Source organism: Mustela erminea, chromosome 10 (assembly GCF_009829155.1).
Source record: "Mustela erminea isolate mMusErm1 chromosome 10, mMusErm1.Pri, whole genome shotgun sequence".
NCBI lineage: Eukaryota > Metazoa > Chordata > Mammalia > Carnivora > Mustelidae > Mustela > Mustela erminea.
This window is the reverse complement of record NC_045623.1, coordinates 5,957,920-6,246,277: the sequence shown is the minus strand read 5'-3', so window position 1 is coordinate 6,246,277 and position 288,358 is coordinate 5,957,920. Positions and strand designations below refer to the sequence as shown.

The following is a 288,358-nucleotide window of genomic DNA, read 5'->3' as shown; positions in this document are numbered from 1 at the left end:
GAGTTCAGAATGACAATTCTCAAGGTTCTAGCCGGGCTCGAAAAAGGCATGGAAGATATTAGAGAAACCCTCTTGAGAGATATAAAAGCCCTTTCTGGAGAAATAAAAGAACTAAAATCTAACCAAGTTGAAATCAAAAAAGCTATTAATGAGGTGCAATTAAAAATGGAGGCTCTCACTGCTAGGATAAATGAGGCAGAAGAAAGAATTAGTGATATAGAAGACCAAATGACAGAGAATAAAGAAGCTGAGCAAAAGAGGGACAAACAGCTACTGGACCACGAGGGGAAAATTCGAGAGATAAGTGACACCATAAGACGAAACAACATTAGAATAATGGGGATTCCAGAAGAAGAAGAAAGAGAGAGGGGAGCAGAAGGTATACTGGAGAGAATTATTGGGGAGACTTTCCCCAATATGGCAAAGGGAACAAGCATCAAAATTCAGGAGGTTCAGAGAACGCCCCTCAAAATCAATAGGAATAGGCCCACACCCCGTCACCTAATAGTAAAATTTACAAGTCTCAGTGACAAAGAGAAAATCCTGAGAGCAGCCCGGGAAAAGAAGTCTGTAACATACAATGGTAAAAATATTAGATTGGCAGCTGGCAGGCCAGAAAGAGCTGGCATGATATTTTCAGAGCACTAAATGAGAAAAACATGCAGCCAAGAATACTATATCCAGCTAGGCTATCACTGAAAATAGAAGAAGAGATTAAAAGCTTCCAGGACACTCCTGGGGATAAAAATATATGTTTATAAAAAATAAAAAATTAAAAAAAATAAAAGCTTCCAGGACAAACAAAAACTGAAAGAATTTGCAAAAACCAAACCAGCTCAACAGGAAATATTGAAAGGGGTCCTCTAAGCAAAGAAAGAGCCTACAAGTGGTAGATCAGTAAGGAACAGAGACAATATACAGTAACAGTCACCTTACAGGCAATACAATGGCACTAAATTCATATCTCTTAATAGTTACCCTGAATGTTAATGGGCTAAATGCCCCAATCTAAAGACACAGGGTATCAGAATGGATAAAAAAACAAAACCCATCTATATGTTGCCTCCAAGAAACTCATTTTAAGCCCGAAGACACCTCCAGATTTAAAGTGAGGGGGTGGAAAAGAATTTACCATGCTAATGGACATCAGAAGAAAGCAGGAGTGGCAATCCTTATATCAGATCAATTAGATGTTAAGCCAAAGACTATAATAAGAGATGAGGAAGGACACTATATCATACTCAAAGGGTCTTTCCAACAGGAAGATCTAACAATTTTAAATATGTATGCCCCCAACGTGGGAGCAGCCAACTATATAAACCAATTAATAACAAAATCAAAGAAACACATCAACAATAATACAATAATAGTAGGGGACTTTAACACTCCCCTCACTGAAATGGACAGATCATCCAAGCAAAAGATCAACAAGGAAATAAAGGCCTTAAATGACACACTGGACCAGATGGACATCACAGATATATTCAGAACATTTCATCCCAAAGCAACAGAATACACATTCTTCTCTAATGCACATGGAACATTCTCCAGAATAGATCACATCCTCGGTCCTAAATCAGGACTCAACCGGAATCAAAAGATTGGGATCATTCCCTGCATATTTTCAGACCACAATGCTCTGAAGCTAGAACTCAACCACAAGAGGAAGTTTGGAAAGAACCCCATGGAGACTAAACAGCATCCTTCTAAAGAATGAATGGGTCAACCAGGAAATTGAAGAAGAATTGAAAAAAATCATGGAAACAAATGATAATGAAAATACAACGGTTCAAAATATGTGGGACACAATAAAGGCAGTCCTGAGAGGAAAATATATAGTGGTACAAGCCTTTCTCAAGAAACAAGAAAGGTCTCAGGTACACAACCTAACCCTACACCTAAAGGAGCTGGAGAAAGAACAAGAAAGAAACCCTAAGCCCAGCAGGAGAAGAGAAATCATAAAGATCAGAGCAGAAATCAATGAAATAGAAACCAAAAAAACAATAGAGCAAATCAACGAAACTAGGAGCTGGTTCTTTGAAAGAATTAATAAAATTGATAAGCCCCTGGCCAGATTTATCAAAAAGAAAAGAGAAAGGACCCAAATAAATAAAATCATGAATGAAAGAGGAGAGATCACAACTAACACCAAAGAAATACAGACAATTATAAGAACATACTATGAGCAACTCTACGCCAACAAATGTGACAATCTGGAAGAAATGGATGCATTCCTAGAAACATATGAACTACCACAACTGAACCAGGAAGAAATAGAAAGACTGAACAGACCCATAACCAGTAAGGAGATTGAAACAGTCATGAAAAATCTCCAAACAAACAAAAGCCCAGGGCCAGACGGCTTCCCGGGGGAATTCTACCAAACATTTAAAGAAGAACTAATTCCCATTCTCCTGAAACTGTTCCAACAAATAGAAATGGAAGGAAAACTTCCAAACTCATTTTATGAGGCCAGCATCACCTTGATCCCCAAACCAGACAAGGATCCCATCAAAAAAGAGAGCTATAGACCAATATCCTTGATGAACACAGATGCGAAAATTCTCACCAAAATACTAGCCAATAGGATTCAACAGTACATTAAAAGGATTATTCACCACGACCAAGTGGGATTTATTCCAGGGCTGCAAGGTTGGTTCAACATCCGCAAAACAGTCAATGTGATACAACACATCAATAAAAGAAAGAACAAGAACCATATGATACTCTCAATAGATGCTGAAAAAGCATTTGACAAAGTACAGCATCCCTTCCTGATCAAAACTCTTCAAAGTGTAGTGATAGAGGGCACATACCTCAATATTATCAAAGCCATCTATGAAAAACCCACCGCAAATATCATTCTCAATGGAGAAAAACTGAAAGCTTTTCCGCTAAGGTCAGGATAACGGCAGGAATGTCCATTATCACAACTGCTATTCAACATAGTACTAGAAGTTCTAGCCTCAGCAATCAGACAACAAAAGGAAATTAAAGGCATCCAAATCGGCAAAGAAGAAATCAAATTATCACTCTTTGCAGATGATATGATACTATATGTGGAAAACCCAAAAGACTCCACTCCAAAACTGCTAGAACTTATACAGGAATTCAGTAAAGTGTCAGGATATAAAATCAATGCACAGAAATCAGTTGCATTTCTCTACACCAACAACAAGACAGAAGAAAGAGAAATTAAGGAGTCAATCTCATTTACAATTGCACCCCAAACCATAAGATACCTAGGAATAAAACTAACCAAAGAGGCACAGAATCTATACTCAGAGTACTATAAAGTACTCATGAAAGAAACTAAGGAAGACACAAAGAAATGGAAAATGTTCCATGCTCCTGGATTGGAAGAATAAATATTGTGAAAATGTCTATGCTACCTAAAGCAATCTACACATTTAATGCAATTCCTATCAAAGTACCATCCATCTTTTTCAAAGAAATGCAACAAATAATTCTAAAATTTATATGGAACCAGAAAAGACCTCGAATAGCCAAAGGGATATTGAAAAAGAAAGCCAACATTGGTGGCATCACAATTCCAGACTTCAAGCTCTATTACAAAGCTGTCATCATCAAGTCAGCATGGTACTGGCACAAAAACAGACACATAGATCAATGGAACAGAATAGAAAGCCCAGAAATAGACCCTCAACTCTATGGTCAACTAATCTTTGACAAAGCGGGAAAGAATGTCCAATGGAAAAAAGACAGCCTCTTCAATAAATGGTGTTGGGAAAATTGGACAGCCACATGCAGAAAAATGAAATTGGACCATTTCCTTACACCACACATGAAAATAGACTCAAAATGGATGAAGGACCTCGATGTGCAAAAGGAATCCATCAAAATCCTTGAGGAGAACACAGGCAGCAACCTCTTCGACCTCAGCCACAGCAATATCTTCCTAGGAACATCGCCAAAGGCAAGGGAAGCAAGGGCAAAAATGAACTTTTGGGATTTCATCAAGATCAAAAGCGTGGGGCGCCTGGGTGGCTCAGTGGTTTAAGCCGCTGCCTTCGGCTCAGGTCATGATCTCAGGGTCCTGGGATCGAGTCCCGCATCGGGCTCTCTGCTCAGCAAGAAGCCTGCTTCCCTCTCTCTCTCTCTCTGCCTGCCTCTCCATCTACTGTCAAATAAATAAATAAATAAATAAATCTAAAAAAAAAAAAAAAAAAGATCAAAAGCTTTTGCACAGCAAAGGAAACAGTTAACAAAATCAAAAGACAACTGACAGAATGGGAGAAGAAATTTGCAAAGGACATATCAGATAAAGGACTATTGTCCAAAATCTATAAAGAACTTAACAAACTCAACACCCAAAGAACAAATAATCCAATCAAGAAATGGACATGAACAGACATTTCTGCAAAGAAGACATCCAGATGGCCAACAGATACATGAAAAAGTGCTCCATATCACTCGGCATCAGGGAAATACAAATCAAAACCACAATGAGATATCACCTCACACCAGTCAGAATGGCTAAAATCAACAAGTCAGGAAATGACAATGCTGGCGAGGATGTGGAGAAAGGGGAACCTTCCTACACTGTTGGTGGGAATGCAAGCTGGTGCAACCACTATGGAAAACAGCATGGAGGTTCCTCAAAATGTTGAAAGTAGAACTGCTCTATGACCCAGCAATTGCACTACTGGGTATTTACCCTAAAGATACAAACATAGTAATCCAAAGGGGCACATGCACCCAAATGTTTATAGCAGCAATGTCCACAATAGCCAAACTATGGAAAGAACCTAGATGTCCATCAACAGATGAATGGATAAAGAAGAGGTGGTATATATACACAATGGAATACTATGCAGCCATCAAAAGAAATGAAATCTTGCCATTTGCAACTACATGAATGGAACTAGAGTGTATCATGCTTAGCGAAATAAGTTAAGCAGAGAAAGACAACTATCATATGATCTCCCTGATATGAGGAAGTGATGATGCAACATGGGGGCTTAAGTGGGTAGGAGAAGAATCAATGAAACAAGATGGGATTGGGAGGGAGACAAACCATAAGTGACTCTTAATCTCACAAAACAAACTGAGGGTTGCTGGGGGGAGGGGGGTTGAGAGAAGGGGGGTGGGGTTATGGACATTGGGGAGGGTATGTGCTTTGGTGAGTGCTGTGAAGTGTGTAAACCTGGTGATTCACAGACCTGTACCCCTGGGTAAAAAATATATGTTTATAAAAAATAAAAAATTTTTTAAAAAAAGTAACAAGTTAAAAAAATGGCTAGGGAAACTGTCTTCATTAATATCCCATTATATTAGCAAATAGTTGAACAGAAATACAGAACTGATTTGGATTAAAAATACAGTTTTAAAACATAAAAAAATGAGTTTCTATCAATATATTTTTGTGAATATATCCTTTTTTTTTTTTTCTTAATTTGAGTGGAATGGTGATGTCCTATGGTAGGTAACATTTTAAAGAATTCCCCAGCTGTTGGAGTGCTTGGGTGACTGAGTCAGTTAAGCATCTGACATTGATTCTGGCTCAGGTCATGATCTCACTGGTGGTGAGACAGAGCCCCAAGTAGGGCTCAGTGCTCAGCAGGGAGTCTGCTTGAGATTCTGTCTTTTTCCCTCTCCCTCTGCCCCTCCCTCCTCTCACTTACACTCCCTCTTTCTCAAATAAATCAATCTTAAAGACAAACAAAAATGGCATTTCCAAACTATTTTCTAGAGTAGTTGCATAATTTCACATTTCCATAAGCAATGTATGAGAATTCTAGCTCATCATTGGCACTACTTGGAATAGAGATGCTTTTCATTTTTGCCATTTTCATTGGCAGAGAGTGGTTTAAATTTGCATTTTCCTAATAACTAATGATGTAGATCTTGTAATGTTCCTACATGTTCCATATATATTCTTTTCTGATCTGTCTTTACAAATCTTTTACCTATTTTATTTATTTTTATTTTCATTTTTATTTTTTAAAGGTCTTACTTATTTATTTGAAAGAGAGGGAGGAAGAGCAAGAGAGTGGCTGTGGGGTCAGGTGAGGAGGCCAGAGGAGAGCAGAAGCACATCCCCGATCAGTGAGGAAACTGACAGAGGGGCATGGGGCTTAGATACCAGGACCCTGAGATCATGAACTGAGCCAAAGGCAGCTGCTTCAGCAACTAAGTGACCCAGGCACTTTTCTTTTACCATTTTAAATTGGATTGTTTGTCTTCTTACTGACTTTTGAGAGTTCTTTCAATATTCTCTTGGAGTCCTTCATCAGATATGTAATTTATAACTATTTTCTCCCTATGTGTGACTTGACTTTGCATTCTCTCACCAATGTCTTCTGAAGAGCAAAAGTTTTAAAATTTGATGAAGTGCATTTTATAAATTTGTTATTTCATTAATCACAATTTTGAAATCATATCTAAGAAATCAATGTCCAGGGGCACCTGGGTGGCTCATGATCCCAGGGTCCCAAGGATCCAGTCCTGCATCAGGCTCTTTGCTCAGCGGGGAACCTGCTTCTCCCTCTCCCTCTGCTGCTCCCCTACTTGTGCTCTCTGTCTGCCATATAAATTAATAAAATCTTTCTTAAAAAAAAGAAATCATTGTCCAACTTAAGGTTATAAAAGTTTTTCTTAGGAGCTATTTTTGGGGGCATCTAGGAGGTTCAGTTCTTTATGCATGTGCCTTTAACTGAGGTCATGATCTCAGGATCTTGGTATTGAGGCCCCCATCCCCTGCCCTGCCCTTGTGGGGCTCCCTGCTCAGCAGAGTATGATTTTCCCTCTACTTCTGCCTGTTCTTCTGCTTGTGTTCTCCCTCTCAAATAAATAATTTAAATTTAGAGAGAGTGACAGAGAGAGAGCAAGTGGGAAGGAGAGAGAGAGAGAAATTGAAGCCAATTCCTCACTAAAAGTACAGCCAACTCTGGGCTTGATCCCACAAGCCATGAGATCATGACCTGAAACAACATGATGTGTTGCATGAGCCACCAACTGTACCCAGGTGCTCCTAACGGTTTTTCTAATATGTTGTCTTCTACAGGTTTTCAAACATTAAGGTATATTTTTAGGCCCATACTCCATATTAGGCTAATTTCTGTATAATGTGAGATATGAAACTAATTTTATGTATTTATTTATTTTCAAATACATATACACGTGTCATATCCATATTCATGTGTTGAAAGATTACACTTTCCCACTTGTTGAAAGATTATGCTTTTTTAAAAGATTTATTTATTTATGTTGGGGGAGGGCAGAGGAAGAGAGAGAGAATCCCAAGCAGATCCCCTGCTGAGCATGGAGCCTGACACAGGGCTAGATCCCAAGATCCTGAAATCATGACGAGCCAAAATCAAGAGTCAGATGCTTCACTAACTGAGTCAGGTGCTCCAAAATATTTTACTTTTTACAATGCTTTGCTTCTCATATTTGTCAAAAATCTGTTCTCTATATAAGTATTAGTTTATTTTTGGATTCTGTAATCCATGTCATGGATCTACTTATCCGTCATATGCCAGTACCAATCTGTTTTGATTCCTCTAACTTGAGAATGGTTCTTCAAATCAGGTACAGCTAACCCTAAAATTTGGTTCTTTGTTTCCCAAGTGTTTGGCCATACTAGGTCATTTTTATCTTTATATGAAATTTAAAATCAACCTGTCAGTTTCTACCAATGATACAGGCTGAGATTTTGAAAGAGATTGAATTGAATGTATAGATAAAATGGGAAAAGTTGATGTTTGAACAGTATTGATTCTTGTCACCCCCAAATAAGGAAATTCTCTTCATTTTCTAAGGCTTCATTCATTTCTCTGTGAAATATTCTGTGATTTTCAATCTGCTCTGTCCCTCAGTATTTCAATCTTCACACTATTACAAATGATACTACTTTTCACATTTCAGTTAGGCATTGCAATCACATATATCACACCTGAATTTTATATATTGATGTTGGATCTTGATATAAAGAAACATATTTCAGATTCAAGCTGGATCTGGCAGTGACCATATCTTTGGAGATTTAGGTATTTGCCATATGAGAAGGATCTGATTCCATTCCCTTGCACTTTTCTCAGCAGCCCAAGGAAAAGGAATAATCCAACCCACATGCAGTTCTGTGGCTGGGCAGATTGTACAGATTCTTGTCAACCAATGCATGTGAAATATTTTGTATGTCTATTAATACACTTTCCTTGAGAGTAAACCTTCACTTGGCAAGGCTGCAAATTTATCTTGTGTTTAGCTCTAATACCACAGTTGCAAAATTTAGAGGCCAATGTTCTCTATTATTATTTAACTTAGTCTCCAATAATGTATTGCTGGTATTATGTACTGCCAGAAACTTTGGAACAGTATGCAATGATATATCTATCAAACGCCATGAGTTTGGCCCAAATCTTATTTCTCTCATTTATGATGTGGTCTATTATAAAATGACACCAACAGCATGAAAATAAGTAATAGTGGCAGGCTGAGGGCTGGGTGTGACTGAGTTGTGTGACTGAGCTGTGTGACTCAGTTGCCTTAGGAAACAATGGCTCCTACTCCAAATCTGAAGTAGGTGTCCATTCCCATCTGTCCATAAGCACCAGGTCCTGATTCTGCAACAGAATCTGTAGTCCTTTGTGTCAGCTTCATTCCCTCAAGGAAGAGTGAAAGATCTTTGCTTTGAGTAATTGGTGTGTGTAGCATATTTTAGTTACCTCTTTAACCATTGAACCTAACATCCTATCAGGTAAAACTTGCTCACCTGCATAACTCACAAGGTCACATTCCTGTGGCTCAGGTGACATGTCTCAAAGAAATCAAAGCATCCATTCAGTGTTAGGTGTCTCTCCTAAAGTTTACCCCTGATGGACTAAAACGTGGCTCACAAACAGCTTTAAGTGTGTTTGATTTAGGTTTGTCTAATGGTTTTTTTTTTCCAGCATAACAGTATTCATTATTTTTGCACCACACCCCGTGCTCCATGCAATCCGTGCCCTCTATAATACCCACCACCTGGTACCCCAACCTCCCACCCCCCGTCCCTTCAAAACCCTCAGATTGTTTTTCAGAGTCCATAGTCTCTCATGGTTCACCTCCCCTTCCAATTTCCCCCAACTCCCTTCTCCACTCTAAGTCCCCATGTCCTCCATGCTATTTGTTATGCTCCACAAATAAGTGAAATCATATGATAATTGACTCTCTCTGCTTGACTTATTTCACTCAGCATAATCTCTTCCAGTCCCGTCCATGTTGCTACAAAAGTTGGGTATTCATCCTTTCTGATGGAGGCATAATACTCTATCCCCAGGGGTACAGGTCTGTGAATCACCAGGTTTACACACTTCACAGCACTCACCAAAGCACATACCCTCCCCAATGTCCATAATCCCACCCCCTTCTCCCAAACCCCCTCCCCCCAGCAACCCATGGGGGCTTAAGTGGGTAGGAGAAGAATAAATGTCTAATGGTTTTCTAAAGTCCTACTACACCAATGACTTTCAGGCCAGTTTTTGTTTCCAGGTGCCCTGCCTATTTTGACAGGACCTATAGGTCAATATAAATGTAGATTTATTCTAATTTGATTATAACCAACCAATCATTGTGTACATGACATATAATTCCATACATTCCTTCTTTCACTTGTTTACTTTTGATGTTGATATGATACGATGTTACTCACCTCTTCCACTGACATCCTGAATTTCAATTCTGCTCTCTATTGAAAAACAAAACAAAATATAAAGCTGCCCTACCTTGTTATTCATCAAAGTCATCATAGGATGTGTTTATATCTGCATATTTTTGAGCATCAGTATTTTTTAATGATTTTATTTATTGTAGGGAGAAAGAGTAGTGCGATCTGGGAGAACAGAGGGGGATGGAGAGGGAGACGGAAGCTAAAGTAGACTCCGTGCTGAGCATGGAGCCCAACTCGGGTATTGATCCCACTACCACCAGATCCTGACTGAGTTGGAACCAAGAGTCAGACATTTCACTGACTGAGCCACTCAGGAACCTCTTGGTATTTCTAAGACTAGGAAATTCATTTTTAGTTGAAGCCAACAGTGGATAATCTGTAAAAGAATGACTGATGATCATGGACTAAATATTTCTAGTGTCCATAAATCCAAAATTGTGCTAGACATGTTTTCCCAAAATTGTGTAATGTTAATGAGCCTGCCCACCTGAAACTTCAAACCCCAAACCTTTCTTTTCCAAGACCTAGGGGAAATTGTCACAAATTCAATCCACCCCCTTCTTGGGCCACCAGCCTTGTGATCTGTTTTATTGCATGACCCTATAAGCAGACACTTCCCAGTTATTATGTGCATTAAGGGCCCCCTGTTTATGTCCAAACGATGGAAGTAAGAGGTTTGCTTTGTTATTTGGCATCTAGAGCCATGATTAGGGTCAGATTTGTTTCCCCAGGAGTCATTAGGTGCTGTTAAATGCAGGAACTTTTCTCCCACTCTACAACACTTGACTCCACTCATGTACTCTATTCTGTAAAATTTCACTTTCTGATTAGATTCTTGACCCTTTTTATTCATGGCCCACTCAGGGAGCATTACTAAGAATATTATTAATATCATGTGGCTTCAGATGGGTCCCCTACCCCTGCCCTTCCTGACCTTAGAGTAGAACTCTCTGCAGTAAGAATAGACATCTCCAACCCTTATCCAAACATCACTGATACCTCTAAGCCCACATTTACTTAGAAGACATCCACTGTGAGGGCAGCTCCAAGGTCGAAGCTAGGGGTCTGGGACAGAACCTCATGTTCACATCCTCCTCCTCTTGGAATTGGTGTTTCCCAGCAGTACAATCTGACATACGGGGCACCTTAGCACATGTGCAGCTTCACAGTGGACTAACTTATTCTCCTAGTCCTCACTGGTCAGCTCAGGCTGCTCCTTGCACAGTTGGATGTTGCTATATGCATTCCTCAGTTTCCCCTGATTTTTCTGAACTTGACTTGTCCCTATTATTTCCTCTGTTGGCAACCACTTGCTCCACCATTGCCTTGTCCTTCTTTGGGTTATTCTTACCACCCAAAACTGTGATTTTCTGTCTTCCATCTCTCCCTCCATTCTCTGTTTTCAGTGTGGGGTCAGCTCAAGCTCCTGCAGGGGACACACAGAGAAATGCCCAAGTCAGGTCTCAGCTGCAGTCTCCAGAGTACTTTACAGGCACCTGAGAGCCCCACACACTCATAGACACACTGAGCAGGAAGGGAATTGGGAGAATGTGAATACCAATTTTAGCTTACACATGAGGAAACTGATGCCCAGAGAAATTAGGAGCCAGGGCAGGAAGTAGAATGTGGCCTCAGTGGGAACTCTGGTTGCTCCAGACTGAGTTCAAGTAACAGAATCACTGTGACTCTTCCCAGGCTCTTCAGCATCTCCACTCTCATTTGGTCTGCATTCTCAGTTCACTGAGGAGGCACAGTGGTGTTCCAGCAGTGGCATTTAATGAGGACCTTGATCTTGTACAGAAACTCCTCATAGACAAGATTACAGAATACAGAATGAAGCTATAGGCAGCTGGAGGACATGCCAATAGCGGCCTAGAGCCCCAGCAAGACCTAGAGAGGGAGCTTTTGAAGTTAAGCAAATGTATGGTCAAGCAGATATAAATATGTCCCATACTTCATGTGTGAAGATCCTAAATTTGGAGTAATCAAAAAGCCCCAGACCTGAAAAAAATAAGGTGAAATTTCTTTGATAATTTGACCCAGATCAGTTCTACAACTGGTCAGAATAAACACACATTTCTCAACTGTCAAATGTTCAATTCTGATTCCAAATAAATTATTTGGTGATGTTGATATAAAAAACAAAAAACCGGGCGCCTGGGTGGCTCAGTGGGTTAAGCCGCTGCCTTCGGCTCAGGTCATGATCTCAGGGTTCTGGGATCGAGTCCCGCATCGGGCTCTCTGCTCAGCAGGGAGCCTGCTTCCCTCTCTCTCTCTGCCTGCCTCTCAGTCTACTTGTGATTTCTCTCTGTCGAATAAATAAATAAAATCTTAAAAAAAAATCACAGTAAAAATGTGTTCCTCAGCTTCAGGTGATGTTCCCTAGCCCTTGTAACATGAAGGACTCTGTGAAGGGCATTTACCATCTATAACAGATTCTTTCAACACCCTCTTCCTGAGACCCTGGGGTGTGTGCATTCTGGCTGTAAGGAATAAAAACCCTAACTTGTTTCCGGGAGGTGTGTTCCTGGTGATTTGGCTTCAGGGAATTACCATCAGCCTAAGGCTCTGCTAGGGCAGCAGGGAACCATTTTTCACACATGCATGGTGTGGCAGATTTCCAAAAAATAAATACAATTTCAAGGTAAATTGCTCACTGTACTTCCTCTTTTCTTACCCCTGCTGTTTTCCTACCTATGGGAAATTGTATAAAACAAGACAGTGAGTTAACAAGACAGTGGTTTGGGAATTAATAAGAGCTGTTGGGGTGCCTGCATGGCTCAGTCAGTTAAGCCTTTGCCTTGAGCTTAGGTCATGATCCCAGGGTCCTGGGATTGAGCCTCACACTGGGATCTCTGCTAGGCAGAAGCCTGCTTCTTCTCTCCCTCTGCTGCTTCCCCTGCTTGTTCTCTTTCTCTGTGAAATAAAAGTAGATAAATAAATAAGTCTTTTTTTTAAGTTAAAAAGATACATTCAGATCCTGCCCGCTGTCTTCATGTGTCCAGCAGCCCTCACTTCCTCCCCAAATCTCCAGCCTTGTGGTTCCCTCCTGTCTTTTCCTGCTGCCCCCTTGTCTTGTGCCACCTGGAGATCTCCTCCCTTAAATCGTCTGCCTCCTTGTGGAGTTCAGGGGAACTGCTGGTCCAGAGGCTGAAGGCGCAGGCCCTGAATCCCTGACTCCAGCTGTGAGGTCAGAAACCAGGCTCTAAATCACCACCTGCTGGGACTCCAAGATGCAGCACCTCACCAGGCAGTGTTTGCCTGGGGACCCCAGAACCCACTGATGTCGCCTTCTTTTTTTTGGTGACGTTTATATACAAGAATTTCACCCAATGCAAAAGTATCCTACAATGACAAGAGTTGTTCAGGTAGGACTCTAGTTTGTTTTAGAGGCTTCCTTCACCTCCCAACACTTCCTCCAGCCCCTCTGCAGACAATAGCCGCTCCCTCCTCAAGCCCCAAGCAACGCTGATGTGCTTTCTCTCTCTATACATGGCTCCTTACTGGACATTGTATATGAATCAAATGAGACAGAATGTAGTTCTTGGTGACTGGCTTCCTTCACTTAGCATGTTTTGCAGGTTCCTCCACGCTGTGGCGTCAATCAGATTTCTCTCCCCTTGTAGCCAAATAGAATTCCAAGGTACAGATGAGCCACCTTTTCCTCATGCATCTGTCAGTGGCCCTTTGTGTTGCTGTCAGTTTCTTCCTATAGTGACTAATGCTGACCGGGACGTTTCTGAACAAAGCTTGAATTGACAAGTGTTTTTTATTTCTCTCAGATAGATTTCTCATTGTGGAAACACTGGGTCCTTGGAAGTTTGTGTTGAACTCTTAAGAATTCTCAATGTGGCTTCCAAAGTGGCTCTTTTATTTTTGTTCCTTCTAGCAATCTAGGAGGGTCCACTTTCTCCATGTTCTCAGCAACACCTGGTATTGCCTTTTGATCAGAATCACACTTGTTGGTGTAAAGTGGTCCCTAGTTTTACATGCATTGCCCTGTGGACTAGTAACATTGATGACCTTTTTATTTGCTTATGAATCATGCATGCGTCTTCTTTGGTAACATGTGTATTTAAGTCTTATACTGGTTTTTTGTGAAAGGTGTGTTGCTTCTGCCCATTGAGTGAGTTCAGAGTCTTATGTTTTATGTCTTGTGGATATGAGTCCTCATTGGGTATTTAATCTGCAAATATTATCTCCTTATCAGTCGCTTTTCTGTCCTTTTCTCAGTGGTAAAGTTGGATGCAAAAAAAGTTGTTCATCTTAAGTTTTTCTCTTACATATTTGGCTTTTGCTGTAGTGACAGAACCCTTCACTTAATGCAAAGTCCTGACCATTTTCTCCATTCTCCTTGAATGGTTGGTTGCTTTGGCTCTTCTACTTATGTCTGTGACCATTTTGAGTTCATGACTGTGAAAGGGGTGATTTTCAGTAACAACCATGGTGAGAGCTTTGTCCTGACAGGGGCAAGAGAACCTAGAGATAATGTGTTTCTCAGTTAGTCTCCCCCAGGCCAGGAGAGGGGATTTCACCCCCCTGTGTACCTATTAATGAAGGGCTGTACCCTTCATTAATTTCACCCTTCGGTACCTATTAATGAAGTGCCTTTGGGGAGGGGAGTTCAATGGGGCTGGTGGTCATATATGGCACTTACTCCTCATTCTCTGGGACTGGGTACAAAGTAGCTCCAGGAGCCCAGGGCAGTCCTAGTCAGAGGTGTCTTTAGGAGCACAAACACACTGAGAGCAAGAGAGGATTACACAGAAAGAATGAAAGAGATCCCAGGGGATCTGATATGGTTTCCTACAGGGTCTTCTATCAGTGGGTGGGAAACAGGGCTCCCACACAGCAGGAACTCAAGAAACATGCCTAGAGGGAGTGGAGCAGATTGAAGGCAAACCCCATGGTTTAAACTATTTTGGCCAACATGAAAATCATCAAAGGTGTCTGGAGGGACACATGACTGGCTCAGTCATTAGAGCGTGCCAACTCTTCTTCTCAGAGTTATGAGTTAGAGCCCATGTTGGTGTTGGAGACTAGGTAAAATTTAAAAATAAATAAATAATAAACAGGTGCATGCATCAGGAATCTGGAATTACTCCCCCTAAGGAAAGGATGGAGCAGCTCCCTTGGTCCTTGCAGATCACCAGCCAGATCACCAGTCCTGGAGAATCCTAAATGTTGTGTGACATTTCCCAAGATAAACCCAGAGACCCTACACTTTAATGGGTGTTGGCTTTCCCATGTGTGGTCAGAGGTCCACTGGCTGACTAAAGTTGGCACACTAAGAACAGAAGTAGACCAAGAAACAGAATATTCCCTGGATGCACCACATTACTCTCTGTGCTCACTGCAGTCTCACTGGAAATGGGAATGGGCAATCAAAATCCCTGGTATTCAACATAGGTGAGGAAAAAATGGAAAGTTTGGGTTAACAGTTTAAATTACTTGTGTCCTCAGATTAAATTTGAAGGCAAGTAGAGATTCTGTTGAACATTTTCTAGGTTCTGTGGTGGAAAGGAAGGCTAACAGACAAAACAATTCTACAACTCAGAGTTCGTGTTGTGGGGGCCTCAGATGCTTTGCTGGTACCTCACAATTTCCCCTTGAAAATGTAAGTAAAACCTGATATTGAATACAATCTATGGTTTGGGGGTACTGATTTGGCAATACAACCCTTTATGTCATCCCCATATTTGTTGGCTGTGCTCTTATGCAAGTCTCTGATGTTTCTTGAAATAGTTGCCATTGGCCAAAGTTAAAGCAGGATAATCTGTGTACAGAGTGACTGGTGGATCATTGGTTTTTGTGGCCGTGATGGCCAAATTTGTTGCTGAGCTATCTTCCAAAACCATGTATCATTCCCTTGCATGTGCCCATTTGAAACTCAAAAAGCCCAAAGGCATATTGTCCTGCTACTTTGTGGTCCTTGTCATCAATTCCCTGGGTGTTCAGGATTATAACAGCTATCAATATTTTTTCTTAAGATTTTACTTATTTATTTATTTATTTGACAGAGAGAGAAGGAGAGAGAACACAAGGAGGGGGAGCAGCAGAGGGAGAGGGAAAAGCACGCTCACCACCAAGCAGGGAGCCCAATGTGGGGCTGGATCCCAGGACTCTGGGATCATGACCTGAACTGAGGGTAGAAGCTTAACCCACTGAGCCACACAGGCTCCCCAACAGCTTTTATTATCCCCAAACTTGTCTATCATAACTCGCTTTCTTATTTTATACAATTTCCCATGTTTAGGAAAACAGCAGGGATAAGAACAGAGGAAGTACAGTGAGCAATCTTACCTTGAAAAAGTACATTCATTTTTGGAAAACCTTCCACACCACGCACGTGTGAAAAATGGTTCTCTGCCGTCCTGGCAGGGCTTAGCTGGTGGCAATTCCCTCAAGCCAAGTCATCCAGAACACACCTCCCAGGAAACAAGTTAGGGTTTTTATTCCTTGTAGCCAGAAAGCACACACCCCATGGTCTCAGGAGGAGGGTGCTGTTAAGAACCTATTGTAGATGGGACATGCCCTTCACAGTGTCCTTCATGTTACAAGGGCTAGGGAACATCACCAGAAGGGAAGGAACAGAATTTTTCTGTGGTTTTGTTTTTTTTTTTTTTTTTACATCAACATCACCAAATAATTTATTTGGAATCAGAATTAAAGAACATTTGCTAGTTGACAAATGTGTGTTTATTCTGATCCAGCTGTACAACTAATCTGGCTCAAATTACCAAAGAAATTTCACCTTATTCCTTCAGGACTTACCACCAGAACATACCACCAGGCAGTGATGTAATTAAATGTGCTAAAAACCATGCGTTCATTAAGTAACTGCGAGGGCCAAAACACCAACAACTATAATCATCGTCTTAAAAGAGAAAAACCTATGAGAACACAAAGAAAAGCGTATTCTATCTTTGAACAGTTATCATCTAAGGGGAGTGTGAACGCAGTCCCTTATTATCACAAATCAGGCAGTCAAGTTTCCCACATTTGGAATGGACAAGCCTCAGCCTGGGAAAACCACCTACTTTGACACAGGTATCTTCTCTGTGAGGTAACTATGAATGGCTCCGCCTCCGCTGGCCCCATACCAGCCTCACAGCCATCGCCCTGCACACACACTCACTCACCAACCAACACCCCAAAACCCTCGGCACCCACTCCTGCCCCAAGCATCCTCACCCTCCACAGGAGTCTTCCTAATGCAATGGAAGCCACAGCACTGCTTCATCCTCTGCCCCAGGAATTGTCCCGCCCAGAACCGCCGCCTAACGGTAACTGATTTACATCAGACACGCCCCGTCCGTGAGGTCAAAAACACACGCACGCACGCACGCATGCACGCACGCACACAGAGCACTCAGCACAGGGAAGGCTGCCCCAACCTGAGAGGAACATGAGGGAGGATTTTCCAGCAGAGAAGCGCAGATCCGTGTCTCTCTCTCTCTCTCTCTCTCTCTCCCTCTCTCCCCTGCTCCTTAGAACCTGCTTTGAGGAGACAGAATGCTTTGGCTGCACTTGTGGGGCTCAGCCTCATAGCCAGTCCCCCACACAACCCCCAGGTCTGGACACCCTGCGGGATGGGGCAGGGAACCAAAAGTCCGCAATCTCTGGGCTGGCCCTCTGGCTGACACCTGCCGGCAACATCCCAAGCCCTGAGAACACCACCAGGGCTGGCTTCTTCACCAGGCGGGCTCCTGGGGCAGGGACGCGGCGCCCCCTCGTGGCCGCTGGAGAGAGAACTCCCAAGGATCCCGCTTTTGAGGACCGGGCCAAAGGAAACCATCCCTTCTGCTCCCTTAGACTGGCTCAGAGTTCACAGCAGGGGGTTAGCGGGGTGCCAGGCGACCCCCTCTGCCACCGCTTTCCCTCCCTCCAGCGCGAGGCGTTTCCCCTTGGATGAGATTTCTGCAACAAAGTCGGCCTGTGGACGGAAAAAATCCAGGTCTGGGAAACAAAGCAAAACAAATACTCCCAAGAGACCAGTGCTTGGGCAATTGTATGGCCGTGGATGGAGTGTCCTAGGGTCCTGATTTGCCTTCATCTTGATTGCGCCTTGAGGAAGGGCTTTCCTTTTACCAGATTGTTGAAATTCGAAAAGATTGGGGAAGAGAGGGGCATTCAACTTTAGTTGTCACCTGAGCTCATAGTGTGGCACTGAGCAAAATAATGCTCCCTCCCTAGGCAGTGTCCATGGACACCGCACAGGCTGACTCTCTGAACCCCTGACCTCCTACTCCTGGGTGGGATCTCCATGACAGTTCCAGGAAGCTGCAACTGTCTTATCAGTAATACCTTACAATAGGGAAAATCAACCTAATTTGACAATGGCAAAGGCCTCTAGTATCTTGTAGGTCCTCTTAGCATATGAAAGTTCATTTGAAAACCTCCCTTTCTCCCTATCCCTAATGCCCAAGTGTCTAATGGGCCTTGGATGCCAACCCCAGGGCAGCAGCTCTTTCTGCCCAAGGGTCCTGTTCCCATGCTTTAATAAAACCAACATTCTGCACCAGAGACATTGTAAGAATAACATCTTAAGAATTCTTTCTTCATCATTAGCTTCCTACCACACTCCACCAAGCCTCAGCTGTATTCCAAATCTCCATCACCAGGAACTTCTGCATGTGTTCCCTCAGCAGCAAAAGGGACCCTGCAGAGATGCTTATGTTAAGGACCTTGAGATGGGGAGATGATCCTGGATCCTCTAGCAGCCCCCTGGAATAACAAGGGAGTCTTAAAACTGGAAGAGGCAGAGAAGGAGGTCAGAAGGATGCTGTGTGAGAAGGACTCTGCCTGCTGTGGCTGAGCATGGAGGAGGGGCCTCCAGCTGGAACAGGCAAAGAAACACACTGCCTGGTTAATCTAAAAAAATAGAAAATGCCAGATATTTTACCAGCAAAAATGGGATTTGTTGGGAATAAAAGGGGAAGGTGATCTTGGACAAACCAACATTGGCAAATCCATAAGCGAATCCAGAGAACAAATGGGAGGGACACTCTTCATTTTAGAGAAAAGGGGTCAGTTGGGAAGATTATTCTAAAAGTCCGTTGGTGTGAACTGTGAGTCGGGAGAGTGTTGGTGTCTCCCTGGGAGGAAAAGCTAGCATTCCTGACTCTGGCCTGGTTAGTAGAGGCCTATGCCTGTGCAATGTCAAGTTCCAGTAAGGTCAGATCAGCCCCTCCCCTGGGGCTGCAGTGCCCTAGGAGGTAAGGAGGGCAGAGGAGCTCCCTTGCTAAAACCTCAGGACTGCATTTATGTGCGGTTTCCCTTGACTAATTTCCACCCTCTCTTAGAGCCTCCAGAAGGGAAGGTCCCTGTGGACATCTGGATTTTAGTCCAGTGAGATCGTTGTTGGGACCTTGCACCCTCAGAACTGTAAGGTAAAAAATGTGTGTGAGTGGAGCCCTTTTTCTGGTCTCCTGGGACCAGCAGGGGCGTGCTGGATGGGAGCTAGGAATCCCTGCCCCTCCTTTAGCACCAGCTTTGCAGTCCAGGGCTTTGACACAACTGGTGGCTCTCCCTTTCTCCTAGGGAACAGAAGTCAGCCCTGGGCTCAATGTTACTCATGAGACACCCTAGAAAGGCTGTGAGACTCCCACACTTCCCATGAGGCCACGTGTCTTCATGCTCATCCTTCCTGGGGAGGACAATGGAGAGAAGAGAAATGAGCAGGGCAGGCTCAGGAGCTCTAAAGAGCCATGCCCACTGACACAGGAGGGCTCTTCACCACAGACCTCAGAGCAGCATCCTCTCAGCCCCCACACAAGGGGCAGGGGTCTCCTGCCCTCTCCCCCAGTGTCAAGGAAAAACTGTCTTAGAAAAGCTGATGAGATGGCAGCAGTGGAGCAGCAAAAGAAGCTCACCTTCCCTAGGTTCTGCCTCAGCCCCCAGGTGCACCTCCACAGGCTCTGGGACTGAGCGTCAGAGCAGGGTCTGCCACCGCACAGCACTCCCCAGCGGCGGAGGCTGACCCCTCTTGATGGAGGAGATGGCACTCCGTGCTAAAGCCCCCGGGCAAGGCCAGGAAGGAGGCTCCCCCACTGACAACCCCAGGCAGTTAAGGCGCACCTGCCAGACCCCATTCTCCTGCCAGAGATGGTGGGCAGCAGGGAGACTGCCTACAATGGCTAGACGTTCAACCAGGTGGAAATCAAGCTACTACATGGGCAAGGTCTCCACCTCCAACCTGGAAAGCAGGGCAGCCCTGCATGGGCGTCCTGGGGCCACTCAGTCCTCCTGCTTCATCCTTCTCAAGTAGCCTGTTGGGCCCTATGACCCAGCAATCACACTACTGGGTATTTACCCTAAGATACAAATGTCGTGATCCGAAGGGGCACGCGCACCTGAATGTTTATAGCAGCAATGTCCACAATAGCCAAACTATGGAAAGAAACTAGATGTCCATCAACAGATGAATGGATAAAGAAGAGGTGATATATATGTATATATATATATATATATATATATACAATGGAATAATATGCAGCCATCAAAAGAAATGAAATCTTGCCATTTGCGACAACGTGGATGGAATGAGAGGGTATTATGCTGAGCAAAACAAATCAATCAGAGAAAGATAATTATCATGTGATCTCCCTGATATGAGGAATTTGAGAGGCAGTGTGGGAGATTTGGGGGGTAGGGAAGGAAAAAATGAAACAAGATAGGATCAGGAGGGACACAAACCATAAGAGACCTTTAATCTCACAAAACAAACTGAGGGTTGTCAGGGGGAGGAGGGAGGGAGACGGTGGTTGGGTTATAGACATTGGGGAGGGTATGTGCTATGGTGAGTGCTGTGAAGTGTGTAAACATGGCGATTCACAGACCTGTACCCCTGGGGATAATAATACATTATATGTTACTAAAAATTAAAAAATTAAAAAATTTTGGGGCACCTGGGTGGCTCACTTGTTAAGCGACTGCCTTTAGCTCAGGTCATGATCCCAGGGTCCTGGGATCGAGTCCCACATAGGTCTTCCTGCTCAGTGGGGAGCCTGCTTCTCCTTCTCCCTGTGCTGCTTTACCTTCTTGTGTCTCTCGCTCTCTCTGTCAAATAAATAAATAAAATCTTTAAAAATAAATAAATAAATACATAAATAAATAAATAAATAAATAAATTTTTAAGGATGGTTAAGGACCTGAATAGATATCTTTCCAAAGGATCATGGAAATGCAAATCAAAACCACAATGAAATATTATGTCACAGCTAGAATTATTAATATAAAAAAGAGAAGATAACAAGTTTTGGCAAGGTTGTGGGGAAAATGGAGCCCTTGTACACTAGTAGAGACATACATTGATACAGCCTTTTATTTTTTCCCCCAAAAGAATGAAAGTAAAACTACCATGTGATGCAGCAATCCCACTTTGGGGTATATATCCAAAAAAAATGAAAACACATCTCAAAGAGATATCTGCACCCCATATTCACTTCAGCATTGTTCACAATAGCCAAGACATTGAAACAACCTAAGTGTTGCATGGGTGAAGAAAATATGGGTCATGGACATGAAAAGTCTAGCACAAAGAATATAGTTAATGATATTTTCATAAAAAGGTATAGTGACAGATGCTGATTACACTTATTGTGTAATACTGAATAGTGTTTATAATTGTCAAATTAATGTGTTGTACACCTGAAACTAATGTAATATTGTATATCCATTATGTTTTAATGATAAAGAAAATGTAAATATTATTTTGTCAAGAAAAAGAAGGAAATTCTGCTATTTGTGTCAACATGAATGAAACTGGAGGACATTATATTAAGTGAAAAAAGCCAGAAAGAGAAAGACAAATATTGTGTGCTCTCATCTATACATGGACTTTTAAAAAAATAAAGAAATAAATTCACAGAAACAAATAGTAGGATGTTGGTTGCCAGTGGCTGGGAGGTGGGGCTTGTGGGGAGATATTGGTCAAAGGGTAAGAACATTCAGTTATAAGATGAATAAGTTATGAGGATCTAATATAACATGGAGACTGTAGTTATAATACTGTAAAATGCCCTTGAAACTTGCTAAGGGAATAGATCTTAAGCCTGCTTATCAAGAAAAATTCAGATTATTCTGAGGTGATGTGTTCATTAATTTGATTGCAGAAATCATTTTATAATGAATATTTATATTATGTCATCAGGTTGTACACTTTAAATATATGTAATTTTATGTGCTCATTATACCTTAAAAAAATCTGGGAAAAATGGTTGCAATGGTAAATGTTATGTTACATGAATTTTACCACAATTAAAAATAAATAATAATAAAATTAATACTTCTCATTGTAAAAAAATAAATAAATAAAAGACATGCCCATTAGGCAGGGCCATTCCTTGTTACCTTCTCCCTTCTGCAGGCACTCCTGCCCCACAGTTTTTCCAGCCCATCTCACCCTCATGGCCAATGGCCAGCCAGTGACCAAGCAGGAAGTGACAGCCACACTCCCTGGGGATTTAGACTTTCTGTGGCTTCTGAGGTCTCACTGAGAGCACCTCCTAGTAAACTAGCTCTTGAAAATGAAACCTGCAATACTAGGAATAAGAACAACAACCAAAAGGCTTGTTGAAAAATGCGAAGCGTATATGTGGGAAATCAGAGCCAAAATTGTAAGAACAAACAGAGAAGAGAGACAGACCCAGAAGCTATGTGTGGTAAGTCCAGGTGTGAGGAAGAGGGTTTGCAAGGGGACAAGAGATGTGATGCAAATGTCCCACTCAGCAGGGGGAAGGCCTGGGGACCAGTGTCCCACAGGGTCTTGGGAAGAGGGAGAGAGGGAAAGGCCTGAATGGAGACCCCACAAGAGCCAGCCATGTCCTGGATGCTTTGGTGGCCACAGGAAGCATGAACACGGGGAGCTGGACCTTTGCCCCAGATTCCAGATGAATGCAATGGGAGCAGCACGCAGTTCAATAGGGTGGTGTGGTGACATCTTGATACTGACTGATCCTTGAAACAAATGTAGCATTTCCTTCTAAAGCCTGTCATCTTTTTTTTTTAAGATTTTATTTGTTTATTTGACTGACAGAGATCACAAGTAGGCAGAGAGGCAGGCAGAGAGAGGGGAGGAAGCAGGCTCCCTGCTGAGCAGAGAGCCAGATGTGGGGCTCGATCCCAGGACCCTGGGATTATGACCTGAGCTGAAGGCAGAGGCCTTAACCCACCGAGCCACCCAGGTGCCCCCTAAAGCCTGTCATCTTGTCGCCCACACAAGATTCCTGTTCTATGATACCACATTGCTGTCGATTCCATGACATGATTTTTGAGCTTAGTGCTGCTGAGCTGATCCAGTTAGACAAGGAGGGAGAGTCCAGAGTGGCAGCTTCATGCTAGAGACCACACAGAGAACCAGCACCTGCCTCTGGTTGGGTCATCAGAGAGCTCACTCCTCTCTTAATGGAAGGGTTGGAGCTTCCAGCCCAGCTGGGAATACCAGGTGGTAACTGATCCCAGGCCTTATTAAGCTACCCTGTGGTGCACATTCTCTCTTAGCGAGCTTCTTTCCTAACTTATCCTCAGTGGTTATTTTGTTTTTATTCTTTTTTAATTTTTAAAAGATTTTATTTATTTACTTGCGACAGAGAACAAGACCGAGCCCCAATGCAAACCTGCAAGTGGTGGGAATAGGCCAAGGGAAAGGGAAAGGGAGAGAATCTGAAGAGGTCCCTTCACTGCCCTGTGGGGACCCTGAGATCATGACCTGAGTAAAACCAAGAGTTGGAGACAACCAGCTCAGCCACCAAGCCACTCCATATTTTTAACATTTTGTTAAGATTTCACTTTTTAAGTAATCTCTGTACCCAATGTGTGGCTCAAACTCTCAACCCTGAGATCTAGAGCAGTCTCTGTTTAAACCAGAGGTGGGAAAATCTGCCTGAACACAGGGTTCATGTTAGTTACTACAGGGATTTGGTAGAAAGAGTCTTTTTTTTTTTTCCTGTTAAGATTAAAATAAGTTCTGGAGTTCCAGAGCCTGGGCATCTCATAGACAATATCAACTTTATTTCTGGTGCTGGTTTTGACAGCTGTTCATTCCTGGAACGCTCGTGTTCATTCCTTTATGTCGAATTTCCAGGAACACATTTCTCATGAACCACACTGGTTTTTTACTCCCTGCGGACAGAAGGAACACACCCCAAGGTCTCAGTAAGGAACTTTTCTAAGATTTGGACTTTGGGTAGTTGATGTGGGAGAGCATGGAAAGAGGTGGGGTTTGTTCTCCTCTGAACACTATTAGCACTGGCAATTCTATGATTGTAATAACCAAGTTAATAGTCATTTCCTTATGAAGAGAGGACAATGTTTGGCATGTAGGTTGCACTGTGAGCTTGTTTTCCTCTGTCCTGAACAATATTGTCAGGTGGTCTTGTTTTGTCTCATTTTATCAAGGTCTCAAAGCAGTCTTGTCTGAGGTTGATATTCTGCATGCATGATTATTTCAAACATGAGAAAATACAGTCAGGCTGGGAGTGTCAGTTGAGGGCTTCAGAGGCTGGCATTGTTCATTCTCACTAGAAATCCCTAAAACAGAAGAAGAAAAGAGAGAGCTCTAATCTTACAGCTGTAGCTGCAAACCTGACTGGGAAAGTGTGACTTTGACTAAGCATCTTGAATTTTCTGTGTCTCAATTTCTCATTTCAAAATGGCTCAAAATGACTTGTTCCTGCATGGGTTGTCCCAGGTGTGAAGGAAGGAAGGCAGAGGAAAGAGGAAGGTTGATATGAGCCAGAGGCCCATAGGTGGTTCCCAGTGCTTTCGTGGTTTCCCACCTCCTGGGCTATCAGATCAAGAACAGCAGGCGCAGAGCATGTGCTCTCCTTTCCAGTCTGGGTCCTATAATAACCTATGGCTTCATGATATTTACATGGCGGTTTCAGTGCCCCAGTGGGGGCAGATGAGAATGACAGTTCCAGGAAGAACTTTGTTAGGTCCCGAACTGCCCCTGCTGACCAGTAGGTTGAGTTCCTTAGATGACTGGAAACGACCTCAGTTGGAGACCACCTTCGCTATGACCCGTAATCTGTGAGACAGGAAAAGAAGAGACACTCCTAACCCCCATGCTGTTGCCAACTCGAGGCCTTCCTGCTCTCCCATCTTGAGGGTGTACTTACTGTAGTTCACCCAGGATTGTAAACCAACTGAGTATAAACTGTAGGAGTGTAGAATTGTGACAAAAGCATATTCCAGGGAAAAGTCCTTCTGGACATTTTTGTTATTTTTGATTTTTGATTTTTGATATTCAAAAGTGGGTTTCTGGAGGGTGTGTTAGGAGCCTGGACAGGGAAGTTGCAGCCAAGGCCTGTGTGGGGGCTTGACTGCTATCAGCTGGTGGGGGAAATTCTCCTAATCTTTGTGGGCCTCAGTTTCCTCATGTGTAAGATATGGTTGATATTCAAATTCTCCAAAGTCACTTCCTGCTCAGTTTCTGTGAGTGCATGAGGGATGGAGGTGACTGTCACACAGCTCTGGGGACTGCAGCAGAGACCTGACTTTGTCCCTTCTCTGTGTGTCTCCCACAGGAGCCTGAGCTGAGTCCACACTGAAAACAGAGAATGGAGAGAGGAGATGGGAGACAGGATACAAGCAAGTTTGGAAGATGAGAATAACACAAAGAAGAACAAGGCAATGGTGGAGCAGATGGTTGCCAGAGGAAGGAAGAATAAACACAGGCTGAGTCCAGAAAAATCAGGGGAAACTGAGGAATGCATGCAGCAGCATCAAATGCCGCAGGGAGCAGCCTGAGCTGAGCGGGGAGGACTAGGAGAGTAACATAGTCCACAGTGAATCTGGGACCCTGCCACGGAGCCTCACAGGACAGATCGGGATTCATCTGTACTGCAGGGAAGCACCAGTTCCCAGAGGAGGAGGATGTGACCATGAGGCTGTGCCCCAGACCCCTAGCTTCAACCTTGGAGCTGCTCTTATGTGGATGTCTTCCAAGTAAGTGTGGGCTTGGGGGATCAGTGATGTTTGGATAAGAGGTGGAGAGGTCCATTCTTACTGCAGAGTATTGTTGTAAGTTCAGAAAAGACCACAGTAGGGGACTCTTGCCTCTGAGGCAGTGATACTAATAATATTCTTCCAAATTTATAATTGTAAAAGGCTTTATGCACAATATATCTTGTGTGTATGTTCAGTGTTTCATTTTCCTTAGTCTGTGTTAAGAACTTGGAATTCTGACATCAATAAGATTTCACTGATGAGGTCAAGCAGTGAGTGGGAGAATGCAAATGAAGTCTTGTAGCATGTGGGTATCTCAGTCCCTTGAGAGTCTGCCGTAAGCTCATGTCATAAACCCAGGTCCCAGGGATCAAGTCCCTTGGTGAGGGGGTGGGGCAAGGGGGCTCCCTGCTCAGCAAAAAGGTGTGGGGGCTAGGCCAAGTACATCGAATCCTAATGACAGTTGAGAAGAGTTGACATTGAGAAGAATCCAAGAGGACAGTCCCCTCTTCATCAGAGAGCACCACAAAGGAATGTCATGGGACATCAAGAGTGTCCTGCAGTCTCCTCTTTAAGGAAGGGGATTTGTTGTCTCCTGGGAGAAAGCAGAGAGCATTCCTGCAGGACATTCTCTCCAGGACTGAAATTGAGATTGGAGATTTTCTACCACTTCTATTGGATAAGGGAAGGAATGTCTCTGAGAGCTTCCTCAGTACTTGTCTTGGTCCTTGCAGTCATGAATACAGAGGTAAATACAATGTTATCCCAACTTTCACAGGGCTTTCAGTCTAGTAAACAGAAGTCATGAGAAGTGTGGGTGGAGTGAGTTCATGGGAAGAAGTGGCCAGTACTGCCTGGGGATGACATCAGTGGTTGTCCTGTTCTCTCATGTCCTGTTCTTTCATGGCCAGTATTGCCTGGGGATGACATCAGTGGTTGTCCTGTTTTTGACCTATCTTGGCCCAAGGAACCTGGACAGCAACCAGATTTCAGCTTCTTGGGACACTGCCAACACCTGGATTCCATGTTGGCACAAAGCAGTCAATACTTCCAAGGTCTCCAGAGGAAATTGCTGATATCAGTAGCTCCTCTCTCTGACTTGGCCAGCTGGAGAAATCGAGGCAAGTTCACAAAGTCTAATAGGGGCATCCTTGCCATAATGATCAGTGATGTTCTGCCTTTCTCTTTGAGAACTTAAATGCTTTCCAGACTTCAGTATTCTCTCACCATATAAAAATAATGTAAATAGGGGTTCTGGGGAGGTTCAGTCGTTGAGCCTCTGCCTTCGGTTCAGGTCTTGATCCCAGGGTCCTTGGATGGAGCCCCATATCAGTCTCCCTGCTCAATGAGGAGTCTGTTTCTCCCTGGCCCACTCCCCCTACTTGTGTTCCCTCTCTCACTGTATCTCTCTCTGACAAATATATAATTAAAGTCTTTTAAAAAAATGTAAAAAGCAGCCAGATTTTAGATCAAGTAACTCAAGTAAAAAGGTGTAAGGCAACTTCCAACTTGCACTAAGAATGTGCAGAAACTCTTACAACTGAAATTAAATAGAAAAAAAAAACAGTTTAATTTGTATATTTCTTTTTTTATTTTTTATAAACATATAATATATTTTTATCCCCAGGGGTACAGGTCTGTGAATCGCCAGGTTTACACACTTCACAGCACTCACCAAAGCACATACCCTCCTTAATGTCCATAACCCCTCCCCCCTTCTCGCAGCCCCCCTCCCCCCAGCAACCCTCAGTTTGTTTTGTGTGATTAAGAGTCACTTATGGTTTGTCTCCCTCCCAATCTCATCTTGTTTCATTTATTCTTCTCTTACCCCCTTAACCCCCCATGTTGCAACACCACTTCCTCATATCAGGGAGATCATATGATAGTTGTCTTTCTCCACTTGACTTATTTCGCTAAGCATGATACCCTCTAGTTCCATCCACATCGTCGCAAATGGCAAGATTTCATTTCTTTTGATGGCTGCATAGTATTCCATTGTGTATATATACCACATCTTCTTGATCCATTAATCTGTTGATGAACATCTAGGTTCTTTCCATAGTTTGGCTATTGTGGACATTACTGCTATAAACATTCGGGTGCACATGCCCCTTTGGATCACAACGTTTGTATCTTTAGGGTAAATACCCAGTAGTGCAATTGCTGGGTCATAGGGCAGTTCTACTTTCAACATTTTGAGGAACCTCCATGCTGTTTTCCAGAGTGGTTGCACCAGCTTGCATTCCCACCAACAGTGTAGGAGGGTTCCCCTTTCTCTCCATCCTCGCCAGCATCTGTCATTTCTGGACTTGTTAATTTTAGCCATTCTGACTGGTGTGAGGTGATATCTCATTGTGGTTTTGATTTGTATTTCCCTGAAGCCGAGTGATATGGAGCACTTTTTTAAAAAAGATTTTATTTATTTATTCGACAGAGAGAGAGATCACAAGTAGGCAGACAGAGAGAGGAGGAAGCAGGCTCCCTGCTGAGCAGAGAGCACAATATGGGACTCGATCCCAGGACCCTGAGATCATGACCTGAGCAGAAGGCAGTGGCTTAACCCACTGAGCCATCCAGGTGCCCATGGAGCACTTTTTCATGTGTCTGTTACCCATCTGGATGTCTTCTTTGCAGAAATGTCTGTTCATGTCCTCTGCCCATTTCTTGATTGGATTATTTGTTCTTTGGGTGTTGAGTTTGCTAAGTTCTTTATAGATTTTGGACACTAGTCCTTTATCTGATAGGTCATTTGCAAATATCTTCTCCCATTCTGTCAGTTGTCTTTTGGTTTTGTTAACTGTTTCCTTTGCTGTACAAAAGCTTTTGATCTTGATAAAATCCCAATAGTTCATTTTTGCCCTTGCTTCCCTTGCCTTTGGCAATGTTTCTAGGAAGATGTTGCTGCAGCTGAGGTCAAAGAGGTTGCTGCCTGTGTTCTCCTCAAGGATTTTGATGGATTCCTTTTGCACATTGAGGTCCTTCATCCATTTTGAGTCTGTTATTGTGTGTGGTGTAAGGAAATGGTCCAATTTCATTTTTTTGCATGTGACTGTCCAATTTTCCCAATACCATTTATTGAAGAGGCTGTCTTTTTTCCATTGGACATTCTTTCCTGCTTTGTCGAAGATTAGTTGACCATAGAGTTGAGGGTCTATTTCTGGGCTTTCTATTCTGTTCCATTGATCTATGTGTCTGTTTTTGTGCCAGTACCATGCTGTCTTGATGATGACAGCTTTTTAATAGAGCTTGAAGTCTGGAATTGTGATGCCACCAACTTTGGCTTTCTTTTTCAATATCCCTTTGGCTATTTGAGGTCTTTTCTGATTCCATATAAATTTTAGAATTATTTGTTCCATAATAACATAATAAGATGGATGGTACTTTGATAGGAATTGCATTAAATGTGTAGATTGCTTTAGGTAGCATAGACATTTTCACAATATTTATTCTTCCCATCCAGGAGCATGGAACATTTTTCCATTTCTTTGTGTCTTCCTCAATTTCTTTCATGAGTACTTTATAGTTCTCTGAGTATAGATTCTGTGCCTATTTGGTTAGTTTTATTCCTAGGTATCTTATGGTTTTGGGTGCAATTGTAAATGAGATTGACTCCTTAATTTCTCTTTCTTCTGTCTTGTTGTTGGTGTAGAGAAATGCAACTGATTTCTGTGCATTGATTTTATATCCTGACACTTTACTGAATTCCTGTACAAGTTCTAGCAGTTTTGGAGTGTAGTCTTTTGGGTTTTCCACATATAGTATCATATCATCTGCAAAGAGTGATAGTTTGACTTCTTCTTTGCCAATTTGGATGCCTTTAATTTCCTTTTGTTGCCTGATTGCTGAGGCTAGGACTTCTAGTACTATGTTGAATAGCAGTGGTGATAATGGACATCCCTGCCGTGTTCCTGACCTTAGCGGAAAAGCTTTCAGTTTTTCTCCATTAAGAATGATATTTGCGGGGCGCCTGGGTGGCTCAGTGGGTTAAGCCTCTACCTTCAGCTCAGGTCATGATCCCAGGGGCCTGGGATCGAGTCCCGCATGGGGCTCTCTGCTCAGCAGGGAGCCTGCTTCTCCTCATCTCTCTCTGTCTGTCTCTCTGCCTATTTGTGATCTCTCTCTGTCAAATAAATAAATAAAATCTTAAAAAAAAAAGAATGATATTTGCAGTGGGTTTTTCATAAATGGCTTTGATAATATTGAGGTATGCGCCCTCTATCCCTACATTTTGAAGAGTTTTGATCAGGAAGGGATGCTGTACATTGTCAAATGCTTTTTCAGCATCTATTGAGAGTATCATATGGTTCTTGTTCTTTCTTTTATTGATGTGTTGTATCACATTGATTGATATGCGGATGTTGAACCAAACTGCAGCCCTGGAATAAATCCCACTTGGTCGTAGTGAATAATCCTTTTAATGTACTGTTGAATCCTATTGGCTAGTATTTTGGTGAGAATTTTCGCATCTGTGTTCATCAAGGATATTGGTCTATCACTCTCTTTTTTGATGGGATCCTTGTCTGGTTTTGGGATCAAGGTCATGCTGGCCTCATAAAATGAGTTTGGAAGTTTTCCTTCCATTTCTATTTTTTGGAACAGTTTCTGGAGAATGGGAATTAGTTCTTCTTTAAATGTTTGGTAGAATTCCCCCAGGAAACCGTCTGGTCCTGGGCTTTTGTTTGTTTGGAGATTTTTCATGACTGTTTCAATCTCCTTACTGGTTATGGGTCTGTTCAGGCTTTCTATTTCTTCCTGGTTCAGTTGTGGTAGTTTATATATTTCTAGGAATGCATCCATTTCTTCCAGATTTCAAATTTTTTGGTGTAGAGTTGCTCATAGTATGTTCTTATAATAGTTTGTATTTCTTTGGTGTTAGTTGTGATCTCTCCTCTTTCATTCATGATTTTATTTATTTGGGTCCTTTCTCTTTTCTTTTTGATAAGTCTGGCCAGGGGTTTATCAATTTTATTAATTCTTTCAAAGAACCAGCTCCTAGTTTCATTGATTTGTTCTATTGTATTTTTTTGATTCTATTTCATTGATTTCTGCTCTGATCGTTATGATTTCTCTTCTCCTGCTGGGTTTAGGGTTTCTTTCTTGTTCTTTCTCCAGCTCCTTTAGGTGTAGGGTTAGGTTGTGTACCTGAGACCTTTCTTGTTTCTTGAGAAAGGCTTGTACGGCTATATATTTTCCTCTCAGGACTGCTTTTGTTGTGTCCCACAGATTTTGAACCATTGTGTTTTCATTATCATTTGTTTCCATGATTTTTTTCAATTCTTGTTTAATTTCCCGGTTGACCCATTCATTCTTTAGAAGGATGCTGTTTAGTCTCCATGTATATGGGTTCTTTCCAAACTTCCTCTTGTGGTTGAGTTCTAGCTTCAGAGCATTGTGGTCTGAAAATATTCAGGGTATGATCCTAATCTTTTGATACCGGTTGAGTCCTGATTTAGGATCGAGGATGTGATCTATTCTGGAGAATGTTCCATGTGCACTAGAGAAGAATGTGTATTCTGTTGCTTTGGGATGGAATGTTCTGAATATATCTCTGATGTCTATTTGGTGCAGTGTGTCATTTAAGGCCTTTATTTCCTTGTTGATCTTTTGCTTGGATGATCTGTCCATTTCAGTGAGGGGAGTGTTAAAGTCCCCTACTATTGTTGATGTGTTTCTTTGATTTTGTTATTAATTGGTTTATATAGTTGGCTGCTCCCACGTTGGGGGCATAGATATTTAAAAGTGTTAGATCTTCTTGTTGAACAGACCCTTTGAGTATGATATAGTGTCCTTCCTCATCTCTTATTATAGTCTTTGGCTTAACATCTAATTCATCTGATATAAGGATTGCCCCTCCTGCTTTCTTCTGATGTCCATTAGCATGGTAAATTCTTTTCTACCCCCTCACTTTAAATCTGGAGGTGTCTTCAGGCTTAAAATGAGTTTCTTGGAGGCAACATATAGATGGGTTTTGTTTTTTTATCCATTCTGATACCCTGTGTCTTTAGATTGGGGCATTTAGCCCATTAACATTCAGGGTAAGTATTGAGAGATATGAATTTAGTGCCATTGTATTGCCTGTAAGGTGACTGTTACTGTATATTGTCTCTGTTCCTTACGGATCTACCACTTGTAGGCTCTCTCTTTGCTTAGAGGACCCCTTTCACTATTTCCTGTAGAGCTGGTTTGGTGTTTGCAAATTCTTTCAGTTTTTGTTTGTCCTGGAAGCTTTTAATCTCTCCTTCTATTTTCATTGATAGCATAGCTGGATATAGTATTCTTGGCTGCATGTTTTTCTCGTTTAGTGCTCTGAAAATATCATGCCAGCTCTTTCTGGCCTGCCAGGTCTCTGTGGATAAGTCAGCTGCCAACCTAATATTTTTACCATTGTATGTTACAGACTTCTTTTCCCGTACTGCTTTCAGGATTTCCCTTTGTCACTAAGACTTGTAAATTTTACTTTTAGGTGACGGGGTGTGGGCCTATTCTTATTGATTTTGAGGGGCGTTCTCTGAACCTCCTGAATTTTGATGCTCGTTCCCTTTGCCATATTGGGGAAAGTCTCCCCAATAATTCTCTCCAGTATACCTTCTGCTCCCCTCTCTCTTTCTTCTTCTTCTGGAATCCCAATTATTCTAATGTTGTTTCCTCTTATGGTGTCACTTATCTCTCGAATTCTCCCCTCATGGTCCAGTAGCTGTTTGTCCCTCTTTTGCTCAGCTTATTTATTCTCTGTCATTTGGTCTTCTATATTGCTAATTCTTTCTTCTGCCTCATTTATCCTAGCAGTGAGAGCCTCCATTTTTTATTGCACCTCATTAAGAGCTTTTTTGATTTCAACTTGGTTAGATTTTAGTTCTTTTATTTCTCCAGAAATGGCTTTTATATCTCCCCAGAGGGTTTCTCTAATATTTTCCATGCCTTTTTCAAGCCCGGCTAGAACCTCGAGAATTATCATTCTGAACTCTAGATCTGACATATTACCAATGTCTGTATTGATTAGGTCCCTAGCCTTCGGTACTGCCTCTTGTTCTTTTTTTTTTTGTGGTGAATTTTTCCGCCTTGTCATTTTGTCCAGATAAGAGTATATGAAGGAGCAAGTAAAATACTAAAAGGGAGGCAAGAACCCCAGGAAAATATGCTTTAACCAAATCAGAAGAGATCCCAAATCGTGAGGGGGGAGAAAGGAGATAAAAAGAGGTTCATAAAGAAAGAAAGAAAAAAGAAAAGAAAAGAAAAGAATTTAAAAAAGAAAACGAATAAAGAAAAGTATAAAAAAGAAAAATATATATATTAGATAAACTAGTTAAAAAACGTTAAAAAAGAAAAGGGTAAAAGTTAAAAAAATTTTAGCAGAAGAAGAGAAAAAAATGAAAAAAAAATTTAATTAACTGCAAGACTAGAATCATAGGGAGAAAGCCATGAGTTCCGTGCTTTGCTTTCTCCTCCTCTGGAATTCTGCTGCTCTCCTTGGTATTGAAACTGCACTCTTTGGTAGGTGAACTTGGTCTTGGCTGGATTTCTTGTTGATCTTCTGGGGGAGGGGCCTGTTGTAGTGATTCTTAAGTGTCTTTGCCCCAGGCGGAATTGCACCGCCCTTACCAGGGGCCGGGCTGAGTAATCCGCTCGGGTTTGCTTTCAGGAGCTTTTGTTCCCTGAGCGCTTTCCCCGTAGAGTTCTGGAGGATGGGAATACAAATGGCGGCCTCCTGGTCTCTGGCCCGGAGGAGCCGAGAGCCCGGGGCCCCACTCCTCAGTGTGCCCTCAGAGAACACGCCCAGTAACTCCCGTCTGCCTGACCTCCGGCCGCGCTCCAAGCTCACCGAGCCTGCGACCGGTTCAAGGTAACCCCGAGTTGTGATCTTACTGTCAATTCTGTCTCTGTAGCCGGCTTCCCTGTTCTAATACCTGTAAGCTCTGCGACACTCAGACACCCCCGATCCTTCTGTAACCCTGCAGGACCTGAGGTCACGCTGACCCCGAGTGGGCTTCATCCCAGATTAGCCTCTGGAGCGATGTCCCTCAGTGGAACAGACTTTTAAAAGTCCTGATTTTGTGCTCTGTTGCCCAAGCTTGCCGGGAGCCGGCCCCTCCCCCCAGGGTCTATCTTCCGGTCGCTTTGCCAGTCCTACCTTTCAGAAAGTGGTTGTTTTTCTGTTTCTAGAATTGCTGTTCTTCTCTTTGATCTGCTGATGGATTTGTAGGTGTTTGCACTGTTTAGATAAGCTATCTAGCTTATCTCCTGCTATCTGAAGTAGTCTCAGCCTGCTACCTCTCCGCCATCTTGACTCCTCCCCCTGCATAACATATTTCTATAGTAATTCTGGAATAAGCAATTTAAGTCTGCCACTTCATCTTTTAACATTGTTTTGATACTTCAAGAATACTTGCATTTCCATATACATGTTTGGATCATCTTATAAATGCTTACTAAAATATCTGCTGGAATGTTAATTGGCATTGTGCGAGATCTGTTGATCATTGTGGGAAGAACTGACATCTAAATCATAATGAGTCTCCCAATCCACAACATATTTTATCTTTCCTTGTATTTAGTTCTTTAATTTCTCAAAGTAGTGCTCTGTAGTTTTCAGTGTAATGTTCTGACACGTTTTGTGTCTGATAAGACAATGCAATAAGAGAATTGGTGAAAAGACTTGAAGAAGGAATACTTCACAAAAGAAGATATCTAAATGGACAGAAGCACTTGTAAGATGCTCCCACCTCCTCCACTTAAAGAATAGAGTTGAACAAAAATCAAAATGGCTTCAATAATATCTCCAGGAGGCTCAGTTTTAAACTAAGTAAACTTTTCTTCTCTTCTGCCAATCTCTCCTCCTTCCTTCTGAGCCTTCTGTTTCAGAAACTTGGTCCAACCTAAAGACATGATGGAGGAGGCCAGAAACTGACACACAACTTCTGTGGAAGCTGGCTAGATCCTGTATTTCCACATAACCACCCTCCCCATCCCTTTTTCTGGGTGCAGGGGGCTTCCAGTTTTTGAGGACCTTAGCCTTCTGTAGCTTCCTTTACCCTGGAAAGCTATTGTTCCTCATTATTGCAAACTCTGTCTTCATCTTATATTTTGGCTCTGAAGCACAGAGGTCAGTTTTGGACAGAATGGTTAGGCATCAGGAAGATCAATTAATACTGCAGCGAGTTACCATTACACCTCCACCCTGAGCCTAAAATTACAAAGACTGAAAACATATGTGGTAAGGATGAAAGGAACTGAACATTTCTTACACTTTTGGGAATGAAAAATGGTCCAACCCCTGAGAAATGCTGAGCCATAGGTAAACATGTACCAGTCATGTGAACAGCCATTCCTCTCCTAGGTGTTCAGACAGTATGTCCACACAACTCCCTGCACATGAGTATTCATCACAGCTTTCTTCACAATGGCTACACCCTGGAAACTACATAGATGTCCATCAGTAGCTGAATGTACAGACAAAATATATCCATATAGAGGAATACTACTAGCAAGAAAAATGAAATGTACATCTATGAAAATGCATTTCAGGGATGCCTGGGTGGCTCAGTTGGTTAAGCCGCTGCCTTCGGCTCAGGTCATGATCCCAGCGTCCTGGGATCGAGTCCCACATCGGGCTCCTTGCTTGGCAGGGAGCCTGCTTCTCCCTCTGCCTCTAGCCTGCCACTCTGTCTGCCTGTGCTTGCACTCTGTATCTCTCTCTCTCTCTAACAAATCAATAAAAGTCTTTAAAAAAAAAAAAGAAAGAAAATGCATTTCATTGTACTGTTTGTCTTTTTTAATTTTTATTTTGTGGGGAAAGCACTCAGACCATGTCTCTCTCTCTTACTCCTCCAAAGTAGGAGGAGAACAGTCACTGATGGCAGTTGGCAGTTGTGGAAACAATGGCTAAAGCCAGTTTCATGTTCACAAGAGAACACTGGGCCTCCTCCTCATGGTTTTGGGTACTGTACACGTTCAGAGCAACTTCTCTAGTAACAAACTATAGAAATGATCCCTGAAAGTATACTCTTAATTTTACATTTTAAAGTGATCAGTCTACTATACCTTAATTATACCTCTGTAACATTCATGGAATAATTACTCTATTTCTCCATACTACCAGTGAGCATTTAGAAAATAACATTTTTTAAAAGGAAATGAAATTCAACAAACAGAACAGAGATTCATTTCCACCAGCATTAAGTGCATAAGAACACATATAAAAAAGACCCCTGGAAACTATTGCTGTGATAAATTAAAGGCCATCTAAATAAATAGAGCAACATCTATCTCATTCATAGATTAGAAGACTCTGCATTGTTGGAATATCAGATCAGTTTGACTCTGACTCACATGGGAGAAGACACTTTGGGGGCAAATTTACAAGTTAATTCTAAAATGTATATGGAAATCAAAGTACTTAAAATAGCAAGACGACTTTGAAGACTTAAATTAGAGAAATGTACTAAATTTCAAAGCTCATCATATAGCCATGATAATTAAAGCACTACAGTATGGTGTAAGAAAACACAGTGTAAATATATGAATACAAGAGCGTAGAGTAAAAAATATCCCCATACACATATACAATTTTTTAACTTTTTTTTCAATTATTTTTAAGTAATCTCTACATCCAACATGGGGCTCAAACCCACAACTCCGAGATCAAATGTTTCTTGCTCCACCTATTGAGCCATTCAGGCACCCATCAATTATTTGATTTTTAAAATAAGGTCATTGGTACACTTCACCAGAATAATGAAAGACTTTCCCTAAAAGTAACTGGAATGAATGAACATCTACTTAAAAGTAAGTTAATATTAAAACCCACTTTGTACCATATATCAATGTTAACTGGAGATATGAAAGCAAAAGGGTTTTTTTAAGATTTTATTTATTTGTGAGAGAAAGAGAGAGAGAGCAAGCACAGGCAGGGAGAAAGGCAGGCAGTGGGAGAAGCATTCTTCCCGCTGAGCAGGGATCCCTATATGTGACTCGATCCCAGGACGCTGAGATCATGATCTGACCTGAAGGTAGATGCCCAACAGACTGAGCCACCCAGGTGCCCCAAAATATTGTTATTAAGCACAGTGTCTCACATCAATAGCCAGTGTTCACAACAAGATGCTCTTAGCATGTTAGGAAGAAATTTTTCAAATGAAAAAATTTAATCCTGGAGGGTTGGGGCAGAAATGAGGTCTAGGTAAAGGAAGCACCTGTATGGAAAGCTATAAGAGTGAATTGAAAAATGTGGGTGTGAGGTTTGGTGTAAAAGGGGACACTCCCCAAGACCTGGCTCCAGCCTCCCTAGCAAGGGGTCCTTGGGCCAGTCACAGGGGAATTGGGTCCTCTCTGTGCCTTAGTTTCTTCATCTGCAAACCAGGAAAAAGGGAAGCTTCCATTAACAAGTTGATTGTGAAGACTAAAAGTCCTAATATATATGAAACCATCAGTCTCAAGAACTGTAAGGGACATCCCTGATCTCAGGGAGTTTCCAAACTAACTAAACACCTGACTTTAATAAGTAGATTCCAGAGCCCACATAAGCCCACTGAGTCAGAATTGCTAGAAACCAGAACTACAAGGTAGCATTTGTACTAACTGTCTCAGGCTGTTCTGATATAACAATCAATTTATGAGTAGGAAACAGTGAGTCATATAACTTTCATCTAAAACAGCAAAGTAGGAATAGCAGAATGAGGATATTTTCAACGCAGTCTCTTTGACAGAGGAGAAAAGGTGAAGGACTTTCAAATGGAAGGAGACCTGGCCCATCTGAGCCCATTTTAACTTCCTCCAGTTGACTGCAGAGACACAAACCTTTGGAGACGTATGCCTCAGGTACCTGACAGTCCACCTTGAAAACTGTCCCAGCCCGAATTTCTCATTCAAACTTTCTTTTAAAGGAAGTGAAATTTTACCTTTTTTTCTTGTTGTTTGGACTGATTGTCTCAGTTTCTTGCCTTACAAAAATGAATCCTCTCTGTCATATTGCTATTATTTGAAACTCAAGCTTTACGGATAATCTCACCACCTAATAAGGAATCAGAAAGTTCCAACAAAATCCAAAGAAAACTGACAGAATGAGAGAAGATACTTGCAAATGTCTTATTAGATAAAGGGCTAGTAGCCAAAATCCATAAAGAACTTACCAAACTGAACACCCAAAGAACAAATAATCCAATCAAGAAATGGGCAGAAGACATGAACAGATATTTCTGTAAAGAAGACAACCAACTGGCCAACAAACACATGAAAAGATGCTAAACATCACTCAGCATCAGGAAAATACAAACCAAATCCTCAATGAGATACCACCTTACACCATCATTAGTGGTTAAAATGAACAAGTCAGGAAATGACAGGTGTTGGCAAGGATGTGGAGAAAGGGGAACCCTCTTACACTGTTAGTGGGAATGCAAGCTGGTGCTGTACTCTGGAAAACAGTATGGAACAAAAACTGAAAATAGGACTACCGAATGACCCAGCAATTGCACTCCTAGGTATTTACCCAAAAGATGCAAATGTAGTGATCCAAAGGGATACTTGCACACCTATGGTTATAGATGCAACTTCCAAAACAGTCAAACTATGGAAAAAGCCCAGATGTCCATCAACAGATGAATGGATAAAGAAGATGGGATATATATCCTTTTTAAATGGCTGCATAATATTTTATATATGTATATACATTTTTAATGACTGCATTATATATATAATATATATTATATATTATATATATTACGGAGCCATTAAAAAAAGGAATCTTGCCATTGGCAATAACGTAGATGCTAAACGAAATAAGTCAGTCAGAGAGAGACCATTATCATATGATCTCACTGCTACATGGAATTTTAATAAACAAAACAGAGGGTCATAGGGGAAGAGAGGAAAAAAATAATGAAGGTGATGCCAGAGAGGGAAATAAACCATAAGAAACTCTTCATCATAAGAAACCAACTGAGGGTTGCTGGACAGAAGTGGGTAGGGGATGGGGTAAGAGGGTGATAGACATTGGGGAGGATATGTGTTGTAATGAGCACTGTACATGAGTATTATATAAGACTGATGAATCAGAGACCTATACCCCTGAATCAAATAATACATTGTATGTTAACTAATTGAATTTAAATTTTAAAAAAGAATTTAAAAATTAAATTGAAAAAAAAAGAAAGAGAGAGCATTTGGGTACTCAATGAAAAAAAAAAATAGAAGAAGCCAGAAAGTTCAGGATAGTTCAGCCCAGTAGATCACAGTCACTGAGTCTTTAGACACCCCAAGTAAAGAGAAATTATCTTTTCCTGTCATTTGATGTCATGCCAACTTCAGTGAGGTGGGAAAGAAGATACCAGTTCCAAAGGACAGATAGGTCGTTCTTGCCTCCAGACCATCTCACATCCTGACACCAAAGACCATTTCAGGGAGCCTTTGGAGCAGACCAGCCATCATTAGAAATGGTTTAGTAGAATGATGAGGGGCTCTGCCAGCAAAGCAAAACCAGGTCACAAAAAGGTGGATTAAATGGGATAAATGCATGGTAAAGACAAAACATGTTTCTCTTACTATTCCCAAACAGAAAGCAAGAACTTATTTGCACTTCTACTGTTTCTTCTTGTCGCTCTTGGCCCGCAAGAACGACTCGGAGACTCACGTAGCAGCGAACCTTCTTCTTTAATCGCTTTTCTTCTTCTCCTCCCCTTACCCTCGGCGCATGCGTTTTTATACAGGCAGTGTTAACCAATCAAAATGCAGTGCTCATGCACCTCCCGCGAGAGTGGACCTAAATGAACAGCCAATCATATTCAGTCCCTTATGGCTCTTAGAGTAGGCCTCCTGTACTGGCTCCCGACATCTCCCCCTTTTTTATTTATTTATAATGGCTGAGATCGTGCCTGTCTTAGGTTGCCAATCCTCAGCACACATGCTTACCCGTCATCGGGTACTCTCCCTGGTCAAAGAGCCCCTGTCTTGGGTTGCTATGGTGTGGGATCAGTCTTACCCGTCTTTGACTACCGATCTAGCATACTTAGCCATATCTGGGGGGAGGTACCAGCTTCAAGAGCCATCATGGCTTGAACCATGAGGTGTTATTGTCGTTGATTGCAACGGACACGGCCACACACCCAACGTAACATTAGTATGTTAGCTGTGATTAAGAGAACAGCCATGGCACCAAGTCCGGCCCACTGTTTGAGGAACGAAACAGATTGCTGTAACATTTTTGTCCACTCACTAACAGGTGCAATAGTTACTTTGGTAGAATTTATGGATATAATTTGAGCTCGTAATTGCCTAGTTAAATTTTGAAATTGACGGTTCCAGGTACCATTAAGCATTCTTCCCAATTGTCGAGACAGATTGGCCACTACTGACAAGTTATTGTAAGCTACGGGAGTAACACAAAGTCCCGCCATATTATGTATACATCCTATCGACACAATTGACTCTAGGATATCAAGTTGTTCCTGTACAAAATCAACCCTTTGATTTACAATAAGGATCCCAGCATGCAAATGTCCGTTAATTTGTTCTTGCGTAGCCAATGCTTCAGCGACCATTCCTGTGACGTTGTTGAGCGCAGCTGCTGTCTGTACTGAGGTTGTCAACGCTACCGCGGCAGCAGTAGCAGCGGCGGCGGATGCTGCGATAGCTGCAATAATGGCTGCTGTTATTCCAAAGTCTCGTTTATGTCGAAGCAGCACCGGCAGGTTGTCGGGGTTCACAAGAGAGACTAGATGACGTCATCCATAGGATCCATGGGCTCCATGGTCACCAATCTCGTGAGCCTCTCTAGCACCCAGATGGGTGATGGCGCATCCTGTGGGAAAACACAAAGAGATCCTCGGTGCCATCGAAGCACCGGGTCTGGGCCTTTCCATAGGCCCGTAAGTATATCTTTCCATTTTACCATTGCTTGCATATGCTTTTGTTGCCCCCAGTGTCGCTCTGCTGCAGAGAGACCATCTTGATCTAGCGTTAAAAAATTTAAAATAAAATTTACAAGGTTTGTGAGGTCATTAGGTGTTGAGTAGCTCTCCCTTATTCCCCCTTTTTTTATTTTTTGTAGGGTAGTTTTCCATGTTAGGTGTGCTCGTTCTACAATTCCTTGACCTAGGGGATTATATGGTATGCCAGTGCTGTGTTGGATATTACAGCATGTTAGAAAATTTTTAAAGGTATTTGAGGTATAGGCCGGGGCATTATCTGTTTTCAGACTTTTAGGTATTCCCCAGCACGCAAAGCTGCGTAGGCAGTGGCTCATTACATTTTTTACATTTTCACCCCTTAAAGGGGTAGCCATGATGATTCCGGAGCAAGTATCGATGGTAAGGTGTAAGTATTGTTGTTGACCAAACGAGGGCACATGAGTTACATCCATTTGCCAAAGATGGTTGGGCATAAGGCCTTTAGGGTTTACACCCAAGGAAGGCGTCGGAAGATGAACACAACAGTTGCCACAGCTTTTTACAATGTCACGGGCCTCTGCTCTTGATATATTGAATCTTGTTTTTAGCGTTAATGAATTCACATGCCATTTCCTGTGATAATCTTTTGCTTCTTCTATTGCTCCACAGAATTCAAACCTTGCATTATTATCAGCTATTCTATTTCCAGATGCTACTGGTCCAGGTAGCTCAGAATGAGCCCTTACATGCCCAATATAAAAGAGGGCTGGCCTTGCCAGCACCGTTTCTTGGAGGTTTTTTAGTAGGGAGGCGATAGGTGATTGGCTTGCTGAAAAAATTGCTGTCTCTATCTGCCTAACGGCTAGTACTGCATACTTACTATCTGAATATATATTGATGTTTTGATTGTGAAACCTTTGTAGAACCAGCATAATGATTAATAGTTCTGTTCGCTGTGCCGATTCACCTGGTACTACCGCTGTTATGACTTTTCCTTCAACCACATAAGCGCCTGTTCCTTTCTTACTGGCATCAGTGAATATAGTGATGGCATTGGCCAAGGGCTCTGATTTGCAAATTTTTGGCCAGATAAGATGTGTATCTTTACAGAACTCAATAAATGGATGTGATGGATAATGATTGTCAAACGGTATGGGATAGGATGTCGCCAGGATGGACCACTCATCTATAGTGTTCACAAGGGTGGATAGCTGGCTCTTGTCATAGGGGACTATGCATGAGTCGGGTAGCTTCCCGAGAACTCGTATGCCAGTCTTGATAACCTTGCCTGCCGTTATTGCCACAGCAACGGGATAAGGGGTGATGATTCGGGCAAGACTATTATGTAAATACACCCACTGAAGAGGCCCACCTTGCCATAGTACTCCGGTGGGCGAACCTGGGGATGGTACAACAACTGCATAAATTGGTTTGTCTAGATCGCACCTATCTGCTGTAGTCGAAGCCAATCTTTCCTCAACCAATTGTAGTGCCTTTATAGCCTCGGGCGTGAACGCCCGTGGAGAGTCTAATTTGGAGTCTCCTGGCAAAATATCAAATAATGGTTTTAATTCTGCATTTGTCAGTTTCAGATAGGGACGAATCCAATTGATATCCCCCAGGAGTTTTTGGAAATCATTTAAGGTCTTTAAATGATCTCTGCGAATTTGAACCTTTTGAGGCTTTACTGTGGAGTCAGTGAGTTGTAGGCCCAGATAGTCCTTTAAATTTGCTGTTTGTATTTTCTCAGGAGCAACAATTAGCCCCCACATCGCTAACTGTTGCTGCAGAAAGGTGAATGCTGAGGTGAGAACCGATGTATTGCTATGACAGATTAGAATATCATCCATATAATGGTAGCAGCAAACATCTGAGAACTTATTCCGTACTGGCAAAAGAGCCTTGCCCACATAGAGCTGACACATAGTGGGACTATTAGCCATACCCTGAGGGAGCACTGTCCATTCATACCGTTGGTCAGGCTCGGAATGATTAACAGCTGGCAAGGTAAAAGCAAACCTCTTCATGTCGTCCGGATGGATCGGGATAGAGAAAAAGCAATCTTTAATATCTATAACAATAGAAGGCCAATCTCTGGGCAGGGCAGTAACAACGGGGAGGCCTAGCTGAACAGGCCCCATTATTTGCATCTGATCATTTATCTGTCTCAGATCATGTAATAATCTCCATTTGCCTGACTTTTTCTTTACCACAAATATAGGGGTGTTCCATGGGGATCTTGATTCACGTAAATGCCCTGCCTCAACTTGCTCTCTAACTAATTGTCTAGCAGCCCTCAGTTTTTCTGTAGTTAACAGCCACTGAGGCACCCACCGTGGAGTACTTTCCTTCCAATCTATTTTTATTGCCTCAGTGGCCGCTGGGGAAAACCCTGACCTCCCATGGGTGTTGGGTTAGGGGTCCCTTGTCCCTTGGGCCCGAGACCTCGGCCTGGAACATATCCCATGGCTTTCATCATGTTTCTTGCATTTTCACTATAATGATTCTCAGTAGTTAATACTATATTCATTTGCTCTAACACATCTCGTCTCCAAAGGGTTACAGGGAGAGAACAAACATATGGCTGAAAGACTCCTTTATGACCCTCATCATCTTCCCAATCTAAAGATGCTGCGCTGACATCTGGGCTGTGAGCAATTCCTAGTCCTCTTAATGTTTGATTGGCCTTGACAAGGGGCCATTGTTTTGGCCAATCAGCTAAATTTATAATACTTTTGTCTGCCCCTGTATCTAACAGCCCCCAGAAGGGTTTTCCTCTTATTTTTAAGACTGTCATGGGCCTGTTGCTCATATCCATAGTCAGACACATCAAATCATTTCCTCCAAGCCCTCCATCTCGCTACCTTCCTGTAGACTTATATTTGTCATGGTGGCTGGGCAGGATTAGGAGTTGAGCAATCCTATCCCCAGGGTTGATAATGGTGATGCCTCTTGGAGAGGAAACTAAAATTTTTACTTCCCCTGAAAAATCTGGGTCAATAACCCCTGGGTGGATAACGAGACCTCTAAGAGTGGTGGAACTTCTACCCAGAAGTAATCCCACAGTGCCTCTGGCGGGCCCCCATGGAAATCCGAGGGCACCACCTGCACACCCATTTCAGGGGTTAAGACCATTCGGGTGGTGGCACGCAGGTCAAGTCCTGCTGAGCCTGTGGTGGCTCTTCTGGGTCCGTAGGGGGAAACATCTGTCTCGCCTTCTGCGGCAGCGCCATGACCGCCCCGTACATTTGGTTCGGGCCCTGGGGGGAAAGGCCCTGCTTCCCGTTTTTTGAACTCCCCCAATTATTTGGTGGCAGCCGATTTCCGTCCATATCAGTGACTGAGCGGCAATCGCTAGCCCAGTGATTCCCCTTTCTACATCTGGGGCATAGCTGTGGTTTCGGTCCTCCATAACCTTTATTTGGATGCGCCTCTTCCACCTTCACAAATTGGACTGGTTGACTCTGTCTTCCTCCTCGTGCCTGGCTGTTGCGCTGTGGGCAGTGCTTTTTCATATGACCTTCTTGCCCACATAAGAAACACCCTTTGGTCCTAGCCCCATTTGCACCTTGCAACGCTTGTGCAAAAGCAGCAGCCATGACCTGGCCCTGAACTAGAGGTCCTGTGATATCCCTGCAGACCTTGATATACGCTGACAAGTCTTTCGCTTTCCAGGGTCTAATGGCTTCTCGGCACCATTTATTGGCATTTTCAAAAGCCAATTGTTTAACTAGGGGCATAGCCTGGTCTATGTCCCCAAACATCCTACCAGCTGTTTGTATCAACCTGTCCACAAAATCTGCATAGGGCTCATTCGGCCCTTGTAGCACTTTGGATAACTGTCCTTGCAAATCTCCAGCACCCCTTAACGTCTTCCATGCCCTCAAAGCTGCGGTTGCTATCTGGTGATATACCCCTGGCGGATAATTACTTTGTGTCTGTGACCCAAAATATTGTCCCGCACCTGTTAACATGTCTAGGTTCCACTGTGGGTTACCTGCTGCTGCATTTCTTCGCGCCGTGTCCTGGCAATTATCCTGATTCTGGATCTTCCATTCTAAATATTGCCCACCAGATAAAACTGCTCTAGCCAAGTTACTCCAGTCTTCCGGAGTGAGGTAAAGGCTACCTAGCGTTTCAACCAAAGAAACCGTAAAAGCAGCCTGAGGCCCATAGGACATAACTGCTTCCTTCAGCTGCTTTACGAGTTTAAAATCTGGGGGCTGATGATATCTTTGCTGATGTTGATCTTCCATGACGGGGAAAAACCCTTTTTCTGGCCCTAATACTTCTCTCCAACTCTGTGCGGTGCAGCTCGCACAATAGCAGGCCTTGGTGCAGCAAGGTTTATACGGAGGAGGCCCCTCGTAAGGTGGCGCTGTTGGGGCTGGGCGCGTGGGCATAAGATCTAAGTTATCTACCACTTCCTTTGTTTGTAACTGCGCCATGGCTCCTTCTTTCACTTTTAATTTCAGCTGCGCCATAACTTCCCCCTGCATTTCGAGCTGCGCCATAGCCTTTTTTAGTTCCTCCTCCTTTTTTGCAAGCTCTCTTTTCATTTCTTCCACTCTCTGATCATCGGAGGGACCCCCTCCCGTCACTTTTCTCTTATCACCCGGACGGGCGTTTTCCTCGTCCGAGCTTTCTTCTGAGCTTTCACTTTCAGAACTGGAATCTCTCCAGGATCCTTTGCAAGACTCCTCTTTTACCTGTTCTAAGCTCTCCTCCCTGTAGAACCGCCTTGCGTATGGGTTCGCGGGACGATAGTAAGCAGACCTTCACTAAGGACCAAACAGCGAGAGTTCCCGGCATAGTGCGCGGGTCGCACCTGAGGTCCTCCCCTAGATATTCCCACTGGGGAATATTAAGCAATCCCTCCTCTAAGAACCATGGAGCGGTTTGACCCACTTCTTTTAGAAACAAGCGAGCCTTCTTATTTTTCAAAGGGGTCCCATTTGCTTTAAGAACGTCAGTTAGCGGCCCCAACATTTTATATGCAGCCATCTCGTTTCCCATCCCGGAAAGCTTTACTCTCGTCCTTATCCTAGGAACTTTCCCTGTCGCTCACTAGACAGAAATAGGTGCACTCCTTACCTGATCATCACCGACTCTGTGCGTCTCTCACGATGAGAATCCCGGGTTTCGGCACCACTTGTCGCTCTTGGCCCGCAAGAACGACTCAGAGACTCACGTAGCAGCGAACCTTCTTCTTTAGTCGCTTTTCTTCTTCTCCTCCCCTTACCCTCGGCGCATGCATTTTTATACAGGCAGTGTTAACCAATCAAAATGCAGTGCTCATGCACCTCCCGCGAGAGTGGACCTAAATGAACAGCCAATCATATTCAGTCCCTTACGGCTCTTAGAGTAGGCCTCCTGTACTGGCTCCCGACACTTCTAATCTTGTCAAATTTTAACATGGCTGAATAAATGATTTTAATGTTTCTCCTCAGGTTTCCAACTCTTTGTTTATAGACAATAATATGACCTCAAGTGATTATGATGAAATAAAATGCCATAACATATGTACAGTCCTTAGCAAAACGCTTAGCACAATATCCCTCAGTGAACTATTGTTATGATAATTTTTTTTCTTTTTGAGAGAGAGCAAGAGTGAGCATACAGGTGGGAGTTGGGGGAGAAGAGTGAAGGGGCAGAGGGAAAGGGAAGGAGAAAACCTAAAGCAGGATTCACACCTAGCACAGATGCCAAAGTGTCATGAGACTTGAGATCTTAAGATCTTGAGACTTGAGACCCTGAGATCCTGAATTGAGCCGAATTCAAGGGTTGGATGCTCAAGAGTTGGATGCTCAACTTACTAAGCCACACAGGTGCCCCTCTTATAGGAACTTTTATTAGTGCTGCAAAACACTCAACCCTGTCTGACTTCAAGTAAGTCTTGTAACTTCTGTGAGCCTTCATTTTCATCACTTTTCAGAGGAAGGGAGTTGATAGATTTTCCTTCCAGAGTAAGTCAGGTCCCACCAACACGAGAAAATAGACTTCTTTAAAGCTATTTCTTCCTGGCCTCCAGAGACTCATCTAGTAAGAAGAAGCTATGGCCAAGGTGTTCTCCTCTAGGATCTTGATGGCTTCTTATCTAACGTTTAGGTCTTTCATCCATTTTGAATTTATTTTCGTATATGGTGTTAGGAAGTGGTCCAGTTTCATTCTTTTGCATGTAGCTGTCCAGTTTTCCCAACAGCATTTATTGAAGAGACTCTTTTTTCCATCAGATAGTCTTTCTTGCTTTGCCAAAGATTACCTGACCAGATAGCTATGGGTCCATTTCTGGGGTCTCTATTCTGTTCCTTGATGTGTGTGTTTGTTTTTGTGCCAGTACTGTACTGTCTTGATGACTGAAGCTTTGTATTGTAGCTTTAAGTGTGGAATCTGATGCCTCCATCTTTGCATTTCTTTTTTGGGATTGCTTTGGCTGTTCAGGGTTTTTTGTGGTTCCATCAAAATGTTAAGATTATTTGTTCTATGGAGCACTAGTGTTGTGCATAAACAATGAATTCTGGAACACTGAAAAGAAAAAAAAAGATTGTTCTAGGTCTGTGAAAAATGCTGGTGGTATTTTAATAAGGATTGCATTAAATGTGTATATTGTTTTGGGTCCTATAGACATTTTCACAGTAGCTGTTTTTCCAGTCCATGAGCATGGGATGTTTTTCCATTTATCTTTGTCCTGCTCAGTTTCTTTCATAAGTGTTCTGAGTAGAGGTCTGTTACTTCTTTAATTATATTCTAGGTGTCTTACAGCCTTTGGTGCAATTGTAAATGGGATCCATTCCTACATTTTTCTTTCTGCTGCTTCATTATTGGCATATAGAAATGCAGCCAATTTCTGTACATTGACTTTACATCCTGCAATGTTACTGAATTCATGTCTCCATTGTAGCAATGATGTGGGTGGAGCTAGAGTATATGATGCTGAGAGAAATAAGTCATTCAGAGAAAAACAAATACTATACAATTTCACGCACATGCAGAATTAAAGAAACAAAATGGATGAACATAGGGAGGAAGAAAAGAGAAAGGCCAGCTATATACCAGACTCTTAACTCTAGAGAATAAACTGATGGTTACTAGAGGGGAGGGGATAGATTAAATGGATGATGGGCATTAAGGAGGGCACTTGTTGGGGTGAGCACCGAGTTTTGTATGGAAGTGATGAATCATTAAATTGTATTCCTGAAGCCAATATTATACTCTGTGTTAACTAACTGGAATTTAAGTAAAAACTTTGAAATAAAAAAAAAAAACAAACAAACCATAAAATCCTTGCTGAATCTCACAGAGTAATATCATTACGCAATGTGCTTGGAGACTGGCATGGGGTGGGGTGAAGATAAACTTTCAGAAGTGGTTGATCCAGTCCTCTGTCCTCTACTTTGAATGCTCAGTGCCACCTGGCCACACCCATGCACCATCAACTCTGGCAAATCCAACCACTAAATTGAAGAGATTGATGCTGTTGATGCATAATGAACAACCCTTTAGAATTTCTTTAAAAAAAAAAAAAAAGAGGAAGACAGTTTTACTTGAGCCTAGATCAGGACAACTATGTGGGATAGGCAGTCTTCACATAGAAGAGAGTGTTCCGAGAAATGAACTTTTGGTGTAGGGTTATATCCATTTTTTATCAAAAAATTTTCAAATTGTTAGACAAAACACATTGTAGAAAGACACTCCAGTTCCCAGTGTTAAGTTTCTACTATATGCAAGATTGTATGACTTTAATATCATGGGAAACAAGGAAGTGTCTTCCTTTTTCTTCTGTTTTCCCAAATGCTCCTTTTGGGTTATTTTCTTTTATCAAGCAGATGTACATTGTGTGCTCAGTATAGAAAGAGAGCCCCTGCACTGAGTTTCCATGGACTCCTTTTGACTTTTTTTTTTAAGATTTTATTTATTTATCAGAGACAGAGAGGGGGAGAGAGCGAGCACAGGCAGACAGAATGGCAGGCAGAGGCAGAGGGAGAAGCAGGCTCCCTGCCGAGCAAGGAGCCCAATGTGGGACTCGATCCCAGGATGCTGGGATCATGACCTGAGCCGAAGGCAGCTGCTTAACCAACTGAGCCACCCAGGCGTCCCCTTTTTGACTTTTGATAAATGTGAAAGCATTGCATCTTTGGGGAGCCAGGACCAGGACCCACAAACACTAAAAGTTGAAAATTTCCTTTGTTGGTGCTACAGGAACCTCTTAAGTCTGTGGCTCATCAGATGTAGGAGAGATCCTGAGCTGAGAAAGTGAGTATGTGCTTCAGGGCATCGCTTTCCCCTGCCTTCCTGTTTCTCTCTTCTCAGCCTCAGATTCTATGTCATTTAACACCACTGCACACATCCACTGTGGGTATCATCCATCACTGAGCCATGACCTTGAATGTCCTGTGTTTGGTTAGAGGACTACAACCTCAGGTCATGTCAAAGGCATGAGGTCAAGTCAAAGGAATCTATGAAGCAGTGCTCCATCTTTTAAAAATTGTTTTACTTCTTTGAAACTTGAATTTCAGTATAGTTATCTTACAGTGTTAACATAAGTTTCAGAGGTAAAATGTGGTGATTGAACATTTCCATACATTGCCTAGTGCTCATTCGCACAAGTGCACTTCTTAACCCCCATAACCTTCACCCATTCCGTGGCCCCCCTCCCCTCTGGCTACCACCACTTTGTTCTCTATAGTTAAGAGTCTGATTCTTGGTTTGTCTCTCTCCCTTTTCTTTTGCTTTGCTTATATATTTTGTTTCTTATGTTCCACATACAAGTGAAATCATATGGTATTTATCTATCTCTGACTAACTTAATTCACTTAGTATAATGTGCACTAGATCCATCTGTCTCATTTCAAATGGCAAGATTTTATTCTTTTCTATGGCTGAATAATATTCTGTGATAGAAATATACCACATTGTCTTCACCAATCATCTGTGGATGGGCATCCAAGTTCTTTCCATAATTTGGTTATGCATGTATTCCTGCTAATTAGTGTTTATTTATTTCTGGGAGTCAATATCCAGTAGCAGGATTATTGGATGATAGGGTAGTTCTGGTTTTACCTTTTTGAGGAAACTCCATACCGTTTTTCACAATGACTACACCAGTTTGTGTTCCCACCAATATGAAAGAGGGTTCCCTTTCCTCTACAGCCTTGCCCACACTTGTTATTTCTTATATATTTTTTTTTATTTTAGCCCTTCTGACAGGCATGAGTTGATATCTTGGTGGTTCTTTTTTTTTTTTTTTAAGTTTTTACCTACTTATTTGAGATAGAGAGCATAAGTGGGGAGGAGTCAGAGAAAGAGAAGCAAGCTCCCCACTGAGCAGGGAGTCTGATGGGGGACTAGATCCCAGTGAAATGTAGTCCTTATGACATAATCAAAACAGCAAGGAAAGCAACACACACACACACACACACACACACACACACACACACACACACAGGAGTCATCTAGGGTTTAGAGATGTTAAGTTCTTGAGGAACCTCCATTCTGTTTTCTGGAGTGGTTGCACTAATTTGCATCCCCACCAAGAGTGTCAGAGGGTTCCCCTTTCTCCGTATTCTTGCCAACATCTATTGTTTCCTGAGGTGTTAATTGTAGGCATTCTGACTGATGTGAGGTGGTATCTCACTGTGGTTTTGATTTGTATTTCCCTGATAGGACACTCTATTTTTAACACTCAGTAAAAACTCATTATGCGAGTACTTTCTATTCAGCTAGGATGCCCATGTATGCAGGCAGTAGAAAAAGAGTATTCAATACAGAACACTCAGGGAGTCCTGATTCCATCACTAGGAGTCCTCCCCCAATGAGAGATGACAGGGGAAACTGACTTTCAAATAGCTGGTCACTGTTGAATAGACTTAATTGTAGCTGTGAAACAAAACTCTGGGAGTGGAATAGGTGGGAAAAATAGGATGTCAACAATGTTAGGTCCCCAATGTTGGGTCCCGCAATAATGGGTCCATGATTAAAGGAGCAAGACTGATACAAAGCAAAGGCTGAGCAAAGCTTTATTTCACACCAAGCATCGAGAATCAAACCGACTGTTCGGGGCCATGCCTCTTACAGAGAGGGCGACCTCTCTCTGTTTCACAGACTAGCTTTTAAGGGCAAAGGCCAGTTGGTTGGGCCTGGCCATGCACAGGTGGCCAATGAAATTGTAACACACAGAGAAAGCTGCACAGTAATGCTAGGTCACACATAAGTGACCAACTGAATTACAATTTACCCTATAGTAGACATTTGAACCAGCCTTTCACCTTGGTCAGAAATGGCACCCAAAAGTTGCCCAAAGGCTGGGGCCCATACTCCTTGGTAACTAGGGAGACAGTATGCACCCCCCCCCCCCGCCACTGATAAGATGTCTCCACCTGGCCTGACCCACCCTTGTATTTGGGCTTTGTTACCTGGGACTGGTTTCCAGGACTTGTTTTTAAGTAAGTCCCCTGGGGGAAGGGGGGCGGGTACAGTTTAAGTTTTAAGCAACAGAATTATTGTTTAGCTGGTATGGAAGAGCTCTGGCTAAATAGGTCCTTAGAAGCAACATCTGTTTCACAAGGTGGAAACACTAGTATTCGAAGTGTCCTATTAAAACAGAAGGAGAGAGAAAATAAAATAATGTCAAAAGTTTGAGGTGGAGAGATCCCTTAAAACTCAGAAACTGAATGGGAAAAATTTGACAAGCTAATATGGAACCAGACATGTCCAAAACTTTTGTGCAATGCTCAGCCCTACGTATACGACCTCCCTAAACAGCAGACTCACATATAGGTACACAGGAGCACATGCAGAAAAGAAAACAAATATCACAGAGAGACAAACACAGAAAAATTTCCTTCCTGTAGGGGAAGTAGAGCCCAAAAGTGATGGAGATTCAGTGTACATTTGACTATGAGAACCAAGAATATTTCCATTACCATATATCCAGATCCACCAAATCACCATGACAGGAACAGATTAGAGCATCAAATGTCAGTAATTCACAAGTTCACAGTGATTGTCCAAACAAAAAACTTTAATGATACAGAAGGAGGACAGAATGTTCTTTTCCACATCGCAATGCCAGCAAATACACATTGTATAAATATCAGAAAGTTAGAATTCTTCTGATGTACAAACACAGATAGGGTTATGAGGCATCACAGGAATTATTAGAAGATGGCAACATTTTAGAGAAAGACTTTAGAGAAGAGGCTCTTCATACATCCTCAGAGTACACCACTTGCCAAATTCTTAATTTTAGAACAAAAATTATGTGTCTTGCTGTGAACAGATCTGATAGGCCCTCCATAGCAAAGTAATCAAAGCTGCCCTCCCAAGAATGGTGACAGGCAAACTGAACACTCTTGTGGTATCATTATACAGGAAGTTTGGGGGAGCCAGGTGCTGTTCTGCTGAGGAGGGCCATAGGGCTTGCTTCCCCATGGCCATGAGGAGAGGGGAGAGGGAATTTGCAAGCCTAGGACCTGGTTCAGAGCTGATACTAAACACCAGGCTCTTGCTCACCTCACTGTATTGGAGCATCGTGGGGTTTGACCTCAGCCCATTGCTGCCTGCAGCCACAAGCCTTTGATGATCAACACAGGAGCTAGAGCTTCCAACTCCCCCACTCACCTTGGATGAGCATCCACTGGTTCCCAGAACCCATCTTGGCATCCAGGCTCCCGATGGCAGAGGAGACACCGAGCCAGGCTCTGTTGTCACCACAGTCCAACTGCTGGTCCAGCTGCAATCACAGGGAATCAGCCACCTGGGTGCTTGGCTGTGTCTGCGCTCCTGAACTTTGCACCTCTGCTCTTAGGAAAGTCAAGTTTCCACTCCATGGCCCGTGGTGACAGGAAGCCTGCATCAGAGCTGAAGCAAGAAGAGATTTCTGTGGGATACATTCCAGGACTCCTTAGGTGAGTGCTCTCAGAACATCCTTGTCCAATGTCCCCATCTGTCTGTGAGACCACCCAGCGAGCAGGTACAAAGGCAGACATCATGGGTATGAAGGAGATGTCCCCATTAATTCTGAGCCTGGGGATGCTGGGATGGCAGGTGACCTGGCTGCAAAGTCCCTGAGCTGAAAATCACCCCCCCTTGACTCTACAGGGCCTTTGGAGGGGCACATGGTCTCATGCCTATCATTCTGTTAGTAGTAACCTTGGTCTTATAGCCTAGAGAGAAGTTTCTGGGGAGTCTCAGGACATGGGGAGAAGTTGTCCGTGTGTACCAGAAAAAAAAAAGAAGAAGAACAGGAGAAGTTCAACCTCAATGCTTCCAGTACCACTAGAAAATCGAGTTGCAAAAAGATACTGTGGACCAAGTTACAGGAACTCTTAGAACTCTGGAGCCTTTTGGAGTTTCCCATCTGCAATATCTGTCTGCCCTTCCTCCCACCCACACAACTGTATTCTATTGCCCCTGGGAGGAGGCACCAACACCTCTAAGTAAAGGATCAGGGGTCTGAGTCCCTTTGGAATCTTTGGGGCCAGAAGTGCTACAGGATCAGGCATTGTGGGTCTTCAGGGAGGGCATACAGTGCCCAGTCCTGGCATCACACACCCCTCAGTGAGTCTGGGCAGCACTCCCTCATCAAACATGCTCAGGTTGCTACCGAAGGGAGCCCATGTTCTCAGCAAGGGGGCTACCCAGAGACCTGCAACAGCCTCTCATCAGAGCAGGTCAGCCTCAGCCTTCTGGCCATGCACACTTATCTCCTGTGTGCATCTCATTCTCCGCTGTTCACCTGTCACTACAAACAGAGTTCATGGGTCTGTGACTGTTTAGTCTTCCTGAAAGCAGCCTATATGGCTATTCATCATGGAATCCTTTACCTCCTTCTATCTGCTGCCCCATCAATGCCCCCAAATCCTGTCCTACCACATGCCCACCCTGCTGGTCAACACTCACTGCCCTCTCTGCCACACAGTCTCTACACTCCTCATCCTGCCCCTGGGGTCCCTCTATCTTCAGGTCCCTCTTTGTCCTCCAGCATCACTTCTCCCAGCCCCACTCCAGGTCCCTCTCCCAGCTCCCAGGTCTTCAGCCACAAGCACATTTCTCAGACCAGGGAGCCCTCCATCATTCCTCGAGGCACAGTGTTCCAGTCATTCATCAGCACAATGTCAGACATGTCCTAAGATTTTGTGACACTTCCTCCTGGGGGAAAGGGTAAATCTTCTGCAATGAACAAATCTGGGTGGGGAAAGAATGGTGAAATCCAGGTTCCCCATTCTCAAATGTTATTTGGATAAAGGTCTAAGAGTATTTGAAGTTATCTGTCCTAATTTCCTCGTGTCCTTTTCTGGCTCTATTCTCAACTTCCAGGCTTCATCAAATCTACTCTTACAATATGCAGGCACATGTAGGAGAAAAGGGAAAACCTCTTATCAAACTTGTGAAAGCCTGCCTCTATGTGTAGTTTGGCAGGTGGGGAAAAGCCATGGATCAAAGATGAGGTTGGAATTTTGGGTGAGATTGGGCCGTTTCTTCCGGGTGTAGGGACGATGGGCCCGAGTAGTTCTCCTGCAGCCCCAATGCTGGAATCACTGCTTATGCTCAGTGTTCACATGCTCCTGTCAGATCCTGCTACCTGAATAGGGTGTGTATAATGTAAACACTGCATTCAGTCATCTCAGCCCATCCATGTGGGTGCATTTGGCCTCTCCTGCTCCAGGGTGAATGGAAGGCCTTGTCACACACACCTGGCTTCTGAGACATGCATCTGAACCTTTCTCATCCCTCCCTTCCTGGGAACCCCTACCTTTCTGTCAGCATCTCTGAAGGAGCTGTGCAGCATCAGAGGGATATCAGGCAACTTAGTGGAGAGCCTCTAGGGAACACCTAGTGATATCAGAAAAGGCCTAGGACCTCTCAGCCCTGGTTGCTTTTGGATGGAGAACCTCATGGAGATACTCATCTCCTGGGGGACATGGATGAGCCACAGTCTCTGCTCACACGACAGAGTCACTCCCAGGGTAGGCATTGGCAGATGTGTGGCTGGCTTCCAGGTGATGTTGGGGACTTTTGGACAATATTTTGTTCACATTTACAACTGTTTCAAATAATTTGATAGAAAAGCAAGATGAAAGGGTGAACCCCATCCCCATTAGTCCCTGACAGGACCAAGTGGAGAGCTGTGGACAGTCTAGACTGGTGAGGGACTGATGTCCACTTCTCACTGGTCAAGGGTCTTGAGCAAGGAATGTGACCTTGCTGACACTCAGCACCCTTGGTTCTCACACGAGATGCCACACCAACTAGAGAATGTCCCTGTGAGGACCCCGTGATTCCAGCACAACAGAGCTCCTGGCTCTATTTAATTTAACACTAAATCCAAGAGCAGTGTTCAAACCAGTATAAGTCTACAAGGCCTGTTGGCATGTATGCATCTTTCAGCCTGTTTAGGTTGTTGGATACAGAGAAGACAGGCTTCCTGAATCCCCTAACCCCGGGGACTTTGTGCCCTTCACAATGGGCATACTTACCATCTACATGCAGATCCAAGAAGGTTTCTTGCTTTTCACATGTGGATTAGGCACTTGTATAAGGCCTCCAGGTGTCGGGCAGGTTATGGCCAGCTAAAGAAGTCAGATAATATTTGTTCAGTTACTCCGATAGGGCTTCATTTCTGCTGCCACTGGCAGCTCCCTGTGGAGCCTTCTGTCACCAGCAGGACTGGAGATGCAACAAGAAGGTTGAGTCAACTTGGAGTCCCAGCTGGTTTTGACAGCAGGGAGGAGGGACTGGTCATGGAAACAAACGGGAAGTCCTCATCCAGGGAGATGAGCCATTTTTCCTCCATCTGGGGCCAGAGTGTGGATGCACTGGGGATAGTTTGGGGAGGCATGGAGTGAAAGAGAGCAGGAGGTGGTCAGAGCATGGCCAAAATGGGAGTTTAAAGGGAAGGATTCTGAACGTCCGCAGTGCACGACAGTCAGAAAACAGCACACTCAGAAAACAATCAAAACAGCACCAAGGCTTTGGCATATGTCTTGTTGAAATTTACAGAAATCACCAAAACAACCCAGAGGCAACATTGTGGATTCCCAGAAAGCTCGTGTGTCCAAGGCCTACATGTCTGAAGACTGAGACATGAATTTTTTTTCTAAACACAATTTTGCCATCAATGCCTGCCAATGTCATAATGCAAAACCAGCAGAGACAGATGGCATCTTAGGCTGGATCCAAATCAAAGAGAGACCGTGATAATGCCAGAAATCCTGTGATTGCTGGGTCTACCAGCATCAGTCTGAAACTGTCCTTTTGGATGGGGCTTTGCCTGATTTGGGGATCAGAGTGATGCTGGTTTCATCAAAAGAGTCTGAAAGTTTTCCTTCTGTTTCTATACTTTGAAACAACTTCAGGAGAATAGGTATTTTCTTCTTTGAATGTTCGATTGAATTCCCCAGGGAATCCATCAGGTCCTAGGCTCTTGTTTTTTGGGAGGTTTTTGATCACTGCTTCAGTCTTGTTACTAGATATCAGTCTATTCAGATTGTCGGTTTCTTCCTGCTTCAGTCTGGATAGTTTAGAGGTTTCCAGGAATACATCCTTTTCTTCAAGGTTGCTGAACTTATTGGCATAGAACTGTTAATAATTTCTGATGATTGTTTCTATTTCTTTTGTGTTAGTTGTTATCTCTCCCCTTTCATTCATAATTTTATTAATTTTGGTTCTTTCTTTTTTCTTTTGGATTAGTATGGGCAGTGGTTTATTGATCTTATTGATTCTTTCAAAGAATCAGCTTCTAGTTTCATTGGTGTGTTCTACTGTATCTCTAGATAACTCACTGATCTCTGCTCTAATCTTGATTATTTCCCTTCTCGTGCATAGGGTTGACTTAATTTGTTGTTGAATTTCCGGTTCTTAAGATGTAAAGAGAGCTGGTGTATTCGGGATTTTTCAGTTTTTTTGAGTAAGGCTTGGATGGCTGTGTATTTCCCCCAAGGGACTGCAGATTCCAAGTTTGGGAGGGATTAGGCAAGAGGCACAAGTGGCACAGTGAAACAGAGAACATCGCTAATGGACCATTTTGTGGGTGTCTGAATGGGTGAAATAGGTACATTTGGCACTTTCTAGATTTGCCTAGATCTCAGTTGTCACCATTAAATAAAAGCCCATGATTCTTCAGAGTTACCTGGGGCAAATCCGGTCTTGGTCTTCTTCCTCCAAAAGATCATATGACTTCCTAAAAATAGAGACATGGGGCGCCTGGGTGGCTCAGTGGGTTAAAGCCTCTGCCTTCAGCTCGGGTCATGATCCTGGGGTCCTGGGATCCAGCCCTGCATCGGGCTCTCTGCTCAGCGGGGAGCCTGCTTCCCCCTCTCTCTATCTCTGCCTGCCTCTCTGCCCACTTGTGATCTGTTTGTCAAATAAATAAATAAAATCTTTTTTTAAAAATAAATAAATAAAATAAAGAGAGACAGGGCCAATCACATTCAATAGAGCACCATTTATGCATTAAAATTATCCACTAAGGAAGATGTGGTCTGTATACACTATGGAGTATTATGCCTCCATCAGAAAGGACGAATACCCAACTTTTGTAGCAACATGGACAGGACTGGAAGAGATTATGCTGAGTGAAATAAGTCAAGCAGAAAGAGTCAATTATCATATGGTTTCACTTATTTGTGGAGCATAACAAAAAGCATGGAGGACATGGGGAGTTAGAGAGGAGAAGGGAGTTGGGAGAAATTGGAAGGGGAGGTGAATCATGAGAGACTATGGACTCTGAAAAACAATCTGAGGGTTTTGAAGGGGCGGGGGATGGGAGGGCGGGGTACCAGGTGGTGGGTATTATAGAGGGCACGGATTGCATGGAGCACTGGGTGTGGTGCAAAAATAATGAATACTGTTATGCTGAAAATAAAAAATAAATTTAAGGGACGCCTGGGTGGCTCAGTTGGTTAGGCAGCTGCCTTCGGCTCAGGTCATGATCCCAGCGTCCTGGGATCGAGTCCCACATCAGGCTCCTTGCTCCGCAGGGAGCCTGCTTCTCCCTCTGACTCTGCCTTCCACTCTGTCTGCCTGTGCTCGCTCTCGCTCGCTCGCTCGCTCTCTGACAAATAAATAAATAAATAAATCTTTAAAAAAAAAAAAATTAAAAATAAATTAAATATCCACTATGACTAGCACTGGGGCATAATTATCCTTAGCAGGGCATAGGATAGTGTAAGAGAAATCCTCCAGGAGGTCTCAGGGAGTGTCTTGGGAATGTGTCATGGTTTGCCTTCCTTAGCCATTGGGCATGAGCTCCCTGATGTGGTCGGACCAAAAAGAAAGAGTCTGTGTATGGAGTGAAATGTCTGTTTTACCATAGATTTGGGGGAACATCTTACCTGAATTTTAAAAACTTACTGCAAACTTCTCACCTTCCCTTATCTCATGAGATACTCTGGGTGTGATAGTTTAAAGGCATTTCAACACAGAGACCAGACTGATGGATAGAATCTGCAAATCTTCAAATCAAGAGGAATATTTTGTGTACAGTCCTCTGTGCTGCACAGACATAGGAGACATGCATGGGGAGGGGCAATGCCCAGGCTCAATGCCTTTGCTTCAGAGAAACATCCAAGCCAGCTGATGGCAGAGAAGCTGATGTCCTGATACTCCAATGATGACTCACTGAAGGTAGCCAACATAAAGGACACAGACAGTGGGGATCAGAGCAGTCAAACCAGGGAAACAACAAATCCAAAGATATAGGTAAGGCTGATGACGTCTTTGGACAGGCATAAAAGTGCAAGGACATTGTTTGGGTATGAAAACAAGAGCAGTGAAGATGAGGAGAGACATTTACTGGAAATCAGGAACAAAGACAGACACCTTGGCCTGTGTAAGACAAGTGAGTGTGAGTTGTCACATCCACCTTGAATCTAGTGTCCTAACTTCTGTCAGAAGCCATAAGCAGGGCCTGAGATGAGGAACAAAGCACAGGTCCATGACTCACCTGATGTCTGTGCTGAAAAGTCTATCCTAGAGCCTGACTGACATTCCTAGGTCTTCCAAGCTTCTACACAGGGATGAGACATCTCATTGTAACCAGAGTTTGGGATACCAAACATAGGGGGTAACTTGGGAGTCTAGTTGGAGCTTTATCACCTTGACAATGGAGGACTCACTAGTTAATTCTAGAGCAAAACAGATGTCCAGATCTTTAAATTAGTTGCTCTCAGCCCTCCTAAAAGTTGCATGCTGGTCAGACAGTTCAGATGGGGCTGAATCAGCCAAAGAGCATTCATCCAGTGAGTCCCCTTGGGCATCCTGCTCTTCCACTTCTGTCAGCTTTGTGTTGAGCCTGGTAGCGTGGGGAGATCTGAGCATTAAAACAAGAAAAGGAGACACCCCAGCATCCTACTGGTTTTTATGGGAAGCTGAGAAGCAGAGTCTTAAGAAAGGAGCACAGCCATTATTGAGGCAAAAACTATCCTCCTGTTTCATGAGCAGTGTGTGGCTGCTGTGGAGACAGTACAGATATCTAGAGAACAGAAGGATCTCAGGGTAGTGGCCAGATAACAGAGTTTCTGAGCAACAAATTGAATGATTGTAGAATGGAATTCATGGCTCACAGTAACTGTGGAGAATCCTAAAGATGGTTTTGACACTTTTGCATAAATGCTGTTGCTATTACATTCGGTGATGAAGTGAACACGACTTTAAAAGGCATCCTCAACTTGGAGAGATCTCGTGTGTTCAGTGACTCTTTCTCTAACTACTGTGATAAGACATGAATTTTTCCTAGGATTCTTTTGGTAGAATATAACCTCAGTGTGGCAATACTGAAGAGGGAGAGACAGCTATGCCTGTCACTATGGATTTACCAAAAGAAGGTAACAGTGAAATGCAGAGAATCTCACTGACTAATCAATTCACCAAGTTCAACTGAATGCAAGTTAGTGAGATGGAGGGGTCCATTAATGGAATTTAGCCATATAACACAGTAAAGACACACATCATGGTTAAAAGAGATACTTTCTGGTTGGAGAATGGATGAAATAGATACATTCATTGGTTTCTACTTTTTAATTGAAATGCAGTCCTTAAATTTAACCACTGAAATATCAACCTATGATTCTTTCTTTTTATTATTTACATATAATGTGTTGTTTCAGCAATACAGGTCTGTGAATCATTGGTCTTATACAATTCACAGCACTCACCATAGCACATACCCTCCCCAATGTCCATCACCCAGCCACCCCATCCCTCGCCCACCCACAGCAGCCCTCAGTTTGTTTCTCCAGATTAAGAGTCTCTTATGACAAACAATGAGTTTTCAGAGTTACCTGGGACATACGAGGTCTTGGTCTTCTTTCTCCTAACCATGGAATTGATTTTCTGTAAATAGATAAAGACCATGCCAGTCATTAAGCAGATCCCTTTCAGTACAAAAGAATCCAGTGTCTAATGCTGCCCAGGCACTCAGATGTGCTTAATGTGAGAACAGGTTTAGTGAGAAGATTTTTGAGGATGCCTCAGGTATTGCCTTGTGACAACTGCCTTGATTTCCCGGCCTTAGCCATTGGGTAGGAGATTATCATCAGAGTTTCCCCTGTCTGAAGTCTGTGTAAACACTTTAACTTCTCTTTTTTTCACAGATTCTGGAGAGCCAGCCTCTTTGCATTCTAAAAGGATTACTGCAGTATTTAGTCTTCTCTCCTCAGATAGCTGGGTTGCTGAAAGCTTAGTGGAATTTATACACCCAGACTGAAGAGATGGAATGCAACTACAAACCCTCAAGTTAAAGTGAGTCTTTGGTGCTACACAGATCATAGCCCAATTCGTGTTGGGGGAAGGAAATGCCAAGACACAGCTCTGCTTCTGGAAACACACAAACAGGCTATCGGTGGAGGCACTGATGGTGGGTTTTCAGAACACTGTTTAGGAAGACAAGCCAACCCAAAGGAGATAGAGAATGGGGCTAAGAAGAGCAAGACCAGTTAACCCTGGACAAGAATGCCATTTGACTGTGGCAAGCATAGGTTCATAAAGGACCTGGCTCAGAGAAGAAATGTACAGCTTATTAAATGTGAGAAAAGAAATTTCATTCAAATTAGGTCTGACAGACAACTTCTCTGGTCATATTGCTGAGGTGAGTTGAGTTTGTGGTGCCTGACGTGGGCCCAGCTACCGGACAGAGAAGCCAGGGTGACAGGTGATGCCCTGGGAATAGGAAGAAAGGAAAGATCCCTGACCCACCTGATGTCTGGGCTTAAAACTCCGATCAATATGTCTCTATGGGGCCTGCCCACCGGGATAACCTGTCTGGGCACAGAAGAGGTCTAGGGTATAAAGAACAGGAGATCTGTGTGGATACCCACTTGGAGCTTGACAATGGAGTACTCACTGGCCCCTTCCAGAGAGGAACAGAATTCCAGGTCCTCAGGTGAGAAGATGGTGGCACTCCTGTAAGGCCAGTAGGAGTCAGACAGGTCAGGAAGCACTGAGTATGTCAAGTAGCATTCATCCGGAGAGTCCCATGGTGTGTCCTTCTCTACCACCTCTAGCAGCTGTTTGCTGAGCCTGCATGGTGGGGACAATTGAGCGTTTCCTCAGAGGGATCTGAACCCTATGTCCTGTCTGGCTTTGATGGAAGGCAAAATGGAGTGGTCCAGAAAGCAAAGAGGTTGACCCAAGAAAGAGAGGAACAACTCTTCTTGTGTTTGTGGGACAACATGTGTTTGTCATAGGGGTGGCAGATAGAAAGGACAAAAAGTGCTCAGTACAGAAGCCGAATAGCAAGCTTGTGAAGGAAAAGACTGAATTCTCTCTGTGCCGTCCAGCCATGACTAGCTACATACAGAGTCCCAGAATGGTGGCTTTCCCCCTTCATTCAAATGGCATTGAATTCTGCATCTAGTGGCCAACCACTGGCAGCTTTGGGAGCAGGTGACTGTCCCAGGTATCTCATGCCATAAAGGATCCTTTCTGTAAATACTGTGGCATAAGAAAATATGTTTGTCTCCTTGCCATGATATTTTCATTCTATGAACACTGTCAATTAGTAAGTCCAGCAGGCCGAAAATAAACATGCATGTCTCTGTAAAGTAGACTGGGGACAAGGGGCATGCACAGCGATCCCTGAGATGTATTAGTTCAGCTGGGTCAGTGGACTATGGGTTACTCAACTAAAGAAGTACTTCAGAAATGGGGAGCAATCCCAGTACCACAATGAAAACAGACAACGTTGTGAAAATGGATCATGTGTCATTGACCAAATTGGTAATAGAGCTCTCTTGAGCACTTTCTGCTTTTCCCTGGTTGCCACTTTGCAATTCACAGCCCCTAAGTATTCAGAATTACCTGGGGGCAACTGACTCCTGTCCTTTCAGCCCCTCCTGATCCATTTGCTTTTCTGCAAATAAACGAAGACAAAGTGACACCAAGCAGATTCCCCTTCACAAATGCCCACTCCTGTGTCCCATGTAGCACAGGACAGAAATATAAACTGAGTAATTACAGGCAACTGTGAGAAAAATCATACTGGAGAACTTAGGTAGGTTCTTGTAAGCAATCACTAGGATTGCTCTCTTGAGCCATTAAACAAATGTTCCTGATATGTCAGGCCATCATCACAGCATCCTGCCTTGAGACTATGCAAAGAACAAATGATTCTCTTCCCCAAGATTGGGGAACTACCCAGCTACTTCCTAGAATGTTGCTGCACTATTCAGGCTTTTTCAATCTGAAATGCTCTTGGTTAATTATTTAAAGGAATCAAGTCATTGAGATTAAACCAAAAAATGGAATCTACACACCATCAAATCAGAATAATCTTCAAAGCCACAAAGAAACAGGGGCTGTTTATGGGTGAGGAAAGTTTCAGGATCTTGCCTTGCTCCAGAAAATATACACTGCACGATAGCATGGATCCAGTTCTGATTCTCTGCTGACTTGAGAGAAGACAAATGGAGACACAGACTAAGTGAGGATAGTGAACCAGGGTACTGACATCTCCAAATATATAGAAAAGGCTGCCAGTTACCTTGCAAGGCATTGAAATTCAGGGATATGGCTTAAGAATGGAAATTAGATCCTTGCAAGGGACACAAGAGATGAATTCAAAAGTAGGAGTTCTGGAAGTGACCTCCTGTGCCTGGGCTAGAGAGGTACATAATTCTGGCAGGGCTGCCTTGAGAACAGTGATGGGCAGTGGCCCAGACATAAAAGTGCTGTGGCTTAGACAGGAGTTGAGCAAAGCTCACTGACTCATTAAATGTCTTATTTCAAACTCAAACTTAGAGCCTGAATCAAAAGGGATTGTAAATATATGATTGACTTATGGGGGTCAAGTCCCTCAATCTACACAGCATGTGAGGAACAAGATATATGGATATTACCTGGGGACCATGTGCAGTTTCTGCCCCTTTGGATGGGAACATTCAGAGGCCATATCCAGAGCAGAACCGAATTCTTATGCATCAAATGGGAATTTGCCATCTGTGCAACACTCGTTGCTTTCATGCTCTTCTTCTAAAATTGAAGGAGTCAAAACATATACATTCACTATGTCCTGTAGTTCTTCCTTCTTTTCACCTTAGTGTTGCTCCGTGCTTTGGCAGGTAAGATAGGAATGATAAAAGATCAAATCAGGAGCATCAGACACCATTGCTTCCTAGCTGTTTTTTATTGGAGTTAATAGGTTGCAGAGCAACTTGGCAGTACCCTTGAAGGAAAAAACTATCCTCCAATATGATGAACAGTGTGTGGCATCCTATACAAGGATCAGTGAGAAACAGAATGGTAGATGATCTCGGCACTGGCCTCATAACCAAGTGATGGAGGAGATGAAACTCTCCATCATAGTCATGACTCCCAGCACACAGAGGGAATCCAAACCCTTCTGCATACATTGCATTGAATTTTATCTGCAGTGCCCAAATGACCGCAGTTCCTGAGGCCTTACTCTCAGGCATGCTGACTCCAATGAATATTTTCCCACTATTTTGATATGACATGCATTTATTCTTCAATCTCCTCCCTTGCTATTAAAAATCCTGCCAAGATGATGCTGTCAAACAGGCACAAAGCTGATATGCTTCTCACCTGTGTTTTCACCAATGAGGAGAGAACAGCTGATTACAGGAATCCCTGGGTAGGGTCAGTTCTTGTGTGTCTACTCTCCGTAAGTTACTCAATATGTGAGGGAGTAAGAAATTGAGGCCTCCACAACTACCACATGGAAATAGAGGACACGGTAAAAGGGGATGCTCTTCTATTAGCAGCCATATGGATGAACTAGTTCTAGACAACACTTTCTCTTTATCCCTGAAAGTGAGGTCTCCAGGGGTCACCAGGAAAATTCATAGTCCACAGTCTTCAGTTACCTGGGGCACATTGGCTGTTGTCCATTTTCTTTCCCAAGATCATCTTGACTTTCTACAAGGAAGTTCGGAGACAGCAGGTCACACTAAGGAAATCACACTTCCCATGTTACCAACACAGTGACCACACACACTGCAAGGACATTAAAGTTATCAGTGTAAAACCATATTGTTCTGGCAGAGATATTCCAGGATGCCCAAGGGTAAGCCTTAGGAGAATTAGACAGGACTGTGCCTTGACCTGCTGGGGAAATTCTCTTCCTTGTCCCCTACAAATTATCCCAATATCCTCCTCTAATATGAGTCTGTGAGAAGAGGTCATAATATATTTTCCCCCAGAGATGCAGGGGAAGAACCCAGGCACCTGCCAGAAGTGCTGCTGCAAAAGGGGATAATTCCATGAGATATCATGGTCTTGATGCTTCTTAGGAATTTATACTTGAGACTAGTCTAATGAAGCAATTGTAGAAACCCTCAAATCAAAAAGAATCTTTGGTCTTCTTCTAAAACAAATGCCATTTGTGGTTTGAGTGATGTCAGAGCCCCACCCTGCTTCACAGAAGCAAACACACAAGGTAATGACACAGTTGTTTTCAGGTGACTGCTTAGCTAAGTTGAGCCAGCATAGAGAAGAGAGCAACTGGGAGTGAGAGCAGTGAAATGAGAGAAAGCCCCTTATGTCAGCCAACAATGTTGGACAGGCCTAGAACCTCAAGAGAGGTTGATCATAAAGAGAAAGTATCAGTGCATATTGCAAAAGACATTTGATCCAAGTAGGGTATCTGACAACACCTTTGTGGATGTCCTACTGAAGTGGATAGAGTTTGTCACCCCAAACAGAGGGGCAATGACCTGACAGTGCTGACAGTGGGGCTGGAGAGTCTGAGGCATGGTCCCTACCTAGGATGGTTGAAGGCTCCCTGACCCACCTGAGCTCTGTGTTTCCAAATTCCTTATGTCCTGATTTAAAGCAATGTGTGTCTATAGCGCCTGTGTATAGAGATGACCTTCTGCAGTGTAGACAAGGTGTGCAGAACAAACAATATGGACACTACCTGAGGGGGCACATGGAGTTTCATCCCCTTTGGAATGGGAGCATTCACAGGCTAAATCTGGACCAGAGCCAAATTCCTGTTCATTTAATGGGAATTTGCCATCATTGTAAGACTGGTCACTGTCACACCCTTCTTGCAGAGTTGAAGTCAGAACACATTCATCCTCTGTGTCCTGTGGGACTTCCTTCTTTTCAACTTCCTGCAGCTCCCTGCTGTGCTGTGTAACACAGGAATGACAGAAGATCAAACCAGGAGGATCAGACAATGTGGCTTCCTAGCTGGTACTGATGAGAGTTAATAGGGAGTGTCAGTAGAAGCAAAGGGCTGTTGTCTAGAGAGGGAAAAAGCTATCCATTCTACAAGAGACAGAGTGTGGCTGCCTCGGAGTGGGAGAGTAGCAGCAGCAGATACTCAGAGCACAAGCCACAGAAGGACCTACAAGACATGAGACTCAACCATTCCAGTATGGTACAGTCACCAAATGAAGCGCAGTTGGAGAGACCAGCCTAGGGGCAACCACCATGTGCCTGTGTCTTGTGGTTACAGCTCTGGACTCCTTACAGCCTGTAGAAATGTGTGCCTTCTCAGCACCTTTGTATTAGTGTCACATGACTCCCTGAGTTTTTGGTTTTTGGTTAATTCTCTTGGTGTTTAATTTTGATAGTTGTCTTTTTAGCAATTCCTTTGCTGCTCACCTTCCTACCAAGGACCTTAGAGACTGTGGAAAATAAATATGCATCTCCTTCCATTGTCCATTTACAGGGAAGAATGGCTATTTTGTAGGTACGGAGAATCCTAAGGCTGTTAATTAATCTTGGCCTTCCAAGCCCCATAGAGACAACAAACAACCAGACTCATGGGGCATCCTGGGTTGACCATCTGCAGTCTTGCTCATCCTTGCATCTGACACCTGGGACTCACTTGACCTCACTTACTTTTCTTTCTACATCCCTGTACATTTTTACCCACACATTACCGGTTCCTGAATATTCACTGTCACCTGGGGGTCATTGTTTTTTATTCTTCTTCATCCTCCTGATTGTCCTAATGATCTGCAACGCCAGAATTATCTGAAAGGACCATGGCCAAATCCTAATGTTTGTGTCATTAAAAGCATTAGAGTTATGAACAGAGTTTACATGGTTCCAGGCTCTTTTGTGAGAGCTTAAGAAGAAATTCCTCAGGATTCATTCCAACTCAGAGACGTAGGTCTCACGATGGTAGTAGTTTAACAGAGAGGGAAACTGGGGCACAGCAAGATAGGCATCAGGGATTCGAGTCCAGGTGGACTGACCCAGAACCTATGCTCTTCACCCCTGTGCTGTGTGTTATCTCCACCCCAAGCCCTCGGGTGGTAACTGTCTTCATCATCTTCACAACTGGCTTTCCACAGTTACATGATGATTATCAGGAAAGTTGTAATTGAAACTTCACTTCTCCTTCCCTGAAAGGTCATCATCTCTTCACTTTCCTAAAGAGCAGGTTTCAATTTTTACTTGTCACCACCTCAGTCATTTTTAATTATACCTCCCCTTGTTGTATTGAAGGCAAACTGTGAGAAAATAACAAAAATTCAGCCTCAGCGTTGTCAAGATTCCTTCCTGTCATTTGGCTGTGCACATGCTCCATTCTCATGGTTCCTTCTGTCACCACAGCCCCCTCCTAATGAACAGGCAGCTGAGCTCCCCATTTAAGGCTGACTGTGGGGGAGGGTTTGCCCCCCACACTGACTTGGGTGGTTTCTGGGGCTGTGGTTTCACCCACTCACCCTCATTCTCACTTGGCCATGTGTCTCATGGCCCAAGCCTGGACCTGCTGACTGTCCTACCTCATTGAAGGTTGCTCAGGTCGGGGAAGACACAAGAGGTAGCACAGATTGTCTCTTGTTCCCTAAAACACCCTCAGTCTTCCCACTGGGTATCAATTGGTCTCTGTGGACTTGGGAAGCAGATCCTGAACACAGGTTCCCTCTCACCTGGGGAGTCCCTGAGGGGATGGCACCCTCATGGAAACCACAGTTTCAGGGAAAGCAGAACCCAACTCCAGCTCTTGGAAAACAGGTAGTGTCACCTGCTATAGTCCTCCCCACTCCCCACAACCCTGGTGCCACGTGGACCATTAGCATGTGTCCACAATGTAGCTAGCTCAGTGCTTTGCCAATGGAACATCCAAGAACCAAGACCTGATGGACTTCCTTAATCCCAGACCAACTGAGATGAAGGATCTGCTATGGGATAGAGAGGATCCTGACAGGACCAGTCATCTCTGTGTCTGCACCAGGAATCAATCACTGGGATGAAAGCTCTAACCCACCCTATAGGTCACTGTTAACCTGGGTAGAATGTGAACATACTTGTCTTCAGTTTTCCCATCCTCAGCAAACTGAGGGTCAAATACCCACTTCTACCATTACTACATTGTGGTCAGAATGAAATTTATGGTGACATTGGAAATGAAGAAGATAGCATCTGAAGAGGCTTTTCATTTCTCAGAAGGAGTACACACAGCCATGACTTTGTAGATCAGGATCTTGTAGGACTTACTGTATTTCTGCAGTTGGTTGGCCAGGAAGTGGGCAGTAGCTTCAGATGTAAAGAATTTCTCCTTAAGGTCTCAGAAGTCCTGCTTGCTTTTTTTCCAGCTGGAATTGAAGCCCTTGGTTGATTTTAAGGAGGCTGATTTCTGCCTCGGAGAGAGGGCCAAGATGTGCTGCCATGGTGACATGTGGTAGAAGAGGTAGAGCTGGGGACTGAGGAGAAGAAACCCAAATACATGATGGGTTAAAAACCAGTGACATCAAGTAGGTTTAATCAGGACTGAGGGGTGAGGATGAAGGAATTCTTTACTTACTGTTAGAACAGTTTGAACAACACTCCACAGCACTTGAGAGTCATTAACCACAAAAGCAAGGTTCAAGATGGCAGAGCTGGGAGCCAAGGGTACTGCTCGTAGCTCAGACTCCAACTGGAATGACCGAGGGAGCACCCAGAATTCCAGCTAATGGTCTGCACTTGCACGAACAAAAAGGAACATCCAGGGTGTCATTGGAACCTAGGAAGCCCCTGCCTTCCAGTTGCTAAGGCCATGCTTATACACAGGGCTGCCTGGTCTCCCCTGAAGGTCACCACTGATCGGGCCCACCCCTCAGTGGTCACTGTCAATAGTTGTCTACCCTTGTGCTGATAGCACAGTTCCCATCTCTTTCTAAAACATTATCTCAGCACAGTTCTCATTGTTCATTCTTATGTGTGTATAATATCATCAAGGCAGAAATACTTTCCCAAGAATTTTTGTTTTTTCTTTCTCTTTATTTATTTGAGAGAGAGAATGGAGACATGGGTACAGGGAGAGAGTGTGATAAGGGGCTCAACGTCACAACCCCTGAGATCATGACTCTAGCCTAAACCCAAGGTCAGATGCTCAACCAAGGGAACTACTCAGGAACCCCTCCAAACAGGTTTTCTTAAGGGCTCTCATGAACTCATCCCACTTCTCTTCAAGGTAACACAGATCTTAAGGCTTTTCCAGTAAGGGAATTTTGTAAAGTTGTAGACTATCATGATATTCTTCTCTAGGTCTTTTCTAGTTTTTCTTCTCTATCCATTAGAAACACAAAAGAAGCGTGCTAGCAGTTTAGTTATCATTAGTTGCTTTGTATTTGAAAAGCTTTTCAATTTATTTGGATCTTCCTCCATTTACAATACTTTATTAGGATGTATGTAGTAAATAAAGCTTTCTTTTAAGCAAAAACAACAACAACAAAAAAAACAAGAGAGAAAGCAGAGTTAGTTTATGCAATTAATTTTGAAAACTTTTTTCTCTCTCAACTCTCTCAATATTCTTCCTGCATCTCTATATTATGTAGACTTCTTTTCACCTCCTGTGGACATATAATTTCAATTTTCTTAGCTATTTACCTTGCAGTGGAACTGCTATGTCAAAGGTAACCGTGTGTTTTAGTTTTTGAGGAACTGCTAAGCTATTTTCCAAAGCAAAACAATGACACCATTTTACATTCCCACCAGGTATGTGGAAGAATTCCATTTCTCTATAAGCTTCCCAACACATGTATTGTCTCTTTGTTTGAAATCACACTAGTGGGGTGAAGTGGGATCTCACTGTGCTTTAGATCTGTATTTTCTAATGACTAATGATACTGAGCATCTTTTCATGTGTTCACTGTTGCATTAGTATTAACCTTTAGAGAAAGTCTACTGAAACTTTTTCCCTTTCTTATATTGGCTGTCTTTTTCCTGACTGTTTAGTTGGAAGAGGTTTCTTTAAATGTATTCTATATAGCAGACCTCATCAAATAATACAATTTACAAATATTTCTTCCACTCAGTGGATTGGCTTTTCACTTCCTTTACAGTGTCCTTTGAAACAAAATGCTTTTAACTTAATGAATGAATGAAAGAATGAATGAATGAATGAAATCCAGTTTATCTATTGATTGTTGGGTTCCTTGTACATTTAAGAAACCAGCTTCTATCCCCAAATCATTAAGATGTATACCTATGTGTTCCTTAAAACATTGCTTTCGAATGAGAACTTTCCCGGGTTTTAGTGAGTGGTGGACATTATTTAATAATGTCTCTTGTCTGTTGATTGATATTTCTCTCAAATGATGCCCATGTACCTGTTTTCCCTCCTGTGGAGCATGTCATGGCCTGTAACAGCAATTTTGGATACGGTATGTATCAATATCCTGGCTTTGGTTCAGGGGAGAGTCCTGGTTCTATAGTGGAGCTGGTCTTAAACTCACCCACAGTTTCACAAATTGCTCAGTGGCTTTGGAGGTGAGTAGTTGATCTTTCAGAGGAACACATGCCTGGTAGTCCAGATCATTCTAGGGTTTTAGGACTTTCTCAGCCCCCTCCAGACTGGTGGGGCTTCCATTCATCTCTGGTCTGAATGGAAAGTAGACCTGCTTCAGGGTTTTGGGAAAGATTTTCCATACAAATTGGTTCTTCTCCAATCTTTTTGCTATATACATAATTTCTTTCTAGAAAAGGGGAAAGGATATTTATATTAGAACAACTTGTCTGTTCTTTGCCAATTGTGCTTTCATTTTATTTTTTTAATTTATTTTCAGCATGACAGAATTCATTGCTTTTGCACCACACCCAGTGCTTTTAAAAATGTATAAAGGAGTGGCGCCAGGGTGGCTCAGTTGTTAATCATCTGACTTCCACTCAGGTCATGAGCTCAGGGTCTTGGGGTCAAGCCCCACATAGGGTTCCCTGTTCCACAAAGACCCTGCTTTTCCCTCTCCCTCTGCTGCTCCCCCTGCTTGTGCTCTCTCACTCTAGCAAATAAATAAATAAAATCTTTAAAAATAATAATAAATCCATCTATATTCCTACCTGAATCAATATTTCATGACATTTTTATTGCTGGGTAAGATTTCAAGGGTTTCATGTTTGTTTATACATTCATCTGTCACTGGACTTCTGTCTTACTTCCAGCTTGAGGCAGTTATAATTTAAACATAATAATAAAACTTATGAACATTCACATGCTGATCATTCTGTAGACATATTGTGTAAATACCTAGGAATGAAATGACTGTCCATAGGATTTGTATTTCTTTAATCTTATAAGTAAGTGGAAGTCAGCTTTTCAAAGTGGTGGTACAATTTTTCATTCCCATAGCTACATGAGACTTCCATGTGTTTTATGTGAGATTTCAGACTTTCTGACTTTAGCCATACCAGTAGATACACACTGTATCTCATTGTATACTGATTTCTTTCCCTCCTGACTAATGAGTTGTGCCTCTTGTCGTGTGCTAACGAACCATTCATATATCTTGTTTTGTGAAGTTTCTGTTCAAGTCTTTTGACCAATTATTTTATTGTGTTAATTATCTTCTCAGACTACAGGATATCAAATTCTAGAGAAAAGTCCTTTGTCAGAGATAAACATACTTCTATACAGTGACTTCCCTTTATGTTCTCTTAAGGTTGTCTTTTCTTCGAAAGTTACATATAAAGATAAAGATAGATAAATTCATTTTCATATCCAAAGAAATGATTCATTGCTTACTTTAAGCTTGCAAAAATATATGGTTGATTTTTTCTTAAAATAGAAGAACCACTTAGTGAATTTCAGGGTTTGGAAGGTTTTTTGTTTTTTGTTTTTTTGTATTTAAACTGTTTCAACAGGTATATTGACATATAATTTCCATGCAGTAAAGTATATATAATTAAAGTCTCACATTTAATAAGTTTGAACATATATATGCATTACCCCAGTAGTAGATATATCTATCACCCCCAAAAGTTTCCTTGTGCTTCTAGCAATTCCTCCCTCACATTCCCACCTCAGGAAACCACTGATTGGCTTTCTGTAACAATAGAATTATATGCAATTTCTGAGGTTTTATATTAATAAAATAATGTTCTATGTAGATGTTTGTTTTGAAGTCTTTTTGCTCAGAATAATTATCTGAGCAAAAAAATGTTTTTTCTTACCCATTTTGTTACGTATGTGAAGAGATTACTCTGTAAAACTGAATAGTATTTCATGAGCTGGGTATGTCACAATTTGTTTGGGTCCTTACCTGTGGATGGATTTGAATGACAATTAAAAATAAGAGTTGCAGGGTGCCTGGGTGGCTCAGTGGATTAAGCTGCTGCCTTCGGCTCAGGTCATGATCTCAGGGTCCTGGGATCGAGTCCCACATCGGGCTCTCTGTTTGGCAGGGAGCCTGCTTCTCTCTGCCTGCCTCTCTGCCTACTTGTGATCTCTGTCTGTCAAATAAATAAATAAAATCTTTTAAAAAAAATAAGAGTTGCAAATAAAATAACCATTAAAATATATAAGAGTTGCTATCAATAGATTTTTGTGAATGTATCTTTTTTTTTCATTTGAGTGGAATGGTGATGGCCAATGGTATGTATAGGTTTAATATTTTTGACGAATTTCCCAACTGTTGGAGTGCTTGGATGACTGAGTTGGTTAAGCATCTGACATTGATTCTGGCTCAGGTCATGATCTCATTGGTGGTGAGACAGAGTCCCAAGTAGGGCTCAGTGCTCAGCAGGGAGTTTTCCTGAGATTCTGTCCCTCTCCCTTTCCCCCTGCCCCTGCCCCATTCACTTTCACTCCCTCTCTCTCAAAGAAGTCAGTCTTAAGGAAAAAAAAGAAAGTTTCCAGAATATTTTCTACAGTAGTAGAATTTAGCCTTCCCATCTGCAGTGTGTGAGAAATCTAGCTCCCTCACATCCTTGCCAATACTTGGAATGGAGATCCTTTTCATTTTTGCCATTTTCATTGGCAGATAGTGGTTTAAATTGTATTTTCCTAAGGACTAATGATATAGATCTTGTCATGTTGTTATATACCTTCCATATATATTCTTTGCTGAACTGTCTTTATGCATCTTTTACCCATTTTATCTTATTATTTTAATTTTTAAAGGTTTTATTTTTTCATTTGAAAGAAAGAGAAGAGAGCAAGATCGGGGGTGTGGGGCAGGGTGAGGAGGGCAGAGGGAGAGCACTCCCTGCTCATTTGGGAGATTGACAGAGGGTGGCAGGGGGCTAGATCCCAGGACACTGAGATCATGATGTGAGCCAAAGGCAGCTGCTTCACCAACTGAGCCACCCAGGCACTTTTCATTTACCCATTTTAAATTGAATTGTTTGTCTTCTTACTGACTTTCGAGAGTTCTTTCAATGTTGTATTAGGAGACCTTCCTCAGGTATGAAATTCATAACTGTTTTCTCCGTATGTGTGACTTGACTTCGCATTCTCTGACCAATGGCTTCTGAAGAGACAAAGTTTTAACTTTTGATGAAATCCAGTTTATCAATTTGTTCTTTCAAAAATCACAATTTTGGTATAATATCTAAGAAATCAATGTCCAGGAGCACCTGAGTGACTCTGTCGATTAAGTGTCAGCCTTTGGCTCAGGTCATGATCCCAGGGTCCTGGGATCCAGCACTGCATCAGGTTCCTTGCTCAGCGGGGAGTCCGTTTCTCCCTGTCCCTCTGCTTCTCCCTTGCTTGTGCTCGCTCTTTCACTATGTCACATAAATAAATAAAATCTAAAAGAATAGAAATCATTGTCCAACTTAAGGTTATAAGGATATTTTTTTAAAGGTTTATTTATTGGGGCATCTGGTTAGCTCAGTTGCTTACTCATCTGCCTTCAGCAGAGGTCATGATCTCAGGGCCTTGGGGTTGCCCACACCACCACCCCCTCCCCACCCTTCCCTCCCCATGTTGGGTCCCCTGCTCAGCAGGGAGTCTGCTTGTCCCCTTGCCTGCCCCATGTTTTTAACTTTTAGAGAGACTGACTGAGACAGAGCAAGTGGGGGGAGGGACAGAGGGAGAGAAATTAAAGCCAACTGCCCACTGAGAGCACAGCCAACTCTGTGATCCCACAACCCACGAGATCAGGATGTGAGTCAATATCATGGGTCACATGAGCCACCGACTGGGTGACCCACATGCTCCTAAAGATTTTCTCCTGTGTCTTCTTCTGAAAGTTTTAACATTTTAGGGTATCGATTTAGGCTCATGCTCTATATTGGGTAAATTTCTGTATAATGTAAGTTATGGATCTAATTTTATGTATTTATTTATTTTCATATGCATACCCATGTCATATCCATATTCATGTGTTGAAAAGATTACACTTTACCCCTTGTTGAAAGGTTATATTTTTTTAAAAGATTTATTTATTTATTTTGATGGCTGCATAGTATTCCATTGTGATGCAACATGGGGGCTTAAGTGGGTAGGAGAAGAATAAATGAAACAAGATGGGATTGGGAGGGAGACAAACCATAAGTGACTCTTAATCTCACAAAACAAACTGAGGGTTGCTGGGGGGAGGGGGTTTGGGAGAAGGGGGTGGGATTATGGACATTGGGGAGGGTATGTGCTTTGGTGAGTGCTGTGAAGTGTGTAAACCTGGTGATTCACAGACCTGTACCCCTGGGGATAAAAATATATGTTTATAAAAAATAAAAGATTAATTAAAAAAAAGATTTATTTATTTATGTGAGGGTGGCAGAGGAAGAGAGAGAGAATCACAAACAGACCCCCAGATTAACATGGAGCCTGATGAGGGACTAGATCTCAAGGATCCTGAGATCATGACCTGAGCCAAAATCAAGAGTCAGATGCTTCACCAACTGGGCCACCCACGTGCTCCAAAAGATTATATTTTTTACAGTGCTTTGTTTCTCACATTTGTCAAAAATCTGTTCACTATATAAGTATTACTTTATTTTTGGATTCTGTAATCCATTTCATTGATCTACTTTCCTGTCATATGCCAATACCAATCTGTTTTGATTACTATAATTTCAGAATAGTTCTTCAAATCAGGTACAACTAACCCTAAAACTTGGTTCTTTATTTCACAAGTGTTTGACCATATGATGTTGTATATATATGTGTATATGAATTTTAAAATCAACTGGTCACTTTCTACCAAAGACACAGGCTGAGATTTTGAGAGAGATTTAATTGAATGTATAGATCAAATGGGGGAAAGTTGATGTTTGAACAGTATTAAATCTTGCCACCCCCAAATAAGGAAATTATCTTCATTTTCTAAGGCTTCATTCACTTCTCTGTGAAATATTCTGTGATTTTCAATATGCTCTGTCCCTCAGTATTTCAAGATTCACACTATTACAAATGATACTACTTTTCACATTTCAGTTAGGCATTGCAACCACATAAATCACACCTGAATTTTATATATTGATGTTGGATCTTGATACAAAGAAACATATTTCAGATTCAAGCTGGATCTGGCAGTGACCATATCTTTGGAGATTTAGGTATTTGCCAGATGAGAAGGATCTGATTGCCTTCCCTTGCACTTTTCTCAGCAGTCCAAGGAAAAGGAATAATCCGATCCACATGCAGTCCTGTGGCTGGGCAGACTGTACAGAGTCTTGCCGACTAATGCATGTGAAATGTTTTACATGTCCATTGATACACTTTCCTTGAGAGTAATCATTCAGTTGGCAAGGCTGCCAATTTATCTTGTGTGTAGCTGTAACACCACAATCGCAAAATTTAGAGGTCGATGTTCTCTCTTATTAATTAGTTTAGTCTTCAGTAATCTATTGCCAGCATTATGCACTGCCAGAAACTTTGGAACAGTATTCAATAATATATCCATCAAATGCCATGAGTTTGTGCCCAAATCTGATTTCTCTCATTTTTGATGTGGTCTATTATAAAATGACACCAACAGCATGAAAATAAGTAACAGTGGCAATCTGAGGGCTGTGTGAGACCGAGTTATGTGACCAAGTTGTGTGACTCAGTTGCCTTATGAGAAAAAGGCTCGTACTCCAGATCTGAAGTAGGTGTCCACTGCCATACATCTGTAAGCATTGGGTCTGGATTCTGCAACAGAATCTGTAGTTCTTTTTGTCAGCTCCATGCCCCCAAAGAAGAGTGAAGATCTTTGACTTAAGTAATGATCGGTGTGTGTAGCATATTTAAGTTCCCTCTTTAGTCACTGAACTAAACATCCTATCCAGTAAAGCTTGCTCACTAGCATAACTTACAAGGTCACATTCCCTGTGGCTCAGGTAACAGGTCTCAAAGAAATCAAAGCATCCATTCAGTGTTAGGTGTCTCACCTAAAGTTCACCCATTAGGCCAACACGTGGCTCACAAACAGCTTTAAATGTGTTTGCTTTAGGTTTGTCTAACGGTTTTCTAAAGTCTAATTACCCAAATGACTTTCAGGCCAGTTTTTTTTTAATTTTTTTATTTGTTTTCAGCATAACAGTATTCATTGTTTTTGCACCAAACCCAGTGCTCCATGCAATCCGTGCCCTCTATAATACCCACCACCTGGTACCCCAACCTCCCACCCCCCGCTGCTCCAAACCCCTCAGATTGTTTTTCAGAGTCCATAGTCTCTCATGGTTCACCTCCCCTTCCAATTTCCCACAACTCCCTTCTCCTCTCTAACTCCCCTTGTCCTCCATGCTATTTGTTATGCTCCATAAATAAGTGAGACCGTATGATAATTGAGTCTCTCTGTTTGACTTATTTCACTCAGCATAATCTCTTCTAGTCCTGTCCATGTTGCTACAAAAGTTGGGTATTCATCCTTTCTGATGAAGGCATAATACTCCATAGTGTATTTGGACCACATCTTCCCTATCCATTCGTCCGTTGAAGGGCATCTTGGTTCTTTCCACAGTTTGGTGACCGTGGCCATTGCTGCTATAAACATTGGGGTACAGATGGCCCTTCTTTTCACTACATCTGTATCCTTGGGGTAAATACCCAGTAGTGCAATTGCAGGGTCATAGGGAAGCTCTATTTTTAATTTCTTGAGGAATCTCCACACTGTTCTCCAAAGTAGCTGCACCAACTTGCATTCCCACCAACAGTGTAAGAGGGTTCCCCCTGTTTTTTAAGATTTTATTTATTTATTTGACAGAGATCACAAGTAGGCAGAGCAACAGGCAGAGGGAGAGGGGGAAGCAGGCTCTCCACTGAGTAGAGAGCCTGATGTGAGGCTCAGACTCTCTACTGAGGACCAGGACCCTGAGATCATGACTCGAGCATGAGGCTTAACCCACTGAGCCACCCAGGCACCCCCAAGACCAGATTTTGTTTCCCAATGCTCTGCCTATTTCCCTGGACCTATGAGTCAATATAAACATAGATTTATTCCAATTTGTTTATAATCAACTAACATTGTGTAGATGACATATAATTCCACACATTCTTTCTTTTACCTGTTTACTTTCTTTTTTTTTTTAATATTTTATTTATTTATTTGACAGACAGAGATCACAAGTAGGCAGAGAGGCAGGCAGAGAGAGAGGAGGAAACAGGTTCCCCACTGAGCAGAGAGCCTGATGTGGGGCTCGATCCCAGGACCCTGGGATCATGACCTGAGCCGAAAGCAGAGGCTTTAACCCACTGAGCCACCCAGGAGCCCCAACCTGTTTACTTTCAAATGTTGAGGTGATATGATGTTACTCGCCTCTTCTGCTCTCTGTTGAAAAAAAAATCAAAAAGCTGCTTTACCTTGCTCATCAAAGTCATCATAGGATGTATTTAAATCTGCATATTTGAGAGCATCATTAGTTTTTAAAGATTTTATTTATTTTCGAGAAAGAGAGTAGTGGGATCTGGGAGAACAGAAGGGGATGGAGAGGGAGAAAGAAGCTGAAATAGATTCTGTGCTGAGCATGGAGCCCAACTTGGTGTTGATCCCACTACCACCAGCTTGTGACTGACTGAGCTGGAACCAAGAGTCAGACACTTCACTGACTGAGCCACCTAGGCACTCCTTGGTATTTCTATAAATAGAAAAGTCATTTTTGGTTGAAGCCAATAGTGGATAACCTGTGAAAGAATGACTGCAGATCATGGACTAAACATTTAGTGTCCATTGAATCCAAAATTGTGCTAGACCTGTTTTCCCAAGATTGTGTAATGTTGCCATGAGCCAGCCCACCTGCAACTTCAAGCCCCAAACCTTCTTCTCCAAGACCTAGGAGACACTGTCACAAACTCAACCCATCCCCTTCTTGGGCCACTGCTCGAGTGATCTGTTCTATTGCACGACCCCAAAGGCAGAGTAACTTTCGAGTTATGTGTTTTAAGGGCCTCCTGTTTCTGTACAACCAATGGAAGTAAGTGGTTTGCTTTGTTATTTGGCACCTAGAGCCATGATTAGGGTTAGGTTTGTTAGGGCAGAATTTTCTGCAGTAAGAATAGACATCTCCAACCCTTATCCAAACATCCTCGACCCCTCTAAGCCCACACTTACTTGGAAGACCTCCACCATGAGGGCAGTTCCAAGGTCAAAGCTAGGGGTCTGGGGCAGAGCCTCATGGTCACATCCTTCTCCTCTGGGAGTTGGTGTTTCCAGCAGTACAAACAAATCCTGATCCGTCGTGTGGGGCTCCTCAGCAGGGTCACAGGTTCACAATGGACTAAGTTACTCTCCTAGTCCTCCCCGCTCAGCTCAGGCTAGTCCTTGCAGAGCTGGATACTGCTGCATGCATTCCTCAGTTTCCCCTTATTTTTCTGAACTCGACTTGTCCTTATTCTTCCATCCTTTCTCAACCACGTGCTCCACCATTGCCTTGTCCTTCTTTGTGTTATTCTCATCCCCCAAACCTGCTGATATCCTATCTTTCATCTCCTCCAGTTCTCTTTACAGTGTGAACTCAGCTCAGGCTCCTGCAGGAGAAACACAGAGAAGAGACCAAGTCATGTCTCAGTTGCAGTCCCTAGAGCTGCAAAACCGGCACCTCAGTCCCTTGTGCACTCAAAGAATTGAGCAGGAAGGGACTTTGGAGAATTTGAATATCAACCTTATCTTACACATGAGGAAACTGAGGCCCACAGACATTGGGAGAATTTCCCAAACTCCCCTTCCAGCTGATAGCAGCAGAGCCCCAACACAGGTCTTGGCTGTAAGCTTCCCTGTCTAGGCTCCTACACACCCTCCAGAAACCCACTTCTGAATTTCAGGGGACACTGAAATTAAAAGTTCAACTTAAAAATAAATAATTTTGAAGAGACTTTGGATCAAATGTTGGTATTTCCACTTTTTAAATATCAGAAGGGCCTATCTGGGGACAGATCTTTTCTCACAATTATGTAATGCTGTTACTTATATTCACTTTTAAATCACTGGCTGAGAGATTAGGATTGCATACCATGAAAGTATTAAATAATATTTATCATAATCACAAGTAAAATGCACTTATGTGATTATCTATAAAATATCTGACTCCAGTGTCAAAGTTCATTTTCCTGAGACTGGCACTTGGTCTGCCTTGCTCACTCCATGTCCCCAGTGCCTCCTGCCCAGTGAAACATTCAGTAAATACTTGTCCAGTGGATAAATAACAGTTCCCAGCAATAACCATAGTTTACTGATCTCTAGTCCCAACCATATTTTGATTCAAACCCTATCCCAGGTCTGCGCTGAAGCAAGAAAAGCACAGCCTCAAGAAAAGCAGTCTGAGATCCCAATGCCACATATGCTTTAGTGGACGATATAATTACCTCTTTGAGCATATTTATCTCAGGTATGATAGAGAGTGTAGGATATAAATTAGAGAAGGCAGCATGAAGCACGGGAATGTTAGATATGAAATGGGATATCATGTAACAGACAGGGCTCCCATCCCTGGGCACCAGCTGCAGAGCTAAAGAACACCTCCATCAGAGTCACTATGGTGCCTGTTCCATTCCCCTGGGGGTAAGGCCTCCAAAGTTGCCCTTCAGACAAAAACTCCAAGGAGGTCCTCAGGTAAGGACAAAGCCCATTTTAAACAAACAGCTGAGGATGAAGACTCTGAAAGACCCAGTGCTCACAAGACTAACTCTGCTTTGAGCAGACCATGTCCTTCATCCAAGGTGGCTTTGAGTGGGGCTATGGGGACATTTCCGGGAAGGGCTCCTACCTGGTGTGGGTCCTGCTTCCACAATTTGGGTCCGTAGGGCTTCTGCTGGCCTGTAGGTTTCCTCCTTTGTTCTAATTGCTGGGGATGTCCGCCCTCAGGGGGGTCAATCCTTTATGAAGACCTCTGTCATTTATTCTCCTCCTGGAGAAGAGACAGCAGAGATCGGTTCTGGGGTTCCACAATTCTAGCCTTCTCCTAAGGCACATGGGTAAGCTGAAAGAATCATGACAGATAGAAATCCGGTCAGGGAAGAGGATCCCAGATGAGTGAGATGGTGAGGGCAGCCCCTCCTGGGGGAGAGAACCACAACAAGGTTACTATCAGACCTGTTCAGGTGGGGACAACATACCAACCATTAAGGGGAGGATGCTGTATGAGAAGGGAATGGAAGAGCCAGAGACCTATGAGAGAAAGGAAGAAATAATAATAATAATTAAATGAAGATGCAAACAAATGAGAGCCTAGAGGCAAAGCCTCATGTCATAGAGGATTATTCCTGGGTTTTGAAGCCTAACCAAGGAATTCCTGCTGAATTTTGTTTGGGTGGATTTCCAAATTATTTTGTATCAGTGACCTTTTAATACCTTCCATTTTTCCCTTTTTTCAGCTGGAACCTAAATAAATGCTATCCTTTATCTGTCTCACTATGGTACTTGGTGGGGGAGGGGATGCAGATCAATGGTATTATAGTTTCACAGGTCCACAGAGAGAGGGGAATTGTACTCTGTGTTTAATGGACACCTTCAGGAGTCATCCACACCTGATATAAATGATTCAGATGTGATTTTGGAATTTTGAGCTGATTACACAACTTTTTTTTTTTTCCTTTGAACTGGTGCCGCCATGGGATAAAACTTTGGGAACCTTAGGGGTAAGGTAAATGTATTTTGCATTTGGAAGGGACATGTATCTCTCTGGACTATAGTGAAGAGAAGTTAAAATGGTCCCCAAATATGTCTCCCCCACATCCCTGGAACTTGTTAGAGTGATGAGATATTGCACCCATGGTGATGTTGTTATATAGCTTGGCTGACTTTAAGATAGGGAGATTATCTGGGTGGACCACATCTAATTGCATGACTCCTTAAATATGAGAGCTTTCTCTGGCTAGCGGAAGATAAAATCATAGTGAATCATGAGGACTCAGAACACAATTACTAGTCTGACAATGGAAAAGACCCCATGAAAAAAGAATGTAGACAGCTTCTAAGCGTCTAAGCAGAGCATGGCCTTTGGTTGATAGCCAGCAAGAAAATAAGGACTTCAGTCCTACAACCACAAGCAAATGAATTATTTTTTTTTCACTTAATTTATTTTTTTAATTTAAACTAACTTAATTAACATATATTATTAGTTTCAGAAGTAAAGGTCAGTGAGTCATCAGTCTTATATAATACTCAGCACTCATTACATCACATACCCTCCTTAATGCCCAGCACCCAGTTACCCCATCCCCCCACCCACCTTCCTCCAGTAACGCTGTTTGTTTCCTATGATTAAGACTTTTTTGTTTGTCTCCCCCTCTGGTTTTGTCTTGTTTTCTTTTTTCCTCTCTTCCCCTATGATCCTCTGTTTTGTTTCTTTAATTCCATGTATCAGTGAGATCATATGATAATGGTCTTTCTCCACTTATTTTGCTTAGCATAATATCCTCGTTCCATCCATGTCATTGCAAATGGCAAGATTTCATTTTTTGATGGCTGCATAATAGCGTGTGTGTGTGTGTGTGTGTGTGTGTGTCACATCTTTTTTATCCATTCATCTGTCTATGGACATCTGGGCTCTTTCCATAGTTTGGCTATTGTGGACATTGCAGCTGTAAACATTGGGGCACAGGTGCCCCTTTGGCTCACTACATTGGCATCTTTGGGGTAAATACCCAAAAGTGCAATTGCTGGTCAAAGGGTAGCTCTATTTTTCAACTTTTTGAGGAACCTATATTCTGTTTTCTAGAGTTGCTGCTCCAGCCTGCATTCCCATCAACAGTGTAAGAGGGTTCCCCTTTCTCTGCATCCTCACCAACATCTGTCATTTCTTGACTGGTTTTAGCCACTTTTTAGTAATTCTGACTGGTGTGAGGTGGTATCCCATTGTGGTTTTGATTTGTATTTCCTTGATGCCAAGTGATGTTGAGCACTTTTTCATGTGTCTGTTGGACATCTGGATGTCTTCTTTGTAGAAATGTCTGTTCATGTCTTCTGCCCATTGCTTGATTGGATTATTTGCTCTTTGGGTGTTGAGTTTTATAAATTCTTTATAGAATTTGGATACTAGCCCTTTATCTGATAAGACTTTTGCAAATATCTTCGCTCATTCTGTCAGTTGTCTTTTGGTTTTGTCAACTGTTTCCTTTGCTGTGCAAAGTGTTTGATCTTGATGACATTCCAGTAGTTCATTTTTGCCTTTGTTTCCCTTGCCTTTGGAGACATGAAGCAAATAAATTCTACCAGTAACTGTAGTGAGCTTGGAAGAGGAGCCTGAGCATCAGATGAAAATATAACAAGCTGACATCGGGATTTCAGACTTGTGAGGAAACTAGTCACCCAGGTAGAGCCGGTGCACCTGGGGAGGCATAAAAAGCCCGTCTCTGTCACTAACCCCCAAACGAACTTGATCTCAATCCGCACACGCAAGCCCCCGGAGCTTCAGGGAGAACGTGAGCGCTGGTGGCGAGAAGAAGAACCCGGCAGGAGGCGCGCCCCAGCAACGCCGGCGGAAGGAAAGGCTATGTGCACCCACCCCGAAGAATGGGAAGATCCTTTACTCCGGCGGTTCCATGGTGTAATGGTGAGCACTCTGGACTCTGAATCCAGCGATCCGAGTTCAAGTCTCGGTGGAACCTTGCCCTTCCGGCCAAACCACCGCCTTTTGCTTTTCTCTCCGATACCGAGCGAGTGGCACGTGCCTTCCCCCTCTCGATGTCCCCGCCCCCAACCCAGGGAGGTAAATTCCGGGGACGTCGGGTCCCCGCATTCCCGAGGTGGACCCCTCGCAGCCACGTCCTTTGCGCTCCGCAGCCTCCTCCTCAGGAACCCGCGTCTCAGAGTGCGTCCCCCGCCACCACGGACACTGAGGCCACAGCGGGGGCACCGGACCAGTGCCCCGTCTCGTCGGGGTCCCCCTCGGGCCTCGGGTAAAACCCGGCGCTGCGCCCACGAAATGCTGCACGGCGAGGGCGTCCCGCCGCGCGTCCTGTCGTTGCACCCACTCACCTGCGCGGTAGAAAACGATGGCAACGTGAAACAGCGTTTCTTACCTCCGCCCTGCGGTGGTGAGAACGCAGTTTCCTAGGTTCAAACCCAATGTTGGGTGTCTTTCAGTTTCTTTTCCTCGGACCCTTTCCCGCCCCTCTCAGAAGAATCCCGAGTATCTGTTCAGGCCAGTAGGGGTCGCAGTTGTCCTAAACTTTGTACTGGAGCGTGGGGCGTCTGTCTGGTCAGTCAACCCTAAACCGCGGGAAATAAGAGATTCTGCTGGGGATTCTCTGGGCCTCACCTGCTGCCGCCCTCGGGGCTCCCCCTTCTTACTCCCTTGGATCTACTCCAACACCGTAGGAAAAGAAGACCACTATCTTTTCCTTCTATTCACAGAGTCTTTGAAGTTTTACAATTTTTGTAGATATAAACAGAGTCTCAATTTGTTGGGCTGGAATGACAGAGATAGAATCCTGAGAATAACTAAATATACTTTGTAAAAGTACCATAAAGTTAGAGGAATAAGACTACCCATTTTTGGAGTTAGTATAAAGCTTCAGTTAGCAAGATATTGTGGGTAAGCAAAGGGATAGACACACAGACCAATGAAACAGAATAGAAGGTCCAGAAATAGGACTACAGAAATATATCCAATTGATTATTGACAAAAGTGTAAAAGCAATTCAGTGAAGAAAGGCTTTTTTCTTTTTAACAAATTGTGTTGGCATAATTGGACATCCATATGAAGAAAAAAAATCCACATAAACCATACAGTTTATGAAAAAAAAAAAACCTCAAATGGAGAACAGACTAAATGTTTTATAGAATATAATCTTCATGGCATGGCATGGGGTTAGGCAGTGTTTTTAGGGATGTCACTCAAAGTGCTATCCAGAAAACAGAAAAGAAATCAATAAATTGTATATCACTGAAATTAAAAACGTTTTCAAAAAACAGCTAAGAGAATGAAAAGTTACAGATTGAGAGAAAAAAATTAAATCACAAATAGCACAAAAGGCTGGTGACAAGAATATATAAAGAAATCTTAAATTAACAATAAGGAAACAAACAATAATGGAAAAGTAGGCAAAAGACATGAACAGACTTCTCTAGAGGATACAAGCATATGAACATCACTAAGCTTCAGGGAAATGCAAACTGAAACCAAAATGAAATACCATTACACATCTACTAGAATGACAGTACCAAGCGTCTGGGATAAGGAGTAACTAGAATTCTCGTAACACTGCTGGTGAGAATACACAATGGTATAAGCACTCTAGAAAAGATTTGGTAGTTTCTCATAAAGTTAAGCATGCAAGTAGTATATGATCTAGCAAACTTGGGTTGCCAGGAATCTGCCTCAAAGAAATAAAAACTAGTGTTCACACAAAAATCTCTACAGGAATATTCATAGCTGCTGTATTTGTAAGAGCAGAAGCTACAATCATCCAATGTGGTTCAAAGGGCTACCTGATAGACAAAACAGTGGCATACCCACTGGATGGAATATTCTGCAGTAAACAGGAACTGTTGATCTACAAAACAAATCCCAACTCCACCTTGCTGAGTAAAAGAAGCCAGTTTGAAAAGGCTACATACTGTATGCTTCCATTCTTATGACATTCTCAGAAAAAAGAAATAGATAGATAGATCTATAAATCTCTATCTATATATCCCACAAATCGATAGAGATATATATAGTGATGGACAGATCAGTGATTGCACCGGCTTAGGGTTGGCTGTGAGTTGTAACAGTAACAAGATAGCACAAAGAAAGTTTTTGGTGAGATGAAACTGTATGTATTGTAATTATGGTGGTGACTACACAAATCCACATATACATTAAAATTTACGGAGAATTTGTACCAAAAGAAAAGGTCTTGGGGCGCCTGGGTGGCTCAGCGGGTTAAAGCCTCTGCCTTCGGCTCAGGTCGTGATCCCAGAGTTCTGGGATCGAGCCCCGCATCGGGCTCTCTGCTCAGCAGGGAGCCTGCTTCCTGCTCTCTCTCTCTCTCTCTCTCTCTCTCTCTCTCTGCCTGCCTCTCCGCCTACTTGTGATTTCTGTCAAATAAATAAATAAAATCTTTAAAAAAAAAAAAAAAAAGAAAAGGTCTGTTTCACTATGATAATTAAGACATCAGCAGAAGTCATACACTACAAACTAAACAAGTTAGATGTGAAAAGCTGGAATTTTTGTCTTCTATCTAAGGGTAGCAAAGCTGGGTGCTTTTCTTCATTGTCTTACCCATCAATGAAAGTGACTGGTTCCCGGTGTAGGCTCTTTCCTCCCTCAAAGCGGATCTGGTCCTTTACTGCCTTGGCCTCCAGTCTCCGGGCGGGGGCGGAGTTGAGGGTGGGGATTTGGGCGCTGCGGACCTCGCCTCTGGGCGACTTTTCCGCCTTTCCCCAAGTTAGGCAGGTCTCCCTCTGCTCCCTGTCAGGAGCTGAGGCTGGGAGCTCCGCCACGTGGAACCTCGAGAGCCTGATTCAGCTGTTCGCAGTCTCCAGTTTCATTGCGGGAAATCGCTCATTGCGGGAAATCGCACCCTATCGCCAGCTTTACTGGGATGGGAGGTTGTTTAAAGAGGAAAAGAGCGAGTATTCAAGCCAGGGTTACTAGGGTCGCAAGGCGGAGTACTAACCACTGTACGACCAACGCAGGCCGTCGACAACCTCCTGCGCTGTGGTCAAGATATATAAACCGACCTAAACAGCCTCAGCGTTTTTTAACCAGTTTTGCTTTCAGTGGCTAGAGTTGGTGCCTCTCAGCTTTATTTTCACTCCTCCTCCCTTTGTCCTTTCTTTCTCCTACTCCAGACCGCCCTCACTCCCATCCACTTCCTATGCTCTTCAGGTCCCCTCATCACCTTTCTCCCTGCGCCCACCCGCTGAGGCCACAGCACCGCCCTGGGTGGGGGGCTCAGAGACGTTCTGGGTGGTGTCCTCTAAAGGTTTTCATGATCAGGACCTTGACCGGGTACTAAACCAGCTTCCGGTATAAGATTTTAAAGAATGGCCAGCTTTGACTTCTTCCCATACAGGGGATTCTCTAGAACTAAAATTAATCGTCCAAGATGAAATTCCTGGTGCCTCTCCTGTCCCCTTCAGGCCCCTGCGACACAATGGACTCCTTCGCGGGGCATTTATTGGGCGCCTAAGTGTCAGGCAACATTGTAAGAGAGGGGGCTGCATAGTGAGCAAACCCAAGTCCCTGCCCCCATGGAGTCCCCATCTAGTGGCCTCCAGGGGTTGGGGCGGTGGAGGAACAGTTGATTCTGGTTCTTCATGCTCTCGCCCTCTCCGCCCCCCCCCCACCCTCCCGCGATCTGGGGGGACTCTCGAAGAAGGTGAAGTGGAGCAAAGAACTGGACAATGGACTTCCAACCAAGAGGCTGTGGTTGTCACCAGGGCACCTGATGTTTGATCCTGGGAGTTCACTCCCTGGGCTCCAAGTCATCACCCAAATTTAGGTAATCACAGGACTCTTGGCCTCAATGTCTCCTGCACCCTCAGGCTTCAGGAGCAGGGAGGGAGGTTAGGCCAAACAGAAGAGTTGAGGGTGCCCTAGCTTGGGCACAAAAATCACTTCTTGTACCTCTGTACATTGCCACAATTATGGATAATATACTTTCCCCCAGTTTTACTGAGATTGAAATGAGATACAACACTTTAAAAAGTTTAAGATATACAGTATAATGACTTGACTTACTTATATTGTGAAATGATTACAAGTTGGGTGAACATCCATCCTCTCATATAGATAAAAATGTTTTTAAATGTATTTTTCCTTTTGATAAGAACTCATAACAACTACTCAACACCTTTCAAATATACTATACAGCAAGGTTAACCATAGTCATCAGGTTGTGCATTCTTGTCAGACTTTGACCAGGAACACGAAACCATAATGTATATAGTATAACTGATCACCAGCCAATGAGTGACTACATGGAGTGTCTCTGTGGTGCAGTTGGTTAGTGCAACTGGAAGGTTGGTGGTTCAATCCCACCCAGGGATGCTTGGGTTTCCAGAGAAGGTGGGTTTCCAACCTTTTCTCTTTCTCTTTAGGATACCAAATTTATGCTTTCTATTTCCCAGGCACCACTAGCAATGAGTCCCGCCTTTGAGGAAAATGTTTTGGAGCTCCAGAGCACATATAATCTACAACTGCCCTTACATCTTCCCCTACTTTTCCAGAGCCTAGTTTACAGCTTAACATATTTGGAACATTGTAAATCCCTAAAACGGAGAACAAGGGAACCCAGCTCACATCCACTGGTGAAGGCATGGGCTCTCGGAGGGAAACTTAATCAGTCCAAAAAAGTTGCGTGACTTTTCTGTGCTGCCATTTTTACATGTAAGATGAGTGAAATGGAGTATTTTGCTTGTCCAGAGTTTTAATGAGATGTGTGGAAAAAGCACGTAGCCAATGACTCTCACAGGCAAATGTTCAAAGCACATTAGCTCTTACCAACCCCATTGCCATCAGCATTTTCATTACCTGCTTTGTTCTTTTTAGTTAAGATCCTCCTTGATATAAATAAGTCATTATTCAAACAGTCTCTCCAATTGATGGTCATGCAATTGGCTCCAATATTGATTACCACATATACTACTGCAGGGAACACGCATATACTAATATGCATTATCATGCCTCTCCTTCTCTCCAGAGTCCTGAACATGGAATTGTCAATCAAAGTTTGTGACTGCCTGCCTAACTACCCTGAAAAGAAAATGTAGGTCATAGTCTCAACATTTTATGAAAATATTCTTTTCTCCAATGTTTTGCCAAAATTGGATAGTACTTACCTGCCATTTCATTTGAACCTATGTTTGCTCACAGTTTTATAGACCTACAGTGGGAAATTGTCCTGTGCAAGACATCAAACCCAGAATTCCTTCATGAAGAACCAATAATATGGCTACATAAAAATTCATATTTGAGATACAAACAATAAACTTTAAATTTACACATACGTACATATATGGCAAAGGAATTATTTTGTATTGGGGATAAATTTTTATCAAAGTTATGTATACTAATAAGTTTTTTTTTTCAAAAACAACAACCCCCCCTTCACTAGTCCTTGATTTTCAAATTGTAGATATTATCTCTCACATACCACTCTATTATCACCCCCACACCAAACATGCCTCCTTTTGCTTTATTTTCCAAAATATCTGTATCATAATTTTATCAGTAGGTGGGCCACATAAGATACAGATAGGAGGAACAAAGACCAGTGTTTTCACAGACTCTTTTTTTCAAGTGAATAAATATGAGGTTGATTTACTCTTTGGTCAGGCCCCCCCCCCCCCGTTTTCATATTCCAGGAAATTTTCATATTCCAGTCCCTAGAGGTAATTGGTTGAGCTTAGGTCCAGCTCCTCTCCTTGAGCAAATGAGGGCAGAACAGTTCATGAACAGTGCAAGGAAGACATTACCAAGAAAGGAGCAACAATTCCAAAAACGTAGAAAAATACTGGAGTACTGGGTGGGCAACAAGAAGGACAAGAAGAAAACTCTATCACTCTGCAATGGATGTGTGGAGTATGGATCCAGGGTGAAGGGAAAGGAGTTTTGAGAGATGTAGGCCTTGGATATGCTTCTGTGGGTTGAAACCATACTCATATGTGGGACTGTGGAGGGGCTGGGAGTGAAGGAGCATCTACCCTCCTAGCCTGGAGGGGTGAGGGGCTGTCTTTATCACAAGACAGACGCTGGGCGTGAGCCAGAGCAGTTCAGGTGGGAAAATAAAGGGTAACTTCTCCTTGAAGCAATATCTGGGGCTCAGGTCTTGTTAGGGGCTGAGGCTCTAGTTGGCCAGGTAAGGGTACCCAAATCTATGAATCAGTGCAGTTCCATTAAAAGGATCTCTCCAGTACAGAAGATGGAGCTCAGAAAGGAAGGTCTGCAATGCTTTGGAGAAAGCCTATTTACCCTGACTGGTCCCCTTGCTTAGTCCCCTGGCCAGACCCCCAGGATCCACGCTCTGGGAAGGGCACAGTCTACTCAGCCACCACATGTCCAGCAAAGAACTAGTCCTTGGCCATCTTCATGCTCTTGGATGCCTCGACTCTCTCCAAGCCTGTCCTGCCGGCAGTCCTCTTGCAATGGGAGAGAAGGGAAGGAAAGTCGCTTTCCATTTAACGCCAGGGAATTCAGTAAGGTCCTAACTTGGTTCCCAATAACTTGCAGGTCTATTTAACCTCCTACTCCGACTTCCACAATTAATAAAAAGAGCAAGGACAACGCCAGCTTTCGTGCTTTCCAGGTAAAGCCAAAGTTCTCGGGGAATCAACGAGATTCAACCTAAACGCGGCAGCGCTGCAGAATGAGCCCGCAGCGGCAGCGGAGTCCGCAGGTCAACAGACCGGCTCCCCGCCCTCGGATCCCGCCCCTTCTCCGTCCGATCTCTTTTCCTCCTCCTGTCTCCGCTTTCCGTTTCTCCCCTCCAGCCTTAGGGCTCTCACTCCTTTGCTTTTCAGAGCCGCAAAGCGAGCCCTTGGAGAACAATTGTATTTTACATTCCTTTGTAAATGGGCGGAAGTTCCAAAACTAGGAGAGATGTGGCAGTGGACATTTTCACTAGCTATGAGGTCCTTCAGAACTTGTGACCAAATTTTTCGACCGAGCAGAAGAGAACGAGCGTGTTTCCATCAGGTCCAGTCGTAAGGCGTCTTCTCCGTGCAGCAGAGTCGCCCCAGGAGCGAGGGGAACCCTACGGGTCAGGACTCCGAGCTGCCCTGGCTCGTGTTACCTTCGGCCCTGGAGGAGCCCCGAGGGCGGCAGCAGGTGAGGCCCAGAGAATCCCCAGCAGAATCTCTTATTTCCCGCGGTTTAGGGTTGACTGACGCGGCAGACGCCCCACGCTCCAGTACCAGGTTTAGGACAACTGCGACCCCTACTGGCCTGAACAGACACTCGGGATTCTTCTGAGAGGGGCGGGAAAGGGTCCCAGGAAAAGGAAAGGAAAGACGCCCACACTTGGGCTCGAACCCAGGACCCTAGAAACCGCATTCTCACCACCGCAGGGCGGAGGTAGGAAACGCTGTTTCACGTTGCCATCGTTTTCTACCGCGCAGGTGAGTGGGTGCAACGACAGGACGCGCGGCGGGAGCCCCTTGCCGTGCAGCCGCGGGGTTTTACCCGGGCCCAAGGGGGACCCCGACGAGAGGTGGCAGTGGCCCGGTGCCCCCTCTGTGGCCGCAGTGTCCGTGGCGGGGCGGCGGACGGCTCTGTGAGACGCGGGTTTCCGGCTCCCTGGTTCCTGAGGAGGAGGCTGAGGAGCGCGAAGGGCGCGGCTGCGAGGGACCCCCTGAGCGGGGCGGGGGGAGAAGCACTGCGTTATGTCCCCGGAGTTTCCCTCCCGGGATGGGGGCGGGACATCGGAGGGGGAAAGCACGTGCGCCTCGTTGGGTATCGAAGAGGAAAGTAAAAGCTGGCGGTGGCTCGGCCTAAAGGGCAAGGTTCCACCGAGACTTGAACTCGGATCGCGGATTCAGAGTCCAGAGTGCTCACCATTACACCACGGAACCACCGAGGACACGCCGCGCGCTGACTCTCTGAGGTGTGTGCAGGCAGCCTCTCCTCCCGCAGGCGTTGCTGGGACACGCCTCCTGCCGGGTTCTTCCCCCACCTCAGGGTCGGAGCTGGGCTCCTGGACACGCGAGGAGTCTCCGGGGCTCACGTTCTCCCTGCGGCTCCGGGGACTTGCCTGTCGGGATCGAGATCAAGTTTGTTTGGGGGTTAGCGACAGGGACGGGCTTTGTACGCCTCCTCCAGGTGCACCTGCTTTGCCTGGATCACTAGTTTCCTACCCTGCGGTAAAAAAAAAAAAAAGAAGAAAGAAAACGAAAAAAGAAAAGAAAAAGAAACAAACACACAAAGCAAACAAACAAACAATAACAAGTGTTCCTTTCCTTCCCTTTGCACATGTCCTCTTCCCACTGTCCGGAAGCTCCGGTGACCCACAGAAAGGGACCAGGGACTTGCTGAGATTCTAGTTCCTCCCGTTCCATTCCTGGTCCTATTTCCTTCCCGTCGTTCTTGCTGTCTTCCTCACCACCCATTTTCTCTAGCTGAGCGGGGCCTTCAGTGGGTTTAGGACCATCCTGGGGTTGGGGCGACTCCATAGTAAAGAGCCGGGCTCAACGCAGCTCAAGACTGGCTGGTCACCTCCCGCCAGATTGAACCTGGAGCACGGTTCTCCGCGACCCGTGATGGGGAATGCGCTGCGTCCCTATCGCCCTCTCGTGGCCACGCCAGGTACAGCTCAAAGAGGGCCAGAAGCGGTAGGAGCCACAGGTGCCAGAAAATCAATGAACGCTGCGCCATGCTCAGGACCTTGAAATTAAAAGTCTGACAATCCACCGACTAAAATAGATCCATGGAAAATGAATAAGATACGCTCCTGTCTCCTAGGTTCAAGCCCGGTTTGAAAAGGCGATTGAGATTTGGGTTTGGGACTCAGACTGGATAGTTCCCCAAATGTGAACCTGGGGATCATAGCCAGACAGAAGACTGAGTCCTAAAACCCCCAGCCTTCTGCAGCCAGCTCGCTACTTTTTAAGTATCCGGTAAACCAGAGATAGCCAAAGCTCTCCTGCCACCATGTTTGCACACCCCAATATCTATCTGAGCACTCGGAGGTTCCTAACTCTTGAGCAGCGAGTTGGGCGAGGCAGGTGAAGCAGGAAGGTCTAGTGGGAAAAGGATTCGTCCCTTAGACTGAGTGAAGTATGCTAGTCAGATTCTGGGAGAAATGATCAGTGAGCCAGAGCTGTGGTTTCTATCCTGCTAACAGTGGAAATTAGTGTGGAGGAGAGGAATTTTCCCCCTACGGATTCTTTCATCATGTAATTTACAAAGAGAACACATCAATGTGATCTTTGGGTTAAAAAAAAAAAAAAAGGATGAAAATAAAATGAGAGAAAGATACATCAGATGCCAGTGCGGAGGCACTTTAATTGGGGAAGGGGAAAGGAGGGCTTCTTTGGGAAGAGAACTCGGAGTGGGCACCAGAGTCCTGAGAAGATCTTAGGGGATAAAGCCAGTTGGGGCAGAGGAAGAAGGTTGGCAGTTGGACTGAGGGCATTCACCTACAGGTGGGTTATTTGGGGATCTATTCCCAGCCTCTTACAGTCTAGGTGCACCTGGGTGGTTCAGTTGGTTGAGTGTCTGACTTGGTTTTGGCTCAGGTCATGATCTCATGGGTCATGATCTCAAGGGCCCTGTGAGGAGCCCGGTGTCAGGCTCTGCTCTTAGCTGGCAGCCTGCTTGAGGATTCACTCCCTCTGCCCTTCCCTCTACTCACGCTTTCTCTCTCTCAAATAAATGCATAAATCTTTAAAAAAGAAAAAATTAATATTGGATACAGTCTGTCACTGAGGTTCTTAATATTTCTTTCAGAAGTCGCAATTTCTAGTTTGTAGAAGGGCATTGTGTAAGGGAAAAAGCAGAATCACTGTGTAGGATAAGACTGAATGGCTCTGGATAATTCTCCCTTATAACCAACCTCAGCATGGTCAAGAAATATACACAGAAGAGGGGCACCTGTGTGACTCAGTTAAGTGTCTGACTCTTGGTTTCGCCTCAGGTTATAATCTCAGAGTTGAGAGATCAGCCCCTCTAGGTGCTCTGCTCAACAGGGAGTCAGCTGGAGATTTTCTCTCTTCCCTGCTCCCTGCTGTGCATGTGTTCTTTCTCTCTCTCAAAATAAAGAAGTAAGTCTTGGGGCGCCTGGGTGGCTCAGTGGGTTAAAGCCTCTGCCTTCGGCTCAGGTCGTGGTCCCAGGGTCCTGGGATCGAACCCCACATCGGGCTCTCTGCTCAGCAGGGAGCCTGCTTCCTCCCGCCCCCCCCCGCCCCCCGCCCCCCGCCTGCCTCTCTGCCTACTTGTGATCTCTGCCTGTTAAATGGATAAATAAAATCTTAAAAAAATAAAAAAATAAAGAAGTAAGTCTTAAAAAAAAAAAAAAAGATAAGATAAAGTAAGAAATAGAGACTCCTGGATGGCTCAGTATGTTAAGCATCTGCCTTTAGCTCAGGTCATGATCCCTGGGTCCTGGGATAGAGGTCCTTGTTGGGCTTCCTGCTCAGGTGGGAGTCTGCTTCTCCCTCTCTCTATCCCTCCCCCTGCTGGTGCTTTCTCACTCACTCACTCATTCTCTCTCAAATAAATAAAATTGTAAAAAAAAAAAAAGAGAGAGAGAGAGAGATAAAGAAACATTAATGAATTTGATCAGTGATTATCCTGAGACTTTGTACCCATTAAGATATTAAGTTATGTCATCCTTGCTAACAGGCAGTTTGAAAAGCGTTCATCCTTGGGGCTACACAGATAAAATGGCATTAAATCCTTTACAGTCTCTCTCTTTCTGCCCCTCTCCCCATCCTGTCTCTCTCATACCACACACACACAGGCATGTGCACTTGCACACACACAACTGCCTCATTAGCACAGATTTAGTATAAGTAGCACTAGGCATTTAGTAAGTTACAGGCCAGTAAACTTAACTAAGCAGTTGTAAAATCTAATGTGCACTAGCTTTTGAAACTTTAAGAACTACTGAGCCACAATGTTTCCAGTATATCTTCAATGGTTTAAGGAGAGTACAGTAGACCCTTGAACACCATGGTTTCAACTGCATGGGTCCACTTATGTGTAATTTTTTTTCAAAACGTACAGGAATGTAAATGTATTTTCTCCCTCTTATGAGTTTCTTAATAACATTTTATTTTCTTTTGCTTATTTGATTGTAAGAATACAGTATATAATACACTTAACATACAAAATATGTGTTAATTGATTATGTTACTGGTAGACTTTCCAGCCAATAGTCAGCTATTAGAAGTTAAGCATTAGGGAGTCAAAGGTTATCTGCAAATTTGTGACTGTGTTGTGGGGGGGGGGGTGTCAATGCCCCTAACCCCTGAGTTGCTCAAGGGTCATCTGTATTTGATTTCCTTCTTATTTCAACCGTCACACTGATCAACTCTGTTATTTTTTTTAGCTGCCCAATGAACATATTTCATGTCTTTCTCCTCCATTTTATTCTTGCTTTGGGATCAGAAGCAATGTGGTTTGTGTACACTTAAGCCCAAACAAAGCTTTCATATTTTTGTGGAATACTTTCAATGCTTATGTAAAATCCCTGAAAGGTCAAGATTTTTAACTTCAATGTCCTGCTGACAACAGGGTAAATGTGTGGATTTGTCACCATGAGCTCCTCTAAACAAAAGTCTTCTTTGCATAGTTGTGTTCATTGATACACAGTTCTGCAAGTTCATGCCATGCTCTTTGGTTACCAAAAAATTGTTCGAAATATTCATGGTAATCATGAACAGCTTGTATATGTCTCCTAGGGCTTTTTGAATATCCATTTTGTGTTCTCTTGCAGTAGCCGGATCTTCTTATATTAGTTGGGTCTTGTAAAATTGGGTTACGTGGCTGTAGTGAAACATCATTATTATCTTCCCATGGATTCACATTTCACTTATCTCTGTGACTGCCAGGAAAATTTGACACCTGAAGGTCAAAACCATGCCAAGCCATACCTTGAGCTGCAATCATCAACTGTTCACATTTTTTCCAAATACCATCTCCAGGCTTAGAAGCAGTCATGGATTAACTCTTCAAAGTCCCTCTTTGATCACTGTTACAAGAATTTTCTTCCTTTTAACGCTTTAGCTCACATTTCTTCCCAAGTGACATCCTAAGGTTTTGAGACTTTTGCTGTCTATCCAGAACCTAGAGGCAGCCAGGTGAGAGGATGAGACAATTCATTTGTTCTTTCAGTGCAAGGGGCCAGATATTAAAAATGAAACCATTATGAAGATGGCTTTTCCTTGGCACACAGCATTGGAGGGACTCTCATCACCACTTCATGCTCCCTTGTCTCACTGTCTGACATAAATTGTTTAAACATCATCAAACCACAGGATAATTCTAGGTTAAAAGGAACTTAGAGGTGATCTACTTCTTTTTTTTTTAAGATTTATTTATTTGATAGACAGAGATCACAAGTAGGCAGAGAGGCAGGCAGAGAGAAAGGAGGAAGCAGGCTCCCTGCTGAGCAGAGAGCCCGATGAAGGGCTCGATCCCAGGACCCTGGGATCATGACCTGAGCTGAAGGCAGAGGTTTTAACCCACTGAGCCACCCAGGCGCCCCAAGGTCATCTACTTCTTACCCTCTTTTTATAGCGGAGAAAATTGAGGTAAAGTGACTTCATCAAATTCACACAATATTCTATGGCAGAAATAGTGCTAGAATCTTGGATGCTCAGAGCACAAAGCTGACAGCCCTTTCCCCTGTACCATGTTTTTTCTCTAGAGAATATTAGAAATTATAATTTTGTGATCATTTTATTTCATGTCACAATTCCTAATCCCAGTCCTTTTATCCGGAATCATCACAAAATCGCTTGTCTGACATAAGCTTTCAATAAAATTAGGTATGTGATATTTTAGACAAGTAAACCAGAGCTTTGTTCCCTCATTCAAACCTATAATTGAACCATATCAAGATATTATTATGGATTATTTTCTTTATTTCCCAGAGTTACTGACCTGAAGTGCCAATTTGTTTAATTTTTCCCGTTGCTTTCAGAATCTCTGATAATGCAAAAGATAGCCTCTTCCTAATAGACAGCCCTGCCTGTCAAGGAGTTCTTACTGAACTTTTCTTTCTATAGCCTGTGTCATGAACATAGTGAGTTCTTTTTTTCCTAAACATAAAATTATAATAATGAATATCCTTCCTCAAACAACACGTGTACCTCTTTCTCTCCTTCCTCCATCCCCATATTATTTCAACACCTGTCCTTTCCTCTGCCTTATTGAGAAACCCTGCCCTAGTTATTCTCTTCCCCTTTTTCATGTTTCAAAGCAATTTTCCTTGATGTCAAGATAGATTCACTGATCATCTAGGAGGCAATTCTTCAGATTTTCAACTACCTGTTTACTTCTTCAGCCATCGTATAAGAGTTACCTCAGAAATTTATGGGGGAACATGAGGATTTCTTTGCTTTATCCCTATGCCCAGAGATTCTTAACAAGTTCTGCATGTGATTTTGGTGTCAGTGATCCCTAGGTTTGCAGCCAACTGGAGAATGAGGAATTCACATTGATTGAGTGACTTCTCAGACATTGAAGTTCATCCCTTTCTCTCTCTCACACACACACAGAAACACAAGCACACACAAAATCATCCAAAAGCTCTATATGTAATATTATATTCTCCATTTTGTAAAATAAAATAATGAGGCTTGAGGAGATTAAAAAATTGTCTACTATTCTGTATTAAGTAAATGGTGGATCTGGTATTCAAATCCAATGTCCTTTTCCAGTCCATGGTTTTATCACTTCATTCCAGCCCCAGTAAAGGACTGAGTGAGGAATACACTGAGAATTAAAGAATATTGGTAAAAATTAGTTGTTTATAATATCATTGTTTATGGTGGAGACTTGTGTAGTAGGGGGACAAGATAGGTCCTACTTACATGAAGATTATCTTCCAACAACCAAACATTATACCGATAGTTACAAAAAACATTGTAATTCTGATGAATGTTAATGATTACTTATGTGTTCCTGGGTCCAACTGAATCAGCTAAGGATTGAAAGCTGACTAAGCATTCAAAGTAGATCTATAGGTAAGAATCTTCTGATGTATTTGTCTTAAAAGTGATAAAACATTGTTTATTTCATAGGGTTCTGACATTCTAATATGAGGCTGTGTGGCATGGCGCAAAGAACACTGACCTGGGAAGCTCCTGGATTTATAAAGGTAGCTAACTCTACCACCAAGAAGCTATGGGAGCTCTAGCAAGTTTGTTAATCTTTTCAAGTGTCAGTTTTTTCATCTATAAGATTAGATATTTGTACACCCATGTTTAGAGCAGCAATATTGACAATAGCCAGAAGATGCAAGGAACCCCAATATCCATTGATGGATGAGTAGATAAACAGAATATGATATATACATGCAATGGAAGATTATTCATCCTTAAAAAGTACATGCTATGTAAGATTTTATGTATACAAAATTCAAATCCAGGTTTATTTCAAAATAAAACAAAAACAGACATTATCCCAGCTTTTGAGGCACCCCTTGTCTTGGAGCCATTATTTGCCAAATAGCATGCAAAGTGTTGTTACAGCAACATGAACAAAAAAAAAAATGCAAAGTTTGAAAGAAGTGCCCAATGAGGGGTGACGTTATTGACTCTCCTAATCTCTGCACTTGCTTCTTCTAACAGCTGAATGACTTGTCTCAGGCCAGGGACTCTGGGTCTAGGGCAGATTTCAGCCTCTCCAGACTCCCCCAGCACCTGAGCTCCTGCCTGGCTCAGTGCAGACAGGACTGCCAGGATCTCCAGAAACTGCTGAGATCAGAAGCCTTAGTCAATCAGCTGGAGGAAAAAAGAGGCGTATTTAATAAGTCCTGTAATTTGAGCATTCCCACAGCGATGCCTGATAATGTATCTTCTTCCTGAGAAACTAACTGCTTTCCAGATTTCACTCGGATATTCCCAACATCAAAGTAGATGCAATCTTCATAATTTTCCCAAGATAGACTTCAGTTTTCAGTTTAAAGAATAGAAAAGAAAAGAAAAAGCTGGGTTTTGCAACAACATGGGTGGAGCTAGAGGATATAATGCTAGTCTTTCAAAATAAGTCAGTCAGAGAAAGATGAATACCATATGATCTCATGCATATGTGGAATTTAAGAATCAAAACAAATGAGCAAAGGAAAAAGAGAGAGAGACAGACAGACAGACAGACCTAGACATAGACTCTGAAATACAGAGAACAAACTAATGGTTACCAGAGGGGAGGATGGTGGGGGATGGGGTAAATAGTGGATGGGGATTAAAGGATAAAATTATCATGATGAAAAATAAAAATAAAATGAAAGGAAAGGAATAACAGTTAAACAAGGTTTTGTTTGTTTGTTTGTTTGTTTTGTTTTGTTTTTTTTAAACCTGAGATACAAAGGAATAAGACACTGTAGAGTAAAACGGAGGTCAAAATCCAAGGTTACTGATTTCTACAGACACTCAACAACCTTGCCTCTCTAAGGAATGTGATAATCACTCTGCTTTCTGTTCTTTTATTTACTGCATCTGCTTCTCCAAACATAGCATCTTTGCTGGTCTAGGTATCTTGGGACTCTAACTTAGGACTCAATTCAGGCACTTACTGAGATCCTGTGGGCAAAGTACTATTCTAGTTACTCTGGGGGACACAGAGGTGACCTTATACAATGTGTGACTTAAAGGGCCTTAGAAGTGTTTTTAAGTGAGTCTACCCGTATATGAGAACAGCAGTATTAGACAGAGATGGCCTTATTCTGCTGGAAGGAAAACAAGATATCTGAAGAAAATTACCTCCCCTGTCACCTAAGTCCAGAATCTAATACTCTCTGCATCTGACACTCACCTGTTTCCCAAATGGATCAGGGTATGTGCTTCTGAGCTTGAGAATGTTGCTGGGAAAAATCAAATACTCCATACTACCTCTTCTATCTCTTCCTGAGCTTGTAAGTGAAGTTATTTTCTTACAGAGGAGCTTTCAAATTAAAGAAAAATCTTTGTGTTCTCAGGGACGGACTTTTTTCTTACCTATTCTGCCAATCTTAATATTTTACTTGAAGATTTTAGTTTGTTGAAATTGAATGTAATGACTGTTATAACTGGGTTTATATCTACTACTTTATTACTTCGTTTCTATATATTCCATCTATTTTACATTCCCCTTTCACTTCTTTCTTTGCTTTCTTTTGGGATAGATAAATATTTTTTGTTATTACATTATTTTCCTATTAACTTGTTAACATTTACCATTCTTTGAGAGCTTACTTCAGAAATATCAACATGTATACTTGATTTATTTTATATATATATATATATATATATATATTTAAAGATTTATTTATTTATTTGAGAGAAGAGAGACAGGGCATGAGCAGGAGGGGCAGAGGGAGAGAGAATCTCAAGCAGACTCCACACTGAATGTAGAACCCAATGAGGGGCTTGAACCCATGATGCTGAGGTCATGACCTGAGCCAAAATAAAAAATTAAATGTTTAACCAACTGAGCCCCCCACGTGACCCAATTTATTATATTTTTATACAAATGATTACTTTCACAATACTGCTAGAATCTTAGAGAACTGTTCCTCCCTTTACCTACTTCTATCTTTTGCATTGTTGTTGACAAACTATTGTTGTCCCCTCCTGAAGTCATTAAATTTTTTATACACATGCATCAACCTTTTCCAGTATTTTTCTTTCCATTCTACATTGCTGTGTTTCCAGTGAGGATTTCATCTTTTCATTCTTTCATAAAAATTACTTTTAATATATTTGTAACATCCTGTGCTGGTGTTGAATTTCTTCAGTTTCTGTTTGTCTAAAAACATTTATTGCACTATCATTTCTTTACTTTTTCACTTTTTTCTGCTTTATTGAGTATAACTGACATAATTAACTGCATGTATTTAAAGCACATGCTTGATGTTTTGCCATATGTATATTTATCTGTGAAGCATTACCACAATCAGGATAATGAATATAACTATCTTCCTCCAAAGTTTCCTCTTGCTCTTTTGTAACCTCTCTCCCTCCCTCCTGTCTCTACCATTTACACCTTCTTCCCCAGGTAATCATTGATATGATTTCTGGATCATACATCTGCTCTTTTTCTGTTTGACTTCTTTTGCTCAACATAATGATTTGGAGACTTAAGCATGTTATGTTGTGGTGGTGAATTTTATGTGTCAACTTGCCTGGGCTAAGGAATGCCTGAATAGCTGACAAAACATTATTTTTGTGTGTGTCTGTGAGGGTCTTTATGAAAAGCTTAGCATTTGATTCAGTAGACTGAGTAAAGACATCCACCCTCACCTATGGGGGTGGGCAGCATCCAAGCTTTGGATGGCCCAAATGGAACAAAAAGGCAAAAGAAGGGAGAACTCACTCTGTTTTCCTGGGCTAGGACATCCATCATTTCCTGTCCTCAGGCATTGGAGCTCCTGGTTCTTGGGCATTTGGACTTGGACTGAATTGTATCACTGGCTGTCCTGGCTTGGTTCTCCAACATGCAGAGGGCAGACTATAGCACTTCTTGGCCTTCAAAGCCACATGAGCCAATTCTCATTTTATGTAAATGTGTTTGTACACACACACACACACACACACACACACATACACGTTTACATTTATATTTCCTATTGGTTCTTTCTTTCTGGAGAATCCTGATTAATACCTGTATGTGTCAAAAGTTGTTCTTTTTATTGCTGAGTAGTATTTCATTGTATGGATATGCAACAGCGTTTTAATTCATTTACTTGTTGAGGGACATTTGACTTTTTTCTGTTTGTAGCTATTACCAAAAACGTTGCTGTGTATAAGTTTTTGTGTGAATATATGCTTTCATTTATCTTGAGTAAATAGGTGTGGAATAGCTGGCTCATATAACAGTTGAAATTTTAAAGAAATAACCAAACTGCTTTCCAAAGTACCTGTACCTATTACATTTCCACTAGCAGTACGTAAGATTTCTCATTGCTCCACATCCTCATCAGCACTTGATATGGTCAGGTTTTTAAATTTCAGCCTTTCTAGTGGGCACTTACTAGTATGTCATTATGGTTTAAATTTCCATTTTCTTAATGACTTAATGATATTTAGCATCTTTCCACATGCTTATTTCCCATTAACGTACTTTTTTGGGTGAGGCATTTGTTCAAATATTTTGCCCTTTTTTTGGTGTTATTTACATTATTTTTTAAAAAGATTTATTTATTTGAGAGGGAGAGAGAGAGAATGTGAGTGACCAGGGGTAGGGCAGAGGGAAAGAGAGACTCTCCAGCAGTCTCCATGCTGAGCACAGAGCCAGGCACGGGGCTTGATCCCATAACCCTGGGATCATGACTTGAGCCAAAATGAAGAGTTGGATGCTCAACTGACTGAGATACCCAGCTCCCCCATTTATATTCTTATTATTTAGTTGCAGGAGCTCTTTGTATATACAAGAACTTTGTCAAATACATATTTGGCAAATATTTTTCCCAGTCTGTGACTTGTCCTTTATTTTCATAAAAATATCCTCTTAAGAGGAAAAGGTTTAAATTTTGTAAAGTCTAATTTGTTGATTTTTTCTTTTATTGTTTGTGTTTTTATGTCATATTTAAGAAATCTTTACCTGGGGTGCCTGGGTGGCTCAGTGGGTTGAGCCTCTGCCTTTGGCTCAGGTCATGATCCCAGGGTCCTGGGTTTGAGCCCCGCATTGGGCTCTCTGCTCAGCGGGGAGCCTGCTTCCCCCCTCTCTCTGCCTGCCTCTTTGCCTACTTGTGATCTCTGTCTGTCAAATAAATAAATAAAATCTTTAAAAAAAAAAATCTTTACCAAACCCAAAGTAATTAAGATTTCCTATGTATTTTTTTTTTGAAATTTAATACTTCTAGCATAATTAAGTCTATGAAAGTTCTCAAGTTAATTTTTGTAATGGTGTAAGGTATTTTGGGGGTGGTTGTTTTCTTTCATTTTGTTTTCCATATGGTTGCTTAAATGTTTCAGTACCATTTGTTGAATGGATCATCCTTTCCCCTAATTACCTTGACACCTTTGTTGAAAATCAACTGATGTGTGGACCAATTTCTAAACTCTTTATTATGTTTTATGGATCTATTCATCTATTTTTAGACCAATTCCATGCTGCTTTGATCACTGTAGTTTTATAAGTCTTGAAATCAGATAGTGTTAATCCTCCAACTTTTTTTTTTTCAAAGTTGATTCAGCTATTCTAGGTCCTTTGCATTTCCATATGCATTTAAAAAAATTTTTTTTAAAACATGCTGTTTTTTAAAAATTATTAGAAACCCAATTAAATAAAAGGTACATATAGATTAAAAGTGCAAGAAACGTCAGGGAGATGCAAATCAAAACCACAGTGAAATATTACATGATACTTGTCAGAATGGCTAAAATCAAAAAGACAAGTTTTTTTTTTAAAGATTTTATTTATTTGTTAGAGAGAGAGAGATAGAGGCAGAGGGAGAAGCAGGCTCCCTACCAAGCAAGGAGCCCAATGTGGGACTTGATCCCAAGACGCTGGGATCATGACCCAAGCTGAAGGCAGCTGCTTAACCAACTGAGCCACCCAGGCATCCCTCAAAAAGGCAAGTATTGACAAGGATATGAAGAAAAGAGATTTCTCAGGAGCTTTCTGTGGTAACATAAATTGGTACAGCCCCTGTGGAAAACAGTAAGGAGATTCCCTAAAAGATTAAAAATAGAAATACCATATGATTCAGTAATACAAAACTTTGTGAAATGTAGTATTATTTTCACTGGAAATGCGCTTCTAGAATGAGTTCTCTCAGCACATGCAAAATGTTATGCCACCTCTTCTGGCCTCCCTGGTTTTGATAAGTCTTTTGTCATTCACATTGTTTCTTCTCTAGGAAAGTGTCATTTCTTTCACTGGTTTCAAGTGTTTTGTTTTTTGTTTTTTTTTTTTTTTTCCTTTAGTTGCAGAAGTTTGATTATGATGAGTTTTGGGTATTTCTTTGGGTTTATCCTGTTTAGGGTTTGATCACCTTCTGGAAGCTGCAGATTTAAGATTTTGCCAAATTTGGGAAGTTTTCAGCCATTATTCCTCTGAGTACTTTTTAAGCCCCACACTCTTCTCTCCTGAGACTCTGATAATAGGCATACTAGATTTTTTGTTTACAAAGCCACCGTTCTTTGAGGCTCTGCTAATTTCTTTTTAGTTTATTTTCTCTCTATTGTTCGTCCTAAATTCTATTGTTATATCTTCCATTTCATTGATTCTTCCTCTGTTTCCTCCATTCTGTTGAGTCAGTCTACTGAGATTTTATTTTAGTTATTGTATTTCTCAGTTCTAAAATTTCCATTTGTTTCTTTATATCTTTTATTCTTTACTGAGATTTTCTATTTCTTTGATGGGACTTCTTACTTCATTTGTTTTGAGTATGTTAGTAGTTGCTCATTGAAGTGTGCTTATGACGACTGCTTTAAAGTCCTTGTCAGATAATTCTAACATCTGTTTCAATTTGTTGTTCTCGTATACTAGTTGTTTTGTTCTTATTCAAGTCGAACTCTACCTGGTCTTGGTGTGACAGGTAACTTTTGCTTGAAACCTAGACAATTTGGGCATTATGTCATGAGACTCTGGATCTTACTTAAATCTATTTTCACTAGCTTCCTCTGATGGTGTTGAGGTTAGGGTATTGGTGGGGTAGAAGTCCAGGTTCCCCACTCAGCCTTACTGACACCCAGGAGAAGGCTCCATGTTAATTCAGCAGGGATGGGAATTCTAGCTCTCCACTATGTCCCCCTGAAACCCTACTCCCCCAGGCTGGGAGGGTTAGGAGGGCCTCTTTACTGGTCTCTGCATGGCCTCTGTGTCTTGCTAGGCTGCCCCTTCGCTGGTCCATGGACTAGAGGGATCAGGGAGCTCATCACTGAGTCATTCCTTGCATCCTGAGGTCCCTAGTCAACCTGCCTTTTTCTATCTTTCAGTGTCTTATGTTTGTCTTATATATAATGTCCAGGGTTTTAGTTGTACTTAGAGGGAAGAATAGGAAGTAGTATGGTTTACTGTCTTCCCAGGCGGAAGTCACTCTTTTCAGCTTTTTACTGTAAGAAGAAGTCCTTATTTCACCTTCATTTTTTGAAACATATTTTCACTGGGTAAATAGTTCAAGGTGATAGGATTTTTTTTATTTTAGTACTTTGAAGATGTTCTTCCACTGTGTTCTAAATTGCATTATTTCTGATGACAAATCTGCTGCATCCTTATCTTTGTTCCTCTCTATATAACTAGATTTCCCCCCTTATTCTTTACACTTTTCTCTTTTAAAAGGTGTTGAAAGATGTGATTATGATTTGCCTTAGCTTAGTGGGTTTTTTTTAAAATATTTTTTATGTTTGGGTTTATTGAGCTATTTAGATCTGTGGCTTTATGATTTTCATCAAATTTAGAGAAAATTGTCACTATTTCTTCAAATATTTGTTCTGTTCCTCTTCCTATTACATCTTTTGGGTACTCTAATTATTATGTCACTTAAAGTTTTTCCATAATTCACTGATGTGCTCTTCATTTTCACAAGTCTTTTTCTATCCTGCTTTATTTCATGTAGTTTCTACTTTTATGTCTTTGGGTTTGATCTTTCTTTTGTAGTGTATGAACTAGTGTTTATTCCATCCACCATGTTTTTCCTTTCATGATTTTTAGTTTTCATCTCTAAAGTTCAATATCATATCTGATATGTCTCTACATAAAATGTTCAGTGTCGCGGCTGGTGCGACAAATCGATCAGGAACGTGAGGGTAAGAGAGAGAATGGTGAAAAGAAATTAAGAGACAAAGAGATGGAGGCAGGAGGAGCACCAAGGAGGATGTCCAATAGTGCCAGTTTTATTCAAGGCTGTGAGGCATTATATAGCTAACAGAAACAACCATAAGAAAGTATCTATTTTTAGTATCTATTTTTAGCTGATTACTAAAGAGTTTGCAACATGCACAGAAAACCCTTCAAGCTTTCCCATTATCTATTTCCCAAGCACCAATAGCAGACCTTCTAGTGCCAGATGTACTGACTTCAAGGCCACTCAAGACATAGTTTATGTAAGCATAGCACAATCTTACAATGGTATAGTTTATGGCCTGTGCAAGGACAGCAGGGACCAGCCAAGAATTCATGACCCCGACCAAATCGTCTCTATCTGACTAGCAAGTGTGGGAAGTCACGTAGGCGAGCGCACAACACATGGCACAGACCCTTTCTCGGTGCTACTCGACTTTATCGACCTAAGCCTTTTGTTCAGCTATTCAGCCTTTAAAGGAGGCACAAGTCAGGGCCTGGTTTGGTCCTTGTCTCAAGCTTTATCGTGGCCTCCCACAGTTTAGGGGTGCCTGGGTGGCTCAGTCGGTTAAGCATCCAACTCTTAATTTCAGCTCAGATCATGATCCCAGCATTGGACTCTGTGCTCAGTGAGAAATCTGCTTGAGATTCTCTCCCTCTCCCTTTCCACACACTCTTACATGCTCTCTCTCTAAAAAAATAAATAAAACTTTAAAAAAAATGTTGTCTTTTCTCTAGATCTTTGAACATATGGGATATAAAGTTATAATAATTATTCCACTGTTCGTCTGCTATTTCTAACCTCTTGTGTCAATTCTGAGTCAATTTTAATTGTTTATTTATCTATTTATTTTTATTATGTTAAGTTAGCCACCATACAGTACATCATTAGTTTCTGATGTAGTATTCAATGATTCATTAGTTGCATATAACACCCAATGCGCATCACAAGACGTGCCCTCTGTTTTTTTTTTTAAGCTTTAGTTAATTAGTTAATTAATTTGACAGAGAGAGAGACAGCACAAGTAAGCAGAGCTGCAGGCAGAGGGAGAGGGAGAAGCAGGCTCCCTCACTGAGCACAAAGCCTGATGTGGGGGCTCCATCCCAGGGCCCTGGGATCATGACCTGAGCTGAAGACAGATGCTTAACTGAATGAGCGACCTAGGGGCCCTGAGATGTGCCCTCCTTAATACCCATCACCCGGCTATCCCCACCCCCGAACTACCCTCCCCTCTGAAACCAGGATTGTTTTTTTCTCATTATACTTTGATCGTCCTGTTGCTCTAAATAGCTTATATATATTTTTAACTGGTTGCAAGACATTTTAAATTTATCTTGATTGGTATAGGATATTTATTTATTTATTTGTCTATGTTCTTTAGCTATGTTATGGGATGCAGTTACATTACTTGGAAACAGTTTGATCCAATGGCTTTTGTGTTTGAGGTGTTAGGCGAGACAATAGCAGTGTTGTATTAGTTTCCTATCCTTGCTATGAGAAATTACAACAAACTTAGTGTCTTAAAACAACACAAATTTGGGCGCCTGGCTGGCTCAGTTGGTTAAGCAACTGCCTTTGGCTCAGGTTATGACCTTGCAGTCCCGGGATTGAGTCCTAGCTCCCTGCTTAGCGGGAAGTCTGCTTCTTCCTCTGAGCCTCTCCTCTCTCAAGCTCTTTCTCTCTCTCTCATTCTGTTTCTCTCAATTAAATAAATAAAATCTTGAAAAAAAAAAACCACACACACACACACATTTATTAGTTTACAGTTCAGTTCATAAGTCCAAAATGAGCCTCGATAGGAGAATTTCCTTTTCTCTTCTAGTTCTTAGAGGCTATCCACATTCCTTGGTTTATGGTCTTTTTCCCTCTTCAAAAGAGGCAAGAACAGGTCAAGTCCTTTTCACACTGTATCACTCTGACCTCCCTCTTGCACTTATTTGATTGGTTCCACCCACCTTAATAATCCAGACTTAACCCCACATCTTAGGGTCAATGAGTAGCAACCTTAAATCAATCTGCTGTCTTAGTTCCCCTTTGGCATATAATCAACATATTCATAGACTCTGGGAATTAGGACATAGACATCTTTGTAGGGCCATTATTCTGCCTACCACAAACATTTTGTTTAGGGGTAATTGTTCCCCACAACTAAGGCAAGACTCCTCTGAATACTGTACTCATTATTCTATGAATTATGAGATTTACCAGGCTGGTAGGAACAGAGAGTTCTTCTGGCCCCATGTGAAGTCTGAGTATTTTCTCTTCATTCTTTCTGGTGGCTCTTTTTCTAGACCCAGAAAGTGTCTTTTCTCACATGCATTGATCAATGCTCTGCTGAACACGCGAGGGAATCCTCTGCTGCCAGTTAAGCTCTATCTGTGTGTAGCTCTCTCCTCCTTAATACTCCATTATGTGCTTCCAGCAGTGTTGGATTCTGAAGACTCTTAGCTGTGTCCTCAACTCAGGCAGTTCACTAGGCTGGAAATTCTCAAGGAAGGCAGCTTAGTCAACGAAAGGGCTCACTTCATTTGTCTCCTGTAATTCAGGGATCACTGTCCTTTACTGTTTGGTTTCCCTGAAAACCATTGTTTCATATATTTTGTCTGGATGGTTAGTTGTTTTAGGTTGGAGGGTAAACGTAATCCCTGTTATTTCATTTTGACAAGAAAAAAAATTTCCTGGTAATTTTTGATTGGATATCAAATATTGTGACTGTTCACCTTGTTGATAACTGCATACTTTTGTATTCCTAGAGGTATTCTTTTTTCTTTCCTAAAGATTTTTATTTACTTGAGACAGAGCTAGTGTGCACAAGAGCATGTATGAGTGGTGAGGGGGCAGAGGGAGAGAGAGAAGTAGACTCCCTGTTGAACAGGGGGCCCCAAATGGGGCTGGGTCCCAGGACCCTGAGCTCATGAGATCATGACCTGAGGTGAAGGCAGAGGCTTAAGTGACTGAGCCACCCAGGAGCCTCATACTCCTATAGGTATTCTTCAGTTTTGTTTTCATATGCAGTTATTTGGAAGTCAAATGGTCTCCAAAGCTGAGGAATTTTCCTTTAAATATTTTCCTTTAAGAATTTTTAATACAGTTCTTTTGTGTCCCACCCCCACATCACTCCAATGCTTGACAAATGTCTTGGGACCATGTGCTTCAGTAGAGCCCCCTTGCTATAATTTGTCTTTGTCACCTCAGCATCATCAGACTTTGGGAGATTTCTCTCCACCTTTTATAAGCCTTTTGTGCTAGCTCTTAAGCATTCCATGCAAGTTCAGATCTCAGAACTTGGTTAGTTTTCTCCAAAGAAAACTAACCATGCATCTGAAGCCCCTCAAGTTTTTAAGTCCTTCCTTTATCACCATGTGCCACCAAGAGCTTTGTTGGTTTTACTTTACCCCCTCAAGATACCTTCTGCCTGGACAAAGCTGTCTTCAGTCCATGCCCAGAATCAGCAAGTGGCTACAGGGAATAAGACTAGTGATCTCAGTTCACTTAGAGAGTTCTACCCTATTTCATTTAGACCCGGTTGCTGCTACAGTTCTCTATAATAGCTGAAAATTCTGAGCTCAGACTGGCTCTTTATCTGGTAGATCCTTGGATTGTCAAAGTCCTCTTCTCTGTCTGCAGATATACTAACTCTAAGTCACTCTTCTAGAGGACCTCTGAACCAAATCTTCTAACTGGGGAAATAAAGGAATTACCATCTTCAGGTTGGCTCCATAAAATATTTTCTGAGATCCAACTGAATGCAACACCCATCCCACTCCCTATTGCAAGATCTGATTTCTAATTGTGACCCAGAACTATTGTAATCTATAACAAAGATCCTTGAAAACATGAACTAAGCTAGGGTACAGGTCATAGTTTTGAGGACTCAGTCAGCTTGGGGTTAAGACTTTCCCCAAGAATCGGGTACACAGGTCTGCAGTAATCTTGGTGGCTCTTTCAGGTGCTCAGTATTCTTGCCTGATGTTCTTATCATAATCTATCACTAGCAGGTGGGCTTTGGAGGCTGTAGTGAAGGGAATCTAGTTCAGAAGTAGTAAAGGAGTTTGTGAAAACCTACTTTTGGTTTAAACATATCCTACATCATATGAACCTTAGGTTTTCTGACCTCTGACAACCTTGCCCTCCTCTGTAGGCAGTCAGTGAAAAGAGAAAACTCTCAAGACAGAAGCCTCCTTCAGAGCACAACCGAATGCCTGAAGAATTCCAATGGTAGGAGAGCATGGAGAAATTCATCTTCAGCCAGTGTAACTGCCCTGGAGCCAAAGAATGGGTTTAGGGAGAGAAAGGACTCCAGATTTGCATATGTGCTGTGGATGAACACTGGCCATGTAAGCCAGTGGCAGGGGTCGGGGGACGGGAAGCGGAGAGATTTATGAGGTCTTTGAGCAATGTGTATTGTGTCGGTGCAGAGGATGAGGGTCAGAATACAAGACCCCCAAACCAGGTGGGCCAGAAAGAAATGCTTTAGGAACCACACACCAGTGCAAGTTTGGGCCTTGACAGAAATCTGGTGCCATGCTGTTTTAGAGATCATGGTGCATGATGTTTGGGAGAGCATTTGGTCAGAGGCTGAGTCCGCATCACATCTGACATTTTGCCTGTTGGCAGTTAGTCTCTTGACCTGCTCCTGGGGGTTAAGGTGAACGTTTCTTCTGCCTGCAATCACTCATCTTCATCACCTGCCCGACTTCACCCCTTCACACTTCACTGATCACCTCCCCTACTGTTTTCACCCTGTAGTCACCCCCCCGTGTCATTCTCTTATCTCCCGTAAGGAAATTTAACTCACTTTAGACACTGTAGAGTGGCAAATATAGGGGAGTCTGTTGTTTTAGGCAAAGTCTAGAGGTCAGCTATATAAATATCCTGTGAAATAAAGGGATGGAAGACAAAAATTATCCTGTTACCATCACGAACAAAGCCATCTGAGAAGAGTGATTTGCTGTCAGAATGAAGCACACAATCCACTTTCATATATAACGAAGTATCTGTCTGAGAGTAAGAATAAGTCGGATCTTCATCTTTGGATGTGCATTAGAATCATCTGGGGACTCTAGTACAGATGCTTCGATCCCATACCAGAGATTTTCATTTAATTAGGGATGGAGGTAATAGATGGGGCACCAGTATTTTCATAGGACCTGCGTAGGTGATATGAATGTACCCACGGGTGAAAACCCTTAGTCTAGGGCCTCAGCAGATCCAGCAGAGGAAAATAGCTAAGTACACAGCTTTATAGAATGTGACAAATTTCAAATCCCTGAATTCACATTCCTCTAGTTAATGATGGGATAGCCTGGAAGAGGAAAATTGGCAGATGGTTGGATGACACCACTTTTGTCCACACCTAGGACTTCTCTTTATTCAAATGTGTTTGTGTGGCAGTTTGCATTCTTTATGTTCTGAGATCACCAGAGCGATGGATCTTTATAATATAACCAGTGACCAATGAAGAACTCAAATATTATTGTATAATACTTTTATTCAACAATTTTCTGGGGAAAACCTCACATTTCTGTATGTGTTACATCACATAATTTTCAGACACGTCAAAGTCCAGTGACAAATGACATTTGGGGAAAAGATTTGAAACCCATTCTTGTATGCCAATTCTTGTATGCTGAAAAGCAGCCCTGTACCTCAGCGCTAAAGGTTACAAAAGGCACCATTTAAAGGAGGACTCACATATTTAATTCCCTTCCAAATTATAGTCTTACTCCCCCTTTATGACAGAGCTGCACTCATTCAAAATGCTTCAGTGAAATAACCACCAGCATCCTTCAATTTACCAAAATTCAAACAAGTCTCACCTATGAGGCCCACCCTGCAGATTAGGACTAATGGACATCAGTGAGCTTTGGCTGTTTTAAAACCACAACCTAGGAACGGTTAAGTGTTCTTTGGATGGGAACAGAAAAGAACATGATCAAATACATAATACAATACTTATGGCAGGTAGTTATCCCTTGACCACTTAACTTGACTACAAAATCCAGTGGTTTCACAGCAATCTTACTGCAAAAGCACTGTGCTCCAATGCAATTAATTCAACTCCAACTAACATTGGAACTAATAAAAAATTTAATTTTTAATGAAACTTAATCACTTCAAAGCACAATAGAGAAAAGCAAATCAAGACAAAGTCCACATTTGAATCCTACAGGGATTCCATTGTTAAGAATTGGATTTCATAAGTAACAGACTCTTGAGACTTCTTTCTTTCTTCTTATAGTTTGAAAAATAGATTGGCCTTTTTACTCCAGAGGTCTAGGATCACTGCAGAAGTGATAGCCCTTCAATCTTCCACTGTGGTGGGTGCTTAAGGAAAAATAAATGCCTAGAATCCAGAGTCTTCCTAATCCCTAGCCCTCCCAGGTGCTCTATCTATAACTGGAGCTATCAGTCCCTGGTAGAAGACAGCAAGGACTTGGTTTTAAGGATGTGTCAGAATAATGTGTGAACAAATTATGTATCTGCTTATAGCCTATGCCCCAAGTCATTATCACGTTGAGAACTTAGAAATCTCTGAGAATAGAATATTTTTCAAACACACACAACATAGACTATTGCATATCATTTTTAGTTGAGGTTAAAATTTTAAAAGCCCTATTTCCCCAATTAGAAGCAGGGGATTCTATCATTAGTATGTCTCCTTCATTTATACTCAGATTAATACAAGCAGAGTCTGGAGGTAACACTTCTTTCCAAACTTAACTTCATTTTAGCAGCATACACAGAGTAATAACACTTTGCAAAGGTTTTATCTCAGATCCATTAGGTCTACGAGAGACAAGAATTGGAGGCCTGGGATTAGTATGATCCTCTCAGAATCTCCTCTTGGACTATTCTTTTATAGGGTTTCTCTACCATATAAGCATTGTTTAAAAAAAAAAAAAAGCCAATACACTTGAGGCCAGGCATGCTCATAGGAGTGCTACCTACAGTGACCAAATCCCATTCAACTCTAAGCTTTTTTTTTTTTAAAGATTTTATTTACTTCTTTGACAGAGATCACAGAGAAGCAGGCAGAGAGAGAGGAGGAAGCAGACTCCCTGCTGAGCAGAGAGCTGGATTCGGGGCTTGATCCCAGGACCCTGGGATCATGACCTGAGCCCAAGGCAGAGGCTTTAACCCACTGAGCCACCCAGGTGCCCCTCAACTCTAAGCTTAATTCGAGCTTTAGCCATGACCAGACCAGCAGGATGACGAAACATTTGTTTTAGGTAATATTTGACCTAAAGCTCTGGTAAAAAGTCAGCTTGACAAGTGAAGGTAAAGCAGAATATAAAAGAAAGGGTAGACAAAAGGAACAAGAGACAAAGGGATGTTTATAAGTAGGTTTTGCACAATAAGATCCAAAGGATACCGGTATGTTATGTTTCATTTAATTAACCACAAGAAAAAGGCTATTTTGAGTTCTGAGCTACTTAAGCCTTTTAACTTTCCAGTATCCTTAGCTCAGTCACTCTTCCTTTTCCTCACAACCCCCAAATCATGATGTATTTTTTTAAGGATTAGCACTCCTGAAGAGTGATTTTCAAACTTTGACTCTGTGAAACTCCTATAGGAAAAAACAACAACAAACAAAAACAAAAACAAAAACAAAAAAAACATGTTTTTTAAAAGCTAAAAAGGTGGGGGTTTTTTCTGCCTTTTTTCATTTTCAAAATCTGCCAAGCTCTCTTCTTTAGAAAATAAACTACCCCTTTAACCAACACAGAAGAATAAATAGGTTGTACTCTGGGCTACCTTCCTCCTTCCCTCTCTACCTTCTAGAACAGTTTCTTGGGGACAAACTGTGTTTAATAGGCTTATCAGAGCCAAGGGGTGTATTAGGAGTGTGGAGAAGGAACGCTGCTAAAGGAGGCATCACCCAGTTCCCCTTGCCTATCCTCTTCCATACCAGCTGGTAGGCTCTCATTTCACATTTGGCTGGGAGATTACCAAAGAACTTAGGAAACTGACACTTTCTGCACATATCCAGATTAAGAAGGTTTGAAGGCCACCAGCACCAGTGACTGGAGCCAGAGCCAGTTCACAGTAGCTGCTGGCCTGAGACACTGAAGGAATCTCTTTTCCTGCCCCACTCTACTGATATTATCTGTGTAAAAAAATTAATACACAAACACACAGGCAATTACACTTCAATACTGCTGACAAGAAATAGCGTGATAAAACCCTCCAAGTAACAACCAAGGCTTTGAATCCTCCCATATGCTCCACTTATCTAATGGGTATTAGAAAAAAAAAAAAAAAAACAGTATAACTGTAGACAGTGCAGATCTTGAGAGCTGGTTATAATAGGATTTGGCCTGGATTTTTTAAATGAAAGACCACTCAAAAAGTGGTTGGGACCATAAACGGTTTCCCACAAAAGTGTTTTGCTGCAGTAAGGGGCCTCAAGTAGCTAAAGCTCAAAGTTTTAAAGTTCAAGTATTTACTCTCAGAAAGTAACCACCAAAGCACTTAGAAATTTGCATTCCCAGCAAAACAACCCCATGTTCCACTGCCTCGTTCCCAGGATCTAAGGCCTACACACCCAAAGATAGCTGTGTCATCAGCTTTGAACAAGAAAGAAAGGAGGTAGCTAAACTGACCAATGGGTACCCTTTCAGTGTGCATCAAGCATCAAGTTTGGCCTCCTTCAGTGTTGAATATTTTGACTTGCATTTATCCTTAATGGAAGAGCCACAGACACTTGAAAAAAAAAAAAAAAATGTTTTCTCTCTGAACCCTATGAGTGGATTGAATAGCTACTTTTCATTCCACAAATGAGAATCATTGACCCCACTTCTTCATCAAACACTTTAAAAAAAGAGAAAAACAAAACGGTCCTGTTTGTACTTGGTGCAGGGAAGCAATACTACTCATGGTTAGGAACCCCAGGGGTATCTTCTCGCTTCTTGGCCTACTAAGTCTAAGTTGAAGGAAATTTTTAGGTGCACCAAAGGAACCCGAATTTGTTTCTAAAACACTGTTTAGTGATATGCACAGGGCTGGCCACACTAATGTAAGACTATAAAGGGCTAGACTACTTCTCTCCTGTTGAAGAATCTTGGGAACCATTTCTCAAGAGCCTAAAATTTTCCTCTTCAGTGTCTTAAGAATCATGAAGAGGCATTTTTTTAACTAAAGAAAAATGTAGGCACATAAAAATCTCCCAAAGATAAAAGACATTAAAGTGTTCCCTGGTTCCACTCCCACCTTCGAAGCTGTCTGCTCTTCAAAAGAAAATATGGAAGCAGGGCCAGGCCAGGTGGGACTAACCTATGGGAATGTGTCAAGAAAGTATAAGCTGTGGCACTAAACTAAAATAAGAAAGTAGACTTCTGCCCTCAGCCTTTCTTATAATGCTGAGACATTTTTCTTTAGTAGATGGGAAAACAAGTGGTAACAAAGTGGCCTGGGCCTGTGCTGGGCTGAAAAGGAGACTTCCTGGAAGCCCCAGTCTGTGTGGTAGGTCAGGTCTCACATAGCCTTTGAAAAGGGTCACTGGCCAGTGACTTCTGTGTTAGGGATGGGTCAGGTATAGGATCTGAGGGAGGTTATCAAAGTAAGAACGTGAAATGAGATGAGAAAGGGTTCCTGTGGGGCATCTGGTATCATAAAAAGCACAGATTGTGCCACATACTCTAGGAATACAGAGAACCCATGCACGGGAAAGCTGCCTCTGCAAGGAGGCAACTGTAAGTGGGGCAGAAGTCTGGCACAAGCCCATCCCTTGGAAAGCCAAGGTAGCAGTGGTAGAATCTCTACCCAACAAGGATCCTGAGAGTTGGCTCTTCATCCATTGTAGGGAACAAGCTTCCTGTAATTGGTCTTTCTTGAGCTCCCCCAAAACTGGTTTTGGTGAGTCCCCACAAGCAGAGAGAACACATCTAGCTAGGAGGCTTCCATTAACCTTCCTCTCATATATGTGTGTGTGTGTGTAGTATATATGAATATATATATATAATACACACACATATACACACATATATTTATATAACTTTTTTGTCTTAAAATAAATTCCATAAACTCATAAAGCTCCCATCTGCAATCGAATGCAAAAGCAGAGCATTCTACTCAAAGGCTCTGAAACACACATATCAGCCTCAAAGCAAATTAGCCTTCCAGTCTTGGTAAGACTGGTCCAGTCCAGAAAGGCAAGGGAGATGCTTCTCTTAAATCCTGGGAGGCAGGAAGGGATCCCTTCAGATGGGCTTATACAGCAGAGTAGTGACATACTTCTTCTTGTAGCGATGGGTTGCACTAAGGACCATCACACTATCCTGTGACAAAAAGAAATACGTAGCTGATTCGTTAGTTCAGATGACAGGTGGCTCTTCCAGCCACCAGTATTTCACAGTCACTCACTTTTAACAGAGAGAGTTGGGGGAAAAAAAAAACACAAAAACAAACAAACAAACAAACAAAAAAAAACCAGAGAGAGTTGTTATCAGATAAACAGGCTGGCTCAATTCAACTTAAATTCCAATCCTGCCTCCAACTGTTACTCTATTTGTGGCCTTGCATAATCTACTTGATGCTTCTAAGCCTTTTTTTCTCATCAGGACAAAGGATAACACCTACCATGAAAGTTACAGGAGACTATCTGGCACAGTACCTGACACATAGCAGATGCTGAAGAAATATTACTTTCCTACTGTCTTACCCCCTTCCCTACCTCAAATTTGAATACTGGTCTTAAAACTAGCGTGACAGAGGGGAAGATATCCTGACATTCATTTGGAGAAGTCTAAAATGCAGTGAGAAGAAAGGGGAGTGATTTTATTTTTTTTCCATTTCCAAGCCCCAAAGCAAGTTTAATTTCCGTTTCATGCAGGGATGAACTTTAAAAGTTCATTCTAATCAAGAGGAGACTCAGGAATCCCTCTCTATCCTTGAACAAAGTAGACCCCAAAAATCTTCCTTGAAAAGACACTCAATCCAATGGATCAACTCACACAGCCTAAACACTCTAACAGAACCTGGAGTGGGTCAAGGGCAAGCTGAATCACAGTAATCAAGACCCTGATCTGCGTTAGAACCAATGTGCCAAGTAAGAGGTACTGTTTCCCTGGCTGTGTTACAGCTCAAGGGTATGCCATAGGAGGAGATGATAGGCCCGGGAGCATCAGTTGATAGTCAAGGAGCAGTTACAGGAGGCAAAATTCAGTCTGATTCAAAGAACCCAAGCAAATCCAACTGAGAAACCAATGCATCTTCCCAATTTCCCATACACTGAGTTATCTACAATGAATGCTGCTCAGATTAACATTCTGTGTCCAGAGTATGCTGATCACAGCCTAAATATGACAGACGCTAGGAAGGTAAAAAAACGCTGGCTCCAGGAACGGTTTGGCAGAAATGAAGAGCAGAGGAGAGAAAAACCTTGGAAAGACCTGGCACAGAGATCTCTAGGAAAGAATGTGGAGTGAGGACAGGAGGACCTGAGTCCTCTCTCTGGTACTTACTGGTATTATGACCTTCTCTGAGCCTTAGTTTCTTTATCTATAAAACAGGGGTTAAAAATAATACTTACCTCACAAGGTTATTATAAAATTTAAATTCAATAATATATATTTCAAAAGTACCACATAATCTATTAAAGGTAGCTGTATCAGTGATTTCCCTAATCTGGCTGCACACCTAAGAAATAAAAGCAGCCTAAAAAAACAAGTACTGGGGGTCCATCCTAGATGACTTGTTCAGAATCTCTGGGACTGTAGGCTTTGGAACTGTATTTTTACAAATTTCCCCAGGTGATTCTGACAAGGGTCAGCCTAGTCTGATAACTACGGAGCCATATAAAACTCCATTCCAATAGCCAAACCACAAAGACATGACAAGACTGAAAAGGTATTTTCAACCCAGACTCTAACACGGCAGAGAAGCTAAGGACTCTAGAATTGGAGGGGACAGAGCAAATCTGGTCACATTCCTCCTTCACCTGGTGTAGTGGAGAGATGCAGCACTCAAGAGCAGCTCACATCCACCTTTAAAAAGCAAAAGCCTTAATCACATCCAAGCATTCTCTGAACTGGAAGATCAACTTGTTTTGCCTGCAAATGAAATCCTAGTGCTGTGAACTCCAATCTAATGAAGTAGGTGGTACAAAAGGTACAGCTATCCAGAAAGAAACCAGGAAGTGAACACGTTCATTCAATCACAGGGCAATTCAGCTAGCCAGAACATAGGGATGGAGACTAAGATTAAATACAAACAAACAAAAAACCCACCTACCAGTTAAAAAAAAAGCAAGTTCATCTCCTATAATTTGACCTTACACCAAGCTTTAGCGTCAGTGAGGTAGCAGGGGAAGTAAGCACTGGAGAAAACATGTTACCCCGGTCCTCCCATTTTGGGAAAGAGGCAGGCCCACCACTTACCTTAATGGATAATGCATAGAGATGGTTCAGCATAACATGATTGGGCTCAGGAAGCAAGGCTGGGTCACACTAAGAGAGAAATAAAAAAATCACTAAATGGAGTTAAGTGCACAGTTTTGATTGAAACAGTTTACTCTTCCTTAGAGCTCTTTGGAACTGTTGAGAAATGCTAAACTAGAATGTGTATTTCTTTTAAATAATACACTCATCCTAGTACATATCAATTTTTATGTTCTCATTACAGAGAATTAGGAAAATTCTGAGTCCAGGACAGAAACTCTAAGCCTTAGCATCTATTTATCTCCTTTAATAGCACTAAAACAAAAATCTTGCCCACAACACATATAGAAGATTTGTGTTAAGAGACAAAATAATCTTAGTGGGAATCAAGTGGATTGACTAAAGATGTAAATTATATGGAAAAAAGAAACCAAAACCCAACCCAAATCCCTTACACTCCCTTTGTATATCCCCAAATGGTACGTATGTCTTATCTTGTGTTGGACTGGAAGTCCCAGAAATTGGCTCTAGCAATCCATGGCTCTGGGTCTAATTCATTAGGACCAGAAGATAACTATGAATTTTGGTATTAGTACCTGGAAAAGTAACAACTCGACCCTAGAAAAAGGAACCTATAATGCTATCGATATGTATATTATTTATATTCTCGACATTCTCGACATTGCTTTGTAATAACCCCGACCTCTAGTATTACTAACTTTGGCTCCAATGGTCCTAATAACCCCCAGATGCTGCAGCAATTCTCTCAGAGTACTCACAGAAATATTAGTGTCCTTGTTAAGAATAACTTGAAGAAGGTGAGGAGGTAGGATGGGTGGGGATTTGAATCTCTCCTCAGATCGAAACACATACATTTCTTGACCATAAGGCCCTGGGGGAGAGCTGGAAAGGTCTGGAAGAGATTTATCCAAATATAAGGGAAAGTTGTGGAGCTAGTAAAACTGCATGGAAAAAACCATCAATACATGGCAGCTAATATTAAATACAGTCATAGATCATAAACTTGTAACCTGCTGGTCTACAACTGTAATGCAAAGTAAAAGTCTGAGTCTTCTTGAATATGAACTCTGAAATTCCTCAACATGATAACATGATGTAGACAACAGAGGAGGGGATGAGAAGTGAAAGGCATAGGTTCAGAGGAGAACTACTCTATTTATCAGTTGTATGATTAGAACAAATCCTTCTAATATGGTCAGTTTCTTCATTAATAAACTGAAAGATAATCTCTACCCTATTTCACAATGTTTTCACAGGAATGAAAGGAGATAACAGACGTGACAATGCCTTGTAAACTGCCAAAAGATGTGAAAAAATTAGATTTTTTCTTTTTTCCACACAAGAACAGATAACAAGGCTATAAACACTAAGACTGCTGGTACTACAATGATTGCAACAATGAGGACAAGATTACTAACAACGTAGTAGTTGTTATGAAAATGTAAATCAAGTAACACTTCACACTCATTAAGATGGCTGTAATAAAAACACACACAGTAATAATGGTTGGTGAGGATATGGAAAAACTGGAACATTTGTACAATCCCCGTTGCTGCTGGGAATGTAAAATGGTGCAGGAACTTTGGAAAACAGTTGGGCAATTTCTCCAAAAGCTGAACTTGAAGTTGGCATATGACCCAGAAATTATACTCTTGGGAAATGAAAACAAGTCCACACAAAGACTTAAGCCGCAAATGTTGAGAACATTGTTTTTAACATACAAAAAGTGGAAATGATCCAAATGTGCATCAGCTAATGAATCCCTACAATGGAACTTTATTCAGCCATAAAAAGGTGTGAAGTACTGAGACATATTACAACATGGATGAACCCTGAAAATGTGCTAAGTGAAAGAAGCCAAACACCAAACACCACACACTGCATGATCCCATTTATATGAAAAGGTCCCAAATGGGGAAATCCATACAGACACAAAGTAGATCAGGAAACTGGTGAAAGAGGGAAGAGTGAGATATCAAAAGTATGCACGTCTTCTTTTACACAATGATGATTCCCTATCTACTGCTCATCAGTTGCTTCTCTAGAATCATATAATCCAAAAATGTAGAGTTGCAAGTAGTCTCATCACTTAACTCAGTATAATTAAGCCTTTGTTAATCACTGCCCCACCAGTCAAAATGAATGTTCAGCTTTACTTACTGGGCTTGTATAATGAAAACTATTTTTACGATTTTCATAAACAATTATTATACCCTTGATTGGTCTTTTAGAAGCTGCATAAGCCACCTCTGTGCCCTGAGATTCCACTTTGGGTCGTGTCTCCACAGATGAGAATCAACTGAGATTCTAAGCCTCTGATTTTCGTGATACGGAACTGAGAACCAGAAAGGCTGAAGGACCTGTGCATGACTTCAAAGCTAGTGAGTAGCCTGGGCAGGCTTTGAACTCACAAGGGAACAGTATACCCACTGGGAACAGGGTGCACAATTCTTTAGACAGTTACAGCCTTTAATATAATAACTAAAATGGTAACTGTGAGAGTGGTTAGCAAATCAGTCTTCTGATGCTGTAGCAAATGTGATGAAAGCCATGGGAAAAAGTAAGATTGGGAGAAACAAAAGGATACAGGTCTTTTCCTCTAACAGGAAAATTATTTTTTCATCAAAAACTTATAAAATTTCAGTTAACATACACATAAAAGAGTTGTGGGGGTTTTGTAACCCTTTCTCCCCAGAGACAGTCATAGCTGGAGGGCCATATAAAACTGTGGAACACCTAGCCTAGCTATTAAACTGGCAGGATCAAGCTAATGCAGAGGCAACTAGACAAGGCAAACCAGACAGAACTAGTCTCAGCTGGTGAAACTGCCAGCAGGTCAATGAAAACTTGAAATATTGCTAGAAACAGCTTTTTAAACTATGGACTGTAATCCATTAGTGGCTAATGAAAGAAAGGATAAAATAGAAAATAGAGTGTATCAAATATAACAAAGATAGACATTCTGCTAAGACTTGTCTTACAATGTGCATGTGTGTGTTTGTGTGTGTGAGACAGAAAGAGAGGGAGAGAGATGGAAACAGGAAGAGAGGTGGGAAGAGAGAGACTGGGTTACAATATGTAAAAAAAATGTCTTACTGTAGATCTTGGTTAAAAAGTTTGAAATCAAATACATTAGACTGAGTTTTTTTCCTCTCAGATAAGACCTAAATGTTCAGAGGACAAACATATATATAGATATATATATATGGCTGTAAAACACGTATGTGATTCAGAGGATTCCTGAGAAAATGAAAAACAAAACCACTCTTGGGAAGAAACATGCATTATAGGAAAAACACATCAAGAAAGAGCAAATACGGGGCGCCTAGGTGGCTCAGTGGGTTAAAGCCTTTGTCTTGGACTCAGGTCATGATCCCAGGGTCCTGGGATCAAGCCCTGCATCAGGCTCTCTGCTCAGTAGGAAGCCTGCTTTCCTTCCTCTCTCTCTGCCTACTTGTGATCTCTGTCTGTCAAATAAATAAATAAAATCTTAAAAAAAAAAAAGTTATAAAAAAAATTAAAAAAAAAAGAATGAGCAAATACTATAAAATTACCTCGACAAGATGTCTCCGAGCTTTCCATTGAATCTAGCTTTAAAGCATCAAACACCTCGAAGTCAGATTTCTTGACATGGATCAAATTGTTAATTGTGCCAAGCTGACTGGTAACCACAGGCTGAAACAATGAAAGGAAAATATTCATATACCCTGTTTTAAATTCATCTCTTCCATCTAACTCTCCTGTTTTAAAAAATGATCATGCTCGACACCTCCATCTTTAATCAAGAGAGAAATCCTCTAGTGTAGGAGCCCATCATCCTGAGAGCAATGACACTGACACCAAGGGGAATAATAGACAAAAGGTCAAAGTAAGTTAATGGTTACCCTTGGAGATCAAGGCCTTACCTCTGATGGATCATGAACCCACTGTCCATCCACGAAGAACTTGTACTGGTGCTCTCCCTCAGGAAGGTCTAAGATGGCAACAAAGTCATTATGGCTACAGAAGAAAACAGAAGGTTAAACAAGCCAAGTTCCTGTTAGAAGACAGAATGTCAATGTAAAAACCATGAGACACTCACAACATACAACAGTGATCTCCCACATTCCTAGGCAATTGTCCCCACTGGAATAAAAAATGTATAGACCCATTCTCCTTTTCTGTATCACCTTGAGCACATATTTGCCAGCCCCTCCCAATAACTTTAGTTCTTAATATCTGGAAAAGAGTAATAGATGTTAATCCCCCAAAATGATTCACCTTAGTACAACTAATTTGCTTCAGTAGGAACAGATCCTTCACAAGTGTAAAGAAGAGAGCAGGTAGCTTCAGAATACAGAAGTGCCTCAAGGTACCATTTTCCATATTTTGGTGAGCACTTTCTGAAAAATAACCTACTGAAAAAGGGCCATTCTGATTACCAAGTAGTTCATTATTGCTCTGCAAGCAACAGCTCACATTACTACCTAGAACATCAATTGTGTTTTTAGTGCAGAAGTCAGAACAAGTGGGCTCAGCCAGTTACAGATGACTTCCCACAGGCATAAACAGGACTTGTGTTAACACAGTCCTAGAGAATGTACCCACAAAGCTGTATGATAAGTTCCTCTGAGGCAATGACATTCTAACTGGTTAAGCATTTCTGACTCACTATGAGATTTAAAAAAAAAAAAAAAAAATGCCACAGATGTAATCACTGGCCACAGAAAATGTTCTAGAGAGAGTCCCTAGTGGGTGGAGAGGAGCAGTCCAGCCAGGTCTCTCTCCTGAGTAGGAAAATCAGGTCTGTACTCCTAGACCCTGTAGACTCAACCAAGATACTCGTCTTCACCTCTTAATCAGTGGAATCTTGGTGCTCCAATTGTTGAAGGACCCAGAGATGAAGACCTCCTTGCCTCCTTCAGACCAGCGGATAACAGTGGGCCGGGCCTGCTGTGTGGGCTTTACGGAGTCCTCCAAATCCTGCTGCCATGATACAAACTCTTTGTCCCCTGGGAGCTGTAAGAAGCATTAGGTCATCCCTAAATTGTGACCCAGGAACTCTTAAAAGGTCCTCCCTAGGGCAGAGAGAGGTGCTAGGTTTCTGGGAAGGATCAGTAAGCCTTGAAGTTAGCAAGTGAATCAGATTTTGAATATACTATAGAGAAATAACCCATCTAGGACCAAATGGTCAATTGGCTTATGCTCAACGGTTGCCCAAAGCACAGCCTAACTTTTAGAGTTTGATTAGATCACTCACCCTTTCAGAGCCTGAGGATCTCCCTTTCAGAAAAGAGGTGGGGGAAGCTTACTTCTCCCTGTTCCAGATTAACCTACAAGCAGGCAATTACGACATGCTTCTGAGTCTCTTTAAGAGAAAAAAATATGAAAAAAAAGTACACTTCCATAAAAAATAATAAAGTTATCCAGGTATTTTTCACATGTAAATGTGAATAGCTCTGCATTATCAGTTGTAATGCAGGTTTGAGACACTGAAATTCATAAGTAATTCATAAACTTCATTTTGGCTAATTGGTTACAAAAAGGACATTAAAAGTATAGGAAAATCGTATCGTTGGTTTCTTAATTTTTTAAAAAAAATTTTTTAAGGATTTTATTCATTTATTTGACAGAGAGATCACAAATAGGCAGACAGGCAGGCAGGGGTGGGGGCAGAGGAGAGGAAGCAGGCTCCCTGCTGAGCAGAAAGCCCAATGTGGGGCTTGATCCCAGGACCCTGAGATCATGACCTGAGCCCAAGACAGAGGCTTAACCCACTGAGTAGCCCAGGAGCCCCTGGTTTCTTAATTTTTGAGAATCAGAGGATCAGATAAAAAACAAAGCTTCCTTTTACAAAAGCGGTTCCAATATCAAATTAACCATCTTTTAGAACAAGAGTTGGCAGACTATGGCCAGGGAGCCATATGCTTTTTTTTTTTTTTTTTTTTTTTAAGATTTTATTTATTTGACAGACAGAGATCACAAGTAGGCAGAGAGGCAGGCAAAGAGGGAGGGGGGAAGCAGGCTCCCCACTGAGCAGAGAGCCCCATGCGGGGCTGGATCCCAGGACCCCGGGATCATGACCTGAGCCAAAGGCAGAGGCTTTAACTCACTGAGCCACCCAGGTGCCCTGTCATATGCTTTTTATAAATAAACTTCTTTGGAAAATAGCCACACTCTTTCATTTAAATATTATCTATAACTGCTTTCATGCTAAGCAAAACTGAAGAACTGACAGAGGCTGTATGGTCCACAAGGTCTAAAATATTTACTGTATGGTCCCTTACAGAAAAAGTTTGCTGATCCCCACTTCAGATTGGTTTAAATGACTTTGGTAAACAGGACTGTACTGTATCAAGTAAAAACATTCCCAAATAAAATAATGTGAGTTAAAAAAAGGATTAACTTACTCATTTGGGCTTTACTTTGAAAATGGCTAGGGTAGTCTACCTTCCATACGGTCTCTCAATAGTCCTCAAAACTATACTGTGAGACAAGAGGAGCAGTATAAACTTAAGTAAACAGAGAAACAAGTGAAGGGACTTTCACATTACATAAGGAAAAGTCATAAGTGAAAAGCTTTATCTCCATACTCTAAGGCAATGCACTGTTGCCTGACTGGCTGCATTAGAATGACAGAAATTTTTACATATGCCTAAGAATAACTCTCAGCTTCTGATTTAGATATAGGGTCTAGGAATCTGTTTTTAAAAAGATTCACAGAGGGTGCCTGGGTGGCTCAGTGGGTTAGGCCACTGCCTTCAGCTTGGGTCATGATCTCAGGGTCCTGGGATCGAGTCCCGCATCAGGCTCACTGCTCAGCAGGGAGCCTGCTTCCTCCTCTCATTCTGCCTGCCTCTCCATCTACTTGTGATCTCTCTTTGTCAAATAAATAAATAAAATCTTTAAAAAAAAAAAAAAGATTCACAGAGAATAATACTGATGTTAAAATAAAGGAAAAAACTCTACAGATACATCCTAAAATATTTACAGATAAAATAATATTTGATAGGATGTTTGGAATTCATTTCAAAATAACTGGGGGGGGGGAGTGGCTTGGGGTATAGAAGATATAAATTTGTTCACAATTTGATCATTGTTTAAACTGGGTGATCGGTATATAGGAGTTCATTACACATTCTACTCTGAAACATGGAATATGTTTCCAAATTTCCATGCAGTGTTTAAACAAATCTCAAGTGATTCTAATGTGCAAATAGGATTGAGAACCAGTGAACTAGTCCTCTGAAGAAGACTGGTGGCATTTGAAGCAATGTAGGCCCCACTGCCACTGTTCTATGAGTTACTTTCATGATTTAGTATTTTCAGTTCAGAATTTGAAAGCTAGAAACTATTAATATGCCTAGCTTTGGAAGAACTTCCACATATGACATGACACTCCTGTGGCAGGTCTTTCTAACAGAAAGACCATTTACTCCAAGTTAAATCGTCACCAAAATCATCAGGAAAAGAGGCAAAACAATGAGAACTACAGTTTGAAAATGTTTAAGTAAAACAATGAAGGAAGATGTAAAGAGACTAGATTGAGTACTATAAAATTTAAATGTAGAATAGGCCTTAGGAATTACCTGAAACAATGTCCTTATTCACAAATGGCAAGACTGAGGTTAGGGAAAGAATGAAACAAAATAGGCTCCATTTCAGATGGACCAACCTGGGCTTTTATCCAGCACACCCGTTATTGCAGTCACAGTCTGACAATACACTGTACTTAAATCCTGAGTCATCGATGTAGGAAAAGGGTAAAATTATGAGGTGGATCACCTTGAGAAAGCTTTGAAGAAGTAAATTCAAATGACTGGATAGATGGCCCAAATGTTGAGGAAGAAGTTCTGAAGTGGGAGATAGAAGAAAGGAATGGAGAAGAAACCCCAGGAAGTGGTTTTTTTTTCTTTTATCACCTTCACTTCTTTTTCTGTAGTTACGTTCTCAATTGGGATTCAAGAAAATAAACAGAATCCAAATTTTATGTGTTACCTATGGGGCAAAGCATTCTTTACTCTCTAAAACCCCAGTTTGGTGAAAGGTTTGAAATGACAGGAAACATCAAATGCACCCGAATCTCTTCAATCCCTCAATTTTTGTACTTTATCCCACTCGTACTGCCTGCAGGGATCATTGTATTTCATGCTGATAGCTCTAAATGTGAATAGAAACATTCGGATGGTAAGCACATTGCTGTCAGCTCCATCTAACTCTTCTATGGGTGAGCACAAGTTGCCACTTTTCTGAAAGTCCTTGCATTTAAGAGCAAGGTCTTCCGGGCAGCTGTGGGTTGCCCTTTTTCAGTGAAGCTAACAGCATGTACTACTGGATGTGAAGAAATCCTGGAATCATTTGATCTCCTACTACAGAATGTAACTGGGCGTGAAAGAAGCACCTCAGTCACCACAATATAAATTATGAGATGAAAATTGAGCAGTCAACCAAAGGAGGTCCTTTCTTGACCCCCAAGACTAGTAAAAAGTATCAAATAAGCAAGTGGTTGCTGCTCACAATCATGCCAAAGAGGGTAAGGATCAGAAGCGCGGAATTCTTAGAAGGGCAAAAATGATACGGATGCATAGAAACTGCCAGGAAAAAGAAGTTCATTTACCCACCACAGGTTTGAGAAACTGCCGCCGATGATCAGCAACTCAGGCAACCAACCATCTTAAGTTTTCTACCAAGGTTTACAACCTATAAACTCATCAGTACTCTAAAAGCGGGCACTTGCCAGTTAGAAAATCCAGGGATGGGGTGGGGGTGGGGGCTTATAGTCCCCATAGTAAAAATATGGCCAACAGATTAATCGAGAAACAAAAACTCTGCCTCTATCCTATTCTGAGAGAGCACCGCAGTAGTAATTACCCCCAACATCTCCGTCCCCCCCAAATTCCTCTAATTCAGAAAACCGCAACCTGGCTCAGTGTGGTAAGAACCAGGAAGGGGAGGAGGAGCTCTGACCCCCAGCCTGCTGCAGCTGCGCCCACTGAGGGCGGGGGGACGCTCACCTTGGAGTCCGGCAGGCTGAAGACGCTAGGATCGTCGGTACTCCCCACCATGATTTTATGCTCCTTGCCCGGCGCATGGCCGCCGGCGCCCTCGGCGCGTGAAGACTTGGAGCCGTGGCGCTCGCCAGCCACCCGGTCGCTGGTGGTGTTTCCCATGGCTGCAGCTCGAGTCGGGGGCCACCTGCCGTGTGGAACAACACAGGACTAGGAACACGCCGGCAGCCGCGTCAGGGGCGCCCCCGGCTCCGCCCCTGCGCCTGGGGACCCAGGCAAGGGAATCCCCGCCCCAGAGAAGCCGTGCCCGGGGTCCCCTCTTTCCCCGGCCTCCAGGAGCGCCCGAACCCCCCACCCCAAAACCCTCTCGACGCCCGCAGCTCAGGAAACCCACTTTCGGGAACACCCGGCATCCCAGCGCTCACTGCCCGGGGGCGTCCCCCTCCTCAATCACCTCCCGTGATGCTCTCCCCCCTCCCCTACCCACTAGTGCGATGGCTGTTCTGCGGATAAGGCCACCAATAAAGTTATTGAAATTGAAGCCGCGCCCGGGGCTAGCGATCCGGGTTTCCTCCTAAAATGGCTACAAGGCCAGTGGCGCGAGACCCGCCCCGCGCGCGTTCCCTACAGCCGCGCGGCGACGGCTCCTGAAGCTCGCGGGCCCCTCTAGCCGCCACCGCCTCTATGGTGGGCAGCCTCCAGCGCCGGGCGGGGGCGCCAGCAATGCGGTTAGCCTCGGGGAAATGCCCTCCCGGGGCACTGGACCAGAAACCGCTAGTGCGGTCAGCTCCAGGGCCTGCCTTCGGGAGGCAGCAGTCTCCGGATGATAATTAGGGCCACCTCCCTGTACCTGGAGATGCGGCGCTTTCTTCCCGGCCACCTCACCTGGCTTCAGGTTAGCCAAAACGTTTTCTCAGCAGCATTTTTACGGAAGGCAACCCGGGGAGGTGGGTTCCCATGGGGAATTAAAAGCCGGACTTCCTACTGGAGTCAGAAGGAAGTAGCGGCAGTTGTTTGAGATTCAAGCTAACTGCTGTGGGGAGCGGTCAGCCCCAACCGGGACCCAGGGAAGAAGGGGTCATTAGGAGATAAACCTTGACAAATTAGTGAAACGTTAGTCTGAAGACGAGGAGAAAGCTATTCTAAGCCAAGAAACAGCATATGCAATGAGCCACTCGAAAAGAAATCCAGTTTGAGAAACAGAGCAACAAAAACATCAGAAGGAACGCTGATAGCAGGAAAGAACAAAGATTGTCCTCGAGCTGGGACAGATCTAGGTCTTTACTGATAATTGATGGTACTTATATGGTATTTACGAATTCTTACTTTGTATTATAATCATGTGCATGTCTAATTCTCTGCTAGAAACCCTTATCACTCAGTATGTGTTACCCAGATCAGCAAGCAGCATAGGCATCACCTGGGAGCTTTTTAGAAGTGTAGAATCTGAGGCTCTATCCTACAGAAAGCAGAATCTGCATTTTAACAAGATCCTCAGGGGGAATGTGTATACATTTTTAAGTGTAAGAAGCACTGCTTAGACAGCTGGCAGAGAGCAAATCTAGATTTGATTACTTTTCATATTGTGCTTGCATCTTGTACTGAGTAAGTTTTTAATAAACATTTGCCCAATGAAGGGTACATGAATACTGTTTACTGCATTTCTACCAAGATAATACCACTTAAATAGCCAGTGATGGGGAATCCCAAGTCGTACAAGGCCACTCTTTCTGAATGAGCAGCTCTATTTGTTGAAAAGTTTATTTTTAATTGCAAACCCATTCACTTGAGTTCGGCAAATCCACTTCTCTGCCTTTTGTCTTTCCTCTGTGCCTAGTAAACTCAGTTATTCTCTAGCTCTTAACCAAGGCACTTTGCAGAAAAAGGTACGTTTTTACTGTGACCTTTTGCAGGTCCCTCCAAAGTCTCCACTGCCTGGTTACCTCCTCTTTGGTCCCTACCGTTGTCCTCCCCGCCAGTTCCTCTCTTTCTTTCCATGGGACTCTGAAGCAAGGCCCTTGAAGTAGTAATACATTAAATCTTAACTTGTGTACTATTCAGCTTTCTAACCGCAGGTTGGTTTCTCTATGCCAAATAATATGTTCCTGGTGTATACCTTAGAATAGTCAGATCAGCATTGGAGAGGCAAACCAGGTATTACATTGGCCAATGGAAAACTTACAAAGAAAAGAATTAAACTGCTTGTAAAAACTAAATACAAGTGCTTTCAGGGTTATCTCCTTTGGTGGATTACCCATGACACTGTTTTGCTCTAATAGTATTTATAAGTCAGTCAATAGTTAATAAAGTCAACCTTGCATATTACATATTCAGACACAGGAGAAAAGTAATTAACACTGTAGGATGGATTAATTGCTTCTTTCTAGTCCCAAGTTTGTTTATTTGCTGCCATTCCAATGTCCTCTCTTGCCTTGGAGAGGGAAGGAAAAGGAGGTAATAAGTAATGTAATTGGTGGGGGTTCTCCTGACGTTACTGTGTCTCACATGTCCTTGACACTGATCTCCTCAGATCATCCATTCTGCCTGATAAACAGGAAAATAACAGAGAGCATGGGAAGTCGCATATCACAGTAAGCTTATATGTACATTGCTAAAGCTGTCCTTCCGAGAGGTGAAAATGGGATGGGAAAAGAGTCTATTGATTTTACAGAACGTGACGACAGATTAGTTTGGGCATCTGGAGGTTTCTATTCCCATTTCCCCTCCCATTTGTGGTCAGAAATGGGTAGGACATCTCTTCTTGGTGATTTACATTTCAAAAATTATCTGATATTTTGTATAAAGTTGAACCTTCACTTAACATGTAGTTTAGTAATCCCACTGCTAGGTGTTTATCCAGGTGAAATAAAGGTGGGTTCACACAAAAACCTGTATGCAAATGTTTATTTGTACTAAGCATATGTGGCTTTATTCGTAGTTATCCCCAAATGGAAACAACAGAAGTGTCTTTCACCTGGTGAATCAATGAACAAAAGGTGGCATAGTTGTAAATGGAAAACTACTCAGCAATAAAAAGGATTAAACTCTCCATACACACATGGATGAATTGCAGATGTATTATGAGGTGAAAGAAGCCAGATTGTATTTACATGACATTCTGGGAAAAGCAGAGTGTCAGAAACAGAACCATGCCTTCTAGGAGTTGAGGACGGTAAAGGAGAGGTTGACTACAAAGGAGCAGGAGGGAATTTGGGGGTGGGGTGCACGGAACAGTTCCATTTCCATATCTTGATTGTAGTGGCCAAAACTTACAGAGCTGTATCTGCCAAAACTCACAGATGTGTACAATTAAAAGGTTGATTTTTATTATAAGAAAATTTGGGGCGCCTGGGTGGCTCAGTGGGTTAAGCCGCTGCCTTCGGCTCAGGCCCTGATCTCAGGGTCCTGGGATCGAGTCCCGCATCGGGCTCTCTGCTCAGCGGGGAGCCGCTTCCCTCTCTCTCTCTCTGCCTGCCTCTCCATCTACTTGTGATTTCTCTCTGTCAAATAAATAAATAAAATCTTTAAAAAAAAAATTATACTTTAATAAGAACTAAAAATACATACTATTTTAAAAATCAGCTTTAGCAAGAGGAAAGATTAAGTTTATATCCAAAAGAGACCACTCAGTCATTGTAGAAACTAATTATTTTTAAAAACAAATACCATTGATTTTAAGTGTTTTCCAGCTTTATTGCAATATAATTGACAAAATTATATATATATATGTAAAGTGTACAACATGACGATTTGATATAAACATTGTGGAATGATCATCACAGTCAAGTTAATTAACACACCTGTCAATCCACCTAGTTACATTTGTGTATGTGTGATGACAATACTTAAAATTTGTCTCTTAGCAAATTTCAAGTATATTTATATAGTTATTATTTACTATAGTCGCCATGCTATTATTACTCTCTAAACAACATCTTGCTATTTTTTCCACTACCTAGTCCCTGGCAACTACCATTCTACCATCTGATTCTCTGAGTTCAACTTTTTTTTTAGATTCCATATAGAAGTGAAATTGTATGGCATTTGTCTTTCTCCATTTGACTTCTTTCCTTTCTTGTCCGACTTATTTCTTTTCTCTGACATTCACTTAGCATAATACCCTCAAGGTCTATCTGTGATGTCACAGGGGGCAAGATTTTCTTCTTTCTCACGCTGAATAATGTTCCATTATATATATCACATCATTTTATCCATTCATCTGCAGATAGACACTTAGGTTGTTTCTGTATCTTGACAATTGTAAATAATGCTGCAATGAATATCAGAGTGCAGCTACTTCTTTGAGATCATGATTTCATTTCCTTTGGATGTATACCCAGAAATGAGATTGCTAGATCCTATGGTAGTTCTATTTTTAATTTCATAAGTAACCTCCATACTGTTTTCCATAGTGGCTGTACCAATTTACAGTGCCACCAGCAAAGTATGAGGGTTCTCTTTTCTCCACATCCTTGCCAACACCTTTCTTCTCTTTTTGATGAACTGTTCTAACAGATATGAGGAGATACCTCACTGGGGTTTTGATTTGCATTTTCCTGATGATTAGTAATGTTGAGTGTTTCATGTACCTGTTGGCCATTTGCATTTCTTCTTTGGAGAAATGTCTATTCAGGTCTCTCATTGTTATTTTAATAGGAAATGTTTATTTGGCCTTTATCCCATTTCTGGCACAGAGCTTCTAAAACCCTTGGAATTTCCTGAGTGAGGAGGGCACTAAAGTTGTCTCTTGTTATGTTAATGACAGGACTTTTAGAAGAAGGGACCAACTTAGCTGGTTAGAAGGCTGGAACTTTCAGTCCTACCCCACTGACCTCCAGGGAGTGGAGAGGGTTTGGAAGTTGAATCAATTGCCGGTGGCCAATGACTTAATCCATTATGCTTATGTAATGAAGATTTCTTAAAACCCCAAAAGGACAAGGTTTGGAGAGCTTCCAGGTTGGTGGACATGTGGAGATTCGGGGAGTTGTGAACTAGGAAAGGGCATGGAAGCTTCACATTCTTTTCCCATACCTCCTTGCCCTGTGCATCTCTTTGCTGTTCCTGAGTTATATCTTTTTAAAAAATTTTTTTTTTTAAGATTTTATTTATTTATCAGAGAGAGAGGTGGGGAGAGAGTAAGCACAGGCAGACGGAGTGGCAGGCAGAGGCAGAGGGAGAAGCAGGCTCCCTGCTGAGCAAGGAGCCCGACGTGGGACTCGATCCCAGGACGCTGGGATCATGACCTGAGCCGAAGGCAGCTGCTTAACCAACTGAGCCACCCAGGCGTCCCGAGTTATATCTTTTTTATAGTAAATTAGGAATCTAGTGACTAAATGGGTTTCCTGAGGTATGTGAGCCACTCTAGCAAATTAATAGAACTCAAGGAGGTCTAGGAACCTCCAGTCTATAACCTGTTAGTCAGAAGCCCAGGTGACAACTTGGACTTGTGACTGGTTTCTGAAATATGTGTGTGTATGGGGTCCTACTTCTGTAGGACTAAGCTCTTAAGCTCTGGGATCAGACACCATCTCCAGGTACATAACGTCAGAATTGAGTTGAATTTTAAGACACACAGCTAGCATCCTGAGGATTGCTTGTTGGTGTGGGGAGTTATTCCAACTCCCCATGGAGTTGGAGTTATTCCAACTCCCATGTTGAAATTGGTAACCAGAATACTTAAGGACCTTTGCTTTAGTTGAATTATTTGTTTTCTTGCTATTGAATTGTTTGCATTTCTTATATTTTGGATATTTGTCCCTTTTTAGCTATATCAGATATATGGTTAAATATCAGATAAATATTTTTTTCCTATTTGATAGGTCACCTGTTGACTGTTTCCTTTGCTATGCAAAAGCTTTTTACTTTGATGTAGTTCTGCTTGTTCATTTTTGCTTTTATTGCCTTTTCATCACCAAGACCAAAGTCAAGGAGTCTACCCTCTATGTTTTCTTTGAGTTTTATAGTTTCAGGTGTAAATTCAAATCTTTAATCCATTTCGAGTTAGTTTTTGTGAGTGGTATAAGATAGGCGTTTGGTTTCATTGTTTAGTATGTGTATATTTAGTTTTCCCAGCATCACTTTTTAAAGAGACTTTCCCAGAATTTTTTGATTTTAGCACCCTTGTCAAAGATTAGTTGACCAATGGTTAGTTGACTGTTAGTTGACTGTGGGTTTATTTCTGGGCTTTCTGCTCTCTTCCTTTGGTCTGTGCCTATTTTTATGTAGGTACCATACTGTTTTGATTACAGTAGTTTGAAATCAGGAAATATAATACTTCCAGTTCTGTTCATCTTTCTCAAGATTCCTTTGGCTTTTTGGGGTCTTTTGTGGCTTCTTAGTTTTTATTTTAAAATCATTTTATTCTGGACTGGAAGTGGTAGTGAAGTTCTTACATTCTGTCCACCCAGAGGAAGAGGAGCCAAATTAAAGAGTCCAGAATTTTCCACACATATTATCATAATTCTGTCTTTCAGATTCTAAAGGACTTGCATGTGAATTCTATCATGTGATCTTAAAATTGCCCTGTGAGAGGGGCGCCTGGGTGGCTCAGTGGGTTAAAGCCTCTGCCTTTGGCTCAGGACATGATCCTGGGGTCCTGGGATTGAGCCCTGCATCGGGCTCTCTGCTCAGTGGGGAGCCTGCTTCCTCTGCTCTCTCTGCCTGCCTCTCTCTGCCTACTTGTGATCTCTGTCTGTCAAATAAATAAATAAAATCTTAAAAAAAAAAAAAAACTTCCCTGTGAGGGTGGGCAGAACAGATAATTATATCTTGTTATAAACAAGGCTCAGAGTAAATATATAACCAACATTTCCTAAAATGCTATGTATACCTCATTCATTTTTTAAAACTTTGATGAGGGCCTAGTACCTGCCGGGCCTATGCTGAGCAGCCCCTGCTCTGGAATTGCTCACAATCTAGAAATCTCCAAGTGAAGAATGACTATGACTTCAACGAGGTATGACCCCAAACCTGACACTTATAGACACAGTATCTGTAGTGACACTTAGGGCTAAACTAATTCACTGAAAATTTCCTCTTCCAAAAGTATAAACTTACATTATTTGAAGAATTAGAATCTCAATTAATATCATCATAATTGATTGAGCACTTAATATATATATCACCACATGAGTATTATTTGGTACTAAGAGACTGTTACTGTAAATTGTTTGACTTAGGGCAAGTATATTTATCTTTCTAATTGTTAAGTTTTCTTATTTGTAAAATGAGAGGATTGTGCATGTCATCACTAAATCCTGGGTTAGAGTTGAAAATATCAATATGAATTCATTTTTATCTTAATATAGATGCAGATGGATAAATATGGAAATAAATCTGTGTGTATTCATGTGGTAGTATATGTATACGTATATTTTCAAGCTCCGTCCTCTGAAGGGCCTAGAAAAAAATGACAGCCCAGTAGCCATGAGCACACCTGCACCCAGGTTTTGGTTTCTAATACCATGCTCTAATAAAAGGAACCAGGACTCTTGGGAGAAATGGCTACTTTTAGGACTGGGACACTGAATATGTAAGATGAGTCTGGAGCATCTGGTAGTGCCAGAAAGTGAAGAAGTGCTTAAACCAAACAAACAAGCAAACAAACACACAGGAAACAACCGGTGGTATGGCACAGAGACAAAGGAGTCAATGCAATAGCTCCTAATGACTAAAGAAGGAATAATATGAGCAATGAAATAAATAATACAGTACTGGATTATAACCCAAAGTATAATATAAACATCCATGAGTCTGTGCTGTTAATAAAGAAATGATTAAATAAGCAAATAAAGGGAAAAGAATTCTTCACATACAGAAAAATTCCAAAAAATTTATGTAGATATTCTGTCCTTGAAGAGATGGAACATAACTGTCAACTGCTTAAGTGTAGGCCGAGTATAGTAATTCCTTCTAAAGAGTACAATATATAAGGGGGAAAAGGAATAACTTAACAGTAGAAAGACATGACAAACACTACATCAGCCAGTTGATGAGGATTAACATCATTAATGATAAGTCATTAGTAGTATGTACCCTTGGTATAATATAATGAGAATAACACTTTACCTCTGTGGTCTTTTTCCTGAGAAGCTATAACCTCAGCCTTATGGTGAGAAAAAATATTAGACACTCACCAGGTAAGGGATATTCTACAAAATGCTTAACCAGAAGTAGTCTTAGGAAGATCATCAAAAACAAGGAAAGTCTGAGAAACTATCACAGTCTAAACAGGCCTAATGTTGAGGGGTAATGTATTTTGAGTGGGATCCTGTGACAGAAAAAGAACATTAGAAATAGACTAAATAAATTAGAAAAAAGTACAGAACTTAGTTCTTTTTAAAAGTGTCAAGGTCCAGAAAGGCAACAAAAGCCTGAGGAGCTGACAAATATTGGGGGAGAATAAGGATACATAACAACTAAATACAATATGGAATCCCAGAGTTGATCCTGGAACAGAAAAATGAAATTAGTTTGAAAATTAGTGAACTTTGAATAAGGTCTGTGGCTTAGTTAACAGTACTCTATCAATGTTAATTTCCTTGAGGACTATAATGTTATATGAAATCTTATAATTAGGGAGTCTTGGCTAAGGGTATATGAGAACTCTCTGTACTGTTTTTTTTTAATTGAAATATTCGGGCAAATGGGTGACAGTTGGTTAAGCATCTGCCTTTGGCTTGGGTCATGATCCCAGGGTCCTGGGATTGAGTCCCATGTCTGGTGCCACCTGGTGGGGAGCCTGATTCTCCCTCTCCTCCCTGCTCATGCTCTCTTTCACTAGCTCTTTCTCTCAAATGAATAAATAAAATCTTAAAAAAATAAAAAATAAATAAAAATGAAATATAATTGATCTACAATATCTTAATGGCTTCAGATGTTCATCATAGTGATGTGATATTTTTATACATTATGAGATGAGCCCCCTGATAAGTCTAGTTACCACCTGTCACCATACAAAGTTATTACAATGTTATTGACTATATTCCCTATGCTGCACATTACATCTGCATCACTTATTTATTTTATAACTGGAAGTTTCTATTAAGAAATCCCCTTCACCTTTTTTGCCCCTCCCAACCCCTCCTCACTCTGGTAACCAACAGTTTGTTTTCTATGAGTCTGCTTCTGTTTTGTTTTGTTCATTTGTTTTGTTTTTTAGATTCCACATATAAGTGAAATCATATAGTATTTGTCTTTGTCTCACTTATTTTACTTAGCATAATATTCTCTAGGTCCATCAGTTCTGTCAAAAATGGCCAGATTTCATCCTTTTTTAATGCCTGATAAATATATATATTTATCTTCTTTATACTACATCTTCTTTATCCATTCATCTATCCATGGACACGTAGTTTGCTTTCAAATCTTGGCTGGGGTAATTAATGATACAATGAACATAGGAATGCATTTATCTCTTCAAATTGGTGTTTTCATTTTCTTTGGATAAAGACCCAGAAGTGATGGGCATTGAGGAAGGCACGTTATGATGAGCGCTGGGTGTTATACATAAGTGATGAATCATTGAACACAACATCTAAAACTAATGACATACTGTATGTTGGCTAATTGAATTTAAATTTTAAAATATGCAGAAGTAGAATTGCTGGATCATATGCTAACTCTAGTTTTAAATTTTGAAGAATCTCCATACTGTTTTTTATAGTGGCTGTGCCAGTTTACCTTCTCACCAACGGTGTATGAAGATTCCCTTTTTCCACATTCTCCCCAACATTTTTTGTGTTTTGTCTTTTTGACAATAACCAGTCTCGTGTAAACCAATCTGATGAGTCAGTATCAGTTGTGAGGTGATATCTCATTTTGGTTTTGATTTGCATTTTCTTTTTTTTTTTTTTTAAAGATTTTATTTATTTATTTGACAGAGAGAAATTACAAGTACACTGAGAGGCAGGCAGAGAGAGAGAGAGAAGGAAGCAGGCTCTCTGCTGAGCAGAGAGCCCGATGTGGGACTCGATCCCAGGACCCTGAGATCATGACCTGAGCCGAAGGCAGCGGCTTAACCCACTGAGCCACCCAGGCGCCCCTTGATTTGCATTTTCTTGATAGTGAGTGATTTTGAGCATTTTCATATGCCTGTTGGCTGGCCATCTGAATGTCTTCTTTGAAAAAAAAGTCTGTTCAAGTCCTCTGCCCATTTTTCAATCAGGTTGTTTGTTTTTTGGATATTAAGTTGTATAAATTATTTATTTTGAATATTAATCCCTTTTCAAATGTATGATTTGCAAGTATCTGCTTGCATTGAGTGGGTTGCCTTTTTGTTTTGTTTATGGTTTCCTTCACTGTGCCAAAGCTTTTTAGCTTGATGTAATCTCATTTATTAATTTTAGCTTCTGTTGCCCTTGCCTGACAAAGCTGGTCCATAAAAATATTGTTAAAGCTGATGTCAGAGATTACTGCCAATGTTTTCTTTTGTTTCTTTGTTTTTAGGTCCTACATGCAATTCTTTAATACGTTTTGAATTTATTTTTGTACATGGTGTCAGAAAGTGATCCAGTTATATTCTTTTACATTAGCTATTCAGTTTTCCAACACCATTTATTGGTCTTTTCCCCATTGTGTATTCTTTTCTCCTTTGTGATAGATTAATTGATGATACATGTATGGGTTTATTTCTGGGCTTTCCCTTCTATTCCATTGATCTATGTGTCTGTTTTCATGCAAGTGCTATATAGTTTTGATTACTGTAGCTTTGTAGTATAGTTTAAAATCAGGGAACATGAGACCTCCAGCTTTTTTCTTCTTTCTCAAGATTACTTTGGCTCTTCAGGGTCTTTTTTGATTTTGTACAAATTATAGGATTGTTTGTTCTATTTCTGTAACATTGCCTTTGGAATTATAATAGAGATTACATTGTATCTGTGATTGCTTTTGGTAGTCTGAAGATTTTAACAATATTAATTATTCTATTCCATGAACATGGAGTATCTTTCCATTATTGATGTCATCTTCAGTTTCCTTAATCACTGCCTTACAGCTTTCAGCGTACAGTTCTTTCACCTCCTTGATTAAATTTATTCCTAGGTATTTTGTTCTTTCTAATGCAATTGTAAATATGATTGTTTTCTTAACTTCTCTTCTTTGTTGTTAGTGTATAGCAATGCAGCTGATTTCTTCAATATGCAGATCTATTACATTTCTATACAATAATAATGAAGTAGCAGAAAAAGAAATCAAGGAATTGATCCCATTTGCAATTGCTCCAAAAACAATGATACCTAGGAATAAACCCAACTAAAGAGGATAAAGATCTGTACTCCAAAAAGTATAGAATACTTATGAAAGAAATAGAAGAGGACACAAAGAAATGGAAAAGCATTCCATGGTCATGGATTGGAAGAACGCTATTGTTAAAATGTCTATACTACCCTAAGCAATCTACACACTCAATACAATCCCTGTCAAAATACCAACTGCATTTTTCACAGAGCTAGAACAGAATTTGTATGGAACCACCCAAATAGCCAAAGCAGCTCTGAAAAAGAAAAAACAAAACTGGAGGCAACACCACTCTGGATTTCAAGCTATATTACAAAGCTGCTGTCATCAAGCTGGCACAAAAACAGACACACAGATGAAAGGAACAGAATAGAGAACCCAGAAATGGACTCTCAACTACTTTGTCAATTAATCTTCGACAAAACAGGAAAGAATATCCAATGGAAAAAAGACAGTCTCTTCAACAAATGGTGTTGGGAAAACTGGATATTCTGCAGAAGAATGAAACTGGACACTTTCTTATACCATACACAAAAGCAAATACAAAAAGGATGAAAGACCTACATGTGAGAAGGAAACCATCAAAATCCTAGAGGAGAACATAGGCTAGCAACCTTTTTGACCTCGGCCATTGCAGCTTCTTACTAGATATATTGCCAGAGGTAAGGGAAACAAAAGCAAAAGTGAATTATAGAGATTTCATCAAGATACAAATCTTCTGCACAGCAAAGTAAACAATCAACAAAACTAAAAGATAGCCTATGGAATAGGAGAAGATATTTGTAAAAGACATATCTGACGAATGGTTAATATCCAAAATCTATAAAGAACTTATCAAACCAACACCCAAAAAGAAATAATCCAGTTAAGAAATGGGCAGAAGACATGACTAGAACTTTTCTAAAGAAGAGATCAGGGGCGCCTGGGTGGCTCAGTGGGTTAAGCCGCTGCCTTCGGCTCGGGTCATGATCTCAGGGTCCTGGGATCGAGTCCCGCATCGGGCTCTCTGCTCAGCAGGGAGCCTGCTTCCTCCTCTCTCTCTGCCTGCCTCTCTGCCTACTTGTGTTCTCTGTCAAATAAATAAATAAAATCTTTAAAAAAAAAAAAAAAAAGAAGAGATCAAGGTGGCTAACAGAAAAATGAAAGGATGCTCAACATCACCATCATCAGGGAAATACAAATCAAAACCACCATGAGATACTACCTCACACCAATCAGAAGGCTACAATTAATAGCACAAGAAACAACAAGCATTAGTGAAGATGTGGAGAAAGGGAAACCTCCTGCACTCTTGGTGGGAATGCAAACTGGTTCAGCTACTCTAGAGAACAGTATGAAGGTTCCTCAAAAAGTTAAAAATAGAACTACCCTATGACCTCCCAATTGCACTACTGGGTTTTTTTTTTGTTTGTTTGTCTTGATTTGGTTTGGTTTGGTTTGTTTGTTTGTTTTCAGAGAGGGAGGTGGGGAGGGGCAGAGGGAAAAGGAGAGAGAATCTGAAGCAGGCAATTTTGCTACTGGATATTTACCCAAAGGTTATGAAAATACAGATTTGAATGGGTACATGCACCCTAATCTTTATAGCAACATTATCAACAATAGCCAAACTATGGAGAGAGCCCAAATGCCCATTGATTGTTGAATGGATAAAGAAGATGTGGTGTGCACACACACACACACAGACACACACACACACACAGGAATATTACTCAGCCATCAGAAAAAGAAACCTTGCCATTTGCAATGACATGGATGGTGCTAGAGTGTATTATGCTAAATGAAATGAGTCAGTCAGAGAAAGACAAATGCCATAGGATATCACTTATGTGATATTTAAGAAAGAAAACAAATGAATATACAGGAAGAGGGAACAAGAAGAGAGGGAAACAAAGTATAAGAGGCTCTTAACAATAGAGAACAAGCTGAGGGTTGATGGGGGAGGTGGTTCAGGAATAGGCTATATGGGTGATGAGTATTAAAGAGGGCACTTGTTATGAGCACCACGTGTTGTATGTAAGTGATGAATCACTGTATTCTACTCCAGAAACCAATATTGCACTGTAATCTAACTAAAATTTAAATTAAAAAAAGAAATACAACTAATTTCTATATGTTAAATTTCTATCCTGCAATTTTACTGATTTCATTTATTAGTTCTAACAGTTTTTTGGTGGAATGTTTAAGGTATTCTTTATGTAGTACATCTGTTATTAGTGACAGTTTTATGTCTTCCATTCTGTTCTGATTGCCTTTTATTGTCATGACTATGACTTCTAATAACTTCTGATACTATGTTGAGTAAAAGTGGCAAGAGTGGGCATCATTGTCTTACTTCTGAACATAGAGAAAAAGCTCTCAGCTGTGTTAGTTGTGGGTTTGTCTTGTATAGTACAGTATTTCTATATCTACTTTGTTGAGAGCTTTTATCACAAAAGGAATTTTTATCACAAAATATCACAAAATTTTTCATCACAAAAACATCCAATATTTTTAAAAGATTGAAACTAGGGTGCCTGGGTGGCTCAGTGGGTTAGGGCCTCTGCCTTTGGCTCAGATCATGATCCCAGGGTCATGGGATCAAGCCCCGCATCGGGCCTTCTGCTCAGCAGGGAGCCTGCTTCCTCCTCTCTCTGCCTGCCTCTCTGCCTACTTGTGATCTCTCTCTGTCAAATAAATAAATAAAATATTAAAAAAAAAAAAGGCTGAAACTAGTTCAAAATAAAAAGTTTTTAAAAATTACTAAAGGAATCAAGGGACACTTGAGTGGCTCCATGGGTTAAGTCTTTGCCTTTGGCTGGGGTCTTGATCTCAGGGTCCTAGGACTGAGCACCTTTTTGGGCTCTCTGCTGGGCGGGGAGCCTGCTTCCCCCCTCCCTCCCCACTGCCTGCCTCTCTGCCTACTTCCATCTCTGTCAAATAAATAAACAAAATCTTTTTTTTCTTTTTTTTAATTAAATTTATTTATTTTCAACATAACAGTATTCATTATTTTTTCACCACACCCAGTGCTCCATGCAATCCGTGCCCTCTATAATACCCACCACCTGGTACCCCAACCTCCCACCCCCTCCCCCGCCACTTCAGACCCCTCAGATTGTTTTTCAAGAGTCCATAGTCTCTCATGATTCACCTCCCATTCCAATTTCCCCCAACTCCCTTCTCCTCTCTAACTCCCCATGTCCTCCATGCTATTTGTTATGCTCCACAAATAAGTGAAACCATATGATAATTGACTCTCTCTGCTTGACTTATTTCACTCAGCATAATCTCTTCCAGTCCCATCCATGTTGCTACAAAAGTTGGGTATTCATCCTTTCTGATGGAGGTATAATACTCCATAGTGTATATGGACCACATCTTCCTTATCCATTCGTCCGTTGAAGGGCATCTTGGTTCTTTCCATAGTTTGGCGACCGTGGCCATTGCTCCTATAAACATTGGGGTACAGATGGCCCTTCTTTTCACGACATCTGTATCTTTGGGGTAAATACCCAGGAGTGCAATTGCAGGGTCATAGAGAAGTTCTATTTTTAATTTCTTGAGGAATCTCCACACTGTTTTCCAAAGAGGCTGCACCAACTTGCATTCCCACCAACAGTGGAAGAGGGTTTCCCTTTCTCCACATCCCCTCCAACACATGTTGTTTCCTGTCTTGTTAATTTTGGCCATTCTAACTGGTGTAAGATGATATCTCAATGTGGTTTTAATTTGAATCTCCCTGAGGGCTAGTGATGATGAACATTTTTTCATGTGTCTGATAGCCATTTATATGTTTTCATTGGAGAAGTCTCTGTTCATATCTTCTGCCCATTTTTTTTTAAAGATTTTATTTATTTATTTGACAGACAGAGATCACAAGCAGGCAGAGAGGCCAGCAGAGAGAGAGGGGGAAACAGGCTCCCTGCCGAGCAGAGAACCCAATGTGGGGCTTGAACCCAGAACCCTGGAATCATGACCTGAGCCAGAGGCAGAGGCTTTAACCCACTGAGCCACCCAGGTGCCCCTCTCCTGCCCATTTTTTGATATGATTGTCTGTTTTGTGTGTGTTGAGTTTGAGGAGTTCCTTATAGATCCTGGATATCAACTTTTTGTCTCTACTGTCATTTGCAAATATCTTCTCCCATTCTGTGGCTTTCTTATACACTAACAATGAAAATACAGAAAGGGAAATTAGAGAATCGATTCCATTTACTATAGCACCAAGAACTATAAGATACCTGGGAATAAACCTAACCAAAGAGGTAAAGGATCTGTACTTGAGGAACTACAGAACACTCATGAAGGAAATTGAGGAAGACACAAAAAGATGGAAGACCATTCCATGCTCTTGGATCGGAAGAATAAACATTGTTAAAATGTCTATACTGCCTAGAGCAATCTATACTTTTAATGCCATTCCGATCAAAATTCTACCAGTATTCTTCAAAGAGCTGGAGCAAATAATCCAGAAATTTGTATGGAATCAGAAGAGACCCCGAATCGCTAAGGAAATGCTGAAAAACAAAAATAAAACTGGGAGCATCACGTTACCTGATTTCAAGCTTTATTACAAATCTGTGGTCACCAAGACAGCATGGTACTGGCATAAAAACAGACACATAGACCAGTGGAACAGAGTAGAGCAACCAGATATGGACCCTCAACTCTATGGTCAATTAATCTTCAACAAAACAGGAAAAAATATACAGTGGAAAAAAGACACTCTTCAATAAATGGTGCTGGGAAAACCGGACAGCTATATGTAGAAGAATGAAACTCGACCATTGTCTTACACCGTACACAAAGATAAACTCAAAATGGATAAAAGACCTCAACGTGAGACAGGAATCCATCAGAATCCTAGAGGCAAACATAGGCAGTAATCTCTTCAATATCAGCCACAGCAACTTCTTTCAAGATATGTCTCCAAAGGCAAAGGAAACAAAAGTGAAAATAAACTTTTGGAACTTCATCAAAATCAAAAGCTTCTGCACAGCAAAGGAAACAGTCAAAAAAAAACAAAGAGGCAACAAAATCTTTTTTAAAAAAATACTAAAGCAATCAAAATAAAATGCAGGAACAAGTCCAATGCCATGATTTGTAGTCAGAGGACTCTTCAAATGAGAGAATTTACATCCAAGGAGTAGAGGGAAAAAATGCTCTAAAATAAACTTTAAGTTTATTTAAAATTATAGGGAGGGGACGAGGCTAGTTTGAATACATCCCAGCTCCACACCACTCCTTACTCCAACCCAGTTTTCATAAGTCATTAACTATTGGTTCTTGCAGTTAGTAAGAGTGTGTAAGATTAATTTGACGCCTGACAGAGCTGGTACTGGTCTTCCTCATCTTCTGGCTAAATCAAAGGTTCTCAAACTTTGCTTTACATCAGAGTTACCTAGAGGGCTTATTAAGACACACTTGAGGGAAATTGGAAGGGGAGGTGAACCATGAGAGACTATGGACTCTGGAAAACAATCTGAGGGTTTTGAAGGGGCAAGGGGTGGGAGGTCGGGGAACAAGGTGGTGGATATTATAGAAGGCATGGATTACATGGAGTACTGGGTGTGGTGCAAAAGTAATGAATACTGTTATGCTGAAAATAAATAAAAAATAAATTGTAAAAAAGGCAAAAAAATAAAAAAGGGGAAAAAAAAAAAAAGACACACTTGAATAGGCCATGTGCCCAAAGCTTGTGATTCAGTAGGTCTGGGTTGGGATCTGAGAATTTCTGTCAAATTCCAGAGGATGGTGGTGTTTCTGGGTACTTGAAATGCTAGGCAAGAGTCTGGACACCAGTACAGGATCCTGATAAAAGTCAGTGTGCACAAAAGAGCTGAATTTTACCGCCATTATAATGCTGCTTATATCCCCAAAATAAAGAATCAAATACCAACCAGGATATGGAAGAACAGGTTTCCTGTACAGAATTCCAAACAAATTATGTAGACATTACCCTCTCAAGGTAATTTCACCTCCTGAGATCACTTGTCTTTATTCATTTAATTTCTTTTTTATAGCACTTTTTAAAGTACAGTTGACATACTATGTTACATTAGTTTGAGGTGTACAGCATAGGGCTTCAACAATTCTATATGTTATGCTACACTCACCACAAGTGTAGCTAACCTGTGTCACTATACAACACTATTACAATACCACTGACTATATTCCCTGTGCTGTACCTTTTGTTTTCATAACTTATTCATTCCAGTTATGGATACTACTTATCATTAGAAAGGCCTGCTTCCAAGTTTGACCTATGGCTGATGTCTGGGAACTTGAATTTGGAGAGGGTTATTACCATCCTAACTGATAGAGTGGCTTACTGTGTCCAAGCTGTTTGTGCAACCATGTGCTTTAAGCTGAACACCACCTTTCCTTCTGGGATTTAGGAATTTTGATACAAGGTAGGCAGAGGGTGTCTATGTCTAGCCTCTATTAAAAATACTGGATGCTGAGTAGAATGATGTGAAAGTCTTCTGATTGCTTCCTATTTCATAGAGAAAGAAAGAAGCAAGGTGATTAGCTGACCCTGAGGAAAGGGGGCAGGTTTGAGGTTTGAGCATACTTGCTAAAACCAACTACAGGAAATAGTCATATTTATAAAGAGAGTGAGGCAGAGAGCTTGGTGCTAAAACCTTCACTGAATGAAGGAGAATAAACTTGAGAGGTCTGTAAATTACTTCAAAATAGTAGAGATGGTGTGTACTTGGAAGAAGGTCGGGGATTTGAGAAAGGAGAGAGAATTGGAAATGAGGATCAAGGAAGACATTTACCCCACCTTCTTTCCTGTGTTAAGATGCTGAGTTTTAAAATTTATTTATTTAGGGACGCCTGGGTGGCTCAGTTGGTTGGACGACTGCCTTCGGCTCAGGTCATGATCCCGGAGTCCCGGGATCGAGTCCCGCATCAGGCTCCCAGCTCCATGGGGAGTCTGCTTCGCTCTCTGACCTTCTCCTCCCTCATGCTCTCTCTCACTGTTTCTCTCTCAAATAAATAAATAAAATCTTTAAAAAAATAAATAAATAAATAAAATTTATTTATTTAGATTTTATTTAAAAATTTTTAAAAAGATTTTATTTATTTATCGGGGGTGGGGGAGAGCGAGCACAGGCAGACAGAATGGCCGGCAGAGGCAGAGGGAGAAGCAGGCTCCCTGCTGAGCAACGAGCCCAATGTGGGACTCGATCCCAGGACACTGGGATCATGACCTGAGCCGAAGGCAGCTGCTTAACCAACTGAGCCACCCAGGCGTGCCTATTTAAATTTTTTTAATTAAAAAATTTTTTTAGAAAGGGGGCAGAAGAAGGAGAAAATCTTAAGCAGACCTCATGCCCAGTGTGTGTGCCCAACTCAAGGTTCCATCTCTCAACCCTAAGATCATGACCTGAGCTGAAATTAAGAGTTGGATGCTTAACCAATTGAGCCACCCAGGTGCCCCAATGCCTTTTAGATTCTATGTTTGTTTGATTGAGGAAGTAAGTTGCAGACAGGACATATCACTTGCATTTCAAAACAAACATAACATTAGAGATGACATACTGACTCAGATCAATTATCTATTCCAGAATATTTTCTAGGAGAACATGCTTGCCCTGTAGACATTTCAAAATGTTCCACATCCTTAAACTCCTTAATAACTTTTTAGTAAAAGCATTAGTCCTTTCATTTCATTTTTTTGTATGTATAAAAATTGAGGTATATTTATGATTTGATTTAATCCTTTAAAAACATTCATATATTAAAGAATACTCATGTCAAATTTATTCATTCAATCAATTAACTTAATTTACTGAGCTCTTACTATGTTTTAGGCAACACTGGGAATATATAGAGTAATTACAAAATGTCTTCCTCTAAGGAATTTTCTAGTTCAAGGAAGAAACAGCTGAAAGAACCAACTGATACCAAATAGTATAACAAAAATATTCACCAAATAAAATTGAGCAAAATACCAGGTACAATAAGTGCACAGAAGAAGGTCACCTATTTTGTATTGGAGATCATTAGTAAGAGATTCCTCGAAGGGCGGGTGAGTGGTTCAGTGGGTTAAAGCCTCTGCCTTCCGCTCAGGTCATGATCCCAGGGTCCTGGGATCGAGCCCCACATTGGGCTCTCTGCTCAGCGGGGAGCCTGCTTCCCCCCCCCACCCCCGCCTGCCTGCCTCTCTGCCTACTTGTGATCTCTTGTCTGTCAAATAAATAAATAAAATCTTAAAAAAAAAAAAGAGAGAGAGAGAGAGAGATTCCTGGAAGATAACAAATGAAATGAATCTTGAGGGTATAGGTGCTAGCCACCTGGGGCAGTGGAGAATTTATCAAGAGTAGGGTACAGCAAAAAAAATTTACAGAAGTGTGGAAAAATACAGCAGTTTGGAAAATTCCAAGTAGGCACTCTGGAGGATGTTTATATACTATTATATATTATATTGCCATTGACAAAACTAACAGGGCATAGACCCAGTATTAAGTAAAATTATTTCATTTATGAATGTACTTGCCATTAATGTACCATAAATTTTGCTAGTGGAGACTATTGGCTCAATGTGCTCAGCTACAGGAAAGAACTTAATCTAAGTGATCTTAAAAAGATGTCTATTTTGACCTCATTTCACCATTTTCTCCTCTCCACAATTATAGTTTATATTTATTCAGCAAAGAAAACAAAATTGCTATAGTAAGTTATTATGCTTTCTTAGAACAACTTAATTTGTAATAAAGGGAAAACAGTAATTTATTTATTTTTATTTTTACTTATTTTCATTTTTTATTTAAATTCAAGTTAGTTAATGTATAGTGTGGTATTGGTTTCAGGATTAGAAGTTAGTGATTCATCACTTAAATGTAACACCCAGTGCTCATCAGAAGTGCCTTCCTTAATGCCCATCACCCATTTAGTCCACTCTCTTACTCACCTCCCCACCAGGAACGCTCAGTTTGTTCTCTATAGTTAATAGTCACTTATGGTTTGCCTTCCTCTCTGTTTTTATCTTATTTTTCTTTCCCTTTCCCTATATTCATCTGTTTGATTTCTTATGAATGAAATCATATGATATTTTTCTTTCTCTGATTTATTTCATTTAGCATAAATCACTCTGGTTCTATCCACATAATTGCAAAAGGCAGATTTCATTCTTTTTGATGGCTAATATTCCTGTGTGTGTGTGTGTGTGTGTGTGTGTATCAAATCTTCTTCATTCATTCATCAGGCTATGGACATTTGGGCTCTTTCCATAATTTGACCGTTGTTGATAGTGCTGCTATAAACATTGGGTATATATGCTCCTTCAAATCAGCATTTGTGTATCCTTTGGATAAATACCCAGTAGTGTGGGATGCCTGGTTGGCTTAATCAGTTAAGCATTTGATTCTTGATTTTGGCTCAGGTCACGATCTCAGTGTTGTGCGAATGAGTCCCATATCAGGCTCTGCACTGGGCATGGAGCCTTCTTAAGACTTTCCTTTTCCCTCTGCCCCTCCCTGCATCCCTCTTTGAAAACAAATAAACAAAAACAAAAACAAAAAAACCAAACCAAGCCAAACAAAAAAACCCCAGTAGTGCAATTGGTGGGTCATAGGATAGTTCTATTTTTAACTTTTAAGGCACCTCCATACTGTTCTCCAGAGTGGCTGCACCAGTTTGCATTCCCACCAACAGTGTTCCCTTTTCTCTGCATTCTCACTAATACCTGTTTCTTGTGTTCTTCACATCCTCGCCAACATCTGTGGTTTCTGTTGTTGTTAATTTTAGCCATTCTGACAAGTGTGAGGTGGTATCTCATTGTGGTTTTGATTTGTATTTCCCTGATCATGAATGATGAGCATCTTTTCATGTCTGTTATATATGTCTTTTTTAGAGAAATGTCTGCTCATGTCTTCTGCCCACTTCTTAACTAGATTATTTATTTTTTGGGTGTTGATTTTGATGAGTTTTTTAGATTCTAGATATTAGCCCTTTTTCCGATATGTCATTTGCACGTATCTTCTCCCATTCCCTTGGTTGCCTGTTGTTTTGTTGATTGTTTCCTTCATTGTGCAAAAGATTTTTTTTAAAGAGTGGGAGAGAGAGAGAGCAGGATAGGGAGAAGGACAGAGGGAGTGGGGAGAGACAGACTCTTAAGCTGGCTCCACGCTGGGCATGGAGTCTGACATAAGACTTGATCTCACAACCCTGAGATCATGACCTGAGCCAAAATCAAGAGTCAGATGCTTAACTGACTGAGCCAGCCAGGTCCCACTGTATAGAAGCTTTCTCTTGGTCAGGTCCCAATAGTTCATTTTTGTTTTGTTTTTTCCTTGCCTCTGGAGATGTGTTTACTCCTCTAGGATTTTGATGCTTTCCTGTCTTACATTTAGGTATTTCATCCATTTTGAATTTATTTTTGTTTGTGGTATAAGAAAGTGGTCCACTTTCATTCTGCATTTTGCTACCCATTTTCCCCAGTACCACTTGTTGAAGGAACTATCTTTTTGCCATTGGATATTCTTTCCTTCTTTATAGAAGATTAGTTGGCCATAGAGTTGTGGGTCCATTTCTGGGGTCTCTATTTTGCTGCATTGATCTATATGTCTGTTTGGTGCAGGTACCATACTGCTTTAATGATAACAGCTTTGTAATAGAGCTTGAAGTCCAGAATCTTGATGACTCCACATTGCTTTTCTCTTTCAACAGTACTTTGGCTGTTTGGGATCTTTTGTGGCTCCGTGCAAATTTTCAGATTGTTTATTCTAGTTCTGTGAAAAATCCTGGTGTTATTTTGATCAGGATTGCATTGAATCCTGTAGATTGCTTAGGGCAGTATAGACATTTTAACAATGTTTATTCTTCCAATCCATGAGCGTGGAATGCTTTTCCATTTCTTTGTGTCATCTTCAGTTTCTTTCATAAATGTTTTATAGTTTTCAGCATACAGATCTTTTACCTCTTTGGCTAGGTTTATTTCTCGGTATCTTATGGGTTTTGGTGCATTTATAAATGGGATCAATTCCTTGATTTCTCTTTCTGCTGTTTCATTATTGGTGTATAGAAATGCAAAAAGATTTCTGTGCAATTGACTTTATATCCTGCAACTTTGCTGAATTCATGTATTAGCAGTTTTTTGATGGAGTTTCTCAGGTCATGACTTCCAGTACTGTACTGAACAACAGTGGTGAGAGTGGGCATCCCTATCATGTTCCTGACCTTAGGGGGAAAAGCCCTCAGTGGGGATTGAGGATGATATTAGCTGTGGGTCTTTCATATATGCCCTTTATGATGTTGAGATATATTCCTTCTATCCCTATTTTCTTGAGGGTTTTTATCAAGAAAGGATGCTGTATTTTGTCAAATGCCTTTTCCTCATCTGTTGAGAGGATCATATGATTGGTAATAAATAATCCTTTTAACATACAGCTGTATCCAGTTAGCTAGTATCTTGTTGAGAATTTTGGCATCCATGTTCATCAGGGATTTGGTCTGTAGTTCTCCTTTTTGGTGGGCTCTTTGTCTGTTGTAGGGATCAAAGTAATGCTGGCCTCATAGAGTAAGTTTGGAAGTTTTCCTTCCATTTATGTTTTTGAAACAGCTTCAGAAGAATAGATATTTGTTTTTCATTAAATGTTTGATAGAGGGGCACCTGGGTGGCTCAGTGAGTTAAGCCTCTGCCTTCAGCTTGGGTCATGATCCCAGGGTCCTGTCTGCTCAGCAGAGAGCCTGCTCCCTCTCCCCCCCGCCTCCCTCTCTGCCTACTTGTGATCTCTCTCTCTCTCTCTCTGTCAAATAAATAAATAAAATATTTTTTAAAAAATAAATGTTTGGCACAATTCCCCTGGGAACTATCTGGCCCTAGGCTCTTTTTGTTGGGAGATTTTTTATTACTGATTCAATTTCTTTGCTGGTTATGGGTCTGTTCAAATTTTCTCTTTCTTCCTGTTTCAGTTTTGGTAGTTTTTATGTTTCTAGGAATGCATTCATTTCTTCTACAGTGCCCAATTTGTTGGTATATAATTACTCATAATATTCTCTTATAATAGTTTGTATTTCTCCAGTGTTGGTTGTGATCATTTCATTTATTTGAGTCCTTTCTCTTTTTGATAAGTCTGGCTAGGGGTTTATCAATTTTGTTAATTCTTTGAAAGAACCAGCTCTTAGTTTCATTGATCTGTTCTATTGGTTTTTAAAATTTCTTTATCATTAATTTTTGTTTTAATTTTAATTATTTCTCTTATTTTGCAGGTTTTCAGCTTTATTAGCTGTTCTTTTTCCAGCTCCTTTTTTTTTTTTTTTTTTTTAGTTTATTTATTTGACAGACAGAAATCACAAATAGGCAGAGAGGCAGGCAGAGAGAGGGGGAGGCAGGCTCCCTGCTGAGCAGAGAGCCCGATGCGGGGCTCGATCCCAGGACCCTGAGATCATGACCTGAGCCGAAGGCAGAGGCTTTAACCCACTGAGCCACCCAGGCGCCCCTCCAGCTCCTTTAGGTATTAGGTATTATTTAACACTTCTCTGCTTCTTGAGTAAGGCTTGGATTACTATATACTTCCATTCTAGGACTGCCTTTGCTGCATCCCAAAGGTTTTGGACTGTTGTGTTTTCATTTTGACTTACATGTTTTTTTTTTTAATTTCTTCCTTAATTTCCTAATCAACCCAATTCATTCTTTAACCTCCATGTATCTGTGTTCTTTCCAAACTTTTTTATGTGTTTAACATCAAGTTCCATAGTGTTGTCATCTAAAAATATGCATGGTATGCTCTCAATCTTTTTGTACTTGTTGAGGCCTGATTTGTGACCCTGTATGTGATCCATACTGGAGAACGCTCCATGTGTGCTCAAAAAGAATGTATATTCTCCTGCTTTAGGATGAAATGTTCTGAATATATCTGTACTGAACATATCTGTTAAGTCTGTCTGGCCCAGTGTGTCATTCAAAGCCATTGTTTCCTTGTTGATTTTCTTTTTTTTTTTTTAAAGATTTTATTTATTTATTTGACAGAGAGAGATCACAGTAGGAGAGAGGAAGGGAAGAGATCACAGAGAGAGAGGAAGGGAAGCAGGCCCCCTGCTGAGCAGAGAGCCCGATGTGGGACTCGATCCCAGGACCCTGAGATCATAACCTGAGCCGAAGGCAGCGGCTTAACCCACTGAGCCACCCAGGCGCCCTCCTTGTTGATTTTCTGCTTAGATGGTCTTTCCATTGCTGTAAGTGGGGTGTTAAAGTCCCCTACTATTATTGTATTATTATCCATGAGTTTTTTTTATGTTTGTTATTAATTCACAATTTATACATTTGGCTGCTCTTACATTGGGAATATAAATGCTTATAATTGTTAGTTCTTATTGGATAGAACTTTTTTTGATACAGTGTCCTTCTTCACCTCTTATTACCCCTTTTGGTTTAAAATATAGTTTGTCTGATATATGTATCACTACTCTAGCTTTCTTTTGATGTCAATTAGTGTGATAGATGTTTTTCCACACCCTCACTTTCAATCTGGTAGTGTCTTTGGGTCTAAAATGAGTTTCTTGTCAGCAGCATATCAATGGGTCTTTTTTTTTTTTTTTAAATCCATTCTGATACCCTATGTCTTTTGATTGAAGCATTTAGTCCACTTACATTCCAAGTAATTATTGAAGGATATGAATTTAATGCCATTGTATTATTGGTAAAATCACTATTCCTGTATATTTTCTCTTTCTAATCTTTGTTGCTTTTAGTCTTTTCCTCTCAAAGCGTCCCCTTTAATATTTCTTACAGGGCTTGTTTAGTATTCACAAACTCCTTTAGTTTTTGACTGTCTTGGAAACTCTTTGTCTCTCCTTCTATTCTAAATGACAGCCCTGCTGGATATAGTATTCTTGGTTGCATATTTTTCTTGTTTAGCGTTTTGACTGCATCCTGCCACTGTCTTGCAGTCTGCCAAGTTTCTGTGGACAGATCTGCTGCTAAACTTATGTAGCGACCCTTGTAGGTTAAGGATCTTTTGTCTCTAACTCCTTTCAGAACTCTCTTTGTATTTTGCAAGTTTCACCATGGTATGTCACATTTATTGCCAGCCAAAATCATTGAAACATCTTCTCTGCCCTTTACCCATTAAATGGTCTTATAAGTTATAAGATGGGGGTGCCTGGGAGGCTCAGTGGGTTAAGCCACTGCCTTCGGCTCGGGTCATGGTTTCAGGGTCCTGGGATCGAGTCCCGCATCGGGCTCTCTGCTCAGCAGGGAGCCTGCTTCCTCCTCTCTCTCTCTGCCTACTTGTGATCTCCCTCTGTCAAATAAATAAATAAAATATTTTTAAAAAATAAGTTATAAGATGTAGAATATGCTTGTGTAAATGCTTGGCCATTCTTCATATATAAATCCCTCATCACTGTAAATTTCTGTGTCCTGCTGTGCCCAGTTTTTTGAGCATACACTTTTGGCAATCTACTTCAACTTGCTTTTTGTAGGAATCTTCTATCATTGGGTCATACATTTCAACAAAAATTCCAGGAACAAACTGAACTGTCAGAGCAGACTTCCCATGCCTCCTAAACCAAGGGCCACTAGTTTGTACTCATGCATGATGCAGTCTTTTTAAATACTAATGGTCTACTCAGTGCCATTGAGGGTGCAGTGAGAAACATACTGTTATATACAGGGTAACCACCCTCTGATCCAGTTATCCCACCTCTGGGAATCTAGCCTCCCCTACCCCACCCAGGCCCGGGCCTCCTCTCTCCTCTCTGTGGTGGCTCCTACTCTGGCTCTGCACAGTGGTGGCGGCAGCAGCTGTACCTCCAGAACACACTCACCCACCTAGTATTTAATTTTTGCTTAATTTTCTTCTTATGTGCCAGTTCCTAACCAGGATACATTACATTAGCTCATTTATTTTGTTGCTCAGATTGTTTTGCCTTTGGCCATTGAGACCACTTGCAGTTGGCTTCTGTATCCCTTTGAAATACCTTTATCAGTTTGCTTTTTGAGCACTTTCTTACTTTCTGGCACAACAAGAATGTATGTATGTGTATGTGTAATATAATGGGAAATGAAATAATAGGAAATTTATATAACCTTTCAACATAGTTAGAAAAGCAAGATATGGTGAATTGTTGAATATTAGTACACAGCCATCAGCAGCTAGGGCTTTGTATCTTGGGTTGTTTTTAGTTCAGTTTGCTATTCATGTCTCACTTTTAGCTTGATTTAGAAGTTAACCAATGAATTTTTTTTTGTGACCTTGCATTTTGTAAATAAAATGAGAGAGTCAATGAATTTAGAATGACATACTTTTTACTTAAAGAGGAAACTGGGATACTTATTATATTATCAAAGGATTTTTCATTCAATAAGTATACATGTTAAGAGAGGCAAATTTATATGTTAAAAGAAGAAAACAACCTCTAATTTACTTTTGAACTAGAATAATCTGTAGATTTTAAGATACTGGGTCTATTTTTATAGATGATAAACCATCAGTATCACAAGTTTTAGGGAAGGAAAAAGACCTAAGAAGTAATACCATTTCTCAGTTCTCTAATTCTCAAAAGGCAATTTCCACAGGTAAACTGGCCAAATGGCATGGAAATGTGCAAATAGTTGAATGATCAGGAGGAGGTTGTAGTTCTCACGTTTCTGGTTCTCCCATGTGTAGTCACACTGGGAAAGATAATACTTTCTAACGTTGTTCCTTTACTTGTTCACATTTATCCTTTTGTTAAATAACAGGAAGCAATGCAAAAATGTATTGGACAACAGTTTATTTGTGAATATAAACCTGGCTGGTACATCCAGTATCATTCTTGATGAAATTTGGTGTGCCCAACAGTAAACACTTATTTAACTTTGTGAGACAAAAACAGAACCAAGTTTCTACAAATGAGAATAAAGAACCAACAGCAGTCCTAGGACATAAATGGAAGTTCTGCTTTTCATTTCATTTGCTCTTTCAGAACTACATCGTATGACATTAAAAGAATTGTTATAAGCAGAATGTCCCTATATTTAGTTAACAACAATCAAAACTCATTTATTTATTCATTTATGTATTGTGGGGGGGACATGGGAGAGGGGAAAAGGAGAATCTTAAGGAGACTTCACACCCACCGTGTGAGCCTGCCACAGGATCTCACAACCCTGAGATCATGATCTGAGCCGAAATTAAGAATTAGGATGCTCAACTAACTAAGCCACCCAAGCAGCCCTCAATCCTGTTTTAATACATAAATGACTTCTTTGAATATGTACTACTTAGACTATGTGTGTGTGAGGGAGTAGAGAGGAGAAAGTAGAAGTGAGGAATGACAAATCAAATCACATCAATAGGCTATACTATAAAAGAGGGCAGCTACGGATCTAAGACAAGTCTTATTGGATCCTAATATGGTAACAAAATGACCAGAAGAAGATGGGACAGCTAACTTAACCTCCCAAAGTTTTCAACCAGGCTGAACCTATTGGCAGATGCTAGATTATTAAAATGACTCATGAGCCTAGAAAGCTGAAGATAGTTTTCTCATTGAAAAAATAATGACATGTTGCTTAGGGTAAAGAGTAAAAAGGATGAGGTATCAGGCACACTAGTGAATAGTTAGTGAAATAAAATGGTTAAGTGTTTATATATCTTATTTTAGATGCATACAAGACTATTATTTCTCTTATCTCTCAGGAGATATACATTTAGTTACAATATTAAAAACAAAAAATTGAGCTTCTAAAAGAAAGCCAAATCCTATTAGATGCAGAATTACATGGAATCATCCATTTCTTATACAGATATTGACTTATGCTTTCCACCGTTATATCTGATAAATGACAACAAACATTTATTAAGCACATACCACACGTCAAGAAATCGGCCACGGACAAACAAAGATGACTAAAAAAAATACCTAAGCTCATAGTTCAGGGGTTACTAAAAAGAAAAAGAGGCGGGTCATAAAAGGAAAGGAGGGAAATCAGTATGAATGAAAAACCAGAATCTCACTGTAGGGAAAAGAGGACAGAGGATTAATGCTTTGGCAAAAGAAATAAAAGGGGATTCCTGGGCAATGTGAAGCTGAGCGTTGTTCAATCGCATCAGATTCTTAAGGCATCTGTAGATCCAGTTTTCCAGAGAAAACTAGGGCAATGACAAATGGGACAGCTAAAAGTAGGTCATAATTATAGCAAAGAAAACAATAGCCAGCATAAACCTGGCCATCGTTATTGTGGAAGTCATGGAATTTCTGCTTTCAATTACTCTAGTCATCATTGGCTTCCTGATACGATCTTCTGTGGTGAGAATAGCTTTTCGAGCTCCATCCCATTTTCCAGGGCCTTGAAGACGATAGTGGATTGGAGTGCAGGGCCCCCAAAATAGCTGTATTGCCAATTTGGGGTCCGTGAAGGCCAGAGATAGCAGATTGGGCCGGACGCCCACCAGATCAGCAAGCTCTTCCATGGTATCTACATAGTCTCCCTGAATAGTATGACGTTGGCTCTCCACATACCTGAAGCAGAGAAAACAAAAGTCATGGCCTAGCAACAATTCAATCAGTCAGTCAGTCAGTTATTCAATGCTTCTGAGTGCCTGTTACTGGCTCCATATTCAGTTAGGAGCTGTAGAAAACAGAAGAAAGACAAGACCTTGTCTCCAAACTTAAGGACCTTATATAATCTTCTGGAGGATATAAGATGCACATGAAGCAGAAAAGAATGTAAGACTTTTGGTATATTGTGTAGTTTTAGATTGCTAAGTAAAAATGTTAGAAAAGGGTAGTTAAAAGAGAGCAATAAGTCCTTGAAGGATGTGGAGGATATATCCCATAGCAAACAGCAAAGGGGTACAAGTCAAGGGAGCAGCAGAATGAAGGAATAAAGTAGGAATGGGTATAGAGTATGAGCATGGACTATCTATGGATGCTACCTAGAGTAGAAGAGGAATGTTGTGGAAAACAAGAATGGATAGAAAGAGGCAAATATACAGAGGACTCTAGTGTTATGAGAGAACTCACCACAAAAGTTCTCAAGTTTGGGATCTTCAGTTGTTTATGAGGGCAGTGGTAGTGGGGTCCACAGAGCAGGACTTCCCATGGCCAGTGCTAATTTGGAATACTGAATGGAGGGGGAGGATGACTTACCCCAGTAGAGGAAGCAGTCCTCCAAACAGAATCAGATGGAGTCATTACACTACGTGCAGATTTGAAGAGTTAGAACTTTTTAGGGAGAAAATGCGGTAACAGATACTTGTGAAAGGAGTGGGATTTAGAGAGCTACCTGGTAACTTTTTATTTCCGATAAGGAAAATAAAATACAGAAAGGAAGAGAAAAGCCAAGTCAAACTAATTGAGATTAGATGGGATAACTTGAGGAAACAAGAAGAAGAACAAAACAAGAACAAAAGCAAGAACAAGAAAAAATGAGAGAAAATAAATTTGAGGTGGTAGAATGGAATTCTAAAAGAACTAACAGATGTCAAATTGGAATTTATTGAAATGGGACCAGTATTATAGAAATGGGAGTAGACAGGAAAGAATTTAAGAGCTTCCCCTTAGGGATATTATGTTGGCTGAAGGGTCTGTAGCCATTCATTTATCCTATAGTAGTGAGTCAAGAGCTGAGTAATAATGAAGATTTCACAAAAGGGATTCACTACACCAGCTTTGTAGAGTTGTTGCAAGGATTAAATAAACTCGTGCATATAAAACACTTTGTGTACATAGATGTCCCTCAAAAAAGATTATTGGAAACTGCTCACAGTGAGAAGGTACTAGGCAAAAATAAGTCAAAGGAAAGAGAGGAGGAAAGTTGAAACAGTTTACAGCCAGTAAAGCAAGGAAGGAAAGCATTCTAAGAAGGAAGAGACATTTAGAAGCACCAAACTCAGGAGTGAGAAGAAAAATGAAGTTGGTCAATGATGACCTTCAAGAGAGCAGTTGCAGAATTAAGGAGGGAAGTTACAAGGCAGAAGGCTTAGGAGAAAGAAAAGGGTGAGAATTTAAGCATATATTTTAGAATACTTATTGTAGAAATTTGGCTGTGAAAGTTAGGAGGGAAATAGCAGAGTACCTTTGACTTTTGTACAATCATGTAGGATCTTACCATTAACTTCCACTTTATCCAAATGAAAATCATCCAGTGAATGAACTCAAGTTCTGAAATTCACATTGCTAAATTACCATATTCACCCGAGCTCTAAGGAACTAGCTGATGTTACCACATTCCCAAATCACAAAGACTATTTGTACCACTAGCTGCTGTGACCTGGGAGCGCTGTCACATGATGACAGCCAGTGAAGTAGCCTCATCTGATTTGTAAATCTACCTGCAGATTTGTAACTGGACCATACCTTCCTCCCATTAAGTCACTGATACTCTTTTGTCTGGCAGCTCCACTAGCATTTCAAGTAATTCTACCAAATTATACCTGATTTTCTCTCCATGTGCTTTTTCCTACTTGACTTTTCTTTTAGGTTTAATCACAGGATTTTAAATGCTTTTCTCTCCTTTTCGGTAAATATGCAAACCACTTGGTATTATTTCTCCATTTTATTGTCGCAAACTATTATTTCTTTTCCCTTCAAAATATAATCTAAATCCTTAACACAAGGAAGATTAAATATAATACAATAGGAACACACGGGTGGCACAGTTGGTTGAATGTCTGACTCTTGGTTTCAGCTCAGGTCGTGATCTCAGGGTCATGAGATCAAGCCCTGAGTTGGGCTCTACCTGCAGGGTGGAGTCTGCTTAAGATTCTCTCCCTCTCACTTTGCCCCTCTCTGCTGCATGCATTCCCTCATATAAATAAATCAATATTTTAAAAAATTAATAAATATAGTATAACATTACTCTAATTAAAAACCAAGTAGAAGAAGTAACTGCATCTCTCCTGGGAGAATTTCTTACCTTTTTGAAATTTCCTCTTGAGCCTTAGCTATTTCTGCATTCATTTCACTTTGTGAGGGCAATGTCTTTAGCCCTAAAGAGGAAAATCAAAATTTTAAGTATAAAATCACCCCATGGGGAATAATAATCCTATTAATAATCACTATGCCAGACAGAACTCAAAGAAATACAGGATAATTTTCTGTACCCAAGTAGGGTATACTTCACTAGATCTAGTGAATTATCCCATTATCCTTACAATATGACATTAACAACAGTAACTTACTGTATTCTACTTTTGGGAGATATTTCTCCTATTCTGCCTTCTAACCAATACCGTCCTCCTCCCTAACATCATCTTCCTGATTGGGAAATGAAATAATGGACATGAGGAAATAATTAATGGCCCCACAAGTATATGGAAAATAAAGGAGGAAGTTAAAGGGCAGGATGAAGAACACACCCACATTTGTACTCTTTGTAACAGACTTTGTACCACAGGGAGAGAAGGAAAACTAAATTTTTGATCCCATTTTATGCCCAAAGTCCTATAAAGGTAAGCTTTTCCCTATTCTGCTTGGATTCATCATAGTTTCAGAGGCAGCCCATTTCATCTTGAAATGGGAATAGCTGACCAAAAGAAAGAAAAAAAGGAAAAAGAAAAAACGTTGGCATGTTTGTTCCTAATGTTAAGCTGATTTTGTCCAACCCTCAAAGTTTCACTCCTTCGTTCTGGTTCAACCCTTTGAAGTGATACTGAGCATATCAGATCCTTCTGCCAGGGACATTCTTCAAACCTTTGAAGGGAACTCTCTTATCTGCCCTGAATTTTATCTTCTCTAGGTAAACCACTCTGGCTCCTTCAGTTGTACTTCAAATGTCACATTTTCAAATCCCTTAACCATTCTTGTCTCTCTCCTTTTCATGTACCCCAGTTTCACTTTTTAAAAAAATATTTTATTTATTTATTTGACAGACAGAGATCACAGGTAGGCAGAGAGGCAGGGAGAGAGAGAGGAAGGGAAGCAGGTTCACTACCAAGCCGAGAGCCCGATGCGATGTGGGGGCTCTATCCCAGGACCCTGGGATCACAACCCGAGCTGAAGCAGAGGCTTTAACCCACTGAGCCACCCAGGTGCCCCCCAGTTTCACTTTTAAAATGTGTCGTTGGGAAAAACAAAATAAACTATGTCTTTGAGTATGTACTGACCAGTTGAGACAAAAATTTAAGTTCTTAGAGAAAAACAATTGTAAGTTCTAGGACGTTAGAATTCTTTAATGCTGCTAGAGATAATTAAGCCTTTTAAAGAAGCCATATCATTTTCCTGACTCATATTGAGCCTCCCAAACCCTTAAGTTTTTTCTGATGATCTCCTAGCCAAAACTAAAAGAGGAGGAAAAGGGGGAAAGTCAGAATTTGAGAGGCTGGATCTTATATATTCTGGACTAGTCTTTAACCAGGTCTTAATTTTTGGCTGAAATCAAATCATGCCATTTCTATATATGCTTTTCGCTATAATGAAAGATTACATTCCTTTGCTTTACAAATGTGTATCAGTTGTCTAAAATCTAGATGAGTGGATTCTAGTCTGCAGTACCATTGGAATCAATGAAGGAACATATTCTTAGAGATCTTATGTCTGCCCCACTTAGATTTATAAAATAAATAGCACCAGGCAAAGCATACCCATTTTGGGAAAATTTCCCAGGAGATTCCAATGTACGTCTATAGTTATGTTATTCCTTTACATTCACTCAAAAATAATTTTTGAGCATGAATTTTAATGCCAGGCACTGTTATAGTCATACATACTGTTTAGTTATTTAAAAGCAAGAACATAAACGTAAGTAAACATACCATTAAGTAGTTAGGTAGCATGGTCACTTACCTTTAAATACTTGAGTGACCCAGCGTCCTTGCATCTCTGAAATGGGCATAATGGCACCCAAGGGCTGGATCAAGCCTATGATTGCAAGAGTAGGCTTTTCCAGGTTAGGAGGGAAGACCTTTTTATATAGGGATATCCTGTTTTTGACTACTTGGACAGAATCTTCAAGAAAAGGGAAGGCAAAAGTATAGCCTGTGGCAAAGATAACAGCATCAATGTTGTCCTCCCTGGAGCCATCTTCAAATATGGCAGCTGTTTCTGTGAATTCCGTCACATTTCCTTTCACCTTTACCAAGCCAGAGATTATACGATTTGGCAGATCATCATTCATTGTTGGATGTTGACTCAGAGGTCTGTAAGCAGTGATAAAGATCAGAAGAAGGAGAAATGAAAGAAAAAGAGGTATCAGTAATATGTTAGTAAAATTCTACTTTGATGAAGGTGGTTAAACAATATGCTAATGGTGTCCCTCTTGGTCTATCCATGAAATTTGGGAAAAGTCTAATGTATACCAGCTTGGCACAGATCAGGATCTCAGAACAGATGTTGGGGCCTGGATGTCAGTGAAAGAGAAGACAGGGGCACCTGGGTGGCTCAGTTGGTTAAGGATCTGTCTTTGGCTCAGGTCATGATCTCAGAGTCCTGGGATCAGGGCCTGCATCTGGCTCCCTGCTCAGTGGGGAGTCTGCTTCTCCCTCTAACCCTTCCCTGCTTGTGTGTCCCCTCTCTCTCTCTCATAAATAAATAAAACATATTTATTTATTTATTTATTTATTTATTTATTTATTTATTTATTTCATAGGTGCCACCTTATCCAACTGATCAAATTTAACATTAGTACAGGATAAACTCGTATCATGTGGATGCTGGTGTGATCCACCAAGAAGGTACAATATAACCTATGAGTATTTGTGGCAAAATGTTTAACCAGAATATAGTATAGGTGGAACAACTATGCAAGTCCAAACTTAGAGATTTTTCTATAAAACAATTGGCTCAATTCTTTTATAAAAGTCTATGTTGAAAAATGGTGAATTATTTCAGATGAAGAGAAATTAAACATTTAAATGCAATTAGCTAATACCTGAAAGGATCCTAGATTTAAAAATATAAGAGCCATAAATATTTTGGGGACAATTTAGGAAACCTGAATATCTGATATATTAGATAATGTATTTGATCAATTCTGAATTTCCTGTGTGGTCTCTGTTACGTTTGTGTGGGAGAATAGCCCATTTCTTAATATGTTGAAGAATGTAGGATAAGGTGTCCTAGTGACTGTGACTTACTCTGAAATGGTTCAGGAAAAAATATGTATATATGTATCTATGGATGGATGGATGCTCTCTATATGTGGGGATTTATCTGTCTTTAGAGAGGGAGAGAGAGAGAGGAAGCAAATACAGCAAACTGTTGATAGGTGAATCTAAGTGAAAGGTATTATGTGTACTCATTGTACTTACTATTTTGGAGTAAGTAAATCTGAACACTAAAGAAAATAAAGAGTTGGAAAAAAGCATTTAAAAATCAGCCTCTACGGTGCCTGGGTAGCTCAGTTGGTTAAGTGACTGCCTTTGGCGCCGGTCATGATCCTGGAGTCCCGGATGGAGTCCCGCATCAGGCTTCCCGCTCGGCGGGGAGTCTGCTTCTCCTTCTGACCCTTTCCTCTGTCACACTCTCTCTCTCTCATGTAAGTAAATAAATAAATAAATCTTAAAAAAAAAAAAAATCAGCCTCTAGAAATTCTTTTAGTCGACCTTCCTGTGTGAGGACTCCCATACTTCATACCCCCACAGCTCTCCATGCATTTATCATATTCTATTGCCTGTCTTCTCCTTAGAGTATTTAAGGTAAGATCCATTTCTCAAGTCTGACATTTATTTATTGTGTAACCTCATAGAAATTAGTTTCTCTAAGTGTCAGTTTTTATATCTGCAAACTAGCAATTTAAAAAAAAAAATAGTTCTAACCTATAGAGTTGTTGTGAGGATTAAATGAGATCATACACAGAACTCAGTTAGCAATGTGCTTGTCTTATAGTAAATCTTCAGAAAATTAAGGTGTTATTATTTGTATTAGTTACTATTAGGTCTTTAGTCTCTGTATTCTCGTGTGCAGTATAATGCTTGGCTCATAGCAGGTGCTCAATGTTTGTGGGATGAATGAATAATTTACTGCTATCTGCTATCATTTTATTGTTACTGGGTATCATGTAAAAAGAACCTATGTTTGAGGAAATGATAAAATGGTTAATGCCAAGGAGAATCACAGGCTGATGATTACAGATCAGTAGATCTTAGACTTCTATAAGGGGAAAGTAGAAATCTGATTTCAGATATGTGTATTTTCTTTTTCTTTCTTTTTTTTTTTTAAAGATTTTATTTATTTATTTGACAGAGAGAGAGACATCACAAGCAGGCAAAGAGAGAGGGGGAAGCAGACCTCCCCGCTGAGCAGAGAGCCCGATGCGGAGCTGGATCCCAGGACCCCGAGATCACAACTTGAGCCGAAGGCAGAGGCTCAACCCACTGAGCCACCCAGGTGCCCTAGATATGTGTATTTTCTTAATGTATGGGTAGAAGTAGCTCTACTGTTATCCCATGTGAAGTCCTTATTCTTGTGCATTGGCCATCACTGCTCTACTTACATTATGGCAACATACCTGTGTTTCGGCTTTAGGCCAAACATTTCGTGGTCAAACCTTTGGTTCAACTTTTTCTCCAAAACACTGTTTACTAATGATCGACCACAAATCTTCGAAAGAAAGTATTTATATCGAGAAGAAAATAACACATCAAAAGGATATCCAAAGTCTCCTACACGATTCAGGATCCAAGCCCCTCTCCTGGTACTGAGGAAAACCTGGGGCATGGGGAAAAATTGTTTGCTTTTGTCATTCTTTCCTCATAATCCTTTAATAGCTCTCTTCAAGATTAAGTTCAAACTAGTTTGTCTGTCTTTTTAGCCCCTGCATGGTCTTTTTTTATTTCCTGCAATTTTTCTTTTCAAACACTAAGTATACAATTAAATTAGTACATTCACTGACCAAGAATGTGTCTTTCTCTCAACCATGACTGCATTTCTGTTTAATGTCATTATGCCTGCTTGAAAAGCCACCTATCCTTTTAATTCTCCAAAGCCTATTTATTGTCAAGATCCAGATAAGTATGCCTCCTCCATAAGACATGACTGACCATTCTGCCTGACAGTTTTCTCTCTGTCCTTTGAACTTCTCTAGTACTTAACCTGTCCAACTCATTTCAAATCAAGGAGCAGTAGAACTGAAAGCAATTGGACATCATTTAATCTGAAACCCTCAGTCTCTTTTGCTTTGACATTATTTGCATATTACCAAAAACCCCTGTTATTATTTATATTGATATTAAACTTTTTACACTCTTATCTCTGTCTCTGCAAATGTGTTTCCTCCAGAGTGGGAGGTACAGTGTAGACATCTTTCAGTCTCCCCAACCCACCATTCAACCCAACATCCTTGTTGCTTCCATTTATTGAGAATTGTGACCTGTAAGTCACTGTGCTGGTCCTTTATCTATAGTCTTACTTAATCAGTACAACAACCTCTTGAAGTAGATATTATTGTCCCCATTTTATGGATGACAGCCATGGAGAAAATGAATAACTTGCTGAAATCGTACAGTTAGTAAGTGGCAGAGTTGACTTTCCAACCCAGATCTGATGACCCCCAGGCCTGTGCTTGAAGAAGTGTTGCACTGATTATTTTATGGAAAAACTGCAGATCACTAGTAGAACAACAGGAAGCTGGTCAGTCTTTATGTGTTCTCTGCAGGCTAAATTCCATGCTTGGAGCTGAGTTCTGACATTCAATTACCTGGTGAACGTATCACTTTCTCTACAAAACTCTCTGGAGATAGTTTCCATAATTGTAAGGTACATAAGTACCTGCTTTATAGTCTTTTGTCTGTAAACTCTCATATAAAAAGGTGTCCAGTCTACAGAGGGATAATAACATACTTCACTCATAGATTCTCACTGATGGTAACCTTACACGCTCTGATGATTAAGTACAGTTGAAAAAGCATGCATGGTCTTAGGAATCACACAGGTTTGTGCACAGTCTGTATAATTTTTGTTACATAAGTATGTGAGTAAATGCTCAGGGTCTCAATTAAAAGATTCCCTATGTATAAAGCAGTAACAATAATACATCACAAGGCTATTGTGAGAATTAAATAGTGGTTCTGCAAAGGGTGGGGCATATAGTAAACCCTCAATAAATGCCTAATGGCTATCGTCGTATTTCTCATTTCGGTTTCCCATCTATAGCTTGTTTTAAATTATTATTATTTTAATTTAATTTATTATACCAAAACTTCCTTGATAGGCTAAAATGTATAGGTCCATTAAACTTTTTGATCTACAAATTCTAATAAATACAATTTAATATGTAAAGCAAAAAGTTAGAACCCAGCAACTGAGTTTCTTTGACTTAGCATTAGAAGTGTGCTAGTGTCACCCCTGCCAGGCAGCCATGGTTGTGCCATGAGTTGTCCCCAGGCATTCTCAGACACAGCCATCTTATCTCCATCCACTCTGGATGCTTTGTTCTTTGGCAATCTATAGCTCTTCAGTGCATGGAAGGCCCAACTCCCTTATAACTGACCATTTGATATGCCAGCGCTATTAAAGAAGACTCATGCTTTGGGTCACCATCATATACCTTACATACTCTTTTATCATAATACCTATACACATTTTTAACCTTTTTTGTTTATATACCTATTTACTGATAAAGCTTTTTGAATTAATTTATGGGGTAACATATGAAATTACTTTTGTGGTGACAGATGGGGATAATACTGAGAAGTGTTACTGAATAGAATTCCTGGATAAAGGTCATTTAACAAAGGTGTGGCATTAAACTTCTATTTTAAAAAAATTTTAAACATACATGTGGAGAAACACAGCTTAAGTAAAGTTGCTGGAAAATGACCATTTACCTATTGCCAATAAAGTTATTCAATAAAGACATGAATAACAAGATATAAAATGACATGTCTTTTTCTAGGAATTTATAAAGAAGACATTTTCTTTCCAGCTCAAAATATATGATACAAAAAACAAAACAGCTCAGGTCTTTTTTAACACTGGAGTGCAAATTGGGACCCAAAAAAACAAAACAAAACAAAAAAACTCTAGGATGTAGAAATTGCTTTAGAGTGAATGTCATTCTGATACCTAACTGTATGCAAAGACTGGGGTGAATTTGCACATGCTACAGCATGGATGCTTTTCATACTGATATCCACATTATCTTTGGAAAGGTTAGACTGATTCTATTTTCCATTTGGGGAGTGAAGAGAAAAACTCCCCCACCATCCTATGAATCCAAAGCCTTCCACTAAACCAGCATGCTTTCCTTTATATGAGAGTGTGGCACTTCCACTAGCCTCAACAGGTGCCACACTCTGAATGCTGCACTCAACCAAGCTCCTCAAGCTCCTGCTTGGTCTTCAAAGTCAGAGGCATACTCAGAAGAGACAGCTGACTGGGATCATTGGGATTCTGTAGTGTGAAGTCAACTGAATGATGGGAATCTAACAGGGAATGTTGGCTCCATCATCTCATCGTCATAATGTTGCCAACCGAGGCAACGGAGCCAAGTCCTGCTTGCCACTGGCACTGATAGGCTGTGGGCAGAGGTATTCATACTCTTTGTTGGGTCTACATACAGCTTCCTTGATGCAGCAAAGAAAATAATTTACTAATTCAAACCTGCTTGGCTGTGTGGCAAATTTCCACAGCCAGGTCCCCTCCCGAATTCCCAATGCCAATTATAATGACTCTCTTTCCGGTGAAAATATCTGGATTCTTATAGTCTCGGCTGTGGAAGTACTGTCCTTTGAACTTCTCAATTCCTGCAAAAGAAGGGAAAATAATTATCGAATGAGGTTTATCTGCTATTATTCACTGAAACATTCATTTTGCTGGCAGTGTGTAGAGTTTAAGCACACATCTATATTCCCACTCTATTCAGCTACATGCTTGCCTTTCTATTTTTGCCTATATTCTCATAGTCTCATAGAAGAACCTTGTGACTTCCTTATCACAGATAGTATGCTTACCTCAGGATCTGTTTGTATTTTGGACTGGTAGATTCCCAAATCCAAACTGCTGCAGAATACCTTCCTCTTTAGTCTTTTCATCTTTAAATACCTACTTCCATTTCAATTGGAGCACATATGTTTTCTTATACTCTAGATTACACTAAAGTACTTTTTTTTTTTTTCCAAAATGAAAATCCAGGTCAAAAACTGTAATTAAATTCTTTAAGTTTTCATTTCTTCTTTAGAAACTCAATATTTGTTTGTTCCCTTGATTGCTGAAAAAGTCCTTATTCAACCTAATATGGATCAAGTCCCATGTTCCTTCTTTTGATCTTTAGAAAAACCAAGGTTATTGTGAAACCAAAGATAGAGCCCTCTAATTTTTCTCTAGGTTCCAAAACTAAGGTTATTTTTACCTCCCAAAGAGCACTAATCACAGTTGCCCCAACATCTTTCAGGGGAATATGTAGAATTAGGATAAGCCTTATCTCATCCTTAGGTGGGGATCACTCAGGCCACAACCCTCCTTTTCCTCAGAGATCAGGTCACAGGCACGGTTCAAGTGTTTCCTTCCTTGTAGGCTACTCACCAGGAAAGCTTTCCAAGGGTAAGTGAGCGTTGGTGTGATGGCCAGTGCAAACCATGACTCCATCAAAGACGTGTACCTCCTTTTTCCCTTCAGATTCTGTGACTACCTCCCATTGCCCTGAAGTGGAGAAATCAGGCCGCTTCTTCACACTGCACACAGTGGTCTGAAAAGAAAAGTGATAGCTACAGGAGACTAACCACAGCCAATACAGTGGACATCTTCCTCAACATGACTCTCTTTGCAGAGTGTTACACAAAGGCCTGATATCACATAAGAGAGCTCTTGCGGGATCTTTGATTTTCGTATACCACACATAGGAACTTTTCTGTCTGGGGCTGTGGTCAGAGTGAGAAAACTCCCACAAGGCAGGCTAAATAAAATAGTTGGCAGGTTAATGTTGCACTCTCCTCTGCTTCTAGAACAGTGCAAATCACTCATTCTCTTAGACCATGCCCTCAGATGTCCTGCGACACTTGAATAGAACTTGGGTGTCCCCTGTGCTTCTAAAGCACTCCATGCACTAAATGCCTATTCCTCCCCTGGCCCCCAGACATCCTGGGACCCTCTGATATCTTCTTATCCCAAGTCCTGTTCTCACTCTAGGCTTAAACTTGTGACTGAATCATAGGACTCTCTTTCTTAGAGTATAAAAACATCTCAGTGACTCATATTTTATATAAATGAATCTCTCTTTGGCTCCCATAAATGCCCATGTTACAAATAATTATTAAGAAAGAGACTGCAAGGGGTACTTGCGTGGCTCAGTGGGTTATGCCTCAGGTCATGATCTCAGGGTCCTGGGATCGAGCCCCCGTATCCCACTCTCTGCTCAGCAGGGAGCCTGCTTCCCCCACTCTGCCTGCCTCTGCCTGCTTGTGATCTCTGTCTGTCAAAAAAAAAAAAAAAAATCTTAAAAAAAAAAGAGGCTGCAGATGGGATAGCCAGTGGTATAATTTTTGGTTTAAAAAATGGGTTATTCTCATAAGTGACTCTTAATCTCACAAAACAAACTGAGGGTTGCTGGGGGGAAGGGGTTGGGGAGAAGTGGGTGGGGTTATGGACATTGGGGAGGGTATGTGCTATGGTGAGTGCTGTGAAGTGTGTGAACCTGGCGATCCACAGACCTGTACCCCTGGGGATAAAAATATATTATATGTTTATAAAAAAAAATTTTTTTTAAAGGGTTATTCTGGGGACACCTGGGTGGCTCAGTTGGTTAAGCAGCTGCCTTCAGCTCGGGTCATGATCCCAGCGTCCTGGGATTGAGTCCCACATCGGGCTTCTTGCTCGGCAGGGAGCCTGCTTCTCCCTCTGCCTCTGCCTGCCATTCTGTCTGCCTGTGCTCGCTCTCTCCCCCCTCTCTCTCTGATAAATAAATAAAATCTTTAAAAAAAAAAAAGGGGTTATTCTGTCCAGCCTAGGGAAACATTAAGAATGTATTGGGTGTGGTACATAAACAATGAATCTTGGAACACTGAAAAAATTTTTAAAAAAAGAAAAAAAGAATGTATTCCTATGTGGTTCTAGTGTCTCTGACCATAATGTCTTGGTAGACTCCTAGAGATACTACCTAGAGGTACTCAAGCCATCCTGCATTATTTAGAGTTCTTTTCTGTAAGGTTCTTGGTTTTACACAGGCTTGTGTCTCTGCATTGGTCATCCTTTTATTCCTTCTTCCTTTGGCAGATTCCTATTTACCTTTGAATATTTAGCTTACATATCTCCTCTAAGAAAACTTCCCTGATGCCTATTGTCTCATGCCCTAATGGGTTAAGTACCGTTCCTCTTAGCTAACAATATATAAATCTCTATGGGATTTATTACCCTGTTACTCTTTACTTTTATTAGTTAAATTTACAGAAATTTTTTTTCTTCTTTTTTTTACCTTCTTAATGAGGCTATGAAATCATTGATTTTTTTTTTGTCTTTGTATCTCCACTGATTATTATGGTAACAAATTTGTTTAATGTGTTTAACAAATGAAGGGAAGTCACTGAGCTATAAATGACTTATTTTGGGAGCTGTCACTGGATATTACCATTTTATTATCATTGTTAAATTGTTAAATTAAAAAAGTCATGATTTAGCAGACTAATTAAAAGGTAAAAGGGAGGGGCGCCTGAGTGGCTCAGTGGGTTAAAGCCTCTGCCTTCAGCTCAGGTCCTGATCTCAGGGTCCTGGGATCAAGCCCTGCATCAGGCTCTCTGCTCAGCGGAGAACCTGCTTCTTCTCCCACCACCACTCCCACCAACCCCCAGCCTGCCTCTCTGCCTAGTTGTGATCTCTGTCTATCAAATAAATACATAAAATCTTAAAAAAAAAAAAAAAAAGAAGAAGAAGAAGAAGAAGGTAGAAGGGAGGTGGGGGTGGGGAATTGGATGCTGGTGGTCAAGAGGTACAAAATTCCAGTTATAAGATAAATAAGTACTGGGGGTATAATAATGTATAATAGATGACTGTAGATAATACTGCCATATGGTATATTTGAAAGTTGGGTTTTTTTTTAAGATTTTATTTATTTATTTGATATACAGAGAGAGAAATCACAAGTAGACAGAGAGAGGGGGGAAGCTGGCTCCCCACCAAGCAGAGAGCCCGATGTGGGACACGACCTTAGGACCCCAAGACCATGACCTGAGCTGAAGGCAGAGGCTTAACCCACTGAGCCACCCAGGCACCCTATCTGAAAGTTGTTAAGAGAGTAGATCCTAGTAGTTCTCATCACAAGGGGTAAAAAAGGTAGAAGATTTAGGCTTTTTGCCAGCTGTCAGAAATATGTATTCTTCTATGGCCATGGTTAAAGATGATAGAAAAATCGGGTGCCTGGATGGCTCAGTCAGTTAAGCATCTGTCTTTGGCTCAGGTTGTGAGACCAGGGTCCTGGGGTTGAGTCCTAATTGGGGTCCTTCTCCATGGGGAGACTGCTTCTCCCTCTCTCTCTATTTCTCATGAACAAATGAAATAAAATCTTTGGAAAAAAAATGATAGAAAAATCATGGAAGACCTAACAGGAAAGAACCATTGAAGTGATCTAATATAATCATCATCTTTTACAAACAACAAAACAAGAGACATCAAAGTTGAGGAACTTACTTGTCTGAAGTCACAAATTGATTAGGGGTAAAGCAAAAACTAGAACTCAAGTTTTTGTTCCCCATTTCAGTGTTCTTCCTTCTACACCACAGTTAACTTCTTGGTTTCCTCAGTAATTTCCCAATAACTGCTTCATTAGGTTGTTTGTGATCACATAAAAATAATGCATTGGTGTCATGTGAAGAGCAGTGGGTATTGTATGCAACTGATAAATTGCTGAACACTACATCTGAGACTAAGGATATGTTGGCTAATTGAAATAAAATTTTTTAAAAAATGCATTGGCAAGTACATCAGAAAGTATAAAGGGGTTAAGCAGTAGCAGATAAGTTGTGGTGGACCCAGAGTTGTTTTGAGGTTTCCATACCTGTCAGTTCCCCTTTCTGACTGGGAAAACACTTCCCCTCATTTGTTTTATTGCAATCAAATAGTATGAAATGAAGGAATGAAAACATCCTGGCCAGTGGCTTCTAGGATCTGCAGCCAAAATATATAGAAAAAGGACCTTTCTATGGATGTATTTCAGGCACAGAGAAGACAAAAGACCACAGTCTTTGTCTGGATAGGATAGATATATGAGCATATTAAAGCATTCTTTACACATAAGCACTGATTAATGAAGCCACATTATTCATTTATTTGACAAACAACTTCAAACACAAAGACATCCACAAAATTCCCTACCTTAAATCGAATATACTTTAGAAGATCAAATTCTTTGGCATACATCCTGAAATACTCGAGGACTTGGGAGTTGTGCATGAAGTTAGGATAATGATCTGGGATAGGATAGTCACTGAAGCACATCATCTCCTTAGATGTGTTGATGATCACTGATTTGTAAATACTGGCCCTTCCTTCTTCGGGATTTTCCTGCATTAAATAAGAAACATTCATAGCAACTTGAGAATTAACTTCATGACTTTTTAAAAATCAAATCAAATAATAAAAAAAGATTTTATTTATTCATTTGACAGACAGAGATCACAAGTAGGCAGAGAGGCAGGCAGAGAGAGTGGTGGTGGGGGGTGAAGCCCCTGCTGAGCAGGGAGCCTGACATGGGGCTTGATTCCCAGGACCCTGGGATCACGACCTGAGGACCCTGGGATCACGAGCTGAGCCGAAGGCAGAGGCTTTAACCCACTTCATGATTTTTTAACAGTCAATAAATATTTGAAAAAGTTTTCTGAAAGAAATGCCAATTAAAAGACACACACAGGGGCACCTGGGTGGCTCAGTGGGTTAAAGCCTCTGCCTTCAGCTCAGGTCATGATCTCAGGGTCCTGGGATTGAGCCCCGCATCGGGCTCTCTGCTCCGCAGGGAGCCTGCTTCCTCCTCTCTCTCTCTCTTCTCTGCCTGCCTCTCTGTCTACTGGTGATCTCTGTCTGTCAAATAAATAAATAAAATCTTAAAAAAAAAAAAAAGACACACACCCCGCCCCCCCCACATCTCCCAGTATTTGTGCCCTTATGTGTAGTCTCTTCCCTTTTAATCTGAGTTGCCTTTGTGACTTGCTTTTGACCAAAAGTATCCAGTTGGGGAATGATACTGAATAGCTTCCAAGACAGTTCTAACTAGTCTTGCAGCTTCTGCCCTCTGTGTCTTAGAAAGCTCGATCTGGTAGGAGTCAGCAGATATGTAAAAAGTCCAGCTACCTTAGAGTAAGCCCAAGTCAGACATGTGAAGAGAATGTCTGGGATACAGAGATGTGTAGCCGGCCCCCAGAAATTTTATTTATGCCAGCTAAAGTTCTTAACATATGAACAAAGAGACCATAGCAGATACACAGTCTCAGCTGTCACCTAATTGCAATGACATGAGACTCCAAGTGAGAACTGTTTACTTGAATAATAGTCTTTTTTTTATTTTAATTTTATTTATTTATTTGACAGACAGAGATCACAAGTAGGCAGAGAGGCAGTACTTGAATAATAGTCTTAAAAATTTTTATATATTTCAAAGCCTAGGTGAGTTTCAAGGGTTGTTGTGCACTGGCAAGACTGTTCGCCAGGAAACACTCTACTAACTTCTATTCTGTCCAGCATATGTTCCCGTATTACCTCATTTTTACTCATTTAAAAGACTATTACTTGGTGTTAGCACAAACAGAAACTTAAGAAATGGGAACTTATGCTGGAGAGAGTGAAGTTAGTAGTGTTTTCTGGAGAGCAATATGACAAGTATATGAAAACCCTTGAATCTTACTTAGCTTTTTAAGAAATATTCAGCATAGTAGACAAAGTTATGTTAAATGATGTTAATGACTGCATCACTTACAGAAAAGAAATAAGCTAAGTACCTGTAATATAGTGACTTATATATCTCTCATATGCATTTGGTCTTTGTATATATTTTGCATATATATGTGGACTTGCCTACAGTTCCTGACTTCTAGCTCCCCAAACCCTTGGAATTTCCTAAGTGTTAAGAATGATAAATATGTCTTTTGTTGTGTTAATGAGGTAACTTTTGGAAACCACTTAAGGATAGGGGCTGATTGTCAAGGATAGGAGCCTGGGTGGCTCAAGTCAGTTAAGAATTCCACTCCTGATTTTGGCTCTGGGTTGTGAGATTGAGCCCCGCATTGGACTCCCTGCTGAGTGGGTAGTCTGAGATTCTTTCTCTCCCTCTCCTTCTGCCTCCCCCACCAACCACGAACGCTCTCTCTCTCTTAAGAAAAAAAAGGGGGGGGCACCTGGGTGGCTCAGTGGGTTAGGCCTCTGCCTTCTGCTCAGGTCATGATCTCAGGGTCCTTGGATCAAGTCCCACATTGGGCTCTCTGTTCAGCAGTGGGCCCTTCACCCGCTCTGTCTACTTGTGATCTCTCTCTCTCTGTCTAATAAATAAATAAAATCTTAAAAAAAAAGTTAAAAAGGAGCCAACCAAGTGATTACAGGGCTGGAAATTTCAGTCCCACCCCAAGTCCCACCACTGGCCTTTGGGGAGGGGAGAGGGGCTAGAAGTTGAATAAATTGTTGATGATCATGATTTAATGATGTCATCAACCGTGCCTACAATGAAGCTTCCATAAAAACCCAAAATCATGGGGTTTAGGGAACTTCCAGTTTGGTGAAGCTGAGGAGATGCAGGGAGAATAGAGTACTCAGAAAAACACAAAAGCTCTATGTCCTGTCCTCATAACTTGTCCTATGCACTTCTTCCATTTGGCTGTCTTGAGTTTTATCCTTTCATAGTAAACTGGTAACCTAGTGAGTAATGGGTTTCCTGAGTTCTGTGAGCCACTATAGCAAATTAATCAAAACCAAGGAGGGAGTCATGAAAACCTCTGATTTATAGCCAGTTGGTCAGAAGTATAAGTAAAAACCTGGATTTGTGACTGGTATCTGAAGTGGGGTACAAGTGGGTGGCCCTTTCACAACTTTAAAAGTACTTATTACTACATCTTCATTTGGAAAATTCCTATCTATCATTCAAGAGTCTCATCAAATGGTACTTCTTTGAAGAAGACTTTCCTGTTTTCCCCACAGAGTTAGATGTCCCATTCACCTCTAAGCTCTCAAAGGCAACTTAAACTTAACACTGTATTATTCTGCATATATATCTATGACTGTGACGTACCCGAGAATAGGATGTATATCAAGACAGTGCCTGATATATAGTAGATGTTCAATAAGTGCTTTGAAATGAATTAATGACTAAATTATGGAACATGAATTTGGAGACACCTAAGAGAGAGATCACAAGTAGGCAGAGAGGCAGGCAGAGAGAGAGGAAGGGAAGCAGGCTCCCGCCTGAGCAGAGAGCCCAATGTGGGACTTGATCCCAGGACCCTGAGATCATGACCTGAGCCAAAGGCAGTGGCTTAACCCACTGAGCCACCCAGGTGCCCTATAATATAACTTTTAGTAAAAAGAAAAAAAATTTTTAGTAAAAAAATTAATATTACAAAATTAGATTCACATTCTGACCACCAAATATATAAAATTATGTCTGCATGGGGCAATTATATATTACCTATATTTATCCATGTTTATATAATTATGCATGGTATAACATCTCCCCTGTCATATGGTTTTCTCTGAGTATATTTTATTTATTTTAAGTCAATAAAATGTGAAAATAGAAAAAACAAGTTGATTTATTAAGGAGGTAGTATTTTTTCTTTTGTTTTTGTTGAAATGTTGCTTATACAACACCCATTCATGATTTAAAAAAAAAAAAGAAACCTCAGCAAACTTAGAGAAAAATTTCAATTTGATTAAAAAATCTCGGGACGCCTAGGTGGCTCAGTTGGTTGGACGACTGCCTTCGGCTCAGGTCATGATCCTGGAGTCCCGGGATCGAGTCCCGCATCAGGCTCCCAGCTCCATGGGGAGTCTGCCTCTCTCTCTGACCTTCTCCTCGTTCATGCTCTCTCTCATGTAAATAAAAAATCTACAAAGTACCCACAGGTAACATCATAATTTAATGTGAGAAAATGGACAATTCACCCCTTAAAATTGGGAACAAGGCAAAGATGTCCTCTCTCATCATTCCTGGTCAACACTGTAATAGAATTCCTAGTTGATGTAATAAGACAAGAAAAAGAATAGTGGCTATATCAGACTGCATTTCCACCAACAATGCAAGGGAGTTCCCCTTTCTCCACATCCTCACCGATATCTGTTATTCCTTGTGTTGTTGATTTTGGCCATCACACCTGTTGTGTGTGAGCTGATACCTTATTGTAGTTTTGATCTGTATTTCCCTGATGATCAGTGATTTTGAGCATCTTTTCATGTGTCTTTTGGCCATGTGTAGGTCTTCTTTGGAAAAATGTCTATTCGTGTCTTCAGCCCACTTTTTAATTGGATTATTTGGTTTTTGGGTGTTGAGTTTGATACGTTCTTTATAGGTTTGGGATACTAAACCTTATCAGAGATACCATTTGCAAATATCTTCTCCCATTTTATGGGCTGCCTTTTTAGTTTTGTTGACTGTTTCCTTTGCTGTGCAGAAGCTTTTTATTTTGATGAAGTCCCAGTAGTTTATTTTTACTTTTGTTTCCCTTACCTTAAGAAACATATCTAGAAAGAAATTGCTATGGCCTGTGTCAAAGAGGTTGCTGCCTGTGTTCTTTTCTAGGATTTTTATGGTTTCATGTCTCACATTTAGGTCTTTCATCCATTTTGAATTTATTTTTATGTGTAAGGTAAGAAAGTGGTCCAGTTTCATTCTTTTACGTGTTGCTGTCTAATTCTCCCAACACCATTTTTTGAAGAGACTTTTTTACATTGGATATCCTTTCCTGCTTGGTCAAAGATTAATTGCCCATAGAGTTGTGGGTCCCTTTCTGGGTTTCTATTCTATGCTTTTGTTTTATGTGTCTGTTTGTGTGCCAGTACCATACTGTCGTGATCACTACAGCTTTGTAATATAACTTGGAGTGTGGAAATGTGATGCCTACTGCTTTGCTTTTCATTTTCAAGGCTACTTTGGCTATTTGGGGAAAATAGTATGGAGGTTCCTCAAACAGTTAAAAATAGAACTTGGGAGAAATTGGAGGGGGAGACAAACCATGAGAGACTATGGACTCTGAGAAACAAACTGAGGATTTTGGAGGGAAGGGGATTGGGGGGTTGGGTGAGCCCGGTGGTAGGTATTAAGGAGGACATGTATTGCATGGAGCACTGGGTGTGGTGTATAAACAATGAATTATGGATCACTGAAAAAGAAATTAAATTTAAAAAAAAAATAGTACTACTCAATGACCCAGCAATTGCACTACAAGGTATTTACCCAAAGAATACAAAAATACTAATGCAAAGTTTAGTACAAAGAGTAGAACCATGCTTTCTAGAGCAGGTCTGTTGGGTTCACAGCGCTAAATGCATCGCAGATCTTACCCCTGTGGCAAAGCTCATATATTTATATTCTTTTTGTTGTCACTAACACAGCAAAGTGTTTTCTTGGGCCAGCAAAACCATCAAGGGACACCTGGGTGGCTCAATCAGTTAAGCATCTGCCTTCAGCTCAGGTCGTGATCGCAGGGTCCTTGGATTGAGTCCTGCCTCAGGCTCCCTGCTCTGTGGGGAGCCTGCTTTCCCTCTGACTCTCTTTCCCTCTCTCGGTCCCTCGTGAATAAATAAATAAAATCTTTTATTTTATTTTATTTATTTGACAGAGAGAGATCACAAGTAGGCAGAGAGGCTAGCAGAGAGAGAGGAGGAAGCAGGCTCCTTGCCGAGCAGAGAGCCCAATGTGGGACTCGATCCCAAGACCCGGAGATCATGACCTGAGCTGAAGGCAGCCACTTAAAGACTGAGCCACCCAGGCACACCAACCCACTGCTTTTTATAAAAGAGAGTGGAAACAGAACAATGTTGGGTCAGTGAGTGGAAAAAGTAGCTACTGCACCAGGGTTTTTAATTTTCCTACCATCAATTAATACATTTGCCCTCTACAAATATACCTTGATTGTATTTCCTGCCTAAGCACATGACTCACGTATGAACAGGAAGTTCATACAAGCAAAGAGAACAGAAGTACTGTTGCTCTTCTGTTCTTTTGACAGATTCAGAATTCCATGCAACAGAAGCTCCCTTAGGACTGTTCTCAACCTTGTCTGCACATTGGAATAATCTGGGAAACTCTAAAAAAACACTAATCCCTGGTCCCTACTCCCAAAGACCCTGTTTTAATTACTCCTTGTCTAATATGGAGACAAGGTTGAGATCTGCTGGGAAGAGGTGGTGTGCGGCCCCAGAAAGCCCAGGGCACAAGAGTTTATCCCATCAACACATTCTTAGCTAAACTGCAAAATGCTTGAGGACAGTGACAGGAGTTTATCTATTTCGACATCATCTAACGAAGTCCGAAGTCCAATATACTGTTACTGATTCTTTTTTTTTTTTTTTTTTCCCAAAGATACCATGTCATCGTCATTTAACACCTGGGAAGCTAGGGCTAAAAACTATAGGGCAAAGGTCTCCACACCAGCTGCACATTAGAAATAAGTAGTGGAGAGTTTTATTGGCATCATAGGCCAATAAAACCACAACTTCTCGATGGTCTGACATCATTATTTGTTAAAGTCTCCCAGGTGATTCTTTAAAGTACAGCCAGTGCTGAGAACCACTGCTTTCTACCTTCTAAGTGTTTATGCATTCATTCATTTGTCTTTTATTCTTTTGGAGGGGAGTTGATAAATTTAAGAATTTTTAAAAGCCTATTCGTCTAAACGTATTTATTACTCAATTTATATTTTATTTTGTTTTAATTTTATATTATATTGCATCCACTTGTTATCTTTTTTATATTACTGATTTATATTATGTATACTCTTTTTTTTTTTTAAGATTTTATTTTTAAGTAATCTCTACACCCGACGTGGGGCTCAAACTTAAAACCCTGAGATCAAGAGTCACATGCTCACCGGTGATTCATATGCACATTAAAGTTTGAGAAGCACTGCTTTGGTATGCTTTAAGGATTTTAAAAATTCAGATGGACTACCAAAAGAAATGAAATCTTGCCATTTGCGACAACATGGATGGAACTAGAGCCTATCATGCTTAGCGAAATAAGTCAAGCAGAGAAAGACAACTATCATATGATCTCCCTGATATGAGGAAGTGGTGATGCAACATGGGGGCTTAAGTGGGTAGGAGAAGAATCAATGAAACAAGATGGGATTGGGAGGGAGACAAACCATAAGTGACTCTTAATCTCACAAAACAAACTGAGGGTTGCTGGGGGGAGGGGGTTTGGGAGAAGGGGGTGGGATTATGGACATTGGGGAGGGTATGTGCTTTGGTGAGTGCAGTGAAGTGTGTAAACCTGGTGATTCACAGACCTGTACCCCTGGGGATAAAAATATATGTTTATAAAAATTAAAAAATTAAAAAAATAATTCAGATGGACTAAAGAATCTTAGAAAAACATTTCCAGCATTAACTGTTTATTAAATCCTCAGCATTCATAAGGAATTTATCATTTTAAAGCTATTTCATTCATAAAGTAATATTAAAGAATGAAAAATCAAAATGATATGTTTCACATTAGCACCTAAGTTTCCACCATCAGTCTGATCTATTGTTAAGAGAAGACTAAGAATTGACTGAAATTCATGTCTTGAAAACTTATAATTATTACTAGAAAGTATTCAGCAATAATAAGAAGGAGGCAAGTGGAGAGTAAATCATATACTCCTGCTTGGCAGGTGGAACAGAAAAAGAGGAAGGAAGAGAGGAAAATGCAAGTGATGGTATCTGAGAAAAGAATTAGGGATGTATACTGAGTCTCTAGGACCTGTCACAAGAAAAGGAAAAGGGCAGCCCTGAGTCCTGTCTTATTGGACACCTGGCAGCAATGGTGGACTTCCAGAGTGCCTGGAACGATGCTATGTATGAAACCCCCAGTGAATTACAGAAGAGTTAGGGAAGTGGGGAAGAGCAGGACTCCAAATAACAAACCAACCAGAGGGTGGTAGAGAAGTAGGTCTCAGAGGAAATTCTTGAGGAAAACAGCATCGACATGTAAAACATATTTAATCCACAATTAATGGATGTTTATAATACCTCAGGATCCACAATTGTGTAACTGTGGAATGTACATGAGAATGAAGGTCTCTTGTTTCCACAAGTGTTTTAAGCAGCTCCTCAAGACATTATGCTTTTCAAGGATTTATTTATAAAAACATATATATTTGGCACCTACCATGTGCCAGACATCACACTTGGCTCTGGAAATATAATGGTGTGGGTGTGCACATGTGTATGTATGTATATATATGTGTGTAAAATATATTACATATGGTATATAATATAATGGACACAGATGTAGTTAAGAAAATATAATGGACAAGATGTAGTTAAGAGTTAAGACAAAATACAACTTATTTAGTTTCAAGGAAGCAGTTCATATGGTGTTGAAATTTTGCCAAGTGGATACTGAGAAAAAAAGTCTTGGGTTAAGTTTTTAACAGAGAACAAGTTTAAACCACTTTGCAGGTAAAAGCCAGAAACCTGATAAGCAGGTAGAATGGGGACCTGAACTTATTTCACTGCCTGATTAGTTATTGATAAGCCTTTCTAGAATGTTTACCAAAGATACCAGGAGCATGACCCCACTCCAGGCCTACTGAATAATAAAAACAATGGCATGTAGCACTTATTGTACACCTGGCATAGTTATTAGTGATTGACATTATTATCCATTCACTTAATCCCCATAATACTCTATGCAATGGGTGCTACTATTATCTCCTTCTCAAAGGTAAGAAAACAGGTACACTGAGGCCTAAGGTCACACTTCTAGGAGGACAGACCTAGGATTTGAACCCAGGCTGTGCACTTAACTTTTATAATATTTTGTGGCGGGATTTCAAAAGCATAATTTTCTATTAATTACAAACACTAGTGAACAGCCTTTTCAATTCATGCCTAACACTGAGGCATGCGTGTTCTGCCAGGGGATATTTAGTCTAGGTCTAAGGACTATTGTCAAATAGTTTGTTGGGGCACCTGGGTGGCTCAGTGGGTTAAGCCTCAGCCTTCAGCTCAGGTCATGATCTCAGGGTCACAGGATGGAGCCCCACATTGGACTCTCTGCTCATCACGGAGCCTGCTTCCCCCTCTCTCTCCGCCTGCCTCTCTGCCTACTTGTGATCTCTCTCTCTCTCTCTCTCTCTGTCAAATAAATAAATAAATAAAATATTTTTAAAAAAAAGTTTGTTCCCCAAGACAGAGCCATGATGCAAAAGGACTACAGTGCTGTTCAACTAAATAATGTTATGAAGTCATTTATGTATGTATGTATGTATGTATGTAGAGAAGAGTGGAAGGGGCAGAGGAAGAGGGAGAGAGAATCTCAAGCAGACTCCATGCTCATCGTGGAGCCCAAGTGGGGCCCAATCCCATGACGTGAGAACACGACCTGAGCTGAAATCGAGAGTCAGACACTCAACTGATTGAACCATCCGGGTACCCTTCTATGAAGCCATTTTTAAGTGGCTGATCAACATATTTGTATGAAATATGAAACACATCTGGACACCTTATTTCCATTCACTGGTTTAGAAAGTAAGTTTAAAAGCAAACCCAATGAAAGCCTGCCACTTTGAAGATCAGTAAAGGAAGCTGATACTCTTTGGCATATAATTAGCTTAATTATCTTTTAAGTAGATGATAACTAAACTTAGTAACAAGTTGCAGGGATGGATGTACATATTAATAACTCAATTTTAAAACTGAATAAAATGGAAGGGCAAGAAATACCAGTTGCAGGTGCCCTCTGCCCTCTTCTGAAGACAGGCCTTTGAACTAAATTTGATTTTTTAAGTGAAAGCAAAGTTCAGAGTAAAGAAGGCAGCCAGAATTTATATTCTACTTGAGGACTAGGATTACTAGAGAATTATTTAAATTGAACTGGAATTCAGAGAGAGGAAAGAAAGAAAGGAAGGGAGAGGGGGAGAGAGGTATATAGAGAGAGAGAAAGAAAGAAAGGAGGGAGGGAGGAAAGAGAAAAAAAGGAAAGAAAAAAGAAGACTATAAGGTCAGAGAGGACTGGAAAGGGGATCCCTGGAAGGAGTTGTAAGCAAGTATTCTAGATCACTTACAACCACTCTTAATTTCCTACTTTATATTTTCTAATGTTTGTTGTCTTGTTACACTCCACCCCCGCCCCAATATTGTTTACCCTCTTTCAGATAGCAGCAAAAGTCATTAAATGAAAATGATCTCCATACCATTTTCATTTTCATAGACAAAAAACCTGATACCTATGTCCTATTTTGCTGCTAGCCTGCAGGGGTGGGGTGGGAAAGAACCTGAATAGCACTTGAGGGATGGCTGCTGAGAAAAGGGCAGCAAGTTGAATTCTAGCAAGTTTAATTACTTAATCATAAAGCCCATCATATTTCGCAATACAACATGAAATATCTTATTATTGGAGGAGGCCATCAAGAGGACATGACCACTGGTTGACTGGCAAGCTGGACTCAGGCAGTTGGAGCTTCTTACCCTTTCCTCTGGACTTGGGCAAATCTCCACTGGTGAATTCTGCCTCTGGGTAATCAAACCAGTGCTAAGGGGAAACATCAACTGGGAACCAGTTAGCCTGTCATCCCTGTAGAGTGGTAACTGTCAATATAAATTGCCTGGGGGGCATAACAGGAAATAGGATAAGCAACCCGCACTACACTGAGTGGCCAGTAAAAGAGTCACATCACTCATGGTGGATGACAGCACATTACCAAGAACTGAATAAGGTCACCCCTCCCCATCCATGCAGCTGTGCCCAACATTGCCACCATCTTAGATAACTTGGTCAGAGTCCTAGGAACGTACCATGCTGTGCTGGACTTAGCAAATGCCTTTTGTCTGTACACCTCTGACCATTGAGTCACAAGACCAGTTTGCATTTACATGGGAGAGGCAACAATGGGTCCTTTGACTGATTCCCCAAGGTGCCCTTCATAGCCCCACCATATGTCATGGGATGGTAGCCTGAGACCTGTCCTGTTTTCCTCCCCCACATCACTAAAATGGATCCATTACATCGATGATATAATGTTAACATGGGCGGGGGGGCGGGGGGTGGCACCTGTGTGGCTCCATCGTTAAGCATCTGCCTTGGGCTTAGGTCATCATCCCAGGGTCCTGAGATCAAGCCCCACATCGGGCTCCCTGCTCAACAGGAAGACTGCTTCTCCCTCTTCCACTTCCCCTGCTTGTATTCCCTCTCTCACGGTCTCTCTCTCTCTCTCTCTCTGTGTCAAATAAATAATCTTTTAAAAAAAGAATAATGTTGGGCACCTGGGTGGCTCAGTGGGTTAAGCCGCTGCCTTCAGCTCAGGTTGTGATCTCAGGGTCCTGGGATCGAGTCCCACATCAGGCTCTCTGCTCGGCAGGGAGCCTGCTTCCTCCTCTTTCTCTCTGCCTGCCTCTCTGCCTACTTGTGATCTCTCTCTGTCAAATAAATAAATAAAATCTTAAAAAAAAAAAAAAGAATAATGTTAACATGGGAAGATTTGCCTCTGCTGGAGGCCTGGAGGCTTTGCTGGAGCATATGTGAGAAAGAGGATGGGCAGTGAACCCACAAAAAATTCAGGGTCAAGGCTCTGCCATAAAGTTTTTGGGAGCTGTCTGGTCAGATGAGACTTGTGTTTTCCCAGAAGCTGTGATCAATAAGGCGCAAGCCTTCCCAGCCCCTAATATTGTGAACAAGATGCCTTTGTAAAGATTGGGGACTTTGGAGGACTTTTATTGCCCACCTGGCACAGTGCCCCCATTCCTTTTATCACCTGGTAAAGAAAGGGCACCTGTGGGACTGGGAAAGAGAGCAGCAAACTGCCTTTGAAAAAGCCAAAATACTTGTAAAGCAGGTTATAGTTCTGGGCATCTCCCAAGCAGGACTACCATTTGAATTAGATGTGTCTGTGATTCTGGAATATATGGGCTAGGCACTAGCAAAAGTAAGAGAAGGAGAGAGTACTCCCAGGATTTTGGTCTCAGCTCTGGAAGAGAGCAAAAACCTATCTACTCCCATAGAGCAATAGCTCCTATCAGTGTTAAAGGACCCCTCCAGGTTAAGCCTGTCCCTACGGAAGAGTGCATTGTGGCAGAATTTCCCTGCCCATCAAGGGTTGGGATGAGAATACATTCCATTGACTCCACTCTGCCATGGCTCAGCCTGCCACTGTGATTCAGTGGCATGCCTATTTGCAGCAGAGGAGCACCCTGTCCACCAGCCTACTAGAAATGCAGGTGCCACTAGGACCTGTGGAGGAGGGAGATCCTCCAGATGCCCCTTCCCCTATACCTGTTGTGTCCCTATAGCCCGTAGGGAGGGAGTGGGGAAATTCTAGGGGTGGTCCCGTTTCAAAGGTCATGATGTGCAAGACCGACCAAAAGTCATGACAGTGTATGGAGGGCCCAGCTCTCCTAGAATCCCCAAGCAGCAGTGTTGGTAGAAAGGAAAAATGGAATATTAATGGAGCAGATGAAATTACTAACAGGTAAACCATTTTTGCCAAGTAGTCTAAAGTACTGTCCCAGACTTTAACACATTTGTGTGATCAACCAGTAACTCCTATTACCGCATATGCCAGACTGGGGATCCCTGCTAAGGAGGCACTGTAAAGGTGTGGAAGTTGCAGAACCCAGCCATTGCCCCAACTCTCACCAACATCAGCATGCTGGGCTGCTGAGAACACCAAACCCTGAGAAAGACATGATCAGTCAGCTATTATATCACCTTTACTAAATCACATAAGAATGTAAGTGAATACCATGAGTGATCCAACCCCAGCTAGGGATCAATGGTTGCGAGCCCGGGGTTCTTGGTGGAAAAACATTGCTTTGGGAATCATTACCTTAATCTGTGTTTTCTTTTGCTTGTGCCTACATTGTTGCTGTGGTATCTGCCTCCCATACAGACAGACAGACACCAAATGGGCCACCTCCCAGATAGCGAACCCCCTTGCTGACTGCTCAGGAGACACTGTAGAAGGGGTGGGGTGTGACATTGCAAAAGCTGGTCAGGAGAGGTGGCATGTTAGGAGGAGGTCATCAACAGGATGTGACCACATGTTGACCCAGGAGCGAGACCCTTAGAGACGTCTTGGAATGTACATTCTGCTTGCCTTACTAGTGATGCAGTGTTGAGACCATATGCATGCTAATGACTGAATCCAGTCAGAGCCTCTATATGAACTTTTAACACATGGCAGGTGTGGAGATGTACTTGTCTTGCTGCTGCCCAGGACAAGCCTCATATGTAAGCTCCCTTGCTTATTTAAACCAGTCACAGGCCAACCTGGAGGGGCCTGCCTCTTTCTTGGGTCTCTTTCTGCCTTCCATGAAGGGGACCAGTTTCAGATTACACCTGGGATGCTCCTGAGGTTGCAAACTAACACTCCTGCTGGGTGCCAGGAGACTTACCTGGAACCTCCAGAGCCCTCCAATGTCATCAGTCCTTTCAAAGCAGACTGGCTCCAAGCCTTCTTCCACGCAGCATTTGATAGAGGAGAGTCCACTCACACCTCCCCCAATCACAGCAATTCTTTTCTTGGTCATGGTCTCCAGATATCTTTATCAGGCTAAATCAATGTAACCTGTCCAAAAACAAAAAGAAAAAAAAAAACGACAAAACACAGAAAGCACACATCAGCTAACACATTTCAGGGAGGAAAGATCTTGGCCTTGGCATCCTCTAAATAAATGCTGCGATAGCAGGTGCTTTAGGAGAAGCCGGATTCTGCGGTCCCCCTGGGCATAGGAAATTGCTAGGATGGGATATGGGAACCCCGCCTCCGCGAGACCCGAAACCGAGAGCCAAGTCGTGGTAGCCTATCTCACTGCCTTTCCTGCAGCACCTGGCGGATCCTTCAGCTGCCATCCAGAGGCTGCTCCGCACTTCTTCTGGCTGTGGTGGAAGAAGTATAAAGCAACAAAGTGCAAATAGCAACAGCCAATGGGGAGGAGCTATTCCTCTCCACCTCCTTTCAGCCCAAGCCCCGCTGCTCAGCGGCACCCTCTCCCTCCTCCCGGCGAGAATAGTACTTTGGCAAAACCTGCTTTGGGCAAGAAAAAAAAAAAAAAAAATCCTCCAACCTCTGTTTTTGGATTGCAGTTGCGCGGAGGCTCAACTACCGTCTCTAGAGTCGCAGCAGACCCGCGTTTCCCTCCCCCACCCCCCACCCCCATCCACGTTTAACTTCCTGGTATCCGCCTTAAAGTGACAAACTCCTCCTGGTGAGGGGACACTAGCAACTACCTCAAAGCAAGTCTTGCTCTAAAAGCTTCGGCGGAAAACACTTACCTTTCAGGATGTGTTAAAACAGATCCCCGCGCCCTCATCCTCCTCCCCATCCCACTCCCACCTCAGGTTGTTCTCCGGTTCCAGTTAGCTCGTAGAAATTGACTTGAAATACCCATGTACTAAACTGGCCGCTGGGGTTCAGTGAAAAAAGGATTACGTTTCCTACTTGGAGGAGTTTATAGTTTAGCAGAGAGGACCAAACATAAACATTTCAATAAAGTAGAAGGACTTTTTTTATTATTTCTTTTCAGCGTAACAGTATTCATTGTTTTTGCACCACACCCAGTGCTCCATGCAATCCGTGCCCTCTCTAATACCCACCACCTGGTTCCCCCAACCCCCCCCCCTTCAAAGCCCTCAGATTGTTTTCCAGAGTCCATAGTTTCTTCTCATGGTTCATCTCCCCTTCCAATTTCCCCCAACTCCCTTCTCCTCTCTAACTCCCCTTGTCCTCCATGCTATTTGTTATGCTCCACAAATAAGTGAAACCATATGATAATTGACTCTCTCTGCTGGACTTATTTCACTCAGCATAACCTCCTCCAGTCCCGTCCATGTTGCTACAAAAGTTGGGTATTTATCCTCTCTGATGGAGGCATAATACTCCATAGTGAAGGACTTTTAAGTGTCCCCCCCACCCCCACGCGCCGGGCGGCTCAGCTGATTCCCCGTGGGTGGGGAGATTCAGCCCCGCCTAGACTGGGTTCAGGGAGTTGGCTTCTCTCCCTCTTCCTCTGCTCCTCCGGGCTTGCTTTCTCCCTCTTTTCTCTCTGTCACATAAATCTCTTTTTAAAGTGCTTCCTCTCACACAGGTACCTAAGTAATTAAAAACACAAAATACCCACTTTTAAAATAGAACTTAGTTATAAAATCCTGCAGACGAGACCAGTGTAGTTGGATATCACACACTGAGTCAGAATCAGGGCCCATCCAACCCACCAGTCTGTTTTGACACGAGTGAGGGGTTTGTGGAGAACTAAGCAGTGGCTTTGTTTGCCTTCTACTTACTTCCTTAGTCAACTTGGCTCAGTTTGGACTTGCTGGCCTCACCCTGAAGTATCCTTCATGGGCCAATAAAGATCATTTCTAAAGGGTTCACCTTGTACCTTCAAAAAATCTGATGGGAATGAACCCATGTATTCTCTCAGCAACCCCATGAGGCAATTACTATCATCACCCCCATTTTCCCAGTAAGTGGAAAGGCAAGGTGCAAACAAGGCAGTTTAACTTATAAATGAGTTATTCATAAATTGGATAATTTTGAATGCACTGGAGATAACTAGATACAGAAAAACAGGTGAGTACTTTTATAAATTGAATACTAATCTCTCCCTTACTGAATCAATTTCATGATCTCAGAACAATGCAAGAATTACTTCTAAAACAATATTTTATAGACTTTTTAAAAGTCATGATCTGAGCTGAAGGCGGTAACTTAGCTGACTGAGCCACCCAGGTGCCCCCGTTTCATGTTGTTTCTAAATTACTTGTAAAATGTTTGTTTAAAATGTTTTAAAACTTGATTCATATTTTCTCATCAAGTCTAACTGCTAATTTGCAAGTGAGCCAAATTCTTCATTGGGCTGTAACAATTCTTCACTATATATATATAACAATATATGCAAACTAATATACAGGTTCGACACAATTATTCACTCATGCTATCGGAAAAGAGCAGTAACACAAATGACAGATACAGTAGATAACAGTGAGTAATTCCAACAGCTTTTGGAAGGAGTGCGTGGGTGCTCGCTTCGGCAGCACATGTACTGGAAGGAGTGCGTGGATGTGTTTGTGTGTGCATGTGCATACACATGTAATTGTACAGAGGAATTTCTGCAAAGGTCTAACCCAGGAGGAGCTTTTGAACAGTATAGCCTTGACTCTACTCAGATCTTCTCCCATGTCCTATTCCTTTCTGTGAAGTCTGCATTTTACATTTTATATTCATTCAATAAATATTGCCCTTTGGAGGCCACTTCTTTTCAGACGGCAGCTCTGAAAGATAGAACGAGCTTAGCTTAGATCTTATTTGAAGAACTGCCAAGGAAAGCTGCCCAATAAGCACAGGACTGGGAGGTAACTTTTCACTTTCCTAATTGTGTCTTTTTGTGAGAAGTTTTAAATTTTGATGAAATCAATTTAACAGTTTTTCTTTTCTGATTAGTACTTTTTGCTTCTGTTTAAGAAATCTTTGCACATCCCAAGCTCATACAGCCTCCTGCGTTTCCAGCTAGAAGATTTACAATTTTAGATTTTAAATTTAGATCTATTATCCATTTTAAATTAATACGAATGGTATAAAGGGTCAAGGTGAATTTTTTTTTTCCTATCTGGATATTATGTTCTTCCACCAGCATTTATTCTAAGACCTTTCTTTCCCCTTGAATTGCGTTGGTGTCTTTGCCATTGATCATATATGGGTGAACGTATATCTGGACTCTCTTCTGTTTAACTGATCTATTTGTTTATCCTTACACCTATACCATATTGTATTAATTACTTTAACTTGAAATTTGAAAACTAGTTATATATGTGTATATGTGTGTGTGTGTGTATATATATATATAAATACCATCTTTGTGCTTCTTTTAAAGATGATTTTGACTATTCTGTTTTTTTTCAATTCCATTACATTTTAAAATTAGCTTTCTATCAAAAAAGCCTCCTGGGCTTTGATTAGGATTACATTGAACGTATAGACCAACTTGGGGAGAACAGACATCTAACAATTGAGTCTTCTAATATGTAAAATAGACTATTTTTTCCTTCTCATAGGTCTTCTTTGATTTCTCTCTGTGTTGTTTCATATTTTCAGTGTGGAATCTTGCATATTTTATTTAGTCCTGTGTATTTTATTTTTAAAGTCCTACTGTAAATGGCGTTTTTACATTTTCCTCTTTCTTTTTTTTTTTTTTTTAAAGATTTTATTTATTTATTTGACAGAGAGAAATCACAAGTAGATGGAGAGGCAGGCAGAGAGAGAGAGAGGGAAGCAGGCTCCCTGCTGAGCAGAGAGCCCGATGCGGGCCTCGATCCCAGGACCCTGAGATCATGACCTGAGCCGAAGGCAGCGGCTTAACCCACTGAGCCACCCAGGCGCCCTACATTTTCCTCTTTCATTTGTTTTTTGCAAGTATGAGGAAATACAGCTAATATTTGTGTATTGACTTTGTATCACATGGCTTTGCTAAATTCACTTAATAATTCCAGTAGTTTGTAGATTCCTTGGATAGTCTATGCATACAATCATGTCCATTTATGAATAACATGTTACTGTTTTCTTTCCAATTTTTTTATTTTTTATTTTTTTTCTCTCTTCATTGCTCTGGGTAGGGCCTCTAATACAGTGTTGAAAAGAAGTGGTGATAATAGACATCCTTGTCTTGTTATGGAGAAATATTCACTATTTTATCATTAAATGTGATGTGATTTGTATGTTTTAGGTAAATAATCTTACCAAATTGGGGAAGCTTTCTTCTATTCTTAGTTAGCTAAGAATTTTTATTATGAATAGGGTTGAATTGTATAAAATACTTTTTCTGTGTCTATTAAGATGATCCTATTGTTAAAATTATATTGATTGATTTTTTAATTTTAATTTTATTTTTTAAAAAAACTTTATTTAAAAGAGAGAATGAGCGGGTGGATGGGGCAGAGGGAGAAGGAGAAGCAGACTCCCTTCCCAGCAGGGATCCCAATGTGGGACTTAATCCCAGGATCCTGGGATCATGACCCTATCCAAAGGCAGACACTTAACCAGCTGAGCCACCCAGGTACCCCTCAAATGATTTTTTAAATGTTAAGCAAACTATCTGTTTCTAGAATAAACTCACATAACCACGATGTGGATAGTTCTTTTCTTTTCTTTTTTTTTTAAATATTTTTGAAGCCTGATGCAGGGCTCAATCCCAGGATCCTGAGATCATGACCTAAGCTGAAGGAAGATGCTTAACCAACTGGGCCATCCAGGTGTCCCTGTCTAGTTTTTATATGAGATTGTATTTTATTTGTTAAAATTTCACTTGGAATTTTTTTCATCTGTATTTTCAAGGAATATCGCTCTAATTTTTTTTCTTATAATGTCTTTGATAGGCTTTGGTGTCAAGGTTATGCGGTCTGTCTGAAAGATTTTGTGTAGAATTGTTGATCTTTTTGCTTAAAAGTTTGGCAGCATTTACCAGTGTAACCATCCGGATTGGGTGTTTTGATTGTTGGAATGTTTTCATTAAAAGATAGAGGATTATTCAAATTTTCTCTCTTCTTGTGCCCTTTTCTGTAAGTTGTGCTTTTCTAAAAAGTTGCCCATTTCATCTAGATTGTCAGATGTATTGGCATAAAATTATTCATGACATTCTCTTTTTTTTTTTTTTAAGAGAGAGAGAGAGACTGATTTGTGTGCATGGAAGGGAAAGGTAGGGAGGGGAAGGGGGAAAGAGAGAGAATCTTAAGAAGAATCCATGCCCAGCACGGGGGAGACACACAGAGCTTACACAGGGCTTGATCTCATGACCCTGAGATCAAAACCTGAGCCAAATCAAGAGTTGGACCCTTAACCAACTGAGCCACTCAGTTGCCCCCCTCCATTATTCTTTTAAAGTATGTAGCATCTAGATTGATCTTGCCTCTCTCATTCCTAATATTAGTTATTTGTTTTTCTCATTCTTCTTTTTCCTTGATCAATTATGTCAATTTTATTAATCTTTTTAAAAAACTGTCTTTTGGCTCTATTGACATCTCCTGTTTTATATCTCTTTTCTATTTCATTAATTTCTGATTTTGTGCTTATTATTCCTTCTTTCTACATTTGCTCTTTTTTTAGCTTGTAGAAATATTTACTTAAGTCCTCAAATCTCCATTGAGAACTACTATAGCTGCATCACAGAAATTTTCAAATGTGGTGTTTTCATTAGTGTTCCTTTCAAAATATTTTCAAACTTCTATTGTAATTTCATTTTTGATGAATGGATTATTTAGAAGTTACTTAATTTTCAAATTTGGGATTTTCTAGATGTTTTGTTATTGATTTCTAGTTTAATTTTGTTGTCAGAGAATATAATTTGTATAATTTTAATCCTTAGAAACTGATTACTAGTTTTACTGCTTAGCATATGGGATATTGTGTTCAATGTTTCATATACATTTGAAAAGACTGTGTAACCTGTAGTTAAGTATAGTGTCCTGCAAGTGTCCATAAGGTTATGTTGCTTAATATTGTTGCTCAAATGTTCTATATCATTACAAATGTTTTGTCTGTTTGTTCTGTTAATTATTGAGGAGGTATGTTAAAATCTCCACATATAATTCTAAATTTGTCTTTCCCATACAGTTCTGTCAATTTTTGCTTCATAAATTTTGAAGTTATATTATTAGGTACATACCCATTTAGGATTATGTCTTCTTTCTATGGAATTTGTCTTTTTTTAAAATTTAATTTAATTTTTTCAGTGTTCCAAGAGTCATTGTTTATGCACCACACCCAGTGCTGCATGTAATACGTGCCCTCCATAATACCCACCTCCAGGCTTACCCATCTCTCCCCCACCCCCACCCCGCCGTCCCCTTCCCCTCTAAACCCTCAGTTTGTTTCTCAGAGTCCACAGTCTCTCATGATTCATCTCCCCCTCCGATTTCCCCCAATTCAGTTTTTTTTTCCTTCTCCCACTATCCTCCATGCTATTCCTTATGCTCCACAAGTAAGTGAAACTTTCTCTGCTTGACTTATTTTGCTCAGTATACTCTCCTCCAGTCCTGTCCATGTTGATACAAAAGTTGGGTATTCATCCTTTCTGCTGGCTGCTGGAATTGATCTTCTAATTATTATAAATTTCCTTCTTTTTTCTTTTACTTCTTCCTTAAAATTTACTTTGACAGTTATTAATATAACCACATCAATTTTCACATGGTTCCTGTTTCAAGGAATATATTTTCTTATTATTTTATTTCTAATTACTTATATTTAAATCAAAAACTTCTATTTAAAGTGTGTTTTTTGGGGTGCCTGGGTGGCTCAGTGGGTTAAAGCCTCTGCCTTCGGCTCAGGTCATGATCCCAGAGTCCTGGGATCAGGCCCCACAGTGGACTCTCTGCTCAGCGGGGAGCCTGCTTCCTCCTCTTTCTCTGCCTGCCTCTCTGCCTACTTGTGATCTCTGTCAAATAAATAAGTAAAATCTTTAAAAAAAAAATAAATAAAGTGTGTTTTTTATAGGCAGGATATTGTTGGGTCTTTTTTTTTTTCATAGTCTGACGATCTTTTTCTTTTTTTTTTTTTGATTTATTTATTTTATTTTAAGTAAGCTCTCCACCCAATGTGGGGCTTAAACCCATGACCCCAAGATCAAGAGCTGCATGCTCTACCAACTAAGTAAGTCAATCTTTTTCTTTTAAAGATTGATTAGGCCTTTTAAATTTATTGTGATTACTGATATGGTTACTGAAAATTGATTTTTTTTAAATTTTACACCTTTTCTTTGTTTGTTCCTCCTTTCCTGCTTTCCTTCACTTTAATCAAGTTATGTTTTAATTCTTCATTTTTCCTTTTATTATCTTTTTAGATCCATTTCTTTTTTTTTTTTTTAAGATTTTATTTTATTTATTTGACAGACAGAAATCACAAGTAGGCAGAGAGGCAGGCAGAGAGAGAGAGGTGGAAGCAGGCTTCCTGCTGAGCAGAGAGCCCGATGCGGGTCTCGATCCCAGGACCCTGGGATCATGTCCTGAGCCAAAGGCAGAGGCTTTAACCCTCTGAGCCACCCAGGTACCCCTTCAGATCCATTTCTTATATTTTTAATGCTTATTCTAATGATTATAATATGCATCCTTACTTTATTACTATCTTGAATTATTATTTAACCCTCCACAATGTAAGTCTTACAACAGAATACGTAATTTTATTTCCCCTGAATTTTGTATTATTGTTATATGTTTTACTTCAACATTTTTTTTAAGGATTTTATTTTATTTATTTATTAATTTTTTGACAGACAGAGATCACAAGTAGGCAGAGAGGCAGCCAGAGAGAGAGGAAGGGAAGCAGGCTCCCTGCTGAACAGAGAGCCCGAGGTGGGGCTCAATCCCAGGACTCTGGGATCATGACCTGAGCCAAAGGCAGAGGCTTTAACCCACTGAGCCACCCAGGCACCCCTTACTTCAAATCTTATGAATCCCTTAATACATTGACAGTATTGTTGCTTTACACGGCAAATAGTCTTTTAAAAAGAGTTTGAAATGAAAATTTTAAAAATACCATTTATATCATGTCAAAATATCAAATTAATGGCAGTAATCTGAACAAAAGATGTACAGGATCTCGAGGCATAAAGTGGGGAAAGATACTGGAAAAAATGCAGGAACCCTAAATTAATGGAGTGAGATACCATGTATATGAGTCATAAGAGTAAATATTGTAAAATGTCCATTTACTGCAATTTGGTCTTCAAATTCCATGCAATGCCAATCAAAATCTCAAGATGTAGGAGAGTGTATGTGTGTGTGCGCACATGTGTGTGAGGCTAATTTTAAAATCTTAGCTGTGACACCCGAAAAAGAACAAGGCTTACCAAAAAAGATGTGCAGATGGCAAAGAAGCCTTTTCACAGATTGAAATAACTTATTATATATTAAATATTATATATTTATATATTAGAACAATCTCAACAAGCACATTTAAATCTTCAGTTCATGCACTAGATCACCTCACAACCACTTGCATTCCAGTGGCCAAAGCAAGTTAATACAGAGTTAGCCTGTTGGAAGGCACTGAAGTCATATGGATAGAAGCATAAATGTATAATCATTTTATAGGATATGAATAGTCACTTATTGGGAGAAAGTGAACATTTGAGAACAGTAATACATTCTATCAAAGCTGTCTGTCCATAACCCCACCACTGGGTATATAGCCCACATTGTATATATGTATATGTATGCGTGGGTCTGTTTACTTTTAGAACCCGAATCTGTGGGCCACACTTATGAGGAAAACACTCTGGAACATTTTTTGGTGGATTCCCCAAGCGAATGAGGTTATGGTGGAACCTCAACAATGAGGGACAATTCCTAATTTCTTGAGTCTCTATCAGTGAGATGTAGAAAACTTGGGTGATCACCAAGTTCATTCCCAGCTTAAGTTTTCTGGTCCTTCACAATGCCCTGGATATTAAAATTTGTGTTTAGTTCCTTATAGAAAATGATTTCATTTAATTTTCACAACATCATTATAGAGTAGCTGTTATTACATTCATTATAAATTATCATGTATCCTAGGCCTTCCAGGAGCACTCTCTGATTGTTAAAGCTCTGATTATGAAGATTAATTTTATTTGCCAATTTTGAGCAGTTTTGGGGAATGGAAGTGGGAGAACTACCTTGCATCAAAGTTACAACAATGCCTCAGGAATATAAATATGAGTGCAACACTTGTGCTCATTTTTTAAATCTAAGACCTAGGCTTTATGGGGTTAGGGTACAACATGGCTTTGGGCCATGAGCAAGAGAGAATTCTCAGGATTATAGCCTCTAGTAGCAAAATCACATTGTCAAGAGATATTTTTCAAAAAGATTTTATTTATTTATTTTAGAGAGAGAGAGCGTGCACAAGCAGGGGCCAGGACAGAGGGAAAGGAAAGAATTTCAAGACAACTCCAACTAAGCACATGGAGCCTATGCAGAGGTCCATTGCACAACCCTGAGATAATGACCTGAGCCAAAATGAAGAGTCAGCTGCTTAACTAACTGAGCCACTCATTCACCCTTGTCAAAAGATATTTTAATGTACCCTGAGTCTTGAGAAACATTTGCTTCGTGGTTGTTATGGAGATGTCCTTTTCCTTCTGTGGAAATATGTCACACAACTTAAATTCCAGAATTGGCAAACTCAAAAGCCTTCTGTGATTAGCTGTGTGGATTCCACAACAATATACTTTTATTTTATTTTATTTATTTATTTTTTAAAGATTTTATTTATTTATTTGACAGAGAGAGATCACAAGTAGGCAGAGAGGCAGGCAGAGAGAGAGAGGAGGAAGCAGGCTCCCCACTGAGCAGAGAGCCCAATGCGGGACTCGATCCCAGGACCCCAAGATCATGACCCGAGCCGAAGGCAGCAGCTTAACCCACTGAGCCACCCAGGCGCCCCAACAATATACTTTTAGATGAAAGAAAAGAGTGTGAAATTGCATATTGTTAATTTAATGGCAAGGTATGACAGTCAAAATATATCCAAACAAAAAGGAGAGAACACAGCCCTATAATCCAAAGGACCTGTGGGCCAATTTTGACTTGTGGTCAGTTTACAATCTTTGTACTTTGTCCTCAGAGATTTATTTGATATCTTTCCAGTATTATGCCCTTAGTATTAAAGAGCAGTGGCAACTTTCTAAACTGACTTGGCAAGAGTCCTCTAAACCAGACTGACTTGTTGATACACTTCAAAGTTCACTCTCTATAGCACATTTCCCCTGAATTTCTAGGTTTTAGATTTATTATGTTATTTGATGTAAAATATGTAAAATAATATCAAAAGCCAAAATGAAATTTTCTCCTTTCCTGAAGGAAAGAAAACTCTTCCTTCATCTCTGTAGAATGATCTTTCCATTTGAGGGCCCTGACCTCTGCCTAACCTGAGCCCAAAGGTCTAAGTCCATGTACCTAAGAAGAGGTTTGTACAAATTTTCATCCATGGTCACAGCTCTTATTCAGGCTCCATAACTGATTTACCGGATGCTGCCAGCTGGTATCCTGCTGTTACCCAACAGGGACATAATGGCCAACAAACAACTTGTTTGCTAACCCAGGCATGATCATGCTTGTTTTCGTAGGGTGGGCAGATAGTAAGACCCATTCCTAGCGTGATCTGGTTACCATTAATCTTACTAGTTGTTATTACCGGAGAATTTACCTTCTCTGTAGAGGAATAAAACAAATAATTAATATGAAACCATTGGTCATAACCTTAGCAATGAATTATAAAGGAGTTGGGGTTAGATTTTATTTTGGCAATTAGCAGTTACTTCCTAGAAAACATTGTAGCCTAAGTCCTCCCATCTAGGAAATGTCTTCTCTGTGCTTCAGGTTTATAACAATCATGGCTCCTGGACTTTAGAATCGTTCTATGGGCACCTCATTCAAACATGCAGCAGTACTATTTATTGAGTGAATATAAGTGCCAGGCACTGTTCTAGGTACGTATGCAACAATCCTTAAAGTGAAATCCTTATCTTCCCTTCCTCAAACTGACAGTTGTCTCCTATATGCTCTATCTCAGTGCTGGCATCAACAGCCACCTCGTTATCCAAGGCAGAACCCCCTGGAGTCCATATCAACATTTTTTTCTTCCTCAGCTCTCTATCCAATCAGTGACCTAGTCCCCTCCAGTGTCCCCTCACCAATCTAACGAATCTATTATTCCTTTTCTAACCTTGCCTAAGTGTCTTTGCCCTGTGGTCTGTGAAACGTCCCCCAATAATGGGTCCGTAATTAAAGGAGCGAGACTGATACAAAGCAAAGGTCAAGCAAAGCTTTATTTTGCCCCAAGCATCAAGAATCAAACCCACTGGCCAGGGCTGCATCTCTTACAGAGTGGGCAACCCCTCTCTGCTTTGCAGACTAGCTTTTTTTTTTTTTTTTTTTTTTAAAGATTTTTTCTTTATTTATCTGACAGAGATCACAAGTAGGCAGAGAGGCAGGCAGAGAGAGAGGAGGAAGCAGGCTCCCTGCAGCACAGAGAGCCCGATGTGGGGCTCGATCCCAGGACCCTGGGATCATGACCTGAGCCGAAGGCAGAGGCTTAACCCACTGAGCCACCCAGGTGCCCCTGCAGACTAGCTTTTAAGGGCAAAGGACATGTGGTTGGGCCTGGCCACGCACAGGTGGCCAATGAAATTGTAACACACAGAGAAAGCTGCATATTCATGCTAGGTCACACATAAGTGACCAGTTGAATTACAATTTACCCTAGTAGATATTTGAACTAGCCTATCCCCTTGGTCAGAATTGGCACCCAAATGGCACCCAAAGGGCGGGGCCCATACTCCTTGGTAACTAGGGAGACAGTATGCAACCCCCCCACTGATTGAATGTTTCCACATGGCCTGACCCACCCTTGTCTTTGGGCTTTGTTACCTGGGACTGGTTTCCGGGACTTGTTTTTAAGTAAGTCCCCTGGGGGAAGGGGAGCAGGGGCAGTTTAAGTTTTACTGCATAAACAACAAAATGTCTGTTTAATCCAAGATGGAATCACTCTGGCTAAATAGGCCCTTACAGTCTGTTTTGAGCAATCGTCTTCCTGACTTTACATAGCTGGCTTCTCATCATTCAGATCTTAACTCAAATGTCATCTTCTTGATGACATGCTCTTCAATCCACCATATTCAGAGTTGCTTCCCAGCCCTATTTTAATCTCATTACCCTGTTTTACTATCTTGTTACCACCAGTACTACCTAACTTATTTGTATCCTCCCCACCATTTTGTCTTTCTCCATCACTAGAATCTAAGCTTCATGAGTAAGGAGACTTTTTCTACCTTGTTTACTCCTGTTCTGGACACTGGGGATATGGCCAGTGTAATCATTCTCTGTTGCTCTCATCTGGCAAAAGTCCAACCCTGGTAAACTCCAATTCTTTAAGTATTCCCTACCTGCACTCAACACACACCACACTGGCAGCTCTCATGACCATAAACCTTGCTGCTGCTGCTGCTTGGCAATGCTACCATATTTCTCTAGTCAATTCACTATTCCACACCCCAGACAACTATTTTTCACATTTCCCTCCTAAAACCTTCAAAATCCCCTTCCCCTTCCTCAAGCTCATCTGATGACCTTGCTTCTTTTTTTTTTTTTTTAAAGATTTTATTTATTTATTTGACAGAGCAAGATCACAGTAGGCAGAGAGGCAGGCAGGGAGAGAGAGAGAGAGGGAAGCAGGCTCCCTGCTGAGCAGAGAGCCGGATGCAGGACTCGATCCCAGGATCTTGAGATCATGACCTGAGCCGAAGGCAGTGGCTTAACCCACTGAGCCACCCAGGCGCCCCTGATGACCTTGCTTCTTACTTCACTTAAACAACAGAAACAATCAAGAGATCTTCCACATACTCTCACTACTAAATCTGCCTGTGTAATATGCCTCTGTGTGTTCCAGGGCATGGACTCTCTGTGCTCTTAAGTCAGCCCATCCTTTCATTCAAGGACACCACTTGTGCAGGATCAGTTTTTCTCTCTACTGGACCATTCCCATCAGTAGTCAACATGCTCTAATATCACCCATCTGAAAACAAAACAAGACTTCCCTTGACCCCATATTCCCCTTCAGTTACCGCTCCCATTTTTGTTCCCTCTAACAGCAAAACTTTCCACTTTGATCAATGACTACCATATTGCCCAATCCAACGTTTCTTTCTCTATTCTATTTTATTCCACCTATCAGTTACATTTGACACAGACAAATGCAAACTCTCTTCTTCTTGCATTTCCTCTTCATTTGGGCTTCAGGGACACCATGCTCTTACTTCTACTGTATCACAGGCTGCTGTTCTTAGGCTCTTTTGCTGGTTCCTGCTCCTCTTCTCAGCTTCTAAATGTTAATTGTCTAAGGCTAAGTCGCTTTTATTTTTTTATTTTTTATTTTTTTAGATTTTATTTATTTATTTGACAGACAGAGATCACAAGCAGGCAGAGAGGCAGGCAGAGAGGGAGGAGGAAGCAGGCTCCCCGCTGAGCAGAGAGCCCGATGCGGGGCTGGATCCCAGGACCCTGGGATCATGACCTGAGCCGAAGGCAGAGGCCTAACCCACTGAGCCACCCAGGTGCCCCCTAAGTCGCTTTTATAATTCCAGTCATCCCCCAGGAGATTCTATCTAGTAACAAGGCTTAAGGTCCATCTGAAAATTAATGTGGATAACTTCCACATTAATATATTCAGTTCTAACCCTCCTTTGAGCTCCAGGCTAATCAACCTGATTATTCAAAATCTCTGCTGGGATATCTAAGAAGAGTTTCATGTTACTGTGTTCAAAAATGAATTCCTTTTTTATTTTTTAAAAAGATTTTATTTATTTGAGGGATAAGGTGGGGCAGTATAAGCAGGGAGGGAGAGGAACAGAGGGACAAGCAGACTTCCTTGGGAGTGGGGAGCCCAACTCGGGGCTTGATCCCAGGACCCTGAGATCAAGACTTGAGCTGAAGTCAGGTGCTTAACTGAGTGAGCCACGCAGGTGCTCCATGAATTCCTTTTATAAGTTGAAATATAGTTGACATTAAAAATGAAAATTCTTGATGTTCCTCAGACCTCCTCATTCTCAGTCTTACCCCCTCCAAAAGTGGAAATTTTATTACCCCCTCCAAAAGGGGAAACTATCATTTGCTCAGGTCACATCCCTGAAATCATCCTTTATTCCTGGACTTTTCTCAGATGTTCAATCCATGTACCTTATAGACTCTACCTTTTCGATACATGTAGTATCTGACCACTACTTACCATTCCACTGCCGCCATGCTAGCCCAACCATTATCTCTTGCCCAGACTCCTGCAGTGGTCTAACTGGTCACCCTACTTCCACTCTATCCCCTTCCATAGACTCCTTTAATACACCATCTGGAGTAAAATTTTATATGTCACCTTTTATATGTGTTATGTCACCAGCAGCTGACTTGGGGGTTTGTCAGCTATCTTTCCTAGCTGTTTTTTTGATGTCAGACTCAATCTACCAAGAGAAATTTAGCTTAAAGCTAGGACTCTATCACTGGTATTATGCTAAAACAAATGTACCTTAAGTTAAAAGTAATCAAGTCTCTTTTGTTTGAGTGGCAGGTGATTGATCTTACTGCTTTAGTGGATAAGCCTACCTACAGAACCTGGAGGAGAGGAAAAAAATTCAAACCCAGAGATCAGGATGCATAATCACTCATGAGCAACCCCAAGAAGCCCTACAGAGAAGCCAGGAAAGGATACAAATCCCATTTATGGTGTTGACAAAGCATCAAGTAGGGAATCAGTATAGCCCCATTATGTGACTGTTTCTCTTTCACCTTAACATTGATAACTACCTGATTTTTATTTGCTTATTGCCTGTCTCCTCCTTTTAAATATATACTTAATTTAAAATATAACTCTTAATTTACACTTAATTATATACTTAATTAAAATATAACTCTTAATAACACTTAATTTAAAATATGAAATATAAGTGTGTTTTACTTAAATGTTTTTGCAAATGAGACTAGTGGCCTCTGTCTCCAGTGCCAAGAGTGCCTGACATATGGGAGGTGCTCAAAACAGTACTTTGGGTTTTTATGAATAAATCAACCCAAAGACATCTCTTTTGTAGCTCAGAACTAATTTCTTCTTTTATTTTAAGGGTAGATGGACTGGGGTCAGGGGTGGCATGCAACTTTAATCTGAGTTTACTGAAGATAGAAGCGCCCAGGTTTACCCAAATGGTACTAGTATTCTGATGACATTACCCAGAGAATAATACGGTTCCTCTTATAGCTTTCCTCATCTAACGTGGGGACAATCCCAATATCTATTTATAAGGTTACTGTGAGGGTTAAACGAGAAAAAAAAAAACAACTTGTAAAACACTCAGGACAGCACCTCTCACTGGATCATTAACTGCAGTTATTGCAGTTATTGAATAACTGCAGTTATTTGGTTATTATAATTTATATCAGTGACACACTACTAATTATAAATTACTACGTCATAAATCCACTCAAAGCTGATGTTGTCATTGACCCCTAATCTAACACTTTGCTTCAATTTGTTCCCCATAATTCACTTGAGAAATTCCTTTTGTTAATGACAATTTTCATGATTTTAATTTCCTATCATTCAGAAGTTCCTGACTTTGGTCTACGGCCAACAGGGAGTAAGTAAAAGGATTTTAAGGTCCAATGTATCACTGGTGCAAAAGGACCCGAGCACACCAGGCTTTTACATTCTTGCTGTGCATCGCTGGAGGACAGGGACCAACCACGTCTTACTGAATTCTATAACCTCAGAGCCCCGCATAGTATGTATGCCCCTGGCGCATAGTCAGTGTTGCTAATAAATGAATGGTGAGCATAGTGCGACCTCCCGACGAGCCGATACGCCGAGAGCCGGCTGAGCACAACCGGAAAGAACGAAAATGAGATCCTGCAGGCTAACTCGCAGGTCGCCGGCGCCCGGACGTCCGCGCAGGACACGTCCTCTGGCTGCGGCTGCGCGCTGGGTCCGGCCCGGGTGCGTCGGGAGGGAAGCGCGCGGGCGCCGCGGGGCGGAGCTTCTCGGGGCGCATGGAGAGTTCGGGCGCCGCGACGTGTGGGAGCCACATGCCCGGTTTCCTAAGTGCTCTGAAGACCCGGAGCCGCGGCGAGGTGGCGCGGGCACTAGTGCAGGAGCAGGACCTAAGGCAATGGGGCCTGACAGGTCAGTGGCCCTGGCCCTGCTTCTTCCGGGGTCTTTGCACTTCTCGGGACTCGCTTCTGGCGGGCCAGAGGATCCCGCTCTAGGAACGGGCCTTCGGCGCTGCGGCTGGCGCGTCCTGTGGGTGGTGGTTATTGTTTTTACCTGCGGGCCCCAGGGCCTTTCCTTCCCGCCCCTGCGGTGGGGTCGGGCACAGAGGGCCCGGGTGTGGGGCCAGGCAGCCATAGCCCCCGGCGGCGCAGCGCGGGGTTGGCGGGCGTGGAATGAACGAGATTCCGGGCGGGGAAGCGACACCCGTCCGCAGCCTGGCACACTAGCCTCAGGGCGGAGGGACTCCGCGAGACTCCTGTCCGGAAGGTAAGACCTTTCTTTTTGAAGACGCAGAGGAGGTCCTAGCGCCCCAAGAATGTGAGTTTAAAGTTTCTCTTCGGTCAGTTTGGAGGCCTGAGCCCGGGGAGTTCATGAGTTGCTCCTGTAAAACTCTCAGAACCCTTCCGCTTGCTTCACCTGTCTTCCTCATTTACCGTGCACGTGCAGTTCTTTGATAATTTCCCATTGGTTAATTCTTCCACAGTGCTCTATTTTAAAACACGCGGGTAAGCAAAGTTTATCAGTCCTTACGCACATACGTGTTTTCCCAGTCCTTTCCTAGAATCTCTGAAGCTCGAAGCTTTACAGACAGCGAAGGTGACACCTTGTCCTGTGGATGGAAAAACTCAGGCCCTCTTTTTTTATTTCCTCGCCTGACTACGCTTGACTCACCAGCTGTCCTCTCCAGTCCTGTTTTTTGAATTATAAAATGGGGAATGCAGTGCATGCTTTAACTGTATGATAGAAACTTGGGTCAATAATAATCAGTGGTGTAGACTTTAATTCATTATTTATTAAATGCTACCGAGAGCCACATACTTTCAGTTGTTAGGTACAGAGGTGCGCAAAACAAAATCAGGCCCTGCCTTACCGGAGTTCCTACGGCGGGGACTGTTAGTGCTTCCAGAAGTATAAACTAATACTTATTGAACTGTTGTTACATGCTAAATGCCAAGGAACTGAGATTTTGTTGATTCTCAGAATGAAACAAAAGATGTATTTCTGTATCCAGCTTAGAAGAGGAATGAAGGTGAATGGTTAGGATACAGACACGAATGAGAAAGACCTCTCCTTTGCTGTGTCTCTGAGGCTATGTGAATGAATGTGTCTGTGTCTTTAAGGAGTGTGTATCCAGCCTAAATAGAAGCTTATGGACTGGTGTTTGTGTGGGTATCGTAACATATTTTTGTATGCCTTATTCTTTATTTTTTTTTTTATAAATTTTTTTTTAAAGATTTTATTTATTTGACAGACAGAGATCACAAGTAGGCAGAGAGGCAGGCAGAGAGAGAGAGAGGAGGAAGCAGGCTCCCTGCGGAGCAGAGAGCCCGATGTGGGGCTCGATCCCAAGACCCTGGGATCACGACCTGAGCTAAAGGCAGAGGCTTTAACCACTGAGCCACCCAGGTGCCCCCCAAGTATGTCTTATTCTTTAAATGTGTTTTTCGGTGTGATGCTTTGAGAATTATTTGTGGGAGAAGGGTAGAGGAGTGCGCTCATTGATAGACTGCAGATAATAAATATATCTAGAGAACTATCATCTGGATGTGTGTTGTTTTAGTAAAAATGAGAAGAGAGAAGAGGTGCACCTTTGCTTGGGTGAATTAATTAATGAAGAAGGAAGTAGACAATGTGGAAACTTAGTGATGGGAACAATAAATTGTAGTGGAAGGAAAGAAAAAAATAGAAAACAGGTATACGCAAAAGAATAACCATTGGCTGTTATAGCCTGAAATTCCCATTTCTATTTACTAGAATTTATATTTTGTAAAATGATTTTTTGAGAGTTGGTTAAAAATCCTTACTGATTTTTTCCTTATTACAGAAGTAGTACATGTTCTCTGTAAAACATTTAGAGTAATATTTTTTGCATAAAGAAAAAATTTAATTGCCATCTTTGTCTTACTGTTTATATGTTCTTATTTATCGTGCCATCCTTGATCTGTGTGTGTCTGTATAATTTCTTTTTTTCCTTCTCTGAGATGGGTTGTGGAGGGAGGGAGAGGAGCAAAAATGGGGTTTCATATGCATACTTTTTGGAATCAGTTTTGTCTTCTATCATCATTTAGTCTTTTTAGTTATTTATTCTAAAAGATCATATTTAGTGGGTACACATTTTTCAATGAATGGATGTGCCATAGTTTAACCAGCCAAATATGTGGGTATTTGGGTTCTTACTTTTTTTGTGGTTATAAATAATACTAATAAATGTCCTTGTAACCAAATATTTATTATATCCATAAATTTTTAATTCTTCCAAGGCCGCCTTTCTATGCCAAAAAGTATGTGACATTTTTGCTGATTTTTCCACATTGTCATCAACGCTGGTATTTCTGATGTGAGTAGTTATGATGAGCACTATGAATTGTGTAAAACTGATGAAGCACAAACCTGTACCCCTGAAACAAATAATACAGTTTATGTTAATTTAAAAAAATAATAAAAAGGGGGCGCCTGGGTGGCTCACTTGGTTAAGCGACTGCCTTTGGCTCAGGTCATGATCCTGGAGTGCCGGGATTGAGTCCCGCATTGGGCTCCCTGCTTGGCGGGGAGTCTGCTTCTCCCTCTGACCCTCCCCCTTCTCATACTCTCTTTCTCTCAAATAAATCAATAAAATCTTTAAAATAAATAAATAAATAAATAAAAAGGAAAAAAGTTCTTTTGTTATTTAATATTTGTTTCCTAGTATTGATGAACACTTGGATATTGGTTTTTCTTCTTGTTCCTTGCGTATTTATGCCTTCGCCCATTTTTTAACTGACTTTTGCTTTGTTCTTTCTTGCATTGATATTATATATTTGCCACAGATATTGGGAATATGTTTTCTAGTTTGTGTTTTGATTTTGATGAGGTGTGTGAGAGTGTGTGTGTGTGTGTGTATTTCAGTGGTGATGTTTAAGAATTCTTTGTAGTCAGGGGCGCCTGGGTGGCTCAGTGGGTTAAAGCCTCTGCCTTCAGCTCAGGTCATGATCCCAGGGTCATGGGATCGAGCCCCGCATCGGGCTCTCTGCTCAGCGGGGAGCCTGCTTCCCCTCTCTCTCTGCCTCCCTCTCTGTCTACTTGTGATTTCTGTCTCAAATAAACAAATAAAATCTTTAAAAAAAAAAAAAAAAAAAAAGAATTCTTTGTAGTCAAATCTTCAGCATTTTTCTAAATGATTTTTGCCTTTAGTATGTTTGCTTAGGTGGGGCTTTACTACTCCGAATTTATTGTTGTTGTCTTAATTTTTTTTTTTTTTCTAGTATAGTTGTGATCTCTTTATATTTAAATTTTTATTTCCCCAGAAATTTATTAGGAAGGAACTTGACTTTTTTTTTTTTTTTTTCTCTCTTTCAAATATGTAATGAATTAGCCACTTTCTGAAAATCAGTGAAACTAGTATTTTGTTCTGCGGTATTCTTCCCAGTGATTAAAAAACTTTTAGTTGGGAGCACCTGGGTGACTCAGTTGGTTAAGTGACTGCTTTTGGCTCAGGTCATGATCCTGGCGTCCTGGGGTTGAGTCCTGTGTGGGGTTCCCTGCCTATCAGAGAGCCTGCTTCTCCCTTTCCCTTTGCTTGCTGCTCTCCCTGCTTGTGCTCACTCTCTTTTTTTCTCTCTCTGTCAAATAAATAAATAAAATCTTAAAGAAAAAAAAAAAACCCGCCAGAACACCTTTTAGTTGATCTTCCTCTCCTGAATAGTGTCGCAGATATATCCCATACATTCCAGTGAACTTCAGAAACTCGGAAGTATATTGGATCATAAAGGTATGTCAAGATCACTTTGATTTTGTAACATGTAGACCTATTACTCGTGCTGTTTTTGCCTGCTTTTCCAGGACAGGCATACCTCAGAGATACTGCAGGTTCGTTTGGTTAAAGAGCATTGCAATAAAGTGAATATTGCAATAAAGGTAGTCAAGTGAATTTTTTTGTTTTCCAGTGCGTATAAAGGTTGTATATATGTTTATACTATACTGTAGTCTACTAAGTATGCAATAGCATCATGTCAAAAAAAACAAAACAAAACCAAAAACCCAGTGTACATACCTTAATTAAAAAATATTTGCTGAAAAATACTAACCTATCATCTGAGCTTTCAGTAAATTGTAATCACTGATCACAGATCACCCTAACCAATACAGCAGTAATGAGAAAGTTTGAAATATTGTGAGAATTATCAAAATGTGACAGAGACACTTTTTTTAAAAAATTAACATATAATGTATTATTTGCTTCAGGGGTAGAGGTCTGTGAATCATCGTTCATTCACAATTCACAGCACTCAACCATAGCACATACCCTCCCCAATGTTCCCAGCCGTCCTGTCCCTTCCACCCCCTTCCACTTCAGCAGCCCTCAGTTTGTTTTGTGAGATTAATAGTCTCTTATGGTTTCTCTCCCTCCTCCGTCCCATCTGGTTTCATTTTTTCCCTCCCTACCCCCCACGATCCTCACCCTGACTCTCCAATTCCTGACAGACACTTTAAAGTGAGCAAATGCTGTTGGAAAAATGGCGCTTATAGACTCATTTAACTCTGGGTCCTCACAGACCTTTAATTTGTAAAAACAGAACAAAACAAAAACAAAAACGTGTTGTTAGACGCTGTGTTAGCATCTGTGAAGGGCAATAAAGTGAAGCACAATAAAATGAGGTATTCCTGTACCCCTCACCCTCCTGAGACATGGGCAAGGGAATTCAAACAACTCTGTGATGGGTGTAGCTGAGGGGCACCCACATTTCTTTCTTCCCAAACCCCCATATCATATCCTTGAGGCTCTAAAGCAAAAGACTACATTTCCCAGACTCCCTTCTAGTTCTGTTGTACATGATGGGTGTGGGAGATTTGAAAGGGGGAAATGTGGGAGAAGCCACAGTCTGGGAGGGATTTGGGTTTTCTGCATTTCTCTTGGAGACTAGTCCTAACTTCAGGGAGGTTAAGTGGATACTGAACATCCATTTTACTGGCAAGGACTGTAGCTGAGGTGGGAAGGGTCCTGGAGCTGACAGTTGGACTAATGGTCTTGTGAGATAAGGAAAATACATAGTGGCTCTGCCCCCTGGTTCCCAGAATAGGGTTCCTGAAACCCTTGTAATGTCCAGGGTGGCAGTAGTATCTTCTGTTCTAATGAGGTGATGCTGGGTATGTTCCTAGATGGCTCTTGGGTGGGGGCTGATCACAAGAAAGGACAAGCCATAATTAGAAGCTTAGAATTTTCAGTTCCATTCCCCGTTCTATTGAGATGGGAAGAGGGCTGAAGTTAATGATTGATGGTGGCTGCGTGATGAGGCTGCCATTAAAAATATGAGAAGTATGGGCGCCTGGGTGGCTCAGTGGGTTGAGCCGCTGCCTTCGGCTCAGGTCATGATCTCAGGGTCCTGGGATCGAGTTCCGCATCGGGCTCTCTGCTCAGCAGGGAGCCTGCTTCCCTCTCTCTCTCTCTGCCTGCCTCTCCGTCTACTTGTGATTTCTCTCTGTCAAATAAATAAACAAAATCTTTAAAAAAAAAAAAATCTGAGAAGTACAGGGTTTGGAGAGGATAGAATGGGATTGTTTTCTTAATATCTCTAGTAGCTTAGGGACGCCTGGGTGGCTCAGTTGGTTGAGCGGCTGCCTTCGGCTCAGGTCATGATCCCGGCGTCCTGGGATCGAGTCCCACATCGGGCTCCTTGCCCTCCGCAGGGAGCCTGCTTCTCCCTCTGACTCTGCCTTCCGCTCTGTCTGCCTATGCTTGCTCTCGCTCACTCTCTCTCTGACAAATAAATAAATAAAATCTTTAAAAAATATATATATATCTCTAGTAGCTTGTTATAAGTGTATAGAATTGTAACAGATTTCTGTGTATTGATTTTATATCCTGCAACTTTACTGAATTAGTTTATGCTAATAGTTTTTTTGATGGCATCTTTAGGGCTCTCTTTATATAAATCTTCTGCAAATAGTGACAGTTTTATTTCTTCCTTCCTTTCTGAGTTAGATGCCCTTTTTTTTTTCTTTCCTAATTGCTGTGGTTAGGACTTCCAATATTATGTTGAATAAAAGTGACAAAAATGGGAATCTTTGTCTTGTTCCTGATCTTAGAGGAAAAGCTTTCAGCTTTTCACCATTGAATATGATTTTTGCTGTGGGCTTGTCTTATATGGCCTTTATTATACTGAGGTGCATTCCCTCTATACCCACTTTGTGTAGAATTTTTATTATAAATGGGTGTTGATTTTTGTTAAATGCTTTTTTGGCATCAATGAGATCACATGATTTTTATCTTTCATTTTCTTAATGTGGTATATCAAATTGATTGATTTGTGAATGTTTATCCTTTTATCCCTGGAATAAATCCTACTTGATCGTGATGTGTGATCCTTTTAATGTATTTTTGAATTCAGTTTTTTTTGTTGTTTTGTTTTAAAGATTTTATTTATTTATTTGATGGAGAGAGACACAGCAAGAGAGGGAACGCAAGCAGGGGGAGTGGGAGAGGGAGAAGCAGGCTTCCTGCTAAGCAGGGAGTCAGATGCAGGGCTTAATCCCAGGATCTTGGGATCATGACCTCAGCCGAAGACAGACACTTAACGACTTGATCCACCCAGGTACCCCTTGAATTCAGTTTTTAAATACTTTGTGGAGGTTTTACATCTACGTTCTTCAGGGACATTGACCTATAATTTTCTTGTGGTGTCCTTGTCTGGTTTTGGTATCAGGGTATTATTGAAGTTGGAAGTGTTACCCCCTCCCCCCCTTTTTTTAAGAAGACTGAAAAGAATTGGTATTAATTTTTCTTTGAATGTTTAGTAGAATTTATCAGTGAAGTCATCTGGTTCTGGACTTCTGTTTTTGGAGAGTTTTTTTTTTTTTTTTTTTAAAGATTTTATTTATTTATTTGACAGATCACAGGTAGGCAGAGAGGCAGGCAGAGAGAGAGGGGGAAGCAGGTTCCCCACCGAGCAGAGAGCCCGATGTGGGGCTCCATCCCAGGACCCCGAGACCATGACCTGAGCCGAAGGCAGAGGCCCAACCCACTGAGCCACCCAGACGCCCCTGGGAGGTTTTGATTACTGATTCAATCTCTTTACTAGTATTCTATTTCTTCAGAATTTCTATTTCTTCAAGAGTCAGCCTTGGAGGGTTGTATATTTCTAAAAATATATTGATTTATTTTAGGTTGTTCAGTTTATTGGTATATAATTGTTCATAGTCGTCTCTTATGGTATATAATTGTTCATAGTCTCTTATGCTCATTTGTATTTCTGTCGTGTTAGTTAACAACATTTCCTCTTTCATTTTTTTAAAACGTTTTATTCATTTGAGAGAGAGAGTGAGTAAGGGGAGGGTCAGAAGGAGAGAGAGAGAATCTCAAGCATGGAGTTGGATATGGGGCTTGATCCCATGACCCTGAGATCATGACCTGATTTGAAAGCAAGAGTTGGACGCTTAACCAACTGAGCCACCCAGGTGCCCCTCCTCTTTCATTTCTGATTGTGTTTATTTGAATCCCTTTTTTTCTTGGTGGATCTAGCTAAAGGGTTGCCAGTTTTTATCTCTTCAAAGAACCATCTCTTGGTTTCACTGATCTTTTCTATTGTCGTCTTAGTTTCTTTTTCATTTATTTCTATTCTGGTCTTTGTTATTTCATTCCATCTACTAACATGGTCTTTATTTGTTCTTCTTTTTCTAGTTCCTTTTAGTGTAAAGTTAGGTTGTTAATGCGAGATTTTTCTTGTTACTTGAGGTAAGCATTTAAATCTCCGTGAGCTTCCCTTATTAGAACTGCTTTCGCCACATCCTGTAAGTTTTGATATGTGTATTTACTTTTTCATTTGTCTCAGGTGTTTTTTAATTTTGCGTTTGATTTTTTCACTGACTCATTATTTGTTCAGTAGCATGTTGCTTAATCATATATGAGAATTTTCCAGTTTTCTTTTTGTAATTGATTTCTGGTTTCACACCATTGTCATCAGAAAATATGCTTGATATGATTTCATTCTTAATTTAAGACTTGTTTTGTGGCCTAACATATGATTGATCCTGGAGAATGTTCCATGTGCACTTGAGACGTTGTGCCTTCTGGTGCTTTTGGATGGAATGTTCTATATGCATCTGTTAAGTCCATCTGGTCTAATGTCTCATTTAAGACTGATGTTTTCTTACTGATTTTTTTGTCTGGATGATCTAACCATTAGTGTAAATTGGGGTATTAGAATCTCTTACTATTATTTTATCTCTGTCTCTTACTAGTATTGTACTTCTTACTATTGTATTCTCCTTTTAGGACTGTTAACATTTGCTTTATATATTTAGGTTTTCCTATTTTGGGTGCATAAATATTTACAAATGGTATATCCTCTTGTTTAACCCCTTTACTATTATATAATGTGCTTCTTTATCTCTTATTACAGTCTTTGTTTCAAAGTATTTTGTCTGATACAAGTATTGCTACCCCCAATTTCTTTTGGTTTCCATTTGCATGGTATATCCTTTTCCATCCTTTTACTTTAAATCCTTATGTCTGATGTGAGTTGCTTGTAGGCAGCCTGTAGGTGCGTCTTGTTTTTTGTTTTTTGTTTTTTTTTAAAGATTTTATTTATTTATTTGACAGAGATAGAGATCACAAGTAGGCAAAGAGGCAGACAGAGAAAGAGGGGAAGCAGGCTCCCTGCTGAGCAGAGAGCCCGATGCGGGGCTCGATCTCAGGACCTAGAACCATGACCTGAGCCGAAGGCAGAGGCTTTAACCCACTGAGCCACCCAGGCGCCCCGTTTTTTTTTTCTTTTTTTTGTTTTTTGTTTTTGTTTTTGTTTTTTTAAATCCACTTAGCCCCTTTCTCTTTTGACTAGAGAATTTAGTCCATGAACATCTCACGGGATTATTATAGTATGTGCTTATTATTGCCATTTTGTTAATTCTTTTCTGGTGGTTTTGCAGTAATTTTGTTCCTTTGTCTCTTGCTTTCTTCCTTTGTGGGCTGATGATTTTCTATAGCAGTATGCTTGGGTTCCTTTTTCTTACTATCTTTTGTGTATCAACTATAGGTTTTTGCTTTGTGGTTACCATGAGGTTTACATATAACAACTTAACATCTGTAGCTCTTTTAAGTTGATAATAACTTAATTTTGAACTAATTGTAAAGCTTTACATTTTTACTCTTCCCCCACCAGCACATTTTATGTTTTTGATATCACATTTTACAGCTTTTAATCTTTTGTTTACCTTATTTAATTATTATAGTTACGGTTATTTTTGCTACTTTTGTCTTTTAACCTTCATACTAGTTTTAAAAGTGATTAATCCATTCCATTTAGTATATATTTACCTTTACCGGTAAGAGTTCTACTTTTATATGTTTTGTTATTACTAATGCCTTTCTTTCATTCCGAAGAGATTCCTTTAACATTTCTTATAAGGCTGGTTTAGAGGTGATGAATCCTTCAGATTTTGCTTATTGGGACCTGTATTTTCTTCAGTTTTGAATGATAACATTGCTGGGTAGAGTACTCTTGGTTGGAAATCTTTTTCTTTCAGTACTTTGAATATATTGTGCCACTTTTCTGGCCTGCAAAGTTTCTGCTGATAAATCTGCCAGTTGTCTTATAGGAGGTCCCATATACATATCAAGTTGTATTTCTCTTATTGCCTTTAGTATTTTCTGTCTGTCTTTAACTTTTTTTTTTTAATGATTTTTATTAACATATAATATATTATTTGCCCCAGGGGTACAGGTCTGTGAATTGTCAGCACTCACCATGTCACATACCCCTGCCAACGTCCATAACCCAGCCACCTTCTCCATGCCTCCTCTCCCCGCAGCAACCCTCAGTTTGTTTTGTGAGATTAAGAGTCTCGTACGGTTTATCTCTCTCCCGATCCCATCGTTTCATTTTTTCATTTTTTCCTTCCCTACCCCGCAGACCCCCCACTCTGCCACTCAATTTCCTCATATCAGGGAGATCATAGGATAATTGTCTTTCTCTAATTGACTTATTTTGCTCAATATAATACCCCCAGTACCATCCATGTTGTTGCAAATGGCAAGATTTCATTTCTTTTGATGGCTGCATAGTATTCCATTGTATATATATACCACATCTTCTTTATCCATTCATCTATTGATGGACATCTAGTTTCTTTCCATAGTTTGGCTATTGTGGACATTGCTGGTATAAACATTTGGGTGCACATGCCCCTTTGGATCACTACATTTGTATCTTTAGGGTAAATACCCAGTAGTGTGATTGCTGGGTCGTGGGGTAGCTCTATGCTGTTTTCCAGAGTGGCTGCACCAGCTTGCATTCCCACCAACAGTGTAGTAGGGTTTCCCTTTCTCTACATCCTCTCCAACATCTGTTGTCTCCTGACTGGTTAATTTTAGCCATTTTGACTGGTGTGAGGTGGTACCTCATTATGGTTTTGATTTGTATTTCCCTGATACTGAGTGATGTTGAGCACTTTTTCTTGTGTCTGTTGGCCATCTGGATGTCTTCTTTGCAGAAATGTCTGTTCATGTCCTCTGCCCATTTCTTGATTGGATTATTTGTTCTTTGGGTGTTGAGTTTGCTAAGTTCTTTATAGATTTTGGACACTAGTCCTTTATCGGATATGTCGTTTGCAAATATCTTCTCCCATTCTGTCAGTTGTCTTTTGGTTTTGTTGACTGTTAATATATTTCTCAACAAAATATATTTGTTAACAAATATATTTGTTGTTGTTTGTTTGTTGACTTGCTGTGCAAAAGCTTTTGATCTTGATGGAGTCCCAGTAGTTCGTTTTTGCCCTTGTTTTCCTTTCCTTTGGCAGTGTTTTGAGGAAGAAGTTGCTGTGGTTGAGGTCGAAGAGGTTGCTGCCTGTGTTCTTCTCAAGAATTTTGATGGATTCCTGTCTCACATTGAGGTCTTTCATCCATTTTAAGTCTATTTTTGTGTGTAGTGTAAGGAAATTGTCCAGTTTCATTCTTCTGCATGTGGCTGTCCAATTTTCCCAACACTATTTGTTGAAGATACTGTCTTTTTTCCATTGGGAATTCTTTCCCACTTTGTTGAAGGTAGTTGACCATAGAGTTGAGGATCCATTTCTGGGCTCTCTATTCTGTTCCATTGATCTATATGTTTGTTTTTGTGCCAGTACTATACTGTCTTGTTAGTTACAGCTTTGTAATAGAGCTTGAAGTCTGGAATTTTGATGCTACCAACTTCGGCTTTCTTTTTCAACATTGCTCTGGATATTTGGGGTCTTTTCTGGTTACATATAAATTTTAGGATTATTTGTTCCATTTCTTTGAAAAAAAAATTGATGGTATTTTGATAGGGATTGCATTAAATGTGTAGATTGCTTTAGGTAGCATAGACATTTTCACAATATTTATTCTTCCAATCCATGAGCATGGAACTTTTTCCATTTCTTTGTGTCTTCCTCAATTTCTTTCATGAGTACTTTATAGTTTTCTGAGTACAGATTCTTTGTCCCTTTGGTTAGGTTTATCCCTAGGTATCTTACGGTTTTGGGTGCAATTGTATATGGAATTGACTCCTTAGTTTTTCTTTCTTCTGCTGGCCCCTCCCCCCACAGACTATCTTCCCATCACTTCGGATTCACTTCTCCGCACGTCCTAGCCTTCAGAAACTGGCCAATATTCTGTTCCTAGAATTGCTGCTCTTCTCTTCTAGCTCCTGTTGAGTTTTTAGGTGTTTGGAATAGTTTGAAAACTACCTAACAGACCCCTGGGACCTGATTTCATTTCATTCTGCTACTCTTCCGCCATCTTGCCTCTCACCCTGTCTTTAACTTTTGCCATTTATATTATAATTTACTTGTGGGTCTGTTTGGATTCATCTTACTTGGAACTCTTTGGACTTACTGGATATGATTTTTATTTTTTCTTTCCCTTTCCTAGGTTACAGGCATTTTCAGCCATTTCTTTTTTTAAAAATTTTTTAAAAATTTTATTTAAATCCAATTAATTAACATATAGTGTATTATTAGTTTCAGAGATAGAATTGAGTGGTTCTTCAGTCTTATATAACACTGAGTGCTCATTATATTACATGCCCTCCTTAATGCCAGTCACCCAGTTACCCATCGCCCCCCACTATACCTCCCCCTCCAGCAACCCTCAGTTTGTATCCTATGGTTATGAGTCTCTTATGATTTGTCTTCTCTCTGGTGTTGTCTTTTTTTTATTTTTCCCTCCCTCCCCCTATGTTCTGATTAGTTTTTTAAAACTTCACATATTAGTGAAACCATACAATAATTGTTTTTCTCAGGTTGACTTATTTCACTTAGTATAATGCCCTCTAGCTCCTTCATGTTATTACAAATGGCAAAGTTTCATTCTTTTTAATGGCTGAGTAGTATTCCAATGTATGTATATATACCACATCTTCTTTATCCATTCATCTGTCAATGGACATCTGGGCTCTTTCCATAGTTTGACTATTGTGGACATTGCTGCTATATACATTGGGGTGCAGGTACCCTTTTGGATCACTACATTTGCATCTTTGGGGTAAATACCTAGTAGTGCAGTTGCTGGGTTGTAGGGTAGCTCTAGTTTTAACTTTTTGAGGAAGCTCCATACTCTTTTCCAGAGTGGCTGCACCAGCTTGCATTCCTACCAGCAGTGTAAGAGGAATTCCCCTTTTCTGTATCCTCATCAACATTTGTTGTTTCCTGACTTGTTTATTTTAGCCATTCTGACTGCTGTGAAGTGAAATCTCATGCTTTTGATTTGTATTTCCCTGATGCTGAGTGATGTTGAACATTTTTTCATGGGTCTTTTGGCAATACCTTCTTTGAAGAAGTGTCTTCTCATGTCTTCTGCCTTTTTTTTTTTTTTTTTTAAGATTTATTTATTTATTTGACAGAGGTCACAAGTAGGGAGAAAGGCAGGCAGAGAGAGAGGAGGAAGCAGGCTCCCTGCTGAGCAGAGACCCTATGCAGGACTTGATCCCAGGACCCTGGGATCATGACCTGAACTGAAGGCAGAGGCTTTAACCCACTGAGCCACCCAGGTGCCCCATGTCTTCTGCCATTTTTTGACTGGTTTGTTTGTTTTTTGGGTGTTGAGTTTGGTAAGTTCTTCATAGGTTTTGCATACTACCCCTCAATCTGATGAGACATTTACAAGTATCTTCTCCCATTTTGTCGGATGTCTTTTGGTTTTGTTGACAGTTTCCTTGACAGTGCAAAAAGCTTTTTATCTTGGTGAAATTCCAATAGTTCACTTTTGCCTTTGTTTCTCTTGCCCTTGGAGATATGTATAGCAAGAATTTGCTGTACCTGAGGTAAAAAGGTTGCTGCCTGTGTTCTCTTCTAGGATATTGATGGTTTTCTACCTCACATTTAGCTCTTTCATCCATTTTTAATTTATTTTTATATATAGTGTAAGAAAATGGTCCAGTTTCATTCTTCTACATGTGGCTGTCCAGTTTTTTCTACACCATTTGTTGAAGAGATTGTCTTTATTCCATCAGATGTGCTTTCTTGTTTTGTCAAAGATTAGTTGGCCATACAGTTAAAGGTCCATTTCTGGGTTTTCTCTTCTGTTCCATTGATCTATGGGTCTGTTTTTATGCCAGTACCATACTGTCTTGATGATGACAGCTTTGTAATAGAGCTTGAAGTCTGGCTTTGTGATGCCACAAGCTTTGGTTTTCTTTTAGGGCCTTTTCTGGTTCCATACATATTTTAGGATTATATGTTCCAGCTCTGAAAAATGTTGATGGTGTTTTGGTAGGGATTACGTTGAATATATAGATTGTTCTAGGTAGCACAGACATTTTAACAATATTTCTTCTTCCAATCCATGAGCATAAAATATTTTTCCATTTCTTTGTGTCTTCCTCAATTTCTTTCCTGAATGTATTATAGTTTTCAGAGTATAAGTCCTTTATTTCTTTGGTTAGGTTTATTCCTTGGTATCTTACAGTTGGGGATGTAATTGTAAGTGGGATCAACTCCTTAATTTCTCTTTCTTCTGTCTCGTTGTTAGTGTATAGAAATGCTGTTGATTTCTATGCACTGATTTTTCCTTCCTGCCACTTTGCTGAATTTCTGTATGAGTCCTAGCAATTTTGGGGTAGAGTCTTTTGGGTTTTCCACATAGCGTATTATGTCATCTCCAGAGAGTGATACTACTTCTTTGCCAGTATGGACGCCTTCTATTTCTTTTTGTTGTCTGATTGCTGGGTAGGATTTCTAGTACTCTGTTGAACAACAATGATGAGAGTGGACATCCCTGCCTTGTTCCTGACCTTGAGGGAAAAGCTCTGTTTTTCCCCACTGAAAATGGTATTCGTTGTGTGCTGCTGCCCCTCAGAACAATTTGTTACTTAAACTGTAACCCCTGGAGGATTTTACTAGTTGCCAAGCACATTTAGATATGGCCTTAAGAAATACATATACTGACAACAGGTCTTTGGGGAGAAGGACGACGTACGACCGTGAAGCTGGGCAGCCGGGAACGCCCGGCCCGCCCAATGCGGAACGCCGCCTGCTTCAGGGAAGCCGAGCACCCAGGAACGCTTGGTCAGCTCAGGGTGGAACGAAAACTGCCTCCTTCGCTTTTTCGTTGTCACTTCTTTCTCTTCCCAGAAGTGCTCGTTGTTAGTTAGATGAGTCCTTTGAATGTGCTTGGTTAACTATAAACCTTACCCTCCTCCTTGCTTGCCTGCAAGATGTGACTAACGTTGGACCTTCATCAATCCTTCTGATGGCTATTGTTTTCTGTCTAATAAAAGTGAGACTGTGGAGTTGCTCGTGGCAGCAGTCCTTTTCGACTGTTGTCCCCTGCTTCCAGTCTTTTGCAGCTGACTTGTTTGTGCCTAATTTTTCTCTCGTCGCTGACTGGAAGCGGCAGTTGTGGGCTTTCTTATGTGCCTTTCATGATATTAAGGTATGTTCCTTCTGTCCCTACACTGAGAAGAGTTTTAATCAAGAAAGGATGCTGTGCTTTGTCAAATGGCTTTTCTACATCTATTGAGAGGATCCAGTGGTTCTTTTAATGTAGTATATAACATTGATTTGTGGATGTTGAACCACCCTTGCATCCCAGGAATAAATCCCACTTGGTTGTGGTGAATAATCCTTTTAATGTAGTGTTGGATCCTGTTGGCTAGTATCTTGGTGAGAATTTTTGCATCCATGTTCTTCAGGGATATTAGTCTGTAATTCTCCTTTTTTGGTGGGCTCTTTGGTACAGGGATCAACATAATGCTGGCCTCAGAGAATGAGTTTAGAAGTTTTCCTTCCATTTCTTTTTTTTTTTTTAAGATCTTATTTATTTATTTGACAGAGAGAGAGAGAGAGAGAGATCACAAGTAGGCAGAGCAGCAGGCAGAGCAGCAGGCAGAGAGAGAGGGGGAAGCAGGCTTCCTGCTGAGCAGAGAGCCAGATGTGGGACTCCATCCCAGGACCCTGAGACCATGACCTGAGCCAAAGGCAGATGCTTAACCCACTGAGCCACCCAGGCACCCCCATTTCAGTTTTTTTGAAATAGCTTCAGAAGAATAGATATGAATTCTTCTTTAAATGTTTGGTAGAGGGTGCCTTTTTTCCTTTTCTCTTGATAAGTCTGGCCAAGAGTTTCTCAATCTTTTAATTCTTTCACAGAGCCAGCTCCTAGTTTCATTGATCTGTTCTACTCTTCTTCTAGTTTCTATTTCATTGATTTCTCCTCTAATCTTTATTTCTCTTCTGGTGGTTTTGGGCTTTATTTGGTGTTCTTTCTGCAGCTCCTTTAGGTTCAGTTGTGTATTTGAGACCTTTCTTGTTTCTTGAGATAGCTTTGTATTGCTATAAGCTTTCCTCTTAGGACTGCCTTTGGTGCATCCCAAAGGTTTTGAACAGTTGTGTTTTCATTTTCATTTGTTTTCCAGGAATTTTTAAAATTCTTCTTTAATTTCCTGGTTGACCCATTCATTCTTTAGTGGGATGCTTTTTAGCCTCCATGTATTTGTGTTCCTTCCAAACTTCCTCCTGTGATTAAGTCCAAGTTTTAAAGCACTGTGATCTGAAAATATTCATGGAATGATCTCAGTCTTTTGGTACTAGTTGAGCTCTGATTTTGAACCAGCATGTGACCTATTCTAGAGAATGTTCCATGTACACTCAAGAAGAATGTGTATTTTGTTGCTGTAGGATGGAATGCTCTGTATATACCTGTGTTGTCCATCTGTTCCAGTGTGTCATTGAAAGCCCTTGTTTCCTTGTTGATCTTCTGCTTAGGTAATGTGTCCATTCCTCTGAGTGGGGTGTTAAATTTCCCTGCTATTACTCTATTATTATAAATGTGTCTTTCTGTTTTGTTATTAATTGTTTTATATAATTGGCTGTTCCCATGTTAGGGGCATAAATATTTACATTTACTAAATTTCTTTGTTGGATAGACCCTTTACCTATTATATGGTGTCCTCCTTCATCTCTTATTACAGTGTTTGGTTTAAAATCTAATTTATCTGATACAAAGATTGCTATCCCAGCTTTCTTTTGATGATAAATGGTTCACCCCCCCACTTTCAATCTGGAAGTGTTTTTGGGTCTAAAATGAGTCTCTTGTAAATAGCATATTGATGGTTCTTGCTTCTTTATCCAATCTTATATCCTCTGTCTTTTGATTAGAGCATTTATCACATTTACATTCAGAGTAATTATTGAAACGGTATAAATTTTGTGCCATTGTATTATCTGCAATGTCAGTGGTTCTGCATATGGTCTCTGTTCCTTTTTGATCCATGTTACTTTTTTTTTTTTTTTTTTTTTTTAGATTTTATTTATTTATTTGACAGAGAGAAATCACAAGTAGACGGAGAGGCAGACAGAGAGAGAGAGGAAGGGAAGCAGGCTCCCTGCTGAGCAGAGAGCCCGATGCGGGACTCGATCCCAGGACCCTGAGATCATGACCTGAGCCGAAGGCAGCGGCTTAACCCACTGAGCCACCCAGGCGCCCTGGTCCATGTTACTTTTGAGCTGTCTCTTCACTTACAGGATCCCCTTAATATTTCTTGCAGGGCTGGTTTAGTGATCACAAATTCTTTTAGTTTCTGTTTGTCTGGAAACTCTTTAGCTCTTCTTTTCTGAATGACATCCTTGCTAGACAAAGTATTCTTGGTGGCATATTTTTCTCATATAGCACTCTGAATATATCATGGTAGTCCTTTCTGGCCTGCCAGGTGTCTATGGATAGGTGTGGTGCCAGCTTTATGTTTCTATCCTTATAGGTTAAGGTCCTCTAGTCTGGAGCTGCTTTCAGGATTTCCTTTGTCTCTGAAATTTGCAAGCTTCACTATTTTATGTCAAGGTGTGCTGCCCTTTTTTTAAATTGGTTTTGGGGGAGTGGTTCTCTGTGCCTTCTGAACTTGAATGCCTGTTTCCTTCCCCATATTGGAGCAAGGTCTCAGCTATAATTTGTTCCAATATACGTTCTGCCCCCTCCTCCTCTTCTTTTGGGACCTCAATTATTCTAATAATATTTTGCTCTCTAGTATCATTTATTTCTCAAATTCTCCCTTCGTGGTCCAGTAGTTGTTTATCTTTTTCTCCGTTTCTTTATTCTGCATCATTTCCTTTTTTTTTATTAGTGATTTTACTTATTTATTAGAGAGGGAGAGAGTGCATGTGCATGTGCGCACAAGCAGGGGGGTGGCGGCAGGCAGTGGGAGAGGGAGAGGCATTCTCCCTGCTGAGCAGGGAGCCTTATGCAGTGTTTGATCCTGGGACTCTGGGATCATGACCTCGGCTAAAGGCAGACATTAACCAAGTGAGCCATGACACCCCTTTTCTCCATTTTGTCTTCTGTATCACTGATTATCTTTTCTGCCTCATTTATCTTAGCAGTTAAGGCCTCTTTTTTTTTTTTAAGATTTTATCTATTTATTTGACAGAGATCACAAGTAGATGGAGAGGCAGGCAGAGAGAGAGAGAGAGAGAGAGAGAGAGGGAAGCAGGCTCCCTGCTGAGCAGAGAGCCCGATGCGGGACTCAATCCCAGGACCCCGAGATCATGACCTGAGCCGAAGGCAGAGGCTTTAACCCACTGAGCCACCCAGGCGCCCCAGGGCCTCTGTTTTTTATTGCATCTCAGTAATAGCCTTTTTGTTTTTGACCTAATTATGTTTTAGTTCTTTTATTTCTCCAGAGAGGATTTCTGTAGTGTTTTCTCTGCTTTTTTCAAGCTCAGGTAGTATCTTTTAGTTCTGACATCTTATTATATTCATATTGATTAAGTCCCTGGCAGTGGGTACTTTCTCATGTGCTTTTTTTTTTAGGTGAGTTCTTCTGTCTTGTCATTCTGTCCAGAAAAGTATAAATTAATGAGAACAAGATGCAAAAATAACAACAGTGGCTCCTGAAAATATACATTAACAAATCAGAAACCATCAGAAACCAAAAAAAGAAAAAAACAAGTAAAAAGAGAAAGAACATAAACAGATGAATAGAACAGAGCAATATACCAGATCCTTGGTGTATCTCTTCACAGAAAAGCAGTTAGTCACTCCTGTCTCCCTGGTTTGTGTCTGCACTCTGTGTTCATCTAGCTATGACCAAACATTTTTATCTCAGGCACACAACCCTGTTTCGAGTCTACAACCTTTATAGACTCCTGCAGTGCTCACCCTTCCTGCTTCTGGGAGGGAGAGGGTGAAGGGTCTTGCTGTGGTTCTGCCACTTACTGGGCCTCTGCTCAGAGAGCAGTCACCCAGTCGTGTTATGGTTTGTGGTTTATGGCAATACTGAGCGGAAAGCCCAGTCTTGGTCTCCCTGTTTGTGGACAGCTTACTTGCTCTGATGCTTGGGAACTCTGCGCTCTCAGGAACCCTTCTTCTTTCTGTGATCCCTGGGATCCTGAGACTATGCTGTCCCATCTAGGATTCTGCCCTGCTTAGCCACATGAGCGACTTTCCTGTAGGCACATCCCCCACTGGAGCAGACTTCTGAAGTTCTTCGAATTTTGTGCTCTGCTACTGTATCACTTTCTGGTAGTGGCTTATGGAGGCTACCCCCTGGGGTAGTTGTTTTCTGATATAAGTCCTTTTATATTTACTTTTTCATATCTTCTACCTTACAAAAAGTGGTGGCTTTTCTATTTGTAGAACTGCAGCAATTCTTTTCTTAGATTTCTGATTGAGTTTGCAGATTGTCAGAATGATTTGATCGCTATCTAGCCAAATTCCATGGACCAGACAAAACTAGGGTCCCCTACTTCTCTTCCATCTTCCTTGAAAAACCGCCATTATTTCTTCAAATAAGTGTTCTCCCCCCTTTCTCTGACTTCTCCTTCTGCGACTCCTATAATGTGAATGTTAGTGTGCTTGATGTTGTCCCAGAGGTCCCTTTAAGCTATCTCCGTTTAAGCTATCTCCGTTTTTAAAAAAAGTCTTTGTTTTTTGTGCTACTCTGTTTAGGTGAGTTCTCTGTCATCGGGTTCACAGATCTTTTCTTTTGTTTCATCTAGTCTGCTGTTGAATTTTTCTGTTGTTGGTTTTTTGGTTTTGTTTTGTTTGTTTGTTTGTTTTTCAGTTCAGTTACTGTATTCTTTGGTTCTTTGTATTCTGTGTGGAACTCGTATTTTCAGTCTCTTTTTGAAGTTTTCATGTAGTTCATTCATTCTTCTCCCAAATTTAGATGAGCTTCTTTATGACCGTTACTTTGTACTCTTCATCAGGTAAATCATTTAACTCAATTTCTTTGAAGTTTTTTCCTAAGGGTTTATCTGTTCTTTTGCTTAGAACATATCCATTTGTTGCCTTGTTGTACTTATTTCGGATTCTCTGCATAAGATGAAACAGACACTTCTCCTAGTCTTGAAGGGATGGTTTTTGGTAGGACATAAAGTAGGTGAGAAAACTTCCATTTAACCCTGTTAAGCTGTTGGTTGTCCTTCAGATCTTTGTGATTTTCCAGAGAGCCTATTTTATTTTATTTTTATTTATTTATTTTTTAAGATTTTGTTTATTTATTTGACAGAGAGAGCGAGCCCGCAAAGTAGGCAGAGAGGCAGACAGAGGGAGAGAGAAAAGCAGGTTTCCTGCTGAGGAGCGAGCCCAATACAAGGCTTGACCCTGGGATCATAACCTGAGCCAAAGGCAGACTGAGCCACCCAGGCGCCCCAGCCTATTTTACTTTCAATAGTTCCCAGTAGTTGAGGATGTGCCAAGACCAGTCAGTTTCACAAAGGAGAGGATTTCAGTCAGCAGTTCCATTCAGACTGATTAGAAGCCAGACCCTCAGAAGCTTTTACAGGATACAAATATATACAGTCTTGGGGTACCTGAGTGGCTCATTCAGTTAAGCATCTGACTTCAGCTCAGGTCATGATCTCAGAGTCCTGGGGTCGAGCACCACGACAGGCTCTGCGCTCAGTGGGGAGTCTGGTTGTCCCTCTGCTCCTCCTCCCGCTTGTGTGTGCATGTGGGCACATGTGCTCTCTCTTTCTTTCAAATAAATAAAATCTTTAAAAAAAGAATGCAAATATATACAGTCCTGTTGGATTGGACTGCAAGCAGAAGCCCCACTGCCCTCAGAGGCAGGTAAGGTGTCCTTGGGGCAGCAGTGACAAAACTGGGGCTACAGACAAGTCTATAAGCACTTTTCTGGGGGATTCTGGTGGGCTGTAGCAAGTAGGCAGAGTGAGAGTGCAGTGATGGCACCCTCCAGCCTATGTTCCTTGAGAGTACTTTTGTAGCCTCTAGATCCTGCCAAAGGTGAAGTCTGCCCCAAGGCTGAAGTTCTAGGGTTAGCAAGTAGGAATTTGTTTCCGCTTCTGTCCGTTAGTGCTTTGGGGGTGGCAGCATGCCATTGTTATAGTCCCAATGGCCCAGGAACTCAAGCCCCTCCAGCCACCAGAGCCAGGCAGTCACAGGAAATCCCTTGAATGGCAGTCATAAAATTCAGGGCCCAGACTTAAAAACTGGACACCAGACATGTGTAAAAGCTCCCCTGGAACGATGCTGGCACTATGGAGTGTGGCAGAGGGAGAGTGTGAAGATAGTGTTGCCTTCCAAAGTCTCAGGAAAAGTTTACAGTCAGCCTTAGATGTGTGTCTGTTTAGAAGCTACCCTTCAGTCTACAGAAATGATAAGCTAATCTGCCTTTTTCCTAAAACATTGAGTGCTTGGGCCTGTTGCCTCTTGCTATCCCCTGGGGGTGATGGCTGTTTAAGAACTCTTTCTTCATTGGTTAGAGTCCTATAAATCCGTGACTTTAAGCCAGGCTGGCCACTCAGCCAGGCAACACAGAGGTGTGTCTGAGCAGCAGCTGCAAAATCAGGGCTCACCAGAAAAGGATATAATCTTCTTTCTGGAAGATTCTGGTGAATTGGAGTGAGGCTGAAGGAAACCACCACTTTCTGTTCCCTGAGAGCAACCTGTAGGCCCCTATAAGTGTGCCATACTGGAAGCCCATCACTCAGGCCAACGCTGACAGACAAATAGGTCTTTCACAGAAATACACCCCCACTTCTTTCACAGAAAAAGTGGGGGTGTGTTTTTATCTGTTATCTGTTTAGTGTCTTGGGGGTGTTAGTCTTCTAAGAACAGAATCTCCACTTGTTACTGTCTGGTGGGACCCAGGAACAAAGCCCTTCTAGCCTCCAGAGCCAGTCACTCAGGGAGCATCCTCTAGGTAGCAGTTGTAGAAACCAGGTCACCAAAGATAAAAACTGGGGCACCAAATGTGTGTAGAAGCTCCCCTCTGGGAGATACTGGTGTTCTGGAATATGCAGAGGAATAATGTAAAGATGGCACCATTGAAGAAAGAAAAAAAAAAGAAGAGGAGAAAAAGAAAAAAGGGGGGGGTGGAACCTGCCTGCTTTAGCAGGGCAGAGAGAGTGAGCAAGAAGATGGTACCTACAAGCCTCCATCCTTGGAGTACCCAGCAGACCCCTGCCCCTCAAACGTGCACTACATTAGGAAGTAAGTCTTTTTTACATAAAGTCTGAGCACTTTTCAGAGGGCTGCTTTTGGGCTGGGCCGTGGGGTGGTTAAGTCTTCGTGCAGGTCCTTTTAGAGTTGTTCCTCAGTTTACCACAGCCTTGTAGGTCTTGTGGATGCCATTACCTGTTGGTCTTCAAAGCCAGATGTTTGGGGGGCTCCTCTCAGGTGCTGGTCATTTTTTTTTTTTTTAAAGATTTATTTATCTATTAGAGAGTGCAAGCTCGTGAGTGGATGTTGGGAGGTGGGCAGAGGGAGAAGGAGAGAAGCAGACTTCCCGCTCAACAGGGAGCTCAGTGTAGGGCTGGATCTCATGACTCTACATCATAGTCCGAGTTGAAATTAAGAGTTGACCACTTAGCTGATTGAGACACCCAGGCACTCCACTCTCGGGTGCTGGTCTTAAGAGTTAGGTGTCCAGTGTGGGGTACAAACCCTTCACTCTCTTGTGATTGTAGGTCATATCATTGGGGGTGGGGATTATGGCAAGATTGTGTCTCGGCCTTCCCTGTCCTCTGCAGTGTTGTTTCCCTCTCTTTTGCCTAAGGTGAGGAGGTTGCTCTGCCAGTTTTTAAAGGTTTTTTTCTCCCTCCATCACCCACCCCAGTTTTTAAGTTTTTTTTCCAGAGGAAATTGTTCCATAGATAGGTGTAGATTGGTTTATCTGTGGGATCTTCCTACATTGCCATATTTTTTAAAACTTCATTTAACTTACTTGTTTACTTTCAATTGATTTGAATATAGTTGGACACATAATGTTACATTAGTTAACGATGGATTCAACTTCTCTCTATGTTATGGTCATTGCAAATGTAGCTACCATCTGGCACTTAACACTATTAAAATATCATGGACCATATTCCTATGCTGTCCATAACTTGAAGCTTGTATCTCACACTTTACTTCACCCATTTTGCCCATCCCTTCAGCACCACCCCTACACTGCCATCTTGAACTAGAGCCTCAGTTATCTGAATTTTCTAACCTATGAATGGGGATCGCTTAATAAAAATAACTTGTTCATTGTTTTAATGTTCTGCAGTTATTATATACCATCTAGTTTCTTTTTAAAGGTCATAAGTTCAAACCAGAAAGTTATATTTTTGTTAAAGTGTGTTTGAGTCTTCCCTTTCCCCCAGATATGGTTATTCTCTGAAATTGGATTTTTTTCCCCCAAGGGAGAGAGAAAAGAGACAGCAGAAGCTCCATGTGAATTTCAGATGTTTTCTGCTGTTGTGCACAGTTAAACTTCTCTGTGCAACATTATTTCCGTTCTTAACAGTACTGCTCCTCTATTAAAATATAATTTAATCTCATCCTATCTTGATTTTTTTTTTCCTTTACCATGGATGGCAGACTTAAATTATTGCAGTCAAGCAGTTGCACTGTGGTTATTTGCATTAGTAATGCCTCTTTCCTAGAATGGACACTGATATGGGAGCCAGGCAGTATAGAGGCCAAATCCTCAGGTTGACTTTCTCATCTGTCAAGTGGATCCTGTGACGTGGACAGGCAGTTTTAGGGCTTCAAATATAATGGTGACTGAGTCTGCTCAAAAAGTCATTTGGGAAGAAAAAAAGAAGTTATTTGGAAGTTGCTACATATTTACATTTCTATAACTCCTCATCAAGGGATATAGCTGTGGTGTTCTTACAGTGGAAGTCTTAGAAGATAGCTTATGTGTGCTGAAATGGCTGCTTTTCAGACTTGCTTTATTTTTTATTTCTAGGGATTCATCTACGCTCTTATCAGCTGGAGGGAGTCAACTGGCTTGCCCAGTGCTTCCATGGTCAGAATGGCTGCATCCTGGGAGATGAGATGGGCCTGGGTAAGACCTGCCAGGTAGGTTACTGTGGTGTGATCACTGTTCACCTCTGCTGAAATACTTCCTCACAACTCATCACTATCTTCAGCTGTTAGCTACTAGTATGGGTTTTTATTCTAAGAGGTGAAATGCCTGAACCTTTGTTAAGAGATTATGACCTTGGAACTGACTTTCCTAGTTATGGGGATGGTTTTGAACTGGGTCATTTGACCTGGGATTGTAATTAATGGTCAGGGTTTTTCTCTATGGTAATATATCTGTGTCATGTGCCCCCACCCTCCAGATCAAATGGACGCTGCCCTCTTTAGCAGTACTTCTGCTTAGTTAACTGAATCTATTTACCTCTCTTCCTCAGTGGGTGGTAGGGCTACTTCTCATTTATGTGTCTTGCTAGAGAAGTGCAGAGGAAGAATCCTGTCTTCCCAAATGCCTTGGATATCTAGTGGGAGCACCCAGTCCAGAGACCTGGAGAATCAGGTGTGGTCTCCTTGGGCATTGAGATTGATTATTCTGGTAGGAGGATCGCCAGTACAGCCCTGTATTGTCAGATGTCAGTGGTGGGCTTGGCTCGATTCAAAGTCTAGACACAGACACCCCCTGGGTTAGTCACACAAGGTTTACTCATCTATAGGATACTAAAGAAAGTCACTGTAGTCAAAATATACAGCAGAGCTGACTTGATCAGAAACCGTGGACATATAAGTTACCCCATACCAAAAAGGTTTCTTACCAGTAACCACACAGAATGAGTGAAGGTCTCATTGATCCCTTTGGAAGCTCGAATGCCCCCTGCCAAGTTTGACCTCACATACATAAACATCCATTTGGAGCAGTTCTGCACATAGTGCTACAGGTTCTGTCTGACCATATGTTGGAGCCTACTTTAAGCCAGGTGTTCCTCATTGATCCTGGGGTTATGCAGAATACAAAATGACCTCTGAGTATGGTCTCCTCAAGGACCTTATTTGTCGTCTTCAGGTTTCTCAGGCAGATAAATTGGGTTCTAGTATATTCCTGAACTGAGAACTATGGAACTAGAACAAATGTAAGTTTTCTGGATGTCTCTGGGAGAGCCAGGCTAAGAGACACTGAGATCATGTACAGAGCCCTCCGTGTAGTCTCCTTTGCTCTGCACGTTGGAATCCTGCTGATTTCATTCAGAGCCAGCACATTCCACTTGTCCTTGGCCTTTCTCCAGGGTGTTCATGTAGCTCTACTTTAAGTGACTTGGAACTATTATACCTCCAAATGCATGTTACAAAGATTTTGTTTAGGATTTTTGCATCTGTGTTCATGAAAGATACTTGTCTGTAGTTTACTTATAATGCCCTTGGTTTTCGTTTTCTGGTAAAGATGGACTCATAGCATGAGTTGAGAAGTTTTTGTCCCCTTTGGCTTTCTAAAAGAATTTGTGTAAAATTGACATTGTTTCTTCTGTAAATGTTTGGTAGGATTCACTAGTGAATCCAAATTAATTTTGTAGATATATGTGGTTTATGGTAACCGAAGATAAATGTTCTCTCAAATAGTATCCTCAACAAAAGCTAAACAGAATGATCTTATTCCAGTAAGTACTCACTGGGCAATTGCTCTGGTACGGTCTGGGCTGGGACGTGGTGAGTAGTTAAAAAGGAAATTATTTAGAAAGAAGAAAATGATTTCCATTATAAAATTAAGTAATTTCAGTTAAGCAGTAACTGCCACCTTCTAGCCACAATACTCTAATCTTAAAGCGTGAAATAGCTGTGTATTTTAAATGGTTGACATTATAGTACATTATAGTACACATATAGTTTGTATCCTAACTTATCTAACTTTGTAATTGTAATTACCCATTTTCTTATATCCTTCACAGTCATCTTCTGCTGGCTATATAAGATTCCCTCAAGAGAATTCATCATAACTTAAATATCCTGCAGATGAGGGATGGCCCGTTGTCCCCCTTTTTGTGCTTTATTAACCTCAGTGTAAACATCTCGTGGGCATGCAACTTTTTCAGGATCTTGGATTGTATCTTTAGGATAGATTTTCTTAGCATGGTTTAGCATTTGGGGATGGGTGCTCCTCAAACATTTTGTTTTATAAAAGAGTGCTATTTTCTCTGTATATCACAGCAACCTTTTATTAGAGAAACTTCTAGTCAAAGTACATACAGCCATGTCCTAGAATACGCTTGTTTGGCTTTACAAAAATTTTTGTTTTACGTGCCTACTTAAGGTTACAAGGTGTTATTTATTGTTTGTTTTCTTCACTAGAATGTATGCTCCAGGAGAGCTGGGAGTTTTGTCTTTTTTGTTCAGTGATATACTTGAACTGAGAATAGTGCTTAGCAAATAGAAGGTGCTCTATACATGCAGGCAGAAGGAAAAAAAACACTAGGGAAATGATGAAGGAAATTAGGAAGGAAAACATCCTCCTTCAGGAGAGTGGCAAGCAGCGGAGACCACCACATGGTAGGTCATCTTTAGTCACATCTTGGATGTTCTTACCTTATATTTTCAGAGTTTTCTTGATCTTGTGCATTATTTGCATTTGTTTTCATTTCTTTTATCTTTCTGATTTTTTTCCCCTTTGTATCACAGGGCTCAATTACAATACTGAGCACCACTGCTTGTTAACTGTTGATGTAACTAAGTGCCATAGATTTCCTTGGCAATTTTGTTTAGGCTTACGTGATTTCACTTTAGGAGTGGATAATGCCTGGTGTGTGGAGAATTGTATATATATATTTTTTGTACACTAAGTCTTCTGTACGAGTTTGTGTTCCCTCCAAGGTTATGGGAACTTTGTGGTTGTTTCTCATGTGGAAATGTGATAAAAACTGCCTTCTTTTTGTGTGTTCCAGACTATTGCTCTCTTCATTTACTTGGCAGGAAGATTAAATGATGAAGGACCATTTCTGATTCTTTGCCCCTTGTCTGTTTTGAGCAACTGGAGAGAAGAGATGGAGAGGTACAGAGCAGATGTAGCTGCAATTTTGCTTTTTACATTAAGATTTTTTTTCTGGGTGATATGTGAAAGATGATAAAACAACATACTGTCCCAATCAGTGATTTTATTTCCTCCAGAAAACTCTGACCTGAGGCAATATAGGTAGAGAAAGAATCTGATGGGGGGAAGATGCAGTGGATGTTATTGTTTGGCAATTTGAAGATCAGTACTCAGTAAATTTTGCTGAACTAAAGGGGAAACCATCTTTTTCACAGTGACATGGGAAGTAACCAACATGGAAAAACTAGCTTTCTCTTTAGAATTAGTATATTGCCCTTGTAGATATTCATCCAGCCCTTCTGCCTTTTCACACAGGAACCTACCCATAGTTTTACCTTTACTCTAGATAGGAATCCAGAGTCCCAGGACTCTCTGTGATTGCAGGACGTCATGAAGTCTGCACATCCTTAATCCTTCTATGAAATGTACTTTTCCATATATATACACCCTTCCCTTAGGCTCTGTGTTGGTGTTCATCTACCTCTTTTCTTGGATTCAGATTTGCTCCAGGTCTTTCCTGTATAATGTATGCAGGGGACAAGGAGGAGAGAGCCCATCTACAGCAAGACCTAAAACAAGAGTCACGTTTTCATGTGCTGCTGACTACCTATGAGGTATCCATTTATTTCTCTATAGCAAGAACTCTTAACCTGGGACTGTAGAAGTTTAGAAGCCACTGGAATTAAATTTAGCTTTCTTTTGAGAGCATACATTTTTCTGGAAGAAAAGTTTACTTCCATTAGATTCTTAGACCGGGACCATGACCAAAGGAAGTGAAGGACCATTGTACTCCGAATTAGTTGGTCATCTCTCTCTCTCTCTCTCTCTCTCTCTCTCTCTCTCTCGGTGCATCAAGGGTGAAGGTTCCCCAGGGAGGTGTCACTTGGCTGGTGAATAGGAGGAGGAGGCAGGTAGATAGGAGAAAGGGTTTTGTGGGCTGAGGCATTGTCTGTTACTGCAAAATAGGAGTGGAGGACACTAAGTTCTAGTTTCATTTTAAGTTCCTATTCTTTTTTTTTTTTCTTTAAAGATTTTATTTATTTACTTGACAGACAAGAGATCACAAGTAGGCAGAGAGGCAGGCAGAGAGAGAGAGAGAGAGGAGGAAGCAGCCTCCCTGCTGAGCAAAGAGCCCGATGTGGGGCTCAGTCCCGGGACCCTGAGATCATGACCTGAGCCGAAGGCAGAGGCTTAAGCTCCTATTCTTTAAGTGAAGACTGGGTGACTGTAAACAAGACCTTGCACTTACTTGTGCCTGTGTTTTGTTTTCTCTTTGTGATAGTGCTACATAAAATTAGATTCAGAACTTTTTTTTACTTAATGAGTGAGACTTAACTCTCTTAAACTATAGGATTTAGCTAATAAACTATAATATCAGTTATGTTAGTACTAGTTACAGTGTGTCTTTTTTCTTAATTTTTCAGATTTGCTTGAAAGATTCATCATTTCTAAAATCGTGAGTATGTCGCACTGCTTCAGAAACTGTTGAATATATTATGAGTGTCATGTCTTGTCTTTACATTTTAGTACTTTTTCTCTTTCATCATGTCTGGTACATCTTCCTGGTATGTCTCCTGTGAGTCTTACAATAAGACAGGTGGCACAGCGGGAGTCCTGCACTATAGCCCATTCTCATTAGCTGTGTATCCTTGGGTTACTTAACCTTAGTGAACCTCAGGGTCTTCATCTGTGATATGAGGATAATTAAATCTCGCTCTGGGTGGCTGTTGTGAGGATTAAACAAGATGTACGTGGTGGGTGGTTAATAAACACTAGATTCTTTTTATTGCAAATGGCATAGATACCTTTCAGGACTGCTATTTGGAGATTCTACAATAATATAGAGGTGAATTATTTGAGCGTTTTCCTAGAGGTATCCTAAAGTAGCAGTCAGTACTGTACAATTCACTTTTTAGAAAGGGAGTTTTAAATACACTTTTAAGTAGTCAGGTTTCAGGCTTTCATATCAGCTCATGAGGGATAGGAAACGTAGATTTAATTCTTCATACCACCTGATATTAGGGGTGACATGTTACAATATAGGGTCAGACTACGAGTTACAACGTAAATTAAACATTAGCCAGACTTTAGGTACATAAGAAAAGATGTGTTGACAGAATTTCATTCTCCATACAATTCATAGTTGTGATGTGGTTAAGTGGGGATTTGCATCTTTAATACTCAGAAAGTTCTGTTTGTTTTCAAAGCACTTTACCAGTAATTTACATGTTATTTCTTATCCAGGTTCTTCCGAGTTGGATGTCTATTTTCATCTTATTGGGAGACACTAACTGCCTAGTCATATATTTCGTGACTCTCCGTTCCTGTATTTTGGTTCACTTAAGTTTAATTTAAGTGAGCACGTTATCTTATTCTTCTTAAGAAAATATACTTTCCCTCTGTCTTTTTTTATTTTTAATATCCAACTTAATACTTGTTGAAGATCTTTTCTTTTTGGGAAATCACTGTTTGAGAGTTACGAGCAGTGCCAGGAAAGTAAACTACAGAGCTCCCTAAGAGGATGTATACTCCAGTAGAGGGAGAACCAATATTTAGATATCTATAATACAAGGCAGGATGTGGGAAGTCTCAGAAGCCTAGAAGATTAGGATATACTTGTTTCTGGGTATTTAAATTATCCTAAGTAATCTTCATGAAAACCCTAGTAGGCAGGTATTATTTATTGTCGGTATTATAGATAAGGAAAGTAGGAGGTTAAGGAACCCAGCCAAGGCTACATTTGATAGTAATGGCAAAGCAAATATCCAAATGCAGACTCAGTGCTGTGGAGACCTTTTAAGAGACCTTCTCAATAAATAAATAAATAAACAAACAAATATCTGATACTGATTCCAGAAAAACCAAAACAAACCCTGGGGACAGCTTCTTAAATTACCTAACTGCCCTGGAGTTTCACATTATTCATCAGAAATAATATCTTTTTATATTAAATCATCCATCTTGAATTCAATCCCATGTGAATTTCAGAACCTAAATAATAAGAGGCCATTCATAATATTGGCTAACAGTATGAACCCCAGGGACACAGATTTATTCTTTTGTTATACTTGACAAGGTTATTTTGTATATTACTGTATCACACATTGAGAAGAGTCAGAAAGTGTAATATCTGCCCTAAAGAGGTTTAGTGGAGAATTAAAATGGTATATATACCAATGTGAAAAATATGAAAAATTTTTTTGATAATAGACCTACGAAATCTTCAGGTCAAGAGGTTTAGAAGTTCCCTCATCCCACTCTCCATTCACTGCTGGAATTCACTCCCACCTCTTCCCCTCCAGGGAGCATCCTTTAGTGTACTTTGGTGTTCTTTGATGAGTGATTTGACCTCCTTTCTTCCACTAAGCCCACATCCATCTCCCTGTAGGCTGCTTCGTTGAATAAGCTTTTACTGCATGCCTGCTCTATGTAAGACTTTAATACCCAGTTCTTCACAAGGAGATAGGACCTAAATTGTTTTGAATGATGATTTTAACAGGCCAGGTGCTATTTTATGGCTACTTTGCCACCTTATCTCATGACCATTCTCCAACACCAGTAGGACACTACTCCTCATAATGCTTAAATGCATCTCCTCCAAGTGCTACCCAGTAGGAATGATCCCAGTTCCTACTCTCTTTGGACCCCCAGTTTTCCCTCCAGCTGCATTGCTCTCAGTAGGTAGATGGTGCTAGGTTTCTGTTTCTGCACCTATTTTCTGGATTTTCTCAGAGGAAGAGGGCTTCTTTCTTGTAAGGCCAACAGCTGCTGTAGATCTTTCTCAGTTTTTGAGTGATTTTTATTTCCCTACCCACTATCTTCCCATTGTTCTGTCTTACTGGTATATACATTTTGTTTTTTAAGTATAAGAAAAATATAATAAGCACCTAGGTGGCTCAGTTGGCTAAGTGTCTGACTTCAGCTCAGGTCATGATCTCAGGGTCCTAGGATTGAGCCCCACCTTTGGCTCCCTGTTCAGTGGGGAGTTTGCTTCTCCCACTTTCTCTTAACCCCCTTGAGCTCTCTCTTTCAAATAAATAATCTTAAAAAAAAAAAATGTAATGAGATTACATAATGTTTGCAAACAAAATAAAAATTGAAAGACCTTGTAACTTTCACTTTGCTGTCTCTCACATGGTTTCTCATTTGTGAGAAGATACGTAATATTTACACATTTTTTAGTTATCATGGGCCTTTTTATTGTAAGATGATCATAGTATTTAAAATACTAAATAATATGTCATGTATAATTGGATTTACTTATTTTCAACTTTTTGTTATTTTAAATCAGCTTGGAACATATTCATACATACATATTTTTCCTTATTTTGAAATTTTTTGTGTGCTCTAGGAACAGCCACCGATGACTTCCATAGTATATCCAATGGATATATCTTCCTGAATGTCTGTAACATTTGATCTTACTCACTGCTTTTCCATTTTTAAATCTAAAGCACTTTTTAAGCTACTGTGACATCATTTTCTCTTGATTTTTCTTCTGTGTTTAAATCTCAGCTCTACCTTATTTTAGCTTTATGACCTTGACCAAGTCACCTAACCTTTCTGAGCTTTAGTCTCCTTGTTGATAAAATGAGCAGAACAATGTCTACTCACCATATTCTTTTGATTAAATGACAGGCATAAAGCCCCAACCAAGCATAGGGTCTGGTACATAGTAGGTAGTCATAAGTATTTCCTTTTGCTTTTTGTCTCTAGCTCCTTCCTTTCTGGTTTTATGCACAGACCTTTCCCATCTTGGAAAACAAATTCCCTTAGTACCTTGTCCAGATGTTGTCTTATATAAAATGGCAGACTTTCAGATAAGAAGGTAATTTGAGAGGTGCCTGGGTTACATCCAACTCTTGATCTCAGAATCGTGGGATCAAGCTCTGTGTGGTGCTCCATACTCAGTGGAGTCTTCTTGAGATTCTTTCTCTCAGCCCCCTCTGCCCATTCATGCACACACTCTCTCTCAAATAAATAAATCTTAAAAAAGAAAAAAAGGCAATTTGAGTGTGTCTCTAGTAGAATGGGCTTAATATTAGTCTTTCCAATATTAGTGCTAGTTGTATGGTAAGACTTTTTGGCTATGAGATAGATGCTTGGGTTACACAAAACTGAAAGCTTGGATTTTTCTCTCACAGCTTCCCATGGAGTGTTCTTGTTGTGGATGAAGCTCACAGGTTGAAAAACCAAAGCTCCTTGCTGCATAAGACCCTTTCGGAGGTAAACTCACAGGATAGTCTGTAGTTTTTGTACAACTTCTTTTAAAAAAAACACTATCTTGGACCTGTATAGAATTAGTTAAATTGAAACTTTTTTTTTTTTTAGTCGAATTTCTGTAGGGCCAAATAAACATTTTGTGGATGATAGAGGTGGTACTTAATATGGCCTAACTATCTTTTACGTAGGAGACAACATTTACTGAAATCTGGGCATCAGATAATAAGTACTATTTCAATAAAATATATTGTATTTTTGGAAATGTTTCAACTCTTTTGATCTTCTTCAGAGGGGTAATTAAAAATAATCTGTTAAAACTCTTATGTCTGCAGTAGCAGATACATCTGACATATTTTACCCTTTCCCCTTTTACCTTTTTTAAAGATCTGATAATTCAGGGGAGCCTGGGGGGTCAGTGGATTAAGCCTCTGCTTTCAGCTCAAGTCATGATCCCAAGGTCCTGAGATCAAGCCCCGCATTGGGCTCTCTGCTCGGTAGGAAGCCTGCTTCCCCCTCTCTCTGCCTACTTGTGATCTCTCTCTCTCTCTGTCAAATAAATAAATAAATAAAAGATTTGATAATTCACATGGAGTAATGAAGAGACCCACCCCATTGCATGCCATTGACTGTTAGCGCTAGTCTCTCTTGTCTTTGTCATACTTGTAAGTGTGATACCCTTAATCTCATTCCCTTCTCTTGATCTCTGGCACCATTCTGGCACAATGAGAAATGAGAAATGTCAGTGTAGCCCTAGATTGCCCTCTTTTCCGAGGAGCCAAGGGAACAGCTTGTGAGTAAGAAATGCCCTTCTCCTTGCTGATCTTTAAGTGAGACCGTGTATGCAAATTCCTGTGGCCATCATTTGAGGTTTGCTCCCTGTTGTATAACATGTCCTATCACAAATGAGTTAATAAAGTTAGAGGTGGTTTGGAGGAAAGTCTTAGGTCCGAATTCTCTGTTTACTGGCTAAAGGTTAGTAGTTTTTAGCACTGTAATGCAGATATGGCCACTGTTATTAGTCCATTCTCAAAGATTGCTATCCCTTGATGGGCCCCCTCTGCTCTATGATGTCTTTTGCCTTCTTTTAGGGACTCTTTAATAGTATCTTTTTCCCAAGAGATTGTCATATTCTGGCACATAACCCTATAAGAGACTGCTTCGTAAACTACCATGCCAGTTTACTAATGCATGATGGGAGAAGAGAACCAGGTGTTGTAAAGGAACCCCAGGGTTTGGAGTGGAGTAACGAAGTTCTCTTGCCTGTCCCAGAGTCTTTCCTTGTTATTCGTAAGGAAACGGAGTCTCAGGGATTATGTGAGGAATTTCTGTGTCATCTAAGCATGATATGAGGTTTGAATTGCAGACAACTTGTTGGTTGAAAAGAAATGTATTTATTGATAGGGCTGAGAGGTGGGGAGAAGGGTGGTGCCTTTCCCCCCTTTACAGTATTGTTTTCAGCTTGTTTGTAAGAGCTGGCAGCAATTTATAGTGAAGCATAGGGAGTTGGTTGTACAATTTATGCTATACCTCATTTACATTTACAAAGTACATTCACAAAGTAAGAACAGTACCTTGACAAAGTAAGGCTGCTATGAAAAATTATGTAGAGGAATATTTAGCAACATGGGATATATTTGCAAAGTATCACACACAAAGAAGTTTTAAAAATTCTGTATACAGGTGTGCCTGGGTGGCTCAGTTGGTTGAGCGTCTGTCTGTCTTTGGCTCAGGTCATGATCTCAGGGTCCTGGGATCAAGCCCGTGTAGGGCTCCCTGCTCAGAGGGAAGCCTGCTTCTCCCTTTCGTTTGTCTGCTGCTCTGCCTACTTGTGCTCTCTCTCTGTCAAATAAATGAATAAAATCTTAAAAAAAAAAAAAAAAACTATACGATGATTGTTTCTGGATTTTTTTCACCCAGTTAAAAGTTTTGATACTAAATGGACACTACTGTGAATAAATATATTGGCTCATATGACAGTGTAAGTTGACTATAGTGACCAACAATCCTGATGATCTTTTTGACTTCATATTTTTTGGTCACCCCAGCTTTTTGCATGATGAACACATTGTAAAGAGGTCAGTTGATTGTTGAAAGCATTTATTTCTGACCAGTTCCCATACTTAAATGCTATGAAAACATTGCCCAGCAGCAGAGCAGGCACGAGTGGGTGGACATTGATGAAACAATTTAAAAAGAAAGCAAAAAAAGGAGATTGCAAAAAAAAAAATAGTAATGTAACATTTTCAAATCAGTTTTATTTGTGTCATTCCATCTGTTGCCTTTTCTGATATTAATCAGTATCTTCTTATGACCTCTCCCAAATCAAAATGTAGAAACAAGAATAAAATTAAAAATCATCAGTAATCATACTCCTGTGCATACATTAACATTTGGTACATCTGCTGCCATATCCTTTGCTGTGCATGTGAACACCCAAATACATAACTATGCATATATATTATTTTAGAAACTAAAATATACTGTTTTCTATATTTAAAATAAGGTGTGTGGGCGCCTGGGTGGCTTAGTGGGTTAAAGCCTCTGCCTTCGGCTCAGGTCATGATCCCAGGGTGCTGGGATCGAGCCCCACATCGGGCTCCCTCCTTGGCGGGGAGCCCTTTTTCTAACTCTGTCTCTGCCTGCCTCTCTGCCTACTTGTGATCTCTGTTTGTCATATAAATAAATAAAATCTTTAAAAAAAAATATAAGGTGTATGTATGTACATATGGGTATATATGTATCAGTGTATCATACTGTGTTTCAGTTTCTAAAATAACATATACAGGATATGGTTCTCTGCTTTTGCTGCATTATTTAACTCAAATGGTGTAAGTTCTTATTAATGTTGGTGTAGAGGTTGTCCTTTGCTTAACTTAATACCTATTACTGTCTTTCCTAACTTTTTATTTCATTAGTCTTGTATTCTTCTTCTTACCTGTTGCTCAAAATTTAAAGAATTTCTTTCATTTTGGGCTGTATAAGGCCCAGAAACATCTAGAAGTCTTGATGTTTTGAATGTGATGCTCTGTAAAGTTGTACAGAAGGACATTCTTTTAGTGTAGATCTTCTTGCTTCTTGCTTGTAGTGGTGGGGCTGATGCTGTAGCTTTTTCAGACTGCTTGAGTATGTACCATGTGCCTCTGATGCCTCAGTAGACTCATCCATGTGGGTAATAAAATACAGCTTGAATCCCCACTAAGATTGAATAATGATAGCCATATCAAATGCTCATGTAGTACTTCAGAATTCACACAGTGATTTTCCTTACCTCCTTGTAATAGTATCTCTTTCACAGAATTACTGTCCCCTTCTTACAACTGAAGAGGTATTATTTCCTATATCAGATCTCTAGTATACAGCTTGAACCAGTCTTCAGGTTTCATGTCCTCATGGTCATCCCATTAAATTACGCCTCTCTCTGTACAGGTAAAGGTTGTAATGGGGAACTTGGTGTTCTTGGTTTATGGGTTTTTTACTTTATTCATTTATGTATTTGAGTTCTCAGTAGTCTTCAGTCTCCTGTTGACCGGAACTCCCATCCAGAACAGCCTCCAAGAGCTCTACTCTCTTCTCAGCTTTGTGGAGCCTGATCTCTTTCCCAAGGAGCAGGTGGGAGATTTTGTTCAGCATTACCAGGATATTGAGAAGGAGTCTGAGTCAGGCAAGTTCCCTTCCTAGAAATCATCCAGAAAGTCTGGGCCTAGAACCTGCCCTGGTGCATAACAGATATGGGGTTATAGGTGAAAAGAAAGAGAATTGATAACTGGAGGACACCTCCTAGGGAGATAAAGAGCCACACAACTGAGGTGGTGCTAGATCCTTCAGGTTGTTCCCAGTTGTCTGCTATTCGTGATTCTTATTTGTTACATGATTCTACAGGAGGGCTTAATGGATCATTTTGGGAAGAAGTAGAAAGTGTCTGCTTCTCCCCCGCCTTCAACACATAACTTCTTTATTTTTGTAATTTGTTAACTTTCTGTGCTATTTCCTGAGGCAGAAACCACTCCTCAGCATTCCATAGCACGGGGGTTTCTGTTAACAGTGCATCAAAACCAAGAGTCTGGGATAAGTGGGTGGTGGAAGCGAAGGAGGGGAGCCATCATTTATACAGCTGCCAGTTGCAGTCTAGTCTTCTTCCTCTTGTACTTTTGCCCCACTGCCTTGTTGAATTACCTGTCCCCCATATTGTTATCCCAGGATGATTGTGCAAAATAAGTGCTAAGCATGCCAACTAGTAGGGATATATGTACCAGGTGAGTATGAATTGGAAGAGCCTCTCACAGCAGAAATGCCCATACCACAAGCTTGAGATTACCTGGGAATCTCCTCCGATTGCCTCCATGTTTAGGGTTGCCAGATAAAATATATGACCCCCCAGTCAAATATTACATGGGACATACTCCTATTACAAAATTACTTTGTTGTTTATGTGGAATTTATATTTCACTGCATTCTTGTATACATTTGCTGTACCTGGCAATCCAACATGCAGCGGAATTCCAGTTCAGGCTAGTTTTTGAAGTTCATGATGCCTGGGGAAGGAACAAAGATACTGAACTGAAAAGAACTGAGTCTGAATAATAGCAACATTGGTGTCCAGCTGTGTAACTTTGAATAAGGTGTGCTTAACTTAGCTATAAAAATGGGGACAATTTGGGCGCCTAGGTGGCTCGGTTGGGCTACTGCCTTCAGCTGGGGTTGTGATCCCAGAGTTCTGGGATCCAGTCCCGCATTGGGCTCCCCAGCTCCATGGGGAGTCTGCTTCTCCCTCTGACCTTCTCCACTCTCATGTTCTCTCTCTCAAATAAATAATCTTAAAAAAATGGGGACAATACTATTTGTCCCTCTACTTCTGAGCTCTTATGGTGGTTAATCAGATCAAGTGCACAAGTATCCTGGAAACAGTAAAACTTCATGCAGATGAGAAATTATTAATAAAAATTAAGTTCTTTTAAAATTTTCTTTAGATTTTATGTATGTATTTGAGAGAGAGCATGAGAGGGGAGAGGTCAGAGGGAGAAGCAGACTCCTGCCAGGCAGGGAGCCTGATGTGGGATTTGATCCCAGGACTTCAGGATCATGACCTGAGCTGAAGGCAGTTGCTTAACCAACTGAGCCACCCAGGTGCCCCTAAAAATTAAGTTCTTTGAGTGTTCCTAGTTCTTAAGTTGACAGCCAGTAACAATCTCAGAAGGAGTTGGGAAAAAGTATCCAATGAAGGAAGAAATATGGTTGGCCCTTCAACCAGGGGTTAGGGATGTTGATGGCCTCCACACAGTCGAAAATTTGCTGTAACTTTTGACTTCCCAAACTTAACTACTAATAGCCTGCTGTTAACTGAATGCTTTAATGGTAATGTAAACAACGACCACATATTTGGTGTGTTATATGTGTTAGACTGTATTCTTAACAGTCAATTGACCCAGAGGAAAGAAAATGCTAAGAAAATCCTAAAGAAGCAAAAATATACTTACAGTAGTACTGTATTTATTGTATTTATTGAAAAAAAAAATCTGCATTTAAGTCAACCTGTGCAGTTCAAACCCATGTTCAAGGTTCTATGTTCACCTGTACTATGAAAAATCACCATACTGTTCTAGCATGTGGAACTGGCATGAAAATTTTATCCTGCTCTTGTTGTTGTTGTTGTTTTCCCTTACACAGCAAGGGAACTACACAAACTCTTGCAGCCATTTCTGTTGAGGCGGGTGAAAGCTGAGGTAGCTACAGAGCTTCCCAAGAAGACAGAGGTAGTGCTGTACCATGGCATGTCAGCACTGCAGAAAAGATACTACAAGGCCATTTTGATGAAAGACCTAGGTAATCAGAGGGCACTTGATTGTTTAGAAACTAAACAAGGAGGGGGATTTTATTATTATCCCAGGATGATTGTTCAAAATAAATGCTAGGCATGCGTACTGGTGGGTATGCATGTACTAGGTGAGTAAATATTTTATTATCATACTTGGTTTGTGTAGTAATACGGATGGAATTTTGTATTCTGAATAATGTTCAGGTAAGCTGCAGTGAAACCGTGTGGGGTGTCTTTACAGTAAAACAGACTTCATTGGTTGTTGCACTTGTGAAATTCCCCCCCGCCCCTCCCCACCCCGCAGTTGTCCTTACTATGTGGAAGTTAGTTAAGCAAACACTTCTAGGTATGCCAGTCATGCCTTTCATCTTTCCACCCTATCAGATATTTAACACATTGCAAAGCTGTTTTGTTGGATCAGATTCACTGAGAGGAATTGGGAGTGGGAACAGAGAGAGGAGCAGAACAGTCTGTCACTCTGTGTTAATTTATCCCTTGGCTCCACAACAGTAGTTAAAGAAAGGACTTTAGAATTGTGTAAAATAACAACATGCTCCCGAATTCATTTTATAGTTAGGCTTCCTTAAAACAAAGTGATAGTTAAGAAAATTTTGTGTGAATAAGCTGTTAATTCTTTTTTATTTTTTTTTTTAAGATTTTATTTATTTATTTGACAGAGATCACAAGTAGGCAGAGAGGAGAGGCAGGCAGAGAGAGAGGGGGAAGCAGGCTCCCCACCGAGCAGAGAGCCCAATGCAGGGTCCGATTCCAGGACCTTGAGACCATGATCCAAGCTGAAGGCAGAGGCCTGACCCACTGAGCCTCCCAGGCACCCCTATGCTGTTCGTTCTTTCTTTTCTTTCTTTCTTTGTTTTTTTTTTTAAGATTTATTTATTTATTTGACAGAGATCTCAAGTAGGCAGAGAGGCAGGCAGAGAGAGAGGGGGAAGCAGGCTCCCCACCGAGCAGAGAGCCCAGTGCAGGGTCCGATTCCAGGACCTTGAAACCATGATCCAAGCTGAAGGCAGAGGCCTGACCCACTGAGCCTCCCAGGCACCCCTTTGCTGTTCGTTCTTTCTTTTCTTTCTTTCTTTGTTTTTTTTTTTTAAGATTTTATTTATTTATTTGACAGAGATCTCAAGTAGGCAGAGAGGCAGGCAGAGAGAAAGGAGGAAGCAGGCTCCCCGCTGAGCAGAGAGCCTGATGCAGGGCTCAATCCCAGGACCCCGGGATCATGACCTGAGCCGAAGGCAGAGGCTTAACCCACTGAGCCACCCAGGCACCCCTATGCTGTTAATTCTTAATACAATTCAGTGAAATTTAGGAGGTTATTACAGGTTTAAGAGATCTATTACTGAATAAATAAGGTTATCTTAGCGTTTTTGTTTTGTTTTTTGTTTTTGTTCTACTAGTAATCCATATCTCTCTGTCTGTTGCTGTTTTCAGATGCATTTGAAAATGAGATGGCAAAGAAAGTTAAACTTCAGAATGTCTTGTCCCAGCTTCGAAAGTGTGTGGATCATCCATATCTGTTTGATGGTGAGACAAATGCCTTTTTTTCCTCACATTGCTTTTCATGAACATTTCTGTGGCCACATCATTTTTCAAAAGAATTGCCTGTATTTACTGTCTAGTTTTTCCCCCATTTTCTTCTGTTAATTTTATGTTGATGTAACCTAATATATTGTTCATAGTCAACTTTTTTCAATTGTCCCCTTAGTGTCTCTTTATGCCTTTGATTTTCTTCTCTCTTTAAATTCAAAATCGAGTCATAGATCTGAATTTGTCTCTTTATTCTCCTATAATCCAGAAACATTACTCAGGGGTTTTTATTTGTTTGTTTTTGTTTTTTGCCTTTGTTGATCTTACCTGAAATTATAGTTTTGAAGAATCTCAGGGCTGCTTGTTTTATGGATTGTCTCATAATCTGGCTTTAGGGATCATTTCTTCATGATTAGATGTCTCATTGTCTTTTTTTTTTCTCCTAAAGATTTTATTTATTTATGGCTGAGAGAGATAGTGAGAGAGGGAACACAAGCAGGGGGAGCTAGAGAGGGAGAATGTGTCTCAATGTGGGGCTTGATGTGGGGCTTGATTCCAGGACGCTGGGATCATGACCTGAGTCGAAGGCAGACACTTCATGACTGAGCCACCCATGCGCCCCTTTTTTCTTTTTTTTTTTTTAAAAGTAGGCTCCGCACTCAGCCAACTGTGGAGCCCAGTCCAGGGCTTGAACTCATGGCCCTCAGGTCAAGACCTGAGCTGAGATGGAGTCAGATGCTCAACCAACTGAGCCATCCAGGTGCCCCTAGATGTCCCATTGTCTTAAACCCACTCCATTGTCAGCCTTTTATTACCACCCTTGAACTTTGCAGGTTTACCAGGGATCTCCTGATGGTTTTCAGTTCGCATTTTAATTAATCTCTCAAAACCTTTGACACAGTTGGTAACTTCTTTCTTGAAACATTTTCTTCCTTTGCCTTCTAGAACAGTGCTTTCTCTCGCTTCTCCATTTCCCTACCTCTGCTCATCTCATCCTCCTTTTCTGCTTCCCCTCCATTTTAGAGATGTCTGTAAATTTGCCTCTAAGTGCTGCTTTAGCTACATACCAAATGAGGGCTTTTTTGATTCACTCTGATGGGTAGCTTTTGGAACACTTCTAGGACTTCTGTGGCCGTGAGGGCACTAGAATGGATAGGATCAATGTGGAGGGTTTGCTGGAGTCATTTTAAGGGAATATTTGTAAGTAGCACTATGAATTGTTTCAAATGTCACAGAATTTTAATCAGGTACATTTCAGAATCTTTTTTTAAGGCAGGGGGCATTGGGAACTTGTGGATTTTGAAAGAAGCCCTCTAGGTTATTCGGACTGCCACCCCCCCCCCCCACCTTGAGAATTACTAGTTAATACATCTAAGCATTATTTCTTGATTTGTTTTCTCAAATTTTCAATTCTCTGGCTTTTAGCATGTCCTTGTGCCTCCTTCTTGTAAAGAGTGGGCTTATTCCTTGGGTGAGCGTTTATTAGACATGTTGGGAGTGTTAGGCTCTCTGATTGATGTTAAGCAGGACCAAGATTATCATACAAATAATTATAAAATGTCTCAAAGAGAGATGAGACTAGGGCCCATTGTCATTTAGGAGGAGCTTGGCCTCTTGCTGTAGCCTCACCATCAGCTTCTGTACTTAAGGAGTCTGCCCTGGTCAGGGGACACATTATTGGGAATAGGTTCCCTTTTTTTTCAGGTGTGGAACCAGAGCCTTTTGAGATTGGGGACCACCTGATTGAGGCCAGTGGGAAACTTCATCTATTGGATAAGCTGCTGGCATTCCTGTATTCCAGGTAGGTGGTTAGTTTAAATTTTCTGCTCTGAGCTGATAATTTTTTAAAACCAGGTGATTCACTGATTTCTTCATTTTTTTCTTCAAGATTTTATTTATTTATTTGAGAGAGAGATAGTGAGGGAAAGAACATAAGTGGGGGGGAGCAGGGAGAGGGAGAAGCAGGTTTCTCCCTGAGCAGGGAGCTCAGTGTGGGGCTCCGTCCCAGAACCCTGGGATCATGACCTGAGCCAGGCAGATGCTTAACCGACTGAGCCAGTCAGGTGCCTGAATTCACTGATTTCTTGAGACTAATTCCAGTTGTCCTTTTTTAAAGACCCTGATTCGGGTTCCACCTTCACTGCAACTACACCCACACCCCATCCCACCCCACCCTATGCCCTCCATAATCGTCCTTCCCTTTCCTGAATTCCTACAGCACCTAAGATCCTAAACCAGCATTTGGCAGTGCATTCCCTTTATCTGCTCTCTGTTTAATTGATGTGTAGGAATCTCATTACTCCAGCTGTATTGTTTAGTTTCCCCAAAACAGAGATAACATCAAACATTTCTTTCTTAATTGCCTGCTGTTACCTTACACTGAATTGGCACCTAATGAGGGCTTAGTAAATATGCATCTTTGTTAACCTGTAGGGTTTTGTTCAAAGAGAACTTGCAGAACTCTTACCCAGAAACATGGGTTGGGTAGCAGAAGACTGAGTCATTCCTGGAACCTTTAAAGGTTCAGCTAAATGTTCAGTGGCTTGGTATCCAGCCTCTACCTCATCCTCTTGGTCCCCAGAGGGACAAAGAAGTCTAGAAAAAGCCCAGCTTCCCAAGGATTTCAAAGTTGTCCCTTCAGCGCAACTGTGTCAAGTGAGCCTGAACTAACCGTAAGACCTGAGATTTGGCAAAACTACCCAACATTAGGAATGTGCAAGCCAAATAATTGCATGTCTCAATGTATTTTATTGGCTTTGATATATCTAGTATAAGTGTGTTAGAGGTGGAGGAGGACCCGTAAACATCTTTACAACCTTTTAATTTCATAGGTGATGAAACAGGCCCAGAGTGGTCCTGTGGCCTGTCTAAAGTCACACAGCCAGCAGATGACAGAGATGGGATTAGAATTGAGGTCTTCAACTTCAGCACCTTTTCCGTATGTTTAGGGCTAGAGTCTTGAAGGAGTTCTTCATAATTTTTCCTTTACACACATCACAAGCTCAGTTAAAGTTTTCCTAATGAGACTCCTGTTTTTACAGTGTTAATTTCTTTCTTTGTGAAAACTTAAAATAATACCTGATAGCATGGGACTGTATGTAGCCTTATCTTTATTCTTGATTTAATTGATTTTGCTTCCTCCTTTCCCTTCTTCTCCCTATACATTAGTTTTTTTAATGTATCATATATGGGATATGAGATACAGCTATACATGAGAGGATGGTGATTTTATACCCTCAACTAGAGAATGGCCACAGATGGCTCACCACAAGTTCTTCAGGATTTCCAGTTGGGTTTTGTGCGTTTGAATTTTGCACTTTGTTCTTCACGTACCTTTATTTTGCTGTTAAAATGGATGTGTATAATTCTTTCCATTAGTAAATTGACATTTCAGAAAGAGGTTATCCTGGGGCTTTTTATTCCCCGTGGTGCATTGACACATGCTCCTGGGAATATCTGTAGTTTGAGAACTTAGGCTCTGCAGAATATGGCTACATGTGGTTATTTATGTGGAACATTTAGCATTTCTGAGGGAAGTCTCTATGATTATGGTATCTATATTTCTGCTTCAGAATTTCATTTATTTATAAACTTGGATTCTTTGGTAAGTTTCCCCTGAGGGAAACTCACCTTAAATACTTAGAGTTGGCAGACTTTCCTTTTCTCTTTCTTGCCAGGGGCCATCGAGTTTTACTTTTCTCCCAGATGACCCAGATGTTGGATATTCTCCAAGACTACATGGACTATAGAGGTGACATTCCTTGGCCATTACGTTGCTTAAGCCAGTTTTAGACTTAACAGTCTTATAGGTCCATGAAGGGTAATCCGGGGGGTGGCGCGGAGTGGAGATGTTACAGAGGAAAGCAGTCAAAGAACATTATTTTGGACCGAAGAAAGATTGAAAGTAAGGAGAGAGGTGTTTTACACAAGGACTGACAGCTGGGTAAAGACACATGGGCAGAAATAAACTTACATTCCATTGGCAATGTGATTTAAAATTATGGGCACTGGAAAAAAATCTGAGTTGCAGAATTATTGAGTGTTTTTGAAAATGTTTACAAAAAAAGCTTTCGGTGTCTTGTACCATTCAGTTCGGCAGTTGAGCACTTACTCAGGATCAGTAGAAAAAGATGAAATTATAGAGATCCCATTTATCAACCAAGGGAAAGGAATATTTTTTCTATATAAACAATAGGGAATGTAAGTTATTACCTGAAGATTCTGTTTAATATATAATAAAATGTATGTGGGATGCTGGGAAAGGGCTGTAACACTGACTGATCTTAAAATCAGTGGTGAGGGAGTATCAGCTTCAGACCTTACTGTTTAAAACCTGAATTCAGAGTAGATCTCTCGGAGCCACTTGATGCCCCCTAAGTACTACAGTACAGTACCTGGTCCACAGGACAATTGCAGGAAATGCCACTAGCATGTTCAGGGATCCCCAGATTGACAAACAGGGCTTGAGCATGTAATTCCCCTTCCTGACAGGGGTCTGTGCTGATGGGTGGAAAACCTGAAGCTTCATTGAAAGGCAGCTGCTGGGCCACTGGGCAGGCTCACTCACGAGCTCCTAAGTGCTTATCTTCCTCCTTGCATAAGAATTCTCGGCAGAATTGGAAACTACGCACAGTATGGTTCATAGTGTGCTTCAGGGTTGGGATAGTTAGAATTGACTTTTAACCCCACAAACACCAAATACATTGACTGCATGTATTTAAAAAACCTAGAGAGGTATATTATGTTGAGTTCTTTGTAAAACAAATGTCGCATAAATTTAGATTTTTACCATGGAATTTGCTGAAAGTAGGGGCATACCTGTATACAAAAAAGGACAAAATTAGCGTTTGGTTTTGAGCTGACAGTGTTTTATTACCCAAAGAATATGTGAAAAGGGTTTCTGTTTCTTTTCTTTTTCTGTGTGAAGGGTACAGCTATGAGCGTGTGGATGGTTCTGTGAGAGGAGAGGAGAGACACCTGGCCATTAAGAACTTTGGACAGCAGCCTGTTTTTATTTTTCTCCTGAGTACCAGGGCAGGTAGGCCACGAAGGCATTGGCAAAAGCAGACAAATCAGGGGGAGATACAGTACTTTTACATCCCAACCATTAGTATGTTTTCCCCTAATTCTCTGAAAGGTGAGGTCATCAACAAGGAACATAAAAAAGGGAAATTGAGGGAGTTGCCGTAAATTGATCAAAGTTTTGGACTCCTAGCATGGGGTTCTTTCCTGTCCAAGTTTTCTAAGCTGCCAGCTCAGAGAAATAAGGCTGGAACCAGGGGTTGTTGGAAAGTGATTTTAATTTGCTTTGACCACTGACCTGGGATTGTCCCAGAAGTTGTCTGTAATTCGTGTACAGTTTTACTCCCATTCAGCAGAGAAAACACTTCTCCTCAGTTGTGAATTTGGGAAGTAAGATAACAACCTGTTTGCTACTTAACCCTCTTCCACAAGTAGCTCTGGAATCGTGCTGTAAAAGCCTAATAAAAATCCCTTTAAAAAAAACTTGTGATTATAATGAAATTGCCAGCTCTTTAGAATTATTTTTAACATTATCTTTATGAGGTAAGTCATAAATATTTTATGTGTTATTTATAGTGCTATACCAGTTAAAGACTGCCTTTATAGACACTTCAGTCATTTGAAATCAGTTCTCAGAGATGAAGTTATTCTTATTTCCTGGAGCAGGCCCACCTTAAATTAGTTTTGATCTTACAGAAACTTAGTTTCATTATCTTATTTTTTGTAGATCTAATCTTTTTTCTTTTTTTTTAAGATTTTTATTTATTTATTTGGGAGAGAGTGAGCTAGAGAGAGAGCACTAGTGGGGCAGAGGGGCAGAAGGAAAGAGAGAGAAGCAGACTCACCTTTGAGCAGAGAGCTTATCCCAGGATCCTGAGATCATGACCTGACCCGAAGGCAGACACTTATTGACTGAGCCACATAGGTGCCCTGTAGACCTAATTTTGATGCAATAGATGCAGGAACACTAAAGGGATTTGTGTCCTCTATTAAGGAGAGATCAACATCTTTTTAAAAAGAAAGTTCCATCTTAGAAAGCATTTATGAAGTGTCTCGTACTGTAAGAGTACATAAAAGATGGGTTAGGTAGAATCCTTGACCATAAGGAGATTGCTTCACTTGCTTCCGTTATTATAGACTGCACCCTGAATCAGCCATTTATCCCGTTCTCTGTTGTCTCAGGGATGGTTTTAGGAGACACTGGAAGGGTCAGAACAAATGCATTTTCAGTGTTGGTGTTGGAAAACTGCGCTATTTATTCATTACCTATTTTTTCATCTTCACGATCAAAGAGTAGCATTATGTTGCAACGGTCTGAAATGAGGAAGAAAGAGCCCCTTGGAGTACTCAAAATTCAATACAGGATAATCTTTTTGAAGAACTGAAGCAGTCCTGGACCTGAGTGTTTTCCAAACAGTAACGATCCTGTTTGCCATCACTTTTTAAGCTGTAGATCAGGAGAACTGTCATTTAACAGGTTTCCCTCCAACTTTGAAATATACCTGTGATTGAAGCATATTGCCACCAGGTGGCAGTGATAGCTCACGGTATGTCCCAAACAAGACTGGAGAATAGCTTATTTGTAAACGTCTTTTCTTAATGGAGAAGCGCTGAACTGAGACAACATTAACCTAAGAAGATGATAATTTTTATGGAGCACACTTTAATGAAATAAGTGCCTGGGAGATAATTATGGTGTAGTGAGTAAAAAGCAAAGGCTCTGGAGCCAGACGGACTAGTGGGACTAGAGCACTGACTAGTGCTCTTTCACTTTCTAGCTGTGTGAGCTCTAAAAAATCCCTTGGCTTCTCTGTTCTTTTATCTATAAAATGTGAATAATAATAATAAATGACTCATAAGGTTGTTGTGAGGATTAAAGGAGCTGATACTGGTAAAGTGCTTAGAACAGTGCCTGGCACATAGTAAGCCCAGCACAAGTGTAGTTGGCATTATTATGAGGCATAATTTAGTATCTCTTAGTAATCAGTCTTTATTATTTCTTTATTCCAACTTTAATTTTATATGAAGCCTTTAATTAGAATATTCCTGCCTGACTTGTCTTGAGAGCCAGCTTAGAGTCAGTAAGTAGCCCATCTCAAAAGTTAATCCTTAATTCAGGGTCTTGGAACAAGCCCTTTCAGGCTCGCTTGTCTCAGCAATGAGCTGTAACGACCCTGGCAAGAGGGAGTCCCTTTTGTACTTGTTTCCACATTAATCAAAGACAAGGCTGTAATTTGCTTTCATGGTTCTCTTAATTAATTCTCATCATCCAAAGAGCCGCCTCAGCCCTTTTCCTACAATGCTGAAAGTTATAGGAAAGTTGTCCCGTGGAGTGTTCTTGTCCTATGGTTGGTTTTGTTACATTCTCTTTGATTAATTTGGAAACAAATAGAGAAAAGAGTTTCTGAAGTTTTCTCCTGTCAGAGAGAGGTAGTTTCCTGCTCTGCTTAAGAGTGTAATAAATAAATATCCTCTGTTCTCATTAGCCTGTATCAGGGATCTTGCCACCTTAGCTGTAACCTGCAGTGGATGTTAAGTCCTCTCTTAACAGTGCCTGCAGCAGAAGACCTCTCGCAGATTTAAAACTGTTTTTTTTTGAAAGAGCATGCATCCTCTTACACTGAGTATTCTAAACGAACCAATCAAAACATTTAAAATGGCTTCCTGGCACTAACGTCAGAATGTACTTTGGCTACTTGGCTCTGCTCCTCTCATTCTGTTCCCTTTAGTAGTTAAATTTTCCCAAGTGAAGCAGTATGAGCCTGGGTAGCACTATTAACCACTCCAAGGTCCTGGAGTTGGGGATGGAGTGTCAGTTTGAAGGGTGAGGTCAATTGTTTTGATTGATCTTAATTTACCAATTATATTGCTGTGGCCTTGTGTCTTTATTGTCTAGCCCTAGCCAGTGTGCTGCTGATCATGTTCCTTTTGTGTTGTTTGCAGGAGGAGTTGGCATGAACTTAACAGCTGCAGATACCGTTATTTTTGTCGACAGTGATTTCAATCCTCAGAATGACTTGCAGGCAGCTGCCAGGGCTCATCGGATTGGCCAGAACAAGTGAGAGATTTCAGCACCAGTGTCCTTCCACATCCTGGGCTCCTCAGTTCTGGGTTGGGGAAGAAGGTGAAGAAGCTGGTCCTGTCACGACCCAGACTAGAGGGCGAGAGGGCACTGGGTTTTAGCCCAGCTTTGCTGCTGACTCCTTGAAGGCTGCTGGCCAGCACACATTCTCATTCCAAACTTACTTCATTAAAAAGCGCAATCAAACCCTGAAAAGACTAGAAGGAACCTTTAGAAGTTAATTAACTCCTCTTTCCTGAATTAAGGTCCAATTCAGTTTAAAAATGAACTTACAGAGTTGTGGAGTTAAGCTAAAGAGATGGGCCTTACCCTTTGACCAGAGGTTTTCTTCCTGTGTTCCCATCAGACACCCCAGTTTAGGGCCCCCGCCTCATCCCTTCCTTGACTTTCTTGGAAAGCTTCTGTGAGGCCAGATCTCTCTTAGCAAATGCTCAGATCCACTTAGCATAGTCTCCCTTTAGTTGTTCCCTGAACGTGGCATTTTGGGTTTATTTCCTTTTAAGTGTATCAGCCTTGCATACTTGTGTTCATCTGTGCAGTCCCTCAAGGCACACTCCTTTCCTTTGTTTCTGTACAGGTCTGTTAAAATTATTCGGCTGATTGGCCGAGACACTGTGGAGGAGATAGTCTGTAGGAAAGCCGCCTCCAAACTGCAGCTGACCAGTGCAGTCATAGAGGGAGGCCATTTTACTCTGGGGGCCCAGAAACCTGCAGCCGATGCTGACCTCCAGGTATCATATGTTGTTTTTCCCTTAAGAATGTGTCATATTGTCAGTACTTTCTTATGGGTAAGAAAGTAAACACAAAGAACTGGTATTCACACCCACTCTCCCTAGCTACACGTTTGCTCCCTGGCCAGACGTATCTGCCATGGTACCTACCGCATGCAAGCAAGGAGCTGGAGATGAACATAATATAAAGGTAGAGGAGTATGGAATAATAGGGGTGGGCTTTAGGTCCCCCTCACTTGGATTCAGATCCAACCCTTGTCACTTAGTGGCTATGTAGCTTTGAGCAGGTATCTTCACTTCTTAGTTGTACTCTGTTTGCATTAAAAAAAAATGAGAATACTACAAGTTACCTCAGAGGACTGTTAAAAAAAAATTAAATAAAGAACTCAGCATAATAAGTGATGATTAATCCCATACCTCATCTTAACCCCAGACCCTTTGATCAGTGAGTGACCTTCATTGTCAGAGGCGGGTAAATGAGACCAGGAATTCAAAATTATGCTTTAGGAAAAAGGGATGAAAGAAGAAATTGCCTGAAGATGGGAATATTGGATAGGAAACAAATCCTGACTTGAAGATTTTCTCTTCTGGAAGAGGACTTCAAGTTATTCTATAGTAGCCATGGGTGGTTAAAATTAGAACCCATATTATAATATATCCTAGGTTCTTCCATTTTCTTCCATTTTGGCTCAGGGAGCATATTCATTGAAACAGAAGCACTTCAGAATAATACTTAGCACACAGTAAGCATTCAATAAATGTTCACTACATCTGCCTCTCTGTAGGATAATGAACTGCTTCTCTCTTTCAGGACTTGAGAGTCTATATTACTCTCACATTTAATAAACCACAACGACCTCTTTTATTACTGGATTATTTTAAAACAAACAATGAACAAACTGTTTTCATCTCAGACAGGGGCATTGGGTTGTCACCTTTGTTTTTGGCAACCAAAGAGATAATTAGTGTAGTCTGGATGGGGAAGAGAGAAAGTAGACTTTAGAGCCAGAATTTAACCTTCTGGTATCCTTGAGCTGGGCAAGATGTACGACAGCCCTCTCAAACAGCTGGTCTTGGGAACACTTTACATTCCCACCAGTATTTGGCTCACAAATACTAGACCGTCTAGAGAAAACTGACCCAGTCCAAAAGGGTAAGATAGGAACTAGCAGCCAAGATGTGAGTGTACCTTGATTTGGGAGTCTCAAAGAGTTAGTGTTTAAGGAGTCGCAAAGCTGGAAGTAGGAGGCTAAAGCCAGGGAAGTTATTTGAACTATTAGGGCAATTCCTGTATTTCTAGGGAGTAGGCTAAGGGTGCATTGAGTTAAGAGAAGCAGGGTGGTGCAGTGCCAGAGGAATATCCAGGAAGATTAGAATTGAAAAACAGCCTTGAGGCCTGGCCATCAGTTGTGACTGGTCTTTGCGAAGGTTTTTCCATAGGGCACTGTGGTAGGAAACCAGATTGCCGAAGGAAAGAAGTCAGTTAATCGTAGTACCATAAAGTACATTAAGTAAGTGTAGCCTTCTTCTAAGTTTGTCAGTGCAAGAAAAGTTAACTGGGTCTTTGATTTCTCGTGTGGCTGCTGGATGTACCTGTGAGAAGGATTCAAAAGTGCTATAGATAATGCAGGATATTACTGTTCTTTAGGGGGAAAATGGCTGTTTTTTCTTGTTCTAGAGAATTGTCAAAGTCAACATCACTGATCAGTATTTATTTCTCTGCATGGCCCTCATCCAACTACTAAATGATTGTGTTGGTATCATCATCATGGGGAGAGAAGAATAACCGACCAACAGGAAAGGGGATTTGCCTTGTGTCATTACACCATGTAACAGATCACTGACATCCCAATGCTTGTTTTCTTGAGAAGTAACTGGGCTTTTTCATTTTCTCCATTCAAGCTGAGTGAGATACTCAAATTCGGTTTGGATAAACTGCTGTCATCTGAGGGCAGCACCATGGATGAAATAGACCTGGAGACGATCCTGGGAGAAACAAAAGATGGCCAGTGGATCTCTGAAGCCTTGCCTACAATGGAAGGCAGAGTCAGGGAGCAAGAGGAAGGCAGTAAGTGGGAAGTGAAAGTAGAGCAAATGGCATTGGCTGCCCAAGTTAGACATGAGTGAGATTGGTCCCCATAGGAAGTCCTGGATGGTGCTCCCTGGGGCATCTTTTCCTACCCACCCTGTTCTTATTTTGGGCACACTGTTGAAGACTTCCTTTCTCCAAGAACTCTTCCTAGACTGACTGGAAATTGTCTGACTATTCCTTTGTAGCTGAAGTTTGAACCCAACTCAGTGATATTAATGCTCTTAGTAAAATCTCAAAGATTTTAATTTGTACCACTTCTGCCTTGGTGGCAAGCATCTTCTCCTCTGTTAGTGAATCCCACTGTCCTTAGTATGGCGCCCCCCACATTTTCCTTTTCTCAATGAATAGTAGAGTGATTTGTTTTTTGCATTGGTTGAACATTTATTCTGTGTTTGATCAGGAGTGGGTACTGCATCACAGGCTTTATGCCTGTTTTTTCATTTAATCTTCACTGTACCCATAAGGTGTAGGTACTGCTTTTTTTTTTTTAAGATTTTATCTATTTATTTGACAGAGATCACAAGTAGGCGGAGTGGCAGGCAGAGGGAGGGGGAGAAGCAGGCTCCCCGCTGGGCAGAGCGCCAGATGCGGGGCTCAGTTCCAGGACCCTGGGATCATGACCTGAGCCGAAGGCAGATGCTTAACCCACTGAGCCACCCAGGTGCCCCGGTACTGCTTATTTTTTAGTGAAACAATACACGTAAATTACGAGGGGATTATTTTCTTTTCTGAACTTGGTCAGCATTTGTCCTTTTTGTCCATTAAAGTTCTGAGTATGTGAATTTGTCTTGAAGTCTTTATGAGGATATAGCCTTCACATAGTCTCTGCGAGGATGTTCCCTGCGGTCTTAGACTTATTTTTGTCGTGCACCAGTGGCAGCAGGGATTCAGTGTGGACGGGTTGAGGTTTAAGAGTCTTATCTAGACTTTTTAGTGCAAGAGTACCTTATTCCACAGATACACAGATAATGTAGTTTCTTTGCTACATGATGCCTCCTTTTTTGGTAGGGAGTGGGGTTGGCATGACTTCTGGTTTTACAATTCTCTTGTTTCTTAGGATTCCCAGTTTCCATCACTTGCTTTCTTTTTTTTCCACAAAACTGCTAAAGTATCTCTCTTTCTCCTCCAACAGTAGTGCCTTCCCAAATTGCTGGCTGCATGCACTTTCTGGCCCCTTCCTTTCAGTTCCTTAGTAGCCTGTGCTCTGATCTACCATGTCAGAGACTTGTCCTTAACTATTTTCGCATGTAGGGTGTGGTGCTCTTCGGGGGGCTGTGTCCAACACTGCCAGTCTCTGCCTTACTCTCTAGGGTGGGCTTGGGAGCTGGTGCCATTGGCATTTGGGTGTGTATTTCTCTGTTTACCTGCAAATGAAAGTTTGTAATGTCCTCTGACTCCTCGTTTTATAGTAGACATGGATTAGGGTGGTTTTATAGGGTATATGGAGAGATTGGAATTTAGGCACCTAGTATTATTCTGTAGGACACAGCTCCTCATATTTTATCTTTCAAATTTCTTAATATTAGCATCCCATTTTTATTCTTCAAGTACTCTTGTTCTCAGTTTTGTTTATTTTTTTTAAAGATTTTATTTATTTATTTGACAGAGAGAGATCACAAGTAGGCAGAGAGGCAGGCAGAGAGAGGAGGGAGCCGCCTTCCCGGATGTCTGTAGGTATATTCATTGGGCAACTTAGTTTCTCCAGAGATGAATCTTTTAGTATCTTTCTTGGGTTGGAATAAACCTGTTGAAATTGAAGAAACAGTGGGTGACAAGGGTTCATGGTACTCCTGTTAACTTCTCTCAGATCCCCCACTCTCTAGCACCTTGTCCTTGTACATCCTTTGAAGGATTGACAGGGGTCTCTAGTCTTATAATCATCCCTTGACTAGGCTTCTGTGGTCTTTATTCTTAGTGCTTTAGCCACTTTACATTTTCCAAGAGTTATTGAACTTTCCGTTCACTAGTATCATATCTTTTCAAAATCCCTTTTGAAAATCCCCAAAGCTTTTCAAAATAGTGGTTTTAGGTAGAAAAAATGGGTTCATATGACCCTATTTTGAAGTTATACTTGGATTACATGAAATATTAAAGCTTGCACCCATTTCTGTACTCATCTAGATTAACTTCAGGTTATTTTCCTAATGTTACTAGAACAAAATAAAATTCTGCTGTTTTCCAGAAAGATAATCTTCAGTCAGTGCCACTGCCAGAAAAGATTTCCTACTTGTATTAAAATTTGGAATCTTGTCTTTGATCAGTGAGTACATCTTCACTCTGCAGTAAATGATTCTACTAGCAGGACATAGATGAGGGTCTAGACCTGTGGTCTCCAGCCTCCTCTTGGCTACAGAGCGAGAATAGGGAGCATGATTAAAAATAATAGAAGTGAATTTGAAATAAGACAAATGAAAAACAGGGTTGCTTTAATCTGGAATGCCAGGGTTTTTTTTAAAAAGCATGTTTGTAAGTTGAGAATTACATGCAATATGAAGCTACATATGTTGATCATATTTGACACTTCTCAGCTCTATTTTTTTTTCCACTTGTTGATAGAGCACCTCATTGAAAGCCCCCTGCTGATTTAATTAGCAAATGCCAATTAGAATTACAGCTGGTTGGATTTGGGTACAAGTGTGAAGCAATTGATCTCTTGAGAATGAAAATGTTTTGCTTTCATGCTCTCTAGAGAAAACATACTTAAAGCTGATTTCATAATGCTGTGAAAATACATTATTTGGTAGTATGTGCTATTAAATACTCTTCACTTTAGAATCATTATCTCACCTCTCTGGGTTGCTGGTCTTGGCTTGTTATGACTTCTCTTTATCACTGATTCATGATCTTGGCACATCACCCAAACTTTCAGCCTTTGTGTCCTCATCTATAAAATGGTGCTATTAATGTCTGCTTTACTCTTAAATAGTTGAAAAATTAAATGTGATAACAGAGACGAAAATGTTACGATAGCATAAAATACTATCAAGATTACACTATTGTCTTTTTTAAAATTTTTTTTTTTAAACATTTTTTTTTAAAGATTTTATTTATTTATTTGACAGAGAGAGATCACAAGTAGGCAGAGAGGCAGGCAGAGAGAGAGGAGGAAGCAGGCTCCCTGCTGAGCGGAGAGCCCGATGCGGGACTAGATCCCAGGACCCTGAGATCATGACCTGAGCCGAAGGCAGCGGCTTAACCCACTGAGCCAGATTACACTATTGTCATTATTATTATTACTATAATTAGTATTTGCTGGCCTGTTCATTCTCCATTCTTCCACAGACACCAGAATGCCCTGAAAAGAGCATGGTGGCTTTAGAGTGAAAATCCTGCCGCCTTCATTTATTAGTAGTGAGAACTGGGGAGTCCCTTAATCCCTGTTTGAGCTTCATTTCTCCCTTTCTTCTACAGGGTTAGTTATAACAGAATTGTGGGGAGGCTCATAAAGATCCTTCATGAGACCTGGAAAGAATATTAGAAATTTAAGGAATTATTTTTGTGATTCTCCATTTTCTTAGAGATTTGCCACTTGTTCCTTATTACAGAAAAGAGGAGAAAGAGTTGAGTATTAAGTATGTGCAGAATAAGAAAAATTAGGTTCTCAGTTATTTTTTATTAAGTGGTCTTAATATCAGTGAGACCTATGCTGGAGAGTAATGTGGAAGCAGTGATGAGTGAGCCCAAGATTCAGCAGGGTGGAAGGTATCCAGCAGAGACTTGCGTACCAGCTAGAGGAGGACCGAAGGGCATTAGCCACACCCTCTCCTTTAAATAGTAAATGTGTGAGACACCGCCCCCCCATCAGTTGGATCCAAAATCAGTAGCTTCCTCACAAGCTAGTCTTAGCCCATTTAGAATATGTTCTCTCCTTCGCCCTTCTTGCTTTGAATAGAATTAATCCATTTTTCTCTAGTGTCTGACATTCTCTTTTGTGTTTTATGTTCTTAGAAAACCATATGTACTTATTTGAAGGTAAAGATTATTCCAAGGAACCTAGTAAAGAAGATAGAAAATCATTTGAGCAACTGGTGAACCTTCAGAAAAAGCATTTGGAGAAAGCTACGCAAGAGGGCCGGCTACTCCGAAATAAAAGCAGTGTAAGGACTATTCATTTATGTAAAAGAATTAATTCTCCCAAATTCACATTCTAAGAGAACAAAAAATGATGCTGGGAGTGATTTATTGAAAAATAAGTATATAAATATTTGTTGAGATGTAAGGACAATTAACTGTACTCTAGCATAAAAACTGTGGAAGTTCGCATAAATAACGTTAACAGGAAGAGTATATTTTACCATTTAATGCAGGTGAAAGCAGCCCTGTCCATCTTAGCCATCCCAGAAGGGATCACCAAAATACTACATCCTGCTCCCGCTAACTTGACCCAGTGTCACTAAGAGAAGGTGGCAGTCATGAATGGTGGCACTTAGTATGTGCTCACTAAATGCTAGCTACCATTAAGATAAGTTATATAATACTTTAGAGGAGGATTTTCTGAAGTACCTCAATCCTGTTGAAATTATCATCAGATGAGGTACTCCTGTACCAACATGCGAGTGCTTTGGTTGAGTTTAGAGCACAATATCTTCATCACCGGGCCAGTGAGATGTGTAATGTGAACAGTAAATTGAAGTGTCTTACCATCACTTCCCATCACACAAGGGGGCAGGGAGATGCTAATATTTGTGAAATATTAGCCATGGTGCTTTCACACAGAGTGTGTTTTAAGGATGAATGAAACTCATGAAAGGATAGACAGCCCCCACCCTTCCTGGTTATTGATCTCATTTTTCCTACAGGTTCTCCTCCCAGGCCTTGCGGAGGGGTCTACGAAAAGGAAGCGGATTCTGAGCCCAGAGGAACTCGAGGACAGAAGGAAGAAGAGACAAGCAGCAGCAGCCAAGAGAAAGAGACTAATGGAGGAAAAGAAGAGGAAAAAGGAAGAAGCAGAACATGAGAAAAAGTACGTGTGTATTATTTGAATTTATTATCATAAAGCAGATGTGTGTCATGCTTAAAGGAATCTCACTGAGTATACTGAGTCCACAGTTGAACACTTTTTAAAATTGCAGAAAGGTTCTATAAAACTGGTAGCTCCTTCTGGTAATAGAATATTTTTTTAAAGATTGAACTTCTCCCTAACCGTGTACTTTTTTTTTGTAAAAAATCCTTTGTGTGTAGAGAGACCCATTCAGTTGAAGCAAGAAAATGTTAAGATTTTATTGTTGCTGTCTGACAAAGAGTAGTTCACTTGAACAGTACCTTAATCTTGTTCTTAAAAAAATATTAGAATCCAGGGACATCCAGTGGCTGCTCATTATTGAAGTATAGTCAGGTGGCAACTAGGCTAATCAGTAAGACTTCTTGTTGATTTACAAATAGGCAGAAAACTGCAATCAGGGTGAGTGTCTAATTGCATTTCCACTGGGCACTTGCTGTTAGTGAATGGCAGGATGAAGTGCACTCCAAGGGAAACTGTGATAGACCAGGTTAATTTCCTTTTATCTCTGGCCGGTTGAAGGATGGCCTGGTGGGAGTCCAACAATTACCAGTCCTTCTGCCTGCCTTCTGAGGAGAGCGAACCAGAGGACCTAGAGGACAGGGAAGACGAGAGGTCTGCCCAGCTGGATTATGAAGATCCAGATTCAACTGCCATCAAGTATGTTAGCGGTGATGTCACCCACCCACAGGCTGGGGCAGAGGATGCTGTCATCGTGCACTGCATAGGTAGGAAAAGTGGTACTGGCCCAGGGTGGGTGCCGTGTTCTTTATGGTGCCAAGAACTGGGGAGGAGGAGGCAGCAGCCTGACCTAGATATGACTGATGGGCCGGTGTGGTCCTGTGGTCATAAAAAGGCAAATATAGAATCCAGAGACACAGATAGATTGGACTCTGGTGCTCTCATTTACCTGGTTGCATATAATTGAATAGTTTGCTATTCTCTTCACGAGTTTTTTGAAAAGGTGAAAGGAGGCAACATATATAAGACAAATCTTTTGAGAAAAAGCAAAACTACAAGTATGTTCCCCCTGCTTCTGTGATCTTTGCACTTTTTCTTCCTGCCTGGAACCCTCTTTCCTCAGGTAGCCGCAGTAACTATTGTTCAAATGTCTGTATCTCAGAGAGGTCTCCCCGGAGTGCCTCATGTAAAACAGACCCCACCCCCATGCCTCTGTTACTCTCTACTCGTTTTCCTACCTTCATTTACTTCATTACACATATCACCACCCAGATGTATTATGTGTGTATTTGTTTATATGATTGTCTCATTGAACTAGAAAATAAACTTCACAGGAGCAGTCCTGTGTTATAGCCATCCACTGCTATAACACTAGTGCCTAGAGCAGTAATACATGCTAACAAATATTTGGAGCGTGAATGAGTGACTGTAAACAGAAGATAATAACCAGCTATGTTAGTCGCAGGTCAAATGAGTCATTTAACCTTTTTTCTTCCTTACCTGTAAAATGGGAATTATATGCTGTTGAATTACCAGTGCTTGTGCTGCTTGTTATGTTACATCTACTCTCCACCTTCCTGTTGTGGTAGTCTTGTATATTCCATAAAACCTAAACATTTGAGAAGTCCAGCCTATGATTTTCCTGGGAGGCTACATAGGTGTTTCTTCCCTTGGAAAAATCATTCTTCTACAAATCTAGTTGGCATACCTTTGTGCTTTTGAATTGTGGATTGGATTTCGCCTTCTAAACATGAAAATATTCTTCTTCTGTCAGATGACTCTGGTCGCTGGGGCCGAGGTGGTTTATTCACAGCTTTGGAAACACGATCCAGTGAACCAAGAAAAATATATGAGCTGGCTGGGAAAATGAAAGGTAAGAAGCAAAGCAGAGAAAGGGGTAGGGATGGAATACAAGAGGACACTTAGGACAGGTATCACATGGGTTATGAAGCACTAGTTAAGGAGTTGGGAGAGCTGGTTGGGGTCTCATTAGCTAGTTTTGTCATTTGACTAGTTATTTGACTTTGAGGAAGTCCCTTACCCTCTCTCTTCCTGTTTTCTCATCTATAATTTGTGAATAATACTGATTCCATCTACCTCCTGGGACTATAATGAGGATAGTGGATATGCAAGTCTTCTGATAAATGTCAGTCCTGGAGTAGGGATGGAATACAAGAGAAGAGGACACTTAGGACAGGTATCACATGGGTTATGAAGCACTAGTTAAGGAGTTGGGAGAGCCGGTTGGGGTCTTATTAGCTAGTTTTGTCATTTGACTAGTTATGTGACTTTGAGGCAGTCCTTTACCCTCTAAACTATTAAAAAAGTTGTTTATTTTCTATTAAACCCTCTGTGGTTTAGTAGGTTCAAATAACTGAGATCTAGATATTGATTGGGCAGTTGGAAAAGCAGAATTCAGGAGAGGTCAGAGCTAGAAATGAAGACTGAGGAATGCCTGTTTGCACTATGAAGGAGGCAGGATGGGGAAAATGCGAGGACAGAGAACAGAACATAGAAAACACTTCCACTTAGGAACAGCAGCAAGAAGGAGAGATAGAAGTAATTGTCAGCTAAGAGAACTTTGAGAATATAATATTTTGAAGTATAAAGGAGGAGAGGATGTCAAGAAATCAGGCACTGAAGTGAGGATGAGAACTGAGAAATGGCCATTGGGTTTGCATGACTTTGGAGTACTTTGAGGAGAATGTGAAGACTAAACCTTGGTTTCACAGAGTTAAGACGTAAGTGGCCAGTAAGGAAACAGGGTTGAGTGTGTGCACTCTTCTGAAGAACTACTGAAATAGGGTAGAGGAGAGTAGATGAAAGCGTAGGCTGGAAATACCAGGGACGGCTTCATGGAGGTGGTAAAAGTACTCTTGGACTTGGAAGGGTGGTTGAATTCAAGTGAGTGGTGAGAAGTGGAAGATCTCTGACTGTCTCCCGTGCTTTTTGATATTCCCACAATTGCCATTCCCAGTATAGGTTGTTGAATGACCCAGGCATTTACACAGTGAATGTATTTAGGAAATGGTGTGTAGGCCAGGCAGGCCAGAGTAAAGGGGTTGAAGCTGAGGAACAGAGGAGAGTTGGATTTTAAAGAGTGGGATTTGGATCACATTATAGAAGACTGCATGAGGCTTGTCCAGGGAGATGCCATTCTAAGCAGGACCTTATCCAGTAGGTAATGGCTAGTCTTGGGAGTTTGAATAGAAGAATGGCCTAACTGAGCCAGTATTTTAGGATGACTTAAAAGATCGGGGTGTGTAGGGTAGACTGAGAGAATAAAAGCTTCAAGCTGAAGTATGTAAAGTCATAATCATTTTAGGACATTTTTCTAGAGCATTAGTTTGATTTGATTACGATGAGTTAGGAAAATGTGAAAATAGATGCAGATAGAGTGCAGTGTTTGGTTTAAAACAAACATTAAGACTGCTGAAGGAATTTCAAGTTCATAATGCCCCCTGCTCACCATCCCCAGATGATCTGGGTTTGCATTCACTCTCTAGTACCTGCAGGAGTACTTTGTAGGCAATACGTAAGGGACATTGAACTGGCAGATCATAAAAACTCAGAAATGAAGAGGATGACATCAGCAACATTGGCGGTATAAGATATTCCGCCTTTTTATCCCCCTATTTAATCAAATTAGATACCCATACACAAACGAAAGCCTGTTGGTGTGTCTTTTGGGACCTAACACCTACTCCAAAGGACCTGAGAGGAGGCTTGCCCACCACTGCCACCCATGAGATACAGACAAACCTCCATACAGGCTATGGAGCCAGCACGATGGCCTACACCTGTCTTGCCACCGTCAGGGAAAAATCGGATGTGTGCTCACCGGGCAGGTACTCATGGATGAGACAGAACTTGCAGAAATCCAGACTTCCTGTGGGAAGACTCCAACACACCACTGGAGAAAGAAAAATAGAAGTTGGTCACAGTGAAGGTGGTAAGAGACACTCTCCTGCTGCTGCCTTTTGCCCAAGGAAACACTGAATGGAGTGGTGTATTTGGAGGAGGTGACCTGTGGGGGGAAAGGAAAGTGGTGAGTAAGCTCCTACTTGTCCCAGTCGGATGGAACACAGCTGGAGAAACCCATTTTTCTCCTCCAGTACCCAGAGTACTAAGGTGGGAGTTCTGTGGCTGGGAGGAGGCAGATCCAAATTTCAAATGGTGTCAAAGCGTTTGAGCTCAATGGGAAGTTCATCCTCAGTCTCTGGAAGTACCACACTCAGGGAGTCCCCTACTGGGTCCACAGGCTCCCCTAAAACACAGAGTGCTAAACTCACACTTCCACCGACTCTGCTGCCAGCTTTGAGGAGGCTCCCAAATGCGTCTGTGAGAACGAGCTCTGGTAGAGAGGGAGCACACTTGGAAAGTCATTGGTCAAGGGGAAAAACCCCACAAAACTTAGCTATAAATAGCTATTCTAGAATGCTGTTTCCAAGAGGCAGCCTGGTGAATTGTAACATCCAGAGATAACACAGAAGCTTAAAAATTTGGCCCCAAGAGAGAGCAAGAAGAGTGGACAGGTATACCTCACAAACACAAGGAATAACTGAGTAATAATATACCACAGAACATAAAACCATCTGCTAAAAGCAGTGAGCGCAGAATTAAGGAGGTGTCTGCTACTTCAAATGCAAAAGCAGCAGTACATAACTACAAGGAATGTGAAAAATCAAGGAAATAGGCATCACAGAAAGAAAATGACACTTCTCTAGCAAACAAGCTCCAAGGCACAGAATATTGCAATCTAACTGATAAAGAATTCAGAATAGGAGTTATGAATAAACTCCATGAGTTACAAGAAAACTCAAAGGCAATTCATTGAAATCAGGAATAAAACATATGAACAAAATGAGTTCTGTTCTGTAAAAGAGAACCAAACAAATTCTGGAGCTGAAGAATTTGTTGAATGAGGTAAAGACTACAATAGAGAGCAGCTGTAGCAGGGCAGACCAGACAGAAGAAAACATGACTCAGGGGATAGGAATTTTGGAATAACACAGAAGAGATGAAAGAATAGAGATTAAATAAGAGTGAAGAAAGTACATGAGCTATGGGATTGGATCAAAAAGACAACTATCAGAGTAAGACAAATATCAGAATAAGCAGGCTTCCAGAAAAGGAAGAGAAGAGAAGAGGCGGGGGGGTGGGGGGGGGGCAGAGTCTATTTAAAGAAATGATAATGAGAACTCAAACCTGGGGAAACTGGTATATATAAGTCCACAGAGCTAATAGATTACCCCATTATCTCAATGCAGAAAGACCTTCCCCAAGACACATTATAATGAAACTAAAAAATCAATGATAAGAATCTTAAAAGAAGCCAGAGAGGGGAAAGAACATAACCTAAAAAGGATCCTCACTAGGCTGACAGCACATTTCTCAGCAGCACCTACAGGCTAGAAGAGAGTGGAATGACATGTTCAGTGTCGGAAGATAAAGACTGCCAACTCTAAGGCAGTCTACCAACTGTATCTGGCCAAGTTATCTTTCAGATAAGATAACCCAGACAAAAAGCTGAGGGAGTTCACTACCACTAGCTTTGCCTTCCAAGATGCTGAAAAGTGTTCTTCAGCCAAAATGAAAAGATGCTGATTAGTAACACGAAAACTTGGAAGTACACAACACACTAGTAAAGGCGAAAAAGAGAGGTAACTGCTTTCTGTATTAGGATGGTGCTTTAACCATCCAGTATAAATGTTAAGGGAAAAGAATAATGAAAAGAACCAGTAATGAATAAGCAACATAAAAAGGGATAAAAGGAATAAAAGGAAGAGCCTTAATAGGTGATTGACCATAAGTTGCTTTCGGCTTAAGATAGACTGTTTTATCTATAAGATGTTTTATGGTAACAACATAGCAAAAATCTAGAGCAGATCCATAAGAGGCAAAGGGAAATGGAACATCCCACTACAGAAAAATAACCGGTGTATGGAGGTAGGCAGAAACACGGAAAAAGAAACCGGAAATACAGAGCAACTAGAAAGCAGTGAGTAATGTGACATTTCTTAAGGACTTAGATAAAGTAATTACTCTAAATGGATTGAATTCATTAAGCAAAAGGCAGAGAGACTGATGGAAAAGAACAAAAAACAGGACACAACTGTTTGCTGCCTACAAGAGACCAACTTGAGCCTTAAAAATACGTAGATGCCAAATTGAAGGGATGAAGAAAGATAACTCTGCAGGTGGGAACTAAAGAAAGTGGGGGTAGCGATCCTTACATCAAAGTAGACTTTAAACCAAAATGATTGCAAGAGACAAGCAAAGTCATTATATAATGATAAAGGGATCAATGCACCAAGAAAATACAACAATAGTATATATGCACTCAACATCAAAGCACCTAAATATATTGAGCAAATTTTAACAGATACGAAGGGAGACGTAGACATCAGTGCAATAATAGAGACTTCAGTCTTTCACTTTAAGCAGTACACAGATCATCCAGAGAGAAAAGCAACAAGGAGATAGACTTGGACCAAATAGTATATCAGACTGACCTTACAGACATCTGTAGAAAATTTCATCCAACAACAGCAGAATACACATCTCAAGTACAGATGGAACATTTTCAAGAATGTATTATATGATAGAGCACAAAACAAGTCATAGCAAAAGAAGTCTGAAGTCATACCAAATATCTTTTCCAACCACAATGATGAAACTAGAAATTTTTAATGAGAAATGTTAGAAAAATCTCCAAATAATGTGGAAACTAAACAGCATACTTCTGAACAACCAGTGGAGTCAAAGAAGAAATCAAAAGGCAAACCAAAGAATATCTTTTTTTTTTAATTTTTCCTTTTTTTTTTTTTTTAATTTCTTTTCAGCATAACAGAATTCATTGTTTATGCACCACACTCAGTGCTCCATGCAATATGTGCCCTCCATAATACCCACCACCTGGCTCCCCCAACCTCCCACCCCCCGCCCCTTCAGAACCCTCAGATTGTTTTTCAGAGTCCATAGTCTCATTGTTCATCTCCCTTTCCAATTTCCCTCAACTCTCTTCTCTCCTTCTCCCTATGTCCTCCATGTTATTTGTTATGGTCCACAAATAAGTGAAACCATATGATAATTGACACTGTCTGCTTGACTTATTTCACTCAGCATAATCTCTTCCAGCCCTGTCCATGTTGCTACAGAAGTTGGGTATTTATCCTTTCTGATGGAGGCATAATATTCCATAGTGTATATGGACCACATCTTCCTTATCCATTCATCCATTGAAGGGCATCTTGGTTCTTTCACAGTTTGGCGACTGTGGCCATTGCTGCTATAAACATTGGGGTACAGATGGCCCTTCTTTTCACGACACCTGTATCTTTGGGGTAAATACTCAGTAGTGCAATTGCGCGGTCATAGGGAAGTTCTATTTTTAATTTCTTGAGGAATCTCCACACTGTTCTCCAAAGAGGCTGCACCAACTTGCATTCCCACCAATAGTGTAAGAGGGTTCCCCTTTCTCCACATCCTCTCCAACACATGTTGTTTTCCTGTCTTGCTAATTTTGGCCATTCTAACTGGTGTAAGGTGCTATCTCGGTGTGGTTTTAATTTGAATCTCCCTGATGGCTAGTGATGATGATCATTTTTTCATGTGTCTGATAGCCATTTGTATGTCTTCATTGGAGAAGTGTCTGTTCATGTCTTCTGCCCATTTTTTGACATGATTATCTGTTTTGTGTGTGTTGAGTTTGAGAAGTTCTTTATAGATCCTGAGTATCAGCCTTTTGTCTATATTATCATTTGCAAATATCTTCTTCCATTCCGTAGTTTGCCTAAACCAAAGAATATCTTGAAACAAATGGAAACACAACATACCAAATATTGATGGATGCTGCAGAAGTACTTCCGACAGGGAAGTTGAGAGCAATAAATACATATGTTAAGAAATAATACTTCAAATAACCCAACTTTATACCTTAAAAAACTAGAAAAAGAAGAACAAAGTAAGCCCCAAAGTTAGCAGAAGGAAGGAAATAAAGATCAGATCTGAAATAAATGAAATTAGAGATCAGAAAATCAAAAGAGAAGATGTGACTCTAAGAGGTTTTTTTAATATAAAATTGACAAACCTTTAGAAAGGCTAAGAAAAAAGAGAGACGACTCAAAGTCTGAAATGAAAGAGGAGAAATTACAGCGGACCCGCAGAAAAACATTAAGATCATAAGTCACTACTATGAGCAATTTTACACCAACAAATTAGATAATCTAGAGGAAATGGATAAATTTCATACTCACACAACCTACTAAGACTGAACCAAGAAGGTACGTAAAGTCTTAACAGATGGACTATGAATGAGGAGATGGACTCAGGTTTTAAAAATCTCCCAGGACCAGATGCCTTCATGGACAAGTTTTACCAAACATTTTAAGAAGAATTAAAGCCAACCCTTCTCAAACTCTTACAGAAAAATTGAAGAGGAGGGAACATTTTCAAACTCCTTCCTGTGAGGCCAGTAATACCCTGATACCAAAGCCAGGTAAGGACATTATGAGGAAAAAAAAAAACTATAGACCAAAATCCTAATGAATATTGATGCAAAAATTATAAAAAAAAATTAGCAAACCAAACTTAACTCATTAAAAGGATTACACGCCATGACCAAATAAGATTTCTCCTTGGGATGCAGGGATAGTTCTTCATATGCAAATCAAATGTGATAAACACCACATTAGTAGAATGAAAGACAAAAATCATTAAACTTCTCAACAGATGCAATAAAAGCATTCTACAAAATACAACATTCTTTCACAATAAAAACCCTCAAAAGAATAAGTATAGGATGAACATACATCAGCATAATAAAAGCCATATGTGTTACCCATGGTTAACATTATATTCAACAGAGAAAAATCAAAAGATTTTCTTCTAAAACCAGGAAAAAAACATGGGTGCCTGCCTATTCTTCCTTTTTTAACATAGTACAGGCAGCCCTAGCTAGAGCAATCAGGAAAGACAAAAAGCATCCAACTTAAAAGGGAAATAATAAAATTGTCATTATTTGTAGATGTGATACTATATATTGAAAACCCCAAATTCGCAGTATATTGGATTTAATCAACTGGAAAAAGAGCTATTGGACATAATCAATGTATTTAGTAAAGTTTCAGGATCTAAAATCAATACACAGAAATCAGTTCCTTCTCTATGCACTAGCAGTGAAAATTCTAAAAAATGAGGAAACTATCCATTCACTATAACAGGAAACACAATAAGATATCTAAGAATTAATTTAACCAAGGAAGTAAAAGATTTAGATAATGAAAAATGCAAGACTTTGTTGAAAGAAATTGAAGAAGAAATAAATAATTGAAAAGATATTAACTTTTCTGATCAGTGATTTTGAAATACCATTAAAATGTTCATGCTACTACACAAAGCCATCTCTGGGTTTAAAGCAATCCCTATCAAAATTCCAATAGCGTTTTCTACAGCAATAGAATAAATCCAAAAATTTGAATGAAACCAAAAAAGACCTGAGTAGCCAAAGCAATCATCAGAAAGAACAAAGCAGAAGGCATCACATTTCCTGATTTCAGACTAGACTACAAAGTGATAATAATTAAAATGGTGTGGTATCAGCATAAAAATAGACAGATCAATGAAACAGACTACAGACCCCAGAATTAAACCTCTACATACATTGCCAAATGATATTTGATAAGGGAGCCAAGAACATCCAATGGGGAAAATGTAGTCTGTCTTTTCAACTGATGTTGGGAAAACTGGATAGCCACATGCAGGAAAATGAAATTGGGACCCCTGTTTTACTCCACTTACAAAAATTATCACAAAATGGATCGAAGACTTAAACATAAGACCTGATACTATAAAACTCCTGGAAGAAAACTGAGGGAAGATGTTCCTTGAGATTGTCCTTGGCAGTGATTTTTTGGGGAGGACATCAAAAGAATAAAAATAAAGGAAAAATATCAATAAGTGGGACTACATCAAACTTAAAAGCTTCTGCACTTCAAAAGAAACAACAAAATGGAAAGGCAACCTACAGAAAGGAAGAGAATATTTAAAAACCATATATTGGATAAAGGGTTGCTATTCAACATTTATAAAGAACTTGGACAACTCAGCAGAAAAAAAAAAAAGTCTGGTTAAAAAGTGAACAGAGGAACCGAATGGATATTTTTCCAAAGAATATGTGCAGATGACCAACTGGGACATGAAAAGATGCTAAACATCAATAATCATCAGGGAAATGCAAATCAAAATTACAATGAAATAAGACCTCACATTGACAGAATGGCTGTCATCAAGAAGACAAGAGCTAATAAGTATTGATGAGGATGTAGAGAAAAGGGAACCATCATGCATAATTGGTGGGAATGCAAACTGGTGCAGTCACTATGGAAAACAGCATAGAGGTTCCTCAAAAAGTTAAAATTAGATCTATCATATGATCCAGCAATCCCACTTTTGGGTATATATTCAAAGGAAGTGAAAGCAGATTATCAAAGAGATATCTATGCACTCCCATGTTGATTTCTGCATTATTCACAATAGTCAAGATAAAGTGTCTGTCAACAAATGAATGGATAAAGAAGATGTGTACACAAAACACACACACACACACGTCCCTTAATGTGGAATCTATAACTAAAAAAAACAAAAAACAAAAAACAAAAAATCCAGAATGAAATGGTGGTTACCAGGGGCTGGGAGTGGTAGAAATGGTTAATGTTAATGTTGAAGGGTACAAACTTGCACTTAGTAAATAAATGACCTCTAGAGGTCAGTATACATTGCTGGGACTACAGACAACAGATCTTTATTATAAACCTTAAAATCGCTGAGAGACCAGGTCGTAATTGTTCCCACCAAGAGAAGGTTATGGGATGTGATTGAGATGTTAGCTCTTGCTTTAGTGGCACTTGTATTGCAGTATAAATGTGTAAATCAATATGTTACATGCCTTAAACTTATACAATGTTACATGTCAGTTACATCTCAATAAAAAAATAGACAATAACAAGTGTTTTGTGAGGATGTGGAGAAATTAGAACACTTGTGTACTGATGGTGGGAACACAAAATGATGTAGCTGCTATGGAAAACAGTATGGTGTTTCCTAAAAAAATTTAAGAATAAAATTACCATATGATCCAGCAATCCCTCTTATAAGAACTGCAGACAGGGACTCGGACTCAAAACAGGTATTTGTACACCTATGTTGCATTATTCACAATGGCCTAAAGGTGGAACCCTAAGTGTCTGATGGATGAATAGATAAACAGTGCAGTGTATATTCATACAGGGAATAATAATTCATGCCTTGGAAACCAGGAAATTCTGACACATGCTACAACATGGACAGTTCCTGGGGACATGATACCAAGTAAAATAAGCCAGTCACAAAAAAAAAAGTGTTGTGTGATTTCACTTAGATGAAATAACTCCAGTACATTCACAGAGGTAGAAAGTAAGAATGGTGGTTGTAGAGGAGATGAGAAGATGTTTAGTAAGTATGGAGTGTCAGGGCGCCTGGGTGGCTCAGTGGGTTAAGCCGCTGCCTTCGGCTCAGGTCATGATCTCGGGATCCTGGGATCAAGTCCCGCATCGGGCTCTCTCTCGGCGGGGAGCCTGCTTCCCTCTCTCTCTCTCTGCCTACCTCTCCATCTACTTGTGATTTCTCTCTGTCAAATAAATAAATAAAATCTTTAAAAAAAAAAAATAAGTATGGAGTGTCAGTTTTGCAAGGCAAAGAGAGCTGTGGAGACTACACAGGAGTGTGAAGGTACTTGACGCTACTGGGCTGTGTGCTTAAAAATGGTCATGACGGTAAGTTTTATGTTAGGTATATTTTACCCCAATAAAACATGAAGAAAATGAAAGTTTTTGAGCCAAAAAATTAAAAAAGAAAAAAACCTCTTCAGGGTGGATCCTGTGAGTTCCTGGCTAAAGCAGTGACTGAATCTAAGAGAGTGAGAAAAAATGAGATTGCTATCTGATTGGCCAATGAGGAAAGGAGTCGGGCATTCACAACGATCCCTCTTCAGGGGTCTCAGTCCAGAGTGAACCTTACCTTCTGTCTGTTGCTCTTTTATTTTACCTCAGACTTGAATTTGGGAGGCGTCCTTTTATTTCCTATTGATGATAAAGAGTCAAGAAACAGTGGGCAAGATCTGGTAAGTTAGAAAAAAAAAAATCTCTTAATCAGAACTAAATTTTGGCTCATGTCACCTCCTCTTAAACCTCTCCTGTTCCTGCTGCCCTCTCTGTCAACACATTGGTTTCAAGGGCTGCCATAATAAAACAGCACCAACACTGTGCTTTTCAAGGATCATCTCTCTAGTTTGTTAAAAAACACCACCAGCCAGGTGGCTCAGAAGACAGATTAATTTCTTCACAGTTCTGGAGGCTGCCTGTCCAAGATTAAGGTGCAGGCAGGGCTGATTGCCTCCGAGGCTTCTTTCCTGGCTTAAGGGTAGCCACCTTCATATTTCCTCACATGGTCTTTCCTCTCTGTGTGCACATCCCTGGTGTCTCAGACTGTGTCCACATTTTTTCCTTGTAAGCACAGCAGTCAAACTGGATCAGGCACCACCTAATGGTCTCATTTTAACTTATTTGCTGCTTTAAAATGTCCTGGGGGCACCTGGGTGGCTCAGTGGTTTAAGCCTCTGTCTTCGGCTCAGGTCATGATCTCAGGGTCTTGGGATCGAGCCCCACATTGGGCTCTCCACTCAACGGAAGCCTGCTTCCCCCTTTCTCTCTGCCTGGCTCTCTGCCTACTTCTGATTTCTCTCTGTCAAATAAATAAATAAAGTCTTAAAAAAAAAAAAAAAAACTTAAAATGTCCTGTCTCCACACGCAGTCACATTTCTTCAGTGCTAAGGGTTAGGGCTTCAACATAGGAATTCAACCCATAACAAGCATGTTAGGCCTCACAGTCCCACCACACTCCCTCCGTCGCCCTTCTTTCCATCACGGAACATTGTTCTCGGACTTAGTGGTTCTCTATACCGACCTTAGGCAGGCTCCTCCTGAGAGTGTAGACTCTGTCATTTTATCCTCGATACCTCACACAGTATGGCTCATAGGAAGTGCTTAGGAAACACTGAATAAGAAAACAGGGCTCAAAACCTCAAGTGTGTCATCATTCATTATGTGAAAAGATGTGTAAAAGATTGTGTTTAGTAGCCAGCCATAAGCAGAGAAGAGGAGCCGATCCATATTTCCTCTGCTTATATTAAAATTCTCCTTTAGGGGCACCTGGGTGGCTTGGTTAGTTAAGTGTCCAACTCTTGATTTTGGCTCCGGTCATGATCTGAGAGTCCTGAGACTGAGCCCTGCAATGGGCTCTGTGCTGAGTGTGGAGCCTGCTTAAGATTCTCTCCCTCTGCCCTTCCCCCAATTCATGCTTTCTTGCTTTCAAAGAAAAATTCTCCTTTAGCATCTTAAGTGTCTCTTACTTACCAGTCCTTTAGAATTCCTCTAAGATGTTTTATTAACCACTCTTGACCTGACTTTTTTTTTTTTAAAGATTTTATTTATTTATTTGACAGACAGAGATCATAAGCAGACAGAAAGGGAGGGGAGGAAGCAGGCTCCCCGCTGAGCAGAGAGCCCAACGTGGGGCTCGATCCCAGAACCCTGGGATCATGACCTGAGCCGAAGGCAGCAGCTTAACCCACTGAGCCACCCAGGTGCCCCTTGACCTGACTTTATCAAGGGCCTGAATTCATATTCAATTCAGCGCCAAATCTTACTGACTTAGAAAAGAAATTTAGAAACCGGGCTGAAAGGGACATATATTTTTTTGAGGTTGGTGGTCTTTGTGGCTGACAACAAAGTGGCTTCTGCCTGGTCAACCATTTTTTCAGTCATTTCTAAAACACTAAAAACATGAACAACACAGTGATTACAGCATAGACGCTCAGAATCCAGTGACTCAAGGAAACTGTTTACAAATGGTGACCATATGATGGTAGGGCTGCCAGTCCCAGACACTCCCTTGACACTCTGTCCAGTCTCCCCGACTTAGGACAGGGTAGGAATTACGGGAGCAGAGATGGAATGGGGGTTGGGAGCTGACTCGAATATCCACCAGAGGGCTGGATACAGGAACCTGTAAAGTCCTTTTTGCTCCTAAGACTGAAAAATTCTTTTACCATTGAGAGCACTTAGGAAAGACAGCATGTTTTGGACACTGGTTTTAACATATCTTAAAAACAAGAAGAAATGCTTTTGTATAAAGTTACCACAAAATAAACCAATTAGAATGTTAGATTAAGTCATGGATTTGGTAGGACCTGGTTCAGGCAGAACATCCAGAAAAGATGGAGATGAAGCCCCCCTCCATGGGGGGTCACTAAGTGACCTCCATGGGTACCTCACTTAGTTGACAGTGCAGCCTTCTCGTGTCATGTCAACCATGTGATGGCTTTTCCTCTTAGTTGGCCTTGATTGTGGCTCAGCACCGTGACCGCGCAAATGCCCTGTCTGGCATTAAGATGGCAGCCCTAGAAGAGGGCCTGAAGAAGATCTATTTAGCAGCAAAGAGAAAGAAAGGTAAGCTTTTCAGAACGTGAATTTCTGTTTCCAGGCATGTGATAGGGTTTTTAAAGGGAGGTGAGAAATGTTAAGACCTCACTAAGTATAGATGGTAAAGGTAAGCCTCCATGTCTGAGAGACCACACAAGTATCACCACATCATCTTGATTCGCCTCCTTTCCTTTCCAGATCACTTTTGTATTCACTATCTCTGCGGACCATCTTCCTGCACTGGGGTATTTGTGTCCTCATTCTACAGATGAGGAAGCAGAAGACCAGAGATGTAGTAATCTGCTGTTGGGGATACTGTTTACCCTACCACTTCCCTTCTTGGGTAGCCACATCCAGTCCACATTAGCAGACAGTTCTCTGCCCAAATGAGAGTGAAGTTTATTTCTAAACCTATTGTGTTTCAGAGTTTGTTGAACTGATTGGCTTGTTAAAGCTTATCTGTTTATTTCTGGGAGGGTCAGTCATTTAAGTGTCTTGACTCTTGATTTCAGCACAGGTCATGAGCTCAAGGTTGTGAGATCAAGCCCTGCCTTGGGCTCTGCACTGAGCATGGATCCTGCTTAAGATTCTCCCTCTTTCCCTTTCTTCTTCCCCCTCTCTAAATAATCATCATCATCATCATCATCATCATCATCATCATCTTTTATCTCCAACACTGATTATACTCTATTTTCATTGTACCTGCTTATTTCCAGAACCTGTAGGTCTTTGTGTTTGATAGACTGACTGACTTCTTCCTATTATAGTCCTACCCTAGAATATTTTTGACATTCTAATTTTATACTTTGTGTGGGATACCCCACGATAATGTACATTTTGTCTGTTGGAAACCACAAAGTGACTAAGAGTGGAGTTTTCTCTTACGTATATTTTATACTGAATCAAATTTTTGATGAATGAAGACATCATAACCTGTTTTTTCCCCTTTAACAGCAAGTGTTCATCTTCCACGCATTGGACATGCCACAAAAGGTTTTAACTGGTATGGTACTGAGCGACTTATTCGGAAACATTTGGCTGCAAAAGGCATCCCAACTTACATGTATCCTTTTGTGATCTTACTAGTGTGTTCTCTCAGCTCAAAGAAAATGTCTTGCATTTTCTGGTATCACTAATCAAGGCCAAGCCTTTTTCTGCCACATTTTTTACTCTAAGAAGTACTTTGTAACTTCTACATATCCAAGGACAAATACACCCAAGCATTTCTTGGTGCCAGCAGCTAGATTAAAAGGTATATGAAGGGAGGAGTTCATTGAATAATTGTCATTTGATAACAGTGAATCTTTTCACATCAGGTCTCTAGAGATCCTTCAGGCCAATAGACAAGGCTCTGTTCCTAGGAGTTTGACATCTTTCTTTTAGGATTCCAGATACAAGTGGTAGCATGCAGTATTAATCTTTCCCTGTTTGGTTTAACTATAAAAACTTAGCAGAAAAGTCATGTTTTGTATGCCTGTACAATTTAAGCAGTATCAAAAGAGTTTTAATAATGAGATAATAGTAGCCATAATGAGTACTAACAGTATTGGAAGAATTTATATGGTGAAAGGGAATTAAGACATGCTACTCTCAGAGTGATTACTTCAATAATTACTAACCTAGAGAAGTAGCAGTTTTGGTAAAATTGATTTTAAAGTGATGAACTAGGTCTTCCTTGACTGTCCTTATCAGATATTACTTTCCTAGAAGCAGGGCAGCTGTTCATCCACCATCCTCTTCTTCTCCAGGACAGCTGGCACCTTAACAGTTGACCAGTATCACAGTCAGCATTCAGCAAGCAGTTAATATTTGCCCGGAGCTACTGAATTAGAGTGTTTCAAAAAAGAGTCCGGATCTGGTGGGCCTCTGTGATACTGTGTTTTCTGAATTCTCATTTTGTTCTCAGGATGTGTTACTCTGATTTGGTACCTGTAATACAGGGATGCACACCTTAATTGGGAAAGTCCTCTGGCTGTTTGCCAGGGCTTTCATTTGCATAGCTATTTGCATAATAATAAATTTGCTATCTCTAATGGTTTCACTGCTTTCTTTCTCCTCAATCCAGTTTTCTTCCCCTCCATTAGACTGATTTCTTTACAGAGGATTAGACTGTGGATTAAGAAGAAACGAAACAGGTTGCTCTGGGAGAAGGAAGCACCCTCAGCCCATTTATGCCTTCCTGCTCAGTGGAGAGCCTGCTTCTCCCTTTCCCTCTGCTGCTCCCCTGCCTGTGCTCTGTCAAATAAATAAAATCTTTAAAAAAAAAAAAAAAAAAAGCCTCAGTCTTGGTTGACTATCTGCAACCAGCCGGACTTCTGCTGTGTTTAGACCTCCCCACCCTTAGTCCTGCAGAGACGTCTTCAGAAATCTCAGCCCTGTGCCCTTCATTTCAAGGAATCCTGGCTAGAGGGGCAGCCATCCAGGACCAGGACCTTCTAAGGAGGGTAGTATCTATGGCACCTGGGATGTGCTCTGACTCTCTCCCTGACACTTTCACCCTTTGACAGTTTAGTATCTGTGTCAAAGACCTATTAGACCCTAAATTCATGATTCTTCCATTTTTTTTTTCCTCCTAAAACTTCTTTCCTTTTTTAGAGAGAAAGAATCTCAGGGAACCTCCATGTCCTGTGTGGAGCCCAGCACAGGGCTCGTTCTCAACCTTGAGATATGACCTGAGCCAAAATCAAGAGTTCAAAGGACCGAGCCACCCAGGCACCCCAAACTCCTTTCATTTTTGTTCCCTCTTAACTCCTACCTTTACTGCTAGGTCTTGACATCGAGGTTATTATTGTAACTTTAACCTCTTGACTGGCATCTTATTTCTCCTATAAACACAGAATTGGAACTCTCTAAAGGGAGTACAGTGAAACCTACTACGTAGGTAAATGGTCATACCTTCAGAAGCAGCCTTGATAGCTGCTTGATAGCTGAGGTAGTAGCAGATGTGAATAAAACTTGATTTGCAGAAGCTGTATGCTCTCCTGAAAAGCTGTGCTCACTTCTGAGGGCTGTGTGCACAGGGCCAACTGTGGATGTTTCTGAACATCTGAGAGGAGCATCAGAGCAGGGAACTCACTCTCAGAGAATACAGCTGACCTTTCAGCAGCACAGTTGTTCTGGGAGTTGAGGTGCTTCATTTTCACCCCACACTCAGTCCCCCATGCTCCAGCCATATGTGCTTTTCCCTCTGGATGAAGGTCCTAGGCCATGAACCTCTGCCTCATGAGAAGTTGGGCAAAACAACACAGAAGATGAGAAAACTCACATAGCACATTCTCCCTTACATGGGGTCACTTTTCAGTGGCAGCCCCTTACTTCGCTTGTCTACCTCAGCAATTCAGAGTCCTCAGCACTGCCCTATGTCTCCCTAAGTCCTTCCTACCTTTTATAAGCCCTTCCCACTTCCCAAAGGGCTGTCATTCTATAAGAAAAAAACTATCTATTCTGTTCATCCTGAGGGTTTTGTTCTCTTTTTTCCAGAGCTTATTGTGGGATCTCTTCTGATTGGATGGGGGGAGGGGTCTCCAAATGGGCAACGACCAGGTGGAAGCTGATGGGTGGCACAGGCAGTGACAAGAATTCACCTGAAGCACAATAAAGAAGATAGAAGTTTATTGAATACACTGCAAGGGAGCTGTGGGCATAACAACAAAGGGGAGACTGTAAGGAGGGAGTGGGTGGGGCTGTTTTCTCAGTTGTTTTTGGAGGGGGAGGTGGGGGCACAGAGAGAGAGAAAATAACTTAGGACTTGATCTCATGACCCTGAGATCATGGCCTGAGCTGAAATCAAGAGTCCGATGCTTAATGGACTAAGCAACCCAGGTACCTAGGTGGGGGCTGATTTTAAAGATGGAAGGTGAAAAGTTATGGCAACATACGGAATTCTCCCTTTTTTGGTAACTGTGCCTAGTTGTAAGTAGCCCATTGGTCAGTGAGGGCCTATGGATATTTTGAGGTGTGTTGCCTGATGGGTCTGTGTCCAGCCAGGGGATGGCTGAGGGCCCTTTGTATATTAACATCACTCAAGCCTGTTTGTCTATAAGTAGCCTCTATGCTTATCATTGATGCCCTCTAGCCTGCGGCTTTGAGAAGGCTAAGACAGGGGTATGAGAACAATGCAAGATTTTATGCACTGATGAGCTTCTGTGGAAAAGTTTATACCTCTACACAAGTATGAAAACCCGAGATAATGAGGGTCTTAAGTCTACTGAACTTCTTCCATATGTGCAAACTGATATATTTTCTTGATTTTTAATAAACTGTCCTTTATGTCTGCTGCTTGTGCTCTTTTACCTTTTGTAAAAAGCCTGTGACTTATTTTTCCAGTCAATCTAAAGTGTATACTAAATTTTCTTCAAGTGTACCTTCAAAGCATTTTATAGCCCCAAACAATCTCTAGGCCAGTGGGGTTTTTTGCTGTCTACTAACTACAGTATGAACTTTAGCACTGCTTACCTTCACCCATAATCTAGACTTACTTCCCAAAGACATCCTGCAGTTTCTCACTTGGGCTTTTGCTTGTCGTGCTGGCTTCTCTCGCTGGACTGCCTTACTCCTCTAAACTCCTTCCCCTATCTCCCAACTCTCCACTGTCCCCTATCAGGTCTGGTTTTCTGGAAGAATCCAGAAAAAGGCATTTCCTGTTTTAAGGGCCTGTTTAGCCAGAGCGGCTCCATCTTGGTTGAACAGCCATTTTGTTGTTTACGCAGTAAAACTTAAACTGACCTGCCCCCCACCCCAAGGGACTTATTTAAAAGCAAGTCTGGGAAACAAGTAAAATATGGTCAACCAGTCCCAGGTAACAGAGCTCAAATACAAGGGTGGGTCAGGCTAGGTGGAGACATCCAATCAGTGGAGCATGTATACTGTCTCCCTAGCTACCAAGGAGTGTGGGCCCCGCCTTTTAGGCACCAATTCTGACCAAGGTGATAGGCTAGTTCAAAGAGCTACTACAGGGTGAATTGTAATTCAGTTGGCCACCCAATTGAATTGTGTATGTGTGTGAATTGTGTGACCTAGCATGACTGTGCAGCTTTCTCTGTGTGTTGCAATCTCATTGGCCACCTGTGTGGGGCCAGGCTCAACCACATGGCCTTTGCTCTATAAAAGTTAGTCTGTGAGGCTGGGGGTGGTCGCCCTCTCTGTAAGAAGTGGCCCCGACCCGTCGGTTTGATTCTCGATGCTTGGCGGGAAATAAAGCTTTGCTTGACCTTCAACTTGTATCAGTCTTGCTCCTTTGATCACAGACCTAACACTGTAATTGTATAAAAATTTAATCTGTGTTTAAACTGCTAATGATAATTATGTTTACAGCACTTCTTTCTGGTAGCTCATATTTATTGGTCTATTTACTTAACCCTTGGTGAAATACTGAAGTCTTTAACAGAGATGATTTCTTGTATCGCACAAAGCGATTCATAGGTACTCAGATATATTTGTTGAATTGAAATGGTACTGAGATAACTGGCTAGCAATTTGGGAAAAGTATCAGACTTCCCCCATATATTATAAACTCCAGATGGCATAACTATTTAAATATAAAACTTGAGAAGACAGAAACTTGTCATTTTTACAGTGACTGACTAGCAACTGCCCTTTGAAGCTTCTCAAAACTTCTTACTAAAATACCAATGGCATTAAGGTGAAGACTCAACAACCACTCTGAAAATAGACAACCAACCAATCGAATGCCAGAATATGAGAGGAAAGACACTAGTTATAATGCAAAGTTGAATTGAGATTTCATTTTAGGAAGCAAAGAAGGCTTAAAAACCAAGCACCTTCAACTAGAAAATAAGCAGCCATTCCTTTATCCCCGGAGTAATTCTGAAGGTGCCCACCTCTGCTCCCAGCCTTTCTTTCTCTGTTAATAAAAGGTTGGCCCTCCCCCATCTCAGCTGTAAACTCTCCCCTCCACCTTTCTTAAGAATGCTCTTATTCCAATTACTTTGTTTATACATTCAGTTTCTTCTTTTAAATTGAAAACTTGCATTGAGAAAAAACAAGGTCAAGTCTCTCCCATTTAAAAAGAACTCCAGGGCGCCTGGGTGGCTCAGTGGGTTAAGCCTCTGCCTTCAGCTCAGTCATGATCTCGGGGTCTGGGATCGAGGCCCGCATTGGGCTCCCTGCTCAGTGGGGAGCCTGTTTCCCCCCCTCTCTGCCTGCCTCTCTGCCTACCTGTGACCTCTCTCTCTCAAATAAATAAATAAAATCTTAAAAAAAAAAACAAAAAAAGACTCCATTCCTCATTCCCTTTCCCTATCAAACCTTAAGAGTTGTCCATAATCATGTCATTTCTTCACTTCCCCCTCACTCTTTAACCCATGCCATTTTACCTTCCTGCATTTTACACCACCAGGAGTCTATTAATACCATCAAACTCAGGGCTCCCATGTGGCCCAGTCGATTGTCTGCCTTCTACTGAGGTCAAAATCCCAAAGTCCTGTGATAGAGCCCTGCATTGGGCTCTCTGCTCAGTGGGGAGCCTACTTCTCCCTCTGCCTGCTTGTGTGCATGCTCGCTCTCAAGTAAATAAATGAAAAATACCATTAAACTCCAACTCACTAATCCAGAGGCAATATTTAGTTTTCATCTTGACCTGTCAGCCAAGTTTAACACTGTTGACTGCTTCCCAGACTTGAAACACTGTTGCCTTGACTTCTGTGATTATGACAAAATAATCTCCAGGAATTATCTTCTATCATCTTTGTACAACTTCCCCCCCATAATCTTTATATATAAATATATATATATATATTTTAATCTAGTGTATTTTTTTACTAGAGCTGCCATAGCAAAACTATAGTCTGGGTGGCTTTGAGCAATGGAAATTAATTTTCTCTTAGTTCTTATGGCTTTGAAGTACAAAAATCAAGGTGTTAGCAGATTTTGTTTCTCTTGAGGCCTCTCTTCTTGGTTTGCAGATGGCTGCCTCCATATTATATCCTCACATGGTCTTAACTCGGTGTATAGGTGTTTCTCTGGATGTCCAAATTTCTTACAAGGACACCAGCCAGATTGGATTACGCCCCACTCTACAGTTCTTATTTTAACTTAATTGTCTCTTTAAAGGGACTGTCTGCAAATATATTTACATTCTGAGGTAGTGGAGCTTAGGGCTTCAAATACAAATTTTGGAGGACAATTCAACCAGTAACACCTAGCCATGAAATATTGGAGTTCCTGAAGATTCATCTTTAGGTCCTCTTCTCCTTCCATTCTGAACTCAAGGTTATTTCATCCATTTATAAATGTGTGAGTCATCCCAGAGCTAGATCAGCTGTCTCCTCTGAACTCCAAGCCTACTCAGCTGCCTACTTGACATGTCTAATGAATATTTTAAAGGGATCATAAATTTATATACCCAAAATTGAGTTAACTCAATCCCTTCCAGTTCTCCCAAATACATCCATTGAGTTATACAAGCCCACTATGTAAAATTTAATCTTTCATGTATTTCTTGTCTCCCTTAAACTCAATCTATAATCAAGATCTAGCAATTTAACTTCATAAGTACCTCTTGAATTCACTTTCCTTCATCCCCACCATCACCTTAGTGTTGATCATCATTATCATCTCACCAGGGCAACTGCGAGCCTTTCTACCTCTGTCTTCATGTTGACTCTCACTCCCTTCCAATCTCATTACCATATTGCAGACTGAGTGGTCTCAAAATCAGATCCTGTCATTGATCTTAAAACCTTCAATGGCTTCTCATTGTTCTTAGGGTAGAAACAAAAATCCTCAGTATGACTTATTTTCTGCATCCATTGACTGCATATTCTAAACAATCTGGAGAGAGGACATTCTAATTCCTACCAAAATGTCAAATTAACCTGGGCTGTCTCCTCCAAAATCAATCTTGGAGGAACTGAAAATGAAAGCATGGAATCTAAGAAATAATACAAAAAATCCAAGGGTGGATGGAAAGTTTTGAACTGTTTTATATGGATAGTTGGTGGCTGGTGTGGCTCTGGAAGGCTGTTTAAGAAAAGCTCTTCTGATCATGCGACCACCACCCCTCCCAGACTTTCCCTTGGATCCATTGTTGACCGCCACCTCCCTATAGAAATTCAAGGTGAGCCCAGATAGCCACAAGGGTAAAATCAGGGCAGGAAAAACAAAACAAAGCCCACAAAAAACCACACACACAACTGGTTGGGGCCAATAGATTGAGGCTGTTCATTGCCAAGCACCTACTGCTCTACCCTTTTCAAATCCCCAGAGCTAATAGATAATCTATGGAGTGTCCCTCCCAGTATTGTTTTTCCATTTGAGAGTTCAAAGGGGAAGCTCAGATCTAAGGAACTGCTAGATAGAGTAACAACAACAACAACAACAACAAAAAGGAGGACGACTCTGGATCTGTGGTGCCTAAATCTCCCTGCGCTAGGGCTCATTCCCCAACTCTTTGTTCTAAAGCTCTCCTGGGCCCTGAGGATCTGAATGTCTGGACTGGATCTGGACATCTACCCTTCTCCAATGCTCATTAAAAGATAGGTTTTACTATCATTCCCAGGGTAATATAACTATAGGAATATACCTGAGGGTTAAAACTGCTTCAATAGAAAAAGTTAACATTAAAAAAAATTAGAAGAGAAAAATTAAGAATTTACAATATGTAAAATAACTATATTAAAAACCTAAAGGGCGCCTGGGTGGCTCAGTGGGTTAAAGCCTCTGCCTTCAGCTCAGGTCATGATCCCAGAGTCCTGGGATCGAGTCCCGCATCGGGCTCTCTGCTCCGCAGGGAGCCTGCTTCCTCCTCTCTCTCTGCCTGCCTCTCTGCCTACTTGCGATCTCTGTCTGTCAAATAAATAAATAAAATCTTAAAAAAAAAAAACCTAAAGTAAGATACAAGCAATATGACATTAAAATTATAAAAAAGTAACAAATGGAAATATTACATATGAAAAACATGAAAAATTCAAAATGTGGGATAAAACGTGGAATAGGAGTTAGAGTTAAAAATGAACTTGAGGACCTTACAAAAGGAGATGAAAGAATAAAGAAAAAAGTCAAAGTACATTATATATACACACATACATACATGTGTATGACAAATTTCTCACAATTAAAGGTGAACTATTTGAGATTGATAGTGTTCACAGAAAACCAGTAAAAGCAATAAGAAGAATGCTCACCTTAGATGGGATAAGAACCCACCCATAGCTAGAAACATTATCCTATAATGTCAAAACCCTCAAACTTTATCCCAAAAACCATCTTTTTTTAATTTTAATTTTTATTACATTAATTTTATTTGTTCTGGCTTTATTGATATATATAACATCATGTAAGTTTAAAATATACAATGTAATGATTTGATATATGAATATATTACAGAATTATTACCACAGTAAGGTTAATTAAGACATCCATCACCTCACAGAGTGACCAATTTTTTGTTTGTTTGTGTGGTAAAAACTTTTAAGACTTACTTTTTTGTTTCTCTACTACTTTTTTTTAATTTATTTTTTAATTTTTTAAAATTTATTTTCAGCATAACAGTATTCGTTGTTTTTGTACCACACCCAGTGCTCCATGCAATCCGTGCTTTAATACCCACCACCTGGATCACCCAACCTCCCACCCCCCCACCACTTAAAACCCCTCAGACGTTTTTCAGAGTCCGTAGTATCTCATGGTTCACCTCCCCTTCCAATTTCCCCCAACTCCATTCTCCTAACTCCCCCTGTCCACCATGCTATTTGTTATGCCCATAAATAAGTGAAACCATATGATAATTGACTCTCTCTGCTTGACTGATTTCACTCAGCATAATCTCCTCCAGTACCGTCCATGTTGCGACAAAAGTTGGGTATTCGTCCTTTCTGATGGAGGCGTAATACTCCATAGTGTATATGGACCACATCTTCCTTATCCATTCAGTCACAGACACACACACAGTCCTTATCCATTCCTCATCCATCCAGTCTGTTGAAGGGCATCTTGGTTTTTTCCACAGTTTGGTGACCGTGGCCATTGCTGCTATAAACATTGGGGTACAGATGGCCCTTCTTTTCACGACATCTGTATCTTTGGGGTAAATACCCAGGAGTGCAATTGCAGGGTCATAGGGAAGTTCTATTTTTAATTTCTTGAGGAATCTCCACACTGTTCTCCATAGAGGCTGCACCAACTTGCATTCCCACCAACAGTGTAAGAGGGTTTCCCCTTTCTCCACATCCCCTCCAACACATGTTGTTTCCTGTCTTGCTAATTTTGGCCATTCTAACTGATGTAAGGTGATATCTCAATGTGGTTTTAATTTGAATCTCCCTGAGGGCTAGTGATGATGAATATTTTTTCATGTGTCTGATAGCCATTTGTATGTCTTCATGGGAGAAGTGTCTGTTCATATCTTCTGCCCATTTTTTGACATGATTATCTATTTTGTGTGTGTTGAGTTTGAGGAGTTCTTTATAGATCCTGGATATCAACCTTTTGTCTGTACTGTCATTTGCAAATATCTTCTCCCATTCCATGGGTTGCCTCTTTGTTTTCTTGACTGTTTCCTTTGCTGTGCAGAAGCTTTTGATTTTGATGAAGTCCCAGAAGTTTATTTTGGCTTTTGTTTCCTTTGCCTTTGGAAACATATCTTGAAAGACGTTGCTGTGGCTGATATCGAAGAGATTACTGCCTATGTTCTCCTCTAGGATTCTGATGGATTCTTGTCTCACGTTGAGGTCTTTTATCCATTTTGAGTTTATCTTTGTGTACGGTGTAAGACAATGGTTGAGTTTCATTCTTCTACATATAGCTGTCCAGTTTTCCCAGCACCATTTATTGAAGAGACTGTCCTTTTTCCACTGTATATTTTTTCCCATTTTGTCGAAGATTATTTGCCCATAGAGTTGAGGGTCCATATCTGGGCTCTCTACTCTGTTCCATTGGTCTATGTGTCTATTTTTATGCCAGTACCATGCTGTCTGGCATGTGATCACATGTCTACCATGTGATCACAGCTTTGTAGTAAAGCTTGAAATCAGGTAGTGTGATGCCCCCTGTTTTATTTTTGTTTTTCAACATTTCCTTAGTGATTTGGGGTCTCTTCTGATTCCATACAAATTTTTGGATTATTTGCTCCAGCTCTTTGAAAAATACCGGTGGAATTTTGATCAGAATGGCATTAAAAGTATAGATTGCTCTAGGCAGTATAGACATTTTAACAATGTTTAGTCTTCCAATTCAAGAGCATGGAATGGTCTTCCATCTTTTTGTGTCTTCTTCAAATCTTTCATGAGTGTTCTGTAGTTCCTCGAGTACAGATCCTTTACCTCTTTGGTTAGGTTTATTCCCAGGTATCTTATGGTTCTTGGTGCTATAGTAAATGGAATCGATTGTCTAATTACCCTTTCTGTATTTTCATTGTTAGTGTATAAGAAAGCCACTGATTTCTGTACATTGACTTTGTATCCTGCCACGTTGCTGAATTGCTGTATGAGTTCTAGTAGTTTGGGGGTGGAGTCTTTTGGGTTTTCCTTATAAAGAATCATGTCATCTGTGAAGAGAGGGAGAGTTTGACTTCTTCATTGCCAATTTGAATACCTTTTATTTCTCTTTGTTGTCTGATTGCTGTTGCTAGGACTTCTAATACTATGTTGAACAAGAGTGGTGAGACTGGGCATCCTTGTCGTGTTCCTGATCTCAAAAGGAAGGCTGCAAGCTTTTTCCCATTGAGGATGATATTTGCTGTGTGTCTTTCATAGATAGTTTTGATGAAGTTCAGGAATGTTCCCTCTATCCCTATACTTTGAAGTGTTTTAATCAGGGACGGATGCTGGATTTTGTCAAATGCTTTTTCTAGAACAATTGAGAAGACCATGTGGTTCTTCTCTCTTCTCATATTAATTTATTGTATCACATTGATTGATTTGCGAATGTTGAACCATCCTTGGAGTCCAGGGATGAATCCCACCTGGTCATGGTGGATAATCTTTTTCATGTGCTGTTGGATCCTGTTTGCTAGGATCTTGTTGAGAATTTTAGTATCCATATTCATCAGTGATATTGGTTGGAAGTTCTCCTTTTTGGTAGGGTCTTTGCCTGGTTTGGAGATCAGGGTAATGCTGGCTTCATAGAAAGAGTCTGGAAGTTTTCCTTCTGTTTCAATTTTTTGAAACAGCTTCAGGAGAATAGGTGTTATTTCTTCTTTGAAAGTTTGGTAGAACTTCCCAGGGAATCCGTCAGGTCATGGACTCTTGTTTTTTGGGAGGTTTTTGATCACTGCTTCAATCTCGTTACTAGATACGGTCTATTCAGGTTGTCAGTTTCTTCCTGGTTCAGTTTTCCAGGAATGCATCCATTTCATCTAGGTTGCTTAGCTTATTGGCATATAACTGTTGATAATAACTTCTGATGATTGTTTCTACTTCCTTGGTGCTCGTTGTGATCTCTCCCTTTTCATTCATAATTTTATGAATTTGGGCTTTCTCTCTTTTCTTTTGGATTAGTGTGGCCAATGGTTTATCGGTCTTATTGATTCTTTCAAAAAACCCGCTTCTAGTTTCATTGATACGTTCTACTGTATCTCTGGTTTCTACTTCTTTGATCTCAGCTCTAATCTTGATGATTTCCCTTCTTATGTGTGGAGTTGGTTTGATTTGTTGTTGATTCTCCAGTTCTTTAAGGTGTAGAGACAGCTTCTGTGTTCTGGATTTTTCAATTTTTTTTGAGAGAGGCTTGGATGGCTATTTATTTCCCTCTTAGGACAGCTTTTGCTGTATCCCTTAGGTTTTGAACTGAAGTGTCTTCATTCTCATTGGTTTCCATGAATTGTTTCAGTTCTTTTTTGATCTCCTGCTTGATCCAAGCATTCTTTTTTTTTAAAGATTTTTTATTTTATTTATTTGACAAAGAGACATCACAAGTAGGCAGAGAGGCAGGCAGAGAGAGAGAGAGAGGAGGAGCAGGCTCCCTGCTGAACAGAGAGCCCAATGCGGGACTCAATCCCAGGACCCTGAGATCATGAATTGAGCCAAAGGCAGCGGCTTAACCCACTGAGCCACCCAGGCGCCCTGATCCAAACATTCTTAAGCAAGGTGGTCTTTAGCTTCCAGGTCTTTGAGTTCCTTCGGAACTTTTCCTTGTGATTGAGCTCCAGTTTCAAGGCACTGTGTCTGAGAATATGCAGGGAATAATCCCAGTCTTTTGGTTTTGGTTGAGTCCTGATTTGTGCCCCAGTATGTGGTCAATTCTTGAGAAGGTTCTATGTACACTTGAGAAGAATGAGTATTCTATTGTTTTAGGGTGGAATGTTCTGTATATATCTATGAGGTCCATCTGGTCCATTCAATGCTCTTGTTTCTTTATTGATTTTCTGCTTCGATGATCTATTTCTGAGAGAGGCGTGTTAAGATATCCTACTATTAATGTATTCATATCAATATGATTCTTTATCTTGATTAACAGTTTTCTTATGTAATTGGCTGCTCCCAAATTGGGGGCATAGATATTTACAATTGTTAGATCATCTTGGTGGATAGTCCCTTTAAGAATGATGTAGTGTCCTTCTGTATCTCTGACTACAGTCTTTAGTTTAAAATCTAATTTATCTGACATGAGAATCGCTACCCCAGCCTTCTTTTGAGGCCCATTGGCATGAAAGATGCTTCTCCATCCCTTCACTTTTAGTCTGGGTCTATCTTTAGGTTCAAAATGGGTCTCTTGTAGACAACATATGGACGGGTCCTGTCGTTTTATCCAATCTGCAACCCTGTGCCGTTTTATGAGCGCATTTCGGCCATTCACATTGAGAGTGATCATTGATAGATACGTTTTTATTGACATCGTGTTACCTTTGAAGTCTTTCTTTCTGTAGATTGTCTCTATATTTCTGTTCAATACTATTCTTAGGATTTTTCCTCTTTTATAGAACCCCCTTTAATATTTCCTGCAGTGTCAGCTTGGTGGTTGCATAGTTTTTTAAGCCTTGATGTTCTTGGAAACTCTTTATCTCTCCATCCATTTTGAATGTCAGTCTTGCTGGATAAAGTATTCTTAGCGGCATGTTCTTCTCATTTAGTGCCCTGAATATATCTTGCCAGCCCTTTCTGGCTTGCCAGGTCTCTGTGGACAGGTCTGACGTTATTCTGATGGGCTTTCCTCTGTAAGTAAGGAGTCTCTTTGTCCTAGCAGCTTTCAAGGATTATACCTACAATTATGATTCCTCAATTTGACTATCAGGTGTTGTGATTTTTTTTGGAATGTATAATCTTGGGTGGAGACCTTTCAGCCTCTAGTACATGAACGCTGGTTCCATTCATGAGATTGGAAAAATTTTCATGAAGAACTTGTTCCACTATATCTTCTAGACTTCTTTCTTTCTCCTTCCCTTCAGGGATTCCAATAATTCTGACGCTGGAACGTTTCATGGCATCATTTATTTCCCTGAGTCTTTTTTCGTGGCTTCTAAGCTGTTTGTTCCAGGCTTCCTCCTGATCCTTTCTCTCTATCTGTTTGTCCTCCAGATCACTAATTCTATCTTCTGTCTCAGTTATCCTAGCTTTGAGAGAATTTAGATTAGTTTGGAACTCATTGAGAGCACTGTGAACCTCATCCCTGGTAGCTTTCAGCTCTGCCCTAACATTGTGAACATCATCTCTGGTCGCTTTCAGCTCGGCCCTAATCAATTCTGTTTGGTCATCCATGGCTTTATCCAACCTAGCTATTGCCTGGATAATTGTTAGCCTGAATTCTCTTTCCGACATATTGTCTATGTTGATAGCCGTTAGCTCTGTTGCTGAAGGTCCATCCTCTGTATTTTTCTTCTGTTGGGCATTTCTCCTCCTAATCATTTTGGTGAGAGATGACTGAACAGATGTAGCTGAATGTATTGACCGTGGTGCAGTCAAGGTGCACCCTGGAACACTTCTGAGCATTCAGGATTCCCCACCCATATGAGAGACAAAAGAAAAAGAAAAAAAGAAAGAAAAAAAAAGAGAGAGAGAGAGAGAGACAGGAAGAAAGGGAAGATCAAAGAGAAGGTTCAGCCCAAATGGGCCCTGAGGAAAGATTTATGAAGTATACAATCAAAGACAGACAAACACAAGACTGATAAAAGTATATGACAAGAGGAAAAAAAATATATATATGCAAATAAAGGAAGAACCTCGTCAAAAAGAACCCCAAGTGTAAGATTTATAGACACTCAGGACAAACACAAAAACACAGAAACACTGGTGGAAGAAAAAGATGGGAAAGTGGTAATAAATTCTCAGTATGGGTGAGGAAGGTTGTTTTGATTCCTCCTGGATGTATCTTGATATCTTTGTTAAATGACTCAACTTGCCTAAGATAAAGGGGGATTAAAATTTGGTTTACCTATAGGGGTAGTATTGATTGGGGAAAGGGGTTTACTTTGAAGTATATCTCTAAGTATATCTCTATATGAATATTAGGAAATAAAAATAAAAAGAAATAATGTAGACTAAACTAAAATTTTAAAAAATAAAAAATAGAAATGCAAAAGAAAAACACAAGTGTATGTATCAAAAAGTTCAGGTTAAAAAAAAAAAGTTCAGGTTAGAAAGTTATTATGGTATTTAATGTACTGGACATCTTACTGTGATGGTAAATATGTTAAAAAATTTATCTATTAAAAAAAAAAAAAGAACCAGAATAGTGGGAACGAGTTAAAAATAAAAAATTGTCCTATGAAGTAGTGGTGGTTGTTCTCTTGTAGTCTTCTTTTTTTTTTTTTTTTCTTTTCTTGGTTTGTTTTCTGGGGGAGGGGCCTGCCACGTGGGTTTTCAGTCAATGATGTTCCTGAGTTAAGTCCCCCCACCCCCCTCAAGGGGTGGGCTCTAAGGAAACTGGTTTTTTTCAAGCTTTTGTTTTCTGGCGGTTTTTATGTTTGTTCACTTTTTTTTTTTTCCTCTCACCTTGACGGCTTATATGGTTTTTGTAGTTTTAGAGGAAAACAAACTGCATCCTGGCCTCCCTCTCAGAGAGAAGCCTCAGTCTGGCTGCAGAGCCCAAATAAGTTCCCAATTGGCCGCTGGCAGAGCAGGTTCCAAATCGCGGTCCCTGGGGACTCAGGATCTTTTGCTTGTACCCAAAACCACGGCAGTGGCCGCTGTCTGGGCAGCTCCAGACTGCCAGAGAGGTTCCAAGCAGCGATCGCACACTGAGATTTTCCTGCTGGCCCGGGCTGGGAGTGCCTGGTCTTTCCGGGTCTAAGAGCGCCCGGCTTGTGCGCACCAATTTCAGGGGAGACTGTGGGTCGCGCATACTTTTCAGGCTCTGAGAACGGGGCACCGGTCCGAAAGCACCAGGCTGGGCCTTCGGGCACCTCTTCCAGGGGAGAATATGGGGCATGAATCTTAGGCTCTGAAACAATGGCATGGGTCACAGAGTGCTGGCCCGGGCTTGGTGTACCTCTTTTAGGGGAGAATGAGGGGTGCGCATCTCAGGCTGTATAGCAGGGCTTGCGTGTTCTGTCCTCTGGTGAGGCACCCAGCCCCTCACAGGAGGCGGACCCCATGCATTCTCGGGTGCGCTGGCGGCTTAGGGACCAAGACCTGGTTTCTCTGCCACACTCTCTCTGGCTCAGCACCAGGGGAGGCTGTCCTGGAACAGGGGACTGAAGCACCTGTCCCTAGCCACCCCGATTCCCACAATCCCCCCCCCCCCCCACCGTGTTCTTTTGCTCTTTTGAAGTGCTTTCAACGAGTCTCCAAGGTAATGCTGGTCCCCAGATGCAGGGCACTTTCGCTTGTATTAGGGGTATTACTTTTCAACCGGTCGCCTCTGGTGGCTCCCTCCCCCTTTTGTTTATCTTCCGATATCAGTTCGCCGTTCCCACTCTGCTTTACCTGCCCACTGGTGTCTTCTGCCCCTGTAGAGATCCAGACGTGTATAATTCTGATCTCAAGCTGATTTCATGGGTGATCGGAGTTCTTTGGTAGGTAATCAGCTCACTTTAGGGTACAGGTTGAAAAGGCGCCTCCTCCTACTTCCCCGCCATCTTGTACCCCCCCCCTCCAATACATGCCCTTCTTAATAGCCACCACCAGGCTCACCCATGCCCTACCCCCCTCCCCTCCAAAACCCTAAGGAAAAATGAATTGGTGTAAATTGGAGGGGGAGCTGAAGCATGAGAGACTGTGGACTCTGAGAAACAAGCCTAAAATTTGTATGGAACCGCAAAAGACCCCAAATAGCCAAAGCAGTCTTGAAAAACAAAAACAAAGTTGGAGGCATCATGATTCCAGATCTCAAGTTATATTACAAAGCTACAGTCATCAAGACAGTATGGTACTGGTACAAAAATGGGGACACAGATCAATGTGACAGAATAGAGAAACCAGAAATGGACCCTCAACTCTGTGGTCAAGTAATCTTCGACAAGGCAGGAAAAGATATCCAACAGGAAAAAAGACAATCTCTTCAACAAATGGTGTTGGAAAACTAGACAGCTACATGCAATAAGATAAAACTGGATCACTTTCTTATACCACATACAAAAATAAATTCAAAATGGATGAAAGACCTCAAGGTGATATAAGAATCCATCAAAATCCTAGAGAAGAACACAGGCAGTAATCTCTTTGACATTGGCCATAACTTCTCCTAGATATGTCTCTTGAGGCAAGGGAAATGAAAGCAAAAATGAACTATTGTGACTTCATCAAAATTAAAAGCTCTGTACAGCAAAGGAAACAACAAAACAAAGACAAACTTCAGAATGGGGGAAGATATTTGTTAAAAGACATATTTGATAGAGGGTTAATATCCAAAATATACAAATAACTTAGAAGCTCAACACTGAAAACCAAATAATCTAGTTTAAAAATGAGCAGAAGACATAATTAGACATTTTTCCAAAAAAGACATACAGATGGCTAACAGACATATGAAAAAATGTTAAGCATCCCTCATCATCAAGGAAATATAAGTCAAAACCACAGTGAGTTATCATTCATGCCTGTCAGAATGGCTAAAATTAACAACACAGGAAACAACAGGTGTTGGCAAGGATGCAGAAAACAGGAAACCCTCTTACACGGTTAGTGGAAATGTAAACTGGTGCAGCCACTCTGGAGAACAGTATGGAGTTTCCTCAAAAAATTAAAATTAGAACTACCCTATGATCCAGCAATTGCACTACTAGGTATTTACCCAAGTATAAAAACTACTGATTTGAAGGAATACATGCACCCCAGTGTTTATAACAGTATTAACAATAATAACCAAAATATGGAGGGAGCCCAAATGTCTAATGACAGATGAATGGATCAGGAAGATTTAGTGTGTATATATACATATGTATACACACACACACACATACACACACACACACTAGAATGTTAGCCATCAAAAATAATAAAATCTTGCCATTTGCAATGATGTGGATAGAGCTAGAAAGTATTAGGTTAAGTGAAATAATTCATTCAGAGAAAGACAAATTCCATATGATTTCACTCACATGTGGATTTTAACAAACAAAACAGATGAACATAGGATGGAAAAGAGGCAAACTAGAAAACAGACTCTTAACTAGAGAACAAAGTGAAGGTTTCTGGAGGGGAGTTAGGAGGCAGGTTAAATGGGTGATGGGTATTAAGGAGGCACTTGTGATGAGCACCTGGTGTTGTATGCAAGTGATGAATAACTAGATTCTACACCTGTAACTAATGTTACACTGTATGCTAATTAACTGGAATTGAAATAAAAACTTGGAAAAAAAGTATAATCAACACAAAACAAGAAAATCTCTACAAGAAAAAGTTTAAATACTCCTGCAAGACATTAGTTCAAAGTATATTTGAACCAATGAAAACACATTCTTTGTACTAGAATAGGGCAAATCCGTATTCTAATGATGCTAGTATTCCCTAAATTAATATAGAAATTCAATGCAATCCAAATAGAAATACCAAGTTTTTTTGTTCCCTTGGAGTTTTATAGTGAATTTCACAGTATCTAGTATTTAGTAAGGAAAAGCTGAAATAAGATTTTAAAACATGAAAGAGGGAGCAAGATGGCAGAAGAGTAGGAGACCTAAATATCATCAGGTCCCAGGAGTTCAGCTAGTTATCAAACCATTCTGAACACCTACAAACTCAAAAGGAGATAGGAGAGAAGAAGAACAGCAATTCTAGGAACAGAAAAGTGACATTTTCTGGAAGGTAGGATGTGCAGAGAAGTGAGTCCAAGGTGATATATGGGAAGAGAGACTGCGGGAGGAGGGGCCAGCTCCTGGCAGGTGGTAGAGCAGCAAAGCATAAAATCAGAACTTTTAGAAGTCTGCTCCACTGAGGGATGTTGCTCCAGAAGCTATGTAGGGGGTGGAGCCCTCATGAGGACAATGTGGTCTCAGGACCAGCAGGGTCACAGAAAGACCAGGGGTGCGTGAGTGTGGCAGAGCTTTCAGGTATCAGAGTGGGGAAGCTGGCTGCACAGACAGAGCTGAGGAGGGGGCTCTCAGCTCAGGGTTACCTTAAACAGGATCTGAGGCAGTTAGGCCACCACTGTTTGAGCAGGGACCCCACAAGTGGCAGATCTGGAGAGACTACCTCCTTCCTCCTCTGGGAGGAGCAGTGCAGGAGCATGCTGGAGGAACCTGCTGGGTTTGGAAGTTCCAAACAGGGCCATGCACCAGAGATAGAAACACTTGGTCACAGGCTGGATGAGGTTGGAGTGCAGATGGAACCCAGGGAGACAGGAGGGATTGAGGACTTTTCTCTGAGGGCACACTGATGAGAGGGGTCCTGACCTCTCAGGTTCTCTGACTGGGGACTGCGAGGTCTCCATCTTCATTCTCCTCCTCCAAGATATACGGAAAGCATTCAGGGAACAAAACTACTCAGAGCAAAGCAGAGTAGATTGCTTAGCCTGGCCCCTGGCAAGGGCAGTGCAAGTTCACCTCGGGCAAAGACATTTGAGAATCATGGCAACAGGCCCCTCCCCCTAAGATTAGCAAGAATATCCAGCCAAGACCCAAGGGGATCCAGCCAATCCCCCCCATGATTCTTTAGTCTTTCAAAGTTAAATTTTTTTTTTTTAAAGGTTTCATTTATTTATTTGACAGACAGAGATCACAAGCAGGCAGAGAGGCAGAGAGAGAGGAGGAAGCAGGCTCCCTGCTGAGCAGAGAGCCCGATGCGGGACTCGATCCCGGGACCCCGAGATCATGACCTGAGCCGAAGGCAGCGGCTTAACCCACTGAGCCACCCAGGCGCCCCCAAAGTTAAATTTTTAATATATTTTTTAATTCTATTTAAAAAAATTTTTCCAAAAAATTTTCCTTTTTCCTATTTTAATGTTTTTTTTAACTATTTAATCTTACCAATACCTTTTTAAAAAAATCTTTAAAAGTTTTCATTTTTATAGTCCTATTCTACCCCTTCATTGTATTTAACCTTATATTTTGTATATATACAGGTTTTTCTTTCTTTAAAATTTTG

The 288,358-nt window shown here is 41.0% G+C and overlaps 3 protein-coding genes, 1 long non-coding RNA gene, 2 other non-coding genes and 2 pseudogenes across 15 annotated transcripts; 3 read left to right on the top strand and 5 right to left on the bottom strand.

Moving 5' to 3' along the window:
- Positions 1–16,615: 16,615 nt before the first annotated feature.
- On the bottom strand, positions 16,616–16,747 carry LOC116568428 (annotated as a pseudogene).
- Positions 16,748–35,415: 18,668 nt separating this feature from the next.
- On the bottom strand, positions 35,416–35,628 carry LOC116568445. Its single transcript, XR_004276637.1, has one exon. It is a non-coding gene; the product is annotated as a small nucleolar RNA U3 (small nucleolar RNA).
- Positions 35,629–55,117: 19,489 nt separating this feature from the next.
- On the bottom strand, positions 55,118–61,844 carry LOC116567374 (annotated as a pseudogene).
- Positions 61,845–82,078: 20,234 nt separating this feature from the next.
- On the top strand, positions 82,079–82,150 carry TRNAQ-CUG. The gene has a single exon. It is a non-coding gene; the product is annotated as a tRNA-Gln (tRNA).
- Positions 82,151–111,421: 29,271 nt separating this feature from the next.
- Positions 111,422–126,260, bottom strand: PRKAB2 (protein kinase AMP-activated non-catalytic subunit beta 2). Of its 6 annotated transcripts, none has more exons than XM_032303337.1 (8): positions 126,177–126,260; positions 125,298–125,478; positions 121,136–121,302; positions 120,210–120,303; positions 119,859–119,979; positions 117,063–117,196; positions 116,284–116,352; positions 111,422–114,183 (listed from the first exon to the last, which is right to left on the bottom strand). In XM_032303337.1, exons 2-8 carry the CDS (start codon positions 125,451–125,453, stop codon positions 114,106–114,108), a joined length of 819 nt encoding a protein of 272 aa, XP_032159228.1. In that variant the 5' UTR covers positions 125,454–125,478; positions 126,177–126,260; the 3' UTR covers positions 111,422–114,105. The 6 variants fall into 6 exon arrangements, with proteins under 6 accessions (XP_032159228.1, XP_032159227.1, XP_032159226.1 ...); XM_032303336.1 differs by having other exon boundaries at positions 126,142–126,246; XM_032303335.1 differs by lacking the exon at positions 126,177–126,260 and adding an exon at positions 125,779–125,883.
- Positions 126,030–269,985, top strand: CHD1L (chromodomain helicase DNA binding protein 1 like). Of its 3 annotated transcripts, none has more exons than XM_032303327.1 (23): positions 126,030–126,186; positions 221,878–221,990; positions 224,819–224,925; positions 225,464–225,578; positions 226,389–226,420; positions 230,109–230,190; positions 233,686–233,848; positions 235,852–236,007; positions 237,446–237,538; positions 239,246–239,342; positions 241,219–241,292; positions 242,469–242,579; positions 245,507–245,621; positions 246,223–246,376; positions 248,279–248,444; positions 252,417–252,565; positions 253,268–253,431; positions 253,990–254,195; positions 255,203–255,301; positions 265,518–265,588; positions 267,860–267,974; positions 268,902–269,010; positions 269,640–269,985. In XM_032303327.1, exons 2-23 carry the CDS (start codon positions 221,967–221,969, stop codon positions 269,710–269,712), a joined length of 2,475 nt encoding a protein of 824 aa, XP_032159218.1. In that variant the 5' UTR covers positions 126,030–126,186; positions 221,878–221,966; the 3' UTR covers positions 269,713–269,985. The 3 variants fall into 3 exon arrangements, with proteins under 3 accessions (XP_032159218.1, XP_032159217.1, XP_032159219.1); XM_032303326.1 differs by lacking the exon at positions 126,030–126,186 and adding an exon at positions 197,995–198,166; XM_032303328.1 differs by lacking the exon at positions 126,030–126,186 and adding an exon at positions 198,210–198,520.
- FMO5 (flavin containing dimethylaniline monoxygenase 5) lies at positions 152,212–182,655 on the bottom strand. Of its 3 annotated transcripts, none has more exons than XM_032303330.1 (9): positions 182,550–182,655; positions 181,878–182,050; positions 168,678–168,866; positions 164,901–165,063; positions 163,980–164,122; positions 160,888–161,087; positions 158,226–158,578; positions 156,358–156,430; positions 152,212–153,959 (listed from the first exon to the last, which is right to left on the bottom strand). In XM_032303330.1, exons 2-9 carry the CDS (start codon positions 182,010–182,012, stop codon positions 153,614–153,616), a joined length of 1,602 nt encoding a protein of 533 aa, XP_032159221.1. In that variant the 5' UTR covers positions 182,013–182,050; positions 182,550–182,655; the 3' UTR covers positions 152,212–153,613. The 3 variants fall into 3 exon arrangements, with proteins under 3 accessions (XP_032159221.1, XP_032159220.1, XP_032159222.1); XM_032303329.1 differs by lacking the exon at positions 182,550–182,655 and adding an exon at positions 182,312–182,490; XM_032303331.1 differs by lacking the exons at positions 158,226–158,578; positions 182,550–182,655 and adding an exon at positions 182,312–182,490 and having other exon boundaries at positions 153,748–153,959.
- Positions 206,962–215,517, top strand: LOC116567947. Its single transcript, XR_004276442.1, has 3 exons — positions 206,962–206,987; positions 207,105–207,107; positions 215,286–215,517. It is a non-coding gene; the product is annotated as an uncharacterized LOC116567947 (long non-coding RNA).
- Positions 269,986–288,358: the final 18,373 nt, after the last annotated feature.

Excerpts from the sequence above, each read along its gene's own strand:
- CHD1L (XM_032303326.1), top strand. The coding sequence starts at position 198,034 with ATGGAGAGTTCGGGCGCCGCGACGTGTGGGAGCCACATGCCCGGTTTC. Across the intron at positions 237,539-239,245 it reads TCATCCATATCTGTTTGATG|GTGTGGAACCAGAGCCTTTT; the intron begins GTGAGACAAATG and ends CTTTTTTTTCAG. Across the intron at positions 239,343-241,218 it reads CTGGCATTCCTGTATTCCAG|GGGCCATCGAGTTTTACTTT; the intron begins GTAGGTGGTTAG and ends CTTTCTTGCCAG.
- PRKAB2 (XM_032303337.1), bottom strand. The coding sequence starts at position 125,453 with ATGGGAAACACCACCAGCGACCGGGTGGCTGGCGAGCGCCACGGCTCC. Across the intron at positions 120,304-121,135 it reads AAGATTCCACTGATTAAGAG|CCATAATGACTTTGTTGCCA; the intron begins GTGAAGACGAGT and ends TTTCTTCTGTAG. Across the intron at positions 114,184-116,283 it reads TCTATGCATTATCCATTAAG|GATAGTGTGATGGTCCTTAG; the intron begins GTAAGTGGTGGG and ends TTTTTGTCACAG.
- FMO5 (XM_032303330.1), bottom strand. The coding sequence starts at position 182,012 with ATGACCAAGAAAAGAATTGCTGTGATTGGGGGAGGTGTGAGTGGACTC. Across the intron at positions 161,088-163,979 it reads TTTGCCACACAGCCAAGCAG|GTTTTCCTCAGTACCAGGAG; the intron begins GTTTGAATTAGT and ends CCCATGCCCCAG. Across the intron at positions 156,431-158,225 it reads GGTCACTCAAGTATTTAAAG|GGCTAAAGACATTGCCCTCA; the intron begins GTAAGTGACCAT and ends TTTCCTCTTTAG.